General features: G+C 50.8%; 3 protein-coding genes and 2 long non-coding RNA genes across 7 annotated transcripts; 4 read left to right on the forward strand and 1 right to left on the reverse strand.

The window, feature by feature from the left end:
* Positions 1-2,496: 2,496 nt before the first annotated feature.
* LOC131409457 (SWI/SNF-related matrix-associated actin-dependent regulator of chromatin subfamily E member 1-related-like) lies at positions 2,497-58,390 on the reverse strand. Its single transcript, XM_058546701.1, has 11 exons — positions 58,206-58,390; positions 25,218-25,378; positions 22,277-22,356; positions 21,156-21,279; positions 18,408-18,534; positions 16,229-16,287; positions 12,637-12,745; positions 8,371-8,574; positions 7,631-7,722; positions 4,997-5,126; positions 2,497-2,683 (listed from the first exon to the last, which is right to left on the reverse strand). The coding sequence occupies exons 2-11, from the start codon at positions 25,275-25,277 to the stop codon at positions 2,679-2,681; spliced, it is 990 nt and encodes a 329-aa protein (XP_058402684.1). The 5' UTR covers positions 25,278-25,378; positions 58,206-58,390; the 3' UTR covers positions 2,497-2,678.
* Positions 56,872-185,719, forward strand: JAKMIP1 (janus kinase and microtubule interacting protein 1). 3 transcript variants are annotated; one of them, XM_058546697.1, is made up of 13 exons: positions 56,872-57,097; positions 135,599-135,863; positions 143,025-143,519; positions 157,566-157,775; positions 158,664-158,783; positions 161,896-162,042; positions 162,995-163,135; positions 164,895-164,954; positions 177,321-177,449; positions 178,656-178,784; positions 180,233-180,316; positions 183,393-183,455; positions 185,345-185,719. In XM_058546697.1, exons 2-13 carry the CDS (start codon positions 135,735-135,737, stop codon positions 185,516-185,518), a joined length of 1,881 nt encoding a protein of 626 aa, XP_058402680.1. In that variant the 5' UTR covers positions 56,872-57,097; positions 135,599-135,734; the 3' UTR covers positions 185,519-185,719. The 3 variants fall into 3 exon arrangements, with proteins under 3 accessions (XP_058402680.1, XP_058402681.1, XP_058402683.1); XM_058546698.1 differs by lacking the exons at positions 183,393-183,455; positions 185,345-185,719 and adding an exon at positions 180,572-183,386; XM_058546700.1 differs by lacking the exons at positions 178,656-178,784; positions 180,233-180,316; positions 183,393-183,455; positions 185,345-185,719 and adding an exon at positions 178,083-178,292.
* A 3,810-nt stretch (positions 185,720-189,529) lies between these two features.
* Positions 189,530-197,220, forward strand: LOC131409459 (uncharacterized). Its single transcript, XR_009220927.1, has 3 exons — positions 189,530-189,594; positions 195,613-195,681; positions 197,152-197,220. It is a non-coding gene; the product is annotated as an uncharacterized LOC131409459 (long non-coding RNA).
* An 11,312-nt stretch (positions 197,221-208,532) lies between these two features.
* Positions 208,533-213,327, forward strand: LOC131409458 (uncharacterized). The gene is made up of 3 exons (XR_009220926.1): positions 208,533-208,595; positions 211,725-211,769; positions 212,981-213,327. It is a non-coding gene; the product is annotated as an uncharacterized LOC131409458 (long non-coding RNA).
* A 1,136-nt stretch (positions 213,328-214,463) lies between these two features.
* Positions 214,464-272,948, forward strand: C8H4orf50 (chromosome 8 C4orf50 homolog). Its single transcript, XM_058546696.1, has 13 exons — positions 214,464-215,244; positions 219,139-219,534; positions 224,320-224,458; positions 228,473-229,057; positions 239,578-239,707; positions 240,817-240,944; positions 242,596-245,109; positions 252,789-252,962; positions 256,583-256,639; positions 259,434-259,616; positions 266,772-266,820; positions 268,388-268,509; positions 272,712-272,948. Exons 2-13 carry the CDS (start codon positions 219,242-219,244, stop codon positions 272,946-272,948), a joined length of 4,611 nt encoding a protein of 1,536 aa, XP_058402679.1. The 5' UTR covers positions 214,464-215,244; positions 219,139-219,241.
* The last annotated feature ends 11,163 nt before the right edge of the window (positions 272,949-284,111 follow it).

Raw genomic sequence — 284,111 nt, forward strand, 5'->3', positions numbered from 1 at the left:
TGTTTAGAGGGAATTTGCATTATCTCATTATTCACCAATAAAGGTTTTTCCTCCACCCACACGTCGGGAGGGGGAGTTCTTGACCTTTTAGGGGAGTCTCTGGATCTCTCATGGCAGTCATCCTCTGCGGAAGGGGGGCTGATGCATATGGAATTTGTACATAAATTAAAGAAAGGTGAATGTTCTCTAGAGGTGTAGAGCAGAAGGCTTTGTTTTGTGCACTCATTATTTTTTATTGTCGTGGTTGAAGTCTCAGATTCTGGTGGCGGTGCCAGGTGGGTCTTAGTTCCCCTTTATCTGTATCTTGTGGGATGCCAGGGAGACACTTCTTTGATGTTTCGAGGTCTCCAGCTGTGATTCCCCACTCATGTCTACCTAGCTTCTTATCTCATAAGTGTGTCCCATATATTGCACAGGACCTACTTATACTAGAAGTTATTTGTTGTTTATCTGAATTCAAATTTAACCAGTGTCCTGTGTTTTTATTGCTTAATCTGGCAATCCTCTTCATGGTCTAATTTGGATGCTCTCAATTAGTCAGCAAGGTTTGCTGAGCCTGCGCCGGGGGCAGCCTCTGTTCGGAGGCTCCCCATGCAGAGGGGAAGAGGGAGAATGAGATGCCCACGGGCTGTAGGTAAGGGGGGACAGGGAGAGCAGGGGCAGGGTAGCTGTCAGGAGGGGAGAGGCTGAGCTGGTTTGGAAAGAGAAAGATGACCTTCCTCCTGCAAACGGGCTGACCACTCTGCAGGCCCCGTGCTCAAACCAAGGAGCTGAGATTTCTACAGGACACAGTAGTGATGGAAACCAAAGCTGGCCTGCATGCCGATGGCATCTTGGGCAAATTACGGGGCTTCTCCCTTTCCATCTGTAAATGGCTTAACAGACCTGCCTTGCAAGGGTGTTGTGTGCAATAAGTGAGATGATGTGTGCAAAGTGCCATGTACAGAGCAGGCTAGTGTAATGGTCATTGCCCAGCTGAAAGACTAGCATAAACACGCTCGGGGACACTCCATCCACGTCGGCTGAGTGGAGAACGTCGCTGGGCTTCTTTACAAGGGGCTGAGGCAGGCCAGACTGCACACAGGCCTTCACAGGATCAGAACAAGCTGGCTTCCACCTCTAGAAATCGTGTCCACTGGGGCAGGCACTCCCAATTCTTTCCGACTCCCTTCTTCCTCCCTAACGCAACCCCAGCTTGGCTGTGGGCAGCCATATTTTCAGCTAAAACTACATTTCCCAGCCTCCCTTGCAGCCATCTTGGCCAAATGCCGCCATCTTGACCCTTGAGTTGCAAGTGGAAGTTGATTTCTGGAAACTCTTTCTAGAAAGTGGGGCTTTCTGGAAGCTCTTTATAAAAGGAGAAAGACCAGCTGGCACCCGCCTTTTGCCCTTGCTCTTTGCCCCATCCTGCCTGGAGTGCAGAAGCAATGCTGCAGGTTGGAGAGCTACCTTGGGGGCAACAGATGTAAGCACAAAAGCCACATGCTAGAGGAAACTGAGGAGACAGACGGTGCCTGGGCCCCTCTTGGTAGCTGCTGTCCCAGTCCTCCTGCTTGCCGCTGGACTTGTTATGTGGTGAGGCCACTGTGGCCAGTCTCTGCTGAAGGCAGCCAGACCCAGCCCCGATGTCTACACCCCTGTGTGTGCAGGAACCACAACGACCCCCCCCCCCCATTTTGTAGCTGCACGTCCATTAATGGGCCATAAAGTGCTATAAGAGTTCTACAACAGACACTGTTGGTGCCCACATCCCTTGTGCTTGCCACCCAGGGGGCACACTGGCCAGCCGGCCAACTACAGCACACATTTCCCCGCCCAGGGCTCTCTGGCCTCCTGTGCCCACTCTGCCACCCCCACGGCAGGCTGGAAGGACAGGGAATTAACCCCTCCCGGAAGCCATCCTCCAGCTTGATTGAAGGCAGCTGGTGGATGAATAGCCCAGCTCCCTCGCCATTGGGTGGGCTGCTCTCAGGCTCATGTCCTCCACCGGCTCCAGATGGCCCCAGGGGTTAGCCGCAGTTGCCCTCGGTGGTTTCTTGGTTTCATGGCTGTCTTCTCTTCCCTGTCCCACTGCCCCAATCTGCTACCTGGGATCACCTCCCAAAAAACTCACTTGCACGCAAATCCTGATTTCAGGGTCGGCTTCTGGGGGACTCAGAGAAGCTGACTATGTTACTCGATCTTCACCCCACCCTTGGAGGCTGACGGGCAGCGACTGTGCTTATAATTCAGTAGAGGAAACCAAAGCGTGCCTGAGTCATAGAGACTGACCACGAGAGGGAGGTGGGGGCACCCCCAGGGCTGCTCGGCCCATGTTCTCTGTGAGAGCAGGTGTGCGCTTGGACTCTCTGTGGATGTCAAATGCGGAAAGACAGACACCCTCTACCCGAATCTTCCCAAATCAAAGCTGCTCAACTCTTAGCCCACGGGAGGAATACTTACAGGGTGGATGCCCTGCTGAACCCCAGACACAAAAGACAGGTTGAGTCTGTTGCGTGAATGCAAACACACACACACGATTTATTTCTCCTCGCTCAGAAGAGCCGTCCTGTCCGTCCTGGAAGGCCCTGAGATCTTCCATCCTGTCTCCACTGAAAGAGATGCCTCCATGGAAGCTGACCTCAGCACTCCTGGGAGATGTCCTGGGGTCCCCGTTGGTGCAGAGGTGGGGCGGCGCTTTATGCTGCAGGGTTGGGAAGGGAGAGCAGAACAATTGACTGTGAGGAAGAAGCTGATGGAGCCCAAGGGCTGTTTCAGATGCGAGCACAGACCATACTCGCTCTTCATTTACTTGCTCTCATCTCAAACACTTCTGGAGACCTACTATGCACTGGGCCTGGGACAGAGAATTCAGAGGCTCGCCCCAGGATGGCTGGATCACACCAACAGCGTGTGCCACCCCTCTGAGACTCGGAGCTCTGTGAGGTCAAAAAACGTCTCCTCTACTCTCTGGATTCCCAGCACCGAGCCCATGGTCTGCACTCAGAAGAGGTCTTCTGGATGGAGTGAACTGAGCGAGCGGGCCGGAGCGGGTGCTGCAGGCAGCAGAGAGTGGCAGGAGCAGAGGAGGAGCTGAGCCGGCAGAATTGCTTTGTGGACCTTACTAGATGCCAGATGCATTTGTAATTTTGGAGCCAATGATCAATAAATGCTTTCTGAAAACCACGCTTCCTTCACATTATACTGTCCAGGCATCAGGTCCAACGCCTCCATCATGCCCTCCTTGGGAAGAACACTCGTGTGAACAGGCTGGACGTTAGCCCGCCCCCACAGCACCCTTCCTCTGCTCCCCAGAGCTGCCGGTGTCATAGCTGCAGTAAATGGATCCGATTTGCAAGATAAGAAAGAGGCCACGCCAAGGAAGAGAGAGCTGGGGCCGGTGGGTTTATCAACACCAAAGAACGTGCCTCCCACCTGCCTCCGCATCCAGTGAGGACCCAAGTCTGTGAAATCCTCCTTCCTCAGGAGCCCTCGAGCCCGGTCCCCTCTCTCTAATCGTACTTAGACTATGTAAGTGTAACAATTCACATGGAAGTCATGCAGGGCAAATGCTCTCACTCAGGAGGGGCAGGGGAGGGTAGGGGGTCTCCAAGTTTCCAAAACAGCAGGACCTACTCCACACCTCTCACTGCCAGGGCCCTTGGCTTGAGGCTTCCCTGTTTAAGGGAGCAGGGATGCTCCACCCTATGACCAGGTGTGGTGTGTTCAGGTGTGACTGCTCCATCGTGATGGTGAAACCCTGGTGTCCCCTCCTGAGCGTGCATCCGCAGGGGACCGGTGTGCCAGGGTCTGCTACACCACACCAGGTAGAGGTGAAACTAGGGGAGCTACACGCGCAGACGGGAGAGATTTCTAAGATGTGTACAGAACTGCACCCCGAGAACGACGTGCATAGTGTGTCCCATTCGTAGAAGACAGACAAGCTGTTGACGGACGGGTCTGCCTGTTTCTCATCTGCACAGTGCTGGCCGCTGGCCTGTAATGTGCCAGTGAGGCTGTACCAGGTCTGGAAACACTGAAATCTGCCAGACTGGTTGGTAAACAGCCATTGCCCAAGGGCCCCCCAAATACCCAAGACCCCACCCCCTAATCCAGCAGGGGGCCCGAGGACCCTGTGCCAAGGCCATGGCCAGCCAGTGTTCCAAGAAATTCCAGGTGTTAATGATTTTTACTATTACACCATTCACAGATACAGAGAAAAATGCCTGGCAGGGAGGAAATGCACAAAGATGTGAACAGTACAAACTTCTAGGGAGGGGAGGGGCTTAGGGGGTCGGTAGGAGGTAAAGGGGAATGTTCACGTTTTATGTTCCTCCAAACAGTCATGTTTAAAGATTTTACAATGAAACAGTATGCATGGATTTTTCTTTACAGACAAGGGTATTTGTACCAGAACTGCACAGGGCACACCGTCTACTTGCTATACACCCTCACCCTGCGTGTCCACACCTCCCTGCCTGCTGTGCCTGTGCCCCTTCTCTGCCTAAGGAGTTTGTGACTGTCCCCCTGGGCCCAGCTGAAATGCCCCTTCCTCTGTCAAGTCCTTCCAGAAGCCCACCTCCCACAGGTAAGGAATTGCCTCCCACCTGAGTGCCTACAACATCTTGTCCGTGGAGGGCAGCCCCCCTCAGGATACTGCGCCCCGACAGTCTAGTGACCGAGGGTCTGTCTACCTGACTAGAGCTTGAGGCCAGGGGCTGCGTGATCTCTCCATGCCCTGGCGGTGCCCAGCTCAGGGCCTGGCCCCCAGTGGGCACTGCATGTGGGATAATGAGGATCACTGTGCATCTCCACATCCCCCAGCACCTAGCACAGGGCCTGGAGAACATGTGCTGCACATAGGGACATGCGCTGAGTGAAGAAGTGAGGGCATGCAGGCACGAATGAGTGAACGGATCGGACTCTCCCGAGGCCTGCGTTGTACGGACCAGTGAGCAGGGAGCTCGCGTGTGGCACGGGGGAGGGGGGAGGGACTGCCCTAGACAGGCGGGCTCACCCGTGTCCATGACTTGCAGGCCGAAGTGGGACAGCATCACCATCATGTTCAGGTTCTCAAACTCCTTCTCCAGAAGGACCCCATAGGCCTTCAGGCCGGCCAGCTCCGCCTCCAGCCTCTGCTGCTGGTTCTGAAAGGAACGCTAGGTGTTCATGGCCTGCTAGCCCTCGGCTGGGAGCAAGGCACTCCAATGGAATGAATGAGTGAGGGAGGGAATGAACAAAGAAGTGAAAAAGTACATAAATATGTATATAAGTAAATAAGAAAGTAAATGAACAAATAAGTACATAAAAAATTAAAAGTAAAATTAAAAAATTAAGTCAATAAGTAAATTAAAAAATACCAAGTAAATAAATAAATAAGTAAACAATTAAACAAAGAGGGTCTTGCAGCTGCTCGTGCAGGGGACATACAGAATCCACGAACACCCTCAATCTCTCCTCCGCTCCAGGAAGTAGAAGAGCCGCCCCATCGACACAGCCCCCACTTGTTAAAATCCCACCACTTCCCCTGGACCCTTTACACCACTCAATACTTCAGTCACCCTCCCGCAAGCCGGGAGGCGTCCCTGACTCATTTTCTAGGCCTGGGAACTGAGGTTCACAGGTCGGGGGCAGTCAGTGACCCCACAGCTGGGCCTGATTTCCGAGCTGGCCCTTCTCAGGTTTCTGTCTGGCGGCCCCACAACAGAAATCAGGCCCAGGCCAGGGAAGGTGGGGGCAGCCCCAGGGTGAGGGCCGTGTGTGCAGGGGGGCTCCCAGGGCTCCAGTGCGTGCAGACAGGGTACCGTATGCCAGGACCCCAGACCCTCCCGACATCCCTGGGAGGTGGGCAGATGTGCTTCCTCTAGAGACGTAGACTGGGAGCTCAGTGAGCCACCTCGCTGAGAAGGTCCTGGACAGGAAGGGGTGCTGCCCCCCGAGTGGTGCACACCCTCCTTGCCACCCAGGCTGCTGACCCAGGAGCCCTGACAGGGCTGTTTCCAGGGAGCTGTGTCACGTGGGTCATCGCATGATGGCTTTGGATCACTGGGGTGCTTCCTTTCCTATTTCTTTAAACATTCACTGCTCTCCAGAGCTCTTTAAAGCTGCAGGGAAAGGCATTAAGCCACACCCAAAGGAAACAGGAATTGCAATGGAACTTTGGGGTGCACAAAAGTCTGGGATGAAGGGCCTGCTGGAGGGAGTTGGAGGGGACGGCCCCCAGAGGGCAATGCTGTAATCGTGATCAAAGGAGACACCTGTCGGTGCCAGGTACCCTGCCAGCTACCCTTCTAGGTCCTCCACGTGGATTAGCTCCTTTTATCGCTCCTACTACCCTACGGGGCAGATCCTACTGTTAACCCGCTGACTCACGGACAGACTGATAACCAGGGAGGTGAAGGAATGGAGACAGGTGCCCGCGGCACAGCGCTGAAGGCGGAGCCCGACTCCAGCCCCTCGAGCCTGTGCTCCCGAACCACGACAGCCCCCGCCTCCTGCCCGGACCTCTTCAGGGCTGTGCTTGTTAAGTAAGCACTGTACTTCTAGGAATCCTTCCCACCGGAGCTCAAGCATGAGCGCCAAGACAGAAGAGAATGTTCAGCACTGTGTTGTTTATAACATAATAACCGGATGTAACCAAAGTGGTTCATCCACGTGACAGAATATTATGCAGCACGAGAGGTACTTCATAAAAGGAGCTTGAGGGAGCTGTGAAAATGCTTACTATGTAACGGAGTAGAAACCACGGAGCACAAACGGTGTGGTTTCTCATTCCAGTTATTTCTCTGTCTCTCTCTCTCCTTCTTTCTACCTACCTACCTATCTCTAAGTATAGAGCTAGACATACTTATTTAGATAAATACATAGATAAATAATATACGAATATATTTAACTATATAAATAGATAGGTTTAGATATTTATGGAAAATAAGACTAGAAGATGCTACAGTGAAATGTTAACGAAGCTTCTCTTACAATTGGATTTAAATTTTATTCACATACTCTTCTGAAATTTCAAAATTTTCTTCAATGACTGTAAGTTAATTTTATAATCAGAATAAAATAACACATTTAAAAATTGTGACTTCATGCATAGTTTCACCTCATTTTCTTCTCTTTGCTTTCATTAAATAGGTACCACCCATTGATGCACAAATTTAAGCATCCTTGCCACTGAGGAGCACTCACGGTCTACCACCAGGTAACCCTCCTTGGGGTGTGGGGTCCAGACCACCTACACACAACAGGACACGTGTGAGGATACTCACTGACCCTAAGCTGTGGGCATGGGGAGCTGGGGCCCACTGGGGCCCCACCCTGAGGGGAACGGGCTGGAACATGCGGTGGGTGCAGCTGCCAGTGAGAAGTAACAGGCCCAGCGCCATGTGGCCACGTGAAAGAGCGCCGAGCGTTGAGTGAAAAGAGCACACAGCACAAGAAGGCTCCCAGCACACTTTCTGCACGTCAAACACAGTGACGAAACACTCTATTTCATAAGGACACGGAGGGTGGGGAGGCGGGTGGCACTGTGGCTGGTGACTTGTTATTTCACATGGACCACGTGGTCTTCATCCTTCACTCCCCGACACCACGGGCAGGGGCCCTGGGCTGAGCAGTGGGCTGCAGAGACCATGCCCCCGGGGTGCCTCACCTGCAATTCCACCAGCTGCCTCTGCAGGGCCTCCTGCTCTGCCTGAGCTCTTTCTAGAGTCTTCTGCAGCTCTCTGAGCTCAAATTCCTTGACTGAGAGGAAAAGCGAGAGAAAGTCTTCATTTTCTGTTCTTTTTCATCAAAAACCTCCCTTCCCTTTGAACTGTGCCTCACACAGGCGACAGCAGGGACCCCAATGTGTCCAGGTCATCCTCAAAATCCTTTTCAATAGAGTTTAGTCCTTTCTCTGATAACATAAAGGACATCTGTCCACTGGGGAAAGCATGGCAGATACAGAGAGGAATAAAGACAAACATAACACCCTCCTCTTGCCTCCTAGAGACGACTACCATTAACATTTGCCTGGATTTACATATGTGTAATTTTACATAGCTGAGATTGCTGGGAAGTTGTGAAGAGCAGTGGTCTTGGAACCCCATGGCCTGGGTTTAAATCTCAGCTCGGCCACTCACTAGCTGTGCAACCATGGGCAAGTTACTTAACCTCTCTGTGCTGCACTTTCCTCATCTTTAAAGGGAGGTGATATTATTACTGACCTCACAGTACTTTTATGAGCATTAAACCAGGTAACTGGTATAAAGGGCTTAGAGCTGTGCTGGTTCATCGAAGCCCTCGGTTATCTCCCATTTGAGTATTAGTTTTACTTATTGTTATTCCCCTAGGATTACGAAAGCCTAGATCAGCAGCGTTACCTGGGAGTTGCTAAACTTGACTACTCACTTTTCAGAAGTTTGAAGATAAACTCTTGCAGGAAACACAAGTCGAGGGAAGCGAAACTGTTCTCTGGACTCAGGCCTCTGAGTGGAAGTAAATCAGGGCTCTCGGCTTCCTCCTCTGAGTCCCCTTTGCTCAAATTCTGACCCTCCTCTTCCTCCAGAGTTCCCAGATGCTTCAAGCACTCGGCGGAATCTTTCTCAAATTCCCCTAAAAACGAAAGAAATCCCAGCGGAGGTCGGCCCCAGGAGCATAAAATGAGCAGCTCCTCCAGGCCTGGCTCTCTGTCCAGATGTGGGCAAGCCAGTCCCTGTGCTGGGTCCCCAGCCCCTGCTCTGGGTCCCCGGTCCCGCTCCAGGTCCCCAGTCCCTGCTCCAGGTCCCCAGTCCCTGCTCCGGGTCCCCAGTTCTGCTCTGGGTCCCCGGTCCCTGCTCCGGGTCCCCGGCCCTGCTCTGGGTCCCCAGTCCTGATCCAGGTCCCTGTTCTGCTCTAGGTCCTCAGTCCCTGTGCCGGGTCCCTGGTCCCTGTGCTGGGTCCCCAGTCCTGCACTGGGTCCCTGGTCCAGGGGGCAGACAGACATACAAGCAGGATGCACTGGGCCCAGTGCTGGGTGGAGGGCAGCAGGGGAGGCCTCCTGGAGGAGGGGGTCCTTGACTGAGATGGGTATTTTTTTCCTAACAGCTTTATTGAGATCTAATTCACATACCTTACAATTTACCCACTTAAAGTGTACAATTCAAAGGTTTTCAGTATATTCAGATATGTGAAACCATCACCACTGTCAATTTTAGAACATATTTGTCATCCCAAAAAGAAACCTGGTAGCCTTTAGCCATCACCTCCTAACCTGCTTCATCTCCCCAGCCCCGGGAAACCACTAACCTGCTCTCTGTCTCTATAGAGTCTCCTGTTCTGGACATTTCATATACTTGGAATCCTACACTATGTGGTCCTCTGTGACTGTTTTTTTCCTAACTTACCACGTTTTCAAGGTCCCTCCACGTTGTAGCATGCATCAGTATTTCATCCCCTTTCATGGATGAATAGTATTCCACTGTCTGACCACATTGCATTTATCCTTCATCAGTTGGTGGACGTTTGGGTTGTTCCCAGTCCGGGGCTATTATGAATACTGCCACTATGCACATTCATACACAAGTTTTTGCGTGGACATACATTTTCAGTTCTCTTGGGAATACACCCAGGAGTGGAATTGCTGGGTCACACGGAAACAGCTTTTGAGAGACTACCAGACTGTTTTCCAAAGCAGCTACACCGTTTGACACTCCTGGCAGCAGTGGATCGGGGCTGCGATTCCTCCCCATCCTCATCAACACTTGCTATTATCTGTCTTTTTGACGGGTTTTTGAAGGATGAACAGGAGTGAGACTGGGCACAAAGGTGGGAAGTTCACTCCAAGAGAAGGGCAGCTGGAGGGGAAAAACAGGAACCATGAGCAGTTTGAGATTCCTGGAAAGGAGGGCGGGAGGTAGGGACTTGCCCAGACGCCGCAGCCTCCAAGCTCATGATAATAATGGTGGGCACCCAGAAGGTGCCGCACGGCGGGAGGCTGTCACACGGCTAACTCATTTAATCCTACAACGGCCCTGGGAGGCGGGTGCTAATACCCCATTCCTGCACTTGAGGAGAAGGCGGCACTGAGTGGAGACTCTGCCCAAGATAATAAAGGCAGTAAGACGCGGAGCAGGGATTCAAACTCAGGCCCTTCAGGGTGACAGGGCACAGCCCACCTAAGACGTCACCAAGGCAGACATGCCTGGCGGCCTCTCCACGGAAAGGAGACATCAAATGTTAAAATGCTGGAACCTCCTATGGAGGCAGAACGCACATGGGTGGCTGCCCAGGAATGCGGGGTGACTGCTAACAGACACGGGCTCCTGTCTGGGGTGAGGAAAATGTTCTAAACTTAACCATAATCATGGCTACACATATCTGTGAACACACTGAAAACCACTCTCCGTGGGTGAGTTTTACGGTATGTGAATTAGATCTCAGCAACGCTGTTATAAGAAAGAGCTCTGGACCTAGCTCCCCGATCTGCTCTGTACCCTGGCTTTGCTGAGAGGACGTGGAGACTGGGGATGGGGCAGCTCAGGTTCTCCTGGGACGGTGACGGTGGGGGCAGGTGATTCCCAGGTTCATGCCCCACCTCGGGGGAGCCCAGGCAACAAGAGCCACGTGAGACCTGGGTACCTGCGCCCCGAAGAGATGCGAGGCCAACACTCCGTCCCGTCAGGACTAAGCCTCAGAGACTGCAGCTGCCCAAAGCCCTGCTTTCCACAACATTGCAGCAATAAAAGCAGGAATGGAAAAGCTCTCAAGAGCCTGACCGCCAACGTAAAATTTGTAGGCAGTTCAGAGGGAAAATGAAGCGAGGGTTGCCCAAGCCTGTTTCCTTTAAATACTGCAAAAGTTACACTGGATCACAGCCACATGCATCTGCAACTTCACATCTCCCTGCACGTGGTTTTATAGATTTTGAAATCAGCCTGAATCGTCTCCAGCAGGTAATTTACACGGTAAGATGCTGGGCACCGGAGCACACGGGTTCTACTCACTGCAGTAATAAGATGCATTTTTGTCTTCATTGCCATCATTCACCTAAACAAGACATCACTGAAAACGGTTTATTTCCTTTCAAACATCAAACATGAGGCTTCTGTCCATCTGTGCGTTCCTCCATCAAATGGTTATTGCATATCTACTATGGGCCAGGGATGTGTCCTGAACCACACGGCCCCTTCCCTCCAGGAGGGCAGACCAGTGTACGTTTGTGTCTGTGTGTCTGTGTCTATGTGTGTGTGTGTCTGTGTCTCTGTGTGTGTGTGTATGTCTGTGTGTGTATCTGTCTGTGTGTCTCTGTGTGCGTGTGTGTCTGTGTCTCCGCGTGTGTGTGTGTCTGTGCCTCCGTGTGTGTGTGCGCGCACACGCATGCACCTGTGTGTTGCGGGGTGGTGGTGACAGTAGCAGGGGATGATAACTACTAAGCAAAGCATACATGCGGGAGCCTCAGGAGGCCGGAGGAGGCCCCCCACTCAAGTCTGGGATCAGGAAAGACGTCCTGGGGGAGGTGATGTCTCAGCCGCACCAGGCCTGCACAAGGCCCTGATGTGCCTCCTCAGAAGAGCCCTGCGAGGTGGGCAATTTCATCCTCACTTTGCAGAAGAGGTAATGGAAGCACAGAGAGGTTAACTAACTGGTCCCGGGCCACTCAGCAAGCACGATGCAGAGCAGGGGCTTAAGTCAGTTCTATTTCTGGTTTAACAACATTAAAGAATAGATGGAAAAAAGTCACCCCATAGTCCAGCAGTGGACATAACTGTTTCCATTCTTGCAGGATCTTTTCCAGCCCCATAGCACCCTGCGATTTTATGTAGTTGTCATCACTGGGGGGCAGGCCTGTTTCTACGGGTCTCGTTTCACTTGAACGCAAGACATTTTAACACGAGGTTGTTTGTATTAACCCATATACTTGAGTTTCCTTGGGACAGAGCTCTGTCTTATTCTTTCTGTGTCCCCAGCCCCTGGCTCAGTGCCTGGGATGGAATATGTGCTCAAGAATTACTTGTTGACCATATTCATTCACTCATTCATTCATTCATTCATTCATTCAGAAAATCCACATCAAGTGCCGGCCGTGAGTGCCAGCCATGCCTCTAGGCCCCGGGGATCCTGCAGTGAATAAAAAAGGCAAAAATCCCCAAACACGAGGGGCTTATATTCTGGTGGGAGAGGGCAAACAACAACAATGTAAATGGGCAAACGAAAGAGGCTGGTAGAAGATGAAGGAATGATGGGGAGAAATAAAGCCGGGGAAGACGGGGAGGGCAGAAGGTGTGCAGCTGTGCCCAGAGGGCCCAGGGTGCCCTCCGGGGACGGCGGCAGTCAAGGCCTGGGTGAAGAAGGGAGTGAGCCCTGCAGTGACTGGGCACAGGGCGCTGGGCAGAGGGAACGCGGTGTCCAGGCCCCCACCCTCTGGAGTCCAGGAGGCAGCGGGCTCCAGGGACACGGAGGCCCCCGAGGGGCGGGGCTGGAGCAGGTGGCCTTGTCGACTAGGAGGCGAATGTACATGTGTTCTCTGGACCCACTCCCCCACACACTCACCTGGCATTACAGCATTCGATTAGATCCCGTCTTAACAGTAAATTTAAACAACAAGGCGCCTGTGTCTGTGGGTTGGCGAGCCCCAGTGCAGGGGGAGTCGAGGCCTGCGTCGGCAGCGCAGAGCAGAGCAGAGCAGCGGCTGGTTACCTGTGAGGTTCTGCAGGTGCTGCTTCCCCAGCAGGTGTTCCTTCTTGTTATGCAGAGAACTGAAGAACTGCTTGCACGTCCTACAGTACAGGTCATTGTTCTCATCCCCCTGTGGACAGAATGATGTCTGGTGACAGGGAGGAGGCCCGGGGATCCGGCCTTCTCCAAATGTAAAAGTAGCCTGAAAGGGCCTATGGACTTCACGTGGGCCGGCCGGGTCTGCCAGTCCCTTTCCACCTGTGAAATCACTTGCCGATTTGAGGCTTTTCCCAGCACGGCTGAGAATTTCAACTCATCCCAAGACCCCTGAGAAAGTGCTAGGTATGTGGCAAAGAGGGTACAACAGGGAGCTTTGGAGAATTGAAGGTGGTGTTGGAGAGAGCCCACAACCAACTCTGGGTCTCGTTTATTTTCAAAGAGTTTGCTTTGAAATCCTAAACCAAAAGGAACTCTACGACTAAATGACAAGGATGTGTCCTTTATCAAAATACATATGCACTAACCCATAGGTGCTTGTATATCCACGGCAAATTTCTGGAAGATGTACTAGAAACTGGTCGTGGTGGGCGTCCGATGCAGAGGTGGGGTGGGGGATGTGAGGGACTGGGGCTCTGGCCTGTGAGCAGGACCCATTTCTCACTGTAAGCCTCTGCATACTGTTTGCATTTTTTTTTTACCATGCATATACAGTATTTTTTGCCTATATATTATTTTTTAAATGAAAAATCTAGTTAATTAAAAACATACATAGCTGTATGCATTTGCTTCCATTTATTAGTTCAGAGATGTAAAAACTCCCTAAGGTCTGACAGGAAATGGTTCCTGACACAGACTTGATATGTTTCTCCCCGAGAGCCGGCCAGGAAGTGACCACGCTCAGCAGACTCTGCTGCTCACCTTTTCTCGGGAATTCTCTCCCTTACCGGGGAGGAGCCCCGTCAGCCCAGAGATGTGCCCCGACCTGGAAGAAGTCGTGCGATTTCTCCCACACCCGCCGTGAGCCTTTGCTCTACCTCTCACTAAATGAGCAGAGGGACCCCGCCAAGAGATGGCAGCGAGGGAGCCCCCAGGGCTGGGGGAGCTCCAGGGAGAGGAAGCTGGGGGAGGGCTGGGCTGCGAGGCAGGAGGACTGCCCGAGAGCCCCGCATCGGGAGGGAACTCATGGAGGGGAGAGGGGTCTGCGGTGCCAACACCACCGAGAAAGCGCCCCTGAATGCCCACCGTGGCCAGCGCTGAGACGTCACAGTGAACGGCCAAACCGCCCATACGCCTCCACAAAAAGTACAGTGCTCTCATTTTTGCTTAAAGAACTATCATCGTCGTGCAATTAATCGTGATAATCCATGATGGAAGGTGTAAGCCTTTTAGGTTTGGTGACCTTTTGAACAATTATGGAAGGGACCCAAACTCATTCAGATAATCCCTACTACACACTCTTTTGCAACCTGAAGCCAAGATTATGACCCACTATGGAGAGAAAACGAATCACAATGTGCCCAAGATAAAATATCAAAGAAACAAAACATAACCAGGAACCATTTACCCTATAGAGCTCTCAATAAAAATGGGAGGTCTTCACCTACTAGAATCAACTCATGTTTTCCTTCAAATTCAACCAGGAGCAATTGAACTTCACTGGGCCCAGGCACTGAGCTACCAGCCATCGGCCTCATGGCTTCACGCCCCTTCGTTACTGGGTAAAGCAGGGCAGCTACACAAGGAGTGTGATACATGGTGCCACCTACATGGTGGACAGCGAAATAAGACACGAAACAATAATAGCAGCTAATGTTTTTCCAGGGCCTGTCAGGAACCAGGCACTGGACGCTGTATGAATGTCAGCTCTGACAGCCGTTCACAATCGTGCTCTGAGCCTCATGTTATTATAAGGAAAGCCAGCCTCAGACTTCAAGGCGCTCATCCAGGATCAAGGATGGGTAAGGAAGAAAGGCAATGTTCCGGAACAGCATGCCACTGCTGGCACCCCTCCATGGCGGGTGGGGGACATCATGGGTACAGGAGCCTGGACAGGGAGATGGAGGCCAGGTCATGGAAGGCCTTACCATGTAGGCAATGGGGAGCCCGCGCAGGCTCTGGGGAGAGGAGGGATGGGTTGGTGGGAGAGTAGCTGGCTGCGCAGAGCAGATCGTTCAGGGGGAGGGACTCTGGCCCCAGTGTCCAGCCTAGGCCACAAGGGACGGAGCTTTCGGGCCAACGATGGACTCAGGAAGTCCGTTCCCTGTAAGTCCTCAAACCATTTTCTAATGATAAAAGGTGATATACTTAAAACAACTTTTCAAGTTATTATAAATGCACGCTGAAAGTAACAGAAAAGGGAGTGTAAAGTGAAAAGTAAAAGGTACCCAACATCGCGTCCTACTCATTGTAGGGAGGTTTCTTGTGTAGTCTTCCAGAAAATTTCATCGTAAACACTTCTATCTGCCCCCAAAAATTCATTTTCAGTTAGTCTTTGCTTGTTAATTGAATATATATTTCATTTTCAATTAAAACTCAAAGGGGAAACACCTACAAATTACATTCCAGCTCCTGCCATCTGACGCACCCAGTCCCCAGTGCCCTGTCCTTGCCCCCATACGCACACCGTCTGCTCCAGGCATCCTGAACTGCTCACAGGTCCCCAAACACCCTATGCTGCCTCCCGCCTCCGGGCCTTTGCACGTCCTGTTTCCTCCGTCTAGAGCACCCGCTTTGCTTCACTTCCATCTGCCTCCACTGTCCAGCATTTCCTCTGGGAATTTTCGATTGATTCGTTAAGAGTCATCTCAGAATCGCCTGCCCTGTGAGGAACTCACCCAGACAGCCTTGGGGGCTCCTCCTCACCGTGTGCACGCCTCCATCACAGCGGATTCCTGCCGTTATCTGTCTTGCATTTGCCAGTTTCCCCTGGACGTGGGGCCACGCTTTACCCATCTCTGCATCCTCAGAGCCTGGTCTTGTGCCTCCCACAGAGCTGGGCTCAATACACACTTATCCAAGGAGCACGAAAGAAAGGCCTCCACGAGGGACTGATGTATGAGCCACACTCCAGGAATAAAGTCCTGTGCCTAAACGCAGCCGTTTCCTGTGGCTGCTGTGACCAATTACCACCAACTTGGCGATTTAAAACAACAGAAATTCATTCTCTCATAGTTCTGGAGACCAGAAGTCCAAAATCAGTCTGACTGGGCCAAAATTAAGGTGCTGGCAGGGCCATGCTCCCTCTGGAAGCTCTAGGAAGAATCTATCCCCTGCCTCTTCTAGCCTCTTCTGGTGGCTGACGGCATTCCTTGGCTTGTGGCTGCAACACTCCAATCTCTGCCTCTGTGGTCACACTGCCTTCTTCTCTTCTGTGTCAAGTCTCCCTCTTGTAAGCACACTTGTGACTGCATAATCCCCCCATTTCAAAATCCTTAACTAAATCACTTCCTCAAAGAGCCCCCACCCTGTTGTCATCTAAGGTACAGTCACAGGTCCCAGAGATTACGACCTAGATATCTTTTGGGAGAGAACATTTTTCACTCTCCCACACCATATGAGGATGATTACTTTAACCACTCCCCCCCACCGCTCTCCCCGCTCCAAAAGTACTTACATCAATTGCTGAGAAGTCAAGGCCCTCGCTCTCACATCCACTTCCCGGTGCACCTGTCCCTGATGGAGAAACAAATGGCATCACTTAAAGTATTTGTCTCAGAAAAGGGCTCAGCCTGATTGATTTTGGGGGGGCACATCAACTCGAGGGGCAGAAGCATCTCCAGGCTTCCTGCTGGAGGAACAGCGCTTGATTCCAGCTGCTCAGTTTCAACTGAGGTCTGCAAATCCCTGTAAACCGAGAGGGAACACCAGGTCCTCTGACTTATAAACACCTGGCCAGGTACGGAAGGAAGATTAGAGAGAAACAAGGAAAAAGGAAAACAGTTCAGTTTTTATTAGCATGACAGATTCAAGCGATATTTAAAAAAACTGTTTACTATACTCTCATAGTAAACTTTTAAAAATTACAATGTTTCAAATAAGGCAGTAAGACATCTTATTTGTTTGTTTAAAAACCAAGCTCTGTTGGAGGGGCGTTTCTTTGTAATGCACCAGCTTTTCATGGGGCGACAATCCATAAACAACCACAAACGTAAGAAGGCCACAGGACTCCGGCATGACTGAAGGATTAAGCAAGATGAGGTGTTTTCTGCTAAGTCTGACAAACGGCCTTTTAAGGGAGGAAAACATGAGCAGAGAATGACAGCTGCTCTCGGGGGCCCCTTGGCCCAAGGTCTCAGGCGCAGGCTGCTTAGCTCTGACATTCGTGCCAAGGACCAGAGGCCTTGCAGCTCCCTCAGAACCATCGGAGGCCCCACTATGCTTGGTGGGTTGAGTGTATCTGCTAATTCTTTTAGGCTAGACCAGTGGTTTTGCAATTGATTATTTTTATCTGCAGGTGCTTGACTGAAAACAAAGGTTAGGTGGAAAACCAAAAAGTACAATGGGCTAGAGTGGAGCTGCCTGTGGACCAACTTGGCCCTCTGCCTGTTTTTGTAAATAAAGTTTTATTGGCACACAGCCACGCCCATTTGTGTACACACTGTCTATGGCTGCTTTCTTGCTACAATCATAGAGTTGAGTGGTTGTGACAGAGACCACATGGCCCACAAAGCCTAAAATATTTACTACCTAGCCCTTTACATAAGTTTGCTGACCCCTGCTCTGGAGGAAGCTGGGGTAGGGGGCTCATGCCCCAGAGCAGAGAGGGGGGTACCAAGTATGAACACTGACCGAACTCTCGCCATGGACTGGGCACTGATCACCAAGGTCCCTGTGGTTTATCTCACTTGATCTGCGCCAAGCCCTGTGCAGAAGGTCGTATTACAGCCTCATTTTTCATACGAGGAAACTGAGGCAGAGTGCTTTAATGATTTGTGCAAGGTCACAGAGTCAGTACATGGCAGAGCCAGGATTTGAACCCCAGCATTTGGACTGAGCCCTGAGCCCACACCCTGACCACTAGGGAGGCCAGGCCCAGGTGGGAGCAAGAAGCAGCAGTGTGGAGGACCAGCGGGCTCTGCTGGGGTGTCCTGGGATGCTGGTCAGCTCCCAGCATGGAGAGCGCGGGAAGAACACTCACGATGGACGGTGGGTGGACCCCGCACCACTGATGCGGCTGCCCGATGCTGCCCTGTGGGCATGTGCCCCACGGAGGAGACTGGCACCAAGGGTGGCCCAAGATAGCCCCGTGAGTGTGCATGTCAAATACACCCCCGGGGGGCACCGTGATTGACAAGAATTCCAGTAAGCATGAAAAAGAAGATGAACGGCAAGTGCCCTCCCTGGTAAAGGCATGCATGGTAAGTAGAAGATAGACGGGAGTTCCCTTCTCTGCTTTAGGCTGGGATTTCCAGGGGAGGACTCGGAGACAAGGATTTTGGTGTGAGTGGTTTTTTTGGGCAGTGATCCCAGGAAATGCTGGTAGGGGCGTGGGGAAGTGAGCCTGGGAAGGTAAAAAAGGGAGTATGGGGGCCCTTGCTGAGCAGGGGCCACTACAGTCAACGGGGCGCAGTCCCACCTGGAGCCTCTAGGTGGCGTGTGGAACACACCTCAGTGATGTCAGAGCGGGGCTGGGGTATTTATCCCCCAACTCCCGTGTGCGCTGGATTACGGATGCTCAGCGTGTTAACTCCCAGCAACTTGCTGTGCCTCAGGGTGGGCAACGCCGGGGCCCGCGGTAGGCCGCCGTTGGCACGAGGGGAAGCTCCAGCCCACCCCCGCCAGGCCCCACTCACCGCACAGCGCCTGCGCCTTGTGCGCTGCCCGCCTCCGCAGGAAGGCTCGGTAAGCCTCGGAGCTCTGGTAGGCCTGCAGCTCGCGGATGTAGCGCTGCTTGTCCTCATCCGCCTCGTAAATATACCTCTGGAAGCAGGAGCACAGCGATTCTGAGACTCTCCTGATCTGGGAGGCGGGGTTGGCCTCTTGTCTAGATTGCTTTGGATTCACTACGACGGTCCCGAGAAGCTACTGCCCAGCTCCTGCTTGCACACCTCCAGGGATGGCGACCTCACTACCTATCAGCAAGTTCATTCCTTGTTTGAATGACGCTGACAGTACAGAAGGTTTTCCTTCTAATCCACTGGGATCCGCCTCCCTGTGACTTTCACTATTCTGCCACGTGTGGTCTGATGACTGCAGACGAGGGTAGCACTATCAGCTCCCTCTCGAGGGACACTATACTTCTATTCAGTTATCCCTGATGCAAACGTCAGTGCTTTACCTGTGCAGGGTCCTGCCTGGGCTGGGCACTCGTGATAAAAAGAGGAATCAGACCCAGCCCGAAGCTGCTGTGCTCCCTCCACCAGTCACAACCGCCTCACTTTTCCTCCCCGGCAAAGCTTCCTTATCCTTCAAGACCCATCGCACAACAGTCACCTCCTCGATAATCTTTCTCTGATGCCCCCAGGCTGGGTGAGACACTCCCACACTGGGTTAGGTGCCTCCTGGGGCCCCCAGGCCCTGGTACAGACCTCTCCCAGGCACCCCTCACCCTGGATGGCATGTGCCCACTTCGGGGGACCCGACCCCCTAGACCGTGAGCTCCTGAAGGCAGGGACTTGGACTCATCTCCAGCCACAGAGGCTGGCGCCGGGCTGGGGTAACCCGGGGACAACTGGAGGGGGGTGGCAAAAGTTCCCCCTAAGAATACTTGTCGGATAATTAATATTCACAGTGATTATTTACTTTATGGACCTGGTACTTTGAAATAATAATCTTTCTAAGTAAAAATAATTTGTAAAAGCATTGATGTGTTGGGCTGGTGCTGATACACTGGAGCTGCCAGTCCCTCGATGGCCTCTTCCTCAGGCTTCTGGACACTCTTTCCACCTGGCGTGTGGCGCACGGCCTCTGTCCCATTCCTGCAGGGACCTGAGGCCCACCAAGGGGACAGCTGACAATGGTGTAAGGAGGGATCTTACAACTATGCTTTGCAGGACCCTCGGGCACGGCAGCTGGGGCAGGGAGAGGGGGAAGGATTTCTGAAACTGTGAAAAGAGCTCAGAGACTCCCTAAATCTTTGGGTCAGCGGTTTTGCCTCTTGCTGTCCCATAAGAGCTGCCCTGTGCTTTGCAAAAGCCATGCTTGTGTGCAAAGCCAACTGTCATCTTGTCTCAGCTGCTCAGACTGGAACGTTAGGGGCTTAAGTCACCATAAGAGGTGGGGCCTCACCCTAACCTTCGTCACCCAACTTAACCACAGGAGCTGTGCTCTGATCTGCTGGACATGTTCGCGTGTGTGCAAGTGCGCGTGAGTGCGTGTGTGGGGGCTGCTTCTCCCCCACTCCCGATATTTCTCTCTGTATGGAGGGAGCTCCATTAGCTTAACCCTGCTGGCCTCTCCGGCACCACCCTCCCCTCCACGGTGGCAGGAGGGGCTTGTCTGAGTGGCAAACTGGGAGCCAGAACCAGAGATGCTCGGCGGAGCCCCTTCTTCTCTCCTCCCCCTGAGATCTGCCGCCTGGCAGAGAGCAGGGGCTCTAGTCTGCTCTTGCCCACGTGGTCAGGGGCCTGCCCTGACCAGGACAGCCAGGAGTTGTCCAGTTGTCTGACAGACTACTGGATCTATTTCCCAATTGATTGCAAACCTGGGTAAGAAGGAGAGGGGTGTTATTAATTGATACTCCCCCAAATTAGCATTTCTCTGTAATAGTTGATTTGAACCAAGGGTTTTCTACGGCCCAAACAAGTTAAAAGTGCAGAGGTTAAAGAAGTTCGTCTCAGGGTCTTTGCATTTGACCCAAAGAAATGACATTCTGGAGGCAGGGGGCTGTTCTGGGGTGAGACTTACTTAGAAGGGGTATGGGAGGACTTCTTGAAGGAGGTGGTGTTGGAGCAGGCATGGCTTGATCAGTGTGGCTGAAATGAACAGTGGAGGGGAGGGAGTGTTGGATATGCATGCTGTGCTAAAAGGGCTTTGGCTATGTCCCATAAGTTGGTGTTTCCTCCTGTGACCCCCAGAACACACTTCCGTGGGAGGTGAACAGGTGCTCTGTGAAAAAGGGGTTCCATGGTAGAATTAGTTTGAGAATCCCTCACACTGGAGACGACACTCAGAGACTCTCAGGCCCCTGAAGGGCTCTGCTCTGTCTCTCCCTCCATGGCCCCACTCCAGGAGAGCATGGACTGCATCTGAAATATCTTTTAAGTGAACAAAATTACATTAAATGCTCCAAAAACTTCCTGCAGGGGGAAAAGTCTATTTCACTTAATTTATGGCAGCGTTTCCTAAACTTATGAGACAACTTGCCCGTGTTTCACGGATTAGCCATTCTGCCTAGCACGGTTTGGGAGATGGTGGATGCCAAAGGCGACAGTGAACCAGTAATTGTTTTAAGGGGTGGGTAACAGGCACCTCATGCCTGCATTCCAGAAAGTTCCTTAGGTTCCAGTGTGAAAAGATGGAGCAGGAGGGAACAGCCCCTAAGGGAGGCTGCAGATGGCTGGGCCCACTTCTCTCCTCATTCTACGCAGAAAGGGACTTACCTGCTTTTTCTCTTGAGACAGCTGAGCCCACTGGGCGGCCAGCATCTTTGTGATTTCCGTAAAAGGCAGATCTGGGTGCTCGGCCCTCAGCTGGCTTCTCTGCTCGTTTAGGAAGATCACGTACCTGTGCCAGGAACGGAACAAACACAACAGCTCTGAGCAACCAGCTGGGAGGGGAGGCAGCCGGGCCCAGGGCACATATTTCCATTTTCTGGTTTTCATAAAAATAAACAGTCATGAGTTTGACCATATTTTTCAATCTAACCAGAGAAATGGAGGTTAATTTAAGAGGGGAAAATGCTTGAAGGGCTAGTTTATCCAGAGACCGATGAAAGACCAAGGAGCCAGAAGAGGGTTCCTGTGGGAGGGGCAGGAGGCACATGAAGACAGGGTGAGCAAGGCACTTAACCCCTCTGAGCCTCAGTTTCCTCCTCTGTGTAATGGACATGATGCCACCTGCTCACAGGTGTTATGTGGCCTACATGCTCCAGCTACAGGCCTTCCCACCCTCCTGATCAAGAAGGATTCGTGTCAAGGGAGAGGGAGAGAGGCTGTGGGCGTTGGAGTGAGACAAACCAGTCTTGGGTCCAAAAGGCCTGTCCACAGGAATTACAGGGAAAAGACCCTCACTCTTAGAAATGTGGGAACCCTGAGGATAAAGAGAACAGCTTGAAGCTTCCAGAGGAGCAAGGTGACCTTGAGAGCAGTGGGAAGTGACAGGCATGGACCACTCTTGTGCAGCCCAAGATGCCAGGGACAAGGGACAAGGTCTTAGGGCACTGGGAGGGGCATTTTGAGCTTCAATGAAGGTTAACCAGCTCGCAGAGGCCCTGGAGCACCCACTCTACAAGCCTGGAAGGGACGCCAGACCCGTGGGCCCCACAGTCACCCCCTTTCCTGTCTGTGGAGCAAGCCCAGCTCCCCTGTCCTCTCCTCTGAGCATAGATCCTTATTATAGCTGACACAACTAAACAACCGATCCTCAGCCTGTGTGCTGTGAGGCCCCCTAACAATCCAGGGCCCTGAAAAATGGATAAAAGCTGAGACAGGCCCAAGGCCACACCAGGCACAACACAGTTAAAGGTTACCTTAACCCTGGTCAGGTCATCGGCCCATCTTACCCTGTCGTAGGAGCGCGGGGAACAGAAAGGTCCCTCGGGGGTTTCCTTTTCTTGCCCTTGGGCCAACCCCCTCTCCTTTTCTGAAAGAGAAATACCACAGAGGGAAACCTCGATGGTCAATAATGATTTACCACATTTGTGTCATGGTCATCAACAATATTGACAGTATACTAGTGTCCTCTCCGTGCATCACCCACGCAGTCTCTAACCTCCTAGCAACCCTGCAGGGTAGCGGTGATCATCCCTGAAGATGGGGGAACCGAGGGGTAGAGAGATGCAGTCACTGCCCCAGGGTCCCTGGCAGGTGTGGGAGCCAGATGTTCCCTCCCATTGTGTGACCACTGAATAATGGTCATCGAGTGCAATCAAGAAAGCAATCTGAGGCTTAGATAACCAGGTTTCCAGGGGGATGGGGCCAGCCTCGGCACTGGGGGACAGGGGGCAGAGGGTTAACATCGGAGCCTGACTGGCGCCCAGCATGGGTTCACATCTCAGCTATGCCACTTACCTGCCATGTGGCCTCAGGCAAATTAGTAACATCCCTGTGCCTCAGTTTCCCCCCCTTGTAGAATGGGGATCATAATAGCCCTTACCTTGTGGATTGCAGTGAGGATTAAATGTGTTCATATTCATGTAATTCTTAGAACAGAGCCAGGCACCCAGTAAGTGCTCACTAAGTGCAGGCTGCTATGATCGAGTACAGAACCCTCTCCTCCTGAAGCCAGCTCTTGGGAGGGAAACCCATTCATCGCATTCCTTGGTTCATGGGCAGTGCCTGAGCCCTTCCTGTCACCAGGGCCCTGTGCCACACTCAGAGGCTAGAGGGCTGACTCAGACACAGGCCCTGCCCTCAACAGCTCACAGTCTTATGGCAGAGGCTGACTTGTATATAAACAGTCACAACAGTTCATTACAGGGGTGAGGGGTTACAGCATGATAGCCTGCACACCCTTGCATTCAGGGCTCATTTTCAAAGGTTCCTAAATGAAACACACGTGTGTGCCATAATGGTAGAGAGTAATCAAAATGTGGCCTTAAAACCTCTATTTCAGCTTTCCAGTTTTCAGAGCCCCCTCCCAGATATGGCCATTTCAGCCTTCCCAGGGCCAGGACATACGAAGCTGGTCAATGGCTCAGCAGGCCTGCAGGGTGAGGCTCTGGCACTGCCACAACCAGACCAGATGTGCTGGGGACCACAGGACAGAGGAGGTCAGGGCAGCACCTGGCTGCGGGGGCTTAAGGAGCAGGAGGGCAGAGCTCAGGCCAGGCAGAGGCCAAGAGGCAGGCAGAGTAGTAGCCAGGTGTGTTAATGAGACAGTGCCGCACAGCAAGGTGCCAGGCATGCAACAGGTGCACAATAATGACACTCTCTCTCATTCACTCCTGTGCATACACCGTGCTGACCCCTGAAGTCTGAAAGTGAAGGACAATTCTTTCAGGACCCTGGAGAGCTCCTGCCCCCCAGGTGGGCTCTGATTTCATGTAATAAACACCAAAAGCAACCACCATTTCTACAGTTGAGTTCACCGGGGCTTTCCAACGCACACGCTCCTGAATGTGAAGCTCACATTCCCCATCAAAGCCAAAACCTCCACCCCACACCACAGCAAGATGCTCAGAAAGATGAGGTCACTTGGCCACTCAGTGGCAGTGCCAACCTGGAGCCGGGAGCACACCGTGGCTTCTGTTGGTGCTGTGCCTCCCGAGGCAGACCCCACAGCTGCCTGAGGTCCAGTGGGACGTGGGCCAGGTCCCCTCTGCCTCACATCACAGTGGCCACCCCCTCCTCCTGCTCAGCTCCTCTGCTGTAGCACAGAGGGGAAGTTGTTTGTTTCTTTTAAATTAGAGGAAATATTTTAATGTACTTTATTGTTCTTCTCTATATTCTAGTATCATAAGTCAAAAATCAAAATAAATGTGCTGATCATTTTACCGCCATCCTTGGCCCTTTGTTTCAGCTTCTTTATCAAAAGAAAACCCTTCCTGAGTGTTTCCTTAGTTTGCCCAGAAACCATAGTTACCGAGACAAAGGCACTTGGGAAGGCTGCAGGGACATTTCTCTCTGAAGCTTTTTGTTCTCGCTGAATTTCTCACACAGGATTTATACCAAATTGACTCTGCCCTGGATAGAGCCACGTACACAGGGAGCTGATCATGAGCACAGGGTGTTACTACGTGGAGAACATTTCCCACACACTTGAGGACATCAGTTAAAAAGGAAAAGCAGAAGCAGAACATGACTGAGCAAGCAAAGGCTGATTAAAAAGCTGTAGCTAGCAGCAGAGCAGAAAATCAGCTGACGGCAAAATTCAAGGGGAAAAAATCCTTTCTGACAAGATTCTTGACCAACACAGACCTTTCACGTTCAAATTGCAACAAACAGTGAATTTTGAATATTTGGTTTTATAAATAGAATTTTCTTTTACAAAGAAAACCTCCTCTGGGAGTCAGCAAGAGGTGGCACAGCTGGGATTCCGATGCTTACCTGTCTGCCTCCAAAGCGCCCCCGCTTCCCACTTAGCCCCCACTGTGCCCTCCACTCCACTCCTCACCGTTGCTTTCCCCACGCAGAACATGGATCGGGGCTGCCCCCCAGGTGACAACGGCTCACCTCACCCCAGAATCTTCACCAGCAACCTCAAGTCTCCTGGAGTGTTTAGGCTCAGCATCCAGACTCTCTGAGCTCAAATCCTGCTCTGCCATTTACTGTGTGAACCTGGGCAAGTTCCTTGACTTCTCTGTCCCTCAATTTCATCCCCATTGAAAAGTAGGGCTAAAAATACCAACCTCACAGGGTTGCGAGGGTTGGAAGACACAATGCACAGGAGTGCCCAGCCCAGAGCTCGGAGCACAGAACACGCTAACCACGCAGCTGTTATCACTCAGTTATGATGCCAGCACAGCACGTGAGGCACTCTGTGCCGGCCTGGACTACACTTGCCTTTGGCTCCTCCGTGTCCTGCTCCTTCGGGTCCCGCTCGGCGAGCACGGCTTGTTGCATGGGCAGAGATGCCAGGTCCCGGCAATGGGTCTGGATCACAGAGCTCCCTGGGGGCAGGCCTCCTGGCCCATCTGGAGATGGGAGAAGGAATTCTGCAGGCACTAAACCAGCAAGAAACGGCCTTAGAAGGTTAGAGATGTTGAAAACACCACATTTATATTTTCAGATGCTCACAGTGACAGCAAATGCCTGAAAACTGAGTCGGTGGTCACTTTTCCAGGGCACAAATATTAACCACACGGGGGCAGAGGGTGGCACACAGAATCAAATCACTCCCCGGTGAGCAGGCACAACTGAGGGCCCGGGCCTGTCCCTCACGCCCTGCTCTGTCAGACTTGGCTCATGGCCCCTTGCCCATAAAGTGTCACGGCTAAAAGTGTGGGCTCCGGGCCCGACCATCGGGTTCAGACCCCAGCTCACATCATTAGCAACACACTTTACCTGGGGGGACCATGGTTTCCTCTTCATGCAAGACTACTTCACAGGGTTGTTGAAAGGCCTATTCACACGACAGGTACTTACAGGACGCCTGCCGTGTGCTGGGCACACCAGACCTCGGTGCACAGAACACATAGAAATCCACTCCCTCCGGAGCTTACTTTCTAGGGGTGGAGGATTAAATTAGTCCTAGTAGAGTCCTCAGAACAGCACTTAGTATGCTCTCGGTAAATGTCACCACTATTTTAGTGGCATTTTAAACTGACATATTTGCAGAAATCTATCCCTTGAGAATGTTGAGAATGTCAACTATGGTCATGTTATTCCCTGATGCCCCGTGAAGGAGCAGGATGGTCATTATGACCCCATCCTACAGATGGGAAGGAGGTGGGAATGGGACATTATGTAGCTCAGGTCTGTTAGGTGCCTGCACAGCCTACACACACACACACACACACACACACACACACACACACAGGCCCGTGTGTAGGTGGGGAAACTGAGGCACAGGGAAGCAGAATGATTGCCAGAACAGGTGGGAAAAGGCAGGTGAGACAGGAATCCAGTATCCCAGCTGCCAGTGCAGGCGTCTGTCTCCTCCCCCATCCTGCCCCAGCTGTGTGGTTCCTCACACTGAGGGCAAGGTAACAACCCTCAAGGTACTGTTCTCAAGTGTGACCCCATCAGTATCCCATTAAGTGTTACTTAACAAGCCATGATGCAGGACACGCCCCCTGCCAAACTTCCCAACACCCACTCTTCTGAGAGTGGGGAAAGAGGAAGGAATCCACTGACTTCTAAATAGGCTGTTCTGGTCACCAGTTCTATTGTGCGTGCGTGCGTGTGTGTATGGCGAGGGTTCCTACACCACCACCAGTTCTCTGGACACCAACTGAATGTCCTGCGATTCGACCCACTTCTGACACCATCTACCTGCAGATGGCATCAGATGCCACAGGTTAAGGGCTCAGTCCTACAAGACTGCCCCCACAACCCCCTTCAGACGCCAGTTGCAAGTCTAGGTTGTTACCTGAACTTCTGACCAGCTGGCTGTAGAGGCTCCCACAACCCCCTCTTTGGGTTCAATTAATTTGCGAGGGTGGCTCACAGAACTCAGAGAAACATTTTACTTTCTGAATCAAGGGTTTATTATAAAAGGATATAACTCAGGAACAGCCAGATGGAAAAGATGCACAGGGTGGGATATGGGGGAATGGCAGGGGGCTTCCATGCTCTCTCCAGGCATGCCACTCCCCCCGCACCTCCAGGTGTTCACCAACCCGGAAGCTCTCTGAACCCCATCCTTTTGGGTTTTTATGGAGGCTTCATTACGTAGGCATGGGTGATTAAATCAGTGGCCATTGATGATTGATTCAATCTGCAGCCTCTCTCCCCTCCTGGAGGTCTGGGGGTGGGACTGAAAATTCCAACCTTCCAGTCACATGGTTGGGTCTCCTGGTAACCAGTCCTAATCCTTAGGTGGGTCCAAAAGTCACCTCATTAACATACCAAAAGACACCTTTATCCCTCTCATCACTAGAAAATTCCAAGGGTTAGGAGCTCTGTGCCAGAACAGGGACGAAGATTAAATATATATTTCTAGTTATAAATCACGAGATCATGCTTTCCTCTCAGCTTCCTGGGAAGAGGAAGTGCAGCAAATAGTGACGACCAAACCCAGAGTTCCAGAACTTTCTTGGCTTGTATCCATTTCTGTATCCACATGGCTGAGCCTGGTCCAGGCCTTGTAATCCATCACTAGGACTGTTCTCATATTTTGGAATGGTATTTTTGTTTTGAATAATAACTCATGGGTATGGCTCAAGACTCAAGGGGTACCCACGAGGCGATGGTAAAAGACAGAGCTCACCCCTCCAGCACCCAGTCCCCTCCCTGGAGGCCACCACTGTGGGGGGCTCTTCATATGCCCTTCCAGAGCTGGTCTGTGCATTTACAAACACTTTGGTCCCCGGAACAATGGCAAACTGATTGCCATGCACTTAACTTGCTTCTTTTGTTGACTACGTCTTGGAGCTCCTTCTGCCCATTTAGAGCCATGGAATTTTTGGGGAAGGCTGCATCATATTCCACTGAGTGGACTGGCCATGGTACACTTAGAAGGCCCTAGTAACGGATGCAGGTTATTCCTAGTCTTCATACATGTTGCATTTTATGCATTTGGTGGACTCGCTAGGAATCAGTTCGCTGAGTCAAAGGGCATGTGTGTTTGAAATCCAGAGAGACCCTGGCTGGCACATTCCCCTCCACAGAGCTGGGCCCATTTCATGCCCACCACCAGTGAGTGTAGGCCTTGCCTTCTGCCCAGGTATCCCTGCCTCTGGGCCTACAGGCTAGAGTCACACCCCCTCCTCTCTGCTCACACTCCTCTATAGCTCCCCCTGACTTCAGCATGCGGTCCAGGTCCAGGCCTGGCATTTGAGGCTCCAGGAGGCTGGGCCCTGACGTCTCATCCAGCCCTACACTCATCCAACTGATATAACCAGCTCTGAAAGGTGGGCATCAAAACGGACGACGATCAGACCCTTTACGCATATCATCCCGTTTCATCTTCAGCCTGACTCTTATTACCACGGCAATATCCACAGGTGGAGAAAGAAGTTCGGAGAGGTCAGTGACCTTCCCAAGTGTCCACAGCAGGGCAGGGGCAGAGGGGACCATCCACCCTGAGCTGCCTACTCTTTCTATCTCCCCAGCCACCTTGCCGACAAGCAGAAATCCTCTCCCATCCAGTGCAGCCCAATGGCTGGACCTGAACTTCAGATGTGCTCACCCCACTGGGCCCAGCCCCCAACCTCCCCTGCCTTGGCCCCCTGTCCAAGGGTCCAGGTATAGCTGGGCAGCAGCAGGAGCCCATCTGGGAGACAGCTGTCAGTTGATTCATTCATTCAGTGGACAGACATAGGACCGGGATGGGACAGAGTGCCAGGCCCCAGGCAGGGGCTGCAGAAACAGCAGTGGCCAACAACACACCCCACAGGGTCAACACCAAGTCTTAGTTCCCCGGATGGCAAAGCCATGGTGCTCGCTTTGCCTAATACCCTCATTTTAATCATGAGTAAACCGAGGCCCAGGAATGCTCTATGACTTGCCCAAGATCTCCAATCCGGGGGGGCGGGGGGGGGTGCCTGCCCCGGAGCCAGGTGTCCCCACCAGCTGGACAGTGCAGTGATCACACTGATGACTCAGCTAGAATGTCTGGCTTTGGAGCCAGCTCTGCCACCTACCAGCCACATCATCTACAGCCTGGTGTCCTCATCTGTAAGATGGGGCTACTAAGAGGGGGCCACTGAGGAACGACACAGTCATCACAGTGCCTGGCACCCATAGCCAAGAACTGCTGTATTCTAACATCCAAGTCTGCGCTGGAATGTGAGAATACAGTCTGTGAGGTCAACTTTAGGCCCGAATGCCACTTACCCTCTGGTGACCCATTAGCCAGGAGCAAATTACGGGATTTTCACTTAATCATCATACAAGGTCGGAAAATGGAATTTTCCGCATAAGGGCAGGTTCTGGACCTGAACCTTTCCAGCCCCAGTTTCAATATTTGCACGCTCAACGCTGAAACTCTGACACCCACCCACCTGGGCTGAATCCTGGTTATGCCCAGAACGACCCGTGGGGTCGCGTTCAAGTCATTGAACACCCTCTGTTCTCACTGTGGACATGGGACAGTCCGGCTCCCACCTCGCTGTGGGCATTACACGGGACAGGTGAGCGCAGGGTCGCTGAGCCCGGAGCCGGGGCCCCACCATATACAATGCCCTACCAAATATAATGCCCCACCACGCAACTGCTCTTATGGCCGGAGTCGCCCGCTGACCGCGCGTCCCCGTCCGCCCCAAGCAGCGGCCGCGACCCCAGTGTCGGGCCCGGATTGCAGGCCTGCCCGGAGCCCGAGGTCTTCAGCACTGGCGGCCGCGGACAGCGCCGGACCCGCGGGGAGGAGGTCACGGTGGCGGGGGGACGCGCGGGGAGCGGGCCGGGCCGGGGCGCAGGCCCGAATCGCTGCCGGGGCCTGGGCGCCGCCGGGCTGGGCTGCACCGGGGCGCCCGGAGCCCGTCCCGGGGACGACTCCCACACTCCCGGGGTGCGGGGCGCGCGCGACAGAGGGGTGGGGGCCTCAAGTCCAGCCACTGACCCGCAGCCTGGCCGCTGTCCCGCTGCATGTCGCCCGCCCTCCCGGGCCGTTGCCCCGCGCCCGCCGCTCCGGCTCGGCCCACCCGGTGCGCCCGCCCGGCGCCCCGCCGCTCCGCCCCGCGCCGTGGGCGGGACCGCCAGAGGGGCAGTGCCACGGCCGGCCACGCCCCGCGCCGCTGCGGGCCCCCGGGTCCCAGCCGCGCAGGGCGCTCCGGCTCCAGGCTTTGCGAGCATCCCCGGACTGGGCAGGGCCGGGGGGCGGGGCGCGGGGCCGGGAGGAGGGCCCGGCAGCCCCGCCGCGCGCCCCCGCTTCTGCCGGAGACGGTACAGAAGGGCGTCCAGTTGGCGAGAAAGCCGGTCAGCGAAGCTCATCTTTAAATTATTTGTATGTCTTTTAATATTTTCACATCACACAAGAACAAGAACATATAATACATGGTCACTATGGCGAAATTAGAAAATTCAGTGCACACCTCTCCCGGAATCCGGCGCTTCAAAACCACCTGTTAACCTTTTGGTGTGCCTCTTTTACGTTCAAAAAATTCAAAATATAATTTCAAAGATAATTCTAAACATTTAGAAATAGCCGCGAGCTCCACCCCTCCTTCCGATGGCGCCTCTTCCAAGATCGCATCTTCCCTCCCAGCCTGTGGCAGGTGACACGAAGGTAGTCACGGGCTTCACACGCTCTCTGCGGGTAACTTAGAGGTGCCTATAGACGGCGGCTCCTGGGGCCAGATGGTCTAGGTTCATCAGCCTACTCTCCTGGGTGACTTGGGCTGGTTACTTCAACTCTCCGGGCCACATCTTTTGGTCTGTTAAGTGGCATAATAATAGTGCCTATTAGGTAGGACGGTCAAGAAATCAATGAGATAATACTCCTAAAGTACATCGGGGGCACTCCACAAATATGTTAACTATTATTATTGAGGTCTTCTGCATGTATCAAGGGTAATGAGCAATAATTATGTAACAACATAATTTGGTCTTTTCATACTCCCCCAAAGCTCCCCACTCCATTCCCTTGTTTTTATTTTTAACCAATCAAGGGCTTCAACAAATGGATCACTAAAGCTCTCCATTCCTCAGTTTCTTCCTCTATAGAATAAAGAGAGTATTAATAGCATCACAGAGCTGTTTGAGGATTAAGTGAGATGCTGTGAGCGGTGAATGTGTAGAACTGTTGAGAACCACACCTGGTGTGCTTTATGTGGCCAATGACATAAACAGCCGCTCTTATCACTGGTATTGTCCAGTGCTCACAGGGAAGCCCCAGGGCTCAGCCAACCTGGGCTGGACTCCAGAGCAAGACAACAGCCCAGACATGGCTGTGTACCATCCCCTCTTTTGCCAGTGGAGAACACTGAGTCCCGGAGAGGGGAAGTGGCTTGCCCAAGAGAAGCTTTTACCTCGCCACAAAGCTTCTCAATTTGGTCCAACTAAATGCAGCAGATACAGGATGAGACCCCCTCCTTGCAAAAATGAGCAAAAAACATTCCCTGAAAATAGTCCTTGAGAATAACTAAGAAAATTATGAAACAGAAGAGCATTCAAGTGAGACTTGCATTTTCATAGATCAGACTATACATAAGCCACTGGAATATCATCAGTAAAGTATTATTGTTGGAGGAGTGGACAAATACAGGTGTGGGACAGAACACAGTACTGAAATCAAATCAAGAATATGCGTTAGGTTAATTTATGACAAACATAAGAGTTCAATTCAGGGAAAAAGAATGAAATATCAATCCATACTGGTGATAACTGAATAGCCATCTGAAAGGGAAAAGACGGACTCCAATCTTACTGCAAATACAAAAGTAAATTCTGGATCTATTAAGAGATAAGTGAATAAAGCAAACATTAAAAATCTTACAAGAAGACTTTGGGATCCCAAGAGCATGCTCCACTAGATATGCTCAACTGAAGCACCCTCTCAAACGAAAATACTGAGGTCGGGGATTATTTACAACAAACTTAAAATGCCCTGCTGAGCTCACAGGAAAATCCGGGGAAATACCCGAGGGCCATGCCTACCCACAAAAAAGGAATAATCAGCCCTAACCAGAGTGGATATGAACACAGAAGTCTGGGCTCCACTGGGTACAACCACCTACCACAGAAATTTCAAATTTGAGGGACTCGTGCTGGTGCAGTGGACCAACAAAAAAACCTGCCCATGTCTGCTGCCTTTGGTTGGAAAAACCAAAAATGATACAAATATTCTCTCCTGGAGTATTTGTAGCCAGGGGGCTGCTCCCACGTGTTTCAGAGGTTCAAATTTGCGGTGCCCCCAAGGTAAAGAAAAATCACCATCAAATTAAATTAAAATAGATACAGGTTGGTAGCATTCCCTGGAACCCAGAAGAAGCAAATGCTCTCTGGAGAAAAGCATCTTCGGTCAGGGCCATCATCATATACCATATATGGGCTTATAATAAAAATTACCAAAGACAAGAGGAAATAATATGTGCGAGTCTGCAGAAGAACAGCAGTTCAGATCCTCAAGCATTTCTGAGAGCAGATACATAATTCACAGATTAAAAATAATCCTGTACAGGAGGCCGGCCTCGTGGCACAGTGGTTAAGTTCGTGTGCTCTGCTTCCCTGATCCGGGGTTTGTGGGTTCGGATCCTGGGCACAGACCGATGCACCGCTCATCAGGCCATGATGTGGTGGCGTCCCATATACAAAATAGAAGAAGGTAGGCACAGGTGTTAGCTCAGGGCTAATTTTCCTCAGCAAAAAGAGGATTGGCAATGGGTGTTAGCTCAGAGCCAGTCTTCCTCACACACACACACACAAAACCAAAAAACCTGTATAAACACAAAATGTTAAAAGAAATAAAAATGGAATAAAAAAGTTCAAAGAACGAAAGTCAAACAAAATCACCAGGAATTGAAAAAGAACCAACTAAAACATCTTGAAATAAGAAATATAATCATTGCAATAAAAATCTCAGTTGATGGGTCATATAGCAATCAGATTGTTTGAAGAGAAAATGAGTTAACTGGAGGACAGATCTGAAGATGTTACCCAGAATGCACCTCAAAGTGACAAGGAAATGAGAAATAGGAGGGAGAGGTTTGGAGACATGCATGATAGAATATGAAAGTGTAGCATTTGTCTAATTGGAGTTCCACAAGATGAAAATGGAGAAAATGAGGGGGAAGCAATATTTTAAAAGATAGTGGCTGAGAATTTTTCACAATTGTTCAAAGAGGCCAAATTTCAGATCTAGGAAAAACAATGTATACTCGGCAGCATAAATAAAAAGAATCACACATAAACATATCGGATGAAACAAGAAGACATCAAAGATAAATTACAGAAGCAACAAACATGAAAAGACAGCTATTCTACGAAATAATGAAAATTACTATATTTCATTAGTTCTAAGATACATATTTTCTCACCATTTAACATGTCTGACATGGGGACTCATCCTACTGATGGGGTCTTACAATTCTAATTGACAAATTGACAGAGTATTTCTTTCTCTTTTTTTTATTGTGAAATTTTTGTTGTACATTATTGTTTGTCAGTCACCATGAAAGTGCATCCTTCCACCCCTTGTGCCGACCCCCCACCTCCCTTGCCTCTGGTAACCACCAAACAGTTCTATCTGTCCGTGTGTTGGTTTATCGTCCATATATGAGTGAAATCATGTGGTGTTTGTCTTTCTCTTTCTGGCTTATTTCACTTAACATAATACCCTCCAGGTCCATCCATGTTATTGCAAATGGGACAATTTTTTTTTTTTTTTTTTTTTATGGCTGAGCAGTATTCCATGGTATATATATACACATCTTCTTTATCCAATCATCAGTCGAGGGACACTTGGGTTGCTTCCATGTCTTGGCTATAGTGAATAATGCTGCAATGAACATAGGGGTGCATAAGGCTCTTTGGATTGCTGATTTCAGGTTTGTTGGGTAGATACCCAGTAGCGGGATAGCTGGATCATAAGGTATTTCTATTTTTAATTTTTTGAGGAATCTCTGTACTGTTTTCCATAGAGGCTGTGCCAGTTTGCATTCCCACCAGCAGTGGATTAGGGTTCCCATTTCTCCACAGCTTCTCCAGCATTTGTTGTTTTTTGTCTTGGTGATTATAGCCATTCTAACAGGTGTAAGATGATATCTTAGTGTGGTTTTGATTTGCATTTCCCTGATGATTAGTGATGTTGAGCATCTTTTCATGTGCCTATTGGCCATCTGTATATCTTCTTCGGAGAAGTGTCTGTTCATTTCCTCTGCCCATTTTTTGATTGCGTTTGTTATTTTGTTGTTCAGTTGTGTGAGTTCTTTGTATATTATGGAGGTTAATCTCTAGTTGGATATATGGTTTGCAAATATTTTTTCCCAGCTGGTGGGTTGCCTGTTCATTTTGATCCTGGTTTAATTTGCCTTGCAGAAGCTCTTTAATATGATGAAGTCCCACTTGTTTATTTTTTCTGTTTCCCTTGTCTGAGTAGACATGGAATTTGAGAAGATCCCTTTATGGCCGATGATAAATAGTGTACTACCTATATTTTCCTCCAGGAGTTTTATAGTTTCAGGTCTCACCTTCAGATCTTTGACCCATTTTGAGTTAATTTTTGTGTGTGGCGAAAGAAGATGGTCTACTTTCATTCTTTTGCAAGAATGTCCAGTTTTCCCAGCATCATTTATTGAAGAGAATTTCCTTTCTCCATTCTGTGTTCTTAGTACCTTGTCAAAGATTAGCTGCCCATAAATGTGTGGTTTTATTTCTGGGCTTTCAATTCTGTTCCACTGATCTGTGTGTCTGTTTTTGTACCAGTACCATGCTGTTTTAATTACTATCACTTTGTAGTATGTTTTAATTACTATTGCTTTGTAGTATGTTTTAATTACTATCGCTTTGTAGTATGGAGGATTGTGATGCCTCCAGCTTTGTTCTGTTTTCTCAGGATTGCTTTAGCTATTCGGGGTCTTTTGTTGCTCCATATGAATTTTAGTATTCTTTGTTCTATTTCTGTGAAGAATGTCCTTGGGATTCTGATTGGGATTGCACTGAATCTGTAGATTGCTTTAGGTAGTATGGACATTTTAACTATGTTTATTCTTCCAATCTATGTGCATGGAATATCTTTCCATTTCCTTATGTCATCATTGATTTCACTCAATAACGTCTTACAGTTGTATAGGTCTTTCACCTCCTTGGTTAAATTTTTCCTAGATATTTAATTCTTTTTGTTGTGATTGTAAATGGGATTGTCTTCTTGAGTTCTCTTTCTGCTAGTTGTTGTTGGTATATAGAAATGCAACTGATTTCTGTAAGTTGATTTTGTACCCTGCAACTTTGCTGTAGTTGTTGATTATTTCTAACAGTTTTCCAAGGGATTCTTTAGGGTTTTCTATGTACGAGATCACGTCATCTGCAAACAGTGAGAATTTCACTTCTTCCTTGCCTATTTGGATTCCTTTTATTCCTTTTTCTTACCTAATTGCTCTGGCCAGAACCTCCAGTACTGTGTTGAATAAGAGTAGTGAGAGTGGGCACCCTTATCTTGTTCCTGTTTTCAGAGGGATGGCTTTCAGTTTTTCACCATTGAGTATGATGTTGGCTGTGGGTTTGTCATATGTGACTTTTATTATGTTAAGGTACTTTCCTTCTATACCCATTTTGTTGAGAGTTTTTATCATAAATGGATGTTGGATCTTGTAAAATGCCTTCTAGACATCTGTTGAGATGATCATACGTTTTTTATTCCTTGTTTTGTTAATGTGGTGTATCACATTGATTGATTTGCAGATGTTGAACCATCCCTGTGTCCCTGGTATAAATCCCACTTGACCAGGGTGTATGATCTTTTTAATGTATTGCTGTATTCAGTTTGCCAATATTTTGTTGAGCATTTTTGCATCTATGTTCATCAGTGATATTGGTCTGTAGTTTTCCTTCTTAGTGTTGTCTTTATCTGGCTTTGGTATCAGGGTGATGTTGGCCTCATAGAATGTGTTGGGAAGTGTTCCATCTTCCTCTATTTTTTGGAATAGTTTGAGAAGGATAGGTATTAAATCTTTGAATGTTTGGTAAAAATTCTCCAGAGAAGCCATCTGGTCCTGGACTTTTATTTTTTGGGAGGTTTTGATTACTGTTTCAATCTCTTTACTTGTGATTGGTCTATTCAGATTCTCTATTTCTTCTTGGTTCAGTTTTGGGTGGTTGTATGAGTCTAAGAATTTATCCATTTCTTCTAGATTGTCCAATTTGTTGGCATATAGTTTTTCATAGTATTCTCTTATAATCTTTTGTATTTCTGTGGTATCTGTTGTAATTTTTCCTTTTTCATTTCTAATTTTATTTATTTGAGCCTTCATTCTTTTTTTCGTGGTGAGTCTGGCTAAGGGTTTGTCAATTTTGTTTATCTTCTCAAAGAACCAGCTCTTTGTTTCATTGATCCTTTCTACTGTTTTTTTTTTATTTCATTTATTTCTGCTCTGAATTTTATTATTTCTCTCCTTCTGCTGACTTTAGGCTTTGTTCTCCTTTTTCTAATTCTGTTAGGCATAGTTTGAGGTTGCTTATTTGGGCTTTTTCTTGTTTGTTAAGGTGGGCCTGTATTGCTATGAGTTTCCCTCTCAGGACTGCTTTTCCTGCATCCCATATGAGTTGGTATGGTGTATTTTCATTTTCATTTGTCTCCAGATATGATTTGATTTCTCCTTTAATTTCATTGATGATCCATTGGTTGTTTAGTAGCATGTTGTTGAGTCTCCACAGCTTTGTCACTATCCCAGTTTTTTTCTTGCAGTTGATTTCTAGCTTCATGGCATTATGGTCTGAAAAGATGCTTGTTATGATTTCAATCTTCTTAAATTTATATAAGCATGCCTTGTTTCCCAACATATGGTCTATTCTTGAGACTGTTCCATGTGCACTTGAGAAGAATGTGTAATCTGCTGTGTTTGGATGTAGTGCTCTGTATATGTCTAGTAAGTCCATCTCATCAAGTTTTTCATTTCAGTCCATTATTTCTTTATTGATTTTCTGTCTAGATGATCTATCCATTCATGAAAGTGGGGTGTTAAGATCCCTACTATTGGGCCGGCCCTGTGGCTTAGCGGTTAAGTGCACATGCTCCGCTACTGGCGGCCCAGGTTTGGATCCCAGGCGCGCACCGACACACCGCTTCTCTGGCCATGCTGAGGCCGCGTCCCACATACAGCAACTAGAAGGGTATGCAACTATGACATACAACTATCTACTGGGGTTTGGGGGGAAAAAAAAGGAGGAGGATTGGCTATAGATGTTAGCTCAGAGCCAGTCTTCCTCAGCAAAAAGAGGAGGATTAGCATGGATGTTAGCTCAGGGCTGATCTTCCTCACACACACACAAAAAAAGATCCCTACTATTATTGTGTTGTTAATATCTCCTTTTAGGTTTGTTAATAGTTGCTTTATGTACCTTGGTGCTCCTGTGTTGGGTGCACATATAGTTAAAAGTGATATTTTTTGGTGGAGCGTCCCTTTTGTCATTATATATTGCCCCTCTTTGTCTCTCATTACCTGTTTTACCTTGAAGTCAACTTCGTCTGATATAAGTATGGCAACACCTGCTTTCTTTTCTTTGCCATTATCTTGGAGTATTGTTTTTCATCCTTTCACTCTGAGCCTGTGTTCGTCTTTAAAGCTGAGATGTGTTTCCTGGAGGCAGCATATTGTTCGGTCTTGTTTTTTAATCCATCCCACTACTCTGTGTCTTTTGATTGGAGAGTTCAGTCCATTTACATTTAGGGTAATTATTGATATATGAGGGCTTATTGTTGCTATTTTATCGCTCATTTTCTGGTTCTTTTGCATTTCTTTTGTTTCTCATCCCGTGTGTTTCAGATTACCAATTTGGTTTGGTAGTTCCGTATAGGGGTTCTCTTAGTTTTCTCTGTCTTTATCGTGTGTGATTCTGTTTTGATTATTTGGTTAGTGGTTACCATGAGGTTTGTATAAAAAGTCTCATAGATGTGATAGTCTATTTTTTGATGGCCTCTTATTCCCTTAGACTAAGGTGATTTGATCCCTTTCCTCTTCTCCTTCTAAGTTGTTCTTGTCACATCTTATTTCTTCTCGTGTTGTGAGTTTGTGTTTACCATGATGAGGTTATATTTATTTTTGGTGCTTACCTTCCCTTGATCTTTGGTTTTACAATTAAGTGTTTGCTAACCTATTCTGATAGCTGCAATTTTTGTGGTTTTGTCAACCTATTTTCCTCCTTGTTCAAAACTTTGAACCCCCTTTCTCTTTTTATTCTCAGGCACGAGGGCCTTCCTGAGCACTTCTTGTAGTGGGGGTCTTGTGGCAATGACCTCCCTTAGCTTTCATTTATCTGGGATAGTTATTATTTCTCCACCATATCTGAAGGATATTTTCACTGGATAGAGTATTCTTGGCTGAAAGTTTTTGTCCTTCAGAATTTTGAATATATTGTTCCACTCTCTCCTAACCTGTAAAGTTTCTATCAAGAAATCAGCTGAAAGCCTGATAGGAAATCCTTTGCACATTATTATTATTATTATTTTTGTCTAGCTGCCCTTAATATTTTTTCTTTGTTGTTGACTTTTGCCAACTTTACTACTATATGCCTCAGAGAGGATCTTTTCATGTTGATATATTTAGGAGATCTATTTATTTCATTCACTGGTATTTCCAGCTCCTTCCCCAGGTTTGGGAAGTTCTCAGTTATTATTTCTTTGAACAAGTTCTCTGCTCCTTTTCCCCTGTCTTCTTCCTCTGGAATACCTATAATCCTTATGTTGGATTTCCTAATTGAGTCAGATATTTCTTGGAGAGTTTCTTCATTTCTTTTTAGTCTTAGCTCTCTTTCTTCCTCCATCTGGAGCGTTTCTGCATTGCTGTCCTCAATATTGCTAATTCTTTCCTCCATATTGTCAGCTCTGATGCGTAAGTATTCCAGATTTGTCTTTATCTCCTCTATTGTGTTTTTCATCTCTAAGATTTCTGATTGGTTTTCCTTTGTAGTTTCAATCTCTTTTGTGAAGAAACTCATGATTGCATTGAATTGTCTATATGTATTTTCTTGTATTTCATTAAGCTTTTTTATGATGGCTATTTTGAATTCTCTGTCATTAAGGTTATACGTTTCTGTGTTTTCCAGGTTGACTTCTGGGCACGTGTCATTTTCCTTTTGGTCTAGATATTTAACATATTTTTGCCTAGTGCTTGTGGTTGTTGGCTTATTTTTCCTCATAGTGAAAATACATGGTCGTGGTTTCTTCTTGCTGCCGCTGGGTGGGGGTCAAGGGCTGTGTATTCTGGCCCACCTTGATCCGCGGGCGCTCTGGTCGGCCCCTGGCTGAGCTGAGGCATGGCTGATCTGAAGCATGGCTGAGTGGAGGCTGCTGGGGGTGAAGCATGGGAACAGCTGGAGCTGGAGTGTGGGAACAGCTGGGAGTGGAGCACAGCTAGGCTGAAGCAGCTGGGGCTCGGGTGTGGGTGGGTTGAAGCAGTTGCAGCTGGAGTGTGGCTGGGCTGAAGAAGGAGGAGCTGGAGCGCCACTGGGGGGGAGAAGCTGGAACTGGAGTGTGGCTGGGCCAAAGTTGCAGGTGCCAAGTCAGCTGGAGCCTGAGCACAGCCAAGCCAAAACAGCTGGAGTGGGGGCGGGGGGGTGCACAGTCGAGGCAAAGGAGCTGGGGGTAGGGCACAGTCAAGCTGATGCAGCTGGGGCCCGGGCACAGTCAGGCCAAAGGAGCTGGGGCCATGGCGTGGTGGATCCAGGGCAGCTGGGGCTGTGGCATGGTGGGGCTTGAGCTGCTGTCACCTCTGATGCATGGACACGGACATGCTGCACTGCTGGTGGGGTCTGGTCACCTAGGGGCCACTGCCTCTGGGGGAGGGGCCGAGCTGAAGCGCTGCTGGTGGGGCCCAGGTGCCTAGGGGCCACTGCCTCTGGAGGCAGGGCCGAGCTGAAGCACCGCTGTGCTGAAGCACTGGGCAGGTGGCCCGGGTGGGCGAGGGGTGCTTACTTTTGCCTCCCGTCTCAGAAGTCTCTCTCCTCGCTGTTGCTCTCTGCTCTCCTGGGGGGCTAGCTTGTTGAAAGTACCCTCGCTACAGTTCTGCTCCCTCTGTAGGGGGATTCCCCATGGGCTGTGAGGGGTCTTTTCCCCTCTCTGACAGCAGCGTGGTCTCAGTCTCAGAGTCGCAGTCCTTGGGGAAGGAAAGGAGCTCCTCTTACCTCCTTCCACTTACTCTGGGGATTCCAGCACCTCAGTCCTCGGGTGTACGTCATCCTGGGTGCCTCAGATGTCCCCTGTGTTGTGTGAATAGCTTCTGTTGGAATATGAATGTCCTTTTTGTTGTGTCTTAGAGGGGGAGAGTTCAATGGAGGAAGCGCACTCTGCCACGATGCTGACGTCACTCTGAGTATTTATTTCTTACAGGTGATAAAGTAATGGTGGGTCATATATTCAATGATGTCTTAGAGTGAGTGAGACAGGGCAGACTGGCTGCAGACATGTCAACAGCAACTATGGAAGCCCAAAGGCAGAGAAATAATATATTCAAGATGTTGAAAGTAAATAAAAATAGAAACACAGAGTTGAGATTTCTCAACTCTGTCCATGAGGAAAACTGGAAAACTATATGAAAAAATTGTTTTCAGATATGGGACAACAGACAGAGCAGAAGCATGATCTCTGAAAGAAGAGAAGCAAATAAGGTGAACTCTGTGATTACCGGCTTCCTGCCTGGTTTCACTTCCTCAACTATGATGCAAGGAAGAGGAACCCAAGCAGAGCATGGCGGTTTTGCTAAGTCGAGGAGAGAGAGATAGAAGGGAGGGAAGCTGGGATCTGAGTGGTAGAGTGTCAGACAAGAGAGGACTATGCAGAGGAAAGAGCTCTAGAACTCTGCATAGGGGCTCTCTTGTGTCCACGTATGAATACTAGGCCAAGCACACATCAGGTGAAACTTCATGAGTCCAGGCAAAGAAAAGCTACACAGGAGCTAAAAGTCGATTAACTGCTGGATCTCTCACAGGGCTGGGAGACACTTGAGCTCTAATCAGCCAGAATGGGAAGGCCCTGTTGAATACCCCAGGGCATTCAGCAGAGACCCCAGAATGGCCACACCTTAAGAATAGGGCTGATCTAGTGCTAATGTGAAAGCGACCCTAGGACTCCACCTAACAAAGAGTAAAACTAAACTTCAAAAGCATCAAACTGATCTGCAGGCAAATTAACTGGCAGAGAAGTAAGTCAAACATTCTTTAAAGGAAGAAAACAAAAACTAAACACTCAGCAGCATAACATTCACAATGCCCAGCATCCAATAAAAAATTTCTAGACAAATGAAGAACCATGAAGATGTGAACGCAACTAGAAAAAAAATAAGTCAATAGAAAAAGACCCAGATATGAAAGAGATGAAAAAGACCCAGATATGAAAGAGATAACGGAATTGGCATTCAAGGACTTAAGAGAAGCTCTTATTAATATGCTTAAGGATGTAGAGAAAAACATGACATAATGAAGAGATAAAGTAAGATAAAACACAGAACCAAATGAAACTTCTAGAACTACAACATGCAGTGTCAGAAATGAAAAATTCATTGGATAAGTTTCACAGAAGATTAGACACTGCAGAAAAGTTATAGTGAACGTGAAAACATAGTAGTAGAAATGATCCAAACTGAACCACAGGAAAAAAAAAGGCTGAAAAAGATGAATAAGCCTCAGTGACTAGTGGGATAAAATCAAGTGGCTACACATAGTTAGAATCACGGAAGAGGGATGCCAGAAAAGAATATTTGAAGAAATAATGACCAAAAAATTTCTAAATTTGATGAAAATTACAAAGATCTGAAAAGCTCAACAAACCCCAAGCAGCATTTAACAAACACACACACCAATGCACAGCTTAATCAAACTGCTGGAAATCAGTAATAAAAAAAGATAATCTTAAAAGCAGCCAGAGAAAATATTACACCAAAAGAAGAGAAAAGTTTTAAGATCTACACTACCTGGATTTTCAAGATTCATTATAAAGTCTTATAACTAAGCATGGTATTGGCATCAAAGATAGACAAATAGGTCAATGGGACAGAATAGACTCCAGAAATAGACCCAAACATATATGGTTTCAATTGATTTTTGACAAAGATGCAAAGAAAATTCAGTAGCAAAAGGATAGTCCTTTCAACAAATGGTAATTGAACAATTGGATAGCCATATAAAAATGAATTTTGATTCATATTTTGAACTATATACAGAAATTACCTCAAAATGGATCACAGACCTAAACATAAAAACTAAAACTATGAAACTTCCAGAAGAAAACATAGGAGGAAATTGTTGTAACCTTGGGTTCGGCACAGATCTTAGGTACACTACCAAAAGCATGAGACATTGTTAAAACAGTGAAAAGACAAACTTTAGACTGGGAGAGATTATATGATTATATAAATATATGATATAAAAAAAATTTCAATTCTCACAACTCAATAACAAAACAAGCAAACCCAATAAAAAATGGCCAAGGAGCCAGCCCAGTGGCGTAGCTGTTAAGTTTGTGAGCTTTGTTTCAGCAGCCCGGGGTTCACAGGTTTGGATCCCAGGAGTGGACCTACACTGCTCATCAAGCCATGCTGTGGCGGCAACCCACATACAAAATGGAGGAAGACTGGCACAGATGTTAGTTCAGGAACAATCTTCCTCACCAAAAAAAAAAAAAAAACCCAACAATGGTAAAAAGATTTGAATAGACACTTTACTAAGAAGATATACAAATAGTAAACAAGCACATGAAAAGATGCTCACATCATTAATTATTCAACTAAAAATGCAAATTAAAAGTACAATGACCTAGGGGCTGCCCTGGTGGCACAGTGGTTAAGTTTGTGCACTCTGCTTCTATGGCCCAGGGTTCGCAGGTTCGGATCCCGGGCGTGAACCTATGTACCACTCACCAAGCCATGCGGTGGCAGGTGTCCCACATATAAAGTAGAGGAAGGTGGCATGGATGTTAGCCCAGGGCCAATCTGCCTCAGCACAGAGGAGGATTGGCAACCGATGTTAGCTCAGGGCTAATCTTCCTCATCACAAAAAAAAAAAGTACAATGACCTACCACTTCACACCTATGAGACTGTCTAAAATTAAAAAGACAGCCCATAGCAGGTGTTGACGAGGATGTGGAAGAACTGGACCTCTCATGTACTGCTGGTGGGAATGTAAAATGGTACAACCACTTTAGAAAACAGTCCGTCAGTCCTTCAAAAGTTAAACATACATTTGCCACATGACCTGGACATGACACTCCTAGGTATACATCCAAGAGAAATGAGGGCACACGTCCACACAAAGACTTATACACAAGTGTTCACAGCAGCTTTATTTGTAACAGCCAGAAACTGGAAACACTCCAAATGGCCATTGACCTGTGAAAGGATAAACGAATTGTGGTCCATCCACACAGAGGGGTGTTCTTGAGCAATGAAAGGAGTGAACTGCTGGTACATGCAACAGCCTGGATGAGTCTCAAAATAATTGTGCCTAGTGAAACAAGACCAAGAAAGACGCCAGGGATGGAGGTGGGTATGGAGGAGAGGAAGAGGCTGGAAGGAGGGGTCGCAAAGGGGCTCCAGGAGACTTTCAGGGGGATGGATATATTCATTATCTTGATTGTGGTGATGGTTACATGGGTGTACACATGTGTCAAAACTGATCTGCATTTTATATATGTGCAGTTTATTCTATACTAATTTTACCTCTTCAATAAGGTTGTTACAAAAAGAAAATATAAGTGACAGGTTTTTTTTTTTTTTTTTGTGAGGAAGATCAGCCCTGAGGTAACATCCGATGCTGATCCTCTTTTTTGCTGAGGAAGACCGGCCCTGGGCTAACATCCGTGCCCATCTTCCTCTACTTTATATGGGACGCCGCCACAGCATGGAGTGACAAGCAGTGCGCACCCGGGATCCGAACCTGTGAACCCTGGGCAGCCGAAGCGGAGTGCGTGCACTTAACCGCTTGCGCCACCGGGCCTCCCTCATAATTGACAGTTTTAAGCAAAAATAATTATACTGCACTTTTAAACTTATAAGAAAGATAAAAGTAAAATAGCTGACAATAGTATGAAGGAAAGGATGAGGGAAAATTGAAGTACAAGGTTATAAAGTTCATACAGTACACGGGAAGCAGTATATATATATGTTATTTGAATTAGACTGTGATAAATTAAAGATGCCTATTATAAATTCTAGACCAACCAGTAAAAAATAAAATAGAGGTATAGCTATTAAGTTAATAGAAGATATAAAATGGGATACTAAAAACTATTCAAAATAAGGAAGGCAAAGAAGAAAAAGGAATAAAGAACAGGTGGAAAAAATAAAAAGCAAATACCAAAATGGCAGACTTCAGCCTAACCATACTAACAGTTACATTAAAAATGAATGGATCAGCCACTCTATAGACGAGGCAGAGATTGTCAGACTGGATAAATAGGAAGACCCAATGATGTGCGGTACAAGAAACCCTCTTAAAATATGAAGGAAGGTGGGTTGAAAGTAAAAGAAAAAGAAAATAGACCACATGAAAACTAAGGATAAGGAATTTCATAAGGCTGGACATATATAAGACAAAACAGACTTTACAACAAGGAATATACCAGAGAGGTTTCATAATGATAAAAAGATCAAGTCATCAAGAAGACATGACAATCTTAAATATGTAGATCTGTAATAAAGCGTCAAAATATATGAATCAAAACTGGAGAGAACTGAAAGGAGAAACAGAGAAATTCACAATTATAGTTGCAGAGTTTTTGACATCACTCTCTCAGTAATTGGTAGAAAAAGAAGACAAAAATCAGTAGGTTTATAAAAAGATCTGTACACGCCTATTAACCAACTTGATGTAATTGACGTTTATAGAATCCCCCACCCAATAATAGCAGAAATCGTGTCTTTTCAAGTACAAATGGAAAATTCACTAAGATAGACTATGTGCTGGACCGTAAAATATGTCTCGATAAATTTAAAAGGATGAAATACCACAGTATGTTCTTTGACAACAGCAGTATTAAATTAGAATTTAGCAACAACAAAAAGTCTACAAAATCCCCCAAATATTAGGAAATTAAGCAATGCATTTCTAATTAATACATGGGTCAAAGAAGAAATCAAAGGGTTGACTGGAAACCAGGGGAAACAGAAAATACTTAAAACTGAATGATAATACATATTATATATATATAATTAGTGATGTCTACCTCGTAGAGTAAAAAAAAAAAAAAAAAATACAGCCTGCCCAGTGGCGTAGTGGTTAAGTGCGCGTGCTCCGCTGCGGCAGCCCTGGGTTTGCAAGTTTGGATCCCGGGGGGCACACTGACGCACCACTTGTCAAGCCATGCTCTGGTGGCGTCCCGGATAAAGTGGAGGAAGATGGACTAACAGGGCCAGTCTTCCTCAGCAAAAAAGAGGAGGGTTGGCGACAGATGTTAGCTCAGGGCAGATCTTCCTGACAAAAAAAAAAAAAAAAAAAAAGAGGCTAGGACCAAACTACTGGACAAAAACCCCACGTAACCAGGAAGAGAAGTGATTGACATTAAAGTGCTTATCGTTTCAGATGATGACTGAGATTTTGATTAGTTTAGGCTTTGAAAAATAAATATGGTAAAACTTCTAGGTTAATCACTGAAAAGATGGAAATAAACTACATGACCTTTAAACAGAGGAAAATGGAATTTAGAAAAGCTCATGCAATCTAAAAGAAGAAAAAAAAGGGAGAAAAAGGAGAAGCAAAGAAAAAGCTAGACAAGTAAAAGTACAAAATCAGATGGGTAGAAATAGCTCCAAAGATCATCATGATCATAGTTCGCGCAGACAAACAAGCTGGCTGGGTAAGTCAGAGAGCAGTACCGTGGATAAAATCATGAAACCAAGTATGTGCTGTTTACGTGAGACACACGTAGAGCGTGAGCAGGACACAGGAAGGCTGAAGTCAGAGGATGAGAACGATACGTGGAGTAAAAGAGAGCTGCAGCAGCTTTCAAGAGTGGACAAGATGAACTGTGGATTGAATCATCACCAGGATAAAGAGGCTTACTACCAGATAGTAAATTCACCAGCAAGAGATCACAGTTCTAGAATTGTGTGCACAGTGTATGAAACCAAAATATCTGAGACAAAGACTGAGAGAACTAGAGGGAAAGATGGACAAACCCACTATCTCAGTGGGGCCTTTCAACATACCTCTGTCTTATATTGTATTTATTGTGGTAAAATATACATAATGTAAAGTTTACTATTTTAACCATTTTAAGTGTGCAGTTCAGTGGCATTAAGCACATACACATTGTTGTGCAACCATCACCACCATCCCTCTTCCCAAACTGAAGCTCTGTCCCCACTGGACAATACTTCCCATTTTCCACTCTCCTAGCCTCTGACAACCGCCATTCTACTTTCTGTCTATGAATTTGGGGCCTCTAGGGACCTCACATAAGGGCAATCATACAATGTTTGTTCTTTCATGACTGGCGTATCTCACTTAGCATAACGTCATCCATGTTGTAGCATGTGTCAAAATTTCCTTCCTTTTTAAGAGTGAATAATATTCCTGTGTGTGTGTGTGTGTGTGTGTGTGTGTGTATCACATATTATTTATCCACTCATCTATTGATGGACACCTGGGTTGCTTCTGCCATTTGGCTATTGTGTATAATGCTGCTGTGAACACAAGTGTACAAATATCTCTTCAAGTCCCCTCTTTCACTTCTTTTGGGTATATACCTAGAAGTCGAATTGCTGGATCATATGGTAATTCTATATTTAGTGTTTTGAGGAAATAACCATAACATTTTCTACAGTGGCTGCCCCATTTTACATTCCCACTCACAGTGCACAAAATTTCCAATTTCTCCATATCCTTGGCAACCCATGTTATTTTCTGTTTTGTTGACAGTAGCCATCCAAATGAGTGTGAAGTGTCAATATACATCTTAATAATTTATAAGCGAAACAGTCACAAAAAACTGGTAAGAACAGAGAAGATTTGAACAACACAACTATAATCGGCTTTATTTAATGAACACATACAGAATCCTCCACCTATCACATAAAGAACATTTATAATTTTAAGAAAGAGACCATGTACGATAGCAAAACATGAATAATACATCTATTGACAGATAGACACGACCTTTACACAGAAAATTAGAATTCCATATTGAGAGATGTTTAAGAAGACCTAAACAAACAGAGGGATTCATCAATGGGAGGACTTGATATAAGATATCATATCTCACCAAATTGTATGATAGATTTAATGTAGTTCCCATCAAAATTCCAACAAGGTTCTTTGCAAAATTTACCAAGCCAATTCCACAACGCATATGAAAAGCAAAGGGCTTAGAGTAGCTGAAACACTCCTGAAGGAGATGAACAAGCTGGGGGCGCTTGCTTTGACAGATTATCAAGAGTTACTAGAAAGCTAAAGTAATTATGACACTGTGATATTGACAGAGATAGACAAATAAACAAACGAATAAGCAGACCATGAATACATGGAAACTTGATGGATGCCACAGGTTGCAAAAAATGAAATAGGATCGATAGCTGCACTGTACATAAAACTCAATTCCAGGGGCATTGATTCTCAAATCTAAAGAGTAAAACTTTAAAACATTTAGAAGGGAGTATGGGAGAATATATTTAGTGACCCCAGATAGGGAAGAATTTCTTAAAACAGAAAAAGCACAAATCATAAAGGAAAATATTGGAAAGTTTGACTATATTAAAATTAACATTTCTATTCACCTAAAGGAAACTATAACAATATGAAATGATAAAAGCCCTTAACTGAAAGAAAATATGTGCAAAACATATGCCCAACACACTATTAGTCCAAAAAATAAAAAGAATCCCTGAAAAGCAATGAGAAAAAGACAACCCAATAGAAAAACAGGCAAGATACACGAAAAGGCACGTTCATTGAGAGAAAGTATGAATAGCGAAAAACATACAAAGAGCTGCTGTCAGAGAGTTCACAACTAAATTGCTCTGAGACACCACTTTACTCTCAGCAGATTGGCAATAACTTAACACTCAGCCAATACCACATGTTGGCAAAGATGCAGAGGAACTGGATTTCTTATAGACTGTTGGTTGGATAATAAGTTGGCATAAATATTTTGGACAACTATTTGGTAACATCTTATAAAGTTGAATATGTTCATGCCCCATGACCTCGCATTCCATTCCTATGGTATATACTCTAGAAGAGTGGTTCTCAACCAGGGGCGACTTGGCCTTCTGGGGGACGTTTGGCACTATCTGGAGACATTCTGGTTGTCACATCTAGGCGGGAGGGTGGGTAGAGGCCAGGGACAGCTCCCCTCTACAAAGAATGACCCTACTCAAAATATCAAGAGTTCTGCTCTTGAGAAACCCTGCTCTCGAAATCTCTGATCTACGTGCATAAGAAGATGTGAACGCAAATGTTCATAGTCACATTGTTTAAATAGAAAAAAAAGAATCACCAGAATATTTATTCACAGTTCAGCCACGTGTATCAAAATGGATGAATTCTAAAAACTCAACGTCGAGTAAAAGGTAAAATGTGGAAGAATAATACAGGTATGATACCAGGTATAAGAAATTAGGAAAAAGATATACACACACTTGAGAAAAACGGTACCCAGTTGGGGAGAGGCATGTGGCACACAGCTAAAGATATACTTCTTAAGTTGAACGGTGGGTACAACGATGCTAATTTCATTATTTTTTATTCCTTGAATATAGGAAAATCCTGAAGTAATGAATCTTATGATAACCCAAGTTCCTATTTAACAGTTACTCATTGCATCCTGTCTCTCCCCTGTTCTCAAGAAGGGATCAAAATTTCTCACTGTGTGGAGGGGCTGTGATCACTGGAGCTCTCTCAGGTCCCTGGAGGGCTACGCGTGCACAGCATAATTTCACTGTCTTTTTGTGTGTGTGTGTGCCTTTTTTTTTTTTTTTTGAGGCAGTACAGAAATGCAAGTGACATTTTTGGAAAGCCTTTAATTGAGCTTTGGGGAATATATATGTTATATACATTATTTGGCAATCTTGCAATACTTCAGGCTAAAAGCATTTTTTTAATAATAGGAAACTTCTCTACTTAAAGGTATTTTCTAGGGTCACATTTGCCAGTCAGGCCACGTTTTCACTTTCTGCATGTGAATAAACACTGCATAATAACTGTCCAGGGAAGCCAAGTTTTCTTGTACCTGTAAGAAAATCTAGGAGGCTGCATGGACCCATCTCGGTGTCTCGGAGACTTTCTAACCAAGAATGAAACTCAGAAGCTACATAAAAAAGAAAAAGAAAGTGAGAGACATTTTCATATTTGACTGTATAAAAAGGTGGTTGTTGTGTGACAGAAGACGCCACAAGCAAAGTCAAGAGATGAAGGCCAGATCTGGAAAAGTGCTTGAACAGTGACGACAGCCAAAGGGGTCAGCGTTCTCCCGGCAGCTCTTAAAAATGGACCAAAGAAGAGGCCTCAACTGAAAATGGGCAAAGGGCACGAGTAGACAACTCTCAAAAGAGCAAATCCAAAGGCATATATATTTATATATATATATGTATATGTATATATGCAAATATATATGAGCAAATCTACAGGCATATGAATATACATCTATAGTCAAGGTCCCTGAAAGTCCCCAATAAACAGAGAAATGCAAACTAAAATCACAAAGGCATATCACCTTACACCATCAGGGAGGCAGCATTATAGCACGCTGCAGCATCGGTTGATGGGAACGTAGGAAATACCTACATTGGGGTGGAAGGGTGATGTGTCACAGAGTCTCGGGAAGGTAATCGGTCAGCATTGGTGAAAATAAAACTTTAAACCTTCAAACCAGCAATTCCACTCCTGGGAATCCATCCATACAAATAAAAATGCTGACATCTGAGGACACATGCGCAAGGATATTTCCTGCCCATTGTTTAGTTGGCAAGGACGAGGAGGATGCCTACAGCACGGGGTGCCATCAGCCTTTCAAAAGAACGAGTCCAGTTCCCCCAGATGCTAGCAGGGATTTTCACCAGCAGTTCGTGAGCACAAAAAGTACGAAGCAGATAAACGTGAGTATGATGGATTCGTTTTGTACAACAATGCCCTGGGCCCCCGTATGTGTGTGTGTGTGTGTGAATGTATGTGTGGGTGTGTGTATACAGTATATACTTACATATGTTTATGAAAAAAATATGAAACAAAATGAGCGAGGTTGTTAACATGGGCTACCTGGTGGGGAACGTGATATGGGAGTGGAGGGGGAAGCATCCAAAATAAAAACATCGTGTATAAAAGGAGCCTTTCATGTAAATTATACTCATGTATCTGCACACCCGGCGAGGCAGGAAGACCTGGTCACCCTAAGGCCCGTAGGGGTTGTCCTGGTGTGGCAAGATTCAAGGTGACCTTTGTTTTCTTCTTTATATCTGCCTGAGCTGTTTGAATTCTTTACAATAATCACGTGCTACCTATAGAGCCAAAAATAGCCCACAGAAAGCTGTTTTCATTGAAAGGAGGAAAAGAGAAGAAAGACGCACGTCCTGGCATAGGGACCCGGCGGCTGAGGAGGCCAGACGCACGCTGCGCTGATCATGGTGGAGAACTTGGGCATTCTGCCGGCCTCGCACCTCTCCTGGCTGCCCCACCCTGTTTCTGGAGGAAAATCCCACAGGCCCCCTGTGCCCATCTCCCTGCCCCAGGGAAGAGCCCTGTCCAGTGCTAGAGCCTCCGTCAGCTACGTTAATGTTCACCATCATCTTTTTTGAAAACTTCTTATTTTGAGATAATTATAGATTCACATGCAGTGGTAAGAAAGATTATAGAGAGACCCAGTACATCTTTTACCAAGTTTTCCCCAAAAGTAACATCTTACAAAACTATGGTACAATATCACAAACCAGACCAATAACATTGATACAATCCACCCACTTTATTCAGATTTCCTGACTCCATGGGAACTTGTGTGTGTGTGTGCGTGTGTGTTTCGTTTTCTGCAATTTTATCACACGTGTAGATCCGTGTGCCCACCACCACAGTCAAGTACAGAACAGTTCCTTACAAGGATCCCTCCTGCTACCCTTTTATAGCCACAGCCACCTCCCTCCCTCTCCCCAGCTCCTGGCAACCACTAATCAGTTCTCTGTCTCTATAATTTTGTCACTTTGATAAAGCTATATAAATGGAATCACACAGCTGTCTCCACGCAGCATAGTTCTCATCATCATGCTTTTGGATTTGAAAGTGAATTGATGGAGAGCACGGAGCTTTCAGAGTATGGAGGGCCCCAGAGACCTGGCTGTAGTGCCCAGAGCCTTTTTGGCCTCTCTGGGTCTCCGTCGTCTCATCTAGAGAATGGGAACATCAAAGCCTCCTCTGCAGGGCTGGAAGGTGAGCTTTTCTGCTACGAATGCCAGCAGCTTCATCAGCTGAGCACACTGAATGGTCCCAACTCTGTTTCAGGTGCGCCACGACCATAATCTATGTAAATATCCTAACCAGCCTGTGAAGTACGTTCTGTTCTTCCCATTACTCAGATGAGGGAACTGAGGTTCAAGGTGACACGGGGGGCAAATGGTGGAACCAGGATTCACATCCTAAACTGTGGGGCAGGTGTGGGGTGTGGCATCATTTCTATTTGACAGAGAGGAGACCGAGGCTCAGAGAGGTGCTGGGACTTGTCCCAGGGACACAGCTAATTCGTGGCTGAGCCATTGACAGAGCCTGGTACTCCCCATTCCTCGCCTAGTTTTCCTGTGTCCCTCTGCTCCAGGGGGACGCCTGGAGCTTTCCCTTTGCATCTGCCCAGCAGCACAGAAGTAGTTTCTGGCTACTTATGAGATGCAGAGTACCAGAGCACCATAGTGGTGTCTGCCACTGCGGGAGCCAGTCTGGCTGGTTTGAATGCCCGCTCTGCCACTTATTGGCTGGTGACCTTAGGCAAGTTGCTGAACTTTACATTCCTCGGTTTCTATGGCCTGCTTCCTTCCTCCTTGTCTGACCTCAGCACAAGTGTTTCCTCCTCCAGGAAGCCCCTCCTGACTCCCTAAGTGGCCTTAGGAGTCCCTTCCCCTGCACTCTTCTTGCCCAGGCTACCCTATCCTAGTGATCTACCTTCTGTCTCTCCCACTGGCCCACGAGCCCTTGAGGGCAGAGACGAGCTGTTTCCACACCACATCCCTGGTGCCTAGGCAGGTGTCTGGGGAATCATCATGGAGCTGGTCGGCCTGGCCTTCTGCAAGTGCTCACCAGGGCTTCTTTAATCCTGTCACTCACACCATTCCTCAAGAACTCTCGATGGCTCCCTATCAATTGGAAGGTAAGTTCAAACTTGGGGCCTTCATACCGCTGTTCACTCTCCCTGGAACATTCTTCCTCTTCCTCTTCTTCTAGCGAGCTAATACTCAGAGATAACTTTCTCGAGGAGACTCCCTGACCCTCAGACCAAGCCAAGCTCCATGTTCCGTCATCTCCTACCACCTTTTCCTCCTCCTTAGGAATGATCACAATTGTAGTTAAATAGCTGTGTAATTTGTAATAACACCCCGGGGCCTGTAAATGTGACCTTATTTGGAAAAAGGGTCTTTGCAGATGTCATCAAGTGAAGGATCTTGAGATGAGATCATGCTGGGTTATCAGGGTGGGCCCTAAATCTGGTGACCAGTGTCCTTAGAAAAGAGGAGAAGACACAGACACGGAGGAGAAGCCACGTGAAGATGGAGGCAGAGACTGGAGTGATGCGGTCACAAGCCAAGGAGTGTCTGGAGGCACTAGACGCTGGAAAAGGCAGGAAAGAACTTTCCCCTACAGCCTCCAGAGGGAGCACACCCCTGCCAACACCTTGATTTGGGACTTATGCCCTGCGATACTGTGAGAGAACAAATTTCCGTTGTTTTAAGCCTCCCAGTTTGTGGTAATTTATTATGGCAGCTCTAGAAAACTAACACAGATTCATATACATATTAATTAATTTAATCCCCATCCAAAACCGTGAGGTTATTACTCTCATAAGCCCCATTTTACAGATGAGGAAACCAAGGAAAGTAAATGGGCACTAACTTGCCTACGGTCACCAGCTAGTAAGTGTCAGAACTGGGATCCTACCCAGGCTGCCCGACTCCTACACAGGTGGGCAGGACCTCAAGTTCCACCCTGGCGGAATCCCTTCTCTGACACCCTCAGGAGTGAACCGCCCGTCATGGGGACGGGAGCTCACAACTCCTCAGAGAGTGGCGTCTCTTTGTCCTCCCGCTGAGCTGAAATGTGCCTGCTTGTGACTTTCAGGCCTGGGCTCACACACCACAAGTCACGCAGTGCCAGGGAAGGCCGCTTCGGAGAGGGACCTACCCTCGGCTCCCACACTGCTGCTTGCTGTGTGTCCTGGGCCCGGGGCCTCCTCATCCCTAATGCAGAAAGTGATAGTACCTGCCTCGTAGGGTCGTCCTGATGGAGTGGACACTCAGAGTCAAAAGGCAAGCCTGGACTCACCTAATTCGGGACCTCTCAGGCATTAGCACACAGTGGAATCAGCTGGGGCACTCAGTCAAATACCGATTCCTGGGCCCTGCTACTCAGAGGCCCCGCTTCAGCAAGATACAGGGGTCTGGGCATCTGCATTTTTCACATGCTTCCCCACATGCCCGTGAGGGCACTGAGGTCTAGGAAGTGCTGGTCGAGTCGGCTTCTGGTTTGAATTTCTACAATTGCCTTTTATCACAAAAATTAATATAATTACAATAAGGAAACTGCAAAAAAGAGTCATTCTTTCAAATCTTAGTGTTGATTTATGAAAAAATGATAAAGGTTTTCCCAAATTTGACAACAATCCTAAAAATGTACCTGACTACCAATAATGAGTTATGAGGCTGAAGGAAAGTGTTCTAACATTGAAAAAAATTCCATCATTGGAGGATTACTCTGAATAATCTATTTTCTCCATAGAAAAATTATTACAAAGTCATTGTCCTATGAAGAGATAATCCAAAAGGATGAAGATGAAGAAGCCAAAAAAAATGTAGAAAAAGATATCATAAAGGTGGATGTCAGGTAGTTAATTTAAAAAATTATTATATTAGTTTTCTGGATTTTGTAATATTTGTGATATCTGTCAACTTGAAACATTTCAAATTTTGTTGTTTTTTTATTATTCTAAATATTCACTTTTGTACCTAATTTTGTATTTCTAACTTTTTATTCTTTTTCTTAAAGAGGACCCCCCAAATTGTAGAAGCTCTGGGTCCTACTGAACCTGGATCCACCACTGCTAGTTGCCTGCTCAAAATCCATTCTCCCCTCTGTCTCACTAACAGAACCCTGATTTTGTTTCAGGCAGCCGTGTGCCCTTCTTAAATTTTTTTTATTTCCGTTAAGTGAGGGGTAGCCATGTGACATTGTTCTGGTCAAAGATAAAACAGAGGTCTCTGGGAAGAATTTCCAGAAAAGCAGTTAAAGGGAGCCAGCTCAGTTGGGGTGTGCCTTTTGCCCTTCCCCTTCTTCTCAGCTGGAATAGTGATGGGATGCTGGGAGAAGGGCAGCCATCTTGCCACCGTGAGCATACCCTGAGGAAGAAAATTACACGCTGAGGATGAAGGAGCAAAAGAGGATAAAGTAAGGGATGACCAACATTTGGGTTTCTTGCTGAGTGAGAAAAAAAAAAACTTAATTTGTTTAACCCACTGTATAGTTGGCATCTTGATTACTCACAGCCAAATATAATCCCTAATGATATATATATATATATGTATTAAAGAACCCCAAATTGAGCAGCTTAAACAACAGAAACTTATTGTTTCACAGTTCTGGAAGCTAGAAGTCTGAGATCAAGGTGTCAGCAGGGTGGTGTGCCCTCTGAAGGCGCCAGGGAAGGATCTTTTCTGGCCTCTCTCCCAGCTGCTGGGGCTTTGCCGGCATCCTCGGTGTCCCCTGGCCTGTTGGTGCATCACCCGGATTTCTGCCTTCATGTTCACATGGCGTTCTCCCTGTGCGCGCGACTCTGTGTCTCCACCTCCCCTTTCTACAAGGACCCCAGCCATATTGGATTAAGGTCCCCCCCACCCCCACTCCAGCACAACCTCATCTTAACTATTACATCTGCAAGGACCCTGTTTCCAAACAAACTCATATTCTGAGGTACTGGGAGTTAGGACCTCAACGTATGATGTTTTTGGGGGACACGATTCAACCCACAACACTGGCCCCATCCCTGAAGCCTCCTCTCTCCCGCCCATGTCCAAGCCTTGAGCAAGTCTTGCCAATTCCACTGCCTGACCCTCTCTAATGCTCCGTTCCCTTGTCACCAAAGCCACGCCCACTCGCCTCGATCTACACCCGCCTCCTTCAGTCCGCGCTCCACAGGCAGCCGGGCATCTGTTAAGGAGAGCCTCAGATCTGCTCACAGATGCTCCGGGTCTTCCCTCCTACTTGGAACACGGGAGGTCTGCACCTCCCCCTCCTGTTTCAGGTCAGGCATGGCCCTGTGACGCTTTGGCCAGTGAACAGAGAGCAGAAGTGATGTGTCTCTTCCAAGTGGAAGCTTTAAAAGCCAGTACAGACTGTCACCTTTCATTCATACTATCCAAACGATTGTGGGTACACGGCTAAGAGAGAGCCTCCGTCACTTCGGCTCCTGACTCACTAGCGCGAGCAGAGCCCCCTGCTGGCCCACGTGGGATGTGCAGTGTGAGCAAGAAATAAAACAGATGTGGGTCTGTCTGTCACTGGGGCTTAACATAGTTTAGCCTGACCCGTACATTTTACACATGTAAACCCAACCATCTTCCCTGGTGAGACTGTCTCAGGACAAACTCCAAATTCTTTCCCACTGCCTACAAGATCTTACATGTGCTGGCCCCTGCCCACCTCCCCATCCTCATCGTCCCCCACTCTCCCACTCACCTCTCTGGGGCCCAGAAACACTGCTCTTTTTTAGATTCTCAAATGTGCCACATTTTCCTCCAATCAGGTGTTTACCCACGCTGTTCTCTTTATGTGGATGCTCTTCCCTCCCTTCTCTTCACTAGAATGTAAGCCCCAGGAGGGCAGCAGCTTTGTCTCTGTTGTTCACTGCGGCATCTCTAGATCTTAATGGCTACCCGGTACATAGCAGGCATTCAATAAATATTTGTTGAACGAAACTGAACAAATGAATCTTTGCCTAGTTACGTCCTACCCTTCCTTCAAGCCTCAGCTGGACATCACATCATTCATTCCACTATTGTCTGGTGACGTGGCTCTGCCCAGTGGTGAAGACTATGGGCTCAGAGTAAGACTCCCAGCTCGCCACTTGCTGTGTCACCTTCAACCTCTTCCTTTACCCTCTGACCCTCAGGCTCCCCACCTGTACAAAGGGTACAATACCCGCGGTGGTTATGTCTCCCCCAACCACCGACGGCCTAGGACGGCCACAGTCCCAGGTTATATATACCACCCTCCCCAACTGGATATGAGCGCCCTGAGGACAGGAACGCGCCTCCTTAGCCCTGACTAGAGCCCGAAAGCCCCTCCCGGAGGCAGCAGCTCCAACCTGGCTGGTGTCCCGACCTCGCGCAGCGGGTGGACGCTCAGCCGCTGGACTCCTGCCCCTCCCGAGGGCAGCAGCTCCGACCCGCCTGGCGTCCCGACCCCGCACCGCAGGTGGACGGTCAGCCGCTGGACCCCAGGCCCTCCCGAGGGCAGCGGCTCGGCCCCGAGGCGCAGTGCGCACGCTCGGGCTCCCCGCGCCTCCTCTCTCGGGCGCAGACCGGCTCCCGGCGCCGGCCTCGGGCGGGGGCGGGGCGGGGCGAGCGCCGCGCCCTCCCTCTGACTGGCAGGAGGCCGGGCCAATCGGAGGGGCGCCCCGGGGGAGGGGCGGGGCCGCGCGGCGAGCCGGTGCCGGCAGCCGCGGGAGCTGCAGCCGGGAGCGTGCGGCACGCGCCGGCCGCCTGCCCCGAGCACGGTCAGCGGCGCCGCTGCCTCTCGACCTCCGCCCCGCCGAGCCGCGCGCGCGACTGCCCCTCTTCATTTGCTTCTTACGATTTTTTTTTTTGCACGCATTCTTTTTCTGTTCCGTTTTGTCCTTTTTAAGGCGGGGGCGGCGGCAGCGTCAGCTCGGGGCGGGGAGGGGGCGGCCGGAGGATGCGACGCGGGGCTGCGCTCGCTACGCCTGCTGCTGCTGCCCGGCTCGGGCCTGCGCGCCGAGCAGGTGGGTACAGGTGCGCCGGGGGGCGGGAGGCGCGCGCTGGCCGAAGAGGACCCGCGGACACCGCGACCGATGGGCGGACCCGGCGGCAAGGGACGCGGTGACCGGTGCCGCCCCGCCCCATCGCCCACCTTCCCCATTTCCAGCCTCGGCGCCCCCTCCTGATCCCCCTGCCACTCTCGCATCTCACCTCCGTGGTCCCCCACCCTTCCGTTCCCATCCCCCACCCCCTCCAAATCCCCCTGCAGCGTCTCCCAGCAGGAGGACTCTGCGTCGCCTCCCTCCATACGCCCCCTTCCCGTCCCGCCCACAGCCCCCCTCTCTCCCTCACGCCACCCCCATTTCCACTCCTCTCCTCATTCTGCCCCCGAGCCAAGGAGGGGGAGGGGGACCCACTGGGTGCCTCCGGGGAGTGGCGCGGGGGGCGTGGCCGGCCGGTTCCCTCCGTGTCCTACCCGCTGAGTAGGTCAGGGTCCCCGATCCCGGCCGAGGTGGCACAGAGGATGGAGTCCCGGGCCGCGCCGCGGCGGCGAGGGACCGAGAGGGCGAGGCCGCCCTGCCGGCATCCCCACCCCACGCACAGTACACGCTGCCACGGCCCCTGCCACGCACACCCCCGCGCTGCTCCGCCCACGTGGGCGCCGGGGAGGAGGCTGCAGAGATGGGAAGAAAGGCTGGTACCCACCGTCCTGGCCGGCCGGCGCGCCCTGGGCGCACTGGGCCTCCGGAGATGGCGCACAAGGATTGGCTCCTGCGGGGCCGGGCACCTTGCAGGGCGCCCTGCGTTCGGGCCGGCGGGTTCTAGGGCCTGCGTTAATGCGCCGCGCCCTCGCCCCCAGCCCCCTCGCTCCATCACTCCACCCTCCTTGCTGCGGGCTTTGAGGATCCAGCCTCGTCATTTCTGTTAGAGGCCGCTTGCCAGGCTGGAGTCTTTCGCCTTGGAAGCACCCCCCCACCTCCTCCCCTCCCCACACATCCTAGTCTGCCCTTCTCCTGATGGCTTGGCAGCCTGGGCTCTCCGCCAGCCTCTGCCCTGCGCTTTAAACTCCGGAGATACTGTATCTGACCGCTGGCCCTCCTCCGCCGCCCCCACGCCTCCACCCACACTTACAGGCACACCGTCCTTGGCTTTTGCTGGTGCTGTTCCCTCTCCAGGAACGCCCTTCCTTCAACTGGCCAGCTCCTTCTAGACCAAGGGCAGGGACAGCCCCTTGCCCCGCCTGAGCTTCCCTGTGTGGCAGAGCAGGACACACTGCTGTCCCGTCTGGTGGCTTCTGTCTCCCAGACCAGACTAGGAGGTCTGGGAGGGCAGGACTCCACCCACAGTAAATATCGGGCCTAAGGGGGCCTCCCCTAACTCAGGGTGACCCACCTGTGTGGGCGAGGCTCTGGGAGGAGCTGGCTTCTCCTCTGGGACCTTGGGCAGGTGGGTGTGGATTCCATGCGCCCAGATGGCGGAGGAGGAGGGGCAGGTTTGGGGAGGGGGTGGGGTGGTCAGGGCCGCTCCCTCAGGATGCTTGCCCAGCAGGGCCCTGTGGACTCCCAGGAGACCTGCTGCTGGGAGAAAACTCCCCCTGGCTTATGGATGGTTGCAGAGTTGTTGAGACTCCGGGACATGGTCTGTAACGCTGGACATCTCTTTCCAGAGCTTGCCGGTAACCCTCACCTTGAGTCCTTTCACAGCAAGAAGTCCCCTGGAGGGTCAGAGTGTGGGCTCAACAAATGAGATCTTTACCATTCTCCTCCTCCACAAACCATCTGTGGCTCCCACTGCCCCCATGACCTCACAAGTTCCTGGCTTCCCTGGCCCACTCTCCCTCTCCCTGCCACACTCTCAGCACTCGTGTGCCCCAGACACGTCTTCACACTTAGGTTTTCCCCCACATGCTGTTTTTTCTCCCAGAAATGTTCCCTCCCTTGTCTGTCTGGAGAACTCCTATTCATACGATAAGGCCCAGCACTCATGTTACTTGTTTGTGGTGTTCCCTGACTCTGCCAAACAGATGGTATGGTTCTCTCGTCTGTGTTCTCCTAGAACTTTATGTCCATGTATAGTATGATATTTGTGTAGGTTTTTCTTAAGCTGACCTTGCCCACTAGAGACTGGGGACACAGTGAGGTCTGAGAGGCAGCTCTGATATAACCGGGGCTCCATCTTCCCAGAGGACAGTCACACTGGCACTGATACGGCCAGCGCTGTAAGAGAGAGATGCACTGGGAGGAGAGCGCACGCCGGCTTGGCCTGCCCAGAAGGTTTCATGAGGAGGAGTCAGGATGGAGGCCCCGCTGTCTCAGGGTACAGGGTGGGTGGGATGCGGCTGGGAGAGGAGCGGCAGAAGGCGCAATTTCTGAGGAAGCCATAAGCCAGCAGCTAGCGCCACTGCGGTGGGCGGCATTCCCTGGGGGAGGGACCCTGCCTGTCTGTTGGCTCTGAAGCCAGACTGCCTGGGTTCCCGTTCGGGTCTGCCCTTCACTCAGCTGTGATTGGGCAAGTGCCTCCCACCTGGGCTTTCTAACTAAAATGGAGTGCCTCCCTTGGAAAGATTGGGGATGGGTGCAGTGAATCCTGATTCTCCTTGGTCAGTCTCCTCCAAGGTGGGTGGGTCAACTTGCAGGGCTTCTGAAGTTGTGCTCAGTTCCTTAAGGCCATGTGATCTTGGGCAAGAGGATTAACTTCTCTGAGTCTCCATTTCCCTTACAAATGGGGGCAGTGCTCTCCCTTTGGCTGGGTTGGTGTGGAGGTCAGGGGTGTGGTTTCTGGGCACAGGAGGCACTTAATAAGTGGTCATGATGATGAGGGAGTATGTGATAAGGGATTTAAAAAATGAGCCCTTTAGCTTTGTCACAGAGCAAACGCCCCAGTTAGGGGTCTTCTGTGTCTTTCCCTAGCTAACAACATCAGGCTAATAAGCTAAATATTCAGTAAGTGGGAATGAAAGATGAAGGGAGTGGGTGCCATGTTGGCTAGTGTGACATGTGCAGACTTGTGTGAGAAGGTGCTGAGAGCTGCGTGCGAGACTCCTGAGCTCGCGGTCCATGTAGTGAAGGCCACCCCCCTGGTCCTGGAGCAGTTCCTTTGATGCCTCTATCATCTGGACTTCTTTCCTGCTCAGTGGTTGGGGTGTGGCGGTTACAGTCATTTCCACCCAGGTCCTAGGAAAACTCTTGATGGAACTGATGCGCATGAACAGCAGCCACCAGCTAGGTGAGCTGAGCTGTGAAGGAACGTGGCTGGGTCAGAGGAACTGCACTGAGGACCAGCTCAGACCCTCCTGGCTGTGTGACCGTGGGCAAGTCACTTAACCTCTCTAAGCCCAGTTCCTTTCCTGTGATGTTCACATAAGGAAAATAGCTATCGTTGCTTAAACTCCCACGCCTGCCGTGAATTATCTCATTTAAGCTGCACATCACCAGTCAGGGTTAGGATTACGTGAGCACCTGACAAGCAGGGGCTGCGTCTGGAGGTAGAGGCGGAGGCGGAACTCACTGGTGGGGGTCCCTCCATCTGGAGCCTAGGTATTACTGCATGACGCACACGGACCCCTGCAACGGAAAGACAACCTTCCTACAGGGCCGGTGTGAGAAATCAATCAGAGGAGCCTTTTCAGTACTCCTAAAAGAAACACGTTCCTTAAAGCCAGCAGTAGCCGTTGGAGTTGCTGTAATCCGAGGCTCAGCAAAGGCCCCCAGGCCTGGCGGGGGGGGGGGGGGGACCTTGGCAGTGTCACTCTAGCCCTGGGTGCCATCAGAAAATGCTTTCTGTGCTCATGCCTTTCAAAGGTCAGGTGGACAGCCCAGGGACCATGGGCCAGCAGGGAGGGCCAGGGACAAGGAGGGGGCCCTGGGGGCTTGTGCTGTGAAGGGCAGGGGTTAGAAACCCCTCCTGGAGGAGGGAGGAAGGCCAAGTTCTTGCAGGGAGTAGCCCGGGAGGTCATTAGCCTGCAGGTTCAGAGTCAAACTGAAAGGCGCAGAGAGAGGGCGGCGGTGAGAGCACCTGGGTGCTCAGGGTAAGGGCGGGGCCGCTCTCCCCTGGGGACAGGGGCTCTGCTCTGGTCTTGGTGTTAGTATTTATTTCCGGAACTGCAACATTGTAGCTGTCATTGGTCTACAGAAATGAATTGAGAGAAATGCTGTTTGTCTTAATTATAACAGTTACCATTGGCTGAGCACTCACCAAGTGCCAGGGTGTGTGCCAGGGGCTGGCAAGCTACAGCCCTTCCGTCTGCTGCTGCCTGTTTTTGTAAATAAAGTTTTATTGGCACATGGCCACGCCCATTTGTGTACTAGTGTCTGTGGCTGCTTCTGCACTGTACTGGCAGAGTTCGCCAGCTGTGACAAATACCTGTAAAGCCAGGAACATTTGCTGTCTGGCCCTTTACTGTTTGCTGCCCCCTGGTCTGGGCCATCCATGATTTGAGTTCACTCAGTCCTGGACACAAACCCAAAGGGAGGTGCCCTGTGTGTCCCATTTTATGGATGGGTACAGAGAGGCTCTGAAGCCTGCCCAGGGTCACAAAGCTGGTAAGTGGGGGAGCAGGGACACGCAAGCAGCCCACATTATTATTTTTTGGGGGAGGGGGGAGGTTTTTTTTATTAGCTTCTAATTGAATCTCACCACGTTCAGAGAATGTGACCTGGATGATATCTATTTTTAAAAATTTGTTGCCAGTTTCTTAATGGCCTAGTACCTGATCAATTCTTAAAATATCTTTGTGTTAAATATATATATTTAATATTTAATAATGGTTAGCATATTAAGCATTTTAAGTGTACAGTTCAGTGGCGTTAAGTACATTCACAGTGTTGTGCAGCCATCACCATCCTCCATCTCCAGAACTTTTCCATCCTCCCCAACTGGCAGCCCACATTCTTAACCACGACCCATGCTGCCTTGCAGAAGCTTTGTAGCAAAAAGCAAACAGTAGCAGTATCAAAATTTAGCAGAGGAGGGTTTGAGGGCAGCCTTGGGTTTGAATGCCAGCTCTGCCATTTACCAGCTGATGGAGGACGGGCGTCTGCCCCCCTCTGAACCCTCCGCAATCAGTGTCCTCATTTTCAAATGGGGATAACCCCAGTCCCCGTCCCTGCAGATCTCATGGGTGTGAGGATGGGATAAAGAACAGCGGGGAGGACCCAGCCTCGTGCAGTGGACAGTAGCTACAAGGCTATTCCCTGGAGCAGCCACGCCTTAATCAGGTGTTAGGTCAGTCTGTCCTTTCTGGGTGGCCCGTGGTGTCCCCTTTATCCTTTCCAGCTCTGGGAAGCAGCCTCAGGGCCATCACATGTCCTAAAGCTCCCCGCCGGACCTTGGAGGACCCAGATGCTGTGTGGATACAGGCCTCCTGCTGTCCTCTCTCCCTCGTGTCCCAGACTTGGCTGAAGGGCCACTTTAGGGAATGAAAGGAGGTTCTGTGTGGAGCCCTGCTAGGACTGCCAAGGGCTGCCCATTGTGGCAGTAATGCCCTTGTGTGTGCCAGGTCAGGGGACGCGCTGGCTTGGCCTTCTGGCCCCCGTGCCTCCACCTTGGCTGCATTTTGATTCAGGAGCCTCAGACTGGCCCCTGGGCGCTTCCTCAGGGCTGGAGGGCTGCGACACACCGCTGAGGAGTGCGGCTGTCTTTGGAGGACAGGCAGACTGTGAGGATTGCGAGGCCTTGATAGTGGAGGCGAGGAGTGGTCTGGTAAGGCAGCTTTCCGCTTCGTTTGCCCTTGGAACCGCCGTCTTCTCTCTTTTCCCATTCTATCCTTTGCTTCTGGAGGGTGGTCACGCCGATCTGCTTGCCGAGACCCGGGACGTTATCTAACAGGATCACCACCTGACGCTTCTGTTGAAACAATTCTTTTTTTCCTCCCCCTCCCCTATTTTTTATTGAGGTAAAATTCACACGACATAAGATTAACCTTGTTAATTTAAGATTAAAATAAGATTAACTTATTAACTTATTTTATTAACATAAGATTAACTTAAGATAAGATTAAGATTTGAAAGTATACCGTCAGTGGCATTGAGTACATTCACAGTGTTAGGCAACATCACCTCTATCTACTTCCAAAACATTTTATCACCCCAAAGAAAACCCCACACCCATTAAGCAGTCAGTCCCATTCCCCCTCTCCCAGCCCCTGGCAACAACCGAACTGCCTTCTGTCTCTATGGATTTCGCTGTTCTGGACGTTTCCTATAAATGGAGTCAGATAATGTGTGGCCTTTTGCTTCTGGCTTCTTTCAGTAAGTGTAATGACCTCAAGGTTCCTCCATGTTGTAGCATGTGTCAGCCCTTCAGTCCTCTTATGGCAGAATGATATTCCATTGTATGGATGGACCACATTTTGTTTCTCTCTTCCTTTGTTGGTGGACACTTGGGTTGTGTCCACCTTTTGTCTAGTGTGAATAGCGTTTGAAGCAAGGCTTACACAGTGTTAAAACTTCCTTCCCGGGGCCCTGGCTGCGCAGGTTCTGTTCTTCTGGGGCTTCTACTTTCCTCCCGTGGCTCACTAGTGCGCCAGTTCAGCCGCTCGTCAGATGGTTGTGGATGTGCCCTTTGTACCGGGCGCTGCACTGGGCGCTTCCAGCCTTGACTTGTTCTTGACATCTGGAGAATGGTTTCTTGGCTTCTCATTTTCCAAGCCGGAGGGTGGGACTGCCCGAGGCACGAGGGACGGCCTGGGGCCAGCCGAGGGGCCCAGAGAGGCAGCTGGCCCAGCGCAGGGAGTCCGGCTGCCTTTCTGTGGTTCCTGGAACATACTGGACTCTTCCTACTCAGAGCGTTTGTGTCTGCTGCTTGCTGTCTGGCATGCTCTTCTCCTGCCCTCGCCAGAACTGGCTTCTCCTTCACGTCTCAGCTTAAATTTCCCCTCCTTGGAGAGGTCTTCCCTGCCTGACCAAGTAGATGCCGCCGCCCCCTCTGCCGTTATCCTCCCCTTCAACACCTCGTTTTCTTCTGAAATCATCGCCATCTGAAATGGCTTTGTTTCCTCATTTATTATCATTCCTCCCCATCCCCATAAGCTGGAGTGAAAGCACCGTGAAGGCAGGAACCTTGCCGGGCGTGTTTTCTCTCATCTCCCAGCACAGGATATTGGCATGCAGTAGGTGTTCAATAAGTGATTGTTGCTGTCGGGTGGAGTCAGATGTGACTTAATTTCCTCACTCCTTCTTGCTGGCTCTGTGATCCAGAGCTTGTTACTTAACCTTTCTGAGCTTCATTTCCTTCTTTTGTTCGATACAAAAAAAGTCCAGTGTCCCTACCTCTTGCGGTCGGTGTGAAGGTCAGAAATCACCTGTGCAGACTGCCCAGACCCGGCTCGGTGTACAGTAGGTGTTTGGCACTGCTGCCGGTGGTAGTTGCAGAAGCAGTGGTCATAACGTGAATGAGTCTCCTGACTGAGATGCCTGCTTGCCCTGAGTGACTCGTTGGCTTGCCCCGAGGTTGCCAGGGGACATCCTGGAGGTGAGCTGTCCAATAAGGTAGCCTCTCAGGGCTACTGAGCCCTGCAGTGTGGCCCGTCTGAATTGGTATGGGCTGGTGAGTGGACAAGTCACACTGGATTTCAAAGACTTTGTATGAGAAAGAATGAAAAAGGTCTCAGTAATAACTTTAACATTGATTACATGTTGAAATGATATGATTTTGGATATGTTGGGCTAAATGAAATGTGTTATTAAAATCAGTTTACTTGTTTCTTTTTATTTTTTTTTAACGTGGCTACTAGAAGAATTTAAAATTGTATGTGGGGCTCCTGTCGTGCTCCTTTGGGGCGATGCATTTCTGACTCTCAGCTCCTTGGGGGCAGGGACCAGCTCCGAGGAGGGGTGCGCTGGCTTCTGTGAAGTGTGTGGCGCTGGGCGAGTTAGTTAAATATGTTGTGTGCGTCAGTTTCCTTCTCTGTAGACAAGAAGCTCTGTCTGATGACACACAATGACAGTGCACATTTGAGGGCCTCCTGGTGCCCCCGGAAGGAACTAGGGCCCCATGAAGACGGGGCATGGCAAGGTCCCTGCCCACGGCAGCTTTTCTTCTGAGAGAGGGCAGACCCACAATCTACACAATCTAAATAAAACAAGCCCACTCACCAAGACTGTGATTGTTCCCTCAGGGCTATAAGTAAGGAGACGTCAACGGTCATAGGGCACGGAGAGCTGGGTCTCTATCAGGATCCGTCAGGGCAGGCCTGGTGAGGAGAAGAGGGATGGATCTACGTCCAGCCTCGTGCAGAGTAGGCTCTCCCTACCTGGTGGTCAAGGCGATTACTTCTGTGTGGCCCGAGAGCATTGGGCCGCTCTACTAAGAGTCGCCTCCACTCAGTGGCTCTAGCCTTTTTAATCCTCTGCATGTAATAACAGCACTAGAATTTTGCTGTTCTCTGAAGAGTTGGCAACCTCATGTGCATTTCCCACAGCCCCTGTGTTAGGAGACCTGTTGGAGCCTCTCCCCACAGTGGGCGGGGCTGTCCCATGGCCAGTTCGGATTAGACAGAGCAGCTGATTGGCCAGCTCTGATGGGACAAGGGCAGCTGCTTCTCAGGGCGTGGCATAGCCACTTTCTGTTTTATCATCTCCTCTGCTCGGGACCTGTCTCCACTGCTTTCTGCCAGGCCTGGGCGGAATCTGGGTTGAGTCTCCAATCCAGCCAGGAACCACAAGGGAGACAAGTCGCTTCACCCCTGGGAGCTCTGGTGCCCTGGGGGTCATGCCCCTGTCCCCATTTTCCGTGGTACGTGCGCTCCACGTGGAGAGATGCTGGGGAGGGCTTTGTCCCAGTTTTGCGAGGTCAGCTAATGTTGTCTTCCTTGTTTTCTGCACACACACGGGTCTGCAGGTGCCTGGCGTTGTGCTGGGGTGGGGGGTTAGGGGTGGGCTGTGCTCACAAATGAGCGGAAGTGAGCCCCGGGGCGCGTTATTGAAGGCAAGAGTGAGCCTTCTTCTCCAGCCCTCATTGGGCCTGCACCACCTCACTGCTGGAGAATGAGTGACTTACCTGAGGTTGCACAGGTAGAAATGGCAGTGGTGGGGTTCTAACCTGCTCTGGCTACTCCTACAGTTGCTGATTACTTATGAAAAGAGTTCAGCCACCTTAGCCTGGCGTTCAAGGCCCTCGTGGCCTGCTCCCAACTCACTTCCCACTGTTTCCCCCAATGAACTGTCCTCCCTCCTAAGCACTGCTCCTTCTTCCAGACCCTTGCTTGCCAGCTCCCTCTGCCTGGAGTGCCTCACCCCCCAGCACCCACCTGTGAAATCCTGCAGGCTCCATGGCCCACCTTGGATGTCACTTCCTGCATCCTTCCCGGGCCCCCAGGAGAGACCCGTTTGTTACTCTACAAGTGCAGATTGAGTGAATGAAATCACTGGAGCTGGGTTAGGACACAAAGAGCCTAGAGGCAGAGGAATGGACTAGAGGGGCTTCCTCTGCTCCCCTGATTCTGCCAGCATGGCGTGGCCCACTCCTGCCTCCCTCTCCTCCCACGCCTTCAGTAGAGCACGTGTCCACCTGCTGTGCTTGACTGAGCCAGGCCTTTGCACATGCTGTTTCCTCTGACAGATGTGCCTGTTAGACTTCCCCACCCTCATCCACCGGGGGGACATCCTCTACTTATGCTTAGGATCCATCATCAGCCTTATTTACTCCAGAAAACCTTCCCTGACTGCACTCTTTCCCATCCCCAGGCTGGTCAGGCATGTCCCCAGGGCTCCCACTGCTCCAAGCATCCCTCTGTCACTGCACTGGACACTATATTGCAGCTGCCAGTGACTTGTCTGACTCTTCCACTAGACAGAAGTTTCCAGAAGCTTCCAGGAGGGTTGAGATGCCATCTGATTCACTGTGGGATTCCCAGAGCCTCGCACAGGGTGGGGCACACAGTAGGTGGTCAGTAGAATTTGGCCTTTAGTTTCACAGATTCCTATAGTGTCAGTGTTGGGAGGGACCTTAGCAGGGATGCAGTAGGTCTTTCTCTCTGTGGCTTGCATCGGATCCACTCTGCCCTTAAGAAGCCTCCTGTTCTCTGCAGCAGCCACCTCTAGTGACAGTGAACTCCGTGAGCCTCAGATACCACAATACTCAGGGTATCACAATACCCAGGCTGTTGTATCAGCCCAGAGATGACACGTGTGAAGCTTCTGTAGAACTTAATAAAGTTTCCCTTCCCCTGCACACAGGGATTTCACTACCTTACATTGCAGCCTGCTTTTAGTTTGGGGAAAAGAGAATGTTGGAAAGCTGTTCTTCAGCATCTAAACCATGTTCTTGTGTTTACAGAAGGTCCTATTGGCATGGTTTTTCCCTTTCTTCCAAGCTGCACCTCGCAATGCACTTTGGAAGACACACCTGCTTTTTGGAAGTCGGCAGGGCCACTTCCTTGGGCCAGGGCAGCTGGTGAGTGACCTCATTAAGCCTGGCAGTAATTGGGTTTCTGCGGCAAGTCTTGGAGCCTTCCAGGATCAGGGCTGGATGAGATTCTGTCAACCAGGCACCTTATTTTGAACAAGAGCCTGGATACCCCTAAATTGTGCCTAATCTGTTAAAATGTCAGGCAAATGGGTGCTTTACTGATGTGATCTCTCTCTCCTTGGAGTATTACAGTCACCCAGGATGAGCTGAGTGTGTGAGGACCTGGGTGTTATAGGTCCCCTGAGTTTTCTATAGGGATGGTTAAAAACGAATGCAAGCCACTTCAGACCAAAGACACAGACAAGTGCCCCTGCTGGATGGGATATCAGAATTGGGAGTGCTCCAGCCTGAAGATGGGGGAGGGGTCTTGGATGCCCCAGACCTGAGGTGTTCACAGCATAAATTGTGAATTTGGGATTTCATAATTCACAAGCTCCTGAGTTGTAGCTTCTCTTCATGTTTGTTGATGAACAGAGGGCTTTGTAGGTAGACTAAGAGGTCAAGTGACAGGGAGGTTTGGGGGGTGTTAAGTCACTATCAGGCAGGGATGTGGGCTGATCAGTTTGGGATGGCATCTTATCTATTCATTGTAGCAGCTGCAGAAAGGACCTCTGCTCACCAGAGCTTCGTTAGCATCTGTACCAGGAGTCTGCAAGAGCAATGCCATAGCATTTGAAAATACCCACGCTGTGGACTTTGTTGGGAATTCCGACCATCCCTTCTCACCCTGGTCTGAAGCACTGACCTGTCACCGCACTTCCAGTTGCCGCAAGCCATGAAGGTGATCCCCAAAACATTATGAATGGCCCCATCTCTCCTCCTTGTGGGCAGGTCAAGTTGTAGCCTCAACTCTTCCAACCCAGAGGCTGGTAATGGACATTATTGGTGATGGTGTTCCATGACTATTGGATGAATAATTGATTTGCTTCTGTTTGCTGCAACCAGAGAGAAAAAAATCATGATTGATTCAAAGATGAGCTGTTTAAGAAACTGAAAATCGTCGGAGAGGAAATTTTGCTATCTGAATTGAAAATAAATAGCCCTTTGAAGTTCTTGTCCTGACTTATGTGCCAAATACTGCCTGATTCACTTGATGCAAAAGAATGCAGTAAAGGAGGAAGAGAGGAACTGAAAAGACACAAGACATATGGAAAACAAAAAGTGAAATGGCAGACTAAACTCAACTCTATCAATAATAACGTTAAATGTGAGTAGATTAAACAACTAAATCAAAAGGCAGAGATTGTCAGAATATATAAAATCATGTTCTAACTATATGCTGTCTATAGGAGACACACCTTTAGATTCAAAGATACAAAGAGATTGAAAGTAAAAGGATGGAAAAAGATACATCATGCAAAGAGCAACCACAAGAAAGCTAGAGCGATTATACTGATATCATATAAGATAGATTTAAAGTAAAAAACAGAGATAAAGAGGGATATTTTATAATATTCTATAACGATAAAAGGGTCAATCCATCAGGAAGACATAACAACTAAACGTATGTGCACCTAACAATAGCGCCAAGATATATGAAGCAACAACTGACCAAAATGAAGGGAGAAATAGATAATTCACCATGAATAGTTGGAGACTTCAGTATCCTGCTTTCAATAATGGATAGAACAACTAGACGGAAGATCAACAAGGAGCTAGAAAACTTGAACAGCACTATAAACCAGCTAACAGACATCTGTATAATACTCCACCACCAACATCAGAGTATACATTCTTCTCAAGCACACATGGAATTCTCCAGGATAGACCACATGCTTGGCCATAAAACAATCTCAGTAAATTTAAAACGATAGAAATAATGCAAAGTATGTTCTCATGACCACAACGCAATGAAATTAGAAACGAGTGGCAGCAAACACAGTGCCTGGCCCATAGCTGGTACTCGGTTCCTCTCTGGTCAGCCTGACATCCAGGGCCCTGCTTTTCCTTCCCGCCTCATCCTTCATCCCTCCCAGGCACCCCTTTGCTTCCTGGCCAAACTGAACTACTGACTTCCTTACCCCCTGTTTCCAGCTTCCATGCCTTTGCTCTTGCTGCCCTGCTTCCTGGAATTCCCATTCCTCTGCCTTCCCCACCCCCACCCCATCTCCTAAGTCTGCATCCTGCCCATCCTGCCTTGCATGAACACCTGCGTTAGTGACCCACAATAAGGAGAGTTTGTAATGAACACATCAGAACAGTGGTTCTCCAAGTTGTGTCCTGGACTGGCAGCATCAGCATCAACTGGTAGCATTTTAGAAATGCACATTTTTGGGCCCCACCCTGAGCTACTGGATCAGGAATCACTGTAGATGGGTCCCAGTCTTTTTTTCTTTGGTGAGGAAGTTTAGCCCTGAGCTAACTTCCATTGCCAATCCTCCTCTTTTTCTTGAGGAAGATTGGCCCTGGGCTAACGTCTGTGCCCATCTTCCTCTACTTTACATGTGGGACGCCTCCACAGCATGGCTTGATAAGCGGTGCATAGGTCCACTCCCATAGGTCCACTCCCAGGATCCAAACCTGCAAACCCCGGGCCAGTGAAGCAGAGCATGCAAACTTAACCACTATGCCACTGGGCCGGCCCCCCTACTCTGACTTTTAACAAGCCTTCTGGGAAATTCTGATACCCCCTCTGGTTTGAGAACTGGGGCAGGCAGGGCTGGTCCCCAATTATCCTGTAGTTATACAGTCTGTTTGGTTGTTTTCAAATAGTTAACATATGGGTGGTTCCCTCCAATAAGCACGAATCACTCCTACTATCTTGCCAAGTCTATAGGTGAGACCAGGGGACCTTGTTTCATAGAGTGTAAAGGGCAGTTCTTCCGAATAAGCACACATTCCAGATTGGTGCTTAGAGTGAAGGGCATGCTTGGCTTCTAGTGGTTTCCTGTGGAAGAAGGAAGACATTCTGGCCCTGTTCTACTGCACTCTCCTTCCTTGTGATGGTGGATGTGGGCTGTATCATTTCTAGGAAAAGAGGGAAGGTGGCAGAGTGTGAAAACCAGCCCTGAGCCAGGAGTCACAGGCCTGGGTTCAAGTGCTGCCCACCTACTGCCTGTACTCCCTCCCAAGGTTCCTTCCTTCCCATGGGTGTTTGTGCAGTGCCTGCTGTGCACCAGGCACTTGGTTTCTCGAAGCCCATTGAGCAGTACCCCTCCTCTCTCCGGATCTGTTTTCCCATCTGTAAAATGAAGTGTTTTAAAAAAAATATTTTTAGCAGCTAAACCACTCCATCCCAATATACAAAACAGGTAGGCAATGGTTTATTATCACATTTATTTTATGACTTTAAACTTATAGTGCTTACCAATAACAAGATGAGTCCATGAGAACAGTGAGGTTGCTTTGATGAATATAACTTTCAAAATGAAAAGTTTGGGGTGACAGTTGTAGTCTTAACAGCTGTGCCATTCTGAGTGTTACTTGGGCTTTGTTGTGGTTGTGAAAATATTCTGTTTTGGGAATCTTTACATACCACGTTTGCCTTTGGTAAGGTTTTTGTCAACAACTTAAATTGTAGTCTCAAGATACATCTTACTGGAGATGACAGGAGAGGCTCTACCCCAAGACCTGCACAAAGCTGAGTGTTCACCTGGCAGCCCAGGGTGGAGTTTAAAATTATTACACCTGAAAACAATAGAATCAAACATTTGTTGCTCCGGACCCCTGATCCCTGACCCCCCAACATCTGCACGAAGCACCAGGGCTCTATGGAACATGGTTTGAAATCCAGGCCTGGTCCTCATCTCCCAGCTTCCCAAATTGCTGATGGCTCTGCTCCGTTTTAGACATTGGCCACCATCCCTTCATGGGCACCTGTGTCTGTGTGTTGTCATCTTCCCGTCAGAATCAATTGTGGTTCTTTGTTCTCTCTCAACCTCCAAGTGTCCTCACGTGCCTAAGACTGGGACCTGGGAAGGGGGAGCCTCTGGGACTGTCAGTGACTGAGCTGGAGGAAGAGCTGCGTCAGAGCTGGCACTGGCCTCACCCCAGTCTCCGTAAACAGACCTTGAGGTCCAGTGCCCTCCTAGGATGGTCTGAAGGTCCTGTCCACCCAGTCCTTCCTCAGAGTGGCTCTTGAGTTGCTGGGAGTGTTGGGAAGAGGAGCAGTCCTGCCAAGAAAGGGTGATGCCTTTCTGAAACTACACATGGCTCTGTCACTCCTCTGCTCAACGGGCTCCCCACCACCCAGGATGAAGCACACGCTCCTTGTCGCCACGTCTGTGATCTCATCTCTTGATGCTCTTGTTTTTACCGACTATCTTAGTCTGCCTGGGCTGCTATGAGAAAAATACCATAGACTGGGAGGCTTCAACGACAGAAATTTATTTCTCACAGTTCTAGAGGCTGGGAAGTGCAAGATCAAGGTGCCGGCCAGTTCAGTTCCTGGTGAGAGCACTCTTCCTGGCTTGCAGATAGCTGCCTTCTTGCTGTGTGCTCACAAGGCGGAGAGACAGAGAGGGAGGGAGGGAGAGAGAGAGAGGGAGAGAGAGAGAGAGGGAGAGAGAGCAAGCTCTCTTATGTTCCTTCTTATAAGGACACTAATCCCATCATGAGGGCTCTACCCTTATCATTTCCCAAAAGCCTTATCTTCAAATACCATCACATTAGGCATTAGGGTTTCAACATATGAATTGGAGGGGGACATAAAATTCAGTCCATAACACTGACCCCTACCTTATAGAACCATCTACTTTCCTTGAACTTGCAAGGAACCTTCCGTTCCTCCCGTCTTTGTCTTTGCATATCTCTGCCCTCTTCCTGGCATGCCCTTTCTGCTGCCTCTAGAGGCGGCTCAGGCTCATCTCCTCGGGCACTTCCCGTGACCCCTCAGGCAGTGCACATCACTCTGTCACAGCCCTGGCCACACTGTGGGGCTGTTGTCTCTCATAATCTTTCTTCCCCGCTGGCCGGAGCTCAGGGCCTGTGTGGGATTCATGTCTGAGGCCCCTGTGCCCAGGTCAGGGCCTGGATGTTGTTGAGTGAATGAATGAATGAATGAATGAACGAATGAATGGATCTTGTGCTCCTGCTGCTTTCCCTGCCTAAATACCGTTCTGCCTCCTTCGAGCCCTGCTCCTTCTGCATGTCCATGTTTCACCGCTGCCAGGGCCCACTTCAGATGTCCCTGCCTTCAGCCCACTGGGACCCACAGCCCCTGGTCTCCCACTTACCACCTGGGCTTGCTACAGCCTGTTTCCTGGCCTGTCTGCTGGACTCCACTAGAACTCCTCAAGAGTGTGGGGGAGCCCCCAGGACGCCCAGCCCTGGGCTGCACATTTGAGGGATTAGGCAGATGTCTGCACCTGACAGTCATCCTTGCCCATCTTCCTTCCCCGCCGAGGTGGGAGTAACCTGGTAGTGAGTAACCTGGCAGTAAGTTCATCTTGTTCCCAGTGCCCCAGACCTGAAATTAGTGTCCGTCTTGGAGCCCCTGATCTCTCCCTACTTGTCTCAGCCTGGCCACCCATCCCCCTAGTTCTAGAGTCACTTTCTTGAGAGAAGCCAGGACATGTATGAGCTCTGCATCGTCCTGCCCCCAGCTTTGTGCACACAGCAGGCACTCTGTAGGTGTCTGTTGAGGGGTGCCCTAGGCTTATCAAGCCACACTGAAAGGCTGGTGTAGAAAGGATGTGGGAACCACAAAAGAAGCTGCTGTTTGCTTGAAAGTCAGCCACCCCTGCTTGTTCTTAGTGGTGTAATTATTTGCCATCCTCGTGACTCATTTCAAGCAGAGATGGCACAGAAATGACCTGATGTCTGGGGCCTTTTATGGGCCTTCTTAAAGGGCCCTTGTACCTCAATAAAGGAGAGATTCCAAAATGATGCAGGGAATTTGCCAAGAGCCAGCAAGTTGCAGTTGAAAGAGCAAAGGCTTTATACTTAGGTGGGGACTTGAACAAATCCTTTACCTGCTTTAAACTGAAATTTCTTCTCTATAAGATGAGGAAAATAATATGTGCTTCTCCAGGACTTCATGAGCACCAAGATTATGTGTTCAGAGCACCTGATGCCTTGTGGCTGCCTAAGGAGCAGGAGCCCTCTACCCCAAGGTATGCAGAATGGCTGGGGCTTAGCTAGTTGCCCAATAAATGTGGTTACTTTGGCTTTCCCTCAGATGAGACAGTGTCAGGGCCACCCTTGTGGCTCCGTCCTCAGGTCCTAGTGTAATATCTGTGTGTCACACTGGAAGCTATGTAGCAGAACAAGGGACATGAACGCTGGAACTAGACCACCTGGGTACGACCTCCCACCCCTACTTGTTAGCTGGGTCACCTTGGCCAAGGTACTTTGCCCCTTCCTGCACCCTACGCTGAAATGGGGCACTAATAGTCCCCATGTCGTAGAGCTGAGGAAGGATAGGTAATTTGCAAAGTTTGGAAGAGTTCCTGGCAGAGAGTGAGAGCTATATAAGCAGGGACTGATGTTACTACCTGGTGCCTGTTTGTTGAATTGTATTGAATTCTGTCTGATGGGAGAGGAGTGTGGGTGCTGCCACGATGCTTTGTTTCTCTTGCAGCACAGCTATCAGTCCCCATTGCTCATCCCCACCTCAAAGTTTCTCTCCTGTTCAGCATCTGCTAAGATTTTGCAGTGAAAAGCTACAGAAAAAAGAAAACTCCGCATGCACAGAATGTTCTAAAGGAAGTTTCATTTCGTTCTCACGAATGTTGATAAACAACTCGCATTCCTCTGACGGTTTGATTAGAATTTTGTTATGTGGGTTCTGAATATGAGTAGCAGTTTTATTATAATTTTTTTTGTGTTTGTGGGTGGGCGTATTTGTGTTTGTGGGTGTTTGGTGGGGAATTGAAGTGGCCGGTTTTCTGATGATATTGGAAGCTTTTCATGAACTGGAATATTTTGAAATTACTGTTTTATGAAAGTGTTGGGCTAACTCAGTGGTGTTTAATTTTCTGTCAATATGCTTTGTTCTTGGAGGGTGATGGCATGGTTAACAGGCAGGACCCTGGCTGTTCCTCCCTAAAAATGTTCTTGGGTGCCTTCTAAGAGCATGCCTGGCATGGTGCTGGGTCCTAAGGATAAAAAACAAAACAGACACAGTTTTGGACATCTGGGAAGTAGTCTTAGAGTCAGACAGACGTGGGTTCGATTCCTGACTCTGGCACTTACAAGTTGTGAACGTTGGGCCAGTGACTTCACCACTTTGAGCCTCAGTTTCCTTGTCTGTCAAATGGGGATAATACTGTTACCTGTTTTGCAAGCAGGTTTTGAAGATGGATTGAGATGGGCATGCCTAGCACACTGCCTGGGATAGAGTAGGCTCTTATAAGTGGCAGCTCTTGGTTTAGCTGCTGCTTTTGGCCCTAGGGGCAGGAGTGATGCCCTCAGAGACCCATGCACCCTGACCTGGGCCACTTCCTGGCCAATCACTTCCTTTACTTTGTTCGCTGCCTGGCAGAATGGTTATGAGGTGGCTGTGTCGTGGGGCGAGGAGCCTGGTTTCCTGTGGGTTTGTGGCTTTGCTGCGTTGTCCCATTGATGGCACCTGTGAGGGTTTCTGGAAGGCCAAGTATGGGGGTAGAGGTGGATGAGGCAGGGTCTCCCAGGTGAGCATAGCCAGTGGTCCCCTGCCTTGGGCTTGGCTTTCCTCTCTGTTCCATCCGGTCTAGCTCTCAGCTGTGCGTTTACCGAGTGCTCCCCGGGCGGGTGCTTTATGTTCCTCTCTAAGCCTCTCAACCACTGTACGAGCAGGCAGGAGGAAAGAGGCCCTGGGAGGTTCAGTGGTTATTTAACGGTCAGAGTTAGTGAGTCGTGGGACCTCAGGATGAGAACTTTGCCTTCATCCACCCACATCAGGGCTTCCTAGGGGGGTTCAGTGAAGGTAGCATAGGAGGCTGAGGTTTGGGCCAAGAGCAGCTTCACGTGTACTGCCAAACCAGATTTCATTTCATGAAACAAGCAAAACATGCTTGAGAAGCACCTTCTAGTCTTTTATTTTTTTTCCCCTCTGAACATATGTGCTAATTTCACATTTTCCTGGGGTCACACTGTACCGACTTCGTAACCTGGCCTTCTTTTTAAGGCTTGCTGTCAGTCCCAAGTTATCCTCACTACTTGGTTCCTTTGCAGGAGTTTCTCCATCCCCAGGGAGGAGGGGCGGGGACAGGAAGCAGGCAGTGGGCGTGGCTAAGGAGGCAGCACTGGGGCGGGGCAGGAAGCAGAAGGGGTGGAGTCAGGCTTGAATTTAGAAGTGGTGGCCGGAAGTGAGGTAGGACGCCCCGGAAGCAGAAGAGGCCGGGGTCAGAGTTGGGTGGTTAGGCTGTTTCTGCACAATCTTGTGTTTGGAGTTGAGGAGACTTGGCGGGGAGGGGAGGAGAGGAGTCGCGGGCAGAGGGACGGCCTGCAGCATGAGGCTCAGAGGTGGGACGGAGCCAGGTGCTTCCCAGGACGCCGGGAAGATGGTGGCTCTGACGCGGGTGGTGGCACTGGAGGGGAGTGGAGGGGTCGCGCTGATGTTCGGGGAGGGCAGCCGTTATTCTGCAGCTGTCCTCTGGGTCAGTCTGTGGAGGAGGCTGCTTCCTGTCAGACCCTACAGCCGTGTCTTAATTCCCTTAGTCCATGCAACAGCCTCAGGAGGCAGGACCTTCTCCGGCTCGGGTGACATGACTTGGTGTGGGCCCTGCAGGCAGTGAGGGATGGAGTCAGGATTCGACTCTGGGCCTGACCGACAGTGAAGTCCAGGCTTTCTGCTAAGGCCGGGGCCCTTAGGGGCAGGAGCCTTGGCAGTCATGGAGGGCTTCCTGGAGCAGGTAGTGATGTAAACCTTTGCTAGGCCAAGTGTGAGGCCAGGGTAAAAAGAGTGCAGGATGGGGAGTGAAGAGGCTGGGTTCGGGTCCTGCCTCCCTGTGTGCATTTGGATTAGACACACCCTCTCTGGGCTCCATGCCCCGTCTGTACAATGGGGAGGTGGGACCAGATGGCCTTTCTTAACATCCCTTCCAAGTCTTGAGCTCACTCCTTCTCTACATCAGTGTTTGCTAAATATTTTCCCTTTGGGACGTCTGACGTCTGACTACCAACCCCTCTCCCTCCCCAAGCTCCCTTTGTGGTTTCAGGATGGCAGTGGGTGTCCCAGCAGGGTAACTGTTCATGAACACAAATGCTCTGCCCTGCCTGCGATTTGAAATACTTGGACTCTTTCTGGCCACCCAGGCTGTCAGTGCTGCTAGGCGGCTTACCCACTGGGGGACGCCGTGAGGCAAGCCCTGGGGACTGGCAGGTCTGTGTTCCAATCCCTGGGCATCCTGCATGGTCAGGGGAACCTTAGGCCCATCAGTGTGCCTCTGAGAACCTCAGTTTTCCCATTTGTGAATGCAGAGGGAGGTGTTATCTCCCAGCCCCTAATCTCCTTGACCACACTGCCCCGTTCTGAGTGGGTCAGGGTGACGGCACAGCGCTGCTTCCCATTTCTGCAGAAGAGCAGCCCTGTGGTCAGAGTGAGGAGTTTGGTAGATGCTTGGAGAGATTCGAAAATAGATTAAAATGTACAGTACAGCTTAACTCGAGCTTTAGGAACTCTTCCCTGTTCCCGTCCACTTGGGCTGTAAGTCCTGTCTGGTTTTGCCTCCTAAAATGTTCATATCCATGGTTCACCTCACGCCTCTTTATTACACCAGATGAGGATGCAGCCCTGCACTGTCTCTGCCTCCAGGGGGCCCCCTCCAGACAGCCCTCTGTTTTGACCCTGAGCAACTGGTCTGAAAAGCCTGGGTGTCTGACTTTCTCCTCCCAGGTGTAAACCTCTCCATGGCTCCCTGCGATGCTCAAGGTCAAGTTAAAGCTCTTTAGGGCTTTGTTGTCCTTCCTCCCTCCCCCTACACCTCCAGTCACTCCAGGGCAGCACTGAGCTATGTTCATCTCTGTCTCTTTAGTACCTGGGAAAGTATCTGGCACTTAAAAGGTTATCAGTAAATGGTAATGATGCTACCTACCATTGTAGGTCTACTGAGCAGGGTATCTCCGCCACTATTAGGAGCCTAATTCCTGTGGATAATGTCAGGATTATTATCGTATATGGATGAGGAAACTGACGTTCAGAGAGGACAGGTGTCTCGGGATTCAAAATGATCGTCGAACAAACATATACTTACTCTTGTAACTCTTTAAAAGAACTCATGAGGCATCTATTACTTTAATTGGAAAAAAAAAGGCTGAGCCCCGAATCTGAAGTCTTTCTCAGGTGCTGAGAGAGCCAAGGATTGGCAGGCATGTGGCAGGTGAGGGCAGGGTGGTGGCCTAGGGTGGTGGTCTAGGGGAGCGTCCATCTGCCTGAGTGGGGCTGGGTGGAAAATCCTGCCTGGTGCCAGCCACACTGGGATGCGTCCTCAGCTGAAATCAGGCCACCAGTTTTAACACCTGTACATAGTGTATCCGCAAAGAAGTGACAGTGAGATGCTTCGGGACTCCTTATCACTTAGTATCTGCTGATTTCTAGTCGTTATTATTTTTCCACTGTAAACATAAAACTATACAACATTGATGAAAGTATTGTAAAGAGAAAAAAAAAAAAAAACCGGCATTCATTTATATTCCCCCCACCCTTCGAACCACTGTTTTAGTGTTCTTTCCTGCTTTGTCCAGAGGCAGTGTGCATGCAGAGATGTGTGTCAACAAAACATTTTACTTTTTATATTATTTTATTGAGGTCATAATAGTTTGTGACATTGTGAAATTTCAGTCGTACGTTATTATTTGTCAGTCACCATATATATGTGCCCCTTTACCCCTTATGCCCACCCCAACCCCCTTCCCCTCTGGTGACCACTAATCTGTTCTCTTTGTCCATGTGTTTGTTTATCTTCCACATATGAGTGAAATCATGTGGTGTTTGTCTTTCTCCATCTGGCTTATTTTGGTTAACTTAATACCCTCAAGATCCATCCATGTTGTTGCAAATGGGATGATTTTGTCTTTTTTATGGCTGAGTAGTATTCCATTGTATGTATATATATACCACATCTTCTTTATCCAAGCATCAGTTGATGGGCACTTGGGTTGCTTTCAAGTCTTGGCTATGGTGAATAATGCTGCAATGAATGCAGGGGTGCATAAGTCTCTTTGAATTGTTGATTTCAAGTTCTTTGCATAAATACCCAGTAGTGGAATAGCTGGGTCATATGGTATTTCTATTTTTAATTTTCTGAGAAATCTCCGTACTGTTTTCCATAGTGGATGTAGCAGTTTGCATTCCCACCAGCAGTGTATGAGGGTTCCCTTTTCCCCACATCCTCTCCAACATTTGTTGTTTTTGTCTTGGTAATTATAGCCCTTCTAACAGGTATAAGGTGATATCTCATTGTAGTTTTGGTTTGCGGTTCCCTGATTAGTGATGTTGAACGTCTTTTCATATGCCTGTTGGCCTTCTGTATATCTTCTTTGGAAAAATGTCTGTTCATATCCTCTGCCCATTTTTTTTTTTTTTGTGAGGAAGATCAGCCCTGAGCTCATATCTATGCTAATCCTCCTCTTTTTGCTGAGGAAGACTGGCTCTGAGCTAACATCTATTGCCAATCCTCCTCCTTTTTTTCCCCAAAGCCCCAGTAGATAGTTGTATGTCGTAGTTGCACATCCTTCTAGTTGCTGTATGTGGGACGTGGCCTCAGCATGGCCGGAGAAGCGGTGCCTTGGTGCATGCCCAGGATCCGAACCCCGGGCCGCCAGTAGTGGAGCACGTACACTTAACCGCTAAGCCAACGGGCTGGCCCTCTGCCCATTTTTTGATCGGGTGGTTTGTTTTTTTATTGTTGAGTTGTATGAGTTCTTTATATATTTTAGAGATTAACTGCTTGTCGGGTATATGATTTGCAAGTATTTTCTCCCAATTGGTGGGTTGCCTTTTCGTTTTGCTCCTGGTTTCCTTTGACTTGCAGAGGCTCTTTAGTCTGATGTAGTCTCATTTTTTTTTTCTTTTGTTTCCCTTGCCTGAGTAGACATGGTATTTGAAAAGATCCTTCTAAGACCGATGTCAAAGAGAGTACTGTGTATATTTTCTTCTAGTTTTATGGTTGCACATCTTACTTTCAAGTCTTTAATCCATTTTGAGTTAATTTTTTGTATATGGCAAAAGATAATGGTCTACTTTCATTCTTTTGCATGTGGCTATATGGTTTTCCGAAAACCATTTATTGAAGAGACTTTCTCCATTGTATGTTCTTAGCTCCTTTGTTGAAGATTAGCTGTCTATAGATATGGGGTTTTATTTGTGGGCTTTCAGTTCTGTTCCATTGGTCTGTGTGTCTGTTTTTGTACCAGTACCATGCTGTATGGATTACTATAGCTTTGTAGTATATTTTGAAGTCAGGGACTGTGATGCCCCCAGCTTTGTTCTTTTTTCTCAGGATTGCTTTAGCTATTTGGGGTCTTTTGTTGCCCCATATGAATTTCAGGATTCTCTCTTCTATTTCTGTGAAAAAGGTGGTTGGGATTCTGATTGGGATTGCATTGAATCTGTAGATTGCTTTAGGTAGTATGGACATTTTAACTATATTTATTCTTCCAATCTATGTGCATGGAATATCTTTCCATTTCTTTATGTCATCATTGATTTCTTTCAATAATGTCTTACGGTTTTCATTTTATAGGTCTTTCACCTCCTTCGTTAAATTTGTCCTAGATATTTTATTCTTTTTGTTGTGATTGTAAATGGGATTGTCTTCTTGAGTTCTCCTTCTGTTAGTTCATTATTAGAGTATAGAAATGCAACTGATTTTTATAAGTTGATTTTGTAGCCTACAACTCGGCTGTAGTTGTTGATTATTTCTCATAGTATTCCGATGGATTCTTCAGGGTTTTCTATATATAAAGTCATGTCATCTGCAAACAGCGAGAATTTCACTTCTTCCTTGCCAATTTGGATACTTTTTATTTCTTTTTCTTGCCTAATTGCTCTGACCAAAACCTCCAGTACTATGTTGAATAAGAATGGCGAGAGTGGGCACCCTTGTCTTGTTCCTGTTCTCAAAGGGATGGCTTTAGGTTTTTCCCCGTTAAGTATGATGTTGGTTTGTCATATATGGCCTTTATTATGTTGAGGTACTTTCCTTCTATACCCATTTTGTTGAGAGTTTTTATCATAAATGGATGTTGGATCTTGTCAGATGCTTTCTCAGCATCTATTGAGATGATCATGTGGTTTTTATTCCTCATTTTGTTAATGTGGTGTATCACATTGATTAATATGCAGATGTTGAACCATTCCTGTGTCCCTGGTATAAATCCCACTTGATCATGGTGTATGATCCTTTTAATGTATTGCTGTATTTGGTTTGCCAATATTTTGTTGAGGATTTTTGCATCTATGTTCATCAGTGATATTGGCCTGTAATTTTCCTTCTTTTTGTTGTCTTTATCTGGCTTTGGTATCAGGGTGATGTTGGCCTCATAGAATGTGTTGGGAAGTGTTCCATCTTCCTCTATTTTTTGGAATAGTTTGAGAAGGATAGGTATTAAATCTTCTGTGAATGTTTTGTAGAATTCTCCAGAGAAGCCATCTGGTCCTGGACTTTTATTTTTTGGAAAGTTTTTGATTGCTGTTTCAATCTCTTTACTTGTGATTGGTCTATTCAGATTCTCTATTTCTTCTTGATTCAGTTTTGGGAGGTTGTATGAGTCTAAGAATTTATCCATTTCTTCTAGATTGTCCAATTTGTTGGCATATAGTTTTTCATAGTATTCTCTTATAATCTTTTGTATATCTGTGATATCTGTTGTAATTTCTCCTCTTTCATTTCTTATTTATTGGAGCCTTCTCTCTTTTTTTCTCAGTGAGTCTGGCTAAGGGTTTCTCAATTTTGTTTATCTTCTCAAAGAACCAGCTCTTAGTTTCATTGATCCTTTTTACTGTTTTTTTGGTTTCAATTTCATTTATTTCTGCTCTGTTATTTATTATTTCCCTCCTACTGATGACTTTGGGCTTTGTTTGTTCTTCTTTTTCTAGTTCTGTTAGGGGTAGTTTAAGATTGCTCATTTGAGATTTTTCTTTTTTGTTAAGGTGGGTGTGTATTGCCATGAATTTACCTCTTAGGACCACTCTTGCTGCATCCCATATGAGTTGGTATGATGTATTTTCATTTTCATTTGTCTCCAGATATTTTTTGATTTCTCCTTTAATGTTTTCAATGATCCATTGGTTGTTCAGTAGCATGTTGTTTAGTCTCCACATGTTTGTCACTTTCTCAGCTTTTTTCTTGTAATTGGTTTCTAGTTTCATAGCATTATGGTCAGAAAAGATGCTTGATATGATTTCAATCTTCTTAAATTTATTGAGGCTTGCCTTGTTTCCCAACATATGGTCTGTCTTTGAGAATGTTCCATATGCACTTGAGAAGGATGTGTATTCTGCTGTTTTTGGATGGAGTGTTCTATATATATCTATTAAGTCCATCTGGTCTAGTTTTTTTGTTTAATTCCACTCTTTCCTTGTTGACTTTCTGTCTGGATGATCTATCCATTGATGTAAGTTGGGTGTTAAGGTCCCCTACTATTACTGTGTTGCTGTTAATATCTCCTTTTAGGTCCGTTAATAGTTGCTTTGTGTAGTTTGGTGCTCCTGTGTTAGGTGCATATATATTTATAAGTGTTATGTCCTCTTGGTGGAGTGTCCCTTTTGTGATTATATACTGCCCCTCTTTGTCTCTCATTGCCTTTTTTAACTTGGAGTCTGCTTTGTCTAAGTATGGCAACATCTGATTTCTTTTGTTTGCCATTAGCTTGGAGTATTATCTTCCATCCCTTCACTCTAAGCCTGTGTTTGTCTTTAGAGCTTAGATGTGTTTCCTGGAGGCAGCATATTGTTGGGTCTTGTTTTTTAATCCATCCAGCCACTCTGTGTCTTTTGATTGGAGAATTCAATCCATTTACATTTAGAGTGATTATTAATATACGAGGGCTTCATGCTGCCATTTTATCACTTGTTTTCCAGTTCAATATTTCCCTTCTTTCTCATCCTGTGTATTTCAGATTGCCAATTCATTTTGATGAATGGCATCAAAACTGATGGTTTTCTCTTTATTAATGATTTGTGGCTCTGCTCTGATTTTTTGTTTAGTGGTTACCATGGGGTTTGTATAAAAGATCTCATAGGTGAGATAGTCCATTTTCTGATAACCTCTTATCTCTGTTAGCCTAAGCAGGTTCCATCCCTTTCTTCTTCCTCTTCTGAGTTATTGTTGTCACAAATTATTCTTTTTTGTGTGTTGTGTGTTTGTGATTAAATTGAAGTGTTTATAATTATTTTTGATGCTTTCCTTCCCTTTATCTTTTATTTTATAATTGTGTTTTTACTAATCTGTTCTGATAGAGAGCTGCAATTTTCTGATTTTGTCTATTTATCTTCTTGCTCAAGGCTTTGTATACCCCCCGCCCCCCCCTGCCTTTTTTCAGGTATGAGGGTCTTCTTGAGCATATCTTGTGTGTGTGTGTGTGGTGGAGGGAGTCTTGTGGCAATGAACTCCCTCAGCTTTTGTTTATCTGGGAAAGTTTTTATTTCTCCACCATATCTGAGGAATATTTTCACTGGATAGAGTATTCTTGGATGAAAGTTTTTGTCTTTCAGAATTTTGAATATATCATTCCACACTCTCCTAGCCTGTAAGGTTTCTGCTGAGAAGTCTGCTGAAAGCCTGATAGGGGTTCCTTTGTAGGTTATTTTATTCTGCCTTGCTGCCCTTAATATTTTTATTTGTCATTGACTTTTGCCAGTTTTACTAATATATGCCTTGGAAGAAGATCTTTTTACATTGATGTAATTTGGTGTTTTATTAGCTTCCTTTACTTTTAATTCTAGCTTCTTCCCCAGGTTTGGGAAGTTCTCAGCTATTATTTCTTTTAACAAGTTCTCTGCTCCTTTCTCCCTCTGGAATACCTGTAATCCTTATGTTGCATTTCCCAATTAAGTTTGATATTTATTGGAGAATTTCTTCATTTCTTTTTGGTCTTAGTTCTCTCTCCTCCTCCATCTGCAGCATTTCTATATTTTTGTCCTCTAAATTGCTAATTCTCTCCTCCATAATATCAGCTCTGTTAGCTAAGGACTCCATATTTTTCTTTATCTCATCCATTGTGTTTTTCATCTCCAATATTTATGATTGGTTTTTCTGTATAGTTTCAATCTCTTTTGTGATGAATTCCCTCTGTTCGTTAATTTTATTCCTGATTTCATTGAACTGTCTTGCTGAGTTTTCTTGTAACTCCCTGAGTTTTTTTATGATAGCTATTTTGATTCTCTGTCATTTAGATTGTAAATTTCTATGCCTTCAGGATTGATTTATGGGTGTTTGTTTCTTTCCTTCTGGTCTGGCGTATTAATACACCTCTTCATACTAGTTGATGGGGTGGATTTGTGCCTTCATATAGTGATGGTATCTGTTTGCAGAGTCCACCTGCCACCACTGGGGGAGTGGGCAGGAGCTGTGTATTCTGAGCCCACTTCAATCCCTGGCAGCTATGCCTGTTTGAGCCTGGGCCACTCCTTGGGATCACAGTGGCCCTGTGGGGTCTCCCACTGCATGGGAAAATGATCATGCAGGGGCTCAGGGCTGCCGCCACCTGCTCCCATAGTCCTGCCAAGGCATGCTTCCACCTTTGAGGCTGCAGTGGTACTATTGGGCATTCACAGCGACTGGGAACTCATTAGCCCGGGCATGCAGATCTGCCACCGCCTCTTCCTAGGTCACACTGGCTGTTGTGCTTGGTGGGTGGGGCCTCCCCATGGGGTCCGAGCCTGGTCCACTCTCTGGGACCACATTGACACTGTGGGCTCTCCCACCAGATGCGAAGGTGATCACGTTGGGGCTCAGAGCTGCTGCCACCTGCTCTCACAGTCCCACCAAGACACGCTTCCACCTTCAGGGCCACAGTGGTACTGTGGACGTTCACAGCAGCTGAGAGCTCATGCGCCCAGTTGTGCAGATCTGCTGCTGCCTCTTCCTAAGTCCTACCGGCCATTGTGCTTGGTGGGCAGGGCCTCCCCACTGGGTCCGAGCCTGGGCCATTCCCTGGGACTGTGATGGCACTGTGGGCTCTCCCACCAGATGGGAAAGTGATCGCATAGGAGCTCAGGGCTGCCATCACCTGTTCCCACAGTTGCACCAAGGCACGTTCTCACCCTCAAGGTGTAGCGGTACGATGGGTGCTCCAGCTGGGAGAGCAGTCACACGTGTGCACAGGGCTGCCGGGGGAGGGGGGCCCAGAGAGTGCTCACCTATCTCTACCACCTCCCCGGGGGTAGTCCATCCATCTTCAGATGTATAGCTGCGTGGGTCTCTTGGGCGTCCTCTTGTTCTGTGTGGGTATCCTCCATTGATCTAAGAGTGTCCTTTTAGTTGTAGTTCAAAGGGGGAGAGATAAAGGGAATAGCTCACTCTGCTCTGTTGCTGATGTCACTCTCGAAAACATTTTGCTTTTTATGGGGAATGAAGGGGACCTGTTTTGGAGCTCGCTTATTTGGTGCCCTGGTTCTATAACTCTTGAGCTGTGTGACCTTGGGCAAGTTCCTCAGCCTCTCTAAGTCTCCATGGCCTCAGCAGTCCCTGGAGAATGCTACCCACCTGTCAGGATTGCTTGCTGCTCTCTGACCTTGGTTGCTTTAGCGAGGAGGAGAGTTTGAGAGGATCTGTGTAAGAGGGATGTGGGAAACAGATGAGGAAGGGCCTTATCCAGGCTGAGGAGTTGGTTTTCACCCCGAGGGCAGTGGGGAGCCAAGCATGGTCTGTGAATATATTTTACTGCTTTCTGATTCTCTGAAAAGTAGTGGTAGTCACCAGGATCAAGGGACTCTGGATCAGAACTCTGCAGGGCTCAGGGTAGCCGTGGATGAGGGGCCAGGTGGGACAGCATGGGGTGAGGAAGTGGCCAGTGGGGACAAGCGGCAGGGGGAGGCGGGAGTGGGGGCCCCCAGGAGCTGGGTGTCATGGTCTACTTGGGGATTGCCCAGGGACCAGGACAGGAGACAAGGGGATGGGCCAGATGGGCAGGGTGCCCTTTCAGGAGAGCCTGAGGCTGGGCTGGGAGCACATTGTAACTGCTCTAAGGGGCCTCTGGGAAGAGCTGGGCCTCTACAGATGGGGAAACTGAGGCCCAGAGTGGCTGTGTGACTTCTTCAGAGTGACTCAGCGGGTTGAGAGATGCAAGCCCAGGTCTTCTGCTTTTCTGCACCATGGCCCACCTGGTCCATGCTGCCAGCTCCCAAGGACAGAGGGGACCCCACTCTCAGGCTTGAGGGTGCATGGCTTGTGTTTTCTTAGGCTCAGAGTCAAAGACCAGCGCTGGTATCAGCCAAGTGTTTGTAATCCTCTATCACTGTGCCCAGAATCCCTTCCAGCTGCCCTGCCCCACTACTTGTCAAAGATTATGCATTATCTGATGACGCTTATTATTCTTGATTATCGTTGTGTTTTACTTTTCCACTTGATTATTTTGGGGGAAGTTTGTGGTTCAGAGTACCTCTGATAGAGATGTGGCTGCAGCTCCATACAACTGCTCGTTAATAAGTGCTCTGAGGCCTGAGTCAAGAAAAATGATCATTTTGCTACATAGGACATTAGTGCAACAATTGGTGACATTTGATAAGAAATGTATCAATGATCAAATTCCCAGGTTTTGATAATTGTGTTGATTTCCTAACGTCCTTGGTCTTAAGAGACAAAAGCTACTGCATTTAGGGCGAGACGTCCTGATGTCTGCAGTTTACTTTCAAACGGCTCCTAATTATAGATGTATATGTATGGAAACATCTTTTTATAAATAGATGAAGCAGATGTGGAAAAACGAGCAATTGATGAGTTTAGATGAAGGTATAAGGAGTTCATTGTACTATTCTTGGAACTTTTTTGTAGTTTTGAAACTTTGCAAAATACAAAGTTTGTAAAAAGTGCTCCTAGTGGGAGAGGCATCTTGAGTGTCAGCTGTGTCCCCTCCGTGTCTCAGTTGCCTTGAGGCAGAGAGAACTGCTCGCCCCACAGTTTGATTCTGAGCAGCCTCTTGGGGGCGAGTTTGGAAATAGAGGCAGAGGCTTTTGACAAATTCATTGCTCCCTCAACAGAGAGACCATTACCTTTTTAGAATCTTTGCTTTTGGACCAACTTTCCTTCAAATTTTCTTTTCTCTCTTTCCCTTACATTTTTCTTAAAGTTTTATTGCCTTTTAAAATTGCTGAAGTAGTATTTGTTATTGTAATTATTCAAACAGAGAAGAGAATAAAGAAAGTAATAGACCTTTTTTTTCTCCATCCCCCGTGGAGTAACCAGTCGTAGGTGGAACCTCCTGAACTTTTTCCTGTGCTGGTGGAAACACATACAGATGTGCACAGACATCTTGTAGAGCTTGGGTCTTATCATTTTTTATCCTTTGTCAGTCTGGTTAGCCTCCTACATCTCCTTGAAGACGCAGCTTGGGGGTCACCTTCTCCAGGAAGCCCCCCCAGGCTCTGAGCGCTGACCTCACTCCATTGCAGTCATCTGATTACGAGCCGCCTCCCCTGCCACATCTTGGGTAACGCGAGGGCAGCAGCTGTTTCTGTTTCACCATCTGCACTCGAGCTGGGAGCCCAGGAGATGCACAGTCAGTGTTTGTGGAGTGAATGGATGGCAGGGAGGCATCTTGGGCAAGGAAGCCACACGAGCAGAGCCTTGCAGGTAAGAGAAGCTTTCTTGTTCAAACATTCCTTCTAGCCCTTGGGAAGAGAATCCCAGGGCCCTGGGCATCTGGGGACAGAAGGTCACTTTGGGGAACACGACCACTGTCCCCCCCGGGCTTGCATGCCCTGGCTGATTCTGTTCTGGCACTAATGCCCTATGTGGGCTGGGCTGACGGGTGGCCATGAGCTACCCAAGGGCTGGGCCAGGGCCAGATCCTCTCTTCTCTCCAAGGCCCAGTAAGACCTGGCCTGCCAGGGGATCTTGGGAGTGACAGGAAGAAGCACAGGCCAGGGCTGGAGCAGCACAGGATTTACATGCGGGTCTGGCCTGAGTCTCTATCTTTCCATGATCCTGACTCTTTCCTCATTAGAGGCACTGTTTTCTGCAGCTGGGGTTTATTAATATTATCTGCAGATCACCTGATTGGTGCCAAGGGACCAGGTTGCTGCCAGCTTGAGGAAGTTGAAAGTTCAGCAGGATGTAAAGCTGAGGGGCTGGATTCTCAGCCAGTGTGCTCAGGCAGCAGAGAGAAAAGCGTCCCTTGCTCTGAGTAGCTTTCCTGAGCTCACCCGCCACTTCAGGCTGGAGGGGTCCTGGCTGGTCTGATGGTGGAATTGTAGACAGTAGAGCTTTGGACTAACATTTCAGAAGGATTTACATTATGGGGAGGGAGTGGACTGGGAATTCTTGCATGGCATGGTGTGGATGTGTCCTGGGAGAGTGCTCAGTGTCATTTGGGGAACTTCTGGAGAAGACGTGAGAAATTCTGCTTTTCTGTTGGTTGTTGGTTGTTAATGATAAATATCAATAATGCTTGGCTATTAAATGTCTACATAGCTTTGCAAGAATAGTCCCTTCACCAGCTTCGAAACAAGCATTTTCCCCATTTAATGGAGGCATAAACTGAGTGGGAAGGTGACTTTGGAAAGTCAGGGCTTGCTGACTCGTTCCTGATTCTGTGCCGGACCCTGTGCGGGGAGTTGGAGTTTGGAAATGAGAGAAGCACAGTCCTGCCCTCAAGGCACACCTGGTCCAGGTAGTTTTTGAGGTTGAATCACCAACATCCAGGACACATAAAGATTCCTTTTGTGTCTTCCCACACCAATCACTGTTTTGCGTTCATACCCTTGGCATTCAGTTCTGAACAAATGTTGAAGCAAATTGAGATGGTTTATATGACAGCAGGCTCTATATCCTTTTTTTGTTTCTTGTCTGCTTGTCCACCTAAGCTGACATCTTTGATGGCTGGAACTGTATTGTGAATACTCGGTGATGGTGGTGATGGTGATGATTGATGGTGGTGGTAAAGGTAGTGATGGTAATGGTGGTGATGATGATGAAGGTGAGGGTAGTGGTGGTGGTGGAGGTGTGGTGAAGGTGATGGTCTGGTGAGGGTGGTGGTGAGCATAGTGATGGTGGTGTTGGTGGGGACAGTGGTGGTGAAGGTGAATGGTGGTGACGGTGGAGGTGTGGTGATGGTGGAGGTGGTGATGGTGGTGATGGTGGAGGCAGTGGTGGTGAAGGTGAATGGTGGTGATGGTGGAGGTGTGGTGATGGTGGGGGTGGTGATGGTGGTGAAGGTGGTGGTGATGGTGGAGGTGGTGGTGAAGGTGAATGGTGGTGATGGTGGAGGTGGTGGTGGTGAAGGTAATGTGGTGGTGGTGAGGGTGGTGAGTTGATAGTAGGATGGTGGTGGGTGTGGTAGTGGTGGTGGTGCGTAGTCACTCTTGTAAGCATTTTACTGTCTGAATCTGTTGCCTCCTCATAACAGCCTATGAGGTTGTAACCACTACTAGGCCCATTTTCCAGGTGAGACACCTGAGGCACAGGGCCACACAGTGCATGCTAGAGTTGTCATCAAACCCTGATAGACTGGTTTCAGAGCCCGCACTAAACAAGGGTTACCCAGGTGTGATCTTGGGCCTGGCAGCGCCACATCACCTGGGAGCTCGGTGGAAATGCAAATTCATGGGCCCCAACCCTGGGATCAGCCTCCCAGGGGAGGGGCCAGCTAAGAGAAATTCAGGGTGCTTGGCAGGTCATTTCCCTGCACGTTAAATTTGAGAAGAATTACCCTAAACCCCCACCCGGTCCTGCTCTCAGTGGCCGAGTCAGCTTGGACCCAGGCTCACGTGACTCTTGTCTTGTTACTCTTGTCTTGTGATAGCAGCACAGCATCACATTTAAACAGGACCTGGGCCTCAGCCTTGGCGAGGTGAGGGGTTCTCATCCCGGGGGTGCCGGGAGAGGGGAGGAAGGTCGGGTCTCCTCTCTTTATCGTGTGCCCGAATCTCCTGGGCCTCTTGTGAAGGTGCAGGTTCTGATTCAGTGGGTGGGCAGTGGGGCCTGAGACTCTCTCTCTCTTACAAGATCCTGGTGATGCTGATGCTGCTGGCCTGTGGACCCACTTTGAGTAGCAAGACTATAGACGAAAGGCTCTCGAACTTGAAGGAGCATCAGGGTCCCCTGGAGGGCTGGCGAAACAGACTGCTGGGCTCCACCCTAATTTCAGATTCAGCAGGTCTGGGGTGGGCCTGAAATCCTGCATTTCTCACAACCTTCCTGGTGGTGCCTGTGCTTCTGACCTGGAGGCCACACCTGGAGCAGACAGGGCCTGAAGCCAGCGGTTTCAGCTTTGGCTGCGCATTGAAATCACCCGAGGACCTTAGAAACTGAGGCCTGGACTCCACTCCCAGATTCTGAGTCAGTGAGACTGAGCGGAGCCTGGGCCTCGGGAGTTCTTCGTTTCCGGATGATTCTTACGTGCAGCCAAGGTTGAGAACCACTGCTCCAGAGCCATTCTTTTTACCCTAGTTGCCTGGGGAGATGAAAATATAATCCCATCCTCGGGCCCACCCCAGAGAGTTCTGATTCGGTGGCCGGGTGGAGCCGGGCAGTGGCGTGAAGGATCAATTCTCTAGGTTTTCCAGGGTGGCAGCGGGGCCAAGAAGGGCTGCCCTGAACCGGGTGCTCCTGCCTGGCCCCCCGAGGCTCCCTGTGCTGCTGGCCGTGGGCCCTGGGGGCCGGCCTCTTGTTCAGAGCCCCGCTTCCTGCCGGTGGGGAGGGGAAGCACCTTGTGGGCAAAGAGACCTACATGGAGACCCTGCTTCTGCTGCTCTCCTGCTGGGCTGTGCGACCTCTGGCAACTTAGTTGAGCTTTTCTTCATCTGTAAAATGGGGGAAATAAACTATTTGCTCCAGAGGATTTCTTGAGAAATAACATCTATAAGCACCTTGCACAGTGCCCAACACCCAGGAGCCCCCTCAAGATCAGCAGCTGCGTATCTCTGGGTAATATGGATTGTCAGATGTGGTGGCTGTCACATGTTGGTGGCAGGAGAATCACCTGGGGGACTTTAAGAGCTGGCTCCTGTGAGCTTCCTTAGCCCTTCAGGGGTTCTGATGCACAGCAGTTTGAGAACCGCTGATGTTATCATAATGATCTGGTGGCTATTATTCACTGGTAGTTAAGGACACCCCAATTTCTAGCTTGGGGGCTGGTGGGGTCTTCCCCAGGGGTGAGAAACATGATAGAAGCACAGATGTGGAGGAGGGAGATGGGGAGCCCGCTTCTGGGCTGGTTAATATGAAGTATCTGTGGGTCAGCCAGGGGAGGTTCGGGTGGCAGTTGGGGACGTGGGTCTGAAAGTCAGGAGACAGGGCTGGGCTGCATTCCTCCTGTCTCTAGGGAAAGGCTCTGGTGCTTCAGGCCTTAGCAGCTTCTTGTGATGCGCTGTGTCATTAACAGTCGGGCATGCAAGAGGGATCCGTTTGGAAGACCTGAGTGGACGTTGTGTGCTGTGAACTGGCTCTGGGTCTCACTGGCGGTCTGCTCTGAGGTCCCTGAGTCTGTGGCTCTCAGCAGTCTCTGACCGCTGCCCACCCTGTGTGTGGTCAACCCCTGGCCTCACTTTCTTTGCCCTTTTCTTCCTTGATACTCCCTCGGAGGCTGCCTTTCTGAGGGTTTAATGGTTTAATGTCTCCAGTGGGGCCTGGTCACAGCTGTTCTTGCTAGGCTCTGGGCATGGACACGGCTCTTCTCAGCCTGGAGGGTTTTGTTTGTTCACTAAACTAATGGTTAAAAGTCAATTTAAAAATAAATACACACATACACACACACACACACACACACACACAGGAGTTTCCCAGGGCTGCTGTAACAAAGTACCACAAGCTGGGTGGCTTAAAACAGAAATTTATTCTCTAGTGTGTGTCAAGTGCTGTCTCATTGTGGTTTTGATTTATGTTTCCTTAATGATTAGTGATGTTGAGCATCTTTTCATGTGCCTATTGGCCATTGTATATGTCTTCTTTGGAGAAATGTCTATTCAAATCCTTTGCCTATTTTAAAATGAGGTTGTTTGTCTTTTTATTGTTGAATTGTAAGAGTGCTTTTTATATTCTGGTTACAGGCCCCATGTTGGATATATGATTTGCAAATATTTTATTACATTCTGTGGGATGTATTTTCTTTTCTTTATGCTGTCTGTATTAGTTTCCTAGGGCTGCCATAACAAATAACTACAAACTGGGTGGCTTAAAACAACAGAAATTTATTCTCTCACATTTCTGGAGGCCAGAAATCTGAAATCAAGGGGTCAGCAGGGTCATGCTCCCTCTGAAGGGTCTAGGGGAGGAGGCTTCCTGCATCTTCCAGCTTCTGGTGGCCCCACATGCTCCTTGGCTTGTGGCTGCATCACTCCAATCTCTACCACTGTCTTCACATGGCCTTCTTCTCTGTGTGACTTTCTGTGTCCTCTTCTCTTCTTATAAGGACACCAGTCATTGAATTTAGGACCCACCCTAAATCCAGAATGATTTCATCTTGAGATCCTTAATTATGTCTGCAGATACCTTATTTCCAAATAAGGTCACATTCTGAGGTTCCGGGAGGGCATGAATTTCTGAGGAACACTATTCCAACCACTACAGTGTCCTTCAAATTTTTAAATTTTGATCAAGTACAATTTATTTTTTATTTTGTCATTTGTGCTTTTAGTGTCTTATCTAAGAAACCATTGCCTAATCTAAGGTCATGAAGATTTGTTCTTCTAAGAGTTTTATAGTTTTAGCTCTTACATTTAGGTTTTTGATCCATTTTGAGTTAATTTTAATATGTGGTGTGAAGTAGGTGTCCAGCTTCATTCTTTTGCATGTGGATCTCTAGTTGTCCCAGCACCGTTAGTTGAAAAGACTATTCTTTCCCTCTTGTATTGTCTTGACATCCTTGTCAAAAATCAAATCACCATAAATGTAAAGGTTTATTTCTGAATTCTCAATTCTATTCTGTTATCTATATGTCTATCCTTATGCCAGTATCACGTTATCTTGATTACTCTAGCTTTGTGGTAAGTTTTGAAATCAGGAAGTCTGTGTCCTCCAACTTTGTTCTTTTTGTTTTCAAGGATGTTCATATTGAAATGCGAATTTCAATATGAATTTTAGGATGAGCTTCTTAATTTCTGCAAAGAAGTCAGCTGGGATTTTGATAGGAATGTGTTGAATCTGTAGCTCAGTTTGGTCTTAACAGTATTAAGTCTTCTGATTCATGAACATAGGCTGCCTTTCCGTTTATTTAGGTCATCTTTAATTTCTTTCAACAGTGTTTTGTAGTTTTCAGTCTTGTACTTCTTTTGTTAAATTTATTCCTCAATGTTTTATGCATTTAAATCTTGTGTATTTTTTTAAAGTTGTCCTAAAAGTAAATTCCCCATGCAAGAGACCTTTCCAGTTTGAGAAATGGTTCTGTTTCCCTCCTTTGAGTGGTGTTTCTTCTGAGGATTTTCCTTCTAAGCCAAGCCTGTGAATTGAGATCCACCTGGAGGCAGCAGGGGACTGTTCCACAAAATCCTAGAAGCTCAGGCTGGAAGGAATCTTAGGGACCTCCTGGGTCAAAACCTCCTTGGGATATAAATCCCCGACAAAGTCCTGAGTTGGAATGAGTAGCTTTTCCCTATCCCTCTGTCCATCCACCCATCCATCTATCTATCTACTCTCCGACCCTTCTCTCCCCCTTGCCAGGTACCCCACGTGGTGCCCTGTGCTGAGGGGTAGGGAGACTAAGATGGCTTAGAACCAGTCCCTGCTTTCATGGAGCTCAGAGTCTGGTGTACAAAAGTTAGAGTTAGCCAAGACAACATGTGCTAGGCTGGAAGGAAGCCTTGGGGCTGTGGGAGCCCACATAGGGCTCCTGACCTGGCCTGGGAGTTGGGGAAGTCAGCCCATAAGAGGTCTTGTTTCACCTGGATTCTTGAATGACAGGTGTTAGCAGAACAAGTTGGGCAGAGCATTCCAGGCCACAGAACAGCTTGGGCATAGGGCATTTGCAGGACAGGAGAGAAAAGAGTCTCGCCCATTGCACGGGTGGCGAGACGTTTGCTGTGGGTGAAGCAGTGATGGGGTCAGAGAGGCCAGCTGGGAACTCCCTCCCCGAGGCTGCATATCCTCAGGGCCTAGGGCAGGCTGGCTCAGGGACATCCGCGATAGCCTTGGAGGGAAAGTACGGCAGATCGCAGAGCCAGGCCCGGTGTACCTCCAGGTCCCTCCTTGTCAGCCTGTCTGTGCCCAGGTGAGCTCCTTGGGCTGGCAGGGTTTCTGGAAATGAATCAGCTTCCTGGTAGGACAGTGAGCTCCCTGCCACTAGGAGCCGTCAGACAGAGACCTGAGGAGTGAGCAGGGTGTAGGTGATGCAGAGCTGGGAGGAGAGCAGAGGGGCACGGCTGGAGGGCAGTGCTGGAGGGCAGCCGCAGGGCCAGGGCCAGCAGGGCCAGGCCCACAGAGCCGTGGGGCTTCCGGAGGACTCTGCTCTTGGCTCAGAGTGCATGCGAAGTGATCTGATTTGTGCATTTACTCCTAAGATCAGCTCCACAAAAGAGGGCGGGAGTAGGGGTGGGTGGAGGCTGGGCTCGTTTCAGATTGGCTCAATATGTGATCTCTGGAGACTAGCTTTAAATGGGCTTAGGGCTCTGGCTAGGCCAGGCTCACCAGTCCAAGCCACCTCTCATTTCCAGCATGTTCTGGGCCAAAACATTCAGTGCATCCAGTTATCTTCTAATTGTCAAGTTGAGACACTGACAGATAAAATTTAAGACGTCTGTAGAGCCACGTAGGAGCCTTGTGCCCTTGGATGCGTCACATCTGTAAAATGAGGGTGGTGATACCTGTCTCACTGGAGATTGTGAGGGTTGAGTGAGCTGAAGCCTGTGATGTGCTCAGCTGTGTGCCTGGCCCATGGAAGCCCGCAATGAAGGCCAGAGGTTGTCAGGACTGGCTGCATAGTTTGTGGGGTCCCGTTTTAAAAAATGATTAGGAATTTCAAGATGGCAACAGAAGAGCGTTAAACCCAGCATGGGCCCTTCAAAGCTCAGGGCCCTTTGCAATTGCACAGGTCCCACGCCCGTGAGGCCGGCCCTGGCTGTTGTTCTTACCAACATCAGAGTCCTCTTTGCTGTGAGGAAAGGTGACTGTGCCAGAGTGGAGGAGGAGAAGGTGGGGTGGGGAGGTGAGTGAGCAGGTGGCTGGCGTGGTCCCTGCCAGAGCAACACTGTGACGGCCGCCAGGGAGAGGGGGTGTTGCATGAGAGAGAGATTAAGGAACTAGCCCTGGCGGGACTGGGGGACTTTGGATGCAAGAGGGAGGGGGAGGGCCCGTCTCGGTGGACTCACAGGTTTGGGCCTGGATGACTGACGAGAAGATCACGTCTTTGTAGAGACAGGGCCCGAGGGAGGAGGAGCAGCTTTGGGGAAAGATGATGGATTCCGAGAGTTCTCGTGGTTGTGCCCGGCACTGCTCTGCGGGCTGCATGCTTGCCAGACCCTAAGAGACAGGGGCCATCATTACAGACGAGGAGACTGAGACACAGAGAGGTTAAGAGACTTGCCCGAGGCCACACAGCTAGTGTGGTGAGCCTGGAGCCTGTGCTTTTAGCCTATGGGCTCCACTGCCTTTCTGGTGTAAGCTTGCAGCACCCCTGGCACCTGCCAGAGACAGACCTTACCTGCTGGTTGGTTTCCACGTGTGGTGTCTGTTGTGGGCTGAATGGTGGCCCCCCCAAAAGATATGTCCGTGTCCTAATTCTTGCAACCTGTGAATGTTACATTACCTTATATGGCAAAAGAGAGGAGTAAATTAAGAATTTCAAGGGGAAGAGCTTATCCTGGATTATCTGGGTGGGTCCTAAGTCCAATGACAATTGTCCTCATAAGAGTGAGGCAGGAATTAGACACACAGAGGAGAAGGCAATGTGACAGTGGCGTAGAGTCCACAAACCGAGGAACACAGCAGCCCCCAGAAGGCAGGGAAGGACTCTTCCCCAGAGCCCCTGGATGGAGCGACTCCTTGATTTCAGCTAGCGATCCGAGTTTGGACTCTGGCCTCCAGAACTGTGAGAGATTACATTCTGTTGTTTTAAGCCACCAAGTCTGTGTAATTTGTTACAGCAGCCACAGGAAACTAATGCAGTCTCCTTCCTGGGAACCCCAGGGTCTGAACCACGCAGAACCCAGGCTTCCGCTCTCAGGAACGTGGGCGTTTCCTTCTGTTGAAAGTAATGCCTGGACCTGAAGCTGGATTTGATGAGGAGGCAACAGAGTGGAACGTTCCCGGCATCTCCCGTGTCCGAGGCTGTGGCCTCATGTGGTCTTGGTGGGGCTTTGCCTGGAGGTCTTCCTGCCCCAGGAAGACACGGATGAGCCCGCTTTGCTGCTGGTGGGAGGGAATGGTGGTGAGTGGCTTTGCAGGCGTGAAAGGCATGGGATTGCTTCTGCTTGGCTGTCCATCGGGCCTTCTTTCTGGCTGTCCCCCACAGCTCGTCTGCAGTCCCGGATGCCCTCACTAAACTCTTCCTGGGCTGGGTCTGCTGGCCTGCTGCTGGCCTGTTGGGTTGCCATCTATGCCGATGGTTGCTGATGGTTAGGGACCCAGGTTTTGGAATCAGACACACTTGGGTCCCAGACCCACCTCCCAGCTGGGTGACCTTGGGCACGTCGCTCAACCTCTCTGAGCCAAAGTTTCCTCACCTGTAGAATGGGGATGGTGATGATAATGGTACTGCTACTTCCTGAGCAGGTTGTTGTGATGGTTAAAGATCTAAGATTGGTTGAGATGGTAGCTTTGCCCTGTGGACATGACTACCTCATCCAGTTCCACTAACTAAAATACAAATGATCACATTCTCATTTGGGGAATTAAAAAACATAAAACCTCATCTGGATTATGTAGAAGAGCCAAATGCTCTGGTTACACCCACCGCTGCCACTCGGCTCATGTGGCCTTTTGAGGTGACTTCCCCAGGGACCTCGCAGGAAAGACCAGTGTTGGGCTAACATGGGTGCTGAGGCCCCGGCCAATTTGACTGTAGAGAAACAAGCTTGGCTCCCGGTGCTGTGTCCCAGCTCCCTGGCGAGTCCTGCATCCTCTGCTGGCCCAGCCACCACCTTGGCGGACCTCCCAGCACCTGAGAAGTCCCGTCGCTTGTCAGACCAGCAGCCTGCATTAGTTCCCACTGCCCTCCAGTAAGACAAGGTCCGAGTTCATTAGTGTCCCTCACAAACCCTCTGGTGGCCTTCCCCCAGGTCCCGCCGACCTTTCAGCCTCTGGTCTTGTCCTCAGTCTGCCCCATTCCAGACACAGCCAAGCCTGAAGGCATGGTCTGCCCGTGAAAATGCTCCTCTTCTGCGCTGCTCCATCAGTGAGGCATCACATATCCCGTTGTGAGAACTAGACGCCAGGGGCTGCCTTAACATGGCCTCTTCCCTGGCCGCCTGTGTCCAGTACGTCCCCAAGTTCTCCCAATGACCCAGAGCCTCCTGACCGCCTCCCCCCCCCGCCCCCCCGGGGCTTCTTGCTTTCCCTCCATGCACCATCTGCCCCTGTCTGGAAGGTTACATTCCTTTTCGCTGGGTCAGCCCTTTCTCCTTCAGAACTCAGGTCAAAATCACTTCTTGGTTGAAGTCTCTGGGGACCTCTGCGTCCAGGACAGTTTGACCCTCCCGTTGGCCAGGCTCCTTTCTCTCGGAGCCCCCGTGTGGGGCTCAGTCGTTTGCTCAGTTGTAGGCGTTGGACCAGCGTCTGCTCCTCCCGCTCCAGTGTGAGCTCCTTGAGGGTGGCGTGTGCGTGAGCTTTCTGGAGGATGGATTCCCAGCACCCGCGGGGCCTGGCACGTAGGACGTGGTCAGTGAGTATCCTCCCACTGAACGGCTGGAGAAATCTGGAGAAACACACGTGGTTCTTCTGAAGAACTTTTCTTGCTCTTCTGGGCTTTAAACCTGCACTCTGATTAAAGGCCCTCCTCTCCACGCTCCTGTTCCCAGACCTGGCTGCCTCCTGTTGGTGCTGAGTCTCGGGCAGCTCAGGGCCACTTTTTCCAGGACCTTCCCTGAAGCCTGGGCCCCCACAGGACTGTGGGATCCCCTCTCAGGGTTCCAATGTCCTCTCTCTCCCTGGTGGTCTTCTCCACTGGACTGACACCTTCACAGAGACGGGGAGGGACCCACCGGAGGGACCCACCCACACCCGTAGTGCTCATGTAGGGCCTGGCTCAGAGCAGATGCTGGCTGGGAGTGTGGGACGTGCACAGGTTAGACCCAGTAGGTGGTAATCATGATACTGAGCACCTACTATGTGCCAGGCACTGTACTAGGCCTGGGGGATACAACAGTGAACATGATAGACTGCTTCTCTGCCCTTGTGGAGCTCGTATACCAGCGGGGGAGACAGAGCGCACACACACACACACACACACACACACACACACACAAACATGTGACATGTGAGGAAATGCTGAGTTCTAGAAGGACTGTGTAAAAGGAGGTCAGGGGAGGCCAGAAGAAGCGAGGGAGGAAGCTTCGCAGGCACATGGGGGAAGAATGGTCCAGGGAGAGGAAATAGCAAGTGCAAAGGCCCTGTGGTGGGAGCACACTTGGTGGGCTCAGGGACTGCAGGAGTGGCTGGAGCAGTGACCGAGGGTGGGAGGACGTGAAGTCTGAGGGGTGACGGGGGTGTACATCACGGAGGACCTCACCAGTGTTTGATGGCAACGATGCTGGCTTACCAGAGCCTGCACCGTCTCCTTCCTAGGACCAAGCACTGTCAGCCAGCCTGTCCGGGGGTGCATCCTCTCACCTGGACAGCGTGACAGTCCCCTCACCAGCCTCCCTGCTTCCCGCCTCACCCCCTCAAATCCCCTCCCTGGTAGCCAGAGGGAGCTTTGTAAAGGAAAGTGGACCTTGTTTGTGCCTTCAGTCGTAACGGAGCTGTGTGCAGTCGCTGTGGAGGGTACAGAGCACCTGCAGACAATTCCCAACCTTGGTGAGGCCGTGTCCACCTCCAGTGGGGGCTTCGCTTATCTGTGATGACTTCTGTTTCCTTAGAGCCCTCCTATCCCCCACGCAGTGGCGTCGTGTCATGGGAAGAGCATGGGTTGGAGTTGGACCAGCCTGGGGAATTTATGTCCCTTGACCTCTTAGTACCTTGGGGTCCCTGTTGGTAAAGTGACAGTCGTATCAGTGTCCCCCTTGGAGGTGGATTGAACAAGACGATGGGTCCGTAATGCTGTAGCGTGGTGCCTGCAGATAGCAAGGACTCAGTGACCTTGAACAACTAGGATTGTTGTGTCACGGACTGAATATGGCAATAATCAGCGGGGAAGAGAGTGTCTGGGCAGGAAGGCTGGGGTCAGTGGTGTCAAAGTCTGCTTAATGGTCAAATAAGTCACACTACAAAATGGGGGCTCAGTCTGGCAGCATGCAGGCTGGGGAGGTGAGTAGAAGTCAGGGAAGGTGAAGGGAGATCAGGGGAGGCTGGGGGAGGTCAGAGGAGGCCAGGGGAGGTGAAGGGGGGGTCAGAGGAGTTCTGGGAAGGCAAGTGGAGGCCAGGGGAGGCTGGGTGAGGTCAGGGGACGCCAGAGGAGGTGAAGGGAGGCCAGGTTAAGGTCAAGGGAGGTGAGTGGGGGCCAGTGGAGGCCAGTGGAGGCACAGGGGCTGAAGCCACTTCGCAGGGCAGTGAGGAGGCAGTCCGGACGACAGGTGGAGACAGCCTCGAATGACTGTGGAGAAGCGGAGAGAGGCAGAGGTTGGGGGTGTTTGGGACGGAGGGAGGTCTGTTTCATTTTAATAGGAATGACCCGAGTATGAAAAGCTGCTGGTGAGGTGCCCCAGAGGGAGGTGACACTTCAGCAGCCAGTGCAAAGGAGGGAGGTTTGGGAAAAGGTGGGGACGAGAAGGGGTCCAGGGCCAGGGAGAAGAGGGTGTTGACTGGGGGTGAGGGCTTGAGGGTGATCCAGTCTGGTTCTCAGTTCGGTTTTCTTCTGTGTCCTTAATAAAGAAATACCATTTTCTTCTCTCTCCTGAACAGTCTGTGCTTGTCATTCCCAGCTCCTCTTGATTCGGTTGTAAATGGAATCACTTGCCAGTTTCATCCGGGAATTGCTTATTGCGGGTATATAGGAAAGAAAGCGATTGTTTTTTGGCGTTTAGCCCTATCCGACCACTTTGAGAGACCTTAAACATCCCATTAGTATATTTCAGACCGGACATTTTGACTTCCACCTTCTCAGTGCCCTTGATGCTTCTCTCTGACCTAATTTCTTCTCCCTCCCTGTTTCCTGGGTTCTTCTCTCCTTCCCCTGCCCTTGGTAGCAGGGTTTTCTTTCTAAGAATTCCCTTTGTTCACACAGCCTCCTTCCCCTGCCCCTAAATGGAAATACTTTCTTGGTTTTTCTTGTTGGTTAGGGCTGTGATGTCAGCGAGTGTCTTGATGCGGGGTTTTTCCCCGAGAGATGGGATCACGCTGTGCGTGAGCCGCTTTTCACCACAGTAGGTGTGACAGAAACCGTCCCGTGGCCTCGGCGGTTTGGATGTACCGTGATGTGTTTAAGCAGTCTCTTACCACTCCCGTCTTTATGGATTATTCCCCTGTCTGAGTGTTCCCTTAGGATAGATTCTGGAAGTGAAGCCACTGAGTAGCAGCAATCCATATTTAAAATTTTCACAGAAATTGCCAAATAGCATCTGGAAAAGTTGTGCCAGTTTGTACCCAGCGAGAGTGAATGTGAATAGCAATTCCCCAGAACCTTGCTGACAACAGTGAATACTGAAAATCTTTGTCCCTATGACAAGCGAGAGTTCTCGTTCCTTCAGGTACCAGGGAGGCCGAACACCTTGCCACCTGTGTGCGGCCGTGTGCTTTTCTTCTTTGGGAAATTGCTTCTTCGTTATTTATACTAACTTTTCTCTTGGTGTGCTGCTTAAAACAATTTTGGTTTGTGAAACCTCTTAATCCATTAAGGATGTTAACTTGTGGTCTGTGATTTGTTACAAACACTTTTTCTCAACTGTGGTTGATGGTTTGCTGGGTGGTGCTCTTCTACAGAGGCCTGACTTCTGCGCCCTCTGTGGATGCTGAGACTTTTGGCCTCCTTTTATTTGTTTCTAGGGGATTTCTTTGTTTGTATTTCGATCTGTAATCCACTGGAAGTTGCTTTGCTGTCAGGATCTAGGTGGCTACCCTGTTTCATTTAGCCCAATACACTGGCAGTGGGTCGCCTGTTACCTCTTCCCGTGTCTGTGTGTCCAGGCCCTATGTCTGTCCCTGGGTCTGTTTTTAGACTTTCTCTTCTGTCTCATCGATCTGTTGAGCAGCCCAAGTTTTATCCCTGAGGAGAGAGACACAGACTTGCAGCTTGAAGTTTTCAAAGCAGATTGTCTGTCCTAGACTAAAAAGATGGACTTCCTGTCTGAGGATGACAACTAGTATCTGGAGGAGCCCAACAGACCCTGTGGGGGACCGCCCCCTCCACTCCCGCCCGCTGGAACGTCCTCACCCTTCTTTCCACCTAATCATCTCCCACCCGCGGCTCCAAACCCAAACCTTTATTAGCCTATGGACATTTGCTCGCCACCTCCTCCAGCCAGGCCCTCTGCTGAGGGTAGCCAGAGGAATTCAGCAGGGGCTTCAGAAGGCACAATCCCAGATGCCTTTCTTCACCCACCATGAAGACTTCATGGACCTGTGTTCCTCTGTGGCATCTCCAAGACGCCTCCCTGGAAGCAGGTGGGCAGGCTGACGCCACCACCCCACTGCCATCCCTATGCTGGAAGGTTCTTCGCCTTCAAGTGCTCTGTGTTTGAGGTTGTGATCACGGGTGGGAGGCTGGAGCACACATGAGGAAAAGCTGGGATGCGTGGAGCAGGCACTGTGTGCTGGGCGTTGTCTGTCCGCAGTCCTGACAGCATCCCTGAGAGGAGGCCCATTCTTACATCCTTGCTTTCCAGGTCAGGGGATGGAGCCAGAGAGAGTGGAGAGACGTGGCCACGTCCCGCAAGGGGAAACAGGCAGAGCTGGCCTCCAGCTGGGCCCTCCCTCGAAGCACTGTTTTCTATTGCAGTAGCCCTGGAAATGCGGCCCAAGTAACTCCTCTAAAGTTGTAGAAACTTAGTTGGCTTTTGTTCTTTTGGGAAATAAAATGATCTGTAGCAGGAAGGCTGAGCCAGCCTAGTGCTGTTGATGTAAATGGAGACGTCACTGGGGAGAGCTCCCTCAGCACAGCCACTGTGCGAGGCTCCACGCCTGGGGCTTTATAGAGAGGTGGGTCTGACTGCACAGGGCAAGTGAGAACACAGACAGTTAGCCTCAGCTTACACATGAGGCCGCGGAGGCTCCTGGAGCTTCAGTGGTGTGTCTAAGGTAGCACGGGGATGGAGCTGAGCTGGGATTCTGGCCTGAGATCCCGCTGTAAACTGCTGTGATGGTCCACACCACTGGCTCATGAAGAGGTTAGGACAATGATGGATTTTAGTCAAAAACGCAAGTGTTATGATGGAAAGTATGTGCTGAAGTTTTATCTGCAAGTGTGAGGATTTCTATATCTATACATTTGTAGCTTCCTAAATGTCCTAGTTACCTTGTATAGAAATTGCTGCTTTTCAGAGAATTTTCAAAAGAATCTCATTTGGTTTTCAAAACAACCCTGTGTAGTGGGCCAGATTCCCATCCCCAACCCCCTTTGGCAGATAGGAATAACGTGCCCAGGACATGCGACTCTCTTACTAGCTGTGGGCCTGGTTATAGAAAATGCAGGGCTGTGGAGTGGTGGCCAAGGGGATGCTGGTCTTCCCGGAGCAGAGAAGTCACAACAGGACCAGCAGCTGTCGTGGACAGACCGCGTGCCAGGCCGAACGTCCAGGGGCATGGAGCTGGGATGTAACCGACCTCTAGCACATTCTGCGGCCCCCAAGGAAGATGTTGTGGAGAAACCCTCCCGCTGATGCTGTGAGAGGTTTCCCAGGTGAAGACAGGTGAGAGCCTGTCAGTTACATCAGATCTTGGATTTGCATCTCAGCAGCAAAGCACTGGATGACCAGGACTACTGGGGCCTGAGGCCCAAAGCTTAGAACAGGTGGTGCTGGATTCGTTTCTGCAAATCATAAGAGAGGGAACGCACAACAATCTGTTGGCTGTGTCAGCATCTGACTTTAATTTTCTAATCAGAATTATGTACTCAGTTACTGTATTTTATTAAATCTATGATGCCATCAAGTGAGAGATGTGTTATTATTTTTAAACCACTAAAGAAAGGGAAAAATAATGCTGCCAGCTAAACGATGACAGAGTTAGTTCGTAAGACACATTCTAACTTCAGACATGTTAAAAGGTGAAAAAATGTGCACCTTAGAATTGATGTAATACGGTAGAGTTCACTTGTTCGTTTGTTGGTGGACCATGTCTGAGGGCTGGCTTTGTGCTGGGAACAGTGGGGTGGAAAGACGTTCACAGTTCCTGCTGCCCGAAAGCGCACAGACTGGTCAGATAGTTAGAGGTGCTCACAGATCATTTCAGAATAGTTTCTTGATTGATGGGTTCATTCAATCACCAGATATTTCTTGAGCACCCACTATGTGCCAGGACCTGTTCTAGGCACTGGGGACCCTGCAGTGAACAAAACTACTTCCATGGCAGTAAATATTCATCCCCGCAGCACTTCTCAAACTTTCCTGTGCAGAAAAACTTATGTGCAGAAATTCTGATTGCCAGGCCCCACTTCCAGGCATTGCCTTTCATTAGGTCTAGGTGGGACCCAGGAATCTGCATTTTCACAAGCACTCCAGGAGATCTGGGGCCAGGAAGACTTCAAATGGAATTGTGAGAAATAGAACCTCAGTGTTAATGCCCCATAGTATATTCAGTTGTTGGATGTTTAGCAAATATTTAGGGGGTTTCTTGTTTTCCGTGTTGTAAACAATACATGCATGAATGTCCTTGCAGCTAAATAGTTGTGTTACTCCACCGTGGTTTCTTTAGGGTAATTTGGGCAGCGGTGCTTGGGCTGACTGTTTAAGGGTGAGATAGGAGTCTGCCATAGTTCTCCCAACCACCATATCCAGCCCTCGAGCCTGACCGCCTGGGTTCCTTTCCCACTTATTAGCTGGGCACTTTTGAGCAAGTTCCTGATCCTTGCTATGATTTTCTCATCCCTAGTACCTACTTTGTAGGACTGTTGTAAGGATTAAATGTAAGTGCTTAGAGCAGGGCTGATAAATGGTGAGGCTGTGTGCGCATTAGCTGGAGTGGTGGTGGTTGCTGGTGTTGCATTGCTGGTGGAGGAGGGAGTGACGTTTTTCTGCACGGGGCCTGGGCACAGCAGTGACTCTGTGGAAGGAAGCTCTGGATACGAGCAGCCAAGCATACACAATTTGATGATGGAGAATTGACTTTGTTGTTGCAGATCCAGTTTCAGCCTGTCTCCCACATTGTCACCAGAAATATCCTCCTACCACGTTGTCTGGATGTCTTTCTCTGCTCACATCGCCTCCCTGACTTCCCACTGCCTGAGGATGAACTGCAGATTCCTTTGCACACTGAACAAGGAAGGAAGGCCCTTTAGAACTTGGCTCCAGCCCCATCTAACACCCCCACCCCGCCCCAGTGCTCTGTGCTGCTCTGTGGAGGGAGAGATTCTCTGAGGGGAGACTTCCTGTGGGAGATGATGGTTGAACTTGGCCATCATTCCTCAGCCTTTGAGGAATGAATGGGAGTTTTCCAGATGGAGAAGGGAGGAAGGGCTATCCTGGCTGATGAACCAGGACAGGCAAAGGGGTAGCGGTATGTTTGGGGTGATGTCAGTAGATCATTAGGGCTGGGTGTGGGGTGTCGGGTGGGCTGGATAATAAGTAGATTGCAAAGCGGGTGGCTGCGGGCTGGGTTGAAAGGGACTCCATTTGCCGGGGCTGCAGAGTTGGGCCGTGGTTCCTGCACGCGGTGGACCCAGCACTGGAGGCTCTTGCAAGTCTGCTAAGTTTCCTCATGTCTGCTTTTTCAGTAGTGTCGCTTTCTAGGCTGAAATGAACCCCCCAATTCGTTTTCTGTTTCTCTCTGTTTTTTTTTTTTTTTTTTTTTTTTTTTTTTAAAGATTTTATTTATTTATTTTTTCCCCCCAAAGCCCCAGTAGATAGTTGTGTGTCATAGCTGCACATCCTTCCAGTTGCTGCATGTGGGACGCGGCCTCAGCATGGCCAGAGAAGCAGCGCGTCGGCGCGAGCCCGGGATCCGAACCCGGGTCGCCAGCAGTGGAGCGCACTCACTTAACCACTAAGCCACGGGGCCGGCCCTGTTTCTCTCTGTTTTTTAAAGGACTGTAGACATCTCACAAATTCCTTGCCTAATTGCTAAGGGCACGGAAGGTTTCCCTTCAATTATTTAGCTCGCCGAGAAACTGAGACTTGGAACACGGCCAGTCTTTCTTTACACTCTTTGTAGTAAATCCCTCTGGGAATGCAGATGCAACATCGTAGAGGGCTTTTCTTGCAAAAGGTGTTGATGTGAAAGTGACCGAGTTATTAAAATAACTGAGCGGGCTAAAATGCAGGCAGAATGAGGAGCGGCTCTCGCAGTTGTGGCCTCTGCACCTTCATCGACTGCCTGCTTCTCTCCCGCATGCACCGGTTTCCTGTTTCGCTCTGCGTCTTCTCTTCTCTCCCTCCAGAGTGGGCATCTGTCTATATGCAGTATTCATCAACTCTGCAGAACAGAAACTGGCTGCCTCCCTCCAGGGCCGGTGGGACTCAGCAGTCAGAGATGGAAAGACGGGCCTTGAATTGTCACTCTGGTTCAGCAGCCAGCATTTAGTAAGCGCCTGCTGCATACAGGGCACCAAGCTAGACTCTGTGACAAGTAAGAGGTGGAATCCAGACTTTCCAAGCTGGAAGGGGACTCAGAGAGTGAGTGTTTCATTCAGTGTTTCTCTGTGGGAATTCACGGCCCTGTTGGGACATGAGAAGATTTTCGGTGCCACGTGGACCAATGTATTTTTATTTTAATAGTATTATTTTAGTATGTATAGGAGAAAATATAACTGGTACATTAAGCCTGTGATTTTGTGGATATTATTGCTCGGACTAAGGCTAAAGTAGTATGTAAGTTTTTAAAACGTCACTAATTTTAAAGAAAAATATTAAGCAAATTAAGGCAAAGGGGCATGAGGGAACTTTTTGGGGTTCCCAAAAATGTTCTCTATCTCGATTGCCAAAATGCTTTGAGCTGTACACTTAAAGTGTAAACTACCTCAGTAAAGTTGATTTTAAAAAGTAAGTACATGTTGTATGTATTTTATGCTGAAATCACAGCGGCTGCAACTGGATGACTGAGGTTCAGATACAGCGTCCAGTCCAAATGGTCATTTTTCAAAGGACGAAATTGAGGCCCCAAGAGAGGCGAGTTGAGCAGGTGTCGGGGCCAGGTGCTGGAAGGTCTGGGTGGGGCTTGATTTTGAGGCCATAGCTGGATTCTCCTGCTTGGTTGTCAGGGGAGGTGGGAGTGATGTGGCTTGTCACAGAACAGACCGTCCTCGGATTGCAGGTAGGCGGTGTGGGTTTGTTAGAATTGCTAAGGAGCGCCCACTTCTGTGAGAAGATTCTGCAGACCTCCCACTGCAAGAGTGAAGTGTTATAAGGTTTCAGATCAAAGACCCAGAGTTTAAATGTAGGGGTTCAAGAGTCATGTAGACATCTGCAGGTATCATGTCAGGTGTGACCTTTTCTCTTTTAGAGACTGCCGGGTTGTGAGGGCTGACACAAATGCTTCCCATGCCACGTGGTATCTTCACGTTCATAGCACACAGAGCAGCCGCACGATTCCTCAGCAGGTTGGGGGGCATCGGGAGCAGGGGCTACAGGCTCAGATAATGCAGCTTCCTCCAGAGAGGACGAGAGTAAGGCTTGGGTGCATTAGGACAGTTCATCAAAGCTGCAGTGGGGTGTCAGGGCAAGAATTCGAAGAAATTTGACTCTTTTGCTGCCATTTAGGGCACTGTTTGTTGGTTGGGCAGTTTATTCCAGTTTGATTCATTGGCTCCGTCCTCCCTCTCCCTCCCTCTCCCCCTCCTTCCCTCTCTCCCCTCCCTTCACTCCCCCTCACTTCCTCCCTTAAGTGGATTACAGTGTATCTGGCATAGCGTGGGGACTGCAGTGGTTACCAAGTACAGTAATTGTAATAACTTCAGCTGATGCTAGTGGAAGTAGATCATGTGCCTAGCACATGTTCACTGCTTTTACTTATACTGTCTCATTTACTTCTCACAATACTGAGTTAGGTGTGGTTAGTTAAGAATCCCACTTTGCAGATGTGTGTCCCCTGAGCTCGCTGAAGGACGACCTGCCTCAGGCGTAGAACTGAGTGTCTTCTGTTTGGAGACATTGACTGTCTTGCTAAAACGGAGGAACTAAGACTGGGTGTGATCTATCATACATGTCTTCATCTTCCTGTCGTGGTCTAGGAAGCTGATTTTAGAGACCTGTGTTTTCAAAGGTGCGTTTTAAGGGCTTCCCACCAGCAGCACCAGGGCAATTTTCTGGGGCCCAGATGGAGTCTGTCGGGTTTCAGGGAGGAAGCCAGGCAGACGCTGATGCAGGCGCTGCCGGCTCCGTGGGCTATTCATCAAGACCGGGAGGCCATTTCGGGGAACACTACCTCAGACGCTGGGAGTAGAAGCGTGTGTCTATTCCTGGATGCGGAAACCACTCAGTTCAGCAGGCAGGGCTTGTCCCTGCTGCGTCGGGCCCTGGGCAGGGCCCCAGGGACGTGAGGTGGGTGAGCCGCAGACACTGCCCTCGAGGTTCACGGCACAGTAGTAAAGGTTCAGAACAGCTAGAACTCTGGTGGGTGGTGCCACTGCCCACTCCACAGTCTTGGGCAGGTCATTTCATTTCTCTGGGTCACAGTTTCCCCTTCTCTAAAACAGGGATGGGGTGGGGAGAATAACAGCATCACTTTACTGAGTTATGACAACCGCTGGGCTCATCCACAGAAAGCACGAGGTGTGGGCCTGTGCTTTCTCTCTGATGAGGTGGGATGTTCTGTGCTGTAGGGAAGTGGGTGGGGGACACTGCCTGTCTCACTCACTTTTCACCCCCAGAGCTTGCATACATCAGGTACTCCACAAACTTTGTGGTACATTTGTTGAAAGAATGATGTGACATTGGCCTTGAAGGATTTGGGGTTTAGGCGAGCGGAGATTTGGGAAGAGGGGCTGGTGTTCCAGGCAAGCAGGGGCAATGGAAGGAAGGAGCAGAGGTTCGAGGGGAGGCCAGAGGCCTGGGCGGGGAATGAGGAGAGCAGCCTGGCTGGGGGCCGGGGTGTCTGTGGGGAGAGTCAGGACTCCAGTGGGAGAGGTCAGCCGGGGCTGCACTACAGATCTCGACCACCAGCTGGGCACCGTTGCTGAGGTTCTGAGACCGGCTTTTGAGCCTGGATAAGAAGTGTTTGGTTTCTTCTTCTCCAGCCTGGTGGCAAATGAGGGCCTGCTTTGTGCTGGTGGGGAGGTGAGAGGTGTGGCCCCGGCCCTGATCTCACTGAGCTTACAGCCTGGTTGGGAGAAAAAGACCCCAAAGGTAGAATGAGAACTGGAATATAATTTGGACTTTGTGAGCAGATACAAATATTGAATTTTAAGTTAGGTAACTTTTTTGCCCTACTTTTTTAATTCTTGGAAGAGAGATGGAATGGATATTCCTTCCATCTTGAGCACACGTGGAACAGACTGTAATTCACGGCCAGATCTGGTTCCAGATCCTGGATTCAGTATTGCTTACCTGGGCAGCTTTGGGCCACATCACTGGATTTCACCAAAACTCTGTTTTCCCGTCTGTAAGGTGTGGGAGTCACTCTTCAAATTAAGACTGGAGGGGGCCGGCCCCGTGGCTTAGTGGTTAAGTGCGCGCGCTCCGCTGCTGGCGGCCCGGGTTCGGATCCCGGGTGCGCACGGACACACCGCTTCTCCGGCCATGCTGAGGCGGCGTCCCACATACAGCAACTAGAAGGATGTGCAACTGTGACGTACAACTATCTACTGGGGCTTTGGGGGAAAAATAAATAAATAAAATTATTAAAAAAAAAAAAATTAAGACTGGAGGGTCAAGTGCAATGGTCTGCAGAGAGCTGGGCCTTGACAAAGTGCCCACTCGGTGCTGGCCATTTCCTTCTGGGAAGAAAGGCTGTGAAGATGCAGTGTATGGGAGGTGGGACTGCGAATTAATTTTGTCTTCTTTTCTGAAGCCCTCAAATTTTTTTTTGATTAGCATGATTTTACTTTTATCATTAAGAATATGATTTATAAAGGAAGACCCAACAAAGCAATCTGTTCTGTTGGGTCTTTGCCTCTGCAGACTGGCCCCATGCCCACTGGTGGCAAGTGTGGGCCTCATGAGCCCCATGCCCCTGGTGGATGGGTGCCACAAGCTGCTCCAAGGCTTGCAAACTTCCCCAGCAGGCAAGAAGAGGGGAGACGCTTGGATCCCCGTACCTTTGGAAAGCCTTTTGCTTATAAACATGAGCCTCGGGCTGTCAGTCCTGATCAGCCCTCCACCCTCGGCACCCAGGGTGAAGTCAGGCGCAGGTGCAAACACCGGGCCCGCTGCTTTCCAGGTGTGTGTTTTTGGGCCAGCTACGTGGACTCTTGGAACTCCCCGCCCCCCCACTGCAAATCTAAAAGCACCCTGTGTCGTCACCCAGTTGCCCACACCAGAAACCTGGGCGTCATCCTGACTTCACCCCCTCTCGACTCCCCCAGTCCCGAGGCCCTGTCCGTAAACACCCCCATCTCCTTTTAACATCTGTATATGGAAATCCATTCAGTGAACAAAAGTGCTTACTGTAAGCCAGGCCTGAGGATGCTATGGAAAATCTACAGATGGAGTCCTGGCCTCCCCGACTTGACATTCTCATGTGTGTGATGGGGGTGTGTGGGTAGGCGTGGAGAACAGCAATAAACAAGTGAAAAAATAAACAAGAAACGTGAGTCTGCCGTTTGCTGCCGCTCCTGGAGGACAGATTGCAATCTCACTCTCAGCTCCTGTTTCCCAGCACATGGTTGGCACCAGGAAATGCTGCTGAATTGAACTGGGGGAAAGAATGACAGACATTAGCTCCTGCCGTCTTGAAAAGGTGGACTCACCCTTCATGGCGTCCATGCCCACAGACAGCGTTGGGATTCCAGCGGGGTCCTGCTTACTGCGAGGGGCTGTGGAGAAAAGTCATGTTCACGTGCGTTTCTGGAGTCCAGAGGCTCAGGCTTGAAATCCTCATTTGCTTAGGAGGAAACAAATGCAAAACGGCCCACTCCTCTGCTCTGGGAGAACCTGCTGGGCGTGACCCAGGATTCTGGTCTGTAAGTAAATCGGCTGCGTGGAGCAGCTCACCAGGAAATGCAGTTGCCCTGCTCTTGGTCTGAAATAGACGCAGCATAGCCATCAAGTCGTTGCACCCCAGCTGGCATTCAACTTGGAATTAGCGAGAGTTCGGTTAGCAGTGTACGTGTGACCCAAGCCCCAGCAGGTGCAGAAAGCTGTCCTGCAGTGGAAACCCTGCCTAAGCTCCACTCTGTCGCTTGCTGTTCTCTGAGCTCCGACTCAGTGCCAGGCGCTGGAGTGGGTCCAGGAGCACAGAGTTGGCTAGACCAGGTCCTTGCTCCTAAGGAATGAGTGTCCACGGAAGGTAAGCTCTGGGTGGGCAGGGGCTTCTGTCTGTTTTGTCTTCTCACTGTTGAGAACAGCATCCAGCAGACCAGAGGCTCAATAAATCTTTGTTGAATGAATGAGTGATTGGGTGGGAACAAATCAGTAGGTGATGCCAGCCCAATGTGGCCAGGGCGCCCAGGTCAGAAGGAAGCACCGGAGCTGTGGACGCCCTGAAGCAGATTCTGGAAGCTTCTAGGGGAGGAGACTTGGGAGCAGAGCAAAAAATAGTTTGCAGACTTAGGCCCTCTGGGCAGAGGGAGCCACGGAGGCAGAACTCCACCGTGGGACCGGGGAGTTGGTGGGGGCCAAGTGGAGGGGAGTGAGCGTTCGGGGGCTGACAGCGAGGCCTCCAAGGGAGCGGAGGCAGGTGGTTAGAGCTGTGTTTGCCTGGCCTGTGGGCTTGAGCTGGACCCTGAACCTGGGGGACCGTCTAAAGCCATCTGATCAGAGGAGTGACGTGATGGGGGGCCCTCAGAGGCCACGTGGGAAACAGAGGAGGCTGTTGTTCAGAGCTCGGCCTTGCCTCAGTGTTAATTCACCAGCACGTTACCCAAGCATTTTCCGTGTTTCTGTGATTGGCCCAAATATATTCTCTGTGGACAGGCAGTCGAGGTTGCTTGTTACTTACTGATGTGGACTTTTTAAAAAACAACCTGTGAGTTAGGCCACTGACGTGACGGAGCTTTAGGAGCTGGTCCTTTCAAAATTCTCGTGCCGTTGCTGGAATGAGAGAGAGAAGTTTCTCCTGTCATTTTCTCACATCATCTCAAGTGTGTGGTGGGAGGAACCCAGGCCCGGGCTCAAATCCTGCTCCATTACATACTGGCTGTGTGACCTAGGCCGTATGCTTACCTTCTCTAAGGTTCCGTGTCCTCAGCTGCTAGACAGGGGAGGTGGTGAAGCCTGCTTTGCGGAGAGGTGACTGGTAAAGGAGAGAATGCACGGAGCGCGTACAGCATGGCATAATGCCCCACCCAGCAAAGGCTGACAGCTCACCCGATGGCCTCAGTGCCCAGAGCTGTCTGTATCGATTAAACTTTTCTAATTAAAGTTGGCTCCAGGGGAAAGGTTACTAGTAATCAAAGTTCATTCTCTTTGTGCTTATTGGACTTGCATGTGCACAGGGGGCAGCTGGGTCTGGTGGACAGGATCAAGGCTTTGGCATTAATCGCTCCTGTGTTTGAATCCCAGTTCTGCCGCCTATGAGCTGTGTGACCTTGGGCAAGTCACTTAACCTCTCTGAGCCTCAGTTTCTAGTTTCTCAGCCTATGAACTGGGGATAGTAATAATTCCTATCTCACTGGGTGTTGGTACAAATACAAGAAGTCCAAAGCTAAGAATTGAACTGGTCTTCTAAGTCTTGGTCTTATAACCTCAACCTAAGTTATCTGGAGCTGTGTTGTTGAGATAACACTCTGAGTGTCCTTGTAGGCATTCCATTTAGGGCGATGCTTAAAAACAGACAATGACTGCTTGAACAACAGTTAATGCACATTATTTGTTCCGTAAGGTTTTTTTTGTGTGTGTGAGGAACATCAGCCCTGAGCTAACATCCATGCCAATCCTCGTCTTTTTGCTGAGGAAGATCGGCCCTGAGCTAACATCTATTGCCAATCCTCCTCCTTTTTTTTTCTCTTTTTCTCCCCAAAGCCCAGTAGATAGTTGTATGTCATAGTTGTACATCCTTCTAGTTGCTGTATGTGGGACGCCACCTCAGCATGACCGGACAAGTGGTGCATCGGTGTGCGCGCGGGATCCGAACCCGGGCTGCCAGTAGCGGAGCGCGCGCACTTAACCGCTAAGCCATGGGCCCGGCCCCTGTTCACTAAGTTTTTAAAAGTTAAGATGTGCCGTATTTGAGGATGAGTTCAGCTTGGCTGAGTCCCCTAAGTGAATTGCAGGCTTTGTGTCTGGAAGGAAGCACGGCCTGCTCTGCCAGGACAACCTGTGTCTTTCAGGTGGGGTAAGGGAGGAAGACACTGGAGGAGCTTCCACTCGTGCTGACTGTTGAGAGCAGATGTTCTTGACTCTGGCCCCCAGGCTGCATGCTGGAATCGCCTCGGCTGCTTTGGAAAAATACCAGTGTCTGCGCCCCACCCCAGAGCAGTGTCCTCTGGACTCTATCTGGGTGTTTTCTTAATTTTGTTTTCTCATTGCTCGTTGCTGGTGTATAGAAATACAAGTAATTTTTGTATACTAATCTTGTATTCTGCCACCTTGCTGAACTCATTTATTCTAATAGTTTCTGGGTTTGGTGGGTTTTTTTTTGGTAGATTTCTTAGGGTTTTCTGTACACAGGATCATGTTCATCTGCAAATGGAGATAGTTTTACTTCTTCCTTTCCAATATGGATGCTCTTTATTTCTTTTTCTTGCTTAATTTCCCTGGATAGGCTATAGTACAATGCTGAATTGTAGTGGTGAGAATAGACATCCTTGCCTTGTTCCTGATCTTAGAGGGAAAGCCTTCAGTCTTCACCCCTGAGTATGACGTTAGCTGTGGGTTTTCTGTAGATGGCCTTATTGGGTTCAGGAAGTTCCCTTCTAGTCCTAGTTTGTTGAGTGTTTTTATCATGACAGGGTGTTAGATTTTCTCACATGCCTTTTCTGGATCTGCTGAGATGATCATGAGATTTTTGTCCTTTATTCTATTAATATTACATGGTATATCACATGGTATTACATGTATATTACATGGTATATTACATGGATTAGTTTTGAGTGTTAAACCAACTTTGCATCCTGGGATGAATCCCACTTGGTCATGGTGTATACTTCTTTTTTGTGTTGCTGGATTTGGTTTTCTAGTATTTTGTTGAGGATTTTTGCATCTATATGCATGAGAGGTATTAGTCTGTAGTTTTCTTGTGATGTCTGTGCCTGGTTTTGGTATTGGGGTAATACTGTCCTCACAGAATGAGTTGGGATGTGTTCCTTCCTCTTCTGCTTTTTGGAAGAGTTTGGTGTTGATTCTTCTTTAAACGTTTGGTGGAGTTCACCCATGAAGCCATCCAGGCCCGGGCTGTCTTTGTATCTAGGTGTGAAGTGTATTTAATATATTACAGCTTTCAACTCATTGTTGTTACTTTACATTTTCACCTGAATTGAGAAGGAATGGCTGACAAGGTCATGACTTTTAAAGGACTAATTTACATTGGATCTGCAACTCTTTAATAAGAGGATGCTGCATAGGCAGGAAAGGGGAGTGTTTTGTTCAAGTCAGACCTTTGTCAGCATCGTGACACGGCTCCTTCTTCCCGAGCCCTTCTCCTCATGCCAGGCTCTATGCTGAGCCTGGGTCAGCACCTCCCTTTATTCTCACAGCGTGCTTTGAGGTGGATGCTGTGGTTCCATGTTCCGGATGAGGAGACTGAGAAGGGAAGGTGCTCACCTAGAGCCATCAGCTGGTAGGTGGTGGGAGTGGGCCAGCCTGGCCCCAGGCCCCACAGGCCTACTGTTATCCCCTGCTGACCAGAGAGAGAGACTGTTTTTTTCTTCTCCATTTATATGTAAAACTGTTCCAGAATCATCTAGAGGGCTTGTTAAAACTCACATTGCTGGGCCTACCCCCAGATTCTGATTCAGTAGGTCCAGGTTGGGGCCAAAGAATTTTAATTCGCAACAAGCTCCCCGTCAATGCTGATGCTGCTGACCCAGGGACCACGCTTTGAGAAGAACAGAGGCCACACTGCTGTTTTAGGGGAGGTGTGCAAATTACTTAAAATTAAAAAAAAATTATCCAGGGGCCATAGGCAAAACCATAAGAGGCTGCCTGGGACCTGGGCTGGATATAGCGGGCCGGCCTCTTCTCTTTGTTTTGGGGTGTGAGGTGGCACATGCTGGCCACAGGGGGGGGGCCTGGTCACTCTTTTAGTCCGAGTTCAGAGGTGACCCCAGAAGGAGTCTGTGGCAGCTGAGCCTCGGGGCCTTGGTGACGGCAAAAGGAGGTCTCCTGCTTCCAGCTCTGAGCAAGAGTCGGACAGGAAAGCATAAAGCGCCTAAGTCTGTTCAGAACACATCCAAAGGAAAATAAAAACAGAACAGTAAAGGCCTAACACTTTCTGCAGATTCCACCAGACGGTAGGTGCTGTGCAAAGTGCTTTACGCGGGTTAATTCACCTAATCCTCACAGGCGAGAGCTGTGATTGCCTCCACTTTACAGACAGGAAACTGAGGCTCAGAGAGGTTAAGTAACTTGCCCAAAGTCACAGCTAGGCAGAACCAGAGTGTGTGCTGAACCTGAGTCTTCCAGAGTCCATCAGGCTGCCTCCGGAAGGCATCAGGGTAGTTTTTCTCTTTATGTGGGCGGTGTAGTTGGAGACTAGAGGCTACACACACACACACACACACACACACACACACACAGTGCTGGACTGAGGCAGACCAGGACTCCAGGCCAGGCTCTGTCACTTCCAGCTGCATCACTTAACTTTTCCATCCTCGGCCTCCTCCTCTGTGAACGATGAGGTTGAGTCATGATCTCTGCAGTCACAGAGAATCCTCTGCTATCATTTGTCGTTTCTTAGAAACCCTGGAGACCGCACTGGGCTATTGGATGAGTGTATCTCGTGGTGGATCAGTCGTAACAGCCTCTGCCCTCATGGATGAGTGCTGATTGCAGCCGGGCCCTGTGCTAGGAGCTTGGCATCTTTGTTGGTGGAATCCTGGTGTCACCTGCAACTAGGAGGAGCGGCATCCAGGCCTCCAGACTCCGGAGGCCGTGAACTTGACCCCAGTGCCAGCTGCCTCCTAAGTCCGAGAGCAGTGACTCTGGATATATTTTAAGGATTCAGAATTGGAATGCGAATAGTAATAGTTTGATATGTTAGCTTAAAAAATACCAATAACATGAAACAAACGCAAAATAGACAGCTTTTTAATATCCCTGAGTCTACTTAGGACCTTCATTGTGTGACAAATCCATGCAGTGCTCTGGTTGAAGATGCGAAAAAAGTCACTTGAAAAGGAAAGACTGGACTTAGGAAAAAGCAGAAAATGAGAAACTACTGTATTAATAAAACACAGAACTCCCGGGTTGGACCCCTAACCTTGCCCGAGCAGGTCTGAATGAGTACAAGCCCCTTGGAAAGCTTGCAGTGTTTGGCCAGAGAATCCACTCCTGGGAAGGAAATAATTCTAACTGTGCACAAAAGCACCTGTCACCGCAGAGTTCCTTTCAGCAAACAAGCATTGGAAATAACCTGAATGTCCAAAAATCAGGGAGTGAATGCGTTAGTATAGCCACTGTTCAGAGTATCTTGCAAGATGCTTGTTTGATGATGTGAAATGGAGGAGACAAGGTGGAAATGATGAATAGACATGAGTTTGAAAAATAAGTAAATGCTACACCTAGAAAAATGACTGGAAGGATGTCATCAAAAAGTTAGCAGTGCTCAGGGTGGGACAGAGGACGTGAGAGAAATTTCTTTTTCTCTTTTTTCCTTTTCTGTGTTTTCCCAAGTGTCTTAAGTGGAGTATACCTGACTATTAAAATGAACAGAAAAACCAGTTAAAATGAAGAGAAATACCAGTTAGCACTATTATAAAGCATCTGCTCCTCTAGACGGCCTTGGTTACTGAATGTTCCCTTTCCAGAGCCTGGAGCAGTTTCTACATTAACACGTGGCCCCACAGGGATGCTCAGTGTCAGCAAGGTCACTGAGGTGGCCACGGTCGATGGAGCCGTCCTCAGCATCAGTGTCCTGGGGGGACTTTCCATTTGGTGCAGGAATAGTTCTCTTGTTTCTCTACTGGCTTCTGTGGGTGAGGGTGTGGAAACTCCCAGTAAGTGAAGAGGAAAGAGAATCTCATGGATACGGGAGTGGGGAGAAAGAGGGATTCGCTAGGCCGGCACTGGGGAGCAGGTGCTGTTGCCCAGATTTTATGGGGAGGTCGTGAGGAACGTCGTCAATATTGGTTTTGTAATGAGTGACTCGGGAAGGGTTAAGGATACCACTTTTGATGCTGGTAGCTGTTTCTCATTCTACTTGATGTGATTAGGGTTGTTGTGACAGAGCAGGGTGGAGGTACCCTCTGTTCCGTATGCCCCGCTGGCTGGGAGTGTCCGGCACTGGGGCCGTGCTCTATGCTGGGGTTGTGGGTGCCACACCCCTGGTCCCGTAGACCTGGCTCAACCATCATTCAGCTCTGGGGTCTTGGGAAAGTGCTTTTCCCTCTCGAAACCCCAGTTTCTGATTCTGCGGACGGTGGAGAAGAAGGACACTGTTTTTGTGTGCCTGCTCTGTGCCGGGCCTGCTCTGAGGTCCTCCACGCCCCCTCTAGGCGCTCCTCCAGGTGCCTGTGGTTGACTTCGGGACGTTATGATCTTTATTGCCATTGCCTCCTTAATTACATCTTCCTTGATGCCCAAAGGAGAAAAATGCTGTTCTACCAAGCTGTCTGGGGCACTTTTTTATCCCCTTTTTCTGTAAAAGTATTATATGTTCATTGTGGAAAATTTGGACAAGACACATAAAGAAGAGATTTAGAATCACTTATTTCCCCACCTCTGCAGGAACAGGGGGCAGAAGCCCTCCAAGGCGTCCTCACCGTGATTCTGCTGTGGCCCCAGGAGGTGGACTTGTTTCTGATTCAGCAGAAAGACCAATCTGCACCCATGGCAAATAGCCTTAAATTGACCCAGGGAGACGGAGAATCTGTAACACCCGGTGTAGACAAAGCAGGCACTCAGCACACACTCTCGTGGGGTCCCTTGGTGCAGCGTTTCAGGGGCAGTTGGTATGTGCATCCCAACGGCTGGGCCGGCCACTCTACTTGGGGACCTGTGGTACGGGAGTCGTCAGATGCACCCTACAGTTCATTGGAAGGCTATCTGTCCCCTCATTGTTGATAACAGCCCCTCCCCCAACAGAGAAAGGACAGAACAATACGGAGCAACCCAGATGCCAGCTGGAGAACAGTTGTTGACGTTTGTTCTGCTCCCAGCCAGTCTTTTTTCTCACTTTGTGTGTATGGAATGGTTCCCTTAAAAACATTGGGACAATATTTTATATGCTGTTCCCATTACTTAATAAATATATTGTGTTAGTTTCTTAGGGCTGCTGTATGAAGGTACCACAGACTGGGGGCTTAAATAACAGACATTTATCCTCTCACAGTTCTGGAGGCTGGAAGTCCGAGATCAAGGAGTCTGCAGGGCTGGTTCCTTCTGAGGCTCTGAGGGAGGATCTGTCCCCTGCCTCTTCCCAGCTTCTGGAGGTTTGCTGGCAATCCTTGGCATTCTTTGGCTTGTGGAAGCATCACCCGATCTCTGCCTTCATCTTCACATGGCGTCTCCCTGTGTCTCTGTCTCCCAAATTTCCCCTTTTATGAGGACACAGTCATATTGGATTAGGGCCCACCCTAATGACCTCACTTTAACCTGATGACCTGGGTTAAAGAGCCTATCTCCAAATCAGTTCACATTCTGAGGTGCCAGGGGTTAAGACTTCAACATATCAATTTTTTCAGGAGAAGGGGGAATTTAACCCACAACATATATCAAGAACATTTTTCATTGTCATTGAAGTGTTCTTCTGACGCTGTGGTTTTCAAATGTCTTTTATCCGGGGTGGAACCCTTTTAACAAATGAAATCTTATCTTACAGCCCGCGTGAAGCCCTAAAAGCAGTTCCGGTTGGGGAGAGGGAGTGGTGCCCAGGCTTCGGAGGGGTTTAAGGAAAGCAGGCCCGGCCTTTGCTGTTGTGTGTGTGCATGCATGTGCGTGTACGTGCAAGTGTGTGTTAATGAGTACTAATTATTAATATTAACTAATGAAATGGTTAATGCAGTGGTCCCCACTGTTCCCGGAGGGATGGGGAAAGAAATAATTTTTGATTTCATCTTTGTCTGTCTTCCCCAAATTTTCCATAATGAACATGTAATACTTACTAATTAATCATTAATACTCAATAATAATAACTCCAATTAATAATTAAATTATTAATTAGTTAATGAGTTAATGAAACTCATGATGTACTTACAATAACCCAAACCCATGAGGTAGGTATTATTATCTTCCTCATTTATCCAGGTGGGGACACTGAAGCCCAGAGAGGACAAGTAACCTGCCCAGGGACACACAGCTAACACAGGGTAGGGTCAAGATCCTAACTCAGTCTGATGCCAGGCCCACTCTTGAGAACACTGCTTTCCTTGCCAGTCTAAGGTTCTAGAATGTCAAGCTCCATCAGTGAAGTGTAGGTGTGGGTAGGGTCTATTCGTAGTAAGCATGAACAAGTGTTAGGTTTTCTGCTATGTCAGTAAAATTGTTTTGTGTGTCCCTCTTTCGTTTTAACGCAGGTTTCTGGGGCACCCCAGTTTCCATCGGTGTTCAGCTGCAGATAACAGAAGCCACTCTGTTGGGCTACTCTAAACAGGAGTGTAACACAGGGAAGTGGGTGCTGACAGTGTGGTTGGAGGGTGGAGGGGCGGGGTCTCGGCTGGGCCTCAGGGTTGAGTGCTACCCCGGAGCTGCCCCCTGGAGAGCTGGGGGGTCAGAAGCCACTGTCCCAGGCCCGGCTCCAGCCATAGCTGCAGGTAGGGATGATGGCCAGACCCCGTGAGCACCAGAACACCCCACATCTGCCAGGCCCACACCAGCAAATGGGTGCCTTGCATCATCACCTGGCTCCCCATTTATCCTGGGGTCAAATCTTGTGTGAATGAATGATCAAGTGAATTGAATGAATGCTGGAACTTAAGTCACGTGCAAAACCCTAGCTCCGAGGGAGTCTGGGAAATGTAGTTTTTAGTTTTCAAGCCTCTGCAGTTCAGGACACACATTTGGTCCCCCTTTGGGGTCAGTTCCTCAGGGTGATGAGAGTGTGGACAGACTGAGAAAGAGCAGTTCTCTGAATGCTGCCATCTTGAGTCTTTGAGCCAATGACAGTTCCCTGATCTCCCAGGAGTGAAGGACTTAAAGGGGTTCCTACCTGACACTTAGCATGTGCTGTCTCCCGGGGTGTGAGACTTTTCAGGAAATGGATCAGATGTGATGCAGTTAAGGTTCCACAGGGCATAGCCTGGTGAATTTCCTGAATCCCAGGGAAGATACAAGGAGTGCAGCCTAGCCCTGATGTGGCCCCTGTGGAGAGAACAGCGACAGCATGCCATCCCAGAACCTCTTCAGTTCGGCAGACCTGGGTGAGCTCTAGCCGGAGGGCACTGAAAACACAGGGCCTTGCAGAACGCACGTCTGGTTGGGTGGCGGAGGCAGAGCTCCTCGGCTGTGTTCCGGGGCACTAGGTGGGAAGTGCCACCAGGCGAAGCAACAGGTGACTCCTTACTCTGAAAACGTGGGGGGGAAGTTGGAGGGGGCCACTGGGTGGGAGTTTGATCATGGAGCAGAGGAGGGCTGGAGGGGGCAGGCTGTAGAATCAGATAGGCTGGGGTGGGATCCTGGCTCCCCACTTCATCCCCCAGAGCCTCAGTTTCCTCACCTGTAGAACAGAGTAGTCGATTGAATTCCACGAGCTTGTCGTCGAGATTCGATACTCTGTTCAGATGCCTGGTGTATGATGAGGAGCTCCATCGCCAGTCGCTCTTGTTTGATTTCCGCAAGGGGTTGGAAGAGCCGTCTGAGTGCCTGGGACCTACTGCCACATGGGTCTCGCTCAGCTGGCCGGAGTGGAGGGGGCGGAGGACCTTATTTGTCTCTTTTCTCCTGGGCAGGCCGTTTCTCGGAAATCTGAATTCTTTACCTTAGTTCATCTCTTGACTCGTACTAATCACCATCACAAGTAAGAAAAGCAGGAAGGGATAACTGAGGGGGGCGTGATGTGGGGGCCATTTCTGGCTGTGTGAATGTGGGCAGTGGCTCAGCCTCTCTGTGCCTCGGTTGTCTCATGTACAAAGTATGGAAAATGAGGCCTCCCTCTCAGGACCTTGAGAGGGTTACATAGATGGCCCTTTGTGGACACTTAGCACATCCTAGTAGGTCCCTAATTGGTGCTTCCCTCCTTCCTGCTCCCAGAGGGAGATATTATCACTGAGGTGCTGAATAGGATTTTCAAAAGTGCTTAAATATTTTCATGGTTATTTGGGTTTAAATGGACCAAAATATGGATTCACAGATGCCTGCTGGAAGTCAGAGCTCTCCTGTAAATGTTGAAGGAAGGGTTCATTCACCGTGTAATTCGCAGTCCCACCGCTTCTTAATTCCCATGACACCATCGCTGCCAGGGTGTTAGGTGACAATTGGACAATGTTCATAAGAAGTTCCGTGAGACCTGGCAGTTCTATTGGGCAGTGGTTTGGGGAGGAACCAGTGGAGTGGGCTTTCAAAGGTTTGGGTTGAAGTCCAGGTGGCCTGTGGCTCTCAGAGCCTGTTTTCTCCCAAGTAAAATGGGGCCAGAAATGACTTCTCGGGGGGCTTGTGATGGTTGATGCAGTGATATGCAGGGGGCTAGATTATTTTAATCTGTGAAGTGCTGTGTACATGGTGGTGTGTTTATTAAGGGTGGGCCAGGCTGCCCATCCCTGGAGTGGGTGGGTCGGCTCTAGTGGCGTCCCATAACCCATAGCTTGAGAACGGGGGAGGAGAGGTCCCTGAGGCAATGAAGCAGCCCTGCCCCAGCCCCTGCAAACTCCAAACAGAGGGCCCCACATCTTCCCTCTCTCCCTGCCCGTGTCCTGCCACTCCTGCTGGGGCCCCCGCAGATATTGCCTCCTTCATGGAGCCCGCAGCTGGAAGGCACCTCTGCCTCTGGGCATCCCCAGTGAGTTATCCCCATTTTCTGATTTGGGCTGTGATCATTTATGGCCACGTCACCGTCCCTTGCTGGACTTGATGGTCTGGCAGGAGAGAGAGGGGGAGTGATCTGGATACGGGTCATTTCTCTATCCCCAGGCCTTGTGCAGTGTCTGGCCTTGTTTGGTGTGTGAAGGAGGACATTGCAGTGTCACTTGTGTCCACGTGTGAACATCCATTTCACAGGCACTTGCTAGCTGCCTTTACTCAGGGGCGGGCACCGAGCCAGGCTCTCGGGAGGTTGAGGCAAACACCGTGGCCTTGCTGCCGTGAAGTGCCCAGTCTGGTGGGAGAGACGGGTGGTGCCAACATGGGGTGATCAGAGCTGTGAGGAAGGGAAGTTCAGGGGACTATGGGCGTGCAGAGGAGGCCCCCCACCTGGCCTGGAGGTGGGAAGTCATATTGCTGAAGGCTTCCTGGAGGAAGTGATGCCCAAGCTGAATTTTGAAGAAGATGGACTGGTGGGAAAGAGGGAGAAGGGCATTCCAGGAAGAAAGTAGCAGCTAGGTTTGGCATGCCTGTGCTGCAGTAACAAAGGAACCCCAAATGGTCACTTCTAGGTCACACGTGCTCCGGTGCACATCCAGGGGGGCTCTCCTCCAGCAAATGATTCAGGGATCCAGCTGTCCCCATCTGCTCATGCCACCATTTCAACCCTGGCTTCTAAGATCTCTGCAGTGGGGAAGAGAGGAGAGGAGTCACATGGGCTCTTCCGTGCCTCAGCCAGAAGTAACACAGGTCACTGCTGCTTACACATCGTTGGCCAGGGCTAGTCACATGACCCCCACCTACTGCAAGGGAATCTGGGAAATGGAGGGAAGCACGAGGGGGATTTGCTGAGCACACAGGGAACGCATTCCCAGAGGTGCAAGGGTCCAGGAGAGCATGGCATTGATGGACAGTACAGTCCCAGAACTTTTAGCTCTGCAAAAAATTCGGTAAAACACTGACCCCCCCTCCTAACTGTTGGGTGTTACATCGTGGCCAGAAAAGAGACCAGTGGAAGGAACAGAGTTCAGAGGGTGAAGGGAATCTGATTACAACATATAGAGAAGGATTAATTTCTGTAAGGACTTTTAATTTATTTTTTTAAGGAATTGGCTGTAACATTGGCCTTATCTCTCTCTTGCTCTCCCTCCCTCCTTCTCAAGGTATAAATATTACAGAGCACGTATTGCAGGCTCTTTCATATGGAAACAAAACATTATGTTTGTGAGTCTTCTAAGCCTTACAGAGAAGCTGTGAGCAGAGTTACTGTCCCCGTTATCTCTGGAGCTGCTGGCAGTGTTGGTGAAGAGGGGCTGAGGCCTGCTTGTAAGATATTCAGGAGCGTGTGCTGAGAAGATTCCTGCTTAGCTAACTTCCCGGTCCTTGTTGGCCTGGGCTCTGTCTCTGCCTGTGGTTTTAATTTAGATTCATCGTTATGATTTTTTCTGTTCTTTTGGCCACATTATTTCCTAATGTGCTCCTTGAGTATCATTTTTATAAAGCAATTTTTATCTCATTGAATTTATTACAAAGATCTTTCTTTAATTCAGAAGGGATGGGGTTTCCTCTTTTGGTTGAGGTGAGAGGTTGGGTCACCACTGAGAGATTAACAGTGGCTGGGAGTTAATTTGTGCTTTCATTGCCTGTAGTTGACTGGGAATGGGCAGAAATTGGCTGGCTTTGTGTACCTGAGTCTTGAAGTTCAGTGCTTTCTTGGAGACACCATATAATTGAGTCTTGTTTTTGGATCCACTCTGACGGTCTCTGTTTTTTAATTGGTGCATTTAGACCATTGACATTTAAGTTGATCCTTGGTATAGCTGGATTAATATCGACCATATTTGTTACTGTTTTCTATTTGTTGCCCTTGGTCTTTGTTTCTATTTTTGTCTTCCACTCTTTTTCTGCCTTCCGTGGTTTTAACTGAGCATTTCATGTTTCCATTTTTCTCTCCTTTCTTACCATATCAATTGTACTTTTTAAAAATCTTTTTTAGTGGTCATCCTAGAGTTTGCAATACACATTTATAACTAATCCAAGTCCACTTTCAGATAACACTGTGTGGCTTCATGTGTGGTACAAGTACCTGACTGCAAAGGATTCCTGCTTCCTCCCTCCATCCCTTATAACACTGCTGTCATTCATTTCACTTCTCCAAAGCTGTTAGTATTTTGAACACTGTTATCTGTTAGATCAATTATGAATAAGAAAAATAAAGGTTTTCTTTTACCTTCATATTTTCCCTATCCAACATTCTTCCTTTCTTTATAGAGATCTGCGTTTCTGACCTATGTCATTTTCCTTCTCTCGGAAAACTTCTTTTAACATTTTTTGCAAGTCAGGTCTACTGGTGACATATTTCTTCAACTGTTGTTTGTCTGAGAAAATCTTTATTTCTCCTTTTGAAGAATAATTTCACGGGGTGTAGAATTTTCAGTTGGTGATTTTTTTTTCCTCTCAATACTCTAAATATTTCACTCTTCTCTCTTCTTGCTTGCATGGCTTCTGAAGAAAAGTCTAATATAATTCTTTTCTTTGATTATCTGTAGGTAAGGTGTTTTATTCCCCTGGCTTCTCTCAAGATTTTTTTTATCTTTGATTTTCTGCAGTTTGAATATGACATACCTAGGTATAGATTTTTTGGTATTTATCATGTTTGGTATCCTCTGAGCTTCCTGGATCTGTGCTTTGGTGTCTGACATTAATTTTGGGAAATTCTCAGACACTGCTTCAAATATTTCTTCTGTTCCTTTCTCTCTTTCTTCTTTTCTCTTCTCTCTTCTCTTCCCAATATGCATATGTTAACCTTTTGTAGTTATCCCACAGTTGTGGGATATTCTGTTCTATTTATTTCAGTCATTTTTTTTTTTCTTTACTGTTCAGTTTGGAAAGTTTCTATTGACATATCTTCAAACTTACTGATTTGTCAGCTGTGTCCAGTCTACTCACGAGCCCATCAAAGGCACTCTTCATTTCTGTTACAGTGTTTTTTATCTGTAGCATTTCTTTCAGGTCTTTTCTTAGAATTTCCATCTCTGCTTGCGTTACCTTTCTGTTCTTGCACGTTGTCTACTTTTTCCATTAGTGCCCTTAAGTGCCTAAAGGCACTTGGTCTAAATTAGCTTGATAATGTAGCTTGATAATTAGCCCTAAAGGTCTAATTATCAGACCATTAGAGCCTGGTCTGATAATTCCAGCATCACTGCCATATCTTAGTCTGGTTTTGATGCTTGTTCTGTCTCTTCAAGCTGGTGTTTTTGCCATTTAGTATGCCTTGTAATTTTGGTTTTTGTTGAAAGCTGGACGTGAAGTATTTGGTAATAGGAAACTGAATTGGTTCCCGTGGAGGTTTCTGTTTATGTGTTTCTGCTCTGGTAAGTTGTTATTCTCTGTATCTGCCTGTCTGCCTCTCCAAATTTTGGGGTAGTGTTTTGCCTTGTGACCTCAGTTCTCTGATGGATCTAAGAAAAGTTACTGATTTTCGGTTTGTTCAGCTTTTTATCTGCTGTGTGGATGGGAGTGATGACTTTCAAGCTCCTGACATGTCAGACTTGAGACTAGGAGCTTGAATCCACTCTTCCTGTGTTCTCTTCCTCCCTCCCTTCCCCTCCCCTCCTCCTCCCGTTCGTTTCTTCCTTCTTTCCTCTCTTCCTTCCTCCTATGTAGGCCCCCCCCTTTTCATTGGGCAGGACTTTGCCAAAGTGGCTGTGGGGCAGGTAACAGCACCATATTGCCCTAATTGGAGGTTTCTCTGTTTTTTTAGGCGTGGCACCATGACTTCAGACCCGGGCTTTGTGGGTCCCTGGCCGTGAGGCCTGGTGTTCCAGAGTCCCCCAAATTTAGAGAGGCCTCCCCTCCCTGAACTTGGCTGCACTTTGCTTCTTTGGAACATACCAAGATGGATATGTTGGGACTAGGTGATGGAAGCTGTCCGGAGATTCCTGGGCCCTCCTGCCCCTGTCAAAGGCAGTGTCCTCTCAGTGTCCAGCTGTTGCTGTGTCAGCTGCAGCCCTCCACATGGTCCTGAGCTTTAGGGATGACCATGCTGATTCTGTGACTGGGGTGACGATGATTAAGTGACAAGGGCAGGTGATGCTGCCAGCAAAAGGAAGGGGGTGTTGTGACCTCGTAATGCTTTTCTAGAGGTGGAAGAGTGGTGGCCCCTGGAGAAATCTCATCGTACCCATCTGTGGCTATGTTTAGGATACAAAGGACAGGTTTCCTCCTGATCTGTGTATGAAGATTCTGAAAAGAGCACATGAGCAGGAGACTGAGAGCAATGAGCTTTGGGGAGGAGAGGCCATCCACATCATGAGGACAGGGGTGTGTGGCTTGCTCAGTATCGTGATCCGGGGCCCTGCACAGTGCCTGCATGTAAGAGGCATGCAGTGAACTTGTGCTGAACAGATGACAGAATGACCGGCCGAGCTCCTGTCTATGCACAGCTTTGTTTACTCAAGAACAAGGCCCCAAGGTCTGTGATGCTAGGTATCTTGTCATTTTGCCAGGGGCCATATTTAAATACCGAGGATGCCCGCTGGCATGGGGAGGAGCCAGCTAGTAAGGGAGCCAAGCCCACCATCAGGCGTGTGCATCTCTGTCCACACGTGTCAGCTCTTGTGTAGTTGTACTGGGCTTGTGGAATGGGGATTATTTTTACCAAGAACTCAGGAAACCTGCGTCCCTTTAAGGATCTTTTGTGTCCTTCTGCCTGAACTTTGTAAATGTAAAGACACCCCATGGAGTGTATGATGCTTTCATAGATAGCAGATGTCCAAGGAGGGGTCCTGATGTTTTGAGTGCTGCTCTGGGCAGGCACCTTGCGTGGTGCTGGAGACTCCAGTAGTGAGATGGTTCAGAAGGAGCTGAGAAGCCAGCAGGGCAAGCGAACAAGTAGACCAGGCAGTGGGGTGAGGTGGCAAGGGGCCTTGTGAGGCATCTCACTGCGCTGTTCGGATTTTCCTCTGAGGCGGTGGGGCCAGAGAAGGCTGATTTGTTATTGTTGTTATTATTACTGTTGTCGTTGTTTTGATTATTTTCTGTGCAGGACTAGGATGGGGCTGACTTTGGCTTCAGGAGGCGCCCTCTTGTGGTCATGCGTGGGTGGGGGGCTGGGGGCAGGAGGGGCAGGGAGACAGTTTTAAGTCTGCCAGGCTGCAGGTGGTAGGGGTGGGGAGTGAGGGCGATGGGAAAGGACTCCAGAGGGAGTCTGTGGGGGGTGGGTGGCAAAGTGAATGGCGGGAGGGGAGGCCCGTGGCCGGCGTGTGCTCACCCGAGCTGGGGTTTTGTCTGGCAGACGCTGCGTCCATTCTTTTCTCTCCTCTTGGAGAAGCCGCTGGGTCTCCCATTGTGGGGACAAATTCCCAGGCGACGGGCTCGGACCTGGTGTCAGTAAGGATTCCCCTTCTCTCCCCTCCTCCCCCCTGGTCCCTCCTGAGCTCATTGCGCTGCACACGGCCTTGGCGCCTGGCTCCAGGAAACAGAGTGCTTTATGTCTACACGTGAGCATCTGCTGTCTAGGAGTTTCGCAATGGTGAAAGATCTCCATTTCACAGATGGGGAAACTGAGGCCCAGAGAACTCAGGTGACCCACCCCAGATCACAGACTGACCGACTGGGATTGGAATCCATGTCTGCCTGGCTTTTTTAACCATGTGACTGTGGGCAAGTTACTTACTGTGTTTGGCCCTCAGTTTCTCCATCCGCAAGATGGGGTGGTAACACTTCCTGCATCCCGGCGTCATTGGGAGGCTTGAATGAGATTGTCCTGTGATAATTGGGGCATGTTCAGTAACTGCTCGCTCTTATCCTGTCACGTTACCCGGAGAAGAGAAGGCGGGGAGCATGGTGGGAATCTTCACTCCCTGAAGGGCCCCTCTCTGTGGCAGGGGGGGGGACGTGTTGGGTGGCTTCCGAGTGCTGGAAGGAGCTGACAGCAGGGGTTGTAAGGACGCCCTTTTTGTTTTGTTTCTTTTTGGCTTGAAATGAAGTGCTTTCTAAAGCAGGGGCTGCCCTGGGGGAGCAGGTGTCCCCGTGGGGGCTTCCTGTCGCTGGAAGGACTTTCAGGAGAGGCTGGAAGGCCACGTGTGGGGACTGAGGAGGGGATTCCTGCGGAGGTGACGGGGAGGAGGTGACCTGTGGGGCCTCTGAGTCCAGGTTCCCAGGTGCTGTGGGACCTGCGCCCTGGGGCTCACCTTGTCTTGGTTTGCGTTATTTGTTCATCACGCGGTGAAGAGCCCGTTTCTGGGTCACTTCACGGCCTTCCAAATACTGTTACACCTGTTGTCCCATTTGGTCCTGACCAGTGTGCTGGCCAGCTCACTGTACTCACTTGGCCAGTGGAGCCTGAGACTGGCCACCGAGCTTCCCCTGCCAGGGCCTGAGGTCTCTGCGCTGCCACCCTCCGGGGCCACCCTTAGGGCACAGCCTGTGCCCCCTTTTCTCCTCCACTTACCCCCTTTCCTTCCAGAACAATCAGCTTTTCAGCAAACCCCGTTGTGTGGCTTTTTAGTGTGTGCAGTGTGTGTGTCTCAGCCTCAATTTCCTCACCTCTAAATTGGGAGAACAAGCTTGGCCCTGCCTACCTGGGGTGGCTCGGCAGGGGTGAGGTGGGCCAAGGCGGGCCCTAGTGGATGATGGTCGATGGGGCTGACCTGCGGGTGGCTTGGGCGAGCTCTGACCCTCTCTGAGCCTGGTTTCCTCGGGAGAACAAGGATGATCCCGTCAGCCAGGGGCCTGTTGTGAGTCCATCCGCTCAGAGCCTGGCGACCCCCTGCTTCCCTCTGCTGTTGCGCACAGTAATCCTGAAGCAGCGGGCCTTCCAGAACCGCTGGAGACTCCAAGGAGCCTTCACAAGAGGCCAGGAACCCTCTGGGGATTCTGGTGTGCAGGCAGGAGAGGCCGGTCTGCGCATCTCAGAAATGCTTTCCCTGGACACTCGGGGTTTTCCCATCATTATTGGAACTGCTGGTCGTGTGTGTGTGTGCGTGCGTGTATGTAGTGTGTGGTGCGTGTGGTGTGTGTGTATGTGGCGTGTGTGGTGTTTGGTATATATGTGTGTATGTGATGTTTGTCTGTAGTGTGTGTGTGTGGTGTGGTGTGTACGTGTCTTAGTCACCTTGGGTTGCTATAACAGAATTCCATAGACTGCGTAGCTTAAACAACACATTTATTTTTCACAGTTTGGGATGTCAGAAGTCCAATATCAGGGTGCCGCCGTGGTCAGATCCTGGTGAGAGCCCTCTTCCTAGCTTGTGGACACCTGCCTTCTTGCTGAGTCCTCGCGAGGCATAGAGAGAACCATCATCTTTCTCAGGTCTCTTCCTATAAAGGCACTAATCCCATCGTGATGGCTCCATCCTTGTGACCTAATCACCTCCCAAACACTGGACATTAGGATTTCAACATATGAATTTTGGGGGGACACAAACATTCAGTCTATAGCAGTATGCGTGCGTGGTGTTTGGTGTGTGAGCGGTGTGTGTATGGTCTGTGTGTGCACCTCTGTGTGGTGTATGTGTATGGTGTGTGCATCGCGTGCATGCTTCTCTATGATATGTGTATGTGTGGTGTTTGTGTAGTGTGTGCATGTGTGTGTGTGGTGTATGTAGAACGTAAACAGAATCCACCCCCCGTCACAAGAGAGACTCTCAGATGTTTGTTGGGTGCAAAATGAACAACCTGAGCTGGAGAAGGAAGTCAGCACCATGTCAGTCCCCGTGGAGGTAGAGTCACTGCTGGGAGAGTTGGCAACAAGGGGCCTGAGTCCCAGCTTGGTGGGAACATGTAGCCCTGTCTGCAGGGAGGGGCCCCAGCCCCTGGGATGGGAGGGTCCTAGGTGAGGGGTAAGCCAGCCCAGGTGGGGGCGCCCCAGCTGCTGTCATGATGATGAATGACTTCATCAGCCCGGACATGGGAGCCTGTGGGAGCAGAGGGCACCTCATTGAGCTGGAGCAGGGCCCCTGGTGTCTGTGCAGGGTGGTGTCTGCCCCACAGCCTCTGCTGACTGCCTGGTAGGGTAGGGGGAGTGGTGAGCTGTCTCCTTGCCGGGCTGCCACGCCCTCTATGATCCCAGGCAGGCCTCTGACCTGTCTGGGCCTGAGTTTCCCCATCTGTAAAATGAGTCTGTCCTCTGTGGCCATCCCAATCCTGGCCTCATAGTTCTGGAGATGGACAGGAGATGGTGGCCGAGAGTCATCCTGGTGAGGCTCGGGCTGCAGGGACACCCTAACCTTGCCTGTGGGGCCAAAGAGGGCTGCTAGAGGAGGTGTGGCCCCAGGCGAGTCCTGGGGATGGTTAGGACGGCCTGAGGCAGGGAGCCTGTCAGGCAGGATTCTCCGGGATCAGCAGTGGCACCAGCTCTGCCCTCACAGAGGGCCATGTGCATGGCCCACTCCACTCTATGGGTGGAACATCCTGGGTGACGAGAGCACAGCGGGGCCCGGCCACGCAGAGGTTGGCGGCGGGGCTGGGACGAGTGACTGAGCCTCCTGCTCCTCGTCCTGGGTGCTCTCCACAGCACTTCACTCCTGAGCCCAGAATGTGTGTCAGGAAAACCTAACTCGGCTGACTTGATTTATTACGTCTTATGGAAGTTTCTTTTTTTTTTAACTTCCACTAACTATTTTGCACCGACGTGAGTCTGGACAGCAAATACGTGGTTAATTTGCTGTAATCGGAGAATGAAGTCTTCTAAGAGAGATAATATTCTAGGCCCCGCGGGCTTTTTCTTTTAAGTATTAAGGGAATTATTATTTTACTCATTTTTTTTTGATGGTGTGGTAGAAAATCTTTGCTTTCTGAAAAATCTTTGCTCTCTTTTAATTTTCCTGTGCGTTTGCTTTTGCAAAACCCTGTCTTCCAGTTTGCTGTTTCCCTTCTGCTCTGGGCTGGGAGAGCAGACAGCTCCGTTCGCTAGCATTGCGTGTAAATCATGAGACAGTGGGCTCTGAGTGAGGGGCTGGAGAGTTGCCTGCCATGTGGCGTGCACTTGCTTGTTACTGATGTTAAATGCAGCATGGAAAGAGGCCGGGCCCGTTCAGACTTCAGTGCCGAGACGCCGATTATCTTAAGTCATTAAACAAAGTGCTGAGTTTGTCCCATGAGCTTTCCCCTGCATGCCCAGTGCATTTGTTTCCTGGGGCTGCCATGAAGAATTCCCACAAACTGAGTGGCTTAAAACCACAGAAATTTATTCTCTCACAGTTCTGGAGACCAGAAGTCCAAAATCACGGTGTGGGCAGGCTGTGCTCGCTCTGGAGGCTCTAGGGGAGGATCCTTCCTGCCTCTTCCAGCTCCTGGGGGTTGTTGGTATTCTTGGCTCCTTTGGCTGTGGCTGTATCACTCCGATCCCTTCTCTCTCTTCACATGGCCTTCCCTTCTGTGTGTCTTCTCCTCTGTGTCTCTTATAAGGACACTTGTCATTGGATTTAAGGCCCACCCTAATCCAGGATGATCTCATCTTGAGATCTTTAACTTGATTACATCTGCGAAGACCCTTTTTCCAAATAAGGGCACATGCACAGGTTCCAGGGAATAGGATGTGAACATATCTTTTGGGGGCCACCATTCAGCCCACTACAGTCATCATCAGCCAAAAGCCAACACGTGTTTCTGGGACCTGGTGCCCAACCACAGCTCTGGCCCTTGCCTCTCTTAGCCTGGTCTAGTGTCCTAAGCTTTCTGCTTGCTCCTAGAACCTTGTCACCAAGAAGCTTCGCTTTAATGAGGGAGGCAATTTTGCAGTGAGCAGATGAGGCCTTGGTGCCCAGCGCGTCGGCTGATAGTGGTGGGTGGCGTCAGGTTGAGAGTGAACCGGGCCCAGGCAGAGTCTGGCATATAGTTCAGGCCCAGCGAATGCCCGCCCCCTGTGAGCAAGTCCTGTTGGCTCAACTGCCGGCACATCTCTCCCATCCACCTGTCTCTGGCCATCTCCCCGCCACCATCTCCTCCTCTGCATCTCTGCTTCAGCAGCCTGAATGCTCTGTAAAGACGGTAGCAGGCTGTTGTTCCCAGGGGCCAGGCCTTTGTGGGGGTCAGTGGCTGTGGGGCCTGATTGTGGGGAGGCCATGTGGTACTCTGAGCCTCTGGCTGGACCTGCCATGGGTGTGTCCCTGGCAGGAGGCCAGCTGCCTGGGGCCCACCGTGAGCCCCGAGTTTGACCTGGCCCAGCACTTTGGGTACCTTACCCTCCTGCATCCTGTTCATCATTTATTGAGGCCCTGTCTGGCAGATGTTGAGGGTGGGGGTGGAGAGCAGTAGGCTTGGCGTTAGCTCCTTGGAATTTATTCATCCCAGAAAGACTGAGCTGGGACTTTGGGCTGAGCACAGAGTGAGGCAGACAAAGACAGAAGTCAAGGTCCTGCCCTTGAGGGGCTGACAGTCAGGTGGGGGCTGACAGATGAACAAACATAGAGGGCAACTCTCAGCCTGTGGTTGTGGGAGCTCAGAGGAGGTGCCCCACCAATATGGAGGGCATCAGGGGAGGCTTCCTGGAGGAGGCGAAATGGGAGTTGGCCATGAAAGAGGGTGGGAGATTGGCTTTCTCCATTGGGCAACCACAGTCACCGTGACCTGCTGGGGAGTGTGCCAGAATGGAGTGTGAGGTGGGTGAGAGGTGGTGGTGCCGGCCATCGATGTGAGTCAGACCCTGCAGGGCTTCCACCCCTTCAGGGGTCGGGGCTTTCTTCAGAGCCTGAGCTTCTAATGGTTTCTAAGCAGGAGAGTCACAGCCTTGGTTTCCTCATCTGTAAAGTGGAGAACGTGTGTGCTGAGGTTCTGAGAGGATGGCATGAATGTCCTTTTCCAGGGGGTGCTGTGGCCGGGGTAAGAAACTGGGCAGTCCCCAGGCGTGGCCTGCCTTCTGGGTGTCTGGGCTGTCCTACTCCCATCTGTCTCTGCCCCTTGGCCCTCCTGTTCTTGAAAGCCTGGCCAGGGGGCCTTGGAGTCCAGCTGGGCCAGGGGGTCTGGTAAAAATGCAGAGCCTGGGACTGGTCCCCAAGGCTTTCCCAGCCACTCTTCTCATGACCCCGTAGATGCTCCTGGGGTGCGGCCTCCCCATGGGCCGGGTTTCCTCTCCCACGCCTGCTCCCAGCTGCAGCTGGGCTGCCATCACAGAGCCTTGCTGAGGAGCAGTCGGTCCCACTGCCTGCCTCTAGCCTGCTGTGCTGCCTTGGGCAGACGCTTTGCCTCCCTGAAGCCCAGGCTTCCTCACCTGCTGCCTCCCTCCTCCCTAGCATCTTCAGTGGCCGTGGGAGGGGCTGCTGGGGAAGGAAATGAGCCTTCAGGTTGTACTTGGGCACTGAGAAGCTGTGACACCATGGCCTCCAGCGGTGCCCGGTGCTAGCACGTGTCACCTTGACCTTCATGGAGCCTGTTGGGAAGCTGGCATTACTCCTCCTGATAACTTCAGCTTCGTTTGGTTTGGTGAACATCTTCACTGGGCCAGGCACCCCGCCAAGCACTTCGGTTAATGGATCCCTGTGAAGTAGAGCCGCGGGTCCCACTGAGCAGATGAGAAAACCGAGTCATAGAGAACATCAGTGACTTGCCTGGAGCCACCCAGCCAGGGCCGTGAGCTGGGACTCAACCCCAGGTCCGCCTTGCTCTGAAGGACAGCCCTTGGCTGGGGTGACAAGGCTGTGCTGTAGACGGGTCAGCTGTGTCCTGGGGGCGTGGCCGTGTCCTTTGCTCTCAGGAGCAGCTCCCTTCAGGCAGCCCCAGAGCGTCGGGTGGAGCTGGCGCCGCATCCGCTCGTGCCCGGAGAGGCGGTCAGCCGCGCGGGCAGCCTGCCGGGCCGCTCCCGGGACGGGCCATTGCTCTCTCGTCAGCTTCTCTCTTGAATCCTTCCCAGCCAGATCCAGACGTTTTTCTGAAACTTGCTCCTCTTCCTTTAAGAAAAATGGCGTCATTTTTCCTGTAAAGCAGTGGTAGAAATAAAAAATTCGATTTCTCTGGAAGAGTATAAAGGAGAAAAGAACTATCGCCTGTCATGGCACCACTCAGGCAGTCACTGCTAACATTCGGGAGGCGTGGCTCTCTGGTCGTCAGCGCTGTGTCCCCAGGGCGCAGGGCCTGGCGCCCAGTAGGTGCTCAAAAAATCGTGTGACCCAGTGAAAAAAATGAACGAGTATATATTATATTTCAGAAAACTGAGATCACAGATTGTATTGTTCCTTGACTCTGCCCTTTCGCTCTGTGACGTTCACCCTTCTCCATGAGGAGTTTGCTGTCACGGCTGTGATGGCCTTTACTTAACCGTCCCTGTGGCTGAGCGTCGTGTTTTGGGGAAGAGCATCCGAGTGTTGACGCAGAGACCTGATCTCTGGTGAGCTCCTTACAGTGCATTCCGGGAAGTGGTGTCGTGGCGCCGCAGGATGGAAAAGGAGAACACCGCCCCTTTTGGGGTGCTATATCTGAGGGGTGCTTCCTGCTCACTGGGGTGCAGGGAGGTGCCCTGCAGGACCCAGGGCCGATTTCCCAAAACTGCCGCAGTTGTGAAAGCAGGCAGGTCCAGGAAGCGAGGTGTGAATTCTGGGTTACACGCTAATAAGTCAGATCAGAGCAGATTCATCCGTATCTGAAGATGGAATGGCCCTTTCTGGACTCGGTCAGTGGGAGTGTGGATCAAAACGCTGTTCTCTCCTGTTCAAGAAGGTGTAACTGGCCTCCATCGCTGCTCCCCCAGGTTGCTAGTTCGGACGGACGTCCCAGTGCCCCCAGGGCTCGCAGGTCACTCTGGGCTTCTGTTCGCTGAAGGCCATTGAGTGTCTGCAGCTCGCCAGACAGGCTGGCACTGAAGAGACAGCCCAGCTCCCTGCGCCCATTTCCCGAGTCGGCTCCGCCTGGCCCCCAGCTCCCAGCCCACAAAGCGGCTCCTGCTGAGGCCACTGACCCCATGCCTCTGAATCCGCTGGCCAGTTTCCTGCCCTCATCTTGACCTCTCAGGAGCTGCCCCCTCTTGACTCCTTCCTTCTTCTAGAAGCACTTTCTTCTCTGGGCTTCCCTGGTTCTCTCCTTTCTTCTTCTATCTGCATGCTTCTTGTTTATGGTCTTCCTTGCTGGTTTAATCTTTTCTGCTCGACCTCTAAAGGCTGGCATTCCTCCACAATGGAATGTTCTCTTTTTCTCTGCATTCTCTCCCAAGGTGATCTAATCGCAGCGCCACCGTGTACGAGCTGTGTGGCCTTTGGCAGCTTACTTAACCTCTCTGTGCCTCGATTGCCTCATCTCAAAGATGAGCCTGATAATTGTAACTACCTCTCCAGGTGCTGCAAGGATTATATGCTCCCCAGGTCTCATCACAGGACTTGGCACATAATAGGCGCTTCGTAACTGTTTTCTCTTGCCACCCACTCATTCACTCATTCAGCAAATGTTTATGGAGCGCCTCCTGCGTGCTGGGCTCTGTTCCAGGCACAGGGGACACAGCGAGGAACAAAACAGACACGGGCTCTGCTTGCTTGGGACTCACATCCTAGTGTAGGCGAAGCAGACAAGAAGTCAGTAAATGTGTGGTTTGTCAAATGGAAAACAATAATAAGGCAGAGCGAGGGGGCAGGGGGCCCGGAGATGGGCTCACAGAGGCAGTGCAGCCTGGGGTTCGGTTAGCGTAGTGCTCGGAGCTGGGAGTCTGGGTTTGGGCCTGGCTCTCTGCGTCCAGCTGTGCACCTTGTCCCGGTTAATACTGTTTCCTCTCTTTGGCTGTGAGCCCGTCGCCAGCACTCATCCTCTGTGTGCCTCGGTGTGCTCCTCTGTGACACTGGGCCCCATCACCTACCCTGTAGGGCGGTTGTGCTGATTAATGAGAGGGGACACAGGTGAAGCATCCAGCTAGCAGTGGTGCAGCTGTCACTCCAGGTGTTCTTTTAAGGGCTTCGCCACCCTGTGGGCTGTGAGAGCAGCCTCACCAAATTGAAGGTCCGGGGGTCCCCCAGGGGAATGTGAGTGCTGGAGGGGCTATTAGCTTATCCGGGCACCCCCGTCAACCAGGCGACCAGCTCGGGCCCGGCCAGGCAGGGCGCTGTGCTTGGCTGTCCCCTCCTCCAGGCGCCTTCACTGCTTCTGGGGCTGGCTTAGGTGCCGCCACTGGGCGTGAAGCTAGCAGCTTGCAGTGGCCAGTGCTGTGCTAGTCTGGGGGGAAGGCACCACTAACCTTGATGCAGTCTGAAAACCCATTTTTCAGAGTGCGGTCCTCAGACCCTGCTCCAGAATCACCTGGGTGGGCGGATGGAACATCCAGATCCCCTGGCCCCCCATACTGCTTCGAGCTTCGGGCTCTGTGCTCCCCCAGAGACCTGCCTTTTGGAACAAAGACCCTGAATGACTGAGGCTCCCTGACGTTTGCAGGCCATAGTCTATGGGTTGCTTAGGTGGTATAGTCTCATCTTGATGAGAGCAGGACTGGACCGGATGGAGCTACTCAGGGTGTGGTCACTGGAAACATCACCTGGGAGCTCGTGAGAAATGCAAATCAGATTCTCTGGGGGTGGGCCCAAGACTCTGGCCTTAACAAGCCAGAGTGATTCTGACATGGCTCCAGTCTGAGAAGTGCTAGGTTAGTGTTGTGAAAGGCGGGGCGTCCTCGGGGTGAGGCAGGTGCCTGGCCTGGGGAGGGAGGCCTGGCTGCCGTTGTGTTTGAGTGCCCCAGGCAAGGGGAACTCCAGCCCCTCTCCCTCTCTCTCTCTCTCTCTCTGCTAACCCGGCTTCCCTCCTGCCCCAGGATCCCAAGTGATGGTGGTTTACGCGGAGGACCAGCTGAGCCCAGCGCGACTGGTTAGCACGGCGGAGCTGGTAGCAGCCCCTGCTGGCTGGAAGGCGTGAACGCGGGATCTCGGCGTCTCAACCCGAGAGGAAGCATGTCTAAGAAAGGCCGGAGCAAGGGCGAGAAGCCCGAGATGGAGACGGACGCGGTGCAAATGGCCAATGAGGAGCTGCGGGCCAAGTTGACCAGCATTCAGATTGAGTTCCAGCAGGAAAAGAGCAAGGTGGGAGGGGCGTGGGCCTCTCTGCTCAACAGAGGCGTGGGCTGGGAGTTCCTGGGTGGGCTGGGAGTTCTCGGGTGGACAGTATTACCCCTGAGGTAGGTGTGGAGGGCGTGTTCCCGGGCTGGGGTGGGGGTGGGCACTCCACCTCTCTGAGCCTCAGCTTTCCCCTCATTAAAATGGGTATAACAATGGGTATAACATCAGTGGTGCAGCGACTGCCTGGGTGCGGTGCGAATCCTGGCCCCGCCACGTCTCACTGTGACCTTGGACCAACTACTTAACTCTCTGAGCCATGGTTCCCCTCACCTGCAAGATGGGGGCATAATACCACGCAGTGGGCCTGTGGTCAGGAGTTAGGACAGAAATGTACGTAAAGAGTTTGGAACGAGGCTGGCTCTGTGATGGCAGCAGCTTTGCTCTCGCAGGGCAGGTATGAGCCGATCAGTACCATGCCTGGTTGCGTGCCGGGCATACTGTAGGCGTCCAATTAAAGTGCAGCCGTGATGGGCAGCCCATCACAGTGGGAGGAGCCCAGGCTTCCTAATCATGCAGATCTGGCTTCAAGACCTTGGACAAGTGACATGAAGTCTCGGAACCTCTCTTTTCTCATTTGAAACGTGGCGTCATAATAACTGCCCCGTTGAAGGTTGTTGTAAAGATCCAGTGTAATGTAACAATAAAAAGCCTGTCGGTGTGTGGTGCCCGGGCACTGCCACAGTCCTTTTTGTTGGTTGTTGGTTCTGACCTGTATGGTTTGAAGGCAAAGCAGGCTGCAGGGGGGCGGTGGTGGGGTGGGGTGGGTTCTGCGAGCCCAGAGAGGAGGCGCCATCCTTGTGAGAAGAGCAAGGGGATAGAGATTTGGGCTTGCTCCTGCTGGCCTGAGCTGAGGGTCTGGCCTGGTTTGGGGGGAGGTTATGCCCCAAGCCCTGAAGGCATCCTCCAGCCCCGCCCGCCCAGCCCGCAGCACATGGAGGGATGGGAGGGCCTGCAGGGGGAATTGCAGCAGGTGTCTTGTTGAGAGCTGGGACTCGGCAGCAGCTGGAGTGCTGCTGGGTGGGGTCCAGCTCCCAGGTGGGGACGGGGCTGGGGCTTGGGCCCTCAGTGACACCAGCTCAGGACACAGCGTCCCTGACCTGGGGCGATGAAGGCCGGGCTCCTGGAGCTTGCAGACAGACGTGCCCCCTCCCTCCCCTCCCCAGACACTCAGGATTCTAGGGCTGGTGCAGCCAACCTCTTCCAGTACGGTTGCTGGTGATGCTGGCCTGTCCGCACCCTGCCCAGCTCAGGTGGGATTCGCCAGCCGGGATCCCTCAGGCTGGCAGCGGCACCGCTGGGCTGGCCAGCAAGTAGCGACAGCAGCTGTGGTTGTGAGGGAAGCCACACAGCCAAGGTCATTCTGCCAGGTCTCCATCCCACCTCTACCGCCTAACTCACCTTGAGGCAAGCCATGTAATGGCCCCGTGCCTCAGTTTCCCCATCTGTTCAACGGGGACCTCTGATGTGTGTGCCTCTCTGGGTTGTTTGAGGAATGAGGGAGACAGTCGCATACAGGGCTTAGATGCCTCCTGTTGCACACAGTCACTCACTAGTTGGCTGACATTTATTGTGTGTCTACTACGCAGGCCACACCAGGTACCCGAGAGGGCCTCCTGACCATGGCTGTGACCTGTGAGGTCAATGTGGCTTTCCCTACTTTATGCGTGAGCAAACCAAGGGTCGAGGAGGAGAGGTGACTTGCCCAGATGTAGGAGCTTTGCTGGGGCTGCCATCACACAGACTGGGGCCTTAGACAGCAGAAATGTGTTCTCTCACAGCCCTGGAGGCTGGAAGTCTGGGATCAAGGTGTGGGCAGGTTGGTTTCTCCTGAGGTCTCTCTCCTTGGCTTGTAGACGGCCATCCTCTCCCTGTGTCCTCACGTGATCGTCCCTCTGAGCGTGTCTGTGTCCTAATCTCCTCTTCTTATACAGGCACCAGTGAGATTGGATCAGGGCCCATTGTAGTGACCTCATTTTAACTCAATGACCTCTTTAAAGACCATGTCTCCAACTACAGTCACATTCTGATGTCCTGGGGGTTAGGACTTCCACGTAGGAATTTGGGGCGACAAGATTCAGCCCATAACAGCAGGTCAGCACAGTGGCAGGTGGTGGCACTGGGTGGGAAGCCAGGCCTGTGGGAACCCCACCTGTGCTTCCCCGTCACCAGGCCACCTCCCTACCTCCACATGCACGCTCCCTGGCTGCCCATTTTCTCAGTCCAGCCACCCTTGTGGCCCTTCTGGAGGGCTTTACCCATGTCACCACAGGGAGAATTTCTGTTCTCAGAGAATTCAGCAATGTGCTTATTGGCTGGTATGAAAAACATAAATGTAAACTTTACAGTTGCATTTAAATGTTATTTTTATATGATCTCATGATAACTGTTGATGTCACATTTAAAGTGTCATTATTTTAGCAAAGGATCCCTTTTGAACACCATGGGATGAGGGAATGTGGTCAATGTATCTGTTGGTTCATTCGCTCACTCAGCCAGCCCCCTGCAGCTGTGCTCCGGGCCCGGGCTAAGTGATGGGCTGTTGGAAGTGACTCAGAAACAGCCCGCCTCAGGCAGGGGGGTGCACAGGCTCTCAGGGAGCTAGCAGTGTGGCAGTATACCTGGCATGTTGCATCGGAGACTTTAGGAAACCATACAGTGGCGAGAGGGGCCTAAGAAGGCTTCATGGCTGTTTGGAGCTGGCTCCTGAGGATTTTGCTAGTGGTGAGAAAGGGAACAGTGTTGACACAGTCCCAAGGGTCCAGCCACACCCGTGAGCATCCTGAGCAGCAGTCAGGGGTGCCAAGGCCACTGGGCCAAAGTTCCCGACTTGCTGAGGCCCATGGTCTGGGGTGCAGGGGGGCAGAGAGGGCAGTGGTTAGCACACGGGCCAGAGTGGGGCTGTGAGGGTTCCAGCCACTGCCCACCACTCACCAGCTGGTGATTAATCCATTCTTGCAGCCTCCACGCTGGGCCGGGGACTAAACTGCCTACAGACCTGCCTCCAGGGCCTGCTGGCCTCAGGGGGTGGGGCTGGAGGGTTGAAATTTGAGTGTGATCTGTGTGGCGATGGAGAGAATCGTGCAGGGCTCTGGGAGCCCAGGGGACCCCGGACCCAGTCGGGGAAGGCTTCCTAGCCATACAGGAGAGTGGAGGGAACCATACAGGAGAGTGGAGGGAAGGTGAAGGCACAGGGTCCCAGGCAAAGGGGACCTGCCTGGGGAAGGGCCAGTGCTCCCCAGCCCCATGGCTGCCGTTGCTGCTGATGTGTGGATGCCGTCATATATTATTTACAAACCGGCCAGGCCGATCATCCTTCTATTCTTTCCTTCGCTCAGTCCACAGATAGTTATTGAGCACCTGTTGTGTGCCATGCTGTGTCGCAGAAGCTGCGATGCCTTGGAGATCCAGTCCCTCTCCTGGAGCTTGTATGTAATTGGGGCCGTCGGGAATGAACGCCAGGATATTAACATACGATATTTATTCGGGAGTGAAAAGTGCTGAGAAGAAGCAAAGCAGGAGAAGGGGATGGAGGGAAGCTGTGGTTGGAGTCGGGGTAGCTCTTTTGGGAGGGGGTCAGCAGCAGAGAGGCGCTGAGTGTGGGTGGAGGGCAGACTCTGCAGAGAGCTGGCCAGAGCTTTCCAGGCAGAGGGATCAACTCAAGTGAAGGCGGGGAGGTGGCAAGGTGTCAGCGTGTCCGAGGTGCAGCAGGCAGCGTTGTGGCCTGAGCTGAGTGGTCAGGGATGAGGCAGGACAGCCACCAGCAAGGGTCAGTCCTCTTTCAGTTGGCTCCTGTGTCCCCTTGACATGTCCCATCATTGTGGGATTTATTTACAAGTTTATTCTCCAGCAGGCCCTTACTTTCTGGCACTCTAAGATGCTCCAGGCTCGTCTTGTATATTCACTGCCCCGCTCCTAGAACCAGCCATTTCTCCAAGGAGCCCTGGTTCCTTTCCTTGGAGAATGGCATTGGAAACCAAGATCTGGGCACTGGGCGTGCTCGCTGTTGCTGGGGTTTCCTTGTTTCTAGGCCTCAGCTGACAGAGCAAGGGAATGTGTGTGTGTACTACCCGTGTATGTACACGGATCTGTAAATAATTCTGAATGGAACATCTCTGTTAAGTGGAACGTGAGTTCTTACCAGTGTCCCCAGCACTGAGCCAGTACCGCCTGGAGCCTTCTGGCCTCCCGCCCCCACTGATCATGTCCTCCACGCCAGCAGTGAGCACCTGGCTCCCACCATCCCCCATCCGCTTGCTTACTTGTTCAACACTCTACATGTACAGTGGTCTCAGAAGAGTTAGCCTGTGCCCCCTGGTTTGGAGGGCTTGAGCAATGGGAGGAAAAGATCTAAAGTGTGCTTTCAGAGGCTGTGCTGGCTGCTGAGGATGGAAGGGACAAGTACACAGGGGCAGAAGCAGAGCGATGATTGGTTGGAGGTGATTGCTAGTCTGCTGGAGGGCTGCTGCTGGGCGCCTGGACCAGGCTGGTCTCAGGGAGTGGGGAGAAGTGGTCCAGGCTGGAAATAGACACAGTGCTGATGGATCGATGAGGAGTGTGACGGGAGGAGACAGGTGGAGGCTGACTTCACTCTTCCAGTCGGAGCAGCGGGTGGTCCTGGCTCCCGAGAGTTCTCCACACCAGCCCCCTTCTGCCGAGGGTGTGTTCCCACTCTCAGTCATTTTGCTCCTGCTGCATTTAGAGCCCAAAAACCGGGGAGCGGCTGGTATGGGCCCCGCTCTCCGGCTGTACCGCTGGACTTAGGGAGTAGCTTGGAGGCGTCTGGCGAGTAAAGTGCCGGGTGGCTTTTGTGGACCTGCTCAGCTCGATGGAGTAAGGAGGGGTGCCCTGTGCACCCTGGGGCCTGCCCCAGCATCGCTCTGCTACACTTGGGTCATGACGCCCGGGCTCGACCCTTGGCTCCTCTGGGCAGAGCCGGGGGGACCCAGCAGGGCCTTCTGCCCCAGCCCCATCCTCTGTTAGCATCCCCACCCTACACACGGGTGTCACCTGGCCTGTCCAGCTGGCCCCTCTGCCCCTCCTAGGGAGCAGGCCCGACCTCTCCCAGGCTGCCTTGCACACACCTCTGCTCACCCTGTCCTCATTCCTCCCTTCTTTTCTACCTGTGCTCAGTCACATGGGGCCTTGCTCACACAGATGTGCAAACTCAGGACTGCAGCCACAGACTCCCTGTATCCATCGTCGACTTTCAGCTCTCCTCCTCCCAACAGTCCTCCAGGGGCGGCTGCTGACATCCCTGCTTCCCAGGAGAGGAACAGGAAGCTCCAGGAGGTGGTATAGTCAGGGTTCTGCAGAGAGGAACAGGACCAACATGTATATATATAGAGAGAGGAGAGATTGATATATATAGTTAAGAAGTTGGCTCACATGATTATGGAGGCTGACAAATCTGAAATTTGTGGGGCAGGCAGGCTGGAAATTCTAGCAAGAGCTGATCTTGCAGTCTTGAGTCTGAAGGCAGTCTGGAGGCTGAATTCCTTCCTCATCGGGGAGCCTCAGTCTTTTCTCTTAAGGCCTTCAACTGATTGGATGAGGCCCACCCACATTATGGAGGGTCTACTGATTTACTGCTTTACTCAAGGTCTACTGATTTAAATGTTAATCCCATCTAAAAAAGCACCTTCACAGCAACACCTAGATTGGTGTTTGGTCAAATGACCTGGTACTGTGACTCTGCCAAGTTGACACGTAGCACTAACCATCTTGAGGTTCCGTAATTTGCCAAGGGAAACGCACTCTTCGGTGCAGATTCAGGGTGTGACTGGCTCCCATCCTTCTGCCTCCCAATCACTGTCAACACTGACCCGGAAAGTCAGGACAGTGTTGCCTCCTAGACAGGACGATGCCCGGAGCGTTTAGTCCCTCGCTGGGGAAATCAGATTACATATTTAACATCTGGCTTCCTAGTACTCAGTCCTTTACGAAGAGACTCCAGCTTCTTTTAGGAGAAGATTCCAGCCCTTGGGCGAGGTGGCCTGAGACTGACCGGTCCTTGTTTCAGTTCTGTGATGCGAGTGTTTCATATAAGGAGATGTTGATCTTGTGTCTTTGCCTGGTTGGTTTTATTTGCTTCTTTCCCTGCTCTTGTAAGTAAGGATTTATCAACACCCAGGCGACACTGTAAAACTCACCTAAAATTAATTTCAGCATGTTGGTGTGCTTTACACAGTGTGGTCTGGTGAGTATGTTCCCGTCTTCCACGAAGCAGCTTGTCCGTGAGAGACGATTTGTTCCTGTTCTTCGGAGACTGAGATTATTCAGAAAACAAATGGACTGTAAAGGGTTCCTGTGGATGTGTGTATTATGCGATATTTGAAATGAAAAGGCTGAATAAAGCATTTTGGAGTGTTTTAAGAAAATACTCCCTTGGCACCTTTTACAAATCATGTTTTAAATTGTTTGCCGATTAGAGGAATACCCTCAGGCGGGTTGGCAGCCTGGCATCTGTGGGACCCCGGCTCCGGGGCCAGGCGCCTGGGGTGAAGCCTAGCTCTGCCCTTTGGCAGCCCCTCAGCCCGGGCAGGTCACTGGAGCACCTCTGAGCCTCGCCTGCCTTGTGGTGAAACAGAGACTTACCTTGCTGGGGCTGTGAGAGGTTGATGTGGGGGATGCACTGGCTCCCCAGGGCCAGGCGAGGCGGCAGCTCCACCATGATGGCACCCCCTCCCCCTGCCGCTCTCTCCCTCCACCTGCTCCGTCTCCTCTAACTCCAGAGTCCAATGCATGGGTGCTGGAGATGTATTTCTAGTTTAAAAGTTGTTCAGCTTTGGTGAGAGATGATTTCTGCCCGTGTGTCTTGTGACTGATAAATTCTTTCCTCGTGAATCTCTGAATTGGAGGGGACGTCAAAGCCTTGACTCTCCTCTCCAATGTCTTCAGATGTTTTTCTACCTCCGGGGAAAAGCTCAAGACAACAGTAGGAAGGATTCTGGGTGGGGCTGATGAGCATCAGGACTGTGGGGGTGGTGGGAGGGAAACTGGAGTGTGGGATCTGGGGAGGGTCTCGGGCCTGTCACACACGAAGGGGCGTGGGGAGGTGGTGTCAGCATGGCCCTTTCCCCCAGCCCTGGCCCTGGCCCTGGCCCTGACCGACTCTCTCCGCCGCAGGTGGGCAAACTGCGCGAGCGGCTGCAGGAGGCCAAGCTGGAGCGCGAGCAGGAGCAGCGGCGGCACACGGCCTACATCTCGGAGCTCAGGGCCAAGCTGCACGAGGAGAAGACCAAGGAGCTGCAGGCGCTGCGCGAGGTGCTCATCCGGCAGCACGAGCAGGAGGCGGCGCGCACGGCCAAGATCAAGGAGGGCGAGCTGCAGCGCCTGCAGGCCACGCTGACCGTGCTGCGCGATGGCGCGGCCGACAAGGTCAAGACGGCGCTGCTGGCCGAGGCGCGCGAGGAGGCGCGCAGGGCCTTCGACGGCGAGCGCCTGCGGCTGCAGCAGGAGATCCTGGAGCTCAAGGCGGCGCGCAAGCAGGCCGAGGAGGCGCTCAGCAACTGCATGCAGGCCGACAAGACCAAGGCGGCCGACCTGCGCGCCGCCTACCAGGCACACCAGGACGAGGTGCACCGCATCAAGCGCGAGTGCGAGCGCGACATCCGCAGGCTGGTACGTGCCTCCCGCGCCCCTGCCCCGCTCCCGTGTGCGCACCCTTTTCTGCTCGCACACACTCTTGCCTGCACGCACGCATCCTTCCTTCCTGCTCCGGAGCAGTCAAGGCGGGGTATTAAGGTCCGGCTGTGCTCCACGCATCGTTCTAGGCTCTGGGCTCCCAGCAGAGTCCCTGCCGTTCGACGTGTGGAAGTAGGCTTTGGGCGCAGGTCTCTCCTCACCAGGTGTGTGAGCCTTGGTAGATCACCAAACCCTCAGAAGCACAAGTTTCTCATCTGTAAAATGAGGTGACGAGATAAGAGGCAGGGTTGTTGTAAGAAAGGACTGGGATAGCATATCAAAGTGCTGGGCATTTATTTATTCATTTAATTAATAGACCAGGAGAAGACTTACCCCTACAGTAAGATGTGGTGGGTCTGGACAGGGCAGCCATCCTGTTGCTGCAACTAGGGAAAAACATAAATTGTAAGCAGTCATAATCTTAAAGATGGGAGGGCTGTGGAAGCTGTGAGGTCTAGAAGAACTACAATTTCAGAGGGAAGGGGAAAGAGCCCTTTCCAGGCAAGCTGACGATTGCCCGCCACTTTCTTCCCTGGGGGCCATTTACTGACCCTGGGTGTGGGCTGGGGGTTGGGCTTCCCTGAGCAGAGACTCCACTGGGGGTTGGAGAGGTGAGTGGGCGTTCTGGCGTCCCTCAGTGTCGGCATGACAGCTGGGAAGCTAGAGGAGCCCAAACGTAGGCCAGCTTGCCCGGTAGACTCTTCCTTGAGCTCTGGGGTAATGTGGGAGGCCAGGGAGTGGGCATGGAAAGGCAGAGCGAAATCTCCAGAGCCACTGTACTTAGAGATAAAACTCGCTGCAGGGAGGGGGTGCAACACACAACCAGTCTGCCCCTCAAGACGTTTGGCAGACTGTGAACCTGTGTGGTGAGGAGGCCAAAGACCAAGTAAGCTAAGCTATCAGGCTGGAGTCAGCAACAGCAACAGGGGTGTTTCCTAGAGATACATCTCAATTGTGAGGACACAGTTAGCTTGAACGTGAAAGGATGGAAAAAGATGCATCATCCAGACACTAACCAAAGGAAGGCTGGTCTGGGGTATTAATGTCAAAGACATGAAGGCAAGAAGTAATACTAAAGACAAGTGGGGACAGTTCTTAATAATAAAGGGGTCAAGTCAATAGGAATGCACTTAATAATGAAACTTTAAAATGTGTAAAAGGAAAACGTTATCAAAAGTAAAAGGAGACACAGATAAGTCCACAGTTGTAGTCAGGATAGCACACCTGTCTCAGCAAGTGGTGGAGCGTGTGGACACGAAATGGGTCAGGAGACACAAGGCCGGGACCACACAGTTAGCCCACTGGAACTGAACTGACAGAATACAGTCTTTTAGCAGTGGCAGAACACTGTACTTTTCAAGGGGACACAACACACCTTTATCACAATAGACCACGTTTCAAAATTTGTGGGTGGCAATTAGATCAGTCCTTAGAGCAAAACAAATTTTAGACAGAAAGAAGAAACGCTGAAAATCAGACATCTTAGCTTCCATCTCAAGAAGAAAGAAAAGAACAGCAAATTCAACTCCAAGAAAATAGAGAAGAAAGAAAGAACAGCAAATTCAACTCCAAGAAAATAGAATGAAGGAAATCATAGAGCAAGAATCTCTGAAGTAAAATCAATAAAGAATATCAACACATTCAAAAGTCAAAGTTGATAAATTGATAAACCGCTAGCAGTACTGATGAAGGGAAAAAGAGACTTTAAGTCCCCAATATAAAAAATGTAAAAGGAGAAATACTACAGCTCTTACAGACATTCAAATGACAATAAAAGTACATTATGAATGGCATATGCCAATAAACTTGAAACTTAGATGAAATGGGCATATTCCTTGAACAAGTACAACTTACCAAAATTGACACTACAAGAAATAGAAAATCTGAGTAGTCCTATAGCTACTAAAGAAATTGTGTCTTGGCTATTGTGAATAACGCTGCAATGAACACAGGGGTGCATGTATCTTTATGCATTGGTGTTTTCAAGTTCTTTGGATAAATACCCAGCAGTGGAATAGCTGGATCATATGGTAGTTCTAGCCTTGATTTTTTAAGGAATCTCCATACTGTTTTCCATAGTGGCTGCACCAGTTTGCACTCCCACCAGCAGTGTATGAGAGTTCCCTTCTCTCCACAACAACACATGTTGTTTCCTGTCTTGTTAATTATAGCCATTCTGATGGGCGTGAGGTGATATCTCATTGTAGTTTTGATTTGCATTTCCCTGATAGTTAATGATTTTGTACATCTTTTCATGTGTCTGTTGGCCATCTGTATATCTTCTTTGGAGAAATGTCTGTTCACGTCTTTTGCCCATTTTTTAATTGAGTTGTTAGTTTTTTTGTTGTTGAGATGCATGAGTTCTTTATATATTTTGGAGATTAACCCCTTATCAGATGTATGGTTTGCAAATATCTTCTCCCAATTGTGAGGGTATTATGCAAAGTGAAATAAGTCAGAGGGAGAAGGTCAAATACTATATGATTTCCTTTATTAAATAGTAGATAATAACAACAATAAACAAACACATAGAGACAGAGATTGGATTGGTGGTTACCAGAGGGGAAGGGGGGAGGGAGAAGGGCGAAAGGGATAATTCAGCACATGTGTGTGGTGATGGGTTGTAATTAGTATTAGGGTGGTGAACATGATGTAATCTATGCAGAAATAGAAGTATAATGATGTACACCTGAAATTTATACGATGTTATAAACCAATGTTACTGCAATAAACAAACAAAAAAAAAGAAATTAAGTCTTTAATTAATAATTTTCCCATGAAGAAAATCCCAGACCCAGATGGCTTCACAGGTAAATTCTTCCAAATATTTAAGAAAGAAATAAAACTAATTCTACACAAACTCTTCCAGAAAATTGAGAAATAGGGAACATATTCTAACTCATTTTATGAAGCCAGCATAACTTTGATCCCAAAGCAATGATATTATAAGAAAAGAACATTTTTAGATTATCTGTTGTGGACATAGAGACGAGAGTATGTACTAAATAAGGTATTATCAAATCAAGTCCAGCAATATATAGAAAGACTAATAAACCATGACCAAGTTGGGTTTATTCTAGGAATACAAAGATTGGTTTACTGTTCTAAAATCAGTGAATATAATTCAACTAGTCATGTAATAAAGGAGAAAAGCCCATGTAATCATCTTAATAGATGCAGAAAAAGCACTTGATAAAATTCAACTTCATGGGGCTGGCCTGGTGGCACAAGCAGTTAAGTGCGCACGCTCTGCTGTGGCAGACTGGGGTTCGCTGGTTCAGATCCTGGGTGTGCACCGATGCACTGCTTGGCAAACCATGCTGTGGCAGCGTCCCATATAAAGTAGAGGAAGATGGGCACGAATGTTAGCCCAGGGCCAATCTTCCTCAGCAAAAAAAAAAAAAAAAAGGATTGGCAGATGTTAGCAGAGGGCTGATCTCACAAAAACAAAACAACAAAAAAATTCAACTTCATGATATAAACTCTCAATAGAATGGAATTTCCCCTAATCTGATAAAGGGTTCCATCAGAAATCTACTAACAATCTATGTAATGATGAGATATTGAACATTTCCCACTGAATTCAAGGACAAAACGATGTCTACTAGCACCACTTCTGTTCAGCAAAGCGCTGGCTAATACCTCAAATACAAAAGACAATAAAAAGAAATAAAAGTTTTAAAGATTTGGAAAAAAGGGAAGGAAGACTGTCTTTATTTGTAGATGCTTTAATTGTGATGTGGAAAGTCCAAGAGACTCTACAAACTATTAGAATTAGTGAATTTGTCAGTCTCTAGATAGAAGGTAAATACACAACAATAAACTGTTTCTATACACTAGCAATGAACAATTGGAAAATGAAACTTTAAAAAACACCATTTACATATAGACCACCAAAAATTTCAAATACCTAGGAATAAATCTAATGAAAGTTATGTAAAATTTCTACTCTGAAAACTACAAAACACTGCTGAGAAAAAATAAAAGAGGCTTAAATGGAGAGAGATACCATTTTCATGAAGTAGAAGACCTGGTATGGATCTTAGTTCTTCCATAATTGATCTATAGATTCGATGCAGTCCCTATCAAAATCCCAACAGACTTTTTTTATAGACATTGGCAAGCAGATTCTAAATTTGATATATAAATTTAAAAGACCTGGAATCACAACTCTGAAGAAGAAAAAAATTGGAGGTCTCACACTGCTGTATAACAGAGCTTACTGCAAAGCTGCAGCGATCAAGACAGGCTGCAGGACGGGTGGCTAGGTCAGCAGAACAGAAGAGTCCAGAAACAGTACATATGTGGTCACTTGGTTTAGGGAAAAGATCCCACTGCAGTTCAGGAGGGAAAGGATGGTCTTTCAGTAAGGAGTGTTGAAGTAGTTGGATATCTGTAAGAAAACAAAACAAAACAGGAATATTCACCCCTGTATCGTACTATCCACAAAGATGAATTCAAACTGGGCCGTAGAACTAAAGGTTAAAAAGTAAAACAGTGAAGCTATTAGAAGAAAACAGCAATATTTTCACGGTCTTAGGGCAGGTAAATATTTCTCAAGACGCAAATATACTGTTCCTATAAATGCACTCTTCAGAAAAGGTTGTACATCAAACATTTAAAAAAGAAATTTTGTTTATCAAAGGCACTAATAAAAGAGAGAAAAGGCAAAGTACAGATTGGGAGAATATATTTTCAATACATAGCCTAAAGAACTTGTATCCAGATTGTAAAAACTACTATAAAACAATAAGAAAAATAACTCAAAAAATGGGCAAAGTCTTGAAAGAGTACTTCAAAAAGAGAAAACTTAATAATAAACATATGAAAAGATGCTCAACCTATTGATCATCAGGGAAACACAAAATTACAACTAGATTCCATTTCACACCCACTAGAATGGCTGTAATAAAAAACACAGACAATGACAAACATTGGCAAGGATGTGGAGCACTGGAACCCCCAGACTGTGCTGGCGGGACTTGAAAATGGAGCGGCCAGTTGGGAAAATGATTTGGCAGTTTCTTAAAAGATAAATTTACCTACTGACCCAGCAGTTCCACTCCTAGGTATATACCCAAGAGAAATGAAAACACATGTCTACGTAAAGACTTGTGTGTGATCACAGCAGCAGAATTCATAATAGTGAAAATTAAGTGGAAACAACCCAAATGTCCATCAGTTGGTGAATGGATAAGGTGTGGTATATCCATATAATGGAATGCTATTCAGCAATAAAAAGGACTGAAAAAAAAAAATGAAACCGTGATACTATAAACAACACCTGCAGTGATGAAATTGCTCTCAGTCAAAATGGCCCTAGCGAGAGGAGTTGTGGGCGGGACAGATCCCCCTCATTGAAGATTTATTTACCTGAGTTCCAGCACTGGCCAAGGCACCAGGGCTATGGGGTAAAATAAGATGAAGTCCTAGACAGCAAAGAGCTGATAGTCAAGCAGGCAACAGGAGTGTGAACAAATTATTATGGTGTGGGGGATGGGTTCAGTGATAGGACCATGCAAGCCCAAAAGGCAGCAAAGAAGATGTGGTGACTCCAGTGTGTGGATCCAAGAGTCATTTCACAGAGAAAGTGAGGTCTGAGCTGGGTTTGAAGGATGGGTAGGAGTTTGTCAGGTGACAGTAGGGCATTCCGTGCAGAGGGGAAAGCACTGGAGGTAAGGAGCATGGTGTGATCATTTTTACCATAACTCTAAAATAGCCGTGGTGATGTTTGATACTTGGATTCCCAGTAAAATATGAAATGAAGATACAGTTGGACCTGCCATTGTCAAGTACTGGAGATTTTATTTTCTTCCATTTAACAAAAGTTTTAAAATTATGAAGTATTTCTGGCAAGAGTAGCTGAGATAATGAACAGCTGTGTACCCACCGCACAGTCGATGCATGGAAACTTCCCAGGTATAAGTGAGGCCTCCTGTCCGCTCCCAGCCTCCTGCCCACTGAATTTGGAGTGACTATTTCCACTTCTTATGCATGTAGCTACAAGCAGTATCCTGCCTTCCGATGACTTGTGGTCGAAGACACATTTCAAAGGGGGCTTGTCCCCCTGTGGACCACATCACGGTGTGCACAAAGGGCTTGGGTGACAGAATAATGAAGAAGGCATTTTGCTTATATTTTGTCTTTTCTTCCTATGGACTCTCAGAGCTGGCACAACACAAAATGTCCTCACAGTGGTCATTAAACTGTCCTCTGCAGAGCTCCTTGGAGCCCCGAAGGAATAGGACAGGGCATGTGGCTGGGGGGAGGGGAGGACGCGTGGCAGAGCAGGGGCTCAGGTCCCTTACCCCTGCCACTGCAGAGGGACTTTTCCGGTTCTATTGGTTTCTGTACACATTTCCATTTGCAGAAAGTGGTTCTTTGCCCACGGTCTCGTTTTGTGGAACAGGAAGCAGGTCTAGGGAAGGTGAGTGACTTCAAAGAGCAGAGAGTCCCTGTGCCCCAGTCTGGTCACTCACTCATGGACAGTACCAGGCTCCTCTGGGTGCCAGGCCCTGGGCTGGCTGAGATCCCACCACGCCTGGAACAGGCTTTTCAGGTGAGCGCGCTAGAGGGCAAGGGGTGGGATGCTAGGATGGCAGCACTGAGAGTGTTTCCTGGGGGCAGGAGCTTCTTTCTTCTTTTTCTTTTCCTTTTCGTTAGCGGTCACATTCATTCATTCCCTACCCTCAATATCTGAAAGACTTTGAGATTCCAAAGGCTCCAGAGGGTAGAGCTGTAAGCTTCCTGGGGAGGTAGTGAGTGCCCCAGTGTGGGGAGTGTGTAAGTAGACGCTGGGGGCCCTCTGTGGGAGACGCTGCTGTAAGAGATTTGAGCACTGGAAGCGGAGTGACCAGGTGTCCTTTTGAAGTCCCCATCCAGCTGTCCAGCTCTAGACTGGCCACCCCTTCAGTGGCAGAGCATCAGTTCACATCCTAACCATCCAGTACCAGGAATGACAGAAGAGATGTGCTGATGGTAAATTTCTAATTTATAGAAAACCTAAGCACATACCAGTACTGAGTACTCAGAAGTATTCTCCAGTCTCTTTTCTCTTCCTGTGTGTATGTGTGTTTACGGGAGATGTTATCCCATAGTGGGAAGAGAAGCCTTTAGAGGAAGTCTGCCCTGGGTGAGTCCAGACTCTCCCACTTGTTTGCTGTGTGACCCCAATCAAGTTGCTTACCATCTCTCAGCCTCTGGGGCCTCATCTATAAAATGGGGATAATTCCATATCTGCCCCAGGGTTGTGAGAATTAAGTGAACTAAAGGATCTAGTGGCAGCTCGTGGTTTCTGCAATAGGAGACCTGCAGAATATGTTCCCCTGGTACAGGAAAAACTTATATTTAAGGTAGATAAAATGGGGGAAAAAAGCCCAAGTATTTGCACAAGAGACTAAGCTTAATTTAAAATGTACAAAGGATTTGGTGTCTGTTTCCATTTCAGCAGCAAATAGAAATATCCCCAATTCAGGTATTCTCAGTGTGTGTGTGGTTTTTACTTAAAATGACCTGTGTAGGAGAATAGAGTGAAAGAACAAATGCCCGTTTCTCCCTTTATCCCCCTGTGATAAATGTCACTCCCAGGCAAGCCTGTTGCTCATGGCAACGTGCTTGGAAGGTGGGCTGCATTCCGTTTCTTTGTCAGCTGGATTGGATTAGAAATGCAGGAAGGCTCTCAGACTTCCGCTTACACCTTTAACATGCCGCCTAAGAAAAAAGCAATAGGAAAGGGCAGTGATGGTCAGCACGGGGCAGGAACTCGCCAGTTTCTGGATCACTCCTTAGACCTGTTAGGGTTAGATCTGGTTGCGTGTAACGGAAGACTCCCCCAGTACACAGGGGCTTAGATTCTGGAAGTTATTTCTCTCTCAGGTACAAAGTCTAGAAAGGGCCGCTGCGGGGCTCCACAGAGGAGGGAGGGACACAGGCCTCCCAGCTTTATCCACTCTGAAGGGACTCTGGGCTGTGGCCCTGACCCTCATGGTCCCTCAGTCCCATGGAGCACCAGCCATCACATCTTCATCTCAGCCTGGCGGTAGCAGGGCAGAGGCAGCAGGGTGCGGGGTCCTCGTTTAAGAGCACTTTTCTTTTTGGAAGTTCCATACTCTTCGACTTTCACCTCTTTGGTCAGAACACGCTCAGCCTCGCCCAGCTGCGAGAGGGGCTGGGAAACGTAGTCCTTCTGAGAGCACAGCAGCTCCCGCTAAACCCCGGGGTGCTACTGTTGGTTTCCTAGGGCTGCCGTAACAGACGCCCGCAAACTCAGTGGCTTAAAACAACAGGACTTGATTCTCTCACAGTTCGGGAGGCTGGAAGTCTGAAATCGAGGTGTTGGCAGGACCAGGCCCCCCCTGAGGGCTCCAGTGGGGAGCTGGTTCTTGCCTCTCCCCGCTCCTGGTGGTTGCCGGCAATCCCTGGTGCTCCTCGGCCTAGCTGCGTCGCCCCAGTCTCTGCCTCCAGTGGCCTTCTCCTCCCCTGTGTGTCTGTGTCTGGTCCTCTTCTCGTAAGGACACCAGTCAGTGGCTCTCGGGCCCACCCTAATCTGGTGTGATGTCATCTTAATTACATCTGCAAAGACTATTTCCAAATAAGATCACACTCTGACTTGCTGGATAGACATGAAGCTTTGGGGTACACTATACACTGACTACGGGTACCGAGGAGGAGAGTGAGAATGGCTGTTGGGATAGCAGCCTCTGCTGCATTCTTTGATTCCCCAAACTTTGCAGTGAAGTGGAGCTAACAAAATTATTCACAGATCTGTGGGCTCGTTTGGAGCTGGCTAAACTAAGGTTTTCATGGAGATGATGTCCTGGTGGATGTGACTGCTGAGAAGTGATTAGATTCTGTTGCTACGGGGCAGAGAGAGGGGATAGCCAGGGCTTTGGAAAGGCTGACCCAAGTGTGAATCACCGTTCTGCTGCTAATGAGAGAATGGGCACGTTCACCTCTCTTGGCCTCAAGCTTATCTGTAAAATGGGTAATAATGTCTACTTTGAGGGTCTCTTCAGTACAAATGTGGCACTGAGCTCACACGAGCATGTAACAAAGACGTGACAGCCATCGTCTAGTTCATGTCCTTTCCCTCAAACTCTGTGTCAGTTAGGGTCTTTTGGTTGCAGGTGACAGAAAGTGACAGGCTGTCAGCTCTCGTAACAGAAGTCGTAGGATTACGGGTCCAGTGGCACTAACGATGTCACCCAGGATCCAGGTTTCTCAGGCTCGCCCTGCTTCATGCTGCCTCATCCTCAGGCTCCGGGCTCTCGAGTTGTGCTGGTGAGATGTTGCCACTGTGCCAGACCCCACATCCTCACATGACACAGTCCAGAGACAGTGGGAGACTCTCTTTCTTAGCTTTTAAGGAAAACAAGAGGGTCCTGGTGAGCCCTCTTCAGGCCATTGGCTTTGATTGGGTCATGTATCCACGCTCAAACCAGTTACTGTCGGAGGTGGGACATGCAGGTGGTGAGCCAGTCAGGGCCTGCCCTGGGAACTTGCAGTGTCTCAGTGCCACCCCTCTCCTAACCACACGCTGAGACTGGGAGTGTGGGCGAAGGGGAAATGGGTGCAGGGAGGACGCTGAGGAGCGTCCCACAGACTCAGGTGACGTGGTTTGGGGATGCTCAGTGTCAGAGACTGGCTGCTTCAGTGGGGTCCTGAGGACGGGGGCACAAGATCACTAAGAGCCCAGCCTGGGAGCCAGACAGCAAGTCAACAAATAGAATTCCTGCCATTGGCTCTGTGAACTTGGCAAGTCTCCTGACCTTGGACCTCAGGACTCTGGCTGGGGAAATATAACAGACTAGAAAGTGTTGGCCCCAGAATATATTCCACATTGTCCATCTGTTCTGGGATGTTGTCTCTGCTAGTGGAGACTGTTTTCTAGGAACATTCTCCATGTGATGGGGTGTAAGCCCCCTGCTCACTGACTGGGATAAGTGGGGCATTGGTGCTTTTCTAGGTTGAGAATTTGGGGTTCCAGAGATGTCTTGCTTGAGACGCTGCTGCTTTTTGCTGGGGAGCTAGTGTCATGTGGTCGGGGGGGGCTTCACTTCTGGGCTCCAGAGCAAAGCAAGAAGTGTGCGGCTGGGATGCTGAGGGGGACAAACTGGAACCCTACCTGTGAACTTGCAACTCTCCCTAACTGGCACCACTGATTCCCTTTGCTTTATTTTTTTCTCCTAGCAGTAATCACTTTCTGATCTGCTAAAGTGTTGACTTATTTATTATGTGTTTGGCTACCTCCCTCTCTAGAAGGGAAGCTCTGAGGGCAGGGACTCTGATCTGTTTTATGCACCGAGTTTCCCCACACCCATTGATGGTGCTCGGCTCAGAATTTGTTGAATTAATGAAAGCACGTTTGAGTGGTTTAAATTAATGAACTCTTTTCATGTAATTCTTATTGCTTCTGGATTGACGTCTGCAGTGGCAACAATGTTTTCTGCGTGGTTAAGGATTCTCCCCTGCAGTGAGGTGGGGCTCTGAGGATTTGGCCAAGGCTGAGAGCTGCTGATGGATCATCACTAGGGGGAGCAGCGGGCGTGTTCTGCAGCTGCTTCGGGAGAGAAAGCACCAGGCGCGCCCGTGGCTGGAGATCCAGGAGACTGTCCAGGGACAGGCTGGGGATGTGGAGGGAACGAGAGCATCCTTTTTTCTTCCAAAGAAAGGCGACTCAAGGAACTTGTCAGAACTGTAGGACTTGGTTTGAAACGCTTGCAGTCTGGATTTGGGGGGTACTATCTCCCTCCTTCTATAATCTCAATTGTATTTTATCAGTTTTGAATGCTCTGCTGTTTAAATGAGATAGCCTGCTGTTAACCAGGAACTAAAATATATTCATGGTGGCAATTAACATTGATCACATGCTTATAATATGCCAGGCTCTGTGCTAAGTTCTTTCTGTGGTTGATCTAAATCTCTCCGCAATTGGACAGACAGGGTAGGTTCTAGAGTGCTCTCAGTGTCCCCACTTTACAGAGGCTGAGGCTAAGTCACAGAGGTGACTGCCCACGGTCACACAGCCAGTGGGGGCTGGGATGTGAGCTTGCTTCTCTCTGCAGCTGGAGCCAGGCTCTACCCAGTGCTCTGCTGTGGCGGTCTGCTGAATTCAAGGTGTGTGATTCTGAAGTGAGAGTTTCAGATTGCAATCAACTTTAGTTTATGACACTCTGGGAGTGTGCTGAGTGAGAAGGACATTTGTATTAGTTTCCTGGGGCTGCCTTAACAGATGACCACAAACTTGGTGGCTTAAAACAGCAGAAATTATTCTCTTACAGTTCTGGAAGCTAGAAGTCCAAAATCAAGGTGTGGGCAGGGCCGTCCCCCTCTGAAGGCTCTTGGGAGGATCCTTCCTTGCTCTGCCAGCTTCTGGTGGCCCCAGGCGTCCCGTGGCTTGTGGCTGCATCGCTCCAATCTCTTTCCCCCTCTTCACATGGCCTCTTCCTCTGTTTCTCCTCTTCTGTCTATGTCTTCTCTTCTTATAAGGATACTTGTCATTGGATTTAGGACCCACCCTGTTAATCCAGGATTATCTCCTCATTTTACAATCTTTAACTTAATTACATCTGCGAAGACCCTTTTCCCAAATAAGGTCACATTCACAGGTCTCTGGAGTTCCGATGGGGACATATCTTTTTAGGGACCACAGTTCAAACCACTACAGTATTCATTCATTCGTTTCCTCAATATTTGAATACCTAAAGGAGACAAAAGTCTAGGAAGGACAGGAACTAGTGTTTATTGACACCTACTGTGTGCCATGCAAGAATTATAATTAGAGCTAACGTTTATTGAATGCCTGCTATGTGCCAGGCACTTTCCATGTGTTAATGCATTTAATCCTCACAATATCCCTGGTAGTTATGTACTACTATTAATTTCCCCATTTCACGGATGAGAACACCGAGGCATGGGCAGAAATCGGGAAACTTGAGCAAGGTGATGGAGCCAGTAAGTGGTGGGGTCAGGGATGGCACCAGCGGCCTGGGCCCAGGAGCCTTGCTCCTCAGCCTGCTTGTCTCTGCTGTCCCATTCAGTCCTCACAGCTCCCCTTTTGGGTGGACATTCCTACATCCTCATTTTATGCGTGAGGAACCTGAGGCGTAGAGAGGTTTCGTGACTTGCCAGAGGTCACACGGCTCGCTGGTGAGAGCTTAGTCTCCAGTCCATAACTTCTTACTCCTCACACGGTGCTTTTTCCTCTGTGCCAAGTTGCTTTATATCAGATGGCTCTAGCTCTTCCATTGGGTAGTCAAGGTTGTGTCTGTGTTGCATTGCCTTACATACTGGCCTGCTGGCCAGAGCAATGGACAGTGGGCACACACACGTAGGTTGACCAAATAATGCCACAGATATTACATCAATAGACTACCCACAGGGGATTTTGTTGAAACCATCCTTGCTAAAGCAGTAGTGTTCTTTTCAGAACTTTTTGTGTGTACCTTATCTCAAATAGAATTTATTCCTAAATCCCATGATGATAAAGTAATCACTGTAGCTGAAACGATTGTGATTTTTGTCAATTAATGAAACTCTAGTGCTTGAGAAGTTTTCTCTGCAAAGGCCTGTATTAGTTTGCTAGGGCTGCTGTAACAAAGTACTATAAACTGGGGGACTTAACACGACAGAAATTTATTCACTCACAGTTTTGGAGGCCAGAAATCTGAAATCAAGGTGTCGTAGGACCTTGCTCTCTCTGAAGGCTCTAGGGGAGGATCCTTCCTTGCTTCTTCCAGCTTCAGGTGGCTACTGGCAGTCCTTGATGTTCCTTGGCCTGTGGCTGCATCACTCCCATCTCTGCCCCCATCTTCACATGGCCTTCTCCCTGTGTGTCTGTCTCTCTTCTCCTCTTAGAAGGTCACCAGTCATAAGGGCCCACCCTACGCCAGCGTGACCTCATCTTAATTAATTATACCTGTGACAACAACCCTATTTCCAATGAGGTCACATTCTCAGGTTCTAGGAAGGACATGGATTTGGAAGGGGGGGCGGTGGGCGATGCTATTCAACCAGTCCAGTGCCCTGGTGGGGCAGTTTCCCAACTGTTGGCTTTGTATCCAGAAACAGTTGAAGTGTATGGCCTGGGGCCAAAGCCTCCTCTTCCGCAAGCTTCTTTCTGCTTGGTTTGTGCTGGGGAATGCTGGGCGAGCCCGGGCCGGGGTGGGCTGGGGCTTACGCTGAGGTGCGCACATGGAGAGGCTGAGGTCCCTTGGAGATCTCAGCAAAGATGTCAAGTTCTGTGATTGTGGGGCTCCGAAAGAAGTCAGGGCTGGAGGAATACGTTGAAGTGTTAGCTGCATATGGGGGTGTTAATGTCGTAGGTGAGGACGCAGCTGCCGGGGGAGAGGATACAGACGGGAAGAGGCCAGGCCTTGGGAACTCCAGACTTTCATGGCAGCCAGGGCAAGGCAAGTCTGTAAGGAAGATAGAAACTGAGACGTCGTTGAGGAGGGCGGGAGGGGCAGCAGTATCAGATGCTGGTGAGAGGGATGGTGGGTCTGGGGGCCGGGAGAGCATTGGGGACCTTAGCAAGAGCTGTTTTGGTGGAGGGGTGGGGGCTGAGACCAGATAGGAGAGGCCTGAGGAGTGAGTGGGAGGCAAGGAGATCAGCCAACTCGGGAGGAAGCTTAGCTGCAGGGTTGGGGGTGGCTGGAGGGGCTGTAGGGTCAGGATTTTATTTTATTTCATTAAGGGGAGAGAAACATCAGCATAGATAAATTTCAATGGTAAGTGTCTGGTTGACTCTATAGGTCCTTGAACCCATAGCTCTCCGCTCCTCTGTGCTCAGGGGCACTGACAGGGGAGCAGGGCCTGGGCTGTGGGCTGCTCTCTCTGTGTCCCGAGTTCACCCACCGAGTTCGAGTTCAGCTGACCCGAGGCCGTGGAAGTGCTTAACCTTTCCCTGGGGCTCAGGCCAGCAAGGGAGAGATTTCCCTGGTCACGAGCCCCTGCAATTAATTGCTTATTCTTTCTCATTTTCAGATGGATGAGATCAAAGGGAAAGATCGTGTGATTCTAGCCTTGGAGAAGGAACTTGGTGTGCAGACTGGTCAGACCCAGAAGCTGCTGCTTCAGAAAGAGGCTCTGGATGAGCAGCTGGTCCAGGTCAAAGAGGCTGAGCGGTACCACAGCAGTCCAAAGAGGGAGCTCCCACCTGGGATAGGGGACATGGCGGAGCTCATGGGTATCCAGGTGAGGGGGACAGTGGCTCAAGCAAGCACTGGGGCCTCAGAGCTGACCACCCACCTGTCCTTCCTTCTACTGGTCCTTCTTCCAGACAGCTTGCCTGCCTTCCTGCCTTCCCTGCCCCGCCCTCCCACCTTCCTTCCATTCATCTGGCCGTCCGTCCTTCCTGCCCTTATCCCTTCCTCCCCAAATTTGCTGACGTTCACTGTGTGCTAGGCACTGGGAATATAGAGGTGAACAGCTGGCTGCTTTTGCCTCCAGTGGTCTTGGAGCTCAGTTGAAAAGGAAGAAATGAAGACATCGCTGCAGTGGATACAGTAAGAGCACAGAAAAGGACCCAGTGGAGACAGGCCCTGACTTACAGTCAGAGTCCTGCAAGATGAGTAGGAGCTTAGCCAGCAGACGGGGCATTTGGGGCAATAGCTTGGTACTTAGCAGGTACCAAGCAGCATTCATTCATTCATTCATTCATTCACTAAATGTTTGAGTGTCTATCATGTGTGCTGTGTGCACACACCAGATGAGGTGCTGCCCTTTCAGTGGTGAGTGAGGTGGACACAGTGCTTGCCCTTGAGGAGCGTCCTGGTACATCTGTGATGGGCCTTCATAAGAGATGCACAGTGGGCAGGGGCTTGAATGTGAAGGTCCCCAGAGACCACTTTCAGATGTTTGGGAGCCATTGGAGGGTTTGAAGTCACGTCACCTTTGAGATGACTGGCCAGGCGTGGGGTGCTGTCTGTGTTGCTTGACTTCAGGGAGCCCCAGCATGGCGTATGGTCTTCCTGATGAGGAGCTCACCTGTTATGGCCTGTGAATTTCCTAAGAAGGGTCTGTGGAGTGCTTTGAGTCATTTAAGCTGCTTCAAAGTACATTTGTGTCTTGACTCTTTTTTAGGATCAGCATATGGACGAGCGAGATGTGCGGCGATTTCAACTAAAAATTGCTGAACTGAATTCGGTGATACGGAAGCTGGAAGACAGAAATACCCTCTTGGCAGATGAGAGGAATGAACTGGTTGGTAATCAGCCCCCTAGAGACAGATGGTGCCTAGTAGGATGCAAGGAAGTGGCCCTGGGGCTGCAAAACATGCCTTAAACATAAAGTTAATGCAGAGACCTTCTGGTTTTCTCTGCTTTCTTTCTAATTTCTTTCTGATTAAAAATCTAACATACTAATTGAAGAAACCTGTTACTGCCCTTTGTTTCTGCAGGAATTTATCCTGAGCAAACGGTTGAAGTTCAGTGAGAAGTATGGAGAGGATGTTCATTGCAGTGTTGTGTATAATAGCAACCAAAAACAAAACAAAACAAAACAAAAACCCAGTTGTTCAACACTCAAGTACTAGGCAAAATAATTATGGAACGTATATACAGTGAACTGCAGGCTGTCATTAAGAATGATGATATAGATCATATTCAATTGCCGTGGAAATTTGTTCACAGTAAATTAAATGGTAAAAGCAGTTTACAGAAGAAAAATACATTGTCATCCTAGATATGAGAAGTTGTTTTAGGTGGTGTGACTATGGATAATTTGTATATTTTGCTTATCTCTTTACTTTCTTTTGCATAAAAGTTTACCTATTTCTAATTTAAAAAATAATGAACATGGACTTCTGGTTAAAAATAAATCTAGTAAAAATAGCAATTCTTTGACTGTTTAAATTTGCTGGGTAAACAGTTAAACTAATTTTTATGTAGTGGTAGTCAATACAGAAACTTCTTGACAAATGCATCATAATATTTCTATTTATTCTAAATTTTATTATGAAAGTAAGCATATCTATATAATATTGAAAAACATGGGACATGAAAAGTATTAATAAGTGCCATCTCGTCACAATTTTAACAGGATCAAAATCAATTCATTTCCTTCCAGTATTTTTAAAGGCATCTTTTTATATAGCTTTCGTCAGCCTGTACATCTGATATTATGTCTCCACTTTTCACTTAAGTATTCACGAGCTAAAAAATCCCTCCTGAGCTGCATAATAGTTTACTTGGTGGATTAGAAAAAAATACAGGCTGCCTGAAACAATTCACGCTACACTGCAGTGTGTAAAGTAAAAATTAAGATGCTGCACTTCCCTCTCAAAATCATGAGGTGTAACTTCTGTCAACAGCTTGAGGTGCTGCTTCCATGTTTTTAAGGCTTCTTTAAACATACTGACCCCCACCGAGAGGCTTTGTCGTTTTGTTGTTTTGTTTTGTGGTTACAGAATGGGCCCCGCCCCCCCCATGTCTTGTTCTGCTGCTTGATTAATCGAGGACAGCACTGCCCATCAGTGCACGGAGATGTCCCTGTGTCTTTTTCATGGCTGCATCATACTCTGCTGTGTGGACATACCATGGTCTATTCTGTCACTCCTCTACTGGGGGATACTTAGGCTGTTTCACGTTTCTTTGCTGCCGCAAATGATGCCACATAAAAGATACATTTCTGTCTTTACTCACTTTATTTCTATGGGGTAGATTTCCAGAAGTAGGATGTATGGGTCAAAGGTACATTTTATATTTTAATGACTACTGTCAGAGTGTTTTGTCTTAACTTTCTCAGCCTGGTGACTAAAAGCAAGGGTCTGGGTCAGTCCCCTGTGTTTGACTCTTGGTTCTAGCACTTTCTGTGTGGCCATGAGCATATCACCCCACCTCTCTGTGGTCAGGTTCTTTGTCTATGACATGGGGTTGGGGATGGGGATGGGGATGGGGTTGGGGCCCCCTTCTAGGGTTGTGGTGAGGGCTGGATGAGAGAGAATATCTGGAAGGGCTTAACACCATTTTGGACACATGGTGAGTACTTGATACCTGCAGTGGCTATTCCTGTCGTTGTCGTGACAGTGATGGATATTTAAATTGTTTATAATTCTCGTCCATTAAAATAACCCTGTGAAGATTATCACTGCGCATTTAATTCTCACAACAAGTCTAGAGGCAGATGCTACTATATTCCCATCTCATAGATGAGGAAACTGAGGCTAAGAACTCGGCCCTGGTCAAACAGCTAGAAAGTGAATGTGTCACTGAGGACACTGTACTCAGAAGGAAAAAGAGTGGGTGCCTCTAATTGTGCAGCCTCTGCAGTCCCTGCTCCCTGTCCCCCTACTGCTGTCATTTCTCACTGTCCCCCACACAGCAGTCAGAGTGATAGATTGTTCTAGAAGGCTGACCTGACTGCAGAGTGCTCCTGCTTCAAAGCCCTCAGGGGCTGAGGGTGGAAGTGAAATGACAGAGCTCTCCGGCTCCCTCAGTCAGGCCTCCCCATGCCTGCCCCTTCTCTGCCCATCGCCCCACACCCTGTGTTTTCACTGGCCTGAGGGAGGCTGCATGAACACACCATGTTCTTGCCTGTTCTGAGCCTCGGGACGTGTAGTTCCGCTGCCTGGAGTGTCCACTGCACTTGTCTCACGGTGTTCTCACCTCCGTCACTGTCTTTTCCCTCCTCCCCGTCTGTTGGCTGGGCACCCCGTCCTGTCATCCCTTAGACCCAGCCCCCAGCACAGGACACAGGTGCCAGATAGACTCCCCAGATGCTGATCACACGGAGAGACTGGAAGGACACCCCGCACAGTAGGAACTGTGCTCAGAGGACTCGGGGAGCGCCTCCATGGCTGGATGCTGCCATATTTGTCTGCGTACCCCCAGCACTGAGCCTGGCATGTGTGGGGCCCAGGGGTTATCTGTTGTCTGAAGAGTGTTGAGCTCTCTGCTCATCTGTACTTGGGGAGGAATGCTGGCCAGGAGGGGCTAGGTAGTTGGATTGACCTTAATGCATGTGACTCATGACCTCTGGGGGTTATGCCAGAGGTAAAGGAAACGTGGACTAGTGGACACAGCACAGGCTACTTGCCAGTGGGGTGACCTAAGGCAAATCTGTGGGCCTCCCGCATTGGGCTGCAGCCCCCTCCTGTCGCCTTAGCCAGGGCCCTCTGAGGCTCAGGTGGGATCCGCATTTGGAAGCCAGGTGTCTGTGGGCTCTTCTTGGTGTGCGCACTGCCCAGGAAACGTGGTCCATTAGGAGCTCCGGTCCCAAGGAGGGCCCAGGTTGGATCTCTGCTGGCCTCTGGGGTGTGACGTCAGCCATCCACTGGGTCTTATAGCCACCTGACCTTCTGTCTTTCCAACCGTAGCTCAAACGCTCCCGTGAGACGGAGGTCCAGCTAAAGCCCCTTGTGGAGAAGAACAAGCGAATGAACAAGAAGAATGAGGATTTGCTGCAGAGCATCCAGAGGATGGAGGAGAAAATCAAGAACCTCACGAGGGAGAACGTGGAAATGGTAAGTCATCGGCCACTTGGGACCAGCCCCCGAATTCTAATCTGTATCTGGCATTCTCCAGCCCCTGACCCTCACGGTGCGCACTCCTCAGGGGCCCCCTCCCACCACCTCCACCTGGAAGCCTCACGAGCAGTATCAGGCTACACTCACCTCTCCTGCTCTCCACTTCTCCAGAATTTACAGTGCTGCGGGCGCCTGTGCCTGGAGGGAGACACCCCAACTCTGCTCTCTGCTACCCTGTGTCCTTAGACATCTCTCGTTCTCTCTGTGCCTCAGTTTCTTCATCCACAAAATGGGAATGAAAATATCAATGTTGCAGGGTTATTAAGAGGATGGAATGATGGCATAGAAAGGCCTCACAGAACACCTGGCTCATTATGGAAGCTTAGTATACGAAAGCAATTAGGATTTTTGCTCTAAGTGCTTTGCATAAGGGATTTTTATTTGCTCCAACAAGAATGATTGGTCTTTGTGGTCAGGGTGGTGTCTTGTAGCTGATGGTTTATAGAATACTCTTAGATTCATTGTCCAAAGGAGTGTAAGTCACCCCCATTTGACAGCTGAGAAGACTGAGGCTCTGAGAGGTGGAACCCCTTCTCCCGGTACCCTAACAGGTCCAGGGGTGAGTGTGTGTAATCGCTGTGCCTGGTGCACTCTCCTCCCCCAGCTTCTCGTCCAGCTTTCAGGGCTCGGTTCGGACGTCCACCTCCGCCCACAATGCCTGCCCAGCCCTTTCCCTCTGCAGTAGGGCCTGTCAGCCGAGCCTCAGGCTTGGTTCTGGTCTTCAGCTGTCCACTCCTCCAGCTTGGAGACTAGAGGGCTGTCATCCTTCTATCCATCCTTCCTCCCCGTATCCCTGAGCCCACACTGCGTGCCCTGACGCACACGGTGGGTCCTTCACAAACGCCGTGGGCAAGCGGCCCTGCAGTGCTCTCTCCCCCTCTGGCTGCAGAAGGAAAAGCTGTCGGCCCAGGCATCTCTGAAGCGGCACACTTCCTTGAACGACCTCAGCCTGACGCGGGACGAGCAGGAGATCGAGTTCCTGCGGCTGCAGGTGCTGGAGCAGCAGCATGTCATCGACGATCTCTCGCTGGTACGTCTGTGCTCGGTGCCAGCCCTCGCTTGGTGTGACGCCAAGTGACAGGGGTCAGGAATGGCGTCGGGGCTTCAGGGCGATGCTGCTGAAGCCGGTGGGGCTCGCCGAGCTCATCCCGGGAGCAGTTTCCTGGCTGCTCTTTTCCTCAGATCTTCTCCCCGGTTTGCTGCCCTTGGGAAGCAGCATCAGTTTAAGAGTGAGTCTCCTGGCCTCTACAGAGTGGGCGCGATCTGTCCCTGAGAAGGCTGATTTCTATTTTAGCTTAGTTGTTACAGACCGGGAGCTTGGAAGCCTGAACCTCCTAATCAGACCAGAGTTTGAAGGACTGTGTGTATCTGTATAAGATGAAGGGGGGGGGGTGAGTGTGTCTTAAGTAGGTGAAGTGTTATATCCAGAGAATTCTGCAGCTCTCTGTGGCAGGAGCTTAAGTGCCCATAGGGAGCGTCTGCAGTGGGCTTTAGACGGATCCGAGAAGTAAAATGTGTTCTGCTGTTCTGCTTACCCAAGAGGGAATGTGATGGTTTCGTTCGTGTGTCTTCACAGAGTAGAAAAGCCAGTGATCAAAGTTCTAGAAAAGTCTTTGAGCATAATTGTCAAGTTCACTTCGCTTGTGTATCTCTTTAACTCTCTCCTTCCTTCCTTCTTTAGTTCCTTCAACCCACCCACACATCCCTCCATTCTCCCTTTCGTCCCTCCATGCATCTTCCCATCCATCCATCCATCCTCCCGTCTTCCCATCCTCCCCTCCTTCCCTCCATCCTTCTTTCCGTCCAGTCCTCCATCCTTCCATGCCTCCATTTCTGCATCCCTCCCTCCCTCCATTCCTCTTTCCCATCCTCCTCCTTCCTTTTATCCCTCCTTCCATCCATCCCTCCATCCCTCCTTCCCTCCTCCCCTCCTTCCTTTCACCCCTTCTTCCTTCCCCCATGCATCCATCCATTCATCTTTGCTTCATTACACAAGACTTAACACAACATAAGATGAAAAAATACATTCAATAAAATGATGATAAAATTGAAAGAGGAATAATAAACAGATAAGACTAGAGAAAATAAAGATAGCATCAGTCAAGATCAGGAGGGCCAGATGGGTAGGCCATAAGGGCTAAGCACCTGATTTGTCTCTGGCAGCCGAAGGGGAAAGGCAGCCTTGATTAGGAAGGAGAGAATTGATGGATTTTGTCTGGGGTGGAATGCTGCTACTCCTGCTACTGTTCTGCAGGTGCCAATTTTACCGACAAAAGGTACCCACAGTCTCTTGTTTCCTTCTTAAGACAACACTGCAGGGCAGGTTCTAGCCCCATATAGCAAAGGAAGAAGCTGAGAATCAGAGAAATAAAGCCTGTCCCCTGGCCCGGAGGAGACCCCACGGGGATTCGGCCCCAGCTCTGTCTGAGCGCAAAGCTGCAGCTTCCTCCCTCTCTGCTGCGGTCTCTGATGGAGCAGCCGTCTAATCCACACTGCCTCATGCTTTACAGCTTCCAGCCCCCAAGCCGACAGGCTGGAGTTTTCTGGCACTGGCAAATTTTGGCATTTCTTTCTGGGACAATCTAAGTCCAGTTAAGGACTTGGTAAATGGTGTCACTCTGTAGCTCTCCATTCTGAGAAGCAGCCATCGCTTGGCTGCTGAGAACCTGGTCTGACCCACGCCCGGTGCAGGCAGGCAGGCAGCATTGTAAGTCGCATCCTTTGGGATCCGGTTTGGTTGGTGTGATGTGAGGCTGGTTGAAAATGCCAACAGCTGTGTTTCCTTCTAGGAGCGAGAACGGCTCTTGCGCTCCAAAAGACAACGCGGGAAAAGCCTGAAGCCGCCCAAGGTGAGCCTGTGATGGTGCAGCTGCCCTGCTTTGTCGCTGAGCCGAGACCTGCAGGGCAGATGGGCCAGGGAGAGAGGGGCAAGCAATCCACAGAGGGGCCGTAAAGGCAGAGACACTCACATCTCTGCCTGTTTGATGGTGAAACAGTTATTGCTGTCTCTCAAAGCAACGTGAGTTATAGCCATGGACCTGGGTACTGTAATTTATTCATGGAAAGCTTACGGATGAATGCTGTATTAGGTCTCAGGGGCTGCTCACCCAAAATTAAAGACATAAATACTTAGACCTTCTGAAGGATTTAAAAGACACTCAGGCTTGGTTTACATCATCTTATATCCTATTCTGAAGAATCAGGAGCTTTGCGCTTTTTTGGAATGATGCAGAACTGTGTTCTTTTTGGAAGATGTAGTTTTACAGTGACAGTGTCCAAATGTCCTGGCGGAGAGAGCAGAGCTGTGTGCAGAAAACACAGACGCCCACAGGGACTGAGCTGGAATGTAAAAGAGTAAATTGGGACAGATATAAAAAAAAAAGACCTAGTTTGCATTTAAATCCATAAATGGTTTATCTTTTGATAGAGATACAGTTATAGAGAAATATTTCTCTTCTCTAAAGAAAACAGCAGTGCAGCTGTGATGCTGAATGGCCTCACATATATGGCTTTAGTGTCAGAGTGGCTGTAGGGAGTGATGGGGACTGTGGCAGACTGGGCCTCCATTGCTATAATGAAGTGAGCCAGGTGGTGTCAGATATTCCAGTCTTTCAAAAGAAATGGGGATCCTTATGCGTTATTTCCTAGGGCTTCCATAACAAAGTACCACAAACTGGCTGGCTTAGAACAGCAGAAATTTATTGTCTCTATTTCGGAGTCTATAAACCTAAAATCAAGGTGTGGCAGGGCTGTGCTCCCTCTGTAGGGGAGTCCCTGCCTCTTCCTAGCTTCGGGTGATTTGCTGGCAGTCTTTGGCTTTCCTTGGCTTGCAGCTGCATCACTCCAACCTCCCCTTTCATCGTCTCATGCCATTCTCCCTGTGTGCCTGTGTCTTCACATGGCCGCCGTCTTATGAGGACACCAAGCCTATTGGATCAGGGGTCCACCCGACTCCAGTGTGACCTCATGTTAACTAATTACTTCAGCAATGACCGTACTTGCAAGTAAGGTCACGTTCTGAGGGACTGGGGGTTAGGACCTCAACATATCTTTCTTGGGAGACCCAAATCAACTCATAAGACCTTACTTTATGTAAAATCTGAGGATTTTAAATGTTGATGCAAATGTTTATAATACACACTGTGGGCCAGATAAAGTGTATCTAGTGCCACAGTCAGGGTAACGTCATCCAGTCTGTGCTCGTCGATGGTTTGCTGTGTCCCGGACACTTGGATGAGTGGTTCTTCACACCATCTCATTTAATCCTCACAGCAGCCCTGCGAGGTTGGGGTTAAGTTTTCCATTTTACAGTTTCAGGAAGCGTATAGATATTAAATACAGAAATAAAGAGACAAAGTAAATTGACAAGACTGAAAATCAAACTAAAGTCTGGGGCTCTGAGGCCCAAGCTGTGGCATCAAGTCAAGTTGGATGAGGTGCAGATCTCTACGCACTAACATAAGAAACTCAGAGATGGGAACTGGTTTATTTGTAAAGATATATTTTTATTGTGGAAGTCGTACAACCACACTGAGGACTACCTGGGAAATAAAAAGAGACACGACACCCACAGGACCTCCCCGACGCTTTCGGCGTTGGCATTTTAATGTGACCCTCCAGTCCTCACTCTGCTCTTTCTTTTGGAATGTAACTGTAACTATAGAAGGCACTTTTGCACCATTTTTTAAATTGATGTTTTAATAGTTTATAACATTGTGAAATTTTTGGTTGTACATTTTTGTTTGTCCATGACCAAATATACATGTCTCCCTTCACCCCTTGTGCCCACCCCCTACCCGCATTGCCCCTGGTAACCACAATACAGTTTTCTCTGTCCGTGTTGCACCCTGTTTTTTTACTTAACATTATACTGTAAAGCATTTATCCAGGTCATCATAAGTATAAATATTTATGGCTACATAATCCATTGAGTAGATGGGCCATCAGGTTGTTCACCATTCTGCGTCTGTCGGGCGTGTTTGCTTCCAGCCCCTCGTGGTTATGCGTAATGCCGCAATAAGTGTGTTTATGCTTACACAGACAGCCCTTTCCCGGCGAGTTCTGTTTTGCTCCCTGAGTGTCGAGCATTTCCTTAAGTGACTACCCTTTCCCTATTGTTGGACTTTCTGCTTCCGTAAATGTCCCCACAACAAACTCCTTTTGTTCAGAAAGCTGTGTCCGCTGTCTGGATACTTCCCACGGATAGATTCCCAGCAGTCGAAATGTGGCTCAGACGGTGTGAGGGCTTTGATCAAGAACACGTGCCCCCCTTCCCTCCCCACCTTACAGAAGAGTTGCATCATTTCTCACAGCTGCCAGTAGTGTATGTGAACGCCATTTTCACTGTGGGACAGACGTTTAAAAAGCAACAATCTCCAGCTATTCAATGTGTCCCATTAACTGGATGTGCGGTGGCATTATACACCCCATAAAGCTTCCGAGTAGGGTTTTTGGGAAACCCAATGTGGAGTCATGAGTATATTTTTCAAAACTGTATCAGAATGCTTGCAATAAGAAAAGATGATGTTTTCCCTTTTCCTATTTCTGACTGTTTATGGGAAGAGAACTTTACGAAGGCCTAGAATTGACTTACGACTTGCTAGGCTTGTACATCCAGCACGGTGAGGCTGTGTCCTGCTCACCGTGTCCTGTAGCTGCCTGCACAAAGCAAGTGTCTCTAAATAGCTGTTGACTGAATAAGTGAATTACCTACTGGAAAAATGAATTTGCATGACACTGGATTGTCCTGTTCTGTCACTTTAATTAAAATAGTTCAGTGCCACTCTAAGGCCAAGTATGGGAATCTCCATGGGAGTTTTTCTGAGCTGGTTCAGGGTCTTTCCCACTTACTGTTTCTGTGACCCACCAATATCTTTTATTTTTCTCAAGATTCAGCATAGATCGGTTTCCCCCCATGTTCCTATAATCCCAGTGTTGTCCGTCGCAGGATGGAATGAGTATTTGGATCCATCAGTGGCCTGAGCAGGGTTTTCGGTCCCCCAGGGCTGCCTGTCAGGCCTGGGTGTCTTCCCTTTCTTCTCCCACACAGGCCACAGGGGTTCAGTAGTTTCTTTTTCCCCTTAAATCCCTCCGTTGCTCCCTGTCCCTTATGCATCCATGTGCTTTACCACTTTGCCCAGGTCTTTGCTCAACAGAATATAGTGGTGGATGCATTGTAGGTTCCAGAATTTTCCAGAAGTCTGACAGCCCATCCCTGCTCTCCAGCCCTGACTCTCTTTTGGAAGGGCTGTTACAAGCCTCCCTGGACTGTGCCCCGGAGGGGCTCCTCCAATTCCACACCCTCCCCCCAGTTTGTGAAGATGTGGTTAGGGCAGGGCAGTGATGTCAACTCTTGTCTTCCAGGGGGGCTTCACATCCTTGAGGGATGCTGATTCTGTCTCACTGGGCTCCTGGGGACAAGACTGGTGTTGGCTGTCTCTGCCTCAGGCAGCTGCTAGTTGAGCCCCCACTGAGGGGCTGCAGGAGAAGGGCCCTGAGCAGTTGGTTCTTGGGCCATGTCTGGGGAAGGGGGCTTGTTCTGCAGAAGGTCTAGCATCAAGGCCTAACTCTAAACAGAGCCTCCGCCATGGCACTGGTGGTAAATTGAGTTGTGGCCATTGAAAAATACTCTCTACAAGCATAGGGGGTTCTCTTAGTAGAGAGCTGGGCAAAGGAACAATGGCTAAAATTAGTACAGTTTGCTCACGCGCCTTGGTTGAAAGTGGGGCTGGGACTCTTGGATGAGGCAGAGTGGGGGTCAGATCCAGCCGCTAGAGGTGTGGCACTGGACTCTGGGACCCTTAGTTTCCTGGTTCTTACAACAGCATCACGTCCAGGAGGGTAAATTAAGCTTCTAGCTTTATGCCTGACATGTAGTTGGGGAATCAATAAATGATGGTTTCTCTTTCTCCCTTCATTTAAAGCAATAGGTTTCTGTTGGAGGGCCTGTTAAATGCAGATTCCCAGGCCCTGCCCTCCCTCCATTCTAATTCATGTCCCGTGCTTTTAGAGAGAGAGTCTCAGATAACAGTGAGGTGCCATCTCGATGCCCTTTAGGGAGGACTGTCCTTTGGGAAGAATCCTGGGAGTCATCCTAGGAAACGTTAAACCACCATTGGAAGAGCAGGCCCTTCCTCAGGCCAGTGTGGGTGCCATGACCCCTCTTCCCCAGGGCACCCTGGGTCTGCTGCCACCAGGAGGCGGCCAATGCCTGAGGGGCTTCTGGAAGGTCACTGCTGGTCAGTGGCTCCAGAGGCATTCTGATAGGACATTAGGGCCTCTCCAAACTTGACCCTGCACCCCCAAGGCCAAGCCTGCTGCCTGGCAGAGGGCAGGACCAGGGCGCCAGCGTGCAGTACCTTTGCCTGGCTGGGACGCCCGAGCGTTGTTCATTACTTGCACACATTTTCCATTTTTAAGTAGCCAAAAGAATCTTTTTTTCCCTTTGTAGATGTTTCCACTTGACTTTGTTCCTGGACAGTCCTTGCCCACGGCTCTGTCCTCAGCCCATGAGCGTGGTGAGGGCTGGATCATGCCTCATTTGTCCCGCTATGCGCAGCTCCCAGTGCAGCGCTCCCGCCCCATGGGGCTCAAGCACATCGACTGAGTGAACTATCCGTCGCTTCACGTCTCACCTGTCTGCAGGGCTCCCTGCGGTTGGCATGCAGCTGGGGGCTTTTGCCAGGGGTTTCTTTCCCTGAAGGGGGCAAGGGCTTGTTCCCTCCGGGCTGGGCAGTGACCTTGTCACCTGTTCCCTCCTCCACAACAGTTGCCATGATTCATGTCTTACAATTTAATCAAAGAGAGAGAGGAAGCTGGTGGCAGGACCTTGGGCCCACCTGGCCAGGGGTGTGGCCGAGCCCCACATCAGAAGCACAGGAGGCCCCTCTGGGGGAGGCTCTGTGTCCTGCCTGCTGGGTTTGTGGGGCCTTTTGGTAAAGGACTTGGGAAGATTTGGATGCTGGAGATAGGACACGGGGACAATTATAAACATGCAGAGCCTGTGTCCTGGGCCATGCCCGGGCGGGTAAGCCGCATAGCCAGGCACAGTCTGCACTGTCCCAACCTGGGACAGCATTGCAGGTTGCTGGGCAATGGGGAGGAGGCAGCAGAGCTAGGGGCCTGACCTGGCCACAGAGCCTGCCCAGGGCACCTCTTATCCTGCATGGCAGTGACCACAGGGACATCCAGGCCATGCTTGAAGACTTTGGGATAGAGAGGAAGTCATGGTGGTTCTCGGCGATGAATTCAAGCAGGGCAGGAAACCACCATGCCGGGAATGGACATGGGGCAAGAGCCTCGGGCTCAGGAGAGGAACTGGGGGGCTGGTCTGCAGGCTCCTGGGCCTCCTGCCTGGCGTTAGGAGGGGACTCCAGACCCAGTGGGGAGCGGAGGGGGCACAAGCTCCCTGATTCCAGCCCATTCCCTCCAGGCCATGCTTTCTCCTCTGTCTCTACCGCCTTCCTTCAGGCCCTCATCCGATCGTTGCAACAGCTCCCTGGCTGCTCCCCCTGCTTCCAGCATCTTCCCTCCCCTCAAAAGCTGCCAGAAGGATCTTTCTGAGGCACAAGTCTGACCCTGCCACCTTCTTCCTAAAAATCCTCTACTGGCTCCCCATTTCCCTGGGGGATGACGTTGGGGCTCCTTGGCGAGGCCCTCAAGGCCTTCCGGGATCCAGCCCGCTCAGCTCCTGCTTTATTCTTCCCTGCACACCCTGGCTCCAGTCCCTCGGCTTGCCGTGCTGCCTCAACCCCAGACCCTGCTGGAGCCAACGCCCTTGACCTCCTCTGCTCGCCGCCTCCTGCTCCTTCAAGATTCAGCTTAGCTGTCCCTGTTTCCTTCCAGCCTTCGCCCCTCCCACGGGGTTAGACAGCGTTTCCCTGGATTTCCTCAGCCCTCTGCTCCTTCTGTCCAAGTGTGTGGTGCAGCGTCTTACTGTCAGTCTCCACGTCGGCTCCCTCTGGGGCTCAGTGAGGGGAAGAGCTCAGATGATGCCAGTGGTTGAATGAGGGGTGATGGGGGCCATGGGGAGCTGGGTTTGGGGGCCACATGGTCTGCCCAGCACCCTAGGGAATGGGGTGGGAGCCCAGCACTTCTGGCTTATGCCCGGAGTCTCCAGTCTGGCTCCCTGGGTCAGGTGCTGAGAAAAAGCAAAGGTCATTGCAGTCAGACATCCGTCCCCATCTGAAGTGGCTGTAGCCGCTCCTGCTCACAGTGGGCTCAGCCGTGAAGGCCAAGGCAGTGCAGCTCTCAGTCTCTTCCATCCCCCCATGCTTCTAGCCATCATCTGTGGAGCACTGGCCTCGGGCATGGCGAAATTTAGGTGACAGAGCACAGGGAGGTGTCACCACCCTTAAGGAGCTTCCAGCAGAGGTGGGAGTCTGAGTAGATCCAGGAGCCAACCCGACTGGACATGTCTCATGGTTTCTGCAGAGCCACGAATCCTTGAAGTTCAGGCAGCTGTTGCAGCTGGTAACACTGGCCGTGGAAAGGCTGTCCTTGGTTTTTCTTGAGCGCGCAGGTGCAGAGCAGCTCAGAGAGAAATCAGCCTTTAGACTTGTCCCAGAACTCAACAGTTTGCAGATAGCTCGATTTCTAGGATTACCTTACCCTCCCCCCATTAGGCAAGATTCTTTCTATTGTTAGTGTCAAATACTCAAAGTCATTTAAGCAAAGACAAGAAGTGATATAACTGAGAAATCTAGAGGCGGCTGACTATAGGCATGGCTGGATCTGGTTGCTCACGTGGTGTTGCCGGGAACCTGTCTCTCTCTGCCTTTCATCTCTGCTTTCCTCTGGGTGGGCCTCTTTCTCAAGCTGCCTCTCCCCGTGTGGTGGCCCAGACGGCTTGAACAGCTTCAGGCTGCCATTACACTTGCCTAGCAAGCTCTGTGGTGGGAGGGCATCTCTCTTCAGTGGTACCAGCCAAAGTCCCAGGGCTGGTGCTCCTTGGCTCAGCTTGGTCACAGGCCCATCCCTGCACCAGTGCCCACTCTGGCTGGGTGGCAGCTCATTTGGAAGCATGACTTGAAGATTTAGTCAGCACTAAATCTCATAGCATGATATGGTTACACAGCTCGTGTCATGGGTGCTTTAAAAGGAAGAGTATCAAGCATTGTTGAAGTTGAGAGATATATATGACCTTGGCTGTATATGTTTTTTCTTTTGTGAATTGTCTTTTAATGTTGCTTTACTATATTTTAATTTTTTATGGTAAAATCTGTCCATTTTTTCCCACTATGAGGGCTTTTACTTTTGATGTTAAGCCTAGAGAAGCTTCTCCAAGGAATACAAGACTCTCGTAGGTGCCCCACCTGGGCGGGGGGACTGAAGTCGGCTCTAGTTGGGATTTTCAGTTGGTTGATGGTTTGGTTCCGTCTGCATCAACGGTAAATGCTGCAGGCAGGGTTGCGGAGTTTAGTAGTCCCGGTGCATGTGAGGTGGTCGGGGATCAGCAGAGAAATTTCCCAGGCACGCAAGGCGGGAGGCGCCTCCTCGTTTTGGCTCTGGTCCTGGAGGAGGCTCTTGCCTCATCACCATTGCTAGTGCTGTTCCCGGGGGCCCTTGCAATCATCCAGGGACCCGGGGCCTGTGGAATGGCATTGGCAACAGGGCTCATCAGGGAGCCTGGGGTCCGGGGAGGAAAGCCCCCAGAGAATCAACCAGCACGGAAACCGTCCTGGGTGACTGATGCACCTGGCCCAGCCCCTGGAAACGGCTCCTCTCAGCTGTGGATCTGCCCTAGAGCCGGCGTCCCGGTTCATAAAGGCGTGCCTTCTGAGTGCCCCTGCTCTCAGAACTCCGCTGGAGACGAGTCACAGGCAGCCTCCGAGACAGAGGGCCCAGTGTGGGGAGGAGAGGAGGATGCTTTGGGAAGGAATTGGTGCTTCCTCCTAGGATGCCAGAGGGGCCTGGAAATTGATGCCAGTGACGTGGCTTTTGGCTCCCCTGGCACACACGGCTAGTGGGTTCTGCGGCCCCTCCCGGCGATGGAGTATATCCTCTTCGTGCTCTATTTCTCCTTCTTCCTCTGTCTCTGTGCCCTGGTCTGTCTGTACTTTTCTGGCTGCCAGGAGATGACCTACAAGCATGAAGGTAAGCGGCTGGCTTTGGGAGATTGTTCTGTGAATGTAAGTGACTGGGAGGCCCCTTCCTGTGGCAGCGGTTGGTGGGAATGACACAGAGACGAGGAGAGGGGAGGCTGGGAGAGGCTGGGGTCGGCTGAGGGGTTGGCTATATGGGAGGCGCTGGTCTTTTCCTCTTGGTCCCATTGATCTGCTAAGCATGAGCACCTGTGTATATTCAAAGTGTAAACAGAGAAGAAATGCTTATCTTTCAGTCATTTTTACCCAAACTGCATTTTAAAAATTTGGATTAGTTTGTAAAAAGGTGTCATCAAGGCAAGACTTTGGTGGGAAAGTAAATGGAAGTCTGGAGGAGTGAACCCCTTCTCTACAGGAGATGTGCTTGGAATGAGCGAACACAGAAATTTATGCCCCTGAAGTATCTTTCCTTAGGAAATGCCCAGGGAATTTGAGAATGATGGACACTCGGAGAACTCAACCGTTTCTTTCGTGCTTGACTTTTTTTAAAAGCCCATGATGGGCTGGGCATTAGAGGAAACCATGTTTTTTAGGTAATTCTCCTCTTATTCCTTGGAGGCAGGTGTTATTTTGTATATATTTTGAAAATGCAGTATAAGGCAGTAATTGCATTGTCTTCGAAGAATGCAGCCTCCAGATTTTCACTTTAAGCATTAAAATGTCTTTGTCTATTTTGTTTTTTATTAATAAAGGCATAAATATATGTATTACATTTTAGCTTGCCATATAATAACAATTACTTAAAAAATACTAACCCTTAGAGGAAACAAACTAACCCAACCCATATGTTACACAAGGTGGGGGGTGGGGCCATAGTCATCTCGCTGCTGCTGTGGAAATGTGTGTGCTCTGTGTTTGTGTATTTTCTCCTCTGCTGTTATAGGACTATAATGTGAATGCCCTTTTGTGTTTGATCTCTGCCCTCAGAGGTGCTTGCTACTTCCCTCCCTGCAGCGTGCTTCCTGGAGTCTTGGTCTCTGGAGCCGCATTATAGTTCAGGGGGCTCCAGTTGGGTCTGTCTGGGGAGAGGCTGTTTACAAAGGCAGCTCTACTTTAAACACAGTCCGCACTGTCTGTCGTTAATGCCCTGTATTAGGGCTTGGTAATTGAGTATGTAACTAGCAGTCCCGCAAGGCCTCAAAAGCAGTCATCCTGGGTGATGGGACTGAGGCATTAGCCCCCAGAACGGTCCATGATCACAGCTCTGTGTTGGTCCTGATCGTTTGGAGAGTGTGGTTTGGTGGTTCTGTGGCTCCGTGAGTGTGCCAGGCAGGGCCCTCCCTGCATTGCCACTCGCTGCCTGTCGGCACAACAGCAGACACAGACCTGTCCCCAGAGGCCCCGCAACTAGCGATGTTTACAAGAAATCAGGTGGATGGAGTGGCTGCCCAGAAAAATGAGGAGCCTGGAGCTCAGGGGCGGTGAACCAGGTGCGTGCAGAGGAGCTTCCAGTGCTGCAGACGCGTCCCTCCTGCAGGTGCCATTGTTACCATCGGGATGTCGTGGCCACTGCTCCCTAGAGACTGTCTGGAGAGTTTTTGATACTGAACTCAGGTGGGGTTCTCATCTTGGGGGGAGATCTGAGTATTTGATTGTCTCCAACCTCTACTTGGAGAGAAGCAATCATTTGAAATCAACGGAGCCTACCAGGGCCTCACATTCCTACCTGTTAGACTCAGCTGGGGGGCACCCAGGGGGTCACCCAGCTGATGCTGGCTGCATGAAGGAAGGGAGGGATGCCGTGTGCAAACCTGGACTGTTTGTGGGTAAACAAGTTAGTGTGGCTTCGAGTTCATTAACAGAGACACGTTTGTGAATACTCATTCAACAACCAGTATTTATTTCTTGAGTGTGCCAGGCCCTGCACCACAGCGAGGAGCAGAAGCGCCCAAATCCCTGCCCTCATGGGGTTACATTCTGGGAGGGAGAGGGTCAATCAATATACAAGCAGAACCGCTCTGTCAGGTGGTGCTGAGTGCTCCGGAGAGAAATGAAGGGAGGAGGACAGAGAGGCTCACTGGGGATGGTTACAGGACTTGGGCATGGAGGTCAGGGAAGCCTTTTTTGATAAGGTTGCATTTGTGCAAAGACTCAGGAAAGTGAGGGAGAGGGCCATGTGGGCTCCAGGGACGAGTGTCTATGCAGTGCAGAGGCCCCGCGACAGCACGGGAAATGGCAGGAGTGCGCTCGGCAGCGTGGCTGGAGCGCAGTGGTGGAGCAGGGAGGAGGCAGGTCATGCGGGCCTGTGGGCCACGGGGTGGGTGTGGGCTTTTACTCAGCTGTGGTGGAGAGCCATTGGGTTTTGAGCAAAGGACCAACACGACATGACTTTCATTTCAAAATTGCCACTCTCACCACCAGGTTGAGGAACAGGGCAGGAGCAGGGAGGCCACTAGGAGGCGGTTTTAATAATTTCAGTGAGACATGCTGGTGGCTTGGACCGGGATGGAGGCCCTGGTTGATAGAGGCACTGAGACGGTGGAATTCTGGGTGGAAGGTGGAGCCAACAGGCTTTCTCCCGGAGAGGCGTGAGAGAGCAAGGGGCATCAGTGGGGGCTCTCCGGGGGTCTTCGAGGTTTCTGGCCTGAGCAACAGAAAGGACAGAGCTGCTGGTGACGAGCACGTGCTAGATGGTGGGAGCGGCAGATTTGGGGTAAGTTGCCGTCTACTAGACCCCCTGGAGCTGTTGGGGAGATGGCTGATGTGTGAGTCAGGAGTTCAGGGGAGGAGGACATGCCCCACGTATTAAAGAAACAAAAATGGAGGGCAAGGTGGAAGCAGTGTGCAGAAAGACAAATGCCGATGCCAGAACATTCTGGACTACGTACGCTGGTCAGGTGCCTCCAGCAGACGGTCTTCAGAAACTCTAACTGTGCAAGATGACACAGTCCCTCCCTCCCGCACTCCCTTCCTGATGTCTGGGTTATTTCTTAATCACGTTGTTAATTGTGGTACCAGCCACGTTTTTCTTGCGTTTGGGTGCATGAGATTACAGAGATGTCTTGGCTTACACGAGCACAGGGGGAGGCGCCCTCAGCACGCGGGGTGCACCCTGACCCCTCTGTGGGTTGAGGAGTGGGAAGGTCCCTGGGAGAGCCAGGTTTCCATGAACCAGTGGGTGCCTGGGGCTCGGCTCTGGGTTTAGTTGTGGCTCTTTCTTCATGGTCCTAAAGAGCGTTCGTTGATTGTAAAACCAAATAAAAATCCTTCTCAGAGGCAATTTTGAAGGATAAACAGCCAGTGTTCCTAAAACAGGGGAAGTTGATCTGGTGACTGCCGGTTGATGTCTGCAGCTCCTGTGGCAGGGAGGACACCCCCCGGCCCCATCCAGAGTCTGACCCACAGAAGGTGCTCAGTCAGGTGTTTGCTGAATGAGTGAATGAAGCCTCATGTCCTGTGATGTTTGGGGCGGGAGAAGTGCCCAGCCGGGTAACCGGGAGGCCGGCACACGAGCATTAAAATTGCCTCTGACTCTGAGTGGTGGGTGCGTGAGGGTCCATTACACTATTCCTTCTAATTTTGTAAATGTTCCAAGTGTTCTGTAATAAAAAGTTAAACAAAAATTGCCTCTGAGCTCAGATCTGGTGAGGACCTGGCCCACATGCTCACGCAGCCAGTCAGAGGCCTGGGTCCATCTGTGGACATTGCCCTGTCTCCTTTCCCTGTGTCTGGTTGGTGTCCAGAACTAGACGTCTCGAGGGGCCCTGCTCCCTCCTCCTTAGGACAACAAAATGCTGCTCACTGAGTGTCACCCAACCGGGCACCTTGCCAGGCACAGCGCACACGTGACCTCGCTTTGTGCTCACGATGAGGTGGGAGTTCCATGTCCATTTGATGGAGAAGGAAGGTGCTCAGAGGGGCTGAGAGACTTGCACAGGGTCGGCAGCCCCCGAGCCTGGAGCCAGGGCCGGGCCAGCACACTCTGCTGCCAACCCTCCACCCTCTACTGCCTTCGGCCACCTCCCTTTCTACCCAGCGGGTGACCAACCCCACAGCCGCCTCTTGGGATGCCGTTGTCGCCCAGATGCGCATCCCCCTGCCCTGGAACGAGGGGGCTGTGGGACTTGGCAATTCTGAGTCCGTTCCTAATGTCCTGCACATTACCTTTTACAGAAGCATGTTGTGGAGACATTTTTTGGATTTGACGAGGAGTCCGTGGACTCGGAAACATTGTCAGAAACGTCCTGCAACACAGACAGGACGGACAGAGCCCCCGCCACGCCCGAAGAAGACTTGGACGACGTAAGCAAACCTGACCCCAGAGATGCCTGCGGTGGCTCTTCTGGCCTCTGACAGTGGCACGTGTTGCTCCCGCACTTAAAGATTTAACCCCAGACGAGCTGTGTCATCACAGCCCATAGCCTCAAGGGAAGGTGGGCCCCACTTTCACGGGCGCCGGGAATGGCAATGGGGGTGCTGGCAGCATGTAGGGGTCCTTTCCTTGCCCCAGCTGATTTCACAGAGGAAATCTGGGGTCGCCTTGGTGTTACTTACCCTTTGCAATTAAAATTTCTGCATGGTGGTCTGTCCCTTGTCCCCCTATGTGCACACACACACACACACACCATCTTGTGGAAAGAGCATGGTTCCTTTTTCATTATAAAGATGACCCGTCACGTAGGAGAGAATCCACACAGCACTGAAAAGGGTAGCGAGGAGAAGGCCTGTCATCCAGGGCTGCCACCCTCATGCTTCCCTGACCGTCTGCGCACGTCCAGGTTCATGGCCACGGCACTGAGTGAGCTGGACTCACAGAGCTGCAGGAGCGGCTTCGTCCTCTCCCCCTCGCGCCTCCCCCCCCGAACTCTCCTAGGAAACCGAGTAAAACGCGATCATACAGACACATGCTTTTCGATTTGCTTTATTCACCAACAGTATGGAACAGGCATCTTTCAGCCCCAGAGCACCGTGTCCACATCGTCCTCTCTCCTGAGCACGCAGGCCTTTTTCACGTGGACGCACATGGTGCATGTAACGTAGCGGGTCCCTGATGATGGGGGTTGATGTTTCCAGTTTCTCACGACTGTAAACAAGGCACGAATGCTCTCCCAGTGTTCGCATCTCTGCACACTTAGGCAGTTATCTCCTTAGGAGGAGTTCCCAGAATGCGAGGTACAGGTGGGAGGGGGTACCCTCTATGAGGTGACCATCCACCTGTGGAAGTGGCACTGGCTCGAGTGCCCTCGCCCTTTCTCCCTTGCACGTGACTCAGGCGACTCCCAGGGGGTTCCGCGAGCTCCTGGGAAGGGCACTGACAACAGAGACAGCGTCTTGTCCCGGTGGCCCTTCACTCCAGTGTCCCAATTACATCCTGGCAGCGCCCAGTACATTGAGTAGTTGTCGGCAGTGGTTGTGTGGTCTGGATGTTGCTTTTGTCTAAGGGGACCCTGGCGCTCAAGCCACATCAAGTCACGTGCTTCATTATGTTTGCTTCTCCGCGGTGTTAAGACCACAACCAGAGAAGAGGCCGACCTGCGGTTCTGCCAGCTGACCAGGGAGTACCAGGCACTGCAGCGAGCCTACGCCCTGCTGCAGGAGCAGGTCGGCGGGACGCTGGATGCCGAGAGGGAGGCCCGGGTAAGTGCAGCAGGCCCCCCGGGCTGGCAAGGGGCTGGGCGGGAGGCCTCCCTGGGAGTGTGATTCTGTCATGTCACCCGCCTTTGCCACTTGGAGAGGACTCTGAGAGGTGGTGGGGGACGCATCTCTGTTGTGGTGATGTTGCAGCGTTTGGGAACCTGACGGGAACTATCTTTCCATCGTCAGCGTGATGGCAGAAGTTGCCGGATGAAACAATGCTAGTGTCTGACACACGTCACGTGTGCCGTCTGTTTGCAAGGGAGGCTTCAGAATCTAAGGTTCGGTGATGACGTCATGGCCTTGGAGACCTTGCAGACTTTACCCTCCCCTCCCTCTGGGCTGAGAGTTCCCCAGGAACATCCCCGTGGAACCCTTGCAGAGACTTTCAGAGTGCTCCCAGCCCAGAGGCTCTCTGGTTCCTGCTGGCCACCCAGGTCTGGGCCATGGCAGCCCTCACGCTGGGCTGAGCTCTACCTTCTAGTAACTTCCACTCACTGACCCTTACCCAGCCTTCGGGAGTCCCATGGACCGGGCCCTGCTTGCTCTTCCTTCTGAAAGTGAGGGGGACCCCAGAGAGCACACCCACCCGTGCCAGCTTTATCCTGTGCATCCCTGTTTCATTCCCACAACAGCCGTGTGGGGTAGGAGGCGGTGAATGAGGCTGGCGGGGAGGGAAGCTTCTGTGCTACAATAAAGAGTTCAGCCTGTGACCTAGAGTTAGAGGAGGTAAACTGCTGGGCTTGGTTTGGGCTGAATCACAAGGTTTTTCTTAAAAATTTCATCTAGTTGCCAACATTTAAAAGTCCAGAGATTTCACCTAGAAATTCAGATTCCTGGCTTCTCTCAAATGCCTAGAACATCTAGCAACACCACCTTCCTGTTCTACATGATAGTGTTTGGCTGCAGCTGAGTGGCAGTTTCCCCTGAAATGGGACATGTGCCTCCAGTTTGCCACAGTCCCCACCACTCTCTATTACCCCACACTCAGTCGATTTTCCTTGTTTACATTACCTGCCTGGTCCTTGAGGTATTTTGGCTTTTAGCCCTTGCTGTAGGTGATAAAGGGCCCAGGAAATGGGCTAGGCAAGCATGAAAATGCTTGGTAGTGTTGACGATTGCAACCACTTGGTCAGGAAGCAGAGATTGGGACCCTGATAGGTCTGGCTTCTGGCTCACTCACCCCCTTGAAGCAACTGGCCCCTTCTCTGGGCTTCTGTGTCCTTATCTATACAATCAGGAGGGTTAGAACTGAAAACCTATCAAGGCCTTCAGTTCTTGAAAATTTTATATCTGTACGTGCTAGAACCTGCATGCAACCAGGCGGGCCAGGTTTGAATATGTGCTCCTAAAAATGAACCTGTTTCTGAGATCTGGATTGCAGCATCCTTTCCACTTCTCTGTCACCCGTTTGAGGTGACCTGCTCACTTTCTGGTCTTTTTTGTTCCAGACTCGGGAACAGCTACAAGCTGATCTGCTGAGGTGCCAGGCCAAAATCGAAGATTTGGAGAAGTTACTGGTTGAGAAGGGACAGGTGAGCAGGAATGGTCATGTGCTCTGTGATTCTTTGCCTTTCTGTCCCCCCGGTGGTGTCCCTGGGGACTTGGTGCTGAGGAGGATGTTCTGTGGAATCTGGATTGTTGGCTCCAGAGACATTGGACAAAAAAACACTAGCAGAACCCGGAGGAGAATATCCTAGCTAATGTGTCTATTTGCAGAGTTTTTAAACAAAACATGTTATGAAAGTCTAACTTGGCTTTTTCTTTGTTTGCCAAATGCACAAAAATAGGAAATGATTCCAAAAGCAAACTGGTGACCACAATATTTCTTGACTTGAATCTGAAGAAAAGCTGCCGTTGCTCGTCATGATTTGCATGTGAAGATGCACCAGCACCTGCAGCTGGCTCTGAATTACTGCAGAGGCCGTGCCGCAGGATCCTGCCATGACCGTGTCACACGAGGATCCCGGCCCTTGAGCTTCTCAGATTAGAGTCACCTCCATGTGCACATCTTCTGAATTTGATTAGGCCTGGTCGATAGCAGGGCCCAGTAGAGACGCAAAGCCTGGGCCCAGGCCTGTCCCCTGGGGAGGGGGGGGACCTTGGAGGGGGCTCTGGGTGGAGGTCCAGCCTCTCGGAGGGTAACATCCAAAGGCAGCACCAACCCGGGGGTCAGTACAGGCCGGCCGTGCTGTCCGTGTCAGAGGGCTCTCTGGTGGATGACGACCAGGACTTCTCGTGGCTTACACAGTGAAGGTGCAGGTTTACTTCCTGCTCCATGCACTACCTGTCCCTCCTATGGGCAGAGGTCGTCTGCTCCATGTGGTGACTCAGGGATCCAGTGCTGGAGGCCCTGCCATCTTGTAACTGCCCTGTCCACAACACGTCCTCCTCAGCAGGGGACACAAGAGGCAGTTTGCTGCCTCTGCACATTTCCTCGGCCAAAAGGGTCAGGTGGCCCCTTCTCACTGTGAGGGTGCTGAGGAGCGTGTGTGGCAGGTGGAGAGTCTGTGGAACCCCGCCCCAGCACACAGGCTGGCAGTGGGGGCTGAGGAGGTCTGGCAAGGGCCAGAGGTCGTAGGGTGGAACACAGAGGTGAGTGTTAAGGGAAGGAGTTGTAAGAGGTTCCAGGCGGGTTAACAGGGGGACTCGGGAAGAGCTACAGAGGGGTTGGCGTAGAACTAACTCTGGCTAGTGCCCAGTTAGTGGATGGGGGCTCAGGTTGTGACTGAGATTCAAATTAAGGCAGACGGCCAGTAACCAGGGCTCAAGCAGGCACACGCAGCAGGTCACTGCAGCGACATTTATACAGGGACTGACAGGGGGACAGGGGAGTGGCCAGCCCTCAGGAGCTGCTTATGTAACCGTGGTCCAGAATTCTCCACAGAGGCAGGAGAGCGGTGAAGAGCACACACTCTGGAACCAGCCCACCTGGGGTCAAATGCCGGCCCTGCCACTGAATTGTTGCACCACCTTGGGAAAGTTACATAATCTCTTTGTGCCTCAGTTTCCTCATCTTTAAAATGGAGCTAATAATAGTACTTAACACACTGGGGAGAGGGCAGTAGGGAGACTCAACTGTAGCAAAGGCAGAGTCCAGGTGAGAGATTGGGCTTTTTTCAAACTCCTGCCCTAACTTGCCATTGACCCCAGCTTCCTCTTCCAGGCTGAGCTCACCCTGACTGACCACAGTTGACGACCAAGTAACCTCCCCCCGAGGCTGCTAGGCCCTGTGTTCTAGCCTGCTCTGCCCTCAGTGCCTGCTAAGTGAAGGGGCCGGTTTGGGGCAAAACAAACAGCAGTTCATTCAGCGAGCGCTTACCAGAGCCCTCGCCACACCCCAGGCTCTGTGCTGGGTGTGCGGGGTGACGTATCAGGTTGCTCTTGCTGCATAACAAACCACCCCAAAACTTAGTTAAAACAACAACATTCTTATTTGCTTACAGTCCTCTGGGTCAGCACTTTGGGCTGTGCTCAGCTGGGCGGTCCTTCTGCTGGTCTCACTCACAGTCGTTCTCGAGGCCGCATTGTCCGTAGAGTGACAGGGCTGGATGGCCCGAGATGGCCTCCCTGTCCTATCTGGGCACTGTGCCAGCTGTTGGCTAGATCCCTTCTCATGGTGTCTCATCCTCGAGGAGGCTAACCTGGCCTCTTTCCCTGGTGGTCCAGGGCAGGAAGAAAGGGCAGCCCCAATGCACAAGTACATTCCACGCTCTGCTCGCATCACATTTGCTAGTATCCTGGGAGCCAAAGCACGCCACAGCCGGGCCTCGCTTCAGGGTTGGAGAAACAGACCCCGTCTCTCTTGGGAGGAGCTGCCAAGACACGTTGTGAAGGGATGTGCGCATGGAGGTGGGAGAGAAGGTGGCGGACAATCTACCACAGACGAAAAGATGGATTGAACACGGCTCTGTCCTGAGGAGGCCTTGCAGCCTCTGCGGCCTGCACGTGTGTCACCCCGTGACGGCACAGGGTGATCACTGTTAGGTGGAGGGAAGCCCAGGGGGCCACCAGAGCTGAGGGACAGGAACAAGAAAGTTCATTCATTTGTTTATTCATCCATCCTCTGGTATTTATTGAGCACTGGCTGTGTGCCAGGCACCAGCTAGGCACTGGGGATGCCATGGGGAACAGACAGACTTAGTGCCGAATGCTCATGGAACTACCTGGATAGACAGACAAAGGTGGGCAGGGTGTCATGGCAGAGGGCCTAGAATGAACCAGAGAGTGTGGCCGTAACCATGCAGGTCCGTGGGGCTGGGGCAGACCCTCAGGTGTGGCTCAGATGCCAGCCCCCAGGCTGCAGGGAACAGGCCAGGAGAGGGCCTGCTGGTGCCGACTCGGTCGCACCGCGGCTGTCCTGTTGGTGACACAGAGGAACTCCCTGTGCTCTCAGGGAGCGGGAGCCATGGAGGAGGCATGCGCACAAACCTGCCGTTTCTCTTTTTTGGGTTTAAAGGCCTGTCGGGACGATGAGGTCATTTGGCTGCTGTCCTTTTCTCTGACCTTTTCATAGAAAGCTTTAGATTAAGTGACCTTTTCGCTGACGCTTTGTTATTTAACCGTCTGTTTGCTTCAATAAGAGTGAACATATTTAGTACTTCTCCCTAGGATTCCAAGTGGGTCGAGGAGAAGCAGCTGCTCATCAGAACAAACCAAGACTTGCTGGAAAAGGTACGTGGTCATCAACACCCTGACCCTGCCTCGGGGGAATCCCGGAGCCCAGGGTCAGCAGAGACCTCAGAGGCCCACTCTGCCTGAGTCTCGCCCGGCCCCTCCTGGCAGCCCCCCTGGGTCCTGGCCAGCTCTCAGAGGAGGGACGTTTTCCTCACGTTGAGTTTGAGCCCAATTCCTGGGGGCCCCCAGCTGCTGGCCCTGATTCTGTCCTCTGGAGTGGGGCCCACAGAGCTGGTTTAGGCCACCCTGCAGACAGGGTGAGTGCCGCCCATCCCCCCGGGGCACCTGCAGACATGGTGAGTGCCGCCCGTCCCCCCGGGGCACCTGCAGAGGGCTGCCTGTCCTCCTGACACAGGCTTCCAGGCCGCCTCTGCCCTTGCTTTGGGTTTCCAGAGCCCCATCCCCACCCCAAGTGGAGGGACCTAAGGTGCTGGTCGATGGGCAGGCCCTCTGGCCACTGTAGTCCACTTCATGGACTGGAGGCCATGGCGCTGGCTGAATTGAGCTGTTCTTTCCCTCTCTGGTCATGGAACTTTCTAGAGCTCTCTCAAGGAGTTGTCTTGGGGAGTAGATCTAATGCTTTGGGACAAGATACTAACTTTATTTTTTTCTTATTTCTTATTCCTTTATTTTTTCTTATTTATTTTTTCTTATTTTCTTACAATTCCATGATTTTTTTTTTTTTGTAGTTAATTTACTGAGTTGTGCAGCCATCACCACAATGCAATTTTAGGACATTTTCAGCCTCCCATAAGGACCCCTCATGCCCATTAGTGGGCACTCCCTGCCTCTCCCCCTTCAGCCCCTGATGACCACCATCTACTTTCTGTCCCTGTAGATTTGCTTTTCTGGACCTTCTATCCTAGTGGAATCTGACCTAGGTTAGGCCTTGGCTTTTAAGCATCCTAGTATGCCAGAACTGGACGAGCCTGACTTTGCCCCCTGGGAGGGGCCTTGGTCTAGTCCCAGCTCTGTCACAGACCTGCTGTGTGGCCGGTCACCGTCTTGTGTTTCTCCACAGCATTTGGGAGCTGGGACAGGACCGATCACTGCCCTGAGAGTCGGCCCTGTGCATTGGGAGAGATTTGTATCCTTGGTCCTGCTCGCTACATTTAGGGGGACAAGGGGAAAGCACACTGTCTCCAAATGTCCCCCTGGGGCGGCCACCTCAGTGGAGAAGCCCTCTCTGGTTCTCCTCTTGACAGGGGAGGAGACGGTGGTGACCAGGACTCAGAGGCCCTCGTTCACATGGTTGTCTAAGTTAGTCCTCACTACAGCCAGGGAAGGAGGGGCTGTTCTTTCCCCCTTGGACAGAAACTGAGGCCCAGGGCTCCCAGCAGGTTTTGGACCCGGGCTGTCCTCCTCCCAAACTGACCTGTGCCTTCAGGAGACCTGTTCCACCAAGCCTCCTTACGAGAGCCCTCTGGGAGAGTAAAGACACACGTGCCTTCCTGTGGCGGTTCACTGGGCGCTGTCTGGTGGGCTTCCCCTGGGAGGGCTGGACGGAACACGGACAGAACGTGGACAGAATTCAGACAGACTGTGGGATCAGAAGCACTCTTGCTTCCCCACATTTGACCTCAGGGAAGGGACTTAGTAGCCCCCTGCCTCAGTTTCCCCATCATTCATTTATTCAGCAAATGTATGAGGAGCCCCTCCTCTGGGCCGGGCTCGGGGCTGCAGGGAGGAAGCAGGCACCCCCTCTGTCTGCACCCTCCCTGCTCCTCAGCAGAAGGAGTGCCCTTCCCTTTCTTGCCCTTCCTCCAGTCACTGGGCCCACTTCCTTGGGCGACACTGAGGTGGTCCGGGGTCCACGCACACGTCTCTCGGTTCCTCGTAAGAGCCGGTGTTCCCCCGCCATTAACCCACGGGTGTCTCTGCCCTAGATTTACAGACTGGAAATGGAAGAGAACCAGCTGAAGAACGACATGCAAGACGCCAAGGATCAGAACGAGCTGTTAGAATTCCGAGTGCTAGAACTCGAAGTAAGAGACTCTATCTGTTGTAAACTCTCAAACGGAGCAGACATTCTCTTTGAGCCCAAACTGAAATTCATGTGACGCTCCCAGATGTTTCCAAGCATGTGTAAAGGGACGTGTGATCGTAGTTTTCTTTTTTTTTTTTTTAATCTGTATGTTCAGAGTAATTTCACTGCCTTAATATGTTCTGGAGAGAATGCTCACAGAAGTCTTTGGACATGTACCAGAGCTAATATATTTATTGCCTACGGCTTGTTTTGCACTTAATAAAATAATTTGTTTTTGCAATATTTTGCCTTTTTTATTTGTGTTTCATTTCCATAACTACTTCTTTCCTGCATGCATAGTCACCCGGTATGCATTCTGCAAACCCAGACAGAAGCACTGTTGCAATTGATAACACACCTTTTTACGTGACCTTGCATGTAGTGAATCTCACCTTTTGAAAGAGCAGGGTCTGCCCTGGCCCGCAACTGACTCTGTAATGTGTTTACTGCTAGTTTGGCCCATTTGCTCTTTGCCAAGGTAAACACAAGGTAAGTAACCAGGGTGAAGGCAGGTATTTGCACGGGCGGTTCAGAAAACTAGTTACGTTGCTCCAACTCTCTTATCCAGTGAATACAGACCTGGGCATCACAGCAGTTTTGGACTAAAAAATGACTATTTGTAACTCAAACTACAATGCAAACTACTATTTAGCATGGATGGAGATTGACTGTTGTTTAAGGATAGAAATCGTGTACCGAACATTCGGTAACTTCCCCAATACACAGAGTTGGATCCGGCGTAAGAATATTGATGGTTTTACTGCTTCCAAATGAAATCTTGCCTCGGTTGTGTTACTGTACTGCCTGGCTACCATGTTATTCATAATCCTTTTTGTTTGTTTCTGTTTGAAAATCATTGACATTTTAAACCTCACCTGAGTGTGTGACTCGTTTCTCTAAGCACCTGTGGTGACCGCTCTGCTCCCTCAGCTGAACCCTTTGCATGAACGGAACCCCCCATAGAAGCAGAAAACCCTCCTTCACGATGTTGGTGTTCTCTGATCTCGTTTTCTCCTCCTGGCTTCAGTTAAAGTTGTTTGCACTAGAACTTACCATCTTGTACCTTGTCGTGTTGGCATGGACCGTGGCCTGAATGTCTCAGAACAAGCATCACTGTGCTCCTCAACTCTGGCTTGAGCGTAAACTGAGTGTTTCATTCAGGCAGCAGGAATTGGAAGTTACGCAAGGTGGTTGTTAGTCCTTCTGCCACCGTTGGAAAATCTTTCACAGCTCCTTGGTAGGCTTCATGAGAATTCTTCATGAGATTTCCCACAAGCGTTACTCAGTTTACTAGAATTTTCTTTAAGTGTCTCCACCATCCTTCAGAGCCGTTAGAAACCAATTTTCTGACTTTTGTTCGTATGAAATATGAACTTTCTCTTGTTACCTTTTCTATGGAGATTCCACTTAAATAAGTATTGCAGGTAGAAAGACATCCATAGAACCAAACCATTATGAACTCTGTTCTTCTGGGCTAATGAGGAAAAAAGTTTTCTCTCTAAATTGTTTCCAACCCAGATTAGCCAGGTTGGGACTTCATGGAAATTGATTGAATTAATGGCCCCGCCCTTCCTCTCTCCTTTAGCCTTATCCAAGAGCATCTGCTTAGGACCTGCCATCCAAACTACCACTCCTCTTGGTTACATTTCTTAGCTGAATGACTAAAGAAGCCCATCGATTCTGTGGCTATCTTCTGCAGGAGTGGTCCAAAGCATGCTGACTTCCCTTACTGTAATTTTGAGAAAATAAAAGCAGTTTGATTGAAAGGTATAATTTGAAAAGATCTTCTCTGCTGGCCTTCCCATTGTGCTAACCTGTCTGTTGCTCAAGGTTTAAAGGCAAATCTATGTAGGAAACACATTTGAGACCAGAATACTGTTCTCCTGCTGTACTTTATCCTTGTAAGTAATTGGGCTTCTCCCGTCCTTTTGAAAAACACGTCACTTTATGTGTGATTAATGAGTACGTCTTCTGGGAAAATGCTTGCTTTGCCTTCCTAGTAGTTGAGATTTGACTTATCAACCTAAGGCATTGGTGTGTTAGTGCGGTTCAAAAACTAATATTATGAATGAAGTCAGCAGATTATATTGAAAAAATGTGAAGTCAGAGTTTGGGTCCTGGCCCTGCTGCTCGGTGGTGTGGGGCCTCGGCCTCGGCCTCCCTGAGCCTCCATCTCCGTCTGTAGAACGAAAGCAGTAATGCCTGCCTGTGGGGTTGTGTGAGGATGACATGAGATGATGTGCCGCAGGGCACGGGGTAGTGCCCATAGTCAGTGGCTTTGCTATCTGTTGAAATAGCCCTGGTTCTCATGGAGCATTTAATGGTGACGTGTGACCTTCTGGGCCTGACCTCGCAGCAGGTGCACCCCTGGTACTCTTTAACCCTTTCTTCCTAGCCGAGTAGGTTAAGAAGTAAACGAGTGTCCGCAGGAGCTGTGCTGTGGTGCAGAGGGGTCCCCGGGGCTCCTTCACCACAAGGAGGCCGTAGTCTGAATGTGCGCTTTCTAGTAACTCCTTTGCCACTGGAATCCGTTGGTTTGTGCTGAGTAACGTGGGAAGATGGCAAGTGGTAAATGATCCAATAAAGTTCTGTTTTTAAACCGAATCTTTTCCCCAGGAGAGAGAGCGGAGGTCGCCAGCATTTAACCTCCAAATCACCAGCTTCCCCGAGAACAACAGCAGCGCTCTCCAGCTGTTCTGTCACCAGGAAGGAGTGAAGGTAGCGTGCTTGGGGGGGCCTCTGCTGAGCTGGCGGCCGGGGCCCGCTCGAACGCCAGGCCCAGCTGTGACGGGGGACTGTTTCCTTGAGCCTGGATAGAACTGATTTTAGTGTGATGTCCCCTGCCCCCACCAGATTTTGAAAGTCCTAGTTCATTTTTTGAGGGTCACCACATGTCACTCTATCTGTACCCCTGTTAAAGGGCAGACTTGAGATGCAGCCTTGAGTGCAGACCCCGGCTTGACCACTTCCTGGCTCTGGCCCGTCCCTCTCTGAGCCTCAGTCTGAATGGCAGTACCCACCCTGGGAAGTGGGAAGTGGGTGTGACGATTAACCTAGATAAGCGCTTAGCCCAGGGCCCGACACACACAGTGAGTGAGGGGCAGACAGTAACTGTGGTCCTTCTAACCACCGAGTGTTAGCCGTGTGCCGGAGTCCTCCTAGCCCCGTGGGCACAAAGATGGTCCTTCTGACCCACACGATTCCATGGGCCTTTCTAGAAAGCAGTGCTGTGCTGGCGTAAAACTCCGCCACTGAGCAGCAGTTCTGGCCTGCCCCTCATGCCCCAAAGCAGCTGCTGAGAGAGACCCCAGCCCGCTGCGTGTGCGAGAGACAAGAAGGGGTGTGCGGCCTTGGCAAGGAGTGGAGGCTGTGGCACCAGAGATGGTGTGCGTGTCTTTGCAGCTCACACAAAAATGAACGTTGGAAATCTTTTCCAGGATGTGAATATTTCTGAACTTATGAAGAAACTAGATATCCTTGGCGATAACGGGGTAACTATGAGCTGTTGGGTTCTGGTTTCGTGTTCTTGTTTTGGTTCGGGTGTACTCTGTGTGGCTTTCGTTTCGTTTTGTTTTACTTTCTCCTAATTTGAGAGACCTGATAAGTACAATGTAAGGCTTTTGTATGGCCGTGCTCCTGTGTGGGTGGGCGGTCGGCCTTTGTCAGAGGTGGGGTTCTGAAGTTAGGTCATCCCGACAGCCTCTGAATGAAGAGGGGAAAAAGCATAAAAATGAATACCCAAAAAGAAAGTGGACTCCCTCAAGATTTCTGAAATCAGAAAGTGATTATTTTTGCCTTCCTAAAAGGTTGGCTTGAACGAGGCCTTATTTCTAAAAGGTTTGGTGCCCCGGCGTGAAACCTTCCCAACCGGAGGGCCGGTCCTCAAATACGTCACAGCTGCCTTTAGATGCTGGCCCCGGTAGAGAGCGGGGCTGGTCCCGGGGAGGCCGCGCAGAGAGGAGCTGTCTGAGTCGTTTAGCGTGACTGTCTGCACGTCGGTGTGGGATCCTGTGAAAAACGCCCTTGCCCATTTTTGTGTTTTAGAATTTGAGAAATGAAGAACAGGTTGCAATAATCCAAGCTGGAACTGTGCTTGCCCTGTGTGAAAAGGTAGAGCCCGCGGCATTTCTGTCCACACACCTGTCCGAGCTTCCCAGCACCATACAAGAAACTGTACATTGGCGGCCCGCTTTGTGTTGGAAGCATGCCTTTCAGTCCGTCTGTCTGCACGTGCATGCGCATGCCTATTTGTTCTCTGCTTGCAAGTCACTCACGCTTACTGTAGAAAACGCAGAGACCACGGAAGGAAATAAACCCCCATCCAGGAAACCGTCTGTGACATTTGGGATATTTCCTTCCAGGTTTTTTCCATGCCCATTTTTTAAACTTAGTTGACATCATACTTGGCTTCCAGTTTTCATCGTGCTTCATAAGCTTCCCCCACGCGACTTAGTGGCCCTGCAGTATCCCAACGCACAGCTGTCCCCTGAGTTACTTAAGTGTTCCTCCGCTGTTAGAGACTGAGGGTGTCTCCGCTTTTTATTTCTATTTACCATCATGCAGCGGTGAACATCTTTACCAATAAGTTTCTATCTACGTTTTCAAACCCTTCCACAGGATAGGTTCTAGAAGTGGAATCACTGGGCCGAGTGGTAAGGAAGTTTTTAAGAACCTTGATATGGTCAAAATGGTTTCCAGAAAAGTGCTACCAATTCTTCTCTAGCTGAGTGTTACCATAGGGCTGGTTTCTTGCTCAACATGGCATGTTGCTGCCAAAGAACTTGGCCCATTTGGTAGGCGAAAATTATAGGATGTCATTGTTAAAACTTTCGTTTATGTGAGTGCTAGTGATATTGAGTTTTTATTGTGTATTATTTATTTTCTTCCTTGTGCATTGTAATAATCTTTCTTTTGACAGTTTTCCATTGGGTTTGTTATTCATTCATTCATACATTCATTCAATCATACATTCATTCATTCAATATGTATTTGTCATAATTATGGTTTTTCTTACTGACTTCTTTGCATGCTTTACATATTAAAGATAATAACTTTTTGCCATACTTGTTAAAAACACATTCCTAGTTTACCTTTTACATTAGTTTAGGATATTTTATGTATACACAACTTTTTATGTAGTCCTGTCTATAGATCTTTCCTTTCAAAGCATACAAGTTAAACTTTAAAATGCTATTTTTATAATGATGAGGTCTTAATGATCTTAATCAGTATTCCTTCCGGAATCTTTGGAAGAACATTTAAAATATAAATAGTTTCTTCCCTGGGGACCTGTCCACCCCTCCGCCCCAGTCATGTAAGGGGTGCTAAATGTTGGTGACAGACTTAAGACGAAGCCTTGCCCCAGGTCACACAGGTGCTAAGTGGTGACTCCCCAGTCACCTCACCTGGCTGAGCTGCATCCTCAGGTGAACGGGGATGATGATGACCCACACCTGGTGGGCTGGTGGGCCCATCAGACGCAGGCAACTGTATGCTGTTAGGTGCAGGGCATGCATTCGGTAAACGTCCCTCTCACCAACAAAGCCAGCTGTGGTTGCCTGGCCTCCTGTAGTGGTGCCCCGGGGAGTGTTACGTAAGGTGCCGGGTACAGACGCATGACTCCGTTTATTCAGCATTCACTCAAATATTCTCTAAGAACGAGCCTTCAGGTGCTGAGCACCCAGCACGCCCCAGAGGATGCGGAGATGTCAGACCCACTGTTCCCTGCTCATCCTCAGAGAGGCCTCTCCTGGGCTGACGCTCGGCCCTCCACTCGGCCCTCCACTCACCAGCTGGGGGGCTTCTGCAGGCCGGTCTGTGGATTTCCCTGAGCCAGGAGACTGAGAGTGGTGTGCCCCGCAGGGTCAGTGTGGGGACTCCGGGACAGGGCATGTTTAGCGGAATTGAACGTTGCTACTAGGCCCCTGGGCCAGAGCTCGGTTCCTCGAGGTGTTTGGTCAGTGCTTGCAGATGGTGAGCAGAGAGCAGGAACCGCCAGTGACCTGGGGTGGCTGGTTTGGGGTGGGCTGGGGCAGTAGGCGTTGGGGGGGGGCCCTCTCCAACCCCCGAGTCTCCTGGAGGGCGGCAGACTGCAGGAAGGTCCCAGCCTCTGTGAGGCCCGAGTTCTCAAGCCGGAGGCCTTCCTGAGACCCTCCTGCCCACGCCCCAGCAAATAGTGGGCGTTCCAGACCCTCAGCCTGGGGCTGCCACCTGACATCCTCGGGGCTCCTCCTCTCGGCAACCTGCGAGAGTCGCTGCTTCTCGCTCACACAGCTGAGGAAGTGGGGCCTGCCCAGCACGCGGCTACAGTCCACCTTGCCCCTGTCACTCCCGCCCACCTTCGCCAGCCCCTGCCAGCTGCTGCTGCCAGCCGCCAGCCACCAGAACCTGCCAAGCTGGTCGGCCTGGCGCCAGGCTTTGTGCCCTATGAGCCGAGAGCTATGCCAGCCGCTCTCGCCTGCCAGCTCCTCTGAAATCCCACAGGGCTGGCTGGGAGCCGGGGCGGTGCCTGGGGCGACGGTCGGGGGTCCCGACCCTGAGAGGTGAGAGGGCCCAGCTCCCCGCTTGGGACAGCGCGTGGGGACTGACTCAGTGGTTTGCCATCGTCTCAGGAGGGACTCGCGCTGCCTGTCTGGGAATAAGGGTCACATGTGTGAGCGTTGCTGCACGTCTTTCCCTTGGAGGCAAGGTGGTGCTGAGAGTGCACCCCGAGAAGACAAGGGGGTCAGCGGGACCCCCTGAGAGCGCTGACGGGGACGCGAGGGTGACTGTCTGGTTTGCTGGGTCTCACGGGTTTCCTGGGACGTGGGGATTTCAGTGCTGAAACGGGGGCAGTCCTGGGCAAACAGCGACGAGTTGGTCACCCTGGAGCTGACGAGCTCTCAAGCTCGCAGCAGGGGTCAGAGGCCCCGCCCACGACATCTGCAGTCAGCCCCCCTCCACCAAATACACCTCATTTTTAAAATTTGCATTCAGTACTGGTGTCTGACCACACCGAGGTCAACTGCACTTTCTATCTAGAGGCACAAAGCCGCTTTCATAGCGTGTAAGTGAATGTCACGTGATGGTCCCCGATGGTCTTGTGGCAAATGGCGTCTTGCTCTGGGTGCCTGCCTTCCCCCCTTCACCACCTGGGGAAGCCCTGTGCATCTGGAAGTTTCCGGCAAACAGCCAACCCGTGTCAGAACCCCCAGACCCCCTTGGTTACCCCAGTCCGAGTTCAGGGACCACATTTTGCTCCCCCCACACACCCCACATTCCGAGCAGAGAAGCTTGACCACAGAACATTGGAGGGTTTATGGGTGATTGTGAGTCACCCTTCTTCTCCCTCAAGTTCAAAACCAGTGAGAAAGATGGAAATTTTTAAAAACCAGTGTTCTCACTGGTAACAACAGATTGGATAATGCGGCTTAGGTCTGCGGCCACAGTCAAGCTTTCCAAAAGTTGTCATGGAATCAGGGCCTGGGACCTTCCTCTGAAGGGAGAGTTGGGTTTGGAGGAGAGAGACCCCAGCTCTGGGGCTCAGGGCCCTGCACCTGCGGGCACAGAGGGCTGGCCCCTCGGGGGTGCCCTGGCCACACTCCCCACAGAAATGCCTCCGCCCGTCTCCCCCTGCTGTGGGCTCACCCACCTCTCCCCTGAGGGTTGGGGGCAAGGCAGGCGTCCCTGTCCCCATCCCCTCCCTCCTGGAGGGTGGTGCAGAGCCGTGAGTGTTCAGGTTCTCACTCTGGAAGTGAGGCCCAGTAGATATCTGGCCCAACTATTGGTGTGAAGTTCGTGCCCCAGGATGCTCAGGGCTGGCATTTTCTCTCCTCAGTTCACTCTCCCAACTGCTGAAAAGGACCCGTCAAGCCTTTTCTTTATTTGCACAATATGCATATCAAATCTTTTTTTTTAACAACAAGAAACAAATGGACACCTATTCTACAAAACCTGTTCTAAGAGCAGCTTGTCATAATGATTCAAAACTGGATTTTTTTCCCATTTTAATTGTATTCATTTTATAACTGGTTGCGTTAGGATATTAAAAATGAAATATTTTTCACTCACTGTCAAAAATATGCTTACCTATTTCTAAGAAACCACACATCTTCTCTTAGCAACGTCTAAAGAAATGCTCCCTGGGGCGCCTGCTTCTGCTGCTGGCTCTGGGGGCCCAGTCTTGGGGGCCAAGCTGACTTTGACAATAAGGTGGAGGCTCTGTGATCGCGGCTTTAGCCAGTCTTGTTCCCTCTGCAGAGCCAGCACACACCCCACCAGACCTCCGCACCCCCACATCCTCCTGCCTTCCACAAATGTTTGTTAGTGCCAGACCTGTGCTGGGTAAGGAAATTTAATAGAACAAGTCCGATGTGGTCACCACCTTTGGGGACTAGCTGGGGGAGGGAAGCAGACAAGAGCAATCTGTCAGGTAAATGCTGTGACAGACATTCACAAGACAACGTGGGGATCCATGGAGGGCACCTGACCCCATGGACTCAGGAAGCAGGGCAGGCTTCCTGGAGGAGGCGACAGCTAACTCAGGCCTGAAGTCTGAGTAGGTGTCAGCTCAGTAAAGGCCTGGGGCTGAGGCTGGGGTTGGGAGAGGTGATGATGTTCCAGGCAGAGAGAGCAGCATGTGCAAATACCCTGAGGTGAAGGAAGGCCAGCCTTTGTCAGGAGCTGTGGGATATCCTCAAGGACTTTAAGCAGGAGCAGGGAAGTTCCTCGAGTAAATTCGTGTTTTTGAGAGAACACGTTGGCTGGAGGGCAGAAAGGGATTTGGGGTCAGACATGAGCCTGGAGGTTGAGAGGGGGCCTGTGCTGGGTGGTGGAATGGAGTGCGGTGGGTGGGTTTGAAAAACAGGAGGAGGAGGCAGAACCAACATGTGGGAAGTGAAGAGAAAGGAGGAGCTAAGGTTGCTCCCAGCTTTCTGGTTTGGATGAAGTGGGGGCTCTTCCCCAACAGAGGGACGGGAGGCTGTGAGCCCTCTGGGGGGAGCCTTGATGCATTGGAGGGGAGCTGTGCGCGGAGGGTGGTGGGGCGGATCTGGGCTGGAGGGAGACGCTTCAGAGAGAACATGAGGGGAAACGCAGAGCGAGAGGGGCGAGGCCAAGGGCAGGGCTCTGAGGGCGCCGAGAGTTCCGGGTGGAGTGGGGGGTGAGGATAAGGAGCTGCAGCCAGAGGAGGAGGAAGAGGAGGAGCTGGTGGCAGTGAAGGGGGCTGGGGCGTCAGGAAAGGGGCGCGGTCCACGGGCCGGAGCAGGGAGGCCTCGCGGCAGGGAGGTCGTACACGTTCATGCATGTCGTCAAACCCGGACACCCCACCACACCCCCGCAGGCTGGTCACCAGTGGCCTGGGCTTCCTCCCGTCCCTCAGGTGGGCTCTTCATAAGGTCACACCTGCGTGCCTGCAACAGCTGCCCGCATGCTCTCGGTGCCCACACGCCCTGACGCTCAGCACACGTGGGGCTCCTGGGCTCACGCCGCATGGCTGGACCTAGTTTCATGCCCACACCCCTCGGGGCACCTGGCTGCTCGGGCAGGCCCGGGCGGCGGCAAGGCTGCTGCTGCAGGGCTGCGATGCTATGGGCTGGGTTCCCGACTCCCCACCTGTGTGACCTTGGACAAGTGACTTAACTCGGCCTCTGTGTCTTCACCTGCACAATGGGGTGATGCTGCCTGCTCCACGGTGTAGTATGAGAGGGTCAGGTGAGGTCCTGGGCATGCGGCTGCAGGCACAGTGTCCAGCAGAATGGGCCTCAGTGACACGCACCTGACCCCGCAGAGCTCCCAGAGGCACACGCTCACAGCTGCACATGCTCGCGTCCACCAGGCGCTGAATCAGGCTCCCATACATGCACACCGACTGCCTCCAGTACATACAGGCTCGCCTGGGCACGCATGTCCACACCCAATCACACGTACACGCGTGTATGTCCATGACCCAGGTGATCCCTGAGCAAACTTCTGTCAAAGCCGAAACGTCTGTACAGACGATGAAATTCCATTTCGAGGACTTCCCTGGGACGCGACGGGGACCCTCTTGGGAGCCTCGTCTAGGAGCAGGTCCCCCCCGCTCAGCTTTGGCGGAAGGCCCCAACGGGCACAGCTCTTACTTGCTGTGCCCCCGTCCCTGCTGTCTTCCAGTGGCTGAAGCAGATAGAAGGAACCGAGGCAGCCCTGACCCAGAAGATGCTGGACCTGGAGATGGAAAAGGTACAGACTTGAGTCCCTGGGAGGGTTGAAAGTGTTTAGATAATTCACCGCCCAGGAAGGCTTTGCACGTGTTTTCGTATGAATTTATTTGCACGCATTTCTAAGTTTTGCTTTTGTCCTAATGGCTGTTCTGGGTCATTATCATCCATTCACTCACTCTTTTATTCACTCAGTTATTCTCTTAAGACGTATTTTTGGAGGCTTTGCTATCTTAGGTGCTGTGCCAGGATTAGAGGTTCAGTAACGGATAAGCAGGGTCCCTGCCTTGAGGAGCTGGCTTGAGAGCCTGTGGGAACGCATGCTCACGAGCTGACAGGCACGGGGCAACGTGAGGACATTAGGGGGGCATGCTGGTGATACGGAGGTGCTCAGCCCAGTGGCCCTGGAGACGCACAGATGTGGCTCCATTGCTGTCCCTCTGGCTGGCCACGAGAGTTTGAGAAAGATCCACTAGACCTTAGTTTCCTCCTTGATAGATGGGGGTTCGAATCTCGCCTCACTGGGCTATGAGGATAAGAGACTCTAGATACACAGCTTGTTTTTGCACAGTGTTGGCACATATGGGCTCAATAAATGGTGGTGGTGGCGGTTGTTCACCAGGGGACTATGGGTGTATAGGGGGATCCCTTTTACCCAGCATGGGGATATCAGAGAAGGCTTCCCAGAAAAGATGGTTCTGGGGACTTTGAAGACCAGTTCAAGTTTTCTAAGTAGAAATGAGAGGTGAAGGAGGAAAGTAGAAGGAACAGTATTAGGCCTGGAAGCAGAGTGTGGTGTGGAAAGAGCCCTGGACTGGAATCATAGGCCTGGGTTTCCAGTCTACCTCTGTCACCAGTGAGCTGTGGCATCCAGAGCAAGGCACTGGTCCTCTCTGGCCCTCTGTTTCCTCGTCTGTAAAATCAAGTGGCTGCAATAGATGAGCTCTAACCCTGAAACCCTCAAAGCAGTAATAGAGATTCGCCTTCTGGAGAGATCACGCTCGCGGGGACTGAACGAGTGACGTGGAGGGTGGGGGAGGAAGCGTACAGCGGGGAGACGAATCAGGAGATGGGTGACACTGTTCATGTGGGGAGGAAGAGCCGCATCTGAGAACTATTGAGACGGTCTTCAGGGACCACCAGGGCGTGATAGAGGAATCAAGAAGGATTTCTGAGACCCGGGCTTGGGAACCAGGTTGGAGGGGGAGTCTCTTCATTGCAGTCAGGCGCCCAAGAGAAGGGAAGCACAGAGGAGTTGGGGCAGGCTTGATCAAGGTTCCTGGGCCTGTGAGGCCCGAGCAGGGGGTTCACGCAGGAGTGAGCAGGGCAGACCATCACATCCCTTCTCCCCAGCCTCCAGTTGGTGGGTCCCCAACTTGCTGAGACTGTGGCTCTCTAGCAAAGGGGCGTAGATTGGCTGAGTAGGTAGGAAGAGCCTTGCTGTAATGGCTTCTCGCTCGGATCTTGACCCTGGGCGCCTCCTCTGTTCCAGGACCTGTTCAGCAGGCAGAAGGGCTACCTGGAGGAGGAGCTGGACTACAGGAAGCAAGCGCTCGACCAGGCCTACCTGGTAGGACCGGAAGCGGGTGGGACTCTTGGGCCCTTTAGACTCAAGTTAGAGGCTGCATTTCCTTCGGGGCTGACACCGTGTTTAGGGTCCTCGCCAGTGATGCTTGGGCGCCATCAAAACACCATCCCCACGGTGTGCCTGGAATGACCGTACAGAGAAATTGTCGCTTTTTCCAAATCAGTCATAATTTTCAAAAATATTTAGTTACCTGGATGGTTTCTTGGGACACGCTCATTCAATTCTAGTAATCATTTGAGACGGATGAAAAGAAACTTTCTTTCTTATGTGTTTGTTTATATTTAAATATTTATTTATGCTTAAAACCCCAAAGCGAGTTTTCCTATAAGTAGAGACAGTCACATAGGAACACAGAGGTAAAGCGAAGAGTGGTGGCCAAAGGATCATCAGAACAAGAGTTACTTGTTGCAAGGTGCTGTGCAATATCGTGTTTGCGTCACAAAACTGGTTCTGGGCGTCCTAGTGGTTAACGGAAAACGGCATCCCGTTCAGGATCATGCGTCATGGCTTTGAGGACACTCGAGGCCGAGCGCTCCCGGCACTGAGGGAAACGCTCCACTGGGCGGGGGAGTGGGATAGTGAGATAGCAGGCCTTTCCGGGATGTCCCCACGGCGCAGAATTCAGAGTTCAGCGCCACTCTTGCAGGAAGAAGCAGTGTCGTGGACGAAGTCTGGAGGAAATCTTTGCCCGGATCACTGGTAGTTAAAATCGTTTTACAAACTGGGTTTGTATCTAAGAAATGCAGAGTCAGTAACTGGAGAACAGCTTTCAAACCCTCGTTTCCACGAGTGTCTCCAGGAAGACAGAGAGCAGGTAGCCGGGCTTAGCACCAGCAGGGGATTCTGGGCGTGAAGGCCAGTCCACCTCGCCGTGAGCCTCGGCCCTCTGCATCCGGGCTCTGAGGCTTGAATGCCACGGGCGGCCACAGGAGACGTAGAAGGTCTGAAGGGATTGGGCCTCATCAAGATGTAGCGTTGTCCTTCTCGGCTCCTATTTCTGGGTGCTCGGTGTTGTTAAAGGCAATTCAAAATGAGAGCTTACTCATCCTTCCTCGCGTTCTTTCCTGTTTTTGGTTTTTCCTTGATTCTGGCCAGTCTCAGTCCCCTTTCTCCTGCTCTATCCGCCGTGTCTGTCTCGCACGCTACCCTCCCCTGGCATTTCCCAGAAAGCTCTGAGGAATACGATTTCAGGAGATATCGCAGGAACTTAAGGCCATAAAAAGGGGGGTCGGGCTACAATAGAATACATCTGGAAAACTCTGAGGACTTCTTGGTCCTTCATGTACTGAAGGATGGGCAGAGGCTTTGAGAGGAACAGAAGCCAGCAGTTTACCAAGTTCACTGGGTCGTGTGGCCCTCTTTTCAAGGGACATCTTCCAAGACCGGTGTTTCCCAACTCTCTTTGGAAAACCTTGGTGTCCACCCTCTGTTGTCAAAGCACCATGTGCAGAAAGGCCTGGAGACCCTCAGAGTCCTGGTTCTGCAGAGGAGGCCCCTGGGCGTGCTGATCCTGCTGCCGTGCAGAAGCTACAGTCATAGTTGAAGAACGGCCCACAGCCTCGAGTGGGAGTTCTGATGCAGTGCTAGACCGACTTGAACAGTCGGGGAAGTAAAGTGTCCCGAGAGGGTGGCAGTGCCTTGTGCCCAGGCAGGAGTGAGGACGGCGGGTGTCAGATGCACACCTGTGCTCCTGGGTCGTCGAGCTGAGTGAGACGGGGCAGGCCCACAATGGAGCTTCCAGAATTAGAAGTGGGGTGGCGGGGTCCTGGCTGGAAGCTCATGACGTGGGGGTCTCCTAGGAGCTCAGCTGCTGAACGGAGAGGGGGTGAGCCAGAGGCACAGGCAAGCTCCTGCTCCATGTGGAGCCCACAAGGGACCCCTGGCTGTGCTGGTGGACACACTCCCACCTTCTAATTTCCCAGGGGTGACGGCTGGGGTGGGGAGAGGGGAAGGTGATGATGTCTGTTGGTTAAAATTGGTCCTGGCTTGCTGGGTCTGGCATTCCTCTAGAGAGTTGGCACAGCCGTACCAAAGCTAGAGGGGACTGGAGAAGCAGGTGGCCATACGGTTGCAGACGGTTACCCCTTGGCCCCCTGCCTCAAACCACCTCTCACCTCTTCTTGGCAGTTTCCAGGTGATGGTTGGTCTACACCGTCTTAGGAAGAGAAGGCCCTGCTCCTCGCCAAGCCTGTGGGTGGGGATTTAGGGAGACAGAAAGGGAGACAATTCTCTCTTTTGTCCCTAGATATTCCCGTAAGGTAACTATAAGTAACTGTCTTGCTCTGAAGTCGAAAAGAGATAACTTCCTCCAATGGTTAAAGCTCTGACTTGCGCAGGGATCCTCCAGTTCACCACTAATCTCTCATTTGCTTTGCTAACGAGGGGTGTCTTGCTTTTTCAAGGGGGAGGGAGCCATTAGAACATTGTCACTATTTGCTTTAGGTGAAAATTGCCTTCCTAACTAGCCGGCTGGAAACCGGAGGTGTGCAAAGTGAGCCGTATTTTTCCATTGGCACCCGCTATACAAGGGGAGATCTGTTCCCAAGGTGGGGAAGTAAATCGGAAGCCAAGGATAAAATAAAAACCGTTTGAATCCAGCCTCTCTTCAAGTCACGCATTTTAAGGGATGGTTATGCTTATTTCTTCTTATTGTCCTGTCCCCTCGTGTGTAGAGTAGGGCATCTTGATTGACTAGAGAAAGACGTGTTCCCAAAAATATGTGTACAGGGCTGGAAGGGGCTTCCCCACCCCCAGACTGCTGGCTCCTCTGCTCGGCCCCTGCACGCCTGCCTCCCCTCCCTGCCCCAGATCCCCGAGCTCTGCCTCCCTCCGCTGCAGTGTCCTGGTGACTACTGTCCACCCATTTGCAACCTTCCACTGTCTGTGTGATTTGGGCCACTCAGAGGATCCAGGAGCTGGAGGCCACGCTGTACAACGCGCTGCAGCAGGAGCCGGGGCGGCGGGCCAGCGAGGCGCTGAGCGAGGGCCAGCGGGAGGACCTGCAGGCCGCCGTGGAGAAGGTGCGCAGGCAGATCCTGAGGCAGAGCCGGGAGTTCGACAGCCAGATCCTGCGGGAGCGCATGGAGCTGCTGCAGCAGGCCCAGCAGGTGAGGGGCAGGGGCCTGGCACAGGGGCAGGGGCCTGGCACGGGGGCAGGGGCCTGGTGCGGGCACCACTTGCCACCTCCCGGCTACTCCACCCCCACTTGCCCCCTGTTGGTGCGCTGACACCTCTGATGGGCACATGGGTGTCCCAGGCGTGTTCGATGGAGAGCTGGTGGTACCGAAAGTTTCGGTGAAGCAAGGCGTGTCTTCTCATGGGTGCCCTCATAACAGGACAGGTGTATTCCCCAGTGACGAGGAAGACGTGGGACCCTTGGGCATAATATACAGCAAACTTTTTCTAATATACATTTAAACAATAAGGTGCCCACCCCTGCTAAGTGGTAATAGAAACCAAAGCAAGGTGCCCCTCGGCCCTCTTCCTCCAGGATCCACGTTCTGTTTCAAAGTCAGGTTCTTACAACCAGGAGGTGCTGGCTGAATGGTTTGCTTTTTGGCTGCATTTTGTGATGATGGCTAATTTGAGGACTGGACCCGGAGCTGCCTTAGTTAACTCTGAAAACCTACATGTATTCCAGGGTGTGGAGTCCTGTGTGAGTTCTGTGTGCTGCTGAGCACACCGGGAACTGGGTTCCAAGGACTCCTGATGGTATGAGGACAAAGAGACAGCAGCTCGCACTGGCTTCTGTGGAGTGCTCACCATTTTAGATCCTTTCTCTCACGGCACACCTGCAGGGTGGGGATTACTATGTCCATTTACCTGATGGGAAAACTGAGGCTCAGGAAGGTGAGCTCATGTGCCTAAAGATCACACAGCTAGTAAGGCATCCTGCCAGTGAGGAAGGGTCTAGGTAACCAGTGGAAAGCGATGTCACAGAAGGCAGAGAGAGAGAGAGCAGGCACATGTCAAGAAGGAGCAGAGGGGAGCTGTGTCTGAAGCAGCAGAAGTCCCATCGAGAATGAGAAGCATGGTCCCTGGTGGATCTGAGGAAGGGTGTGGGGGGAACAGCCAGACTGTATTCGGTTGAGGAGCGAAAGGAGACGATGAAGGGAAGGGAATAACTGTCAGCATATGAAGGACAGGTCTTCATGCAAGACTGGATTTGGGTGGAAGGACTCCCAGGGGCCTCAGCGACCCTCCGCCTGGACTCGCCCCTCCCTCCCATCCTGCCCACTGTCTGCTCGTCTGCTGGAGCACCAGCCTCTGATGCAGCACATCTCAGAGCCTCGAGTGATGTCTGGCACGTGTCGGGTGTTTGCTGAGACCCTCAAGCTGCCGGGACACCCACACCTTGTGTCAGATGGAGGGAAAGGTTTTGTGGCTATGGGAGACTCCTGATCACATTGGCATGCTGTGGGACAACAGGGAGGGAGAGATGGGAGGCTGAGGGGAGAGGGTCTGATGGGCAGAGGGAGGGGTGAGACCCAGAGTGCAGAAGGCAGGTGGTGGGGAGGCTGTGGGCATCTCTTCCCTGAGCAGAGGTGGGGAGGGAGAAGGAGGCGCCAGTGTGAAGCCGCGTGTACGTACCCCACACACAGGGCCAGGAGGCTGATAGTGCTCACCCCACCCGCATCCTCAGGGAAGAAGCAGAGGCCACGTCCCCACATCAGGAGGACACCCAGCGGGGAGGGCGTGGAGGGAGGAAGGGAGGGCTTGGATCCCTGCAGCCCAGGTCAGGGGGAAAGTTGCTGGTGCAGGACGGGCCCCTGAGGCTGGAGACCAAGAATTTGCAGTGATGATGACCAGAGTGATGGTTAGCGAGATCCGGGATGGGGCAGTGCAGGACAGGAGTGGGTGGGGGAGGGAAGGGGAGGCAAAAGGGCCAGTTACCATCAAAGCCATCTTGGCACGGGACTACAGGTGGGGGGCATTTGCATTCACTGGCCGTATCTGTTATGGCCACATCGCTAGTGAAAAGTTGCCTGAGGCGCACCCAGGCCGGTGGGGAGCCCAAATACGGGACAGATCCTGACCATCTCATGTGGCAGGGCTGTTCCATCCGCGTGCACCAAGTCCAGAGTGGGTGCGAGGGAGGGTCTCTTTCCTGGGGAGGCTGGGCAGGCTCCCGATGGAAGGGCCAGCTGAGCCAGGTTATGAAGATAATTAGGAAGAGGCCAGGTGGCTATCAAGGAGGATAGCATTTCAGACAGCAGCACAGCATGGTGTTAGACGGGAGCAGAGTGGGGAGCAGAGTGGTTGAAAACACAGACACTGGCATCAGGCGGCCTGGCTCTGAACCCTGTTCTCCCACTCATTAGCTGTGTGGCCTTGGACAAGTGACTTAACCTCTCTGGGCCTCAGTGTCTTCATGGGGATGGTAATAACGCCTACTCATTGGGACGCTGTAAGGTTTAAATGAACTAGTACATGTCAAGTGCTCTCAGTAAGTGTAGGTGGCCATCATTATTGCCGAGTGTAGACTGGGAGTAGATGTGGCAGCGGCAGGGCCCGCCGGGGACTGGAAGCAGGGCGCTGGCGTGTAGCTCAGGCCCAGCCTTGAGCCTCATTTGCCGGACTTGCCGACTGAGTGCGCAGTGAAGGCAGGGGTTGATTTCATGTTCAGGAAATCCAGCTCAAAGCAGAACATTTGTGCGTTTGAACCAAAAAGTCATTACCCCACCCGAGGGTTCAAATCCCACGAGGGTTCAAATCCCCCGAGGGTGCTGCTTGTGGTTTACGTCTGAAGTGTGTGAGGCGCCAGCCTAAGGCACACGGCGTTTGGTCGGGACTCCTGGAAAGCACTGTGTCCCGCGTAAGAAAAAAAGGGACCTGAGTTCCTTTTTTTCTTAGACAAAGAGAAGAAAAAAAAGCAGAAAGCAAGCTGTGCTGCCGTGTGGGCACGTTGAGGACTGGGGTGCCTTGGAGAAAATCACTTAAAATGTAAGTGTTGGGGTGTTGGTGTAAGATCATAGGGGACAAATCCTTCCTCTTCTGTGGCTGTTGGCCGGTCTGGTACACGGCACATCCCTAAGCGAGGAGACAGCTGATTAATAGATTGAACCAGGGCTGGGAACGCTTCTCCTTTATCTCCGGATCATTTTCAGATTAGTTGGGAATTCAGCTGAAGGTAAATAGGAGCCACCCTTCCTCTCACTGAAAATGAAAACTGCCTTCACGTTTCTTGAAATACACTGACCTGGGCCGGCCCCGTGGCTTAGCGGTTAAGTGCGCGCACTCCACTACCGGGCCCGGGTTCGGATCCTGGGTGCGCACCAACGCACTGCTTCTCCGGCCATGCTGAGGCCGTGTCCCACATACAGCAACTAGAAGCATGTGCAACTATGATATACAACTATCTAGTGGGGCTTTGGGGAGAAAAAGGGGGGGAAAAAAAGAAAAAAAAGGAGGAGGATTGGCAATAGATGTTAGCTCAGGGCCAGTCTCCCTCAGCAAAAAGAGGAGGATTGGCATGAATGTTAGCTCAGGGCTGGTCTTCCTCACCAAAAAAAAAAATACACTGACCTGTGTCTGTCAGCATGTACAACATTGGTTAGTGTACATGTATAACACTGGTTAGTGTACATATACAACACTGGTTAGCATACGTCTATAACACTGGTGAGTGTACATATATAACACTGGTGAGTGTATTCCTCTGAGGCTTTAATGAGATAAGACATGCAAACCTATTAGCTGGTGCCTGGCACATGGTGGTGTTCAGTAACAGGAAGACTCTCTCTGGATAATAACACATGTGGACGTCAACACCCAGGCAGCGTACTGTCTACCCTGGCTACTCAAAGTGTGGTCCATGGACCAGCAGCATCAGCTAGGAGCTGGTAGAAATGCAGACTCTCAGGCCCCGCCCCAGATCTCCTGAATGGGATTCTGCATTTAACAAGATTCCCAGGTGATTTCTGTGCCACTTAAAGTCGTTAAATTTTAGTTAGTCCTAGAGATACATGGCTATGAGTTACAGAGGAGTGTAAGCTTCTGTCTTAGTCAACTCAGGCTGCCATAAAAAAATACCAGACTGGGTGGCTTACACAACAGACATTTATTTCTCATGGTTCTGGAGGCTGGACATCCAAAATCAACGTGTTGGCTGATTCGGTTACTGGTGAGGGCTCTCTTCCTGGCTTGTAGACGGCCACCTTCTCTCTGTGTCCTCACATGGCAAGAGAGGTGGAGGGGGGCACAGGGACACGAAGGAAGGAGAGAAAGAGAGACGGGGAGAGGGAGAGAAAGAGAGATGGGGAGAGGGAGAGAAAGAAAGGGAGGGATAGGGAGAGAAAGAGAGAGATCATCTTCTTCTTCTAAGACCACTGATTATATTGGATTAGGGTCTCACCCTATGACCTCGTTGAACCTTAATTACCTCCTAAGACTCTATTTCCAAATACAGTCACTCTGGGGGTTAGGGCTTCAACATACGAATCTGGGGGGGGACACAGTTCAGTCCATAGCAGGGTCTCATTACTTTTTTGGTTTTGTAGGGAACCTTCTCACTGCATCCTGTCTCCCTGAGGCAGCCCTGGGGAACCCCTCCTCCATCACATCCTGCCGTAGGCTTCGGGGACGGGGCTCCTCCTCTCCCTGCTCCTGCTCAGCTCCGGGACTGTGGGCGAGGCTCGCCCTCCTGGCCTCACACGCTCCATCTGTTCTCCGGGGAGTTCGGAGCAGCTCCACCTGCAGGCTTTGCTTCGAGGGGCCTGTGTCACCAGCAGCTGGAAATGCTAGGCCAGCCTCCCAGGGTGGCACAGATGTAACTGACGATGCCGTGACGCTCACAGACTCTTGTCCCCCTCCCTGCCGAGTGTCACACGTGTAATAGCAGCAGGAAGCAGGGCCCCAGCCGGCATCTTGGTGCCCTCGTAAAAGAGGCTCGGAACTCAGAGTGCATCTGTTTTGCTGGATGCTTCCACTAACAGAATTTCCTGGAATTGGGTCACCCAGGTGTGAGGCCTGGGCAGAGGGGAGACTTTCCTTACAGCAGCGCAGTGACAACAGTTCTCGTGTGCCAGGCCAGTGGGGCTGGAGTAGTGGACAAGGTCCTGCTGTCACGGAGAGTCTGTGCGTGTGTTCCAGCAAGGGGAGACAACACGCACAAATAAACATCACGGGTGTCAGAAAGGCAGTGCTGCGTTCTGTCCCTCCTGGATGTTTTCTGTCAAGTTGCTCTCATTTCCCAGCACCTGCTGGCCTGCATAGACCTCTGCTGGGACCACAAGCAATCGCGGTACCCTCGTCTCTGTCTCTCTCCCTGCTGATCCGTCCACCGCACTGCAGAAGCCTTCCTAACACGGAACACAGCACCACCCCTCCCCAAAGACCCTCTCTGGCTCCCCATGCCCAGAGGATAAAGCGTTGCTTAGTCTGACATCCTCAGCACTCCGGGTCCCCAGGTGACCCCTACAAATGCATTGGCCACCCCCCTCTGTCTCCCTCTGTCTCTGTCTCTCTGTCTCCGTCTATCTCTCTCTGTCTCTGTCTCTGTCTCTGTCTGTCTCTGTCTCTCTCTTTTGAGCTTCTTCTGCTTGATGTCATGTCATATTTGTCTGTAATTTTTCTAATGTCTATGTACTGAGCACTGTTCCTGGTGCTGGGGACACCACACTTGCCCTCATAAAGCTTATATTCCAGTGTGGGGAGATAGACCAGTGCTGGCACATAGAAGGGGCTCTGTAAATGTTGGCTCAGTGAAGCTCACACCAACCCTGTGAGTGGGAACCACTGATGCAGTTTCCCAGGTGAAGAGAGTGAGGCTCAGAGGGGATAAGCAACCTGCCCAAGGTCACACAGCCAGGAAGTGGCAGAGCTGGGCTGTGAATCAGGTCATCAGATCACGAAACTCTTAACCACTGCTCCTTCCAGCCTCCCATACCCTGATAATTTCTGAGACTGACCCTGGTTGTTATCTGAGAGTGAATGTCAGGAAAGTCTAGAAGGAGTGCCAGCTTCTCAGGCTGACTTTTAAAGCCCAGAACTTGTTCCTGGGGGATTTTTGGAAATCCTTTGAAAGCTGTAAAGCGTTGCCCTCCCTCTGTGTGGCACTGTGGCTTACAAGGCACTTTCCCCAGGTCTCCGTTTCATCCTCAGGGTCATGGGGTCGCTGTACAGATATTACAGAAGAGGGGTTCAGGCAGAGAGAGACTACATAACTCCCCAAAGTCCACCAGCTGGTGAGTCTTGCCCAGGATCAAGCCAGGGCCAGCTGAGTTCTGCGCTGGTTCTTGGATGCTCTGCCTCCCCGCCCTGCACGGGATCCTTGGGGGACTGTCACGATCGGAGTGAGGTAACACAGTTTCCCTCAGAAATGTGCCCGTTTCCTAAGCCTTTCTAGGGTACGTACTCACGGCCAACTCTGCTCTGAGCACGGTACACAGGTTCTCTCGTTAAATCCTCAGACCTGGGCAACACGATTACCCCTGATTTACGGACGAGGAACCGAGGCTGGAGAGCTGAGTAACTTGCCCAATGCCCCACGTCTGAGAGCATAAGTTTTTCGTCTCTTCCAGGCCAATCATTCTCTGTTTTGCCACCAATGTGATCTTTCCCTGCTGAAACCCTTCCCTGCTCCCCATGATACCCCTAAATCTGTGAGCTCCCCATCAGGGCCTTCTAGAACACCTGAGCTCTGGCCTCTGCTCACCACCTCCACATAGGCCCCACTGGGTTCCTTGCCTCCTCTGGGGGAGGCACCCCCCTCCCCGGGGCTCAATGCCCTGCCCTCCTCACCTGTCTGCTGAAAAGCCACCTTCCTGAGGGCCTGATAAAACAGCACCCACCCCTCCCCACCCCGGCTTGATTTTCCCTGAGACGTTCATTCCCCCGGGGCACCATGTATATGCGGGTGTGCTGTTTGAGCCGATTGGACCACAAACTCCCTGAGGGTGGGGACCCTGTCTCTCACCCAGGCCTGAAACAGGCCCCGGGCATATGGAGCCACGTTTGCTGAGCGGGTGAACGTGCCCAGCGGTGGTTCTCAAAGTGGGGTCCCCAGACCAGCAGCATCTGCATCACCTGGGACCTGGTGGGAAATGCAGCTTCTCAGGCTCCACCCCAGAACTGCTAAGTCAGAAACTCTGGTGGGGGCCCAGCGATCTGCATTGTAGCAAGCCCTCCAGGTGACGCTGATCAGAGACCTAGAATCACTGCCCTGCAGAATGCACAGAAGTCTCCCCCGGACCTGGTGAATGGTCCGTGGAAGCCACGTGCTTACTTGGGCTGATCTGAATCGCCCGCCCCTGAGCCTGACAGGCAGTCTGTCAGCTACATTCAGGTCTGGCAAGGCTGCAGCCTGCTGGGCCGTTGTCTGGGGGTTCCCGCGCTTGAGGGGTGACGAAGCGCTGTTGACAGACTGGAGGAGGTTGTACTTGCCAGACCCCCTGGGTGGGATGCTGTGTGGAGCTGGGAGGAACGGATTGACAGACTGCCGAGGGTGGGTGAGCACCCCCAGGGGCATTCGGCAGGCGCAGTGCCGGGTAGGGCGACCAGCTGTCCCCCAGTCTGCCCAGGACGGAGGGGCTTCCCTGGACTCCAGCCTTTCAGTACTAAAACCAGGAATGTCCCCAGGCAAACCAGGACAGGTGGTCATCCTGGCATCCAGCGCTAAGGGGGAGAGGCTGGGGTGGATGCCGCAGCAAGGCCTGCCACATTCGCTCCTGCTGCCCCAGCTCCCGGGCTCCAGCTAAATAAAAGTAGGTACAGTCACGTGCCACATAATGACATTTTGGTCAATGACAGACAGCCTATATGATGGTGACCCCATAAGATGAGTGCCACATAGCCTAGGTGTGTAGTAGACTATACCATCTAGGCTTGTGTAAGTACACTCTATGATGTTTGTACAACGATGAAATCGCCTAATGATGCATTTCTCAGAACATGCCCCCGTTGTTAAGCGATGACTGTAATTTGATGCCACTTCAAATTCACAATCCCGCCAGGGCGCCTCCGTGTCTTACTCAGTCTTGATGTTTATGTTTTAGGGATCCTGTCTTAAGAGTCCACACTGTGTAATTCTATTTCTACACCCTTCAAGAACGGGCAAAATCAATTCTTAGTGATGGAGATCAGAACAGTTACTCTGGGGCCCGCGGGAGCCTCCAGGGTGCTGGACTCGGTGGTGGAGACGCAGGCCTGTGCGCGATGTCAGTCGAGCAGCCCACTTGGCATCTGGATGCTGTGCTGCTCGTATGCTGCACCACGACAAACAATGAACAAGGTTTTGACCCGGAAATTTTACTTCTTCTGATATGTAACATCATGTGTTTCAGAGAATCCGAGAACTGGAGGATAAGCTGGAGGTCCAGAGGCGACATCTGAAAGAACTGGAGGAAAAGGTAGGTGGTCTGAGCTCTGACCACCCACTGGGTTCCCTTCCACGGGGCGTCGGCGTGGAATCTTTTCTGTTTTCCCATCAGTTTCACGATGCCCAGAGAACAGGCTGTGCTCCCGCCCTCCCCTCTTTTCCCCATTCCCCCCAAATTGGCACGTCAAGAAATAAGTAGCTCCTTCAAGCACTGTTCTAGGGAAAAAAAGTGCATTCTGGGATCAACTTTGTGGGTGAGGGAAGGGGGGGATGTCTTTTTCACAAAGACCTTCTGCTGCACCCCTCTGACACCACCTCACCAGGAAGGATGAAACGACCCTCTTTTTTGAGTGAAAGACCAGCCACAGACAGAGGTTATGGCCGACGGACTCATTCACCTTACATGACTTCTATATGCCAGAAACCAGCTGTGTGATTTTAGAGTCCCTTCCCTCCCAGGAGGAGGTGGGGCTGGCCTGTCCTGTGTTCACATCCAGCCCCATTTGTCTCCCTACAATTGTTACCATATTATGGTGAGGTGAGCCTGAGAAAGGCAGACACTTGTCCCTGCTGCCACTGCTGGGAAGGGATGGCTGGGGTCCCCAGGGATGTCGTAGCCACCCCACCAGCCCCTCCGCCACACGCTCGCTGATGGTCCGGGCAGACAAGTGAGTGCTGCTCAGGACCACGTGTGTGCGCGGCGTCTTTGTCACGGCACTGGCCACCTCCCGTGCATCCGCCTGGTGGCACGAATTCCTTGAGCTCAGGGACCAGCTTTACTTCACATCCTCATCCAAGACGGTTCTAGCCACAGGACAGGGCATCATCAAATGCTTGCAGAGCGAGTAATAGACGAGTAGAGAGAAAACCCATAATTGCACTTTCTATGTCACAGAGGTGAGCTCACGTGTGGGAACACGGTGAAGGGCTCTAACCCCGTCTGGGGGGTCAGTCAGGGACAACATGCCCTAGGAGGAGATCCCAGGCTCAATCTTGAAGGGCGATGCGCAGTCACCCTGGGGAAGAAGAGGGAGAAAGGGCGTTTCTGGGCTTCAGCTGTCTGAGGCAGGCCTTATGAGAGAGGAAGCCAAAGTCAGGGAAGCCACCAGAGGGCAGACTTGAGGGCTATCTAAAAATGGTGGCAGCCACCTCTGTCCCAGAGGGAATCAAACACGGTGTGCCCAGAGAGATAGACAGCTCTCCAGATGGTAGACGAGTTTTAGAAGCTTCCTCTCCTTTCTCTGCTGCGAGTTGGCTTGCACGCAGGTGAAATCACCTTCCTGGCATCGTCCCATCTCCACCTGCAGCGTCTGGGCCTCCCGGCCTGCACAGCCGGCGGTGTCCTCAGGGGGCAGTAGAGGGTCGCGGCTGGAGGGTCCGCGCACAGAGACCGGGCGGGTTCTGCCAGCAACCTGGAAGCCCCTGTGGGAATTCGGGTTTAAGTGGATTCCTAGGATTCCCCATCTGCCAGATGTCCACACCCCTCAACCTTCTGGGGCTATTTTGAGGACCCGAGGGGATCTCAAGTATAATTCAATTCAAGAATGTCTTGGGGATAAGCTGGCTCTGCAGGCAGATGTGTCTGGGCTCCGCTCCTGGCTGTGCCCCTGGTGGGTCCTGACAGCCTGGGGGTTCATCCCCGCTCCCTGCCTGGGTCTTCTCTGCCGCTGGAATGGCACCCCCCATCTCCTGGGGGGCTGTGAGGGTTAAGTGAGAATGAGGATGTCACGTTCTGAGCCCAAGGCCCAGAGGCGGTGGGTGCTACCCACGTCTCCGTCTCCCAGCGGGCTATACGAGTTTTGTCAGCAACATGTGTCACAGAGCAAGAAATGACGGAAAAAAGGACTTAACCATGCCACACTTGTTCTTGCTGATTAGAATTAAAGATCAAGTGGGATGGGCACATACATAGAGTAACGCGGAGTAGGGGGAATAACTGGGAAATGTTTGAATCCTCTTTCTGGCTCTTTTTTACTCTTTTCTCACAGCACATGTTTGTGGGTTGGTCTGTCTCCTTTTATCACAGAAAGGGCTTGCCAAGGCTGGCATACAGAGATACGGACTCCTGGTTAGGACTACAGGACTAGAAATGCTCCAAGATGCATGCATGTCAACGTCCTTTCCCCAGGGGAACTCCTGGCCTGTGCTGGTGGAAAAATGACTCCAGCCACCGTCAGTCGCTCATTGTCAGTAGTCAGGAACTCTTCCCAGCCGCACCCCGCTGGGTGGTCTTGGCAAGTCCTTCCCCCTCCCCAGGCCTCAGTTTCCCCGTGTGAAAAATAAAAAGCTAGGAGATTCCAAAGGGCCCTTCTAGCTTTAACTTCTCATGATTCTAGACCTTGCTTAAAAGTTGGTGGCTGTCTGTTCGGATTTTAATTTTTTCAATAAATAATTTAGGGGGGCTATTACTTTGTTTTGGGAAAAAAAAAAAGAATTATTTTCAAAAGCCCCAGATGATGTTCAGACATGTTTCATCTAATGACTAGCAATTCTTTTTGACCAAAGCAACTCATGAATAAGTTAAGGAAAAAAACCTACTTTCAAACTGACCTGTATAGTTTTTCCTTCCTTTAAGGGCATTTTTTTTTCCCTGCTAGTTTTTCTTTTTAAAGTAGACTAATCAAATGGCACAAAAGATTTTAAATAGTAAATCTCTTGGGAGAGTGGCCCTGGCAGGGATGGTGTAGGGGAGGGGTTCTGTCTCTGCAGGATGGACTGGGTGACCTATGACCTGGGGTGGAATCTCCCTTGATCCTTCTGCCTGGCCCTTTGGTGGGAGCCACCAATCATGGCCATCAGAGGGTCCTTCCTCCAATTATAAAGTGTCCTGCACAAGTCCTACAAGAAGGCCACATCTCAGCACCAAAAAGTCCCAGCCTGGTGTCACCTTCCCCGTCTGAATTAGCCGCATGTCTGTGGAGTGGGATTAGGGATAACTCGAGGTCGTGGAATTGCCGAGGGCCGGTTTCCCTGGTGGAATCGCCCCCTGAAGCCTGCGTACTTCCTCTTTCCAAGCCCAGTCCCACAGTAGTTCTTGTGAAATGCTGCCATTGAATTCCATACTACATATCTTACATCTTTTTTTCTTTTCTTTTTTTTTCCTCATTTTCTTTTGGTCTTATTTTATAGTTTTTGTTCCTTTTTTTGTTTTTCTCACTAGCATTCATTCTGTGGCCTTGATGACTTCCGTGAGCCAAGAACTCGGGTTGGTATTCTTTGATTTTCACTGAAAAAGTGATGATTTTCTAAAGAGGAGAATTCCTCCTAACTCTGACAGTGACATTCGTTGAGAGACGAGGTGCCGTGGAAGGTGCCCTTGTGGTAGAGCACTGAGGAGTGCTCATGCTCACTGGGCACGGGGCAGCCTGGGGTCATGGCGAGTTCCACCCTGGGCAGAAGATGGGGAGAGCTCACTGTGAATAAGAACGGGCTACAGGGACCTGGTTGCCCCCCTGGTGCATTTCACCTTGAAAAGGGGCTTTGTGGTTTATTTCCAACAGTTGTCTCCATTTTGGCTTCAGTATCTGGTGCTTTCTACTTCCTGTGGACCAGTAAATTCTCCATAGGGTCCAGACCATAGTGGGCGCCCGGCATCAGGGCTCTGCATGGGCAGGAGGCTGACGGGCAGTCCATGCCTTGCATACAAACTGCCTGGGAAGCCTGCGGAAAGAGCCTCCAGCTCCCGGCCCCGCTCCCCCTGCCCCTGACCCCCAAGCCTGGTTTTGATGCCTGTGCTGTGCTCAGGGCCCTCCAGATGGAAGCCATCCTGGCAGCTGGTCCTGCTCCAATCATTGGGCCCTGAATGTCCCCAGGCCCCAGCTCTCACCCAGAGCTCCTGCTCTGGCACCCAGGTCCTTCCCAAGGTTCTAAGTGCCTACCTTGGGGGTCTTGGGGTCTGCCAGGTAGGCAGGTCTCGAGGGCAGGTCTGCCCTCGAGTCTAGAGATCTGCCTCTGAATCCAGCCTGGGCCAAGAGCCTGTGAGTTCTGGGGATGTCTGCAGCCCACAAGCGGCCTGGACCCCTGGGCCAAGCTCTGATGCTGTGTCCCTGCCTGATGTCCTCGGGGACACCCTGAGCCTGACCCCTGCACACAGGGCTTTGCCTGTGTCTCCTGTGTCCCGGTGCCTAGGCTAGTGCTTGGCACGTGGTCGAGGTTCATTCAGAGTTTGTGCAGTGAGGAAGGGAAGGATCCCAGGTCTCATGGATTGGGAGTGGGGTGGCCATGGGGGGTGGGTGGGGGCTGGAGGATAGGCCATCGGAGCCCTGTTTCCTCTTCCCCCGGATTGTCGGGGAGGGTCCCTCCATGAGCTCAGCTGGGGAGTCAGGTCAGCAGTGGGGGCAGGAGGGGGCAGATAAGCCAGAGGATTATTTTAACCCTTGGTTCTTGTGTCATTTCAAATTATTTTTGATTCTACAGGATAGAAAAAGAGCTTATGGAGTAAACTGAGTCCCTATGGCAACCCCTACCCCACTCTAACCAAAATTCAACAGCAAAGCAAGCTATTCAAGCCCAGAGACTGAAACCAGAATTCACATATGCTTGACTACAGCTCGAAAGGGAAGCCTTTTGGGTCTGTGGCTGGGTTCTGGCCAGGCCTAACTGTAGGAGTTCTATAGGGACGATGAAAACTTTGTCAAGCTCGGGGCCATATCTGAGTCCCCACTGTAGCACCTTCAAGAGCCCAAGGGGCAGAGACCTGAATACCAGGAAACTAAGTGCAATTACCAGAAACTGAGTGACTGGGGAGCCGCTGCATTGTCTGTAGACGGGCCCAAGTCCTGTCCCTGCTCCGCACGCCTCTCCCGGCTGCGGAGTGCATGCCTGGTTGGACACAGACCCATGTACATACGTCTCCATGAACTGTGCATCCACACGCTGTCAGCCAAGTGACTTGCAAATGTCCCTGTGATCTGAACCCAAAGTCAAGCCCAGTCAGCAAAACCCTCTGGATCCGTGTGCAGCTGGATTCAGCAGCTGGCAGCCAGAGAGAGAGAGGGCTGCAGCCTCGTCCCCTGTGGAGGGTGGACCTCAAGGGACCTCAGATTTCCAAGGGGGAAGCCACTGGCTCCATCGTTTCCCTGGGCATGGCACTGTGGAAATCTCAGAACACAACTGTGCCTGAGACCACGTGGAATGAGGACGGAGAGGGCAGACATGGCCCCTGACCAGATGATGCTCGGGCTGTCTTGCATCTTGGTTATAATTCACAAGGGGCTGCCGAGGAAGAAATGCTGGGAGGTGCAGCGTCCTTGGGGAACTAGGCTCCTTCGTGGGGGTCTGAGACCAGGTCCACTCTCTCACAACCGTGGAGAAGGAGGCAGCCCTTCCTGATCTCAGGAGACCAGCCCCTGAATCACGCCTCCCAGGAGATGGATGGAATGGGGCAGCTGAGGAGGACAGGACACCAGTTGGTGACAGTCAAGCCCAGGAGGGGATCCCAGAAAAGGGAAGTTACTTTCTGATGTTGTTGCTGTTGTTATTCTAGGGCGGGTGGGGGAGCATCTCCAGAAGGAGGCACCTGCTCACAGGAGTGTCCTCCCTTTGGAAGGAAGACATTTGGAGTCATAATAGATCAAGTGAATTAGGTAATGAATGTGAAGGAAAGGACAACCACGTCAATGTTGGAAGACCCAGCTGAAGGCAAGGATGGGTTGATCCCAAGGATGGGAGGATTCACTGGTCTGTGTTTGTTGGGCTGCAAAAGCAATCCTGCGATTTCTAGTGAGAAGAACCTTTGGAGAAAACAAAAATGACTGAAATTCAGGCCACTGAGGGAGTCAGTTGGGGAGGGAACCCAACAGAGGAGCTGAAAGTTCTCAGAAGGCAAATCCAAGAGAAGGATATGGTGATCAGCACAGAAGGGGCACCCCAGCCAGATGGGGAGGGATGTTCAAAGCAAATTAAAGGATTGGGGGGTGGGGCTCTAAGCAAACACACACCAAGACAGCTGAGAAGTGACTGTTGTCTTTTGAAATCTTAACCCAAAGCACTCGCCACACCAGCCTCCATGACTTACCAACATATAGTGACCAAATGGGAACAAACTGATGTCTTTGCTTGAAAAACCAGGCATCTGAGCACTCCAGGTGGTGAAGGGAGTATGGAATCATGCAGTGAGGAGAAATGGAAAGCACGTCTACTTTCTCTGGGCTGAGGAAGCAGAGAGGCATTGCTTTGCTAACCTCTGTAGGCAGAAGTCCGGGAGGCACGCATGGGTCTCTGGGGAGCTCTTCCGACAGCACTGTGTGTCCATCCTCTTTCTGCTGCAGGACTGTGCGGGAGTGTGGTTCTCATGTCCTCCTGTCCTCGTCCTCTGTCTGCTCAGCTCTCCCAATCAGACAACAGGGCAGGAATGGCATTGGCTTTGAAGTCAGACCCATCCCTGACTGCTCCAGCCCAGCCGCTTCCCTGCAGTGGACACTGGCAAAGTACTTGCCGCTCTGAGTCTTAAGTTCTCCATCTGTGGGATGAGGTGATAGCTCCCATGCAGTGCCTCACGGGAGATCTTCTTTGAGCAAAACTGGACACAGGACTCCTGGATCCTGGCAGGAGACGCAACAGGCAGCATCGGCTGCCCCCTCTGTGGGAGTCGTCCTCAAAGGAGACCATAAGCCCATGGGGGTCCAGGAGCCATTCTCTGAGACAGCCCAGGTGTGAGGGAATGAGGCTCACACAGGCAGGTACGAGAGCTGCCCTGGCTTAGAAGCCCAAAATCCCCAGTAGGAGCCATTATTTCTTGTGACATCGCTCCCAAGGTCCCTGCCCAGGACAGGCCTGGTTCCAAGAGCCATTGTCCTCAGGGGGCCTGAGCTCTGGCGGCCCACCAGGTGCATACCTGGACTTCACCCACAGCCCTCCGTCCCCAGATGAGGTGCACCCCTCGGCGTTGTCATGGTTTTTGCCTAGTAACACAGCCGACATTCCACGCATGTGTGGTTTCAGGGGAGGGGAGCTACAAGGTCAGCTGAACCCACGGTCAGTTTCTCCTGCAAAAAGGAGAGGGGTGGGTCTCCCCGTTACCACCGCCCTCCTCACAGGTCTACTGGGAGGGTGCAGGGCGGGCCCGCGTCAGCCTCCTGGCGCAGGGTTGGCCCCGTGGTGCGGCTTAATTGTGTGTTTCCCTCTCCTCACCCCGGCACCTCACTCCTCTGTGGGCCAGCGGCAACCAGCGGGGAGCTGGGCAGGGAAGTCCAAGGGTCAAACTGTCCCGTCCCTGCTGTTCTGGCAGCTTTGTGGGCCAGGAGACCAGCCATGCGGGGTGACAAGCCATCTCAGTTTTCCCAGGGTGCGGGACTTCCACTTTTAAAATGGGGAAGGTCCCCAGCAAACCGGGACGGGTGGGTCCCCCTACAGCCACAAGGCCTTTCTCGTTGGTCCCACTTCAGTTTTGATTCCCAGCTGATTTGGATGTGTTTCCCTCTGACGCACATGCTGAGTTGGACTTCAGTGAAATGCAAAGGGTGAGGCATCTGCGCTGAGCTGATGCTTCCTGAGTCAGCTCACCCTGAAGGTCCGAGATTTACTGACTGCACCCAGCACTGTGCAAGGCCCTGGCGTGGGCACTACAGGTACCCTGGGCACCCACACCCTGCCCCTCATCAGGGGACCGGGTCACCTTGGAGAGCTGGACTCTGTGCTTTAGCATGAGCTCAACACCTTCTAAGCAAATGCATTCACTTTCCTTCCATCGGCTACTCCTGCCTCCTTTCTTCTCCATCCTCCCACACCCCAGGCTGAGAGTCTCAGGGTCTGTGGCTCCTGCTTGTCCCTCACCTTCCATAACCAGTTTGTGACCAGCAGGAATCCCACCTGACACATCCTGATGGCATGTTTGCTTTTGTTTATTTTCTCACATCTAACCAGAAGCTGCTAGAAGCCTGCCAAATTAGGCAGGAGATCCCCACCAGCCAATTTGGGGTGCTCCTCTCCCCAAGGTTGTCTAAGAATCCTTGCAGGCTTCTGCAGACCCCAAACTATGCCCGTCAGATCCCAGCTCTTCGTTCCTGATGGGAGCTGTGGTCTTCAGACGGCTGGACGCCCTCCCTCCACCATCTCTCTGGGGCTGCTGTTCTATCTGATGTGGGGACGCCAGGGCCCTGCTCTCAGCCAGGGCCTGTGTCCTTCCTGTGACCACCCTCAGCCTTGGAGAACCTCACCGAGTCTCCGAAGGGTGCAGGGCCCCATCCTTACAGCTGCTCCACAGCAATCTGTCCCCACCTCCAGGTCTCCACCCCTGAGAAGCCCACAGGGGTTGGTTGATAATCCAAGAGCAGGCCATGTTCCTTTCCATCTCCCTCAGACCCAGAGGGGTCGTTCCCAATGAACTTCAAAGTTTTGTTACTTATCCAAAAGGAGCCTGAAGACACTTCCCCAGGCAGGGGTCCTGGGACTCAAACTGTAGTTTACCTGTCCTGGGGGAGAAGAGAAGATGTGCCCCCCTCAGGGCTGCTCCCCTAAGAAAGGGCTAGAACACCTGCTTCCTCCTTGCAGGGCGCACAGGGATGTTCGCATTTGGTCCCTCTGCCCTGTTCAGCTGTCAGAGGGAAACACATCCAAATCAGCTGGGAATCAAAACTGAAGGAGCTGTCACTCCTGCTCCGGGGTGCTCCTTGTGGCCACGTGCTGGGCAGTGTGCAGAGTGCTCTGCATAGATCAACTCGTTTATCCCTCAACAGACCCCCCTTCATGAGCAGTTAAGGGATTTGTCCAGGATCCATCTGACAAGCGATAGAGATGGGATACAACCCAGGTGGTCTGGCCCTGGCGCCTGAGGTCTGAGTTGCTCCACTATGCCTCCTCCCGGCCGACACCCGGCCCTGCTGCCTCTGACCTCTCCGTGTCTATTGCAAGCCCTCTGGCCACCCAGCACACTCGCCACCGTTGGAGAAATATAGTTAAAAACAAAATCTCCTCTCAACCTCTCCACAAGGTAGTGGAAACTTGTGGAAACCTCTCCACAAAGGTAGAAGAGAAAGAGAACAATTTTATTATGGAATGAGCATCACACCAGAACAGGATGCGCATCACAGGCCATCCACTAAGAGGTTTGCAAAGACAGAAATCTCACCCCCTTATTAGCCCAGCAGGTACAGCCCATTCCATACATGCTCTCGGGATAAACAAAAATTCATCCTCAATTGAGAGGACTCGACAGCACCGTTTATTACACAAGGGTCACCCTAAATCCACCTGGCCTTTGAGGTGACCCTCTGTGTTCGTTAATTTGTTTCACACAAAGGAAAACTGAACTTCGCCCATCTCTATGACAGGAGCAGGGTTTGCAACTTGGAGCTGGGCACCCACCGAAGCTGTACTCCTAGCCTCCCATGGGAACAGGGAGACAGGGGTGCTATTTTCCTTGGATGTTTACATTCCAAAGAGATGGTTCCCAGGTCCTTGAGAGAGACATTCCTGGTCAGAAAGCTGGGAAAAGTCTCATTTAGCTTTTCAAAGGATTTACATGTGTATTTCAAAGAGATGAAGAAAAAACTTACAAGTTTTCTAAAGTAAATGCTCTAAGGAAAGAGAGGGGGTAATCTCTTCCGTTATTTTTAACAGGGAGAGTTAAGCCCTTAGTTTTAATTTCTATGTGTCCTGGCACCACTCTGCCTCAGGCCTGGAGCACCAGCTCCTCCTCTGTTCTCGCCCCCCACAAGCCCCCGGGGGTGCTCCACCCTCAAAGTAACATCTGACCAGGCCCCTCCCTGGCTCTAAATACTCCAGGGACCCCCACTGCCCACAGAGAGATGCCACAGTCCTCGTCCTGCCCTCACGGATATGGCCCCAAGCCACCTCTGTCCTGGGTCCTCATTCCCCCTTCTGTGTATCCACCAGGCCAGCCAAACCCAGGTGGCTCCCATTCCCTTCACCTGCCTGGCTCTGCAGTGGGCCTTTGGCCTGAGGCTCCCTCTGCCTGGAGGAATCTTCTGCCCTGCTCTACCAGCTGCAATCCGCCATTCCTCCGCCATCCCTCCACCCTCTGGCTCCCTCCCGCAGGGCACATTTTCTCCCATCCGGGGTCATGGTGCATTCTTCATCTCTCAGGTTTTGGAGTCAGACTCAGATTTGACCCCATACTCTGCCACTTCCGATCTGCGGGCCTGGACAGGCTTCTCCACCTTCCAGAGCCTCTGTTCCATCATCTATAAAGTGGTCGTGATAATGCCCACCTCACAGGGTTACTGGGAGGATTGGACCAGAGGAGGCGAGATGCCCCAGTGCAGCACCAGTTCTCCATCCCCTTCACTAGCAAATTCTAGGTCCTTAATAAAAGTTTGCTCTACTCAAAGAGGAGGCATAGAACTTCCTTCATTATGGGCTGAAAACTTAAGCTTCACTACTGAGAATTTACAACACTCTGAATTTATAACATTCCAGGTCCTGCCTGGAAATCTTTGTATGCATTATTAAGCTTTTAATCCCAAGTGACTTTTTCTGTGCCTTTCTTGCTTTGGGGGAGTTCTGGCGTGCCGGCCTGTAAAACGAGAGGTGTTTGTTCATATTGTGTGATGTTTGTGCTGTGAAACCTGAGTCCTCGCTCATAAATAATCCACGTGTTCTTGCCCTCCTCAAAGGATAGTGTCCTGCGTAGTCTGAAGGCGTTGCAGCCACCTCCACATCTCCAGAAAGTCAGTGTTGCAAATTCACTTGATTTCATTAAGTCTTGACCCATGAACTATGTACAGGATGGAGCCGACGGCTAAAGGACGGACTGAGAAAAGTTTCAGCTACGTTGTCAGAGCCCCCAGCGGTGATGGGTTTGATATGATGAACGTTGATGTGAAGATCGACTCGTCCTGGATATTCCAGGACATGGAGGATGGTGGTGAGGAGGAGGGATGTCTTCCAGAAGCAGCCAGAAGCCCAGACGTGGACACAGGGACGCTCAGGAAGCAGCTGGAACCCTCAGAGCAAAAGCTGTCGGCAGCTGTGGACAAGCACATGATGTCGGAGTCCGGGCTGAGGAGCAGGTAAATATGCCATTTGGACCTTTTCTTTGTGAGTTAAAGAATCCTGGGCCATCATAATCATGTTAGAATGGTGTGTTGAATCGTTTCTATGGCGGAGGAAGCAGGCCCACCAATGTTACATAACCTGCCCCCGGCCGTCCCTGGCTCTCAGTCCTTCTCTCTTTCTGTCCTCTACTCCCCATCCCTGGGGCTAGGCCTGCAAAGAGGCTTCCGCTGCACCCTTGCTCACTGGCCTCCATCTGGGCCCAGCCAAGGGGAGGCACTGCAGGCAGAGGAAGGGAGAGCCAGGGGACTTTTCTCTTCTGCTCTGGGTGAATCTCCGACTATGGCTGCAACTCAGTCGTGCTTTTGGCTTCCTCTGTGCTCCTGCTTGTGCCAGGTGGCCTGGCTCCTGGGTCCCAGTGTCACCACTCCCTCCCCGTGAGTCCCTCCAGCCCCAGGGGCAGAAGTGGCCCTGGCAGGTGGTAATGTCCGGGATGCCTGTCATCTCTGTCCGGGCTTTCAGCTCATCCATCTTCTTTATAAAGATTCCCTGTGTTTGTTTCTTGCTGCTGAAATTCCTGGCATGGGCTCTGTTTTCCTGACTGAACTGACATGGTCCAGAGGTTGGGCATTTGAATCAGGTCTTTCTCCAAAGCCCATGCTCTATCCAGATCATTCTTTGATACCTAGGTCAGCAGAATGAGGTGGGGCCTTGCATATGTAGCAGAGGAGAAACGCAGTGTGGCTGCATAAATGCATAAATACAGTTATGGCTGGGGTCGATTCTGACAGATTTCCTTAATATCCCAGCAGCCAAGTGTTTCGGATTTGTCTGAGACGTCACCATTTTCTTGTATTTTCCTTCATTTTAATAAACGCAAGTCATTAAATGTGTATTTACATGTGTTTTACTTTTTTTCTCTTTGTAAAACTTTTCACATGAAGAAATTCACACATCAGAAAAATTATTTTGTTACTCTGTATATCATTCTATGTGACTGTCCATTCCTTCATTCATTCATGCATCCATTCATTTACTCATTCTACAACCTGCTCTTACCCACCACAAGTCACATACTAAGTTATATCGGTCTGCTTGGGCCACCATAACAAAGTTCCGCGGACCAGGGGCCTTAAACAGCAAAGATGTACTCTCTCCCAGTCCTAGAGGCTGAAAGTCTGAGATCAAAGTGTGGGTAAAGTTGGTTCCTTCTGAGGCCTCTCTCCTTGGCTTGTAGATGGCCGTCTTTTCCCTGTGTCCTCATGTGGTCGTCCCTCTGCGTGCCTGTGTCCTGATCTCCTTTTCCTATGAGGACACTAGTCGGATTGGATTAGGACCCACCCTAGTGGCCTCATTTTACCTTAATCACCCTGTAAAGACCTTGTCTCCATATACGGTCACATTCTGAGGTACTGGGGTTAGGACTTCACCATACAAATTTGGGGAGACGCATTCAGCCCACAACATAAGTCCTGGGGGTCAAAAGCTGGAGAAGGCAGGGCCCCTGCCCTGGAGAGATGAGCAGTGCAGCCCACACATGGTTGTGCATTCAGATCTTTCTCCAGAAAGGTTGGTGGTGAAAATCAGAATGTCAGTGGGCCTGGGGAAGGTGAGGCAGGAAATTCCTGCCAAAGGAGGAATTTGAGAGAGACAGAGATCCCAGGGGCACTGCGAGCGGTGGAGAGGAGGGGCCTCTGTGTCTGGGGCCTGGGGTCAGGCCATCCTGGAGAGGGCACCCTGGCCCCGCCAGTGGGGAGATATGGGCTGCATCCTCTGTCCTCTGAAGGGCGGATGCACTGTCCTGCAGCAGCGGGGCAGGGAGGGGAGGCTGGATCCACGGCAGCAGTGGAGGAGAAGGGGAGTTACTGTTTGCAGAGAGCTTGCCATGTGCACCACGGTGCTGGCCTCCCCCACCTGCCTCCATTGTTGCTCCCTTGAACCCTGTGACACGTAGAGTGATGTGATCCCCTTTTCCAGATGAGGAAACTGAGGCTGAGAGGATGAGATACATCATCCAGGGTTACTCAGAGCTGAAGCCGGGGTTTGAACGCACAATTCTGAATACAGATTTCAGGCTAATTTCAGAATGGGTTTGGTCTAGCTGGGGTATAGTAAAGGTTGGTAGTGTACATTGGATGTCACTTCAATTAAAGAGCTAAAACTGAAATGTATTTACTATAAAAATAGAGCAACAACATTGTTAGAAATTTGAGAAAGAAAACCCCACTCCCGTCTTCATAATGCTAACATTGTTGCATAATCATTTCCACCGTAAATGCAACAAAATTAATAACAGCCAACTGCTTAGGAAGTGCTTCCTCTGTGCGAGGCCCTGGTTACGTGTTTGACACGTGTTAACACATTTAATCCTGACAACGAGGCAATGGCGTTATCCACGATTTATAGATGGGGAAATCAGGAGGCTGGCGAGTTCAGTAACTTCTCCAAGGTCACACACCAGCCACGTGGGGAGCTGGGCCTTGAACCCAGGCAGCCTCCCAGAATCTATCCTGCTCCCTGACGGAGTCTCCTAGTTTCAGAGCACTCTTTGCAGCACTGCATGTTAATATTTTTAACTTGCCATTAGTCAGTGAATAATGGCACTTCATTGTCTATTTCATATTTGTGGGTGTATTGGTTTCCTATGGCTGCTGTTACAATTACCACAAATGTGGTGGCTCAAAACAACACACGTTCAGTGCCTACAGTTCTGGAGGCAAGAGTCCAAAATCAGTCTCCCTGGGCTAGCTTCAAGCTGTGGGCAGGGCCGTGCTCCCCCCAGAGGCTGTGGGGGACTCTCCTTCCAGCCTTTTCCAGCTTCTAGAGCTGCAGCCCTTGGCTCCAGGCCCCTTCCCTCTTCCTCCATCTGCAGAGCCAGCAGCAGAGCATCTTGCTTCTGTGGTCGCATTGCTGCAGTGGTCACGTGGCCTTCACCTTCTGTGTCAGTGTCCCTCTGCCTCCCTCCTATAAGGACTATTGTTTTTATTTTTTTTATAATTTTATTTATTTATTTTTCCCCCAAAGCCCCAGTAGATAGTTGTATGTCATAGCTGCACATCCTTCTAGTTGCTGTATGTGGGACGTGGCCTCAGCATGGCCGGAGAAGCGGTGCGTTGGTGTGCGCCTGGGATCCGAACCCGGGCCGCCGGTAGCGGAGAGCACGCACTTAACCGCTAAGCCACGGGGCCGGCCCGAGGGACTATTGTTGATTACAGTTAGGGCCCACCCAGATAACCCAGGATAACCGCCCAGTCGCAAGGTCTTAACTTAATCCCATCTACAGTCTCCTCTGCATTTTAGGGTAACATTCATAGGGTCCAGGGATTAGCAACTGGCTATATTTGGGGGCTATTATTCAGCCTGCCACAGTGAGATTCGTCATTTTCTGCTTAGTTTAAGTATAGGGATAATATCAGAATTAAATGTTGTCTCAGCTTTCTTGTTTCAGGTTGGTCTCAAAAGCTAAAAAGAGTGGCTTTTCTTGTCCCATTCAGATACCACTGCATTTTACGACCCATCGGAGGTACTCAGCCTGACTCTCTGACTGATTAACCTGGGGCCACTCCTCCGGTTCAGTTTGGAAGGAGCTTGATTATAATTTCACACAAGAGGGTGCACTCCTTTCTGTCACTTTCCCGACCCTCCTCCAGGGCCTCAGAACTAGAGTGGAACAGGGGCCTCTTGGCCTTACTATTAATAATAGTGCACCGTTTGATTGAACCTTCATAACAACCCTCTAAGCAAGGTGCAATCACCTCTATTTTACAGCTAAAGATACTGAGGGTCATAGTGGTGAAGGACTCCAGTTTAGGCCCCGTGACTGGTAAGCAGCAGAGCAGGGATGCAAAGCTAGGTCCTCACCCAGGGAAGCAGTCTGTCCTGGAGGAACAGGTCACCCGGCGTGGACTTGGGTAAAGGAGTGAGGATGTGCAGAGCTCGTCCACGTGGGCTGTGAATGCGCTTCTCGTGCGCTTCCTGGTTCCTCTTACGAGATTAGCACATTAAAGGGCCTTGGGTACTGGGCGCAGCGGGAGACAGGCGAGTCTCTGCGTCTCCTCCTCTCCCAGTGGACTTCCCTCCATCCACGTGCTTCTTCCTACAGAGCTGCGGTCAGGGTTCACCTGCAGTCTGGGGATTACGTCACATGTGACACAGCTTCAACATCTCCCGGGATAATAAAAAAGCCTTCATGTGGCTTAACCACCCCTAACCATCACAGCTAAACCATTTCCAATTTCTCACTTTTGTGGGTAATACAGAGATTAATTTTTTAAATTGAAGAAACCATTTTCTGCATTTCAATCGTTTCCTTAGAAGAGATTTGCATGGACGTAGCTCAAACACCCATGGTGACAGAGGAGACAGAGCACAAGGTTAAAAGCATGAGTTTGGAAGTCAGACAGTTTGGACTCTATAATACTGTGTGACCTCGGGCAAGTTGTCTGGCCTCTCTGATCCTCACTTTCCTTGTGCGTGAAGTAGGCATAACAGAGCCCACCTGAGGGCTGTAATGTGAGGATTAATGTCTGGTTCAGGCTCAATCTCTCTTAGTTTCAGGATTACTGGCTCAGGCATGAGAACGCTGTTCTGATTCCTGATGCATGGTGACTTATTATCCAAAAGAGGTCTTTGAAGTATTTTAGATCATCTTTAAAAAGATATGTATGAATGTTTTACAAAATGTAATTTTGTCAGAATAGTAAATTGGCCAAATGACAGAAAACAAGGTGGACCCGGCGTCTGGGAGAAGCGCGGGCCGCGTTGGCATCCTGAGTGAGCGCCTTCCCGCTTCACTGCCGCAGAATCCGGGAGCTGGAGCAGTCTGAGCGGAGACTCCTGCGCAAGGTGGACCAGCTGAGCGCCCGCGTGTTCCGGGAGCGCAGCGCCTCCCTCTGGGCCCAGGAGGAGCTGGAGGCGCTGCAGGGGGAGCTCGCCAGACAGGTACGACCCCTCTTTCCGGCACTGTTCCTCCTCCCAGGGGGGCCCTCGCGTGTCCTGACGTGGCGGCGGCTGCAGTTGAGGGGACAGGAGGCGGCCTGGGAGAGCCCAGCCCGCAGGGGTGGAGGATCCGAATTCCAGCGGGGCGGGCGGGGCCTCCGGGCCTGGGTGAGGTCACGCGGCCTCTGTGGGCCTCACTGCCCCGTCTGTACAACGGGATCCCCATCCTGCCCTGTCCGCCTCCTAAGGCTCCTCCTGCTGGGATCCACCGGGGTTGTAAGGGCGCTGGGTGACCTTCGGGGCTGTGCACTCCCTGGGGGCTCTGGTCAGAGGTGCATTTCTGCAGCCTTTGTGCCTGACCTCAGGGGAGCCAGCTCTGGCCTGAGGACAAGACGACTGGTGCAGGGTCTCTGCCCTCAGGAGCTGCTTGCAGATGGGGACACAGACAGGAAATAAGGAGCTCCGAAGCTGGATGCTGGGTGCCATGAGGGAGGTGTGGGCACCGTGTGTGTGGGCATAGGGGGAGGGGAAAGATAATGGGCCGTGTCGGTCGGGCCTCACGGGAAGGGCATGCCAGACGTGGGGAACAGTGTGGGCAAAGGCACGGCGATGTGGAAGAACATTCTGGGACCAAAGCAGAGGGTGTGGGCGGGCAGGGAGAGGGAATGTGAGACAGGAGGGTTCCAGAGATTGCCAGGGCCATGGTGTGGACTGAATTCTGAAGGCAATGGGGAGCAGACTTTAGAAGACTCAAGCAGGGGAGGCCAGAGGCAGGCTCTGGGGATATCATTCTAATTGCACGGGAGAGAGAGATGGAGGCAGGGGGACAAGTTACAGTGCTACTGGAGAAGCAGTGACTGGAAGGGGGGCTCTGGAGGCAGAAACCTCAGGGGAAACCACAGCTCTGCCACTCTCTAGCTGTGTGACCTAGGGCAAGTGACTTAACCTCTCTGGGCCTCCATTTCCTCATCTGTGAGACAGGAATGACATAGTGCCAACCCCATCGGATTGTTGTGTGAGTTAATATGTGTAAAACACTCACAACAGTAGGCATTTAAATAACACTGGCTGCTTTCGTAATTATTAGCTTTTATTAAAAACTTCCAGGGGAGAGATGGCGAAGGCTGGAGGGTAGGACAAGTTTATGAGATTCTGCAGAGGCAGAAATGACAAGCCTGGGAGGGCAGCTGCACGTGGTTCCACCCATCCCTGGAGGCATCCTGATTCCGCTGGTTGCTACTTGCAGTGCGGCCCAGTGATTGTCAAATTGCAGGGTGACATGTGTGAGTGGGCCATGAAATCTATTCCATGAGTCACAACCAGCAATTTAAAAATAGAATCGACTGGGAGATATGAAAGGGCCATCACACGTACGAAGGGGATGCCGTTTCTGGAAACTTCTGTGTCAGCTGCCCATGCGCGCATGTGTATAACGGGGCACGCTCTTTGGGAAGCAGTCCAAAAAGTTTGAAAAACACTGGTTCAGCCATGAACTGAAATAGAAGTGGAGCAGGAGTTCGATTAAATTGAATTAGTCTTGGAGACACCAGGGAGACACGCAAGTGGCATTTTTCCCTTGACATTGAACTTCACGTGCAGAAAGTAGGGCTAACTCTCCTCCATGGTTCACAGCACCATCACCAGCGTCCAGAGGAGAATTTAATGTGAGGTATAGTGGTGGGGGGTGGGATTCCACCGTCAAGAATGTAATTTCTCCATGGAAGATACTTCAATAAATATTTTTGAACCATGCCCTGTGGGATTTCCAAGGTGAATCGGACACAGCCCTGCAATCACGAGATGTCACAGTGCTGAGGGTGACAAGCAAGGGATGTGCTGTTGGGGCTCAGAGGCCCCACAGACCGGCGGCTCTGTAGGAGACTGAGCCCGTTTCCACAGCATCTCTTTATTACGTTCTCGTGTAATCTGTGTGCTCCTGGAGAAGCCTTGTCACGAAACCCCATTTCCAGATGAGGAGCATGAGGTGGTGAGGGGCAACTGTTACGAGATGTTCGGAGATTCAATCGGAGATGTGAAAGAAACTTTCCACTCCAAATAAATGGACTGAAGGTATATTTTATTATATAGAGGATAGTAAAGGTGATAGTCCGCAAACAGATCCGAATAGGTCAAATAATAAGCGGGAAAAACATCAGCTCAACTGGAAAGGGAAAACATCCACATCGGCTGAGATAGCGGAAGATCCGAATAGGTCATATAATGAGAGGGAAAAACATCAGCTCGACTGGAAAGGGAAAACATCCACATCGACTGAAGGGAAATGACACAAATCAACCGGAAAGAGAAACACCAGGTTGACCGAAAAGAGAATCAGATCGGTTACTTACAACATCCACGCCTCACTGCCGGGAGAGTCCCTTCAATTGACACGGCTGGGCGGGAATCACACGTCCTGGGCAAGGCGTTCCCTCCACAGGTGAGACTCTCACCAGGCCTCAGTGTTCCCATGCACAAATGGTTATCAGTGGCATACGTGCACTGAGCCTCCTGGCTATCGTCCGAGCCCAGCAGTTGCGTACGTGCATTGTTCTCTCCGGTTATCATCCCAGCCCGGCACAGATGGCCAGTCCGTCCTGTGCTATGATGCCCAAAGAGCCTTGAAATGTTACAACTTGCAACTCTCTCAGTGGGAGAAGGGCCAGTTCCTACCACAGAGAAAGCAGCTTTATATTTCTTTGTGTGCTGGTGGCTATAGGTCAATGGAACAGCCAAACATGGCTGTACTCATCTCAAGACACAACCCAGCCTGGAACCTCTAACCCTACATCTCTCTGCATAGAGGTATCTGCATTCCGGAGCAAGTTTTGTAGAAGTGCATGAACGCATGCTCTCTGCCCTTTGTTCCTGGCATTTGCCAGGTCGGTGTTGCCCTGTTGTCCATATTCCCAGCAAGCATTTGCGTGCAGAGACGCCTCATTTCTGTAGTGACCTGTGTCATTCTGGGAGCCGATAAAGGCAGATCCCTCCAGGCGATGGAGCACTGAGCACGGAGCACCGAGCACACTGACTACAGGCTTCACACTGTTGGGCACACCGGGAGCAGTTTCCTCCCAGGGACTCTGGTTTTTACCCGCCTCACATCCCCCCAAACAAGCCATCCCCCAAAGCCCGGGAGCTGCTCCCAGGTTCCCCTCTCACCTTTGCTCTTGCTGTCTGCTTCGTCTCCTGCGAGCTCTCCTGGCCAAGCAGCAGCGCAGGCACCAGCCGTGAAAGGGAGCTGAACTTGCAGGCAGTTCCACCCATCGGCTTAGATATTTCTGAAAGTTAGACAAGGATTCCCGTTTTCACAGTGGGTGGGTCCCCCCAGTCCAGCTCAGAGCTCTTGGGGGGCGGGGAGGGCAAGGTTTCAGAACAGGGAGAGTGTACTCAGGACAGGTAGGTGGCCAAGTGGAGGAAGAAAAGGTCAGATACACAGAGGTTCCATGTGCTATTATGCAAGTCACTTCTGAGCGTCCCAAGGGGCTAGTAACAGTACTCACGGGGAGGAGGAAGGGGGTGTGTATTCACAAGGATGAACACCTGCTGTGACACTGGGGGTCCTGTCTCATCAGCCAGGCATTAACCCTTTAGGCACTGGGAAATGGAGAGGTCTGGGAGGGCCCCGGGGGGAAGTGGGGACAGCAGCCGGCTCTGGATGGCGGCTCTTCACAAGCTAATGTGGAGGCCTTCAGTATGGGACCCCCAGCGCAGCTCCCTGGGGCACAGAGGCTGATGCCCATCCTGCCCCCTGCACAGTGTCCTTCCAGGGACTCAGAGAGCTCACGGGGTTGCAGGACCCCTACTAGGGTGAGGTGAGTGAGGCACTCACTTTCCATGTAAAATTTTAGGGGATACCCAAAAACTCACTAGTCGAGATAAATAATATTTTGATGCAATATTTTAATGCGAACATTAACGCAAAAAATCCATGATGAACAAAATAAAGGCAGGGTCAGTGTGACGACTGTGTGTCCCTGGACTTGCTTCCTGATGCCCTCCTCCACCGCCAACCTGTAGGTTCTGGAGAAGGAGCGCGCGGCCCGGCGGCAGCGGTGGCGGCTGCGGCGGCTGCGGGAGCGGCTGCGGCGCAAGGACGAGGCGCTGGGGCGGCAGGCGGCGGCCCTGGAGCGCTGCCGGCGGACCCAGCGGCGCCAGCTGGGCCTGGTGCGCGAGCAGGAGCGCGTCCTGCGGGCGCAGGTGCAGCGGCTGGAGGGGGACGTGCGGCGCCTCTGCCGCGCCGCGAGCCTCCTGCTGGCCGAGCTGGACCTCCCGTCCCAGGGCAGCCCCCGATCTCCCAGCCCGGCCGACCTCCGGCGCGCCCCCGAGGAGGCCGCGGAGCTGCGCGCCCTGCAGGCGAGGGCCAAGCGGGAGCGGGACGACGCTGCGCGCCGGCTGCGGGAACAGCGCGCCACTGAGCGCCGGCTCCGCGGGCAGCTGGAGGAGCTGCGCTGCCGCATCTACGGGCTGAGGCTCTCGGAGATCGGCCTGCAGGGCCAGCTGGAGGACCTCGCCGAGCAAAACAGGAGCCTGCGAGAGGAGCTGGGAGCCCAGGGCCCGGGGGACAGAGCGCGCAGCACCGCCCCTGATGGTCACTGTAGCCTGGTTAGTGGCCACACCCCAGGGCAGGAGTAATTTTTCGATTTTCTTTCTTATACAGCCACTTGGTTAAGTCACCGACTCCTTCACTCCTCAGTCTTCCTTTTCATCTACCCATCTAATCCCACCAGCCCCAACCGACCATCCGTCCTTCATTCCGTCCGCCACCTGCCCACCCACCTACCCAGCCAGTCCTACCCATCCACCTGTACAACCTCACCCACCCATTGAGCATGGCAGCCACCTCACTACCCATCCGTCCACCCGTTCATCCACTAATCCACCTGTTTCCCACTCACCCACTGCTTGTTGGCTCCTCTGTCCACTGGTCTCCCCACTGGTCTCTCCACCATCTTATTCACACCACCACCTGTTTGTCGATCCCTCCACCCAGCCACTCTCCAGGGAGCCAACCAGCCACTCTCTACCCCTCATCGTCTGCCCCCTCTTGTCCGTCCATCTATCCAACATTGAATGAGTCCCTGCCGTGTGCCGGGCCCTATCCTAGGTGAGCTCCTCCTCACGTGCTCAGGAAGTCTCCCCTGATCCATCCCCTCCCTGCCAGAGCAGTCACCCCTTCCCCCCTCCCTCCCAGCTCCAAAGGTGATGACGGCTCCCTGCGTGCAGTGCTGTGTGTGCATCTTCCTTTCTCCTCCTTAGACTGTGAGCTCCTTGCGGGCAGGGTCCAGGTTGGATGTGTCCTTGTAGCCCTCACCTGAGCAGCATCGCACGGGAGGTCCCCAGGACTGCGCAGGAGAAAGCACACAGGTTAGGTCGCTTTCTGGTTCTCCTGTTGACTAGCTGTGTGACTTTGGGCCAGTTTCTTAAGCTCTGGAGGCGAGGGCAGACTGCACGCTTGTTGATTCATTTGACTGACGGAAGAGTCAACGCTCACATCTAATGCACTCCTGCCCTGTGCTGGGCGTCCTGCCGGACGTCTTCACAGGCGTTGTTTCACTTAATGCACGTGAAGACTGTGAGGCAGGTGCTACGAGTACTACCCCTCCGCGTAGGGGGAGCTGAGGCTCAGAGAGGTGGTGCATTGGCCTGTGGTCACACAGCTGGTAAAAAGCAGAACTGGAATTGGATCTGAATTTGTTGTGAGTCTAAAGCGCTTGGTTTCTCCTGCACCGGCTGCCTCTCTGAAAAGACAGAGTTAACTCAGCTCCCTCAAGAGATCCGGATCCCACTTCTCCCCACTGGGTCAGTCTGCATTTACGGAAAAATCAGTGAACAACCTCAGCCCAAAGAAGACTGCTCATTTAAAAAATTCAAATTTCACCTGAAATTTATACAATGTTTTAAACCAATGTTACTGCAATAAACAAAAAATTTAAAAAAAAAATTCAAATTTGTCTTTAGACCCGGACAATCTATTTCAAATTAACTAGAACGTTAAATGCTCTGTGTTTTCTCGGGATAATGACGTGTACCCTGCCAGGATCCTTTTAATAATGAGTTTATCTGTGGCCGTATTTTATCTTTTTACTACTTTATCCTCCTGTTGTCGCTCTTCTGCGCATCCTGTTCCTTCTTCCTCCATTATGATCATCAGATAAAAGGAAAACAGTGTACATTTAATGTTGTCACCTCTCTGTAATTTTGTAAAATAAATCGTGTATAGATGGAAGTTGTCATTTAGAATCCTTCCTGTAATTTTCCTAAATGTAAGACTTTCATTTAGGCTGCTGGCTTAAGTCCTAATCTTCCAGTCTCTCTGTCTTCCCATACACTGCCACTCTCTGTAGCTCAGAAAAAGAGTGAAGACCAAATATTTAAGAGACTCCCACTAACATTTGTACATGTGGTGTTCTTGTCTCTTAGAATTCTTAGAACAGCCTTGCAAGCCAGGTGCTGTTATCCCACTGAATAGATGGAGAAACTGAAGCCCGGAGGTTAAGTGACTTGACCATGGGCACCAGCTACGAAGTGTCAAGGCCAGCAAAGGGACACGGGCCAGATCAGACTCCAAGCTGCTGCCCTTACTCGAGATGCGGGGGCCAGAGTTTGTCCTTGAGTTTGGAGCAGCCTCAGAGGCTGGATTCAGTGACTCGTGTGCCATCAGTTCACACGCCCCTTGTCGACATGCATCTGTGACCTTCTGGACATTTTATGCCTTATCATTTAAAAGTTCCAATGCCCCAAGGGAGATGCATCTCCCACGGGGCTCCTGCTCTCAAGACTTTGCTGGAGGCTGCTGTGCATAGTCACAATTCTCTTGAAAATTCCCTCAATGGCCCATGAGGTGTGGTGCCCAGCCAGTTCTGCATCTAGCACGGGGAGAGGGCTGCCGCTCGTCAGCTGGGTAGTGGAGGAGACAGGGGCTGCTGGGCAGGGGCCCGTGAAGAGAAACTGCTGATCCTTAAACACTGGAGCCACGCGCAGTGGGGAAAGGTGCTCACACTCAGGGGGCGGGGACCCCAAGTGGACAGAGACAGCGGCGATTCCCGCGCAGCTCCACCTCTTGCCAGCTGTGATACCTTTGGGCAGGTCACTAACCCTTTCTGTGCCTCAGTGTCCCCAAGTGTGAACTGGGACTGACACTGAGACCAGCTGCCTAGTCTGTGAGGATGAAATGGGAAAGCACAGGGGAGGCTCTCGGCCCAGTGCCTGGTACAGTGTGAGTGGCAATCACATTTGGCTTCTGTCACCGTCACCATCGTCACCTTCACCATCATCTCTTCCTGAGCTTGTGTTGTCCAGGGGGCTGTTGGTAGAATCACCCACGCCTTATGTGACAGTTTCCTCTCTCTCTGCTCTTTTCATTTGTTTGTCCAGAGGGCTCGTCCTTGACTGGAGTAGATCAAACGTGACTCACTTGTCTCCGTTGATCTGCGGGAACTGCTGGTGGCAGCACAGGCTGACTGGGCCCCGGAGTGGACGGGGCCTGTGGTCACCAGCTCCCCATCACAGTGGCCTGTGATGGGCCAAGGGGGACAGAGAGGACTGCAGTGGCTCTCCGGGAAGGGCTGTCCCCCGGTGTGGTTCTCCTGGCCCGGGGGCTGAGACCCTTGGCCTGGTTGTGGAAGTCGAGGTCCAGGTGGTTGGTCTGCAGGGGCGGGTGAGGTGGACGAGGCCCAGCCTCCTCCAGAATGACCTCCTCTTAATTTACATCTGCAAAGACCCTATTTCCAAAGAAGGTCACGTTCACAGGTACTGGAGGAGGCAGTGAGGACTGAACAGATCTTTTAGGGAGACACAGTTCAGCCCACGGCACTCGGTTATGGGGCAGATGATGGCTAGGTCTCGCCTCCTCCTCCTCGCCTCCTTCAGGTAGTATTCCTCTTCTGGCCTCCCAGGGACCCTGGGCTTCCCTTCTTAGTCCCTGATGGTGCACTGTCCTCAGCGCCAGAAAGAGCCTCCCTGGGGCAAGTGCTGGGTGAACAATCCAGTGAGCGCTGGTGAAGGATACTTTAGGCTGCTTCAGTAGTCATCCCTGAAAGACCCAAGTGCAGGAGGAGGTCATCATGGCAATGAGCCCAGGAAAACATTTCTGGACCTGTGTCACCCTCTTGTGGTTGTGCAAATGCAACAACCCCGCCCTGTATAAAGCAGCCCCGTGTGAGTTACTGTCCGTCCCTCTCCTGCCTTGTTTTTCACCTGACATGCTGTAAACTTATTTATTCATTTATTCTCTGCTTCCTTCCAACAAAATGCAGAATCTTTCAGGAGAGGCCCCGTCCTCTTTATTTTCTGTTGCATCCCCAGCTCTAGCACAGCACTTGGCAGTGAAGGAGCTTGGTAAATATTTACCAAATGCAAGGAGGGAGGCAGGAGGGTACAACTGAGTCTCGATTATTGGAGCCCCCTGGGTGGATCCAGGCCCCTTCAGCCCTGTGAGGCTGAGAATCAGAGGATTTGGCTTCCCGGCCCATTTATGACCTGTGAACATGGGACGTCCTGCAGCCCCTGTGGATTTCTGCTGGGCGATGGGGGGGTAGCACCTGCTGTCTATGGAGTGGTGTCGGAGTGAACCGCCCATGACAGTGTGGATGCAAGAGCCCTTTAAAGATGGAGCAAATGTCGGGACCATTTTCAGCATAAAATATCATTAGGCAGTCACTGATTCTGGCTTCTAAGACGGTGGCCTGTGAAAAGCCGTGTTGGGAGAGCTTTATTAGCGAGGGGCTTGCTTGGCCTTCTGTCTATATCCATTTTATCGTGGTTTGTGCATTTCTTGCATCGCTTGCCCTAACTTCCGGGGGAGGTGGGCTCTCATCCCACTTGCTGATGATCCCTTCAAGGTGGACTTGGCGCGAGGGGGACCTGCTTCTTGTTGCAGCCAGACGCTAACAGTTCCCCCGATGGAGACGGGGGCCTGGAGTCTGGCCTGCCCTTGGGAACCCTGTGAGCTTTGCAAGTCATTTCACGTCTTAGCCTCAATTCCTTATCCATCAAATAGGGACTTAAGTACCGTGGTAGTTTCCTGGGGCTGCCGTAACAAAGGACGGCAAACCGGGGGGTTTAAACAACAGTTCTGGAGGCCAGGAGTCCAATATCCAGTGTGGGCAGGGTTGGTTCCTTCCCAGGCCTGTGAGGGAAGGATCTGTCCCAGGCCTCTCTCGTTGGCTCGTGGATGGCCGTCTTCTCCCTGTGTCTCTGCACGTGGTCTTCCCTCTCTGCACGTCTGGCTCTGTGTCCAAATGTCCCCTTTTTGTAAGGACATCAGTCATATTGGATTAGGGCTCACTCTAATGACCTCACCTTAACTAATTACACATGCAATGACCTTATTTCCAAAAGCGGTCACATTGTGAGGAACTCGGGGGTTACTGCTTCGACATGTGACGTTTGGGGGACACAGTTCAGCCATAACAAGCGCCTCTCTGGATGAACTGTTTACCGAGCTGGTAAACCGCTGGTTCTGGTTCCTTGCTGTGCTCCTTCTCCACTTTGCCTGGGTGGATATTAACAACCCCTGACATCTATTAGGGCGTCTTTGCAGCAGGTGCTGTGACCAAGGCTCTTTATCTGTTGTCAACTCATTTAGTCCCTCAACGACCTGCAGAGGGGGCGCTATTTTATCCCCATTCTACAGATGAGGAAGTGGAGGCATCGAGAGACCCATAACCTGCCCAGGGTCACGCAGATGTTAGTGATGGGGCGGGGTTTGCACCCTGGTGGGCTGATCCCAGGCTGTGCTTGTGAACGGCACACTCTGCTCCTCCAGTAAATACTGGTCAGTGGGTCAACAGTCAGTATTTAACGGGTGTCCACTTGGTGCCTATGCTCAGCGGGGGCCTGTGCTCGGTGCAGGGGCTGGGAAGGGCCTAAGACAAGCCCCCTGTATGCACAGGATGACAAGACCACCTGGGTGATGGGGGGGGCAGGGAGGGGCCTGACAGTCTGCAGGTCACTGCTGGGGACCCTGCTATTTAGAATGGGGGCAGGACCAAGTCCACAGGGCGTGACAGAGTCCACCAGCTCTGTCTTACTCTCAGAGGGACTGACTGCCCAGGCTTGGGGCATCTTGGAGTCGAAAAGGGCCACCTTGAGGGGAAGAGGTCCTGGGAGAGAGCCTGGGGAGAACAGGTGCCAGCCGGTCACGCTCTGAGGGGAGTGTGGCCTGAGATCTTAAAGTTAAAATACTGGAGCCTGTTGATAATGAAACCGCGAAGCCAGACGTTGCCCCTCTGGGTCTTGGTCTGGAACTGCGTCCACCTCAGTGGCCATGGCCATGGCTGCACATGTGTGAAATCATGCTCAGAGTTCGGAGAGCACTGCATGCATGCATGATTTCTCAAAGTCGATGGTGTGTTTCCCAAGGGGCCAGGACCCAGAGGGATTAGGAGCCTCGGGCAGGTCTTCAGCGCCTGTCCCTGGGGGACTGGTAACCCCCAGAGAATCTCCCCTTGCAAACCCCCTGGCTCCCATCGTCTCGGGGTCAAGCTCCACCTCCTAACCCCGGCATTCGAGGCCCCTGCTGCTCCCGCCTGCTGCTCCCGCCTCTCCTACTCCTTCCCCCCACCCGCCCCAGCCACCCTGAGCTCTTGCTGGTCCCTGACTATGCCAGGCTCTTCCAGCCCACGCGGCTTCCCTGTATCTAGAGGCTTCTCCTGCCTACGCCCCTCGGCTGCTCAGTAGACCCCTGCTCCTTTCTCTCTATCCGGTAGGAATGTCGCCTCCTCCAACGGGACTTCCCTGACCTTACGTCAGCTCGTTCCATCCTCAGTGCCCCTGTGGTGACAGGACCCACCTCTGGGGGCCTAATTCTCACTGTGCCAGGCCTGCCTGCCCGCGCCCCGCAGCTGCGCCTTCCTCATCATCACCCGCTGGTCCCATTCAGCCCTGAATCCCCGCCCCCGACCACGGACTGTGAAACGCTTGGTGAGCGAGTGACTCAGTGAATGAATGACCTTAAGAGGACTTTTTTTTGTACTGCTGGTGGGAAATGGAAACTCCCCTCGGTGGGGACCGCCTCAAGATGGGAATGCTCGGAGGTAAGGTGTAGAGATTGGGGAACAGCAGGAGGGTCTGGCCCCAGGGAAGTGAGCATCAGACAGAAAAGCATGACAAGTCATGGGGCACCACTGCCCTAAATGGCGCCTTGGTCGTATCTGACGTGCTCTGGGTGTCACAGTGTGAGTTACGGCGAGGGCCATCCTTACTGTACTTACTTCATATTGACGAGGCACTTTCCCAAACAGACCTCACTGGCACAGGGATGGGGGTCGCTGTCCCCAGCCCCACAGTCCAGAGGAGGCACACGCCTTGCCGGGGATCACACAGTTTACGGTTTCTAGAACTGGTTGCTTGGAGCCCAGGTCCCTGAAGGAATGGGCCACTGCAAGAGCAAACCTTGACCTGGGGAGGAGTTTGGGGAGGGGGCTTCTGCTCAGGGTGCTGGGTGAAAAGAAATTTAAAAGGACTGTGGTTTGCAAGAGAAGCGAGGCCTATCTGCAGGTATGTCTGAATGCTTTTTAGTGAGTGTGCGCTGGGCACCTGCCGTGTCCCAGGCACCGTGCCAGGCACTGGGGCTGGAGAGGTCACCCTGCTCTTCAAAGCTCATAGAGGAGCAGACAGTGGTGATGTGGGCTGTTGATTGCTACAGCAGGGGACAGCCCAGGGGCTGTGGCCTGGCCTTTCATACAGAGAGATTAAAAGTCATGCTCTTAAAAACGTCAGTGTCAGGCTATCATCCCAGAGCTGAGATCACGTGCCGGGTGACAGTGGCATCAGGAAGGCTGGGTACTCCAGCCAGCCCCTCTGCCCCAGCAGTGTGAGTAGAGCGACTCCTGGTGGCCGTTACAGGAATCTTCTAATTGCTCTGCAAGTTCCAGGCAGCCCCTCCCTGCTCCGGCTTGCATTTGTGCAGAAGAGCATATTAAACATTTGTTACTCACTCCGGCAGCAAGCAACGCTTTAAAACACAGTGTCGATAATGTACCAAAGGTAGGCAAAAGCCATGAACATACAAATAATATGAAAGGAGATACAAATGGCCAGTAATCTTACACAAAAAGGTCAGTTCCATTAGTTATAAAATAAATACAAATAAGTAAAACCTCAAGATTCCATCTTATTCTGAATATTTGTCAAATATTAAGAGTACCTCAGCACTGTTTCTGGTTGGTAAGAATTGGAAACAATGTAAATATCTGGTAAGAGGGAACCGATTTTGTCAGTTAAGGCGTTCTGGGTGTCAGAGACTGCTAGGCAGCCGTAATGCACCACCCTGCAGAAGAACTTGGGGAGAAACGATCCTCTGACAACAGCAAATGAGAAAAACTCAAAGCAAAAATGGAAATTTTGTAGCAACAGACTTTTGGAAGAATTTAAATGCCTACACATAGAAAAAAAAAGCCCAGAAAGATATATGCTAACACATTAATAATGTTTGTGTCTGGACATCACTGAATCCCTTATTTTCTTCTTTTGGCTTATCTTTCAAAATAATCACATGTTAAAGCTAAAGCCACATGCAGTCTCAGGCAGATGCTCTCTTGAGTGTTGGAAAGCAGGAAGGATGGATAGGGCTGACCAGACAGGTGCTGAAGGGGGAGGGAAAGCCTGGATCAAGTTTGGAGACCTCAGCTCTGGTCCTGTTCTCCCATAGTGTGTGCTGTGTGACCTTGGACAAGTCACTCTCCCTCTCTGAGTGTTGATTTCATCGCTCATGAAATGAGGAAGGTATAGCATCGTCTTCTGGGAAGTCCCCTGCTGGGTGGCACCTCCTGGAGGCAGGGGTCTGTGTGTGTTTTATCCACATCTGTGTCCCCAGCTCCAGATGGGACTACTCCAGCGGCTACCACGTAGAAGACGCTCAGTAGGTATTTGTTGAGCTAAATCAAAGTCAACTTGGATGCTGGAAGAACATCCAAAGAGAAATAAACTGCCAGCAACGGCGGCCTTCGACACCCTCCCGCCTCCTCCGTCTGTCTGCCCCTTTCTCTTCCCTTCCACTCTCTCTCGTCTCCTCTCACTTTGAGTTTCTGTCTCTCTCTGCATCCTATCCCCTCTCTTTTTTCTTTCTGTCTCTTCCTTTCTCTTCTGTCTTCTCTCTCTCCTTCGGTTTCTCTTCTCCACCTTGTTCCAATGGTGATGTTTCAGCTGCTGACAGAAGTATTTAATTCTGATCCAGTGGAAGCACGTGGATAAAAACAAGAGGCAGCTCAAGGGGGCTGTGGGCAGACGGCACCCGCGGGAGGTGGGGGGGGCGGGACCCTGGACGCAGAGCAGGATGCCAGTGCCCAGGCCCCTCTGGTGCTCATTGGTCTGGGCTGAGGCCTCGCCTTGGTATGTGTTGAAAGCTTCTAGGTGATTCTAAGGTGTGGCTAGGGTTGAGATCCCTGGTCTACGGGGAGAACTGGCATGACACCAACATCACACAGATAACTAGACGGTCACAGACTTGGGGTGTGAGGAGGAGATGCAGGGAGGGAGGGAGCAGGACTTAATTTGGGGAGGGCTCAGGGAAGGCCTCATGATTTGGCCTTTAAGCTGAGCCCAGAGGGGAGCAGGTTAGCGGGGCAGAGGGGGCGGGAAGAGAGGTGCAGGCAGAGGCACTAGGGGTGCAAGGCTCTGGCGCAGGAGTGGAGATGGGGTCGGGTAGTGAGGCCGGGTTGGGGGGGCTTTGTCTTTCAGTGCAGTGGGAAGCATGGGAGGGTTGGGAACCGGAGAGCACCGTGATCCAGTTTCCACTGCCGTGCAAGTGCTCAGGTGCTGAGTGGGTGTGGAAGGGAGGGGCTGAGGGTAAGATGCAGGGAGGGCTTTGCCCAGCAGGCAGTCGGGGACGAATACCCTTCCCAGGAGGATGTGCCGGCCAGGCAGAAGGAACAGTATATGCGGAGGTGCAGAGGCAGGCAAGAGCCGGGGTGGGTGGGGGCTGGAGGAGGGAAAGAGGCCGCCGAGGCAGAAGCCGGGGCCAGGAGTGTCAGGCGGCCGGGACAGCCCATGGACGGCCGCCACTGCCTGATTCCAGCATTAGAACCAATCCATGGCCTGAGCGGAGCCAAGGGCCACCTTGCAGTTCTGAGTGTGCATTTTAGGAGAATCTCCCTGGTAGCTGCGAGCAGGATGGGAGAGGAAGCAGGAGGCCCAACTAGGAGTCAATGCAGGGGTCTGCTGAGAGCAGGTGAGGACCTGGGGACAGGTGAGGGGGAGACGGGCATCACCTGTCCATTTCCCTTCCCCCACCTTGAACAGCGCCTGGCACATAGTAGGAGTCTAATAAATGTTTGCTGCGTAAATACAGTAGTCAGTCTGAAACATCTGCCCTTCTGCAGGTCCTGTCTGTCCATCCAGCTGTCAGACATTTATTAAGCACCTACTGTGTGCCAGGCTAAGATGAGAGTGCAGACCGAATGAAGCCCAGTCCCCTCCTGAAGGACCTCACAGTCTAGTGGGGGGGTAGGTGGGAAGCAAATGCACCCGGTTAGAAGTAGCCCGGGCAGTGGGAACCTGGAGGGACCCGTCCCCCAGCCCCGTGTGGACAGCGGGTGAGAGCTGAGCTGTTCCAGCCAGCCCCACGCCTCCATTGCAGTAGCAGCCATGAAGGTGTTGTCTCTGGATGATGCTCTGCAGGGAAGGGCGGGCCTGGGGGAGCTCCTTGCCGCACAATCGGTCTGCCTATCGGGGAGAGGCCAAGGGGAGAGGGGCGGCGCCCAGGGACACCTGGCTGTAGCATTTGGGGCTTGTTGACAGTTGAGGGACGGGACTGCTGGACTCCCTGGGCAGGTGCCCGCCTCCCTTGGTGGCACACAGAAGGAACTTCTGGGAAGGAAGGAGAGGAGACTGGCAGCCCTTCGTGCTGCCTTGGGGAGCCCAGAGGCATCCTGGATGGACAGACAAGCTCCTCACTGTCCACTGACGGGAACCCTGGGCGCTCATAGGAGGCAGTTTGTCCTGCAGGACCAAGAGCACAAGACCAGGGCCACACTGCCAGGCTGTGTGCCCTCTGCTCTCCTCACCGGGGGAGGGCATCTGATTCCCTCCTGGGGTGGACAGGAGGGACCCGGGGGGACGGTCTTGGAGTGATTTCAGCCAGGGACACTCACGGCTCTCTTGACGTTTTGTGTTTCCTCAAGGATGCCCTGGACCACGTTCAGGATGAGCCGCAGCCCCTGCCCGGGGAGGAGGCACTGGACGCCTGCAGAAGCCACGGCCAGCACACCTCCCTCTGCTCCGACAGTGCCCCTGGACCAGGGGCCTCAGCAGGTGTGGGGGCCATGGGGCATGGGGCGTGAGGTGCCTGCGTGGACACCCAGCGACGGGCTAGCTCGTTGACGAAGTCCTGATGAGGCAGGCGTGTCACCTGGCTCTGCAGACAGGAAGCTGAGGCTCAGAGAGGTAGTGTCACTTGCTCAGTGTCACACAGCTGGGCAAAGAGGGATCTGAGTCCGCAATGCCCGTGACAAGGTCCTTGACTTAGCCTCAACAGGACATTTAGGCTCCGTCCCTCAGCCCTCAGAAGGCTGTCAGCCAGGTGGCACACGTGCCAGCAGGCATCTTCTCAGGGGGAGGTGTCTTCACAGAGACAGGGTGATGCCCAGGAGCTATTCCCCACCCCCACCCCAGTGACAGCCCAGGTGCGAGACAGGTGGGAGGCCCGGGAGCTGCTGGGGCCTAGAAGCCCCTTGTCCCTTGCTTGTCCCTAATGGGAACCAGTGTCTCTGACAACAGCCTCAGCACAGATCCCAGGGTCCTTGCTGCAAAGGTCACTGCACTCAGGGGCCCCAAAGCCGCAGTGTCCACCTGAGTGTCTGTGGTCTATTTAGTCCTCCAAGGCCAGATGCGGTTTACAGATGAGGGGTCATTTATACCCAGCGGTGCTGCTGACCGGCAAAGCTGACTTCTCCCTCTGTCCCATTTCTGGGGAGCAGAGCTGACAAGTCAAACGAGGTCAGACTCATCCTGGAGACGGGGGACGGTGCTCATCTGGGGGTGAAGCCGTGGTGTCAGCTCCCTTGGCCGCATGTGGACTATGTGGGGCTGGGGGCAGAGATTATGACCCTGTGTGACCATGAAGGTGCCCAGGTGGAGGGAGGTGCCATGAATTTTGTCGCCTGTGTGAGCTCTGTGGTCACCTGAGGTGGCTTCTAGACCCAGTGCCACCGCCCCTCAGTGGATGGTCATTTCCCATATCCAAGCCTCAGTGTCCCCACCCTCACAGGCAATGGTGAGGAGCAGGCCGCTTTGGGCTCACAGGCCTCGAGTCAGCAGGAAGTGTTGTCTTACCCAACAGCAGGTAGCACGGCTGCGGGTGGCGGTCATGGGCAAGTTCCTAGGAAGGTCTTTTTGACCCTCGGGGTCCTGTCCCTTCCCAGGCCAGCCCTCCGAGGGGCCCTGCGCCTGGGGCTGCATCGGGGCTGGACGAGGCCCCTCTGTTTTGGTGCCAGGCCCAGAGACCACGGCCGAGCTCCTGGGAGACCTTGCAGGATGTGATGGTCGACAGGTGAGGCCAGAGGCTTTCTGCATGCCCAGGGCACCAGCTGGGTCTGATCAGCCCTACTGTGTGTGCTGCACAGGGTGCCCGCCACTCGGGAGATGGGAGAAGGGGGTGAAGAAGCTCTGGGTTTGGAAGAACATTCTGGAAATGGTTTAGAGAGAGATTAGAGGAGATGGAATGAAACGGCCTGAGACCTGGTGGGAGTGGGCAGGAAGGGAGCCCCAGCCGTGTGCCCGGTCCCGCTGCTGTGTAGCGTGCCTTGTCCCATTGAAGCCTCTCCGCTGCCTGTGAGGCAGGAGCCACGAGCCCCGTTCTGGAGAGCAGGAAGACGGGACTCCGAGAGCTGCTGTGATTTCCAAGGCCACACGGCCCGGAGCAGACCCGGAGCTTCCGTCTCCATAGTCCACACTGCGCCGCACTGTCCCCTGAGGGTCAGGAGCCTGGTTCTAACCGGCCCTGCCGTGGCTGGCTCTGAGGACGAGGCGAGTCACAGCCTGTCTCAGCTTCCGTTCTCCTGATGCTAAAGAGCAGAGACCAGCGTGGGCCGGAGCTGAGGCCCGCCAGCCCTGACGTGGGTCTGTGTTCTAAACAGAGGGGCCTTAGGCGCTTCTTCATCCATTCACGCTCTGCTCCCAGCCCCTGCGCCGCATGCTGCTCACGCCCAAAGTGGGCAGGGAGCTGGGAGCTGTCCGTGGAGGGGAGGGCTTCATGGAGAAGCTGCGCCCCCGCGGAGGGATGGAGTTAGACAGACAGGAAGACAGGATGGGCAATGAAGGGCGGGCAGGTGGGAAGACCCGCCGGGCAAAGGCCAGGCGGTGAGGCTGGGCATGGGGCCGGGGTGGGGGGTGCGGCAGGGTCACATGTGAGCCTGAGGGCCGACGGTGAGCCTGGACCAAGCTGAGTTTCACCTCCCAGACCTCCCTCCCTCCCGGCAGGCTGGGGCCCCAGCTCAGCCTGGGTCTGTTCCGTGAGCTGGGCCCATCCTCCTCTCTGGAGAAACTAGCTATGAAACACCTCCTACGTGCCTGGCATCGTTCTAGACCCAGGGACCCTGCCCTCAGGGAGCAGTCTACCCCAGCGCTGTCCACTAGAACCTTCGGTGGTGCTGGACATGTTCTACTGTGCTGTCCTGTGTAACAGCCATGAACCATGTGGGGCTTCTGAGCACTTGAAATTGGCTGGTGTGACTGCAGAACTGAACGTTAACTTTTACTTAATAGCTTTAAATATGGAAAGCCGCATGTGGACCGTGGTACTGTATAGGACAGTGTGGGGCCATAGGGGGACTTAGACGATACACACATAAATCTGTGATCTGAGAGAGTGGAGGGTGCTGTGGAGGGAAGGGAAATGGGGCAAATAGACAGGGGACAGTGGTAGGTGTCAGGCAGGGCCTTCTTGAGGAAGCGACATTTGAGTTGAGATGTGAACGAAGCAAGAGAGTGAGCCGTGAGGGCACCTGGGGGGAGGATATTCTGGGCCAAGGGAAAAGCAGGTGCAAAGGTCCTGGGGTGGTAACAGGCTTGGTGTGTTAAGAAGGCCTAGATGGCTGGGTGAGGAAGCACTGAGAACACCAGGAGGTGAGGTCAGAGAGGTGGGGAGGGGCTAGGTGGAGGAAGGGGCTGCTTCACACCTTATCTTTTTTTCCCATCCCTAGCTCACTCCGGCTGAGCCCAGCTTGGATGAACAGGCTCTTCTCCTCATCTGTGGCTGCCCCCCGGGGCAGAGCATGGATGGCTCACTCTTCCCCGTGGAGCTGGCCTGGATTTCAGAGCAGAGGCTAGCAGCCGCCCCGGCCCAGGAGTCCTTTCTCCTGGTGCCGACGTCCACAATCCCTCCCTGGGGCCCGGCCAAGGACCCAGCTCCCCTGCCACCACTGCTTCTGCCCCAAGAGGCTTCCCCAGAAGAACTCCAAAGCCAGCAGGTGCTGGATGCCAGGCCCCCACCTGCCCCCAGAGCCGTAGGACAGCCCTGCCAGGACCATCGCCAGGCCAGGAGCCATGATGCCTCCCTCTGCCAGGAGTCTCCACGCGCTTCAAATCACCCGTCTCCCAGGAGAGGGCCCTGGGATCTGAAAGACCCATGGAAGAAGGGAGAAGGAGCCCCAGAGTGGAGAACCAAGGAGTGGGGAGCAAGGAGGACTTGGGGCAGGAAGGAGGAAGACCTCGATGACAAGTGCCAGCTGAGTCAGGAAAGCCCTGAGAACCTGAGCTTTGAGGATGGAGTTGGAGCCCCAAAGGGCATGCAGAACAAGCACAGGGCTTCAGAAACACAGGCTGATGCCCCCTGCCCTTGCCCCGGGCAGGAGCTTCCACTGCCTCGTCTGCAGGAGGAGGCCTCGGTGTCAGCAGAGGGTCCCGAATCCCTGAGCAGGAAGGGGAGAGGGAGAGGGCAGGTCTGGGGCCTCCCAGGAGGGCTTTCATCAGAGGAGGAGGAAGAGGGCCCCCCAGCCACCTTCTCCAGGGCTCACAGTGCCAAAGGACCGTCTCCAACAGGCACCCAGCTCCTAGCAGAGCAGGGCAGAACCATCAGGAGAGTTCAGGGCAAGGAGGAAAACCATGTGGGGTCTGGAAGGGCTCTGCTTCTGCAAGAGGAAAGCCCTGGGGACCAAAGGCCAGAAGAGAAGGAGGAGAAGGCATTGCGTGTGGAAGGGGCCAGCCCAGGCTACAGGGATGTCCTGGAGGAGCCTGGCTCCGAGGAATCTGATGCCAAGGAAACGCTTTTCTTTGTGGAAGAGGGATGTTTGCCACTGTCTCCCAGATTAGCCTTGTCACCCGAGGGTGTCGAACCTACCTGTCACTCACAGGCTCTGAGCCAAGGACAGGACAGGTCTGCACTTACAATAGAGGAATTTGAAAAGGAGATGGAGGCTTGTTTCCAGCAGCTCTCCATCCTGAAGCTTGGGAGTGAGAGTCGTCCACGGAAAGCTTCCACATTGGCAGGAGGGAACTGGAGCTTTGCTTGGAGGTGGCACAGCTGTCAGGAGAACGCGTACGCTCAGCAGCCTTTGGCAAACCAGGATTTGGATGTTTGTTCTGCCAAGGAAGCCAACCCCACGGAGAGCAGTGAAGATGTTAAGCCTGGAGAGACCGAGGCCCTGGGAACCAGCCAGGTTCTTCCATGGATGGTGCCTGATTTGGACGACGTGAGTCCAGGGCCAGAGGGGCCCTCTGAGCTGGGTCAGACCTGGCACTCCCAGCACCTGAGAGCCCTAGAGAGAGTGAGGAGAAGGTTTCATCAGCTCATTTCCAGATTGAAGAAAGAGAGAAGCAAAGTTTTACATGACAACGCCAAACTTCAGGGAGACCAAGAGAGGGGCCATAAAAAACTACGTGCCCTTGAAAAAGAGAGGGAGAGAAATGTGAAAAAAATACATGTGCTTGAACAGGATAATGGCATGCTGTTAGGAGACGTCTCTCACTTAAAGAGGGAGCTAGACCAATATTTGCAGGTCATTTCCGACCTTGAAGACTGCAACGGGAAAAGTTACAGGAAAATTTCTGAGCTCGAGGAGGAAAACGAGAAACTGAAAGTGCAGCTGAGCCAGCTCCAGACAGCCCTGTCTGAGAGCGTTAGCAAGTCCAAAGGCGTGATGGAGCACGTCACGCTGGAAAACTGGGAGCTCAAGGGGCTGATTTCAGAGCTTGTGGTCAGTTACAAAGAGCTGATAAGGGACATAGTGTTGGGAATAGAAGACATGATCCGGGCCTTAAGAAGGGAGAAGGAACACCTTCTACACAGGATCCGAGTCCTGGAGAGGGAAGTCACAAAAGGGGTGAGCACGGACGCGGGGTGCTTGGTGAGGGCCGAGGAGCTCCTCCTGGGAAAATGCGAGATGGTGGTGGACAAGGCGAATGCTGTAGAAAGGGGGGTGCAGGTGACTCAGTTTCCTGGGCCACTGACCACAAGAGTGCCCAGGCCTCCCCTGGAGGAGGAAATGGATCGGGCTGGAGGGAGGATGGGACCTTCCTCAGGTATGGAGAATTCCAGATGCGGTGCTCATTCTACTCCTCCATCGTTGGTCTGGGGAAATGCTGAAGCATCCAGTGCCCTGCAAGGAAACGTCAATGGAGGGGGAGTGAAAGAAGCGCTTTCGGAACAAAAGGAGAGAAGACCATGGTGTTCTGCAGCCCAAGGGCGAGCTCTGAGGTCCCCGAGCAATGGCCCCCAGGTAGGTTGACTCGCATGGCTGCTTAATCATCCTCTTGCTAACTTTCTATAGCACCGACCACCCTCTTTACTCACGTGATCCCCCAGCAGCCCCAGGAGGGAGGTACAGTCACCATCTCCATTTACCAGACAAGAAAACATAGGCACAGAGAAGTTAAGTGACTTGTCCAAAGTCACGTAGCTGGGAAGGGTGGGGCTGGGACTCCTACCCGGGCGGGCTGGCTCCAGAGTCTCCATTCTAACCTACGACATGTGACAAAAGCCTGCCCTCTACGGAGGCCGTTCAAATTGGTATCCGGTGGAACATGGAGAGGGTTTACACTTTAAGATCAGAGCTTGTATTTTCAGATCGAGGCATTTTTCAAGCAGCCCAAGTTGTCATTCTGCATGTTGGGGCCTGAAAGGTGCAATGGAAAGAGCGATGGGCTGTAGATTAAATGGGGTTCAAACCCAGCGCTGCACTCACTACACAAGTGACTTGGAGCGAAGATACGGACTTCTCTGAGTCATTTCCTCATTTGTGGACAATTCAGGGCTCCTAGGACGAAATGCTGACGATATTCTCACGGTGGTCTGAACGTCTGCAGGACATTTAGTGCTGAGGCCTCTGTATTCATTCACATCCATTCTGTCTCTGTCTCTCCTTCTCTCCCTCCCTCTCTCTCAGCGATTTTTTCAGTCATTTCACAGCATCCTCTTTTGGTTTTGTTGATTTTCTTTATTGTATGTCTGTATTTTATTCCCTTGGTTTCTGCTCATATCTCATTGTTTCCTGTCTTCCACTTTCTTTTGGTTTAAGTGGCTGTTCTTTTTCTTGCTTTTTGCGTGGGAAGCTTGGATCATTGATTTTCAACTGTTCTTTGTGATCTATGCATTTAAATCCGTGCATTTCTCTCAGCGCTGTTTCGGCTGCTTCCCTCACATTTTATATGTTGTTCTTTTTATGTCTCTTCAGTTCAAAGTGGTTTCTAATTTCTATTGTGATTTCCTCCTTGACCCATGGATTATTTAGAAGTGTGTTGCTGAATTTCCAAGCATCTGTGGAATTTTTTAGTTATATTTTTGTTATTGATTTCTAGTTTTATTTCATCGTTGTCAGAAAACATACACTATACTATTTTAATCTTTTGAAATTTGTTTTACTGACCATGTTATGGTCTATTTTGGTAAATATCCTATGTGCCATTGTAAAGAATGAATACTCTGTGATTGTTGAGTGTTCATTAGGCCAAGCTGGTTAATCGTGCTAATCAAATCTTTTATATCTTTACTGATGTGTTGTCTATTTGTTTTGTCGTTTACTGAGACGTCTTTTGAGATCTCCAACTCTGAATGTGTTTATTTCTTCTTTCTGTTATGTTAGTTTTGATTCATATATTTTGAAATTATACGTGAACTACATACAGATTTAGGATTATTACGTATTCCTGCTGAGTTGACTCTTTTATCATGATGAAATGTCTCTTATTATCTCTCACACGTCTTGCTCCAAAGTCTGCTTTGTCTGATACAGGCACACCTTGGAGATATTGCAGGTTCAGTTTCAGACCACCACAATAAAGCAAATATCACAATAAAGTGAGTCACACGAATTTTTTGGTTTCCCAGTACATATAAAAGTTATGTTTACACTATACTGTAGTCTATTAAGTGTGCAATAGCATATGTATAAAAAGACAATGTACATACCTTAATTAAAAAAATACTTTATAGCTAAAAAATGCTAACCATCATCTGAGCCTTCAGTGAGTCATAATCTTTTTGCTGGTGGAGGGTCTTGTAAAAAACTCGGTATCTACGAAGCGCAATAAAACAAGGAATGCCTGTATTAAAGCAGCCACATCAGTTTCTTTTCATTAGTATTTTCATGCAACAAAAATTTCATTCAACTTTTTATACCATCCTTCTTTTTGCTTTCCACATACCTGCATCTTTATGATTTAAAGTGTGTTTCTTAGAAACAGTATGTGGTTGGGTTTTTTTGTTTGTTTGTTTGTTTTTCTTAGTTCAGTTTGACAACCTCTGCTTTTTAGTTGGAGTGTTTGGTCCATTTACATTTCATATATGTAAGGAAATAATTGGCTTTATGTCTACCTTCTTGCTATTTCTTCTATTTGTCTGTTCTGTTTTCTTTTGTTTCTCCTTTCTTGCCCTCTTTGGGGTATTAATAAACTATTTTTATTATTCATTTTCTTTTCTATTAGCTTATTTTTTTATACATTTTAGTATCATTCTTTTAGTGGTTACCCTAGAAATTTCAAAATGTGTCTGTTAATTATTTAAATTTACCTTACTTAGCATTTTAGCATGTCCCAAATAATGCAAAAATATTTTATTTTTATTTATTTATTATTTTATTTATTTATTTTTTGTGTGAGGAAGACTAGCTCTGAGCTAACATCCAATGACATTCCTCCTTTTTTTTCTGAGGAAGATTGGTCCTGGGCTAATATCTGTGCCCATCTTCCTCTACTTTATATGGGACGCCGCCACAGCATGGCTTGATAAGTGGCACATCGGTGCGCGCCCGGGATCTGAACCTGTGGACCCTGGGCTGCTGAAGTGGAGTGCGCGCACTTAACCGCTGCGCCACCGGGCCAGCTACTGCAAAAATATTTTAATAGTTTAACTCTGTTTATTCCTTTTCTTCTCTCTATTGTTTATTTTTGTCATATTTTTACTTCTACGTATAAGATACCTTACAAGGCATTGATATTATTGTTGTTTTAAACAATCAATAATCTTTTATATTGACCCATATCTCTACATGTTCTTGTGCTGTTCATTTTTTCTTCCACTTCTGGGAATCTGTTTTACTTCTGCCTGAAGAACTTTGTTATTTCTTGTAGTGAGGGTCTGCTGGTGATGAATTCTCTCATATTTCTTTTATGAAAACAATTTCTTACCTCTACTTTTTAAAAGATTTTTTTTCTTCTGGATTCAGAATTTTAGGTAAGCAGATATTTCCACCTCTTTTGGCACTTTAAAGATCTCATTCCATTTTCTTCCATTTTCTTCTTTTTGCCATAGTTGCTGTTTAGAAATTGGGTGTATTTGTTTTTGTTTTTGTTTTTTTGAAAGAAATGTGTCATTTTATCTCTGATTACTTTTAAGATTTCTTTTTTATCTTTAGGTGCTGGCAGTTTGACTGTGATGTGCCTTGTGTGATTTTTTATTTTTTTTTAATTTTATTTATTTATTTATTTATTTATTTATTTTCCCCAAAGCCCCAGTAGATAGTGGTATGTCATAACTGCACATCCTTCTAGTTGCTGTATGTGGGATGCGGCCTCAGCTTGGCCGGAGAAGCGGTGCATCGATGCACGCCTGGGATCCGAACCCAGGCTGCCAGTAGCGGAGCACATGCACTTAACCACTAAGCCACTAGGCTGGCCCCAATGTGTGGTTTTATTTGTGTTTATTCTTTTGTTTTTTTCTGAACTTCTTGAAATTGTAGAGTCATGTCTTTTATCAGATTTGGAAAATTCTTGGCAATTTCTTCAAGTATTTTGTTCTTTCCTTTTTTTTTCTTCTTTCCTAGAAATCCAGACTTTTTGACTGTAACCCACATCTTTTGAAACTGTTCTATTTTTTACCTTTTTTTCTCTTTGTGCATAGTTTGAATTTTGTACTGACCTGTCTTTAGTTCACTAATGCTGTGTTCTGCTGTGTCCTATGCTCTGTTAAATCCATCAAATGGGTTCTTAATTTCATTTATTGTATTTTGCAGTTCTAGAATGTTCATTTTATCCTTTTAAAGAGATTCTGAGTCTCTGCTGAAATACTCCATCTTTTCATCCATTTTTTCCTGTCTTTCTTATGTCTTAAAAAACATAGAATCAGAGTTATTTTAAGGTCTTGTCTGCTTACTCCAATATCTGGGGCATCTCTGGGTCTGTTTCTATCGACTATTTTATTTCTTGGTTAAGTCTCATTTTCCTGCTTCTTCACATGTCTAGCAATTTTAAAAAATTCTTTATGTTGCGTATTATTTGGGATATGTTGTAGGGATTCCTCATTGTTATCCTCCTCTAAAGAACGGTGAGTGAGTTTTGTTCCAGCAGGTTGTGAAATGATCAGCAGGTCATGTTATTCCTGTGCAAGTGATTTCAGTTTTGCCCTCAGTCCTGGGGCTAGATCTTACTCCTAAAGTGTGGTCCTTGCTCCTGAGGCATAGCCTTTCAGGGGTATCAGCTGAGTTCCCAGAATGTTCACCGAGGACTGTCCACTTTGGCTCAGCCAGAACTCTGCCATCCCCACAGCAGGGTGTGACCTCTGACATCTCTTCAGCAATTGGCCTCCCAGCTGCCGTCCTCTGATAGGCCTGAGCCTTGCACTATGCTATGCAGCTTATGACTCAGCTGAGGACCCAAGGGGGTATTATTAGGAAGGTATCTGGATTTCTTCTCTTGAAGCTCTCTCCTCTCTGTTACTTTGTCCCACAAAGCACCATGTCATCTCGTCTCTGAGCTCCGGTCTCTGATTCCTCCACCAGCGGGACCACCACATTCCGCTTGGGCTCTACTCCTGAACCGTGGTTTGGAAAATGTTCCAGAGAGAAATCCAGGAAGGATGTGGAGCTCATCTTGTCGTGCGTCCTTTTTCTCAAGGATTGTATCCCTGCATTGGCTGCCATTCAATGCCTGCAAAGAATTGTTTTTGTATGTTTCCCCCAGATGTTATAGCTGTCTGATTCCTTGTGGGAACTGGAACTCTGAGGAGGTGAATATTGAGCTGAGATTTTTAAGTTTCAAAAGGAGCAATGGATGAAGAGAATTCCAGGCAGCGGGAGAAGCAAGTGGCCAGGCCCTGAGGAAGGAACGAGGCTGATGTGTTGAGAAACCAGAAAGGAGCCAGCACGGTTGGGTCCTGCTGGACAAACGGGGTGTGGTACGAGATGGGCTTGGAGAAGTTGTCACGAGGCAGATCTCAGAAAGCCTGTAGGCCCTGGTTATGATCCTTTCTGGAAGCAGTGGGAAGGTGCTGGAGGGTTTTAAGTGGGGGAACAACTTGATTAAATTTCTATTGTAAAAAGATCACCATCAGCTGTGAGGAAAAGGGGCAGGTGGATACGGGAAAAGGAGTCAAGAGGATTTTATAGTCATGTCACCAAGAGATGATACTAGAATGGAGGAATTTGGAATTAAAAGAAGAGAGGATTCTAAAAAACTAGAGTTGGAATCAATGGAATTTTTTGATGAAGAGGAGGCAGGGGGTGAAGAAAGCTTCCCCTTTATGTCATCCTAAGCCGCAAACCTGATCCTATTTTTATTTGGCTTACAACCCTTCCGCGTCTTCCTATCGCACTTGGTGTGACATCTGAATTCCTTTTGGTGAGTTATAATCTGGCCCTCGGGAGCTTCAGCTATTGCTGTTACATCCCCCCAATACTCCTACATCCTTGATCCGCCCCTCCTTCCACCCCAGCTTCCTCCTGGAAACTGCCGCTCATCCTCTAGTTCTCGTTTTGGGGGGCATCTCCTCCCAATCCCCCAGATGGGTTCAGTGCAGAGATGGCTCATGCGCATCTCTCCCCAACTCTGGTTCAGTGATGCCGTTTTGGTAGCTTGCAGTTGGTCATGGTGGGAGTATTTACACCACAGAAATCGGCAAATGCTACAAATTCATGTGCCCCCCCCCAACCTGGAGAGTGATTGTTATACATCCTCCACCACCTCTGGGTAGCAATGGTGCCTCTGGTTTAGTGCCTCCTTGAGGCCCTGCAGCCTCCTGGCTTTCCCTTACCATGCTGTGTTGAATGGCCTGTTTCTGTGTCATTCTCCCCCACTGGGCAGAGCTCCCTGAGGGCTGTGTGCACCATGGCTCTCGCCCGGTACAGTGTGAGGCTGGAGCACCTGCTCGTAATGTCTGTTAGGGAGCAAGTGAGTTGTGTGCCGCTCACAAGGGCTGCTGTGTGGTGCAGTCCCACATGACAAGCAGGGCCGGTCCCCACCCACACTAGATGCTCTCTTAGGACCCTTGGGACAAAGCCCTTGTCCAAATCCTTGCAGAGGAGGGAGGCAGCACAGGCACCACACTTCCCTGATAGGCCAAGTTGTTTTGCAATAGTCGGAGATGGATTTTATGGAACCATTCGGAGCACCCATCTGTTCTTGACAGGGCCCAGCCTGTGAATCTCAGGCCCACGCTCTGTGAATTTCTACTAATTAAAAAAAAATCCCATTCTGCTATCATGTTCCTTGCTAACAAGGGGGAATCCTAATCAGCCACAGAGTCACATTGGTTCTGTCCTCTCACCCTAACCTCCATCTCCTCTGTCATCCCCTCCATCTTCTCTCCCCTCTCCTCCATCTACTCTCTCTTCTCCTCCATCTCCTCTCTCCACCCCTCCATCTTCTCTCTCCTCTCCAGCAGAATAGCTCAGCCTCCTCCTCCCACCCGCTCACATCCGGGTCAGGAATGCGTGGAAGAGATGATCTTTGTGGTCCTTAAATTCCCAGGGTGGCAGCTGTGAATGACAGGTAGACTGCTCCAACGGGGAGGAAGGGTGTTGGAGAAGTCTCTGAGTTTCTGGGCTTTGACTCGTCCCAGTGGAACCCTTCCTATTAGCAATGCTGGTCCTTCGCAGCCCCGTGAACAGCGCGAATCCAGAGCTGAAAGGAGCTCAGGCCCTTGACCCAGAAATTCCCCCTCTGATGATCTCAGGGAAGGAATCAGCTGTGTCAAGTGTCTACGCGTTAGGGTCTTTATCCCAGCCCCAATTATAGCAGCAAAATGTTACGATAATCTGAGCGTTCAGCATGTCATGGAATACTATGCATATATCAACAACAGTGTTTTCAACATAATTTAATGATATGGAAAAATGCTCCTGACATGGTGTAAAGGTAGACAAGCAGGATACAAAAGATATGGATGGTTTATTAAATGTTGTAGAGAAAATATATATGTGTGTATTTATATATATATATGTGTGTGTGTGCATGCCTATGTGTATGTATATAAGTTATTAAAAAATAAAAATTTGGAATCCGGAACCATTTGGGGCCAGCAGCATTGCCACCATTCAACCACACTTCCCACTAAATCAGCTATGTCAGCCTCTTCCCCCACACCTTCCACCCTCCCAGAAATTCCCTGTTGGCGTCAATATGAAACCTACTCATGTTCGACCCAAGAAGAGTAAAAGGCTATTCTGTACTGACTTAAGAAAACTGTTTGGGGAAAATGCAGCATCTTCTGTTTTGTATGAAGCTTTAATGTAGTAAGCATCTAATAACTGGATTTGAACCTTAAATTTCATTCCTCATACTGCATTTCAGTATAATGGTGACCAACATCTATTAAAGTAGACTTTGGAATGCCATGCCATTTCGCATATTTTTAAAAATAATGTTCTAAAATGTTATTCTGGGATTCCCTAGACTCCCCGACATCCCCTCTCCCCCAAGACACCCGGCATGGGCCGCTGGCTCATATGTGCACATGTGTAAGGGCACAGCAGAAAGACTGGGAGAAAATCTATAGATAGTGACAATGATTATGCTGGCTAATAAGATTTGGGGTGATTTCTGTTCCTCTATTTTCTAAGATTTTTTTACTGTGGGAAAAATTTAAGCAGAAAATAAAATTAAGAAGGAAATGGGTACCGTTTGTTTGCTAAGGCAAACCTCTTGGAAGATAACTCAGGAATCTCATTCAAATCTGTGGTGTCCACAGCTCCAGGGCCCGGAGGCCGAGACCTCCGAGGAGGAGCTCAGGCTGCGTGTCGGGCGGCTCCAGCACCAGGTGCTAACCCTGCAGTGCCAGCTCAGAGACCAGGGGTCCACACGCCGGGAGCTGCAGGCATCTCGCGATGAGGCCCTCCGCCTCCGGGACGAGCTCACGGGCAAGGTAGGCTGGGCGTGCTTCCTTTCCCACCTATAAACTAATGTTCCCACATTAGCTCCAGGAGGTTCTGAGAGCAGAAAAAATCAGGTAAGACCTCACTGACCATTTCCAGCAGTCTGCTAGTATTTATTAGATTTCTAAAGCACAGAACAGTACAGGAAAGAAAAACAAGGCCTGTAATCCCTCCATCCAGCTAACCTCGGTTAAATCAAAACATAGTAATAATACAGGTATATGGTGGTTTAGAAAGTCAAACAGTCTTTCAAATGCTACATAAATGAAAGTCCTTCCTCTGTAGCAGCGATGTGGGTGTGATGATAAATGGGCAACAGGAGAGGTCCTTGTGGAGTCGAAACTGTTCAGTATCTTGTCTGCGATGGTGGAGACGCGAACCTACATAGGTGATAAATTTGCATGGAACTTAGTGTATGCACACACAGAAATAAGTACAAGTAAAACTGGAGAAATCTGAAAAAAATTGGTGGATTGTATCAATGTCAATATAATTGATGTTCTATGGTTGTAATATACTGTAGTTTTGCAAAATGTTCCCATTGGGGGAAACCTGGCAAGTATACAAGAGATCTCTCTGTATTATTTCTTACAAGTGTATGAAAATCTATAATTATCTCAGTTTTTTAAAAATACAAAAAATAGTCTTTCCTCCCCCTCAATCCCAACCCTTCTGATCTCCAGTATTTTTTTCAACTCTATCTACCCATGTTCAGTGTATGTGTGTGTGTATGTATATGAAATTATACCGTACAAAAATATTCTGCATCTTGATTTCATCATTTAATAAAAAATCTTGGTGATATTTCCATATCAACACATACAAGCTGACCTCATTCTTTTAAAATCTTGCATATTATTTCTTCTTGAGGCCAAATCATAACTTACTTAGCCGATTCTTTGTTTATGGGACTCTAAATTGTTTCTGTTTCTTTGCTTAACAAACAAGGCTTCAGTGAACCTTTCTATACCTCTGTCTTGGGGTATGTTTCTGCCACATATGTGAAGGGTAAAATCCTAGCGAAAGAATTACTGGGTCAAAGGATCAAAGGATATGTCCGTAATGAACTCTGATAGATAATGGTGGCGTCATGTGTACGTCCACAGGGAATGAGTGTGCATGCTTGTCTGGCCACCAGTTGTTACCCTGGATGACACCACGCTTTACCTTTTTTTACAAGCCGATGGATGAAAAACACACCGTCCACATTTTGGTGTGATTTCTGACTCCTTCCCCATGCGTTCTCTGTGGGATGGAGTACATGATGCGCAGAGGTTTATGTCCTTTGTCTCTGTTGCCTGAGGGCCTTCGTGTCCATTCTTTTTTTGGCTGTGCGGTCATCTGTTGGGTGCACGTGATTTCCATTCCCCTATTGTTGGATCTATAGTTGTTTCCATGAATTTATGTATTACTCTTTATACATAATAGTTCAGAGACCTGGGATTACTGATTCAAAGAATGGAGATATTGTGGGTTTTTAATACATATCACGAATTTGCTTTCCAGAGTGTTGGCACCCACTTCCAAAGCCAAGGCAGTGAATGAGGGTGTATTTTTCACTGAGCCCTCAACCAGTGTGGAGGTATTACGACTTTTTTCTCCTGTCTGTCACTGATCTGTGAAAAATATAGCTCCAATTACATGTTAGGCCTTTTTACCATATCCTATATATATATATATATATATATATATATATATATATATATTTGTGTGTGTGTGTGAGGAAGATAAGCCCTGTGCTAATATCTGCCAATCCTCCTCTTTTCTTGCTGAGGAAGACTGGCCCTGGGCTAACATCCATGCCTATCTTCCTCCACTTTATGTGGGACGCCGCCACAGCATGGCCCAACAAGCAGTGTGTTGGTGCGCGCCGGGGATCCGAACCAGAACCCTGGGCCACCACAGCGGAGCACGCACACTTAACCACTTGCACCACCGGGCCCGCCTCTGTTGCTCCATTTTACATGCTCACCAGCAGTGGGTGAAGGTCTCAACTTCTCCATATCCTCACCGACACTTGTTATTGTCTGTCTTTTTGACGATAACCATCTCAGTGAGAATGAAGTGGCATCTCATTGAGGTTTTGATTTGCATAGCCCTAATCTTTTCATGTGCTTATTGGCAATTCATGTATCTTCTTTGGAGAAATGTGTATTCAGGTCCTCTACCCATTTCATAATTGGGTTGTTTAATTTTTTGTTGTTGTGCTGTAAGAGTTTGTTATATATTCTAGACACAAGTCCCTTATTAGGTATATGATTTGCAAATATTTTCTCCCATTCTGTTCTTTTCACTTTCTTCTTGTTTTTTAATTGCAAATGCCCCAGTACATAGTGAACAGCAACATATTCATGCTATTTTGTGAACTGAAGCAGAGAGAGGATTTAATCCAAGCCTGCAGATATTATGGAGTGCCTTTCAAATATAAGACAGTCTGCTTGGAGCTGGCATGTTACTCTGAATATATTCAGAAAGGTATGCCAAGTAGATATACAGAAATGTTCATTGAAGCTGTGTTTCTAAAGCAAAGAAACAGAAACTAAATTTTCATAAACAAAGATTGGTTTAAATAAATTATGTTTCAGCCTCGTGATGAAATAATATGTGAGATTTTAAAAAGAATACGATAAGTTTGTATCTGTTGATATGGAAATAACACGACGATTTTAAATCAAACGACAAAACAAGATGTAAAACATTTTGTATGTATAGTTTCATATGCATATGTATACGCATATGCCTTATGATTATGGGTACGTAGGGTTAAAAAAAGTGTTGGAGGTCAGAGGAGGTTACAGGGAGAGGAAGAAGGACTTTTATTTATGTAGCTTTCTTGTCCTGACTACAGACGGAACAAGAGAGTCACTGAGAAGAGCTCATAGAACACCATCCAATTATATCTTATGATTTTATGGGTCAGGAATTCAGGCAGGACTCAGCCGGACAATTCTTTTCCGCATAGCGTCAGTGGGATCGCTCGGTGGTATTCAGCTGGGCGCTGGGCTAGGCTGGAAGGCCCAAGGTGGCTTCACTCACGTGCCTGGCGCCTCTGCGGAAGATGGTAATAATGGTTTACATCCATTGAGTGTTGACCAAATGCCAGGCCTTGTTCTAAGCACTTTACAGGAATTGATTCACTGAATCCTCATCACAATCCTCACCACTAGGGGGCACTAACATTACCCTCACTTTCCAGGTGAGAAAACTGAGGCAGAGAAAAGTGACTTGCACATGGTCACGGTTCTAGTGAGTGGCTGGGCTGGATTAGGACCCAGAGTGTCTGGCCCAGGAACCCCTAGGTTTAACACTGCCACCTCTGCATGGGGAATTGGGGAAGGCTTCCTTCCTGAACGCAGAGGCAACGGAGCTAGCCCGGCAACTGCAATCTGGCAGATCTCATTCGCCGGTGCTCAGAGCATACTTCCTCCCCTGATCCTGCCAAGCAGGTGATGGGTGAGGCCTCGGTTCCCCGGCACTGAGAACTCCCTGTGGGAGGAGAGGGGAGGCAAGGGCCAACCTCTCTGAGCCCGGCTCAGGCGAGCCGAGCCTAGGCGGGGCATGAGCTGTGTAAACGATGGCTCAGGGTCATCAGAACGTGGTTCTCTTTCAGCTCGAAGAACTGCAGAAAAAGCAACATGAAGCAAATTTGGCTGTGACTCCTTTGAAGGTAATATGTTCATGAAATCAATATGAAATGTCTCTTTTGAAAAAAAGAGCTTGTCAATTTTCCCGCTATAGTTGTAGTGCATCTCTATTGTAAAAAATACTGGAAAGAAGAAGGAAAGAGACAAAAATCACCCTAAGTCCCTGTTCGAATCTCTGTATTTCCTTCCAGTATGTTTTCACCTGTGTCTGAGAGCCTGCTCTACGGACATGTCTGTGTCCTGCTTTTCCTCTTGAGAATGTCACCCGGAAGGGCTGTTCCCATCTCTACCAACCTTTGAAGCTGCAGTTCATGCTGGAGTATAAAGCAAGAGATTCCGCATAAAGCCGCCACCCGCTTGCCCGGTGCTCCAGTCCGTCTGTCCATCCTTCTCCTTCCCTCCTTCCCTCTTCTACATTATTGTATAAAATCACCGTGATGCAAACTTTTTATTAGAAAACTTCTCCCTACATATCTAGACTTTCCTTTAGGACCAGTTCCCAGACATGGCGTTACTGGCCCGCAGGATGGAATGTGTTCTTTGCTAGTCGGACGTGTAGTTTGGCCGAGATGACACATTCACTCTCAAATACGGCAGCTGGCTTTGGGAAGCGGGCCCGGAGGGCCTGCCCTTTCTTTCTCTCCTCTGGCAGGGTGGAGACGGAGGCCCTGGGCCAAGAGTCGTAAGGACGTGGTTGAGCCCCAGGACCCCAGACCTCCCGAGTCTTGCTCCCCCTCTGGGGCCTCAGTTTCCTCAGTTGTTAAATCAGAAATGTGAGCCACACGATCCCTAAGCCTTTTCCATCCCAGAATCCCGCGTCCTCTGAGCCTCGGGTTTGCGTCTGTGAAATGAAATCGCAATAATTGGCGCTGGGCTGCTCGCAGAGTCTGTTCTGATGCTCCCCGGCCGTCACGGATGGAAGAGAGAGAGGGACCTGTGGCGCTCTCGAGCACGTGAGCTTGTCACACTCCTCCCGCTGTCTCACCATGTGCTCCTCACCGTTCACTTAAATGAGGACCATAATCCCTTATAAACTGTAAAGTGCTTTACAGATGCGAGATAAAAATGAAAACACAGCACCAGCACCACATCGTTCATGCGAGGCAAGGCCTGACCCAGAGGAGGTCGGACTGGACGGGAGGAGCCACAGCGACCTGGCTTCAAAATCCAGCCCCTCCTCAGGGCGACACTTCGCCTCTTGGGCCTCAGTTTCCTCGTCACAAATGGGACTTGTGATTCCTAACCTGGCAGGGGAGATTTTGTGAGGACGCATAACGATGATGGCCACCATCTTCTGAATGCCATGTGCCAGGCACTCCACATGTGCTTTAAGTTCCACAGCAACATGTGAGGGAGGAGAACATGAGCTCCACTTTACAGATGGGGAAACTGAGGCTCAGAGAGATTCAATGACCATAGTCACACCGAGCTACTCAGTAGCAGGGCCAAGATTTGAACCCAGCTCTGTCTGATGCCAAAGACTGCAACCTTCCCCTCAGCCACACTGTCTCTCATGTGGAGCCCAGTAGAGTCATTGTCACCATAACAATAGCCTCCTTCTTAGGGGGGAGCCACACGTAGCAGATGTTCAACTAATGCTGGCTGAAGGAATGAGGCCCTGATGTTTTGGGGTGGTGTGATCCAGACCTGGGGAGCCCCACCTAGATGTGCCGGGTGCCCTGGCCTCCAAGTCAGACCACCCTCCTGTCGCACCTGCCTGCCATTACGAAGCACCCAGGCACACCTGGAAACTGATGTGCAAACATCCCTGAACCTCTGGGACAGACTTGGAGGGAGGCCTGGCAGGAAGGGATCATCACCTCCTCCTCTGACGGAGCAGGAGGGCGCACTGGGAGGGAAGCAACCCACCCAGGGCCACCTGCAAGATGACGAGAGTCTGTCACCCCCTCCAGACGTGCAGACATGGGAGGTCATTTCAAGGCAAGAGTGTCACTCACTCACATCATTTATGTGACGAAACCTCTCAAGGGCCATGCTGTGCCCAGCGATGGCACAGGGACGGTGCCAGGGATCCAGGGGAGGGTCAGCCTTGACCTTGAAGCGCTCCCTACTATGTGGGAGACAGACCCACAAATACAAAAATTAACTGCTGGGATAGAAGGAAGCCAGGAGCCTGGCACAGAGGGACACCAAGCCCTGAGCATCAGAGAGGACTGCCCTGGGAGGCGACACCCGGGCTGGCCTCTGCATAGATCTGACCAAGGCTTTTCTGGTCTTGGGCATGTAGGAGACTCGAAGGAGTGATGAGGGAGTTCTGGGGGTGTTGGGGGTGGGGAATGGCCAGCGTGGCCAAAATGGGAGGAGTGAGAAGGAGGGTCCTTGGAACGGGTCTGAGAGTCTATAAGCCCCACTAGCAGTAACGGCCGGCATTGCCGAGGGCCTGTGTGGGCCAGCCTGTGTGACTGCTTTGCCTGCACCATCTCCTTTTGTCCTGGGGCCCTTGACACTGCCCACTGTGCAGATGAGCAAGTCGGGGTGCAGAGGGGAGCTTGGTCACAGAGCTGGTCAGTGGTGGAGGCCAAGTCCACACTCTTGACCCTCTGCCACCCTGAGCCTGGACCCCATCGAGGGCAGTGGGGAGACCGTAGGGGTGAGCAGCAGTGTGGCTGCTTGTTTTCAGAGTTGGCTCCAGCTTCTGGGCGGAGGGAGGGATTGCAGGGGGGTGGCTGAGCTAAGGCAGTGCTGGGAGATGCAGAGCAGGGAGCAGTTGCCACAGCCCCCAGCTCAGCCCTCTGGCCCCAGGGGGAGCCCTGCACCCACGGACCCACCTGGCTGTCTTCACTCCCACCCTTTCAGGCCAAACTGGCTTCCCTGGTCCGGAAGTGCCGGGAGAGGAACAGCCTGATCGCGTACCTGCTACAGGAGCTGCGCAAACACGGGGCAGTGGATCGCCTGCTCTCCGAGGCGGCGCAGAGCATGGTGAATGACGTGGCCCTGGCAGAGTACGCGGCCACCTTCCTGGCTCCGGGGCTCCCACAGGTAGATTCCCATGTCCCTCTTCCTGCAGGGTCGTGGGCACCTGACCCGCCCGTCCACCTGCCTGACCTGAACCGGCCCTCCCTCCCTCTGTCCACTGACCCCACCCAGACGTGCCCTAGACTCCTTCTGTGTGCCGGCCCTGTGCTTGGGGCTGGCGTAGCGAGGCGACCTGGCCATCCTTACTCTTAAAGTGGTCAGAACACTATGCAGGAAACAGACACACCAACGTCAGGATCATAAAGCCCCGGGGCGTTTGTCTCACCAGACGGCTCCTTCACGTGTGCCTCAGACCATGGCACCTGCTGCTGTCTCTGGCAGGGTTCATGTCTGCCCCGCGGCCTCTGTCCATCCTTAGGGCACAGTACAAGTGTGACTTTGCCCAGGGAGCCTGCCCTGAGTCCCACGGACATCAGAGTTAGCCACAGCCGTCTGTCCGCCACAGCACGTGGGCATGCGTGATGTGGCAGTAGGAGGGATCTTCCCCTACTGTTGTGGGAGTTTTCTCAGCCTCTCTGTTGGGGCCAGAACCACTCCATAACCATCTCTGTCTCCCTAGTACCTGCACAGAGAAGCTTCTCAGGGAATGTTTGTTGATTAAATGAAATAATGAACTGAATGAATGAGGATCTCCTCTCCCAATGGTCAACGAAAGAGGAAATGGGCTCAGAGAGGTTGGGAGGCTCACTCAAGGTCACACAGCCCCCAGGTGGTGTGGATGGTGATGGATGCCAGTTCTGACCCGGGTCTGGTAAAGGCACTCCTGGGTCTCCGCCTGGCTCTGAACAGCAGTGCCTGGGTGTGTGTGCACAGCACCCAAGGGTGCTCAGCCAAGCCTGCCCACACACACACATGCACACGCGCACACACACACACACACTCACCCACACGAGCTCGCAACCCCGTTCCTGGGGACCAGCCAGCAACGCCCCCACAACTAGCTCGGCTCCTGCTGGTGCGAGGGCGGACGCAGCTCCTCTGTAGACTCAGCCGGTCCTGTTCTCCACGCGCCTGCTCTCGACAGCTCAGCACCAGGTCTGCCTCTCCCTCCTCGGCCCTCCGAGCCCAGCCTCTGCAAGGGGACCTTCTCTGCCCCGTCCTTTCCCCCACAGCCTGCTGAGAGTCGTAGGTGTCCCCTGGTCCACATCACCACACGGCCGAGGAGATGGATCCCTGGAGGCTCCAGACTCCCAGTCTAGTGCTCGTCTCTGCTCTGGCCGAGGGGTTCGCCTCTTCAGAGCCGGAGTAGGGATGAGGAAAGAGGGCAGCATTTTGTTGAGGTGCCAGCACAGTCCCTGGGTGTTGACTGAGGCAGGACTGAAAGCCGAGCTCCAGGGTGTTGGAGGCAGTAGGTGCCAGCTGGGCGGGCCGGCCAGCTGTCTGCTGAGAGGGTATCACAGTGGAGAGAGCCCCACCCTCCAAGGGCTGCTCCTCACGCTTGCAGCCTCTGAAACTGGAACTGAAATGTTCACTGGGATTGGACAGGCTGACTTACAGTGACCAAAGTCACAGAGACTGATGTATAAACCTGAACACTAATTTATTAATTTCCCACGAGAAATAGAACTATGTGCAGGCTGAAGTATTGGATGGAAGGGTGAAAAAAGTGTCAGCACATCCTCCCCTATAGTGGAGTTATCTGGAAAGTCAAGGTCATGCATTCCTTCATTTGTTAGTCAGTAAATATTTATAATCCGAAGGTCATTTGGGAGCCTGGAATGAGACCAGGGAGAATTAATGATGTCGTCAGCCTGATTCATTCATGTCCTGTAAGGCTGTGCTCCTAGGCCTGGACACGCCTCCCCTTGGACCAGGATGTCTCCCCCAAGACCTTTTGAAAAGTCATCGCCAGTTCTGAGCTTCCATTCCCTCCTTTTAAGGTGCCTTTGACTCTGCTCTGACTCATTTTACATTATTTTACAATTCAGTTCTCCACGAACACCCCCATTTTCATGATCTGGGGGCCACCTCACTGTTCCCTGCACAAACCACAAACCCCGGCTCTGCCATTTCCTTCCGCAAATGTTTATTGAGCATTTCCCACCATGACCCAGGCGAGGTGCACTGGGGAGAAATGGAGAACCAGGCCGGCCGAGACGTGCGAGCAGACAGGGAGCGACAGGACCTCGTCCAGGGAGTCCCACATGGTGGGAACCTGGTCCTCATGTGGGCAGTTGTCAAGGGCAGGCCCTGGGGTCAGGGAGCCCTGGGTTCATTAGCTCTGCTGCCTTCCAGCTCTGCGGCCTTAGGAGGGGACCCTGACAGGTACCACTCACCGAGGGCAGGCCCTCTTCTGCATGCTTTATCTAACTAACTCAGGTGGTCCTCCCGTGGGGAGGGGACTGTCATCATCCCCTTTTCCAGATGAGACAACTGAGCCTCAAAGAGGTGACAAGTGTTGCCCGAGGACACATGTCTATAAGTGGCTTTCTAGCTCAGACTTCTGTGTAAGTCACTTGCCCAAGCAAAGCTGGGATTTGGACCTGGCTGTGGGATTCTGTACACAGCCCCCGTGGTCACGACTGCTGTCAGAAGGAGGGTGGGATGGGTCCTGTGCAGCACTGGCGGGAATGTGGGCAGCAGCCCAGGGTCTGGCATGTGCCAGGCCCTCGACGAGTCGATCCTTCTTGTCCCTGAAGGGCCAATCCTCAGCGTGCAGATATAGGGCAGTGAAAGAACCTGTGATGTGTTTAAGAAGGCAGGAGGGCTTCAGGCTGGCTGGAGTGTGGGGTCCTGAGTGAAGGAGGGGCGGGATCCTAGATGGGAGGTCATTTCCGCTGGGTTCTGTAGTTAGTGGGGAGCGTGAAGGTGTTGAAGCAGGACCCATGTGCTTTGGGAAGACAGATCCAGCAGGTGTGTGGACCAGACTGAGCGGCAGAGCCCAGGCAGGCCGTGCACATCGCAGCCCCTTTGTTTCAATAGCCCGGTAACCTGGCCATGAACCTGAGGCCCAGGCAGAGGAGCAAAGCCCTGGGGGGCACCGAGACCCTCATGGAAGTGGTGGCAGCTCCTCCCACTGGCAGCTGGGCAGGAAGTGGGTTTTGCGGGCGCTGACTCTTTTCAGAGAACACAGATGGAGGCTTTAGGTTCTGGCATGGAGCCCGGGAGGGCTGCTCCGCTGGCTGGGGAGATGCTAATGGGCTTGGAGTGGGATGTGCCAGAACAGAGAGGGACGGGTCCTGGGAGCACTGAGGCTGGCATACCTGCAAAGTGAGGCCTTCCAGAAACATCCTTGGGAGGCCCCGGGCCCCGGGTGGCTCACGTTCTCTGGCCCCTGCTCCTGGGAGGGGGCTCACACTCACCACAGACATCCAAGGGAGGGGCACAGGGTGTGGGCTGGGTGGGGCCCCACGGGACAGGCTGCTGTTCGTTTATTCACTGGAAGGGGTCATGATGGCCCAGAGTCACAGAGCCCTTCCCCGTGCCGGCACTCTCTGCAGGTTGACTCACTTCGTCCTCCTTGCAGCCCACTTGATCAAGGAGGAGACTGAGGCTCAGAGTGGTCAGAGCTGGTCAAGGTCACGCATGGGGGTGGCGAGTCGGGGTTCGGAGCCGGGGCCGTCCGAGCTGCCGTCCTTTCAGGAGGAGGGTGTTTGCACCCACGGCCGGTCACTCAGGGTCAGTAGCCACCTCCCCTCGATTTCCTCTTCTTGCCGGGGATAGGTGGGTGGGTGATGGAAATTGAGCCGCCGTCGGCTCAGCACCCGTGCCCCTTCCTCAGGGTTGTGTCTAAATGTCTCAGTCCATTCAGGCTGCCTTAACAAAGATGCCACAGACTGGGGGCTTAAACAACACATGTTCGTTTCGCACAGTCCTGGAGGCTGGAAGTCTGAGATCAGGGTGCCCGCATGGTCAGGTTCTGGGGAGGTTTCTCTTCCTGGTGTGCAGACCTCGCTGCGCCCTCATATGGGGGAGAGAGAAGCAAGCTCTTGTGTCTCTTCTTACAAGGGCACTAGTCCCATCATGGGGGCTCCAGCCTCGTAACCTAACCACCTCCCCAAGGCCTCACCTCGAACACCATCGCGTGGGGGTTAGGATCTCAGCATATGAATTTTGGGGGGACACAGACACACAGTGCATGGCCCTGAGGGACCAGGACAGATGCATGGATGGGGCGGGGGCTTCCCAGTCCTCAGGGCTGCCATCTCCCGTGCTGGCGTCCGCTGACCTGTCATCCTTCCCTCGGCATCTCTGGCCGCCAGCGTCCACAGTGTCCTTGCCTCCGCCCTGGTGTCCTTCCTCCAGCCCAGCCGGTTCTCTGCAGTGCAGGCGTCTGTTCTGGGGGTGGAGGAGTTCCATGAGGTCAGCCTGGCCAGGTCTCCGCTGTGCTTCAGCTGGGAAGACTGGGTATTGCCACCTCCCGGGCTTCAGCTGGACATAGGAGCAAGGAGAGGGCAGGCTCCTTCTGTTCTTGCGCTCCTAAACCTCTCTGGGGGCTCCCCATCCACTCCACCCCCAGACTCGGTTTGAGTGGGCAGGGCTCAAGGCCCCTTCTCAGGGCCCCCTCCACTTGCTCCCTGACCCCCAGCCCCAGGAGACCTAGTTTTTCTGGGATCGAGGCTGTTGACGTTCATGAGCCAAGAAGGAGATTTCTTCGTTGCTCGCATTTGGCTACATCATCCCCTCCTTGGAGGCAGATGCCCGGGTTCCAATGGGGAGGCGGAGAAGTGGTGCCAGGACTCACCTGGGAGATGGCACTGGTTAACGTGGCAGCACGCCCTCCTGCCCGTGCCTGAACCACCTCCCCCAGGGTCCGGCCTGGGGTCAGCTCAACAAATGGAAGGTCCCATCAGAGAACTTGATGAGTGGTCCCACCTGACTCCCTGGGCCGTCAGGGTCACTGTCCTCTCTGCAGGCTCGGAGTTCCACCTGGCAGACGAAGACACCCCAGATCCTGAAGAATCGCCACTCTGTGGCCCTGGTGTTGCCTTTCACCTCCCTAGGTCACCTGTCCTCTTAGGCCGGGGGGCTGGTGCTCTCCCTCCTGGAGGGTTCTGCAAGGTTCGAACAAGACCCTATGTCAAATGCCCAGCACTGTCACATGCAATTTCTCAAAGAGGATTTGGGGGCCTTTCAAGCAAAACCAAAGTTTTGCTCCCCTAGGAGATCAGGGGCTTGGTGGACCAGCGGCGGGGGTCATCTGGACTGCAGCCTCAGGAAGATGCAGGGGACCTAGTAAGGAAGCTCTAATTTCACCTCCTGTCGCCCTGCTCTGTCCTCTTCCCTCCACCTCCTGGAACCATCCTGCTTCCTCCGGGATCAGTCAACTAGGTCTGTGTATGGGCCTTCAGAACTGGAATCTCATTTTAGCAGCAAGACTCAGAGCCCTGAACTCCCCTAATTCATTACATCAACAACCCCATGTCCAGGCCTCCAAGGACCCAGGTAATTATTTTCTCTTAGCTCCTGTCTTTTATGAAGTTTGGAATATCCCCCCAAAAGTTTACATGGGGAAAGAGGCGGGGGAGAGGAGCATGTAGGGCAAGGCTTCATCTGTCTGCTCCTCCGTGGGGAGCATCCAGAACACATTCATCCTCCTCTCTTTCTGACATAACCATGCAGGGAGCATTTCAGTATCTCCTCCACAGATGGAGGCAAGGCTCAGAGCTCAACAGACTTGGCAGAGACCATGGAACCAGCAAGAGGCAGAGCCAGGATTTACCCCAAGAATCCCGGCTCTGAGCCTCCCCAGGCATAAATGAGATCCCCCGTCACATACTGAATGCAGGGGCACCCGGGAGTCTGTTTAATGAATACGAGGCTACCTGAGGTCAATGACACCTGTTCCTCAGGTTGAAGAAGTCTGCAGCTATGAGGCTAACTCTAAACCCATGTGCAAGGAAAAGCATCCTTTGAAGCACCAGCACTGAGCAGAGAAGAGGGGGAGACTGGGGAATATACTTCCTGGAGGAGGAAGCAGGCAAACTAGCCCTTGAAGGATAAAAAAAAAAGGGTTTTAATAGCTGGAAGGATAGAGTGAAGACCCTCTAGGCCAGGAGACCTGCATGTGCAAAGGCACGGGGGTGTGAGCAGTCATGGTACTTGAAGACACAATGTCCCGGGGAATCTAAGTGAAATCTCTAAGAGATTTCTGGACCCTGTGCCTGGTCCAGAAGGCTCCCAATTGTGGTGGTGTGATTGGATGAGTATCAGAAGAGGGTTGAGCCATAATCCATGCCCTTGTGTATTAGTCACTGGCTTAGTCAATCCATTTCAGAGGGACAGTCACAGAGCCCAGTGTCACAGTGCAGCACGTAGTGGCTATGTGAGAGGCAGGCGGCTGAACTCTGCGAGGTGGAGTCCAGGAAGACTTCACAGAGGAGGACACATTTGAGTTAGGTCTTGACATATGCATATAAGTTCACCAGAGAAAGAACAAGAGAGCAGGGATCTTCCAGGCAGGAGAGTGGCCAGTGCAAATCCTTGGAGGACAACAGTGGAGATAGGGGCAGGGAGCTATCACAGCGACAGTGCACTCAGGGCCCCTTCCCCACCAGGAATGACCAAGAGGGAGCAAGATCTGGACTGCTGGGCTGGGATCAACTCTAACCTGCCCTGAAGATCCACCAGTTCCTCTTGCTCAACCAATCGGGGGCTGCGGGGCCGAGCAGCCGCACCACCTCTTACAGGCCCTGCGCGACGGCATGACTCAGGAGGCCAGCTAGTCTGCGCTGCGCGGTGGTGCCGAGGACTCAGGTTCCAGCCCAACCCGAGTTCCTGGATGACTGAGTCAGGGCCCAGGGGCAACTCAGTGATCAGCTCCGGCAAGGTGTGGGCGGGACCTCGCAGAGAGAGAGTATTTCTCCTGGGGACTCTGCTGTCCAGCTGCCCTCATTTTTTCCCCTTTCAACAGCAGTTCCTGAAACACATTGATCACAGTCTCTGTTTGCAGATTTCATTTGAGTAAAGGAAGTGGAATTGTTTCCTTGCCCCTGTATTCCCTAAGAGCAAATCCTGACTTGTGTGAGGATCGTGGGCAGAGAAGAAGGGGTCCTGTCTGCATTTTCACGCGCACAGGGAGGAGTGGGTCAGACCCTAGAATGCACTTTCTGCGGGGGGCGGGGGGGGGGTGCCCGCTTCCTTCCAGGTGCAATCGTCTGTGTAAGGCTTCTTCTCCCGTGTCATGCAAAATAACTGCTGAGGTGTCTTTTCTTCCAGACGAGCCACCACCTGGACGCCGAGTCTGAGGAGACAGCGGTTGTTAGAGGTAAGTGCGATTTCCAATCAGGAAGAGTCTGTGTGCTCAGACTCAGTCCAGGCCGGCAGGACCTGCTGACAGGTGGGACCGGGTGGGAACACGCCCACTGTCAACTGCAGACCATCAGGAACCCGGACCCCACTTTCTCCCACTTAGAGCTGCCTTATTTCACAGCTTACGGAGAACACATTGGAAAAATACTGCCACAACAGAAATGGCCAAAGTCCTCAGCCCTGTGGTTTTGCTCCTGTAAATTTATCCTAAGTAAATAATTCTATGTGTGGAAAAGCTTTGTAGACAGGTGTATTCATGCCAGGGCATTTATAATAGTGAAAAATTGGGGGAAAAAATCTCCAGTGTTAATAATTAAGCCATATACTCAATGAAATATTATACAATCACTTAAAATGATGCTGATAAGCACCATATGCTAGCATGGAAATTACGATAGTCTACCAAATTTAAAAAAATAGGAAATGGAATGTATTGGATGACCACAAGGATATAACTACACGTGCACATCTGTGTGTGATTGGTAACTTAGGCTAGGAGATAAACTAAAATACTAACAGTGGTTACTTACAAAGATGGTAACATGGGTGATTTTTTTTTGTTCTGTTATTTTTAATATTAAGAAGAAAATTAAGATGCTACCTGGCCAGACAGAATTCCCCTGTTTAAGTGCAGTATACTATCAGCATGGGGGTGGGGTGGGGGTCTTAAGGATTTGTTTAGGGTTGTGTTCATCTCAGGTGCTCAATAAAAACGTGGAGAAAGAATGAGTGGTGTTACCTTTAGGTGACTGAGCTGCTTTTGAGATCTGCTCATCTAGCGATTCTTATTACTAGATTCTCTCTTCTTACCAGCTGTGTGATCTTGGATGAGTTAATTAACCTCTCTGAACCCCAAACTCTTATCTTTAAAAGGAGAGTAACATGACCTTTCTCAGGAGTGTCTGGTGCCTGGCACGTGGCAGGGCGTCAATAGACGAGAGAGGCCTGTCCTCGGTCTTTCCCTGGTCAGGATGGGCCTGCCCTTCTGTACCTTTGTCTTCTCTCCCTGCAGCCTGTGTTGGCGTCTGTTTTCATTGTTGGAGGGGTATAAATCCTAGCTGGTCCCACTGCTGCCACTGATTTGTGCAAGTCTCCTCCCTTCTCTGGGCTCAGCTTGCTTACCTTTAAAAGAAGGAAAGGTGCTAGACTGATTGAGTTACTTATTGATTCAACCTTTCTGAACAGCTGCCATGTGCCAGACCCCAGGTGGGGGTTTCAGGCCTTCCAGAGATGAGTTGTCTTGCACAGGTGGTGGTCCCCATGCTGAAGGAGCTTTCAGCCTGGTAGGGAAAGGTGAGGCAGGCAGGCAGCTTTCTAGGATACCTGAAGACCATGACATACCATCCGAGGGCTGTGAACGAGGCACTCAGAGTCCAAAGGCATCTGAGAGGACCTCTGTCATGCGGTGTGGGGTCTGGGTATGACCTGGGGAACAGCAAGAGAATAAAAAAGGTTATTGCAAGGCTCAGAGACTTGCTGATTTTCAGAAGAGCTGAGGCTTGACTGAGAATATTCTCTTCTAGCTCAGAAATACCTCCTGAATCCCAAAACGGACAATGTCCTCCAAAGACCTTTGTGTTCAGACTCCTGGCGTATTCCCAAGGCTGAGTGGCCGACACAGGCAGCTCGATTGGATTCTCCAAAGGTGAGGGGACATCAGTCACCTGATTTCTTAAGTAAACTTTTTTACTGAAAGTATAACACATACAAAAAGGGTACAACTCGTATGTGTACAGCTTAACAATCATCACAGTGACACATACCCATGAGGCCACCACCAGGTCGATGAAAATGACCAACACCACAAAGCCCCCTGGCTTCCCCTCCTGATCTCTTTCTATTCTCTAAGTTTAAATTTGCAGTTTTGGTTAAATCATGTGTTCTGTGTCTGGTTATTTTTCGTTGAGTGCTAGACATTGTGTGTGAAAACCTGAAGACAGAACTGGAGGTTCTGCTTGACAGAGTCTTCATCTAGGGCAGACTTCCTTTAGCCTCTGACAGGTGGCTAGGCCAGGGCAGACCGTTCCTCACGTCAGGACTGACCCGGAGATGTGTTTCAGCTTATGAAGTCTGCTTTATTTCTCGGTCACTTTTACTCGTAGGGCACAGCCTTCTGTGGTCCCAACCAAAAGCCCCAGTGTCCACAGAGTCCCTCCTCCTTGGTCTCTGTGGCCCATGAGGCTGTCAAGGCTCTGTTCAGCTTTCCACGTCTCAGCTGCCGCCATCACATCCAGGCTGTGCCTTCACCGTGAGGGGAAGCGTGGCCACAAATGCTGTGCTCGCTCCTCTTGGCTTCTCTCCCGTTTTCAATCCTAGTCCCACAAATCCTCACAGTCTCGGTAGCTCTCAGGTGGCTTAAATAGATGTTTTGTTATATTTTGTCCAGCTTTTCTAGTTGTTCCCATTGGAAGTTTTGTCTAAAATGTCCTAGTTGGTTGGAGTGAGAGCAGCACTCTGTTTTCCCAGAGAAAAGTTATTTTGCTTATGAGATTTGGAGTCTGACCAACCTGAATTCAAATCACGGCTCTAATTCAGTGTGATGTTGGTCAAGTCACTTAGTGTGTCTGTGCCCAACTCTCCTCGTCTACACAGTGGGGATCACACTGCCTCCCAGAGTTATGGGGCTAAAATCAGGCAAGCAGGGCTGAGTGTGTGTCTGGAACATAAGAGGCGCCCAAGAAAGAGTCCAGCCATGACTCAGGAGGAGAATGAGCTTATTCTTAGCACCTCATCTCAACCTGTTATTATTTTTCTTGCACCTTTTACTCCTTTGGCTTCTCTCCTGTCTCCATGCTTCCATTGACTTTTTTACTTAAAAAATGGAGACAATATTTACCTCTCAGGGTTGTTGGGAGAATTCAGTGAAATTATGCACATGAAGGACTTACTGCACTGCCTGGCACAGGCAGGCATTCGGTAAATGACAGCTATTGTTACTGACCTTCTTAAAGGTTTTCTTTTCTGATTGATGACTTTCATTTTAAATGACTTGTCTGCAGGTTTATTGCCTAGTAATAAGAACTTCTTTCCGGCTATGATCTTTTTCTGGGAAAATCACCTCTGACTTTGGATCTTTGACCTCCCTGATCGCCAGCAGGTGGAAGGCCGTCTAGACCAAGGGAACGAGACCTGCAAAGACAGAGAGGCGAGTGCTCAGGAAGTAGTGGGGGAATTGCAGGTGATTAAACATGGCTGCATCTTGAAGTGTGAGGATGCAGAGAGGATGTAGGAGGTCATAACAATGATGTGGGTGAGAGCAACAATGAGAAAGAAAACCCCCACTCCCATTTGTGAATGCTTACTGCGTGCAACGATCAGCTTATCTAGTGCTCACGATTAGCCCCCAAATAGATCTCAGCATTAGCCCCACTTTACCTATGAGAAGAGGTGGGGCCCAGAGGACACCTGTGGATAAAGGACAGCTAACTCCACGTCACACAGCTTGTAAGTGATGGAGCTGGGTCTCCACCAGGCAGCCTGGCGCTAAAGCTGGCGCCCTGGTCATTTTGTGGCTGGACCGTGCTGGGCCTTCATTGGGGGGATGAGAGCCATGCCTCCTGCCTCCCTTGATGTTCCAGTCTGGAGTGAGAAAAACCCTGGAACGTCTGCTCTAGGTGATACTGGCCAGAAACCGATAGCAAATCTTTGAGGAGGCAGTTGGAGCGTAACTTGAATGCATGGAGAGCCACAAGTGCATCCTAATACTCTCATGGTTTCACGTTTCTCCATTGTTCTTCACCTTTCTTCAGTTATCACCACAAACGTCGAATGCCACTGGATAAAACTCTCCCTTTATTGGACATGATTTCAGGTCCACAGGATACTTTTGTTTCTTAGTAGCGAGATGACAGGATGTCAGTTTAGACATTTTTGTTTCCATGTTTTACACGGCCTTCAGAAAGGCCCTGTTGGATGAAAAACTAGAGAGGGGGGCTGTTGGGCTATTTCTCTAGGGGCCACGCGGGCACCGCGTCCTCATCCCCACCAGTGCCTTTCGCCGGCAGCCTTGGTTCTCTCTGGTTGTAACGGGGGTCGGGGAGTGGAGCTCTCTGCCCGGCGGAAGAACAGATTGCCAGCTGGAGACCTGGGCTGGCTGTGGGGAAGAGCTTCCTCTGGTGAGAATCAACTCGTTAAATAATGGCACCAGGGGATTAGTGACCTAGAAGCAAAATGAGGTCATTTTTGAAGGACTAAATTTGTCACATATCACAATTATATTATTTTATGGTTGAGCTGAGAGAAGAAAAAACAGGGGAGGAGAGCCTAAAAATAGACGAAAATATCCTGAAAAAGCTGGTACACCTTCAGCAATTGAAGCAGCGTTCAGCCTCTATAACACAAGCCTGATCATGCCGCTCTTCCCCTGGAGACCCTTCGCTTGTCCCCGTGTTCGCTGGCAGACTGTAGCGGTGACCAGTGCGGGCTTGGGAGCCACACGGCCTGGGTTTGAATCCTGGTTCTGCCTCCAATTAGCTGTGTGGCTTGGGCAAGTCACTTAACCTCTCTGGGCCTCTGTTTCTTCATCTGTATAATGGGATAATAACATGACTTACCTCTTTGGGTTAAAGACTGAGTGAATCAATGTGTGTCAATTGCTTAGAAGGATGCCTGGCCCGTCATCAGAGCTCGGTGTTCGTCACAGGCTGAACCATGTGACACTGCCAATACTGTACTCCCTTCCCTGCAAAATCAGTGGTTGCATGCGGCTGAATGATAAAGTCCAGGCTCCGTGGGCTGGTGTTGGCATTCTGTGTGCGAGTTACTCTGCGTGGAGTGGGCTGTGCAGGTGGCACTTCCTCCGGGGCTCCACTGGCACCTGCGTGGGCCTCTCCTCCAGCTTGCTCTCTGGGGTGCAAACGCACGTTTCTCTGCCCGCCTCTCCTACTGGATTGGGAGCACCGTGGGGGCAGGGGCCCGTCCAAGCGTGGCTCACAGGGAGGTGCTCTCTGCTCATCCGTTCCTCTCCTTCACCACCCAGCCTCATTCTCAGCCATCTTCCACTGACCAGGCAGAGGGCGCTGCGCGTGAGGACTGCCTTCTGGTCACTGCCTCCTGGGACACTGGAGAACTTTGCTCCACTCTGCTTTTCTGGCTGGTGAGGCACACACACTGGTCACGCCCTTCCAGGGGACCGAACACAGGCATCAGCAGGACTCATATTACTGAGTACCTGTCATCTGCAGGGAGGGTACTTGATGAGTGTGAGATGCTGTCGGTGAAGGTCTAACACACGTGTCAGAGCTGCTGTGGAGATCTAGACCGAGCGGGGTTTTGACATCAGAGGGGCTTGAGTTTGAAGACTGAGCCCGCCATTTCAGAGCTACATAGATTTAGATAAGCTCTTTAGCGTCTTTGAAACAGGTGACTGTCTCCTGGTCTGTAACATGGGCCTGATAACAGCCTGTTGGGAGGATGAAGTGAAACAGCACATTTGAGAGCCCTGAGCGGTGCTGGGCCTGAGGTTGGCGTCCAATAGATGCTGATTTCCTTTGACTGGGAAGATTATCGTCTCTTGTCGCTGGGAACAGGAGCATTTATAGAGGACATCTGCACTGTGGGGATACCCATCAGCGACTGTCTTGTCAGGCACCTGCTGGATGACATGGGCGAGAGCCTCCCCCAGCCCCGTCTCCAGTTCCTCATCCCTAACACGGGAGTGCTGGTGTGCCTCACTGAACTGTAAGGGGAGCAAGTGAGCCAGGGCCTGAGGAGCGTGTGGTTCCCCGCACAGACAGTGCTCAATGAGTGTTGGTTATCGTTGTCGTCTCTCCCTTGGACAGAGTGTGGGATCAGAAGGCTTTACGAACATGCAGAAGCAGAGACCATTCATTATGCTCTTGCCTCCAGCTCCCCCTGCCCTCGGGACCAACGCCTGATCCGGGACCGCGCCCCGTCTCTGCGGAACCAGGACTCCCTGCACAGTGTCTGCAAGAAGACAGAATGTCCAGTCCTGTCCTCCAGGCCGACGACCTCCCCCCGCCCTCTGAGCTCCTGAGCCCCGCGAGGATCCTGGCTTTCCACAAAGAGCTTAGACAAAGCATTTGCAGCAATTCCCAGGTCAATAAATCACCGCTGGAGTTATAAATTCAATAGGATCGCTCACTCTCCAGGGCCATTTCACAGACTCCATAAATATTTGAAGCAGAACTGCGGAGAGTGCTTTAAGAAATTGGTAGCAATCAAAGCCCTCATTCAGTGGCGAGTGGTTCTGCCTTTGGCTTAGGGGTCTGTGCTCATTATCAGGGGTTGGGAGACGTACTGGACTGTCACTTGCAAGTTCTGAGGGTTTGCCTTTGGCAAATGTCGAGGCGGCAAAAGGAATGTTTACTGTACCAAAACTACTGAATGACTGGCCCAGTGGTTCTCAACGGGGCGTGGTTTTGCCCTCCCAGGGCAAAATTTGGCAATGTCTGGAGACAATTTTTGTTGTCACAACTGGGAAACTGCTACTGGCATCTAGTGGGTGGAGGCCAGGGATGCTGTTAAAGATCCTACAATGCACAAGACAGCAAAGATCCTACAAAGCCCACATGGCAGCAGTGCCAGGGTCGGGAGGCCCTGGGCTGGTCTAACAGCTCCTAATGTCGTCAGCCGTGGAGAACTGTTTTGTTATTTTCCTGCCCCAGGAGCTCCTCCTCATGTTTTAAAAGATTTTTGTCTACCAAATGAAGTGCTTGATTTAAGTAATTATATATTTTACACTTTAAAACATTAAAACCAATCAGAACTTTCTAATAAGTGCATTCATTCGACAGACATTTGTTGACATCCAGGATATGCCAGGCCCTAAGATGTGAAGGTGAAAGAGATGAGTCAGCATTGGTCCTGCACCGGGAGCTCGCAGGGTAACGGGAAAGACACGGGTAAACAATCACCCTGCAGTCAATTGTCAGGTGGGCTGTGAACGTGAGACGAAGGGAAGGGCCAGTTCTGCCTGGCTTCAGGGAATGGGAGGTCATTCAGGAAGCAATGGCTGAGCAGAGCTGCCAGGCCCAAAGAGATGTTCAACACATGGGTGAGATGGGGAAGTGTGTTACAGTCAGAGGGAACAGCATGTGCAAAGGCTCTGAGGCATGAAAATGAACTGAGGGTGTGCCACTGGAGGAGGAGTGTGCAAAGCAGCCCCTTCCAAGCCAGCTGCAATGGGTCACTGCCTCATCCCCATCCAGCACCCCTCCTTCCCCTGAGAACAGGGCCTGTGCCCTGACCAGGGTGTGGGACCCGGAGGTGGAAGAATATGTCCATGCTGAGGGTGGGCCACCCAGAAGGAGAATCAAGGGGGCTTGGGCCACACGTGCCCAAACATGTCCCCAGCCTCACCAATCAGAGACACCATCTCTCCCCTTGGGAGGGGCTGGAGAGGGGCTCGAGGGCAAGGTCTGAGTTACCTTCCCATTCTGCTCCCTCCTGGAGGCGGTTGTCATGTCAGGACAAGGAGGCACCAGGACAAGAAACCAAGGGTTCCCGGGGCAGTCGGCAAATCACGTAGATTTCATTTTAATGTGTTTTAACTTTGTGTGTTGAAATGAAAAGTGCCGAGAGCTCCCATAGACCCTTCACCCGGCTGCCCCTACTGCTAACATCTTATATCACTCACCATAGTCCAGTGATCGAAATGGATGGATTGTTTTTTAGGAAAACCGCGGGGCCGTTGATTCATAAGAAAGGCAGCGTGATGGAGCGAGCGTCTTACTGAGCCCGAGGGGCGGTGTGATGGGTCATCGTGTCCACCCACGCATCCTTGGAATGACTTACCAATGGACCCATCCATTCATCTGTTCAATGAGCATTTAGTGGTAAGGGCCTGGTGAGTGCCAGCTCCTCGGGTAGGTGTGGGAACAGGCATAAAGAAGATGCTGTCCGTCTCCGTCGCCCAGAGCCTCCTGGAAACCCTGCGGCCCCATCACCACCACTCAAGGAGTCCCCAGATTGGAAGCCACTGTTGTCACCACTTTTGCCATTTTGACCACCACAGCCGCCCCCGTAATTGCCCCTTGTGTGGCCTCCCGCAGAGCTGATCAGGACCGTTGGTTTGTGATGTCCTCTTTCGGCCCTCTCCCCTCCTTTATTTGGGGATATGAACCGGGTGAAGGTGGGGTGAACAGCCAGCCGAGCAGCACTGCTGAGGCAGCCAGATGCGGCGCGGGGCCATTTCTGGTCTCCAGGACACTCTCGCCGGTTCAGGCGCTGGGCGTCTTGTCACTGAAGTGCTCCCTCCGGCCTCTGCTCACGTTCGGGTTCTTGGCGCAGAGGTGGCCGGGGAGCCCCATTAAAGGAAGCCGAGGCAGTCTCCACAGCGTAACCGACGACTCCACAATAAATCACGTTCCGAAGCCAGAACCACTTACTCACCCAGGCCGCGAGCCCCGCCTGGGGCTGGCACGGCGGGTCGCCTCGAGCTGGGTCATCGCTTTGTACTATGATTCCCCAATGGCACTTTTGCGATGGTGGATGGCAGACTCTGGCATTTTCCTGGCCTGGACTGTAGACCCTAACCCTTGGAAGGGGCCACCGTGTTCCCCTGCTGCCCCCTCGGTGGGCCTGGTGTAGCCGGGGCCCACCTGGTCACATGCTCCCGGGTGGGGAGCAGGACGTGCTCCAGTGACTGAGAAGGGACAGGCAAGAACTCGGCACTGGGAGCTGACTCTGGCCGCCCCGCACCAGGAACGCCACTGTGAGTGACCGCAGGCCTCGGGAGACGGGCCAGATGGGCCAGCCCAGCCGCCGTGGCAGAAAACAGTTTGTGAGAGGGCTGTCAGCAGGCACGACGGCGGCCTTCTCTGGGGGCGCCTGGCCAGGATCTGCAGAGCAGGAGCCCTGAATCCAGCAAGGTAAATGCCCCCCCCACCCCCCACTACCTCACCTGGGCTTTTAGGCAAATCAGAAGCGAGGGTTGGCTTGGCCCGGGGCCAGGCAGTAGACGTGCTCAGTGCAGCTTCTCTCCCAGCTGCCTGATCCATTGTGCTGCCCTTCTGGGAGGCATTTTGCTGGTGTGGCTGAGCGTCTGCTCAGCAGACACTTCTCCAAGCACCTGCCAGGGCAGGGGAGGGGCTGCAGGCTGTGTCACAGGGGTCTACTGCCGGGTCCCTGTCCTCCAGGCTCCTGGAGAGGCAGACAGACCAAGACCACATGGTGTGAGCAGGGTGTGGCAGGGAGAACACAGAAGCCAGGGGCACAAAGTGGCAGCTGACTAGCGAGGAGTCAGGGAGGGCTTCCTGGAGGAAGTGCCGACTGAGGTGGTGCTGGAGATGAGCCGGGGTCAGCCAGGGAGAGAGGCCTTGCAGGCAGGGGCAGCCACACGGACAAAGTCCTGGGGTGGGGTTGGGGTGGGAAATGGGGGTGGAAATACGTGTCTTTCTGTAGTCCCTGAGCAGAAGGTGCCAGAAGGAAGGTGCTGCCTCTCTGCAGTCCCACTGTGACTGTTTCCTGTGGTTTTAGCGTAGGTAAAACATTTCGTTCTGCAGAATTCAGGAGCCACAGAAGTCTACATGGCGCAGGAGTCCTTCCCACCCCTGTTCCCGGTTCCCTTCCCAGAGGCACACGTCCCAGCTTCTTCCGGATCCTTCTGAGACACCCCACGTGTTCCCAGCCATCACACAGGCACACGGGTGTACCCCTCTTTCCACCCCACGGGAGCATGCTGCACACTCCGTCCTCACACCGCTTCTTCATTCAATTTATCTTGCTGATCATTCCGCAGCAGAACATCGATTTCTCCTTCATTTTTTAACAGTTCCCTTGTTTTCCACTGTGTGGATTTTACCAGTCCGTTTTCAACGGACCTTTGTGTTGGTTCTGATCTTTTGCTGTTAAAACCGGTACTGTTGTGAAAATGCTTGTGCACACATCTCTTCACTCACGTGTGAATAAATCTGAGGGTAAATTCCTCGAAGGGGAATTGCTGGGTCAAAGCAGAGAGCCCTGGCCACCCCCACTCCCTGCCCCATTTCGAGGTTGTAGTTTTCACTCCCACATGCAATGTTTGGGGGTCCCTGTTGCCCACAGCCCCCCAACACCCACCCCATGATGTGTTGATTCAGTTCAGCATTTACTTTTGAGCCCCTACAACAGGCCTGGTGTGGTTTTAGGCAGTGAAATAGATGGGGCTCTGCCCTCACTGGGAGACATTAGAGTGGGGGGACAGGAGTTAGTAACAGGCATCTGCTTCCTCACCCAACGAGGGACTGTCACAGCCTGGGCGGGTGGGTGATGTGTGGACCCAAGTGACCTCAGTGCAGGGAAGCTGGGATCTGGCCACCAGGGACCAACAGCCGATAAGGCCCTGGGGAGTTTGGAGGCCAAGGGCCGGGGCAGGCAGAGAAGGTGGCATTTGGGCTGAGCCAGGAAGGACGATATGGTCCCGGGACGAGAGGTGGAGGCCCGGGTGGGGACCTAGGGCTTCTGAGCATCTGCTCTGTGCCCGGCGCTGTGCTCTGTGGTAGATGCCCCAGCTCTCCTGTCCTCTGGGGGTAGAAGCCCGGCTGGGGCAGAGGAAGCCGGAGGTGGGCTGGCAGGCTCCAGGGCAGAGGAGGCGTGGGCAGAGGGCCCCACACAGCGGCTGAGACCCAGGCGGGCCCTTCCAAGCAGCGTGAGTGGAGTGTGGGCTCTGAACAGACCTGCATTCACATCCCAGAGCCACCACTCTCCAGCGCCGGCCTGGAGCCAAGGCCCATAGACTTTGTTTCCCTCTGTGGAAATGGAAATATCTTACCTCACCCGAGCCTTTCGAGCCTTTCGAGGTGTCCCGTGACAAGGGCCCCCCATGGCACTCCCAGCCCCCCAGAGCGTGTCCCTCTCTCTTTCCTCTCTAACGCAGGAGGCGGCGGCCCAGGAGGTGAGCACACACCCCGCCTCGGTTGGGTTCCGGCTCTTCCCTCACCTGCGTTCTAACCTGTGCCTTGGTTTTCTAATCTGTGAAGTGGGGATGCTGACCTCCTGGGGGTTGTGAGGAGTAAGTGAGCGAGTATTCGTGCAGCACTCAAAAGAGGCCCTGGAGCCTGGTGAGAGCTGCGGAAACGCTGCGTCCTTTCGTCTCATGCACGTAATTTTTAAAAACCAGAATGAAAAGGCATCCCGAAGGCGCGGGCGCGAGGGAGACGCAGCGGGGGCACTGGCGGCCGGGCCGCGGATGGAGACGATGCTCAGGGCGAGGAAGCGCATTGAGGGGGCGCGCAGTGAAAGACTGGAGTAAAGCAACGGTGCCGCGTGGGGTGTCTGTGGGCGTGAGGCAGCTGAGTGTCCCCAGGGCTGTGGCGAGCCTGTCGAGAGCTTGCTTTGTCACCTGAAGGTCGCTGGTCTTTCTCACTGCCCCGACTCTTCCTGACAAGCTGTCCAGCATTTGAGGGTTTCTTCCTCCACTGGGGAGTGGGGCTGGCGGGGTGTCTTCCGTTTCCTAAAAGTCCCTGTGTGTTTAGCTGGAAGAATGCTCGTTTCTGCTGCGAGGGCCAGCCGTTTTTCCTTCATTTGATCCTTTTCAAAGAGAACAAATGTAATATGGGCGGCATCAGTCTCCCCATTCCAGACGCAGTGCCCCCCACCGGCCAAGTCACAGTCGTCGTCACCCCGGCATTGCGCACGCGTGGCTTGAACGCATTTATCCTTGAACGTCCTCAGGGAGCAGCCTGCGAGCGATGGGGGTTTGTCCCTATTTTGCAGCTAAGGAAACCGAGGCTCACAGATGCCCAGACTGGGAAGCCGGGATTCGAGTCCCGGTGTTTCTGGCTCTGACCCTGAAATCCATTTTCCTTACAAAGAGCTCAAATCCCAGTGCCTGGCACACAGGTCCTCATGCCCGTACCCATTTAATTCATCCTCCGCCATGCGTGCTATGGGTGTCCTTTTCTACTTCCAAGAAGGAATTAAAGAAACTTAAAAGACACAGATACAATAAAAAGATCTGTATTACAGAAGAGTGAAAACTTAAGGTCAAATAGTAGTTGAAGAGGGGATAAGAGAGAATAATTATACTGGACTGGACACTGAGGCTATGGGCAGCTGTGACTATTGAATGGAAAAATGAGGTCTGAGCTTACTGGTAGTGAAAGCAAAAAGGGGAATAACATAGGTTTCATAGTACTGACTTTCCAATAAAAAGAAACAGATCTGAAGAACTTTTCTTCCAGCTCTGAACTCGGAGGGGAATTGTCCTGAGGGTCTCTATGCAGTGAACAGGGGACAAACGATGACTTGTGTCCCTAATAGCACGCCTCCACAACCTTGGGGAAGGGGAGGAATGTCTGTCAGAAGCTGCCCTCTGTCTCTCCCTGTGCAGGGGTCCACACTGGGCTTCATGGGGTCCTCACAGCTCCTTGGGCTGAGCGGTATTACTTGCCCTTTACAGATGAGAACACGCGGAGAGGCCTCCACTCCGCCCTGTTTACTCTGCTTGTTGGGGGCAAAGCTCTCAGAACCAGCGCCGGCCTGCCAGGCTCCGAAGCCCTTTTCCCTCGCTGCACTGCCCAGCTCAGGGAGGCCCATCACTCGGCGTACTACCTAGAGCTAGTCCCCCTCCTCCCCTCCTTCCTCTCCCCTGCCGTCCCTCCCCAACGCGCACACATCAATTCTCCCGCTGCTGTAAATCGCAGCCAAGCGCTCCCGGGGGCCCCCAGGCCCTCCAGGGCCTGGCTCCAAGACTAGCAGCTCTGTCTGCTGGCTGGCAGCTGAGAGTAATTTAGCGACGGGCCGCAGGTGCAAGGCTGGAGGTGGGGAGAGTGGGGGGTGAGGGGAGCTGGGTGCTGGCTGCCTCCAGCTGCTGCTGCTGCTGCTTGCATCCCCAACCCCAGCGCTGGGCGCCCCCGTGCTTGCCTCACGCTGGACCAGACCCCAGAATCAACGTCCTCCACCGCACACACACGAGGGGAAGCCTGCAGCTAGATGATGGGGTAAGTCCCAGTGGCCTCGAGTAGACAACTCCCTGTTGTACTGCTGGTTTATTCATTGGGCACACACCAATTGCTGCGGGCCTACTGTGTGCTGGTGCTGTCCTGGGTGCGGGGTAGGCAGAGCAGGATCAGAGCGTGCCTACTGGGGGATGGGGGGGTTAGAACGCACTGTCAGGCAGCAGGAGCCAAACAGGCACCCTCCCCACTCTTCCAGGGCTGCTGGGTCTGGTTGTTCAGGTTGTGTACTGAACATCTGGCCCAGGGGCAAAGCGGGGTGAAATCCAGCCCTGCTCTCTTTGCCAAAAGGCTGTGCCTGTCTGGAGGAAGTGGTGCCTTTTACAAGTTCACGCGGAGGCCAGCAGGCTGCGACCAGCTGGAGTGCACGTCTTTTTGTGATTCTGCACAAAGGCTCTGCGTAGCCCCAGCGCCATGTTCTTGCTGACTCGGACCCAGAGGTGTCACGTCAGCAGGCTGAGGCCTGCGGGTCTTGGAGGAGGCAGGGTGCCCCCAAGACCTCCCCGTGCAGCCCTCCAGCTCGTGAAGTGCCGGAGGGCCGTGTCCTGCCCCCATGGGTCTGACTCAGGAGCCCCGAGCTCTCCCAGGACCTGGCCCAGGAGCAGTCCTGCAACGCGATGGTGGTCTCTGCTCATGGGTGTGATTAGGATTAGGCTGCCCACCAAGGCCACCAATTCCTTCCTTTTACCCCCAGAGAGTCTGAGCCCTGCATCCTGGGTCCTCTCCTGGGAACCCACGCTGCTCCACCCCAGCCCCCACCTGAGGGAGAGAAGGAGCTCTGGACAAGGAAGTCACAGGGCTACTGCTTAATGGCTGTGTGTCCCCATGTTAGTCACGTAACTTCTCTGTGTTAATCGGCTGTAGCTTCAATGTTACTGCGTAACAAACCAGCCCAAAGTCAGCGACCTCAGACATCTACGCCCCCACTCTCAGGTCTGCAGGTGGACTGCTGTCGGCTGACCTGACCAGGCTGGGCTCAGCGGGAGGCTCTGCTCGGTTCCCGCAGGCTCCACCCCCAACCACGTTCTCCTTGGAATTCCTGGAATGCATTCTCCGGCCTCCTGGGCCTGGTCCTCTGTGGCTCACAGGAGGGTGGACAGAGCTTACAATGCCTCCTAACGCCTTGGCTCAGATGGTCAATATTCCATGGCCACAATAAATCGCGTGAACAGGTGGAACATCGACGGGGTGGGGAAACAGACTCCGCCCGCTCCCCCGTGTTACAAGGTCACGGCAAGAGGAGAAAGAACCCATCAGAACAGTCCAACCCACTACACTCTCGCAGCGGGCCCTGAGCCCATCCCACGTGGGGCAGCGGCCAAGGTGGGAAGTGACCACGTGCAGAGTGCCCGTCACAGAGGAGGCACGGTGGCTTTCTGCTCCCTCTGCCTTCCTCCTTTGCTGTTCCTTGAGTATCTTTGTGGTGGTATAAAATACTTTCAACCTAAACCAAAATTCACGGTGGAAAACTCACACACCCTCAGTGGAGTGAGGGGGTCGAGGGCCCGGTGTGCGGAGGATGGTCATCCTTCGAGGTGGGAGCGCCCTGCTGTAGTGCCTGCTAATTCTTTTTCTCCTCTGAACCATCTCCTCCCTCCCCACTCTGCCTCCTGGAAACACTTGGTTTTCCTTCTGGCTTTTCCAAACAGATCTAACAGAGACATCCAAAAAAGAATCATTGAATCAAGTCGATGCTCAAAGGAGCTAGGCGTTTTTTCTTCAGCGCTTGATCTTTTAGAAGTTTGGAATATTTTCCCCAGAGTTCTCTTAAGGAAGGGGTGTGGAATGGGAAGGGATGGGTGTCCTGATGTCCAGCTCTGGGACCTCCCACCGGCAGCCAGAGCCAGGGAGGAGGTCGCCTGGCTCAGCAGCCGGGGGCAGGGACCCCAGGGCCCAGCTGCTTCCTCTACAGATTTCAGTCAGTCCTCCTGGATTTGGTCCTGCTCCGCCTCCCACTTCAGAGGTGCCTGGGCGCACTGCCAGCCTTTCCAGGATTCTGAGGTGTGATGTCGCTGGCTTCCTGTGGCTTTCTGCAGGAATTCAGGAGAGCAAAGAAAGCTGAAAAGTGAGCTTACCTTCTGTTCTTTCTCTTTCCTCCTCCTCCTCCTTCTCCCCTCTCGTGTGTGTGTGTGTGTGTGTGTGTGTGTGTGTGTGTGTGAATCCCCACATCAGCAAACCCTGTCAGCTCTACCTTCAGAATATATCCAGGATCTGACCACTTCCTACCACCCCAGCACTGGCTTTTTCTCTGCCGCATCCCCAGTACCTAGAACAGTGTCTGGTACCTACTAGGGGCTCAATAAGTGTTTGTTGGATGAATGCATGGATTAGTTACTCAATTTTCTTTTAATGATGCTTCCAAGCACATATTTTATTGTATCTGGTTGTCTCTAGTGCAAATTCTGTTAGATGAGAAAATATTACCAACCTTCTCATTTTTGCTTTGGGAGAGGGGGGATGGGAAGGAGATGATGCAGAGAAGGAGGAAGGAGGAGCTGGATTCTAACCCAGTGCCCCCCTCCTCCTACCATGGACACATTGCCATTAGCTGCTCATGGAGTAAAGGGCCCCCGGATGGCAGGGGGCCTGGAGCAGAAGGAAGGTGGGTCAGGGAGGGAAGATGTGATAGGAAGGGCTGGGGAAGGAGGCGGAGGTGGGGAGGGCGGTAGGGCAGGGAAACTTCAGACTCAATCTTCATCTTTGAAGTTTCTGCATTGGAAGAACTGTATTTATTACACACCATCCATCTCAGTTCATTTAACACAGATGCCTTACCTGTGCCATTATTATTAGGACCATAAATTTCACCTTACAGATAAAGTGACATCTTTTCTCAGCTTCATATTTGTGTTTCTTGTATCATGAATGTCATTCTCCAAGTGTTGGTTTGCAGGGTATTGGACAGCGACTTGGAACGAGACAGACTGGAATACCTGTACAGTCAGGCGTTGCTTAACAACTGGGAGACGTTCTGCGAAATGTGTCGTTAGGCGATTTTGTTGTTGTGTGAACATTATAGAATGTGCTTACACACACCTAGATGGTATAGCCTACTACACATCTAGGCTATATGGTACTAGTCTTATGGAACCACTGTCATATACGCAGTCCATCATTGACTGAAACATTATTATTTGGTGCACAACTGTACAGTCACTGACTAGCTATAGGATCTAAGGTGATGTAACCTATCAGATCCTCAGTTTCTTACACCACAGTTTCCCTTACTTCATTACCATAACTGCCCCCCACGCCCCCATCCCCGCACTGGAATGATCATTCTCTCAGTGCAGGTGGCGTCACTGTATAGTTATTAGGGAAGTCATCTGTCTTAACTATTTCACACTATGTGGTGAATGACTGATAGTTTCTAGGGACATTTGTATTTTGTGAAGAAGATGCTCACTAGTAAGGAAAAAATTTCAGTAAGCATTTTTGGGGGCAGTGAGATAAAATGAGGTGATGGTTTGGAATGCCCTCACTTTATAGTTGAGGGAACTAAGGCTCAGAAAGGGGGAGAGTGGCTCCCTTCGTCACACACGAAGTCAGGGGTAGAGCTGGCCTGGGGCCTGGGACTCCTGGTTCCCACACTGTATGGTCCTCTTTCCATGGGTTGAAATGCAGGGGAAAGTTTTCCATGGGGTATGGGCCGGTGTTGTATAAATGTAATTTGTATGTGTGCATTGAACACAACATGGGAAGAACATATCACAATCCCTCCCCCAGTCATGATCCCTTAGCATGTGTGGTCTTATTTCTTTTTGTCAGCCATGACAATTTGAGCCTTAGTTGACACAAACTGTGGGTCACTCTTGTTGGGAATAATGAGAAAACGGGTGAGCTGGGGGTTTCAGGAAGAGGGAGCCCCAGGGCATGGCAGCAGGAATGGGGGATGGAATGAATGATATCATTCATTGCATGGAAGTTTCCGGAGGCCGGAGAACAGCCCTTCTTCTTGCCCCTGAGAGGCGAGAGGGTCTGGATGAGCATAAGAAAGGCCAATGGCTTGGTTTGGCAGAAAGTTATCAGGAGCAGAGCCTGGGCTGTAAGCCCCGACTACTGGGAGGAGGATTAGAAAAAAATCAGGGTAGTTGATATACAAGTGACTCAAGCTTTTTTAATCTCAAGCTTCGAAGTCTCCCTATGGCCCTGGGACTAGGATGGACCTAACACACAGGGAAGGGTATTTCAATTAGAAATGGATTTGACTGCATATAATGAAGTCCAAAATAATGATGGCTTAAGTCAAATAGAAGCTTCTTTCTCTACCTCAGGGGTGGGCGTCAGGGGTATCATGGGGGTTCCATGGACATCAGGCTTCTTCTGTATTCTCGAACATCTCAACTCAAGA

Source organism: Diceros bicornis, chromosome 8, assembly GCF_020826845.1.
Source record: "Diceros bicornis minor isolate mBicDic1 chromosome 8, mDicBic1.mat.cur, whole genome shotgun sequence".
NCBI classification, from domain to species: Eukaryota; Metazoa; Chordata; class Mammalia; order Perissodactyla; family Rhinocerotidae; genus Diceros; species Diceros bicornis.

Bases quoted from the DNA above. Each gene is read 5' to 3' on its own strand.
- LOC131409457 (XM_058546701.1), bottom strand. From the start codon at position 25,277: ATGCAACAAGCCGTGCTCGCCGAGCGGGACCCGAAGGAGCAGGACACG. The intron at 21,280-22,276 runs GTAAGATGGGCC...TTCCTGGCACAG, and splicing joins CCCCGCGCTCCTACGACAGG to GTACGTGATCTTCCTAAACG. The intron at 8,575-12,636 runs GTAACCAGCCGC...TTTCGTTTTTAG, and splicing joins GCACCTGCAGAACCTCACAG to GGGAATTTGAGAAAGATTCC.
- JAKMIP1 (XM_058546697.1), top strand. From the start codon at position 135,735: ATGTCTAAGAAAGGCCGGAGCAAGGGCGAGAAGCCCGAGATGGAGACG. The intron at 157,776-158,663 runs GTGAGGGGGACA...ACTCTTTTTTAG, and splicing joins CGGAGCTCATGGGTATCCAG to GATCAGCATATGGACGAGCG. The intron at 163,136-164,894 runs GTACGTCTGTGC...GTTTCCTTCTAG, and splicing joins TCATCGACGATCTCTCGCTG to GAGCGAGAACGGCTCTTGCG.
- C8H4orf50 (XM_058546696.1), top strand. From the start codon at position 219,242: ATGTACAGGATGGAGCCGACGGCTAAAGGACGGACTGAGAAAAGTTTC. The intron at 229,058-239,577 runs GTTAGTGGCCAC...TGTTTCCTCAAG, and splicing joins CTGATGGTCACTGTAGCCTG to GATGCCCTGGACCACGTTCA. The intron at 239,708-240,816 runs GTGTGGGGGCCA...GTCCCTTCCCAG, and splicing joins TGGACCAGGGGCCTCAGCAG to GCCAGCCCTCCGAGGGGCCC.